General features: G+C 38.6%; 7 protein-coding genes across 8 annotated transcripts in view; 3 read left to right on the forward strand and 4 right to left on the reverse strand.

Moving 5' to 3' along the window:
* Positions 1-1,418: 1,418 nt before the first annotated feature.
* CDAN1 (codanin 1) lies at positions 1,419-34,472 on the reverse strand. Its single transcript, XM_082485638.1, has 28 exons — positions 34,362-34,472; positions 31,037-31,737; positions 29,227-29,451; positions 26,752-26,945; positions 26,198-26,317; positions 24,865-24,943; positions 24,351-24,471; positions 23,203-23,312; positions 22,369-22,458; positions 21,256-21,331; positions 19,812-20,020; positions 18,852-18,966; positions 17,895-18,038; positions 17,081-17,247; positions 16,379-16,460; positions 15,570-15,659; positions 14,480-14,534; positions 13,359-13,492; positions 12,546-12,649; positions 10,922-11,071; positions 10,404-10,467; positions 9,843-9,921; positions 8,704-8,861; positions 7,652-7,759; positions 7,209-7,272; positions 5,803-6,005; positions 2,812-2,919; positions 1,419-2,053 (listed from the first exon to the last, which is right to left on the reverse strand). The coding sequence occupies exons 1-28, from the start codon at positions 34,455-34,457 to the stop codon at positions 1,928-1,930; spliced, it is 3,972 nt and encodes a 1,323-aa protein (XP_082341764.1). The 5' UTR covers positions 34,458-34,472; the 3' UTR covers positions 1,419-1,927.
* Positions 34,473-34,913: 441 nt separating this feature from the next.
* Positions 34,914-37,331, forward strand: LOC309673826 (uncharacterized protein; the record flags this gene model as incomplete). The annotated part of the gene is made up of 2 exons (XM_082485704.1): positions 34,914-35,400; positions 36,380-37,331. 2 exons carry the CDS (start codon positions 34,914-34,916, stop codon positions 37,036-37,038), a joined length of 1,146 nt encoding a protein of 381 aa, XP_082341830.1. The 3' UTR covers positions 37,039-37,331.
* A 10,964-nt stretch (positions 37,332-48,295) lies between these two features.
* On the reverse strand, positions 48,296-125,684 carry TTBK2 (tau tubulin kinase 2; the record flags this gene model as incomplete). Its single annotated transcript, XM_082484917.1, has 14 exons — positions 48,296-48,903; positions 49,886-51,159; positions 74,431-75,034; positions 76,184-76,395; positions 77,786-78,002; positions 79,593-79,750; positions 82,787-82,912; positions 83,902-83,994; positions 84,582-84,647; positions 110,477-110,581; positions 112,943-113,083; positions 114,067-114,140; positions 119,580-119,727; positions 125,616-125,684. 14 exons carry the CDS (start codon positions 125,682-125,684, stop codon positions 48,435-48,437), a joined length of 3,756 nt encoding a protein of 1,251 aa, XP_082341043.1. The 3' UTR covers positions 48,296-48,434.
* Positions 125,685-169,172: 43,488 nt separating this feature from the next.
* LOC309673776 (photoreceptor outer segment membrane glycoprotein 2) lies at positions 169,173-176,055 on the forward strand (the record flags this gene model as incomplete). Its single annotated transcript, XM_082485639.1, has 3 exons — positions 169,173-169,753; positions 174,077-174,323; positions 175,789-176,055. 3 exons carry the CDS (start codon positions 169,173-169,175, stop codon positions 176,053-176,055), a joined length of 1,095 nt encoding a protein of 364 aa, XP_082341765.1.
* Positions 176,056-183,668: 7,613 nt separating this feature from the next.
* On the reverse strand, positions 183,669-256,027 carry UBR1 (ubiquitin protein ligase E3 component n-recognin 1). The gene is given in 48 exon segments (XM_082484978.1): positions 183,669-186,269; positions 186,767-186,868; positions 187,043-187,213; positions 187,874-187,951; positions 188,443-188,499; positions 190,279-190,387; positions 191,632-191,765; positions 193,450-193,537; positions 194,510-194,660; positions 195,614-195,681; positions 196,612-196,708; positions 197,042-197,097; positions 199,349-199,497; positions 200,654-200,741; positions 201,418-201,515; positions 201,951-202,103; positions 204,525-204,618; positions 207,700-207,905; positions 208,381-208,568; positions 210,886-210,975; positions 212,020-212,129; positions 213,825-213,924; positions 214,651-214,805; positions 215,987-216,035; positions 216,559-216,661; positions 217,665-217,717; positions 219,153-219,277; positions 219,746-219,809; positions 220,422-220,523; positions 220,698-220,763; positions 221,706-221,816; positions 222,067-222,128; positions 223,162-223,342; positions 224,188-224,316; positions 224,615-224,714; positions 225,332-225,489; positions 226,176-226,274; positions 227,061-227,149; positions 227,599-227,703; positions 229,718-229,841; positions 230,152-230,214; positions 231,839-231,980; positions 232,501-232,631; positions 238,112-238,222; positions 240,364-240,442; positions 242,320-242,576; positions 255,448-255,654; positions 255,656-256,027. Coding segments are annotated over 48 exon segments (5,430 nt in total). The 5' UTR covers positions 255,692-256,027; the 3' UTR covers positions 183,669-186,127.
* A 6,561-nt stretch (positions 256,028-262,588) lies between these two features.
* Positions 262,589-281,775, forward strand: TMEM62 (transmembrane protein 62). Its single transcript, XM_082485817.1, has 13 exons — positions 262,589-262,694; positions 263,817-263,954; positions 264,992-265,037; positions 267,374-267,515; positions 269,586-269,710; positions 269,859-269,981; positions 270,826-270,981; positions 272,496-272,655; positions 274,355-274,468; positions 275,391-275,475; positions 277,017-277,121; positions 277,991-278,109; positions 279,053-281,775. Exons 2-13 carry the CDS (start codon positions 263,915-263,917, stop codon positions 279,377-279,379), a joined length of 1,542 nt encoding a protein of 513 aa, XP_082341943.1. The 5' UTR covers positions 262,589-262,694; positions 263,817-263,914; the 3' UTR covers positions 279,380-281,775.
* A 6,427-nt stretch (positions 281,776-288,202) lies between these two features.
* Positions 288,203-288,358, reverse strand: part of PTGR2 (prostaglandin reductase 2) — a 15,642-nt gene continuing 15,486 nt past the window's right edge. For both annotated transcript variants that reach the window (XM_082484880.1, XM_082484879.1), the window contains one exon: positions 288,203-288,358. This exon is cut by the window's right edge and continues 72 nt beyond it. The gene's annotated coding sequence lies outside the window, so the exon portion shown is untranslated.

Here is a 288,358-nt window from a genome sequence, read left to right on the forward strand (position 1 = left end):
GTGCTCCTGGGGCTCGGTCAACTTCTTATAAATAAAAATTTCCAAGCATGTTGTATTAGAGAAGGATAAATCAGGTACTTTGCTATGGCCACAGTCTCTATGCAAATGAATACCTAAATAAGGTCAGCTCCAGGGTCCAGAGCACCTTTTTAACCATTATGGATTCCAGCTTCTTCCCCCTTTGTAACAAAATACAGTTATATTTCAGTATAAGCAAAGCAGCAGCAGGCCAGACAGGAGAGGTTATGATACTTTCTCTGCCCCATTAGGCACCTTTTTGTACTTTGCCCCAGTACAAAGAGGCTACACGCATATATATCTCTCTCTCTGAACAGCCTGAACAAAAACCAGGACATTTAATCCATGTTTATTATGCCAAACAACTTCAAATGAGAGCTGCAGCAAAATGTCTACTTCTAGGGACCTCTGCTTCATTCACATCAGGAAAAAACCTAAAGTGAGGCATGCAGATGCAACATGCCAAATCTTTCAATGCAGGGCATAGTAACCAAGTCAAGAAATAGCACAGTACAGGTCAGACACTGGTATTGCTCTATGGTTTGCCTTGCTGTAGCATATACTTAACAAAAGCCACAGTTCTACCTCATTAGCTCTGTCTGTGGTTTTTCTTACACCACTGAGTCCAAGATGTTACCTTTTCTTGCCTTATACAAGGAAGAGGTAAGTTAATTAGCATGCTGAAAAGGCCTGGGCTTCACTTTGTCCAGATGTTGTTCTTACATGACACAGTAGGTGCCTTCTGAAAAAAACCCCACACTAATAAGACACTACCAGAAAAAGGAAATAATACCCTTACTGCTATGGGGGAGGGGAAGCCCATGAGACAGCTAATGAGCACCTGATCACATTCTGCTAGCCTCCCACTGTCCCCAGCACAAAGCCCAGTTTAAGGAAATAGTTGGGGGAGGTGGGGGATGAATGGGAAGTCACATCCTTGGTGATGAGCTATGCACAAGGGCAGAGAACACTCACTGTCCTCCACGGAATGGATTCCTTTCAAAACCAGCTCTCCAGGGGCTGTCACAATGCTGTTTCGCTACCTTTTTGTTTGGTCTTCCAGGCTGTAGTTTTCTTGCTGCAGCACTTGCTGTCTGATAAAACCCAAACTCAAGGCAAGAAGGATTATAAAGCCCAGTGACTATCAGCCAGATGCCATTTATGTTCACGTACTAGAAAAGTATCTTAAAAAATACTGTCATCTGTCTTCAGTAAAAAAATATAAACAGATATTTTTCTCCCTTATTTCTATTAAAAACCCCAGGAAATTACAAGTTCTGTTTCCAACAAGAGATGGAAAAACCCTTAAGCATCTACATCCTTTAAGAATAATACCATCAATGTTCTGGTGTATATATTTAATATGGTTTAACTTTTAAAACGAGTCTTAAAAAATTAAAATCAAACCTTTGCAATTGAGCTTACAATGAAAAATAAATATAGGCTCATCTCCATGTCATACAGGTTCACCTTTTCCCACCCCTGACAGTACAGTCTTTATTAAGACAGCATGAGAAATCACATTAAGTTAAGAGAAGAGACAGCCACCAGGAAACCATCTCTCTGATCCCGAAGCAGCTTGTCCCCTTGAATCGATTCCTGGGTTTGGTCACAGCCTGTTGCTGCGCAAATACAAAAAGGGTCTCCGAGTCTAAAAAACAGCTGCTCTGAGCCATGATCAAGGTGCTTAAAGGACTTTTGACTGGGAGATCCACTGGCTGATATAAAGCCTTCAGCATAGTCACCACAGCAAAATGTCCACGAACAGGAAGACCAGTACAGGTTTTCCACAAAGCAATGTCTTATCTGCAGTACGCTCCCAGTCAAGAGCTCACAATGCGTTCAGAAACACTGAACATTCCATTTGCATCTTCAGTAGTAATTTTTGTCTAGAGAGAGTCCACCGCCACTAACTTTGTGCTGTCACGGTACCTAAAGATTGTCTGGTCAGCTCACAAGGGTTAGTCCTGGGCTCTTCTATACGATGTTCGGATGTAAACGCTCTGGACAGCGTTTCCAGTTCTTTTAAGAAATCCTGTAACAAACCGATGCAAACCAGAGAACCCTCATTAACAAATGTCAACAAAGAGGCTTACTTAATTCTTCTAGTAAAAAGAACTTTACAAGGCTAAACACGTTGATTGATGGTTTTGCAGTGCAGAGACCTAGACAAGCAACAAAACTGACTGCAAAGATGAATGTCTGTAGGTCTACGTGTTCAGTCTCCCCTTTAATCCCCACACCCTTCTCAGAAAAGATCACTGCCACAGTTTGAATGGTTAAACATGTCCAATATGCAAGTGCTCACCAGCTGTGAAATATTGGCCATTTTTAGCAAGGGAGGTGGGCAGTTTCCTATATTTCGACTCGGGCTACAATAGTCTGACTCCTCTCACATTCTGGTGGCAGGAGGCAAAGAGTAAGTTACATGCAAGTCTGGTCAGTTAAGACCCGTCCCAACACGTCATTCTCAGCTGGAGCACGGCAAAAGCATTCAGGCTGGAACTGAGAGCTGGTAACTGAGCCCACTGGTTTCCAAACCGGTTTACAACTTTTTTTGCAAATGTTTCCACTGCATGGGAAATGCTGGGATTCACACGAGAGCAGATTTCAACGAAACCCTAGTAACAGTAACAGGCTTGTTGGAAGCCAGTCCTGCTGCTGCATTAAGCAAGAACTACAGGTAGGGAAGGTGGTGGGCTTCACCTACATGAAGCAGAACTACAAGGATTTACTGTTTACGTAGCTTTACTTTTTATTTCACTTATTGTTCACACACATCTAATTACTTACTGAGGGCCAAGGGAGAACTTTGAGGTTATGCAAGCAACTCTCTATTTCACTAGTTCTCATTAGTTCGCGTTCCACAAGACCATGAAGCATGAAAAGGAACAAATCCCACTGCAGAAGAGGAAAAAAAAAATATCAACAACTGAAAAAGAAATGGATTTTGTGTTCATTTCTTTATCCCTATACAATTCATGTTTTTCTTCTTGGATCAAAATGTGGAGAAAAGGAACAAAAGGAGAAAGCACATTATTTATCTGGGTGTGGCAATGAAGGACACCAAAGAGCAACATCCAAAATGAGGGAACAAAATTCCTTTAGTTCATGCATTGTATCCTACCATAAATTCTCAACATTTCTAATTCTCAGTTTCCAAACATACCACGTATTTAATTCCTGTGTGTTCCAGAACAGCTTGAAAAATTCTTACCTTCCAAAATAAGCTGGTTTTAGCCTGCAACTAAATAGTGCAACTTTCAGCTTCATGGTTGGGGATCTTATAAGATAACACTGAAATGCATGCAAAAATGAAAGCTGATCAAAGACAAACAAATGCAACCAATTACAAAATGATGTGTGTTCAGTCCTCAATCTCCCAGGCCAAATGGGCCATTTTGCCATTTGTCCCCAAATTAAACTGTGCCTTCTCTTTTTAGCCTGTTTAGGAGCATGGTTGAGTGTCTCTTGGGAGGCAGTTTTGAAGAGCAAAGGTACCCAGGAAGGCTGGGCATACTTCAAGCAGGTGCTCTTAAAAGTGCAGGAGAAGGCTATTCCCTTATCTCGAAAATCGAGCAGACGGGGAAGACGACCAGCCTGGCTAAATAGAGAACTTTGGCTGGACCTCAGGAAAAAAAGGAAAGTTTACATTCTCTGGAAAAGGGGGTTGGCAACTTATGAGGACTATCACGATATAACAAAGCTATGTAGGGGGAAAATTAGAAGGGCCAAAGCTCAATCAGAACTCAGCTTGGCCACTGCAGTTAAAGACAATAAGAAGAAATTCTTTGAGTATATCAATAGAAAAAGGAAGACTAGGGAAAATGTAGACCCACTGGTGAATGAGACAGGTGCCCTAGTGGTGGAAGACACAGAGAAGGCAGAGTTACTGAATGCCTTCTTTTCTTCGGTCTTCACTGCTAAAGCTGTCCCTCAGGAATCCCATACTCTGAAGGCAAAGGGGAAGGTCTGGAGAGAGGAAGATTTTCCCTCAGTTGCGGAGGACCGTGTCAGAGACCACTTAGCCAAGTTGGACATTCACAAGTCCATCGGCCCTGATGGCATGCATCCGCAAGTGCTGAGAGAGCTGGCGGATGTTATTGCTAGACCACTCTCCATCGTCTTTGAACGGTCATGGAGAACAGGAGAGGTGCCTGAGGACTGGAGGAAGGCTGACATCACTCTGATCTTCAAAAAAGGCAAGAAGGAGGACCCAGGGAACTACAGACCAGTTAGTCTCACCTCTCTCCCTGGGAAGGTAATGGAGCGACTCATTCTGGATGTCATCTCCAAACACGTTGAGGAACAGGAAGTTATTGGAAGTGGTCAACATGGATTTACCAAGGGTAAATCATGCTTGACCAATCTGATAGCTTTCTGTGATGTTAGAACTGGCTGGCTGGATGAGGGGAGAGTCATAGATGTCATCTACCTTGACTTTAGCAAGGCTTTTGACACTGTCTCCCATGACATCCTCATTAGGAAGCTGAGGAAGTATGGGCTAGATGAGGTCACAGGGAGGTGAATTCAGAGTTGGCTGCGGGACAGAACTCAGAGGGCTGTGATCAGCGGCAGTCTAGTTGGAGGCCTGTAACCAGTGGTGTCCCCAGGGGTCAATACTTGGTCCAATTTTGTTTAATATATTCATTAATGACCTGGATGAGGGGACACAGTGTATCCTCAGCAAGTTTGCTGATGATACCAAACTGGGTGGGGTGGCTGACACCCCAGAGGGCCGTGCTGCCATCCAGCGTGACCTGGACAGGCTGGAGAGCTGGGCAGAAAAGAACCTAATGAGGTTCAACAAAAGCAAGTGCAAGGTCCTGCACCTGGGGAGGAAGAATGCAAAGCACCAGTATAGGTTAGGGGCGGACCTGCTGGGAAGTAGCTCAGAGGAGAAGGATCTGGGGGTCCTAGTAGAGAGTAAATTATCCATGGCCCAGCAATGTGCCCTTGTTGCCAAAAAGGCCAATGCAACCCTCGGCTGCATAGGGAAGAGTGTGGCCAGGAGGTCGAGGGAGGTCATTCTCCCCCTCTACTCTGCACTGGTGAGGCCACAACTGGAATACTGTGTCCAGTTTTGGGCTCCCCAGTTCAAGAGGGACAGGGAACTGCTGGAGCGAGTCCAGCGAAGGGCAACTAAGATGATTAAGGGCTTGGAGCATCTGCCTTATGAGGAAAGGTTGAGAGAGCTGGGACTCTTTAGCCTGGAGAAGAGAAGGCTGAGGGGAGACCTTATTATGGCGTACAAGTATCTAAAGGGCGGGTTGAACGAGGATGGAGCCAGGCTCTTTTCAATGGTTCCAAGTGACAGGACGAGGGGCAATGGGCACAAGTTAGAACACAGGAAGTTCCGTTCAAATACACAGAAAAACTTCTTTACGGTGAGGGTGACAGAGCACTGGCACAGGATGCCCAGGGAGGTTGTGGAGTCCCCTTCTCTGGAGATTTTCAAGACCCACCTGGATGCAGTCCTGAGTAATGTGCTCTAGGCAATCCTGCTTTAGCAGGGGAGTTGGACTAGATGATCTCTAGAGGTCCTTTCCAACTCTGAAAATTCTGTGATTCTCAACAGCCCCCCAGACGGGTATCAAGCATTGACAAGTAGTATGCAGTCCTCTCTTTCTCTACTCCTGCAGGAACAATGCCAGCTAACAGCAGAGCAAACCCTGTGCTGGCCTCATTCACACAAGTTAACCCTGCAGGCAGGCACAACTCCTACATGAATATATCAGACCAGAGCAGATAACTGAGAGCTCCGCAGATCACAATAACCTTTACCTCCCGCTGCTTAACTTCTGCAAGATAACCGATGTTCTTCTTGCTGAAGATCAGCTGCACAGGAACAGGTGTCCCGAAGTCCTCCTTCCAGACAGAAAGCAGCAGTTTTAGAAGGCCACAGGTGGGATTATTCTTTACACGTAGCCTCTCAGAGCTCTTCTCTGGGGACTTGATCCCCAGATTCAGAGGAACACGATCTGAAACTGTAAGAACAGGAAGGAAGATGAACCTCTGTAGCAGCATTATCTTCCTTTCATAGTCATCGTCATGGTTCAACTGCACATTTTGCATAGCTGGTATATAAAGGATCACTGAAGTAAAAACAGTGAGTGTAAACCAGTGAACCTAAGAAGACTGGAGTTGAGAAACGTGCAAAATTATGAGCTTTGAAACTATAAAAACAAGTATTACATAGGAAGAGACTTATACTATTCAGATAAAGAATACCATTTGGTTGGCATATAGTCTTTCAAGACTTGGGGCTGACTAAACAGAAGTCAGTCTAATGTTTAATAAAAGAGGACCTAGGTGTTATACTCCAAAGGAGAGGAGCAAAACACAGTCAAACAACATCTAAATCTATAAAGAGATTCAATAGTTCATAGTTTTGACTATAGGCAAAGTTGCATAACTTCATCCAAGTGAAAGCAAAAGCTGAACAGTGTTTAACTGCTTCTAAACATACAGGGAAGTTACCAGATCTGCCTTGGTACAGACTAACGGAATGGGGCAGGTTTACATTGCGGCCCCCCCAGAATGAAATTTCACAATATGCAGACGTGAAGTGCTTTCTTAAAGAATGAAACATCTACAAAACTTCTTAAGAAGGTTCTAAACTCAGGAAATTAGAAGGTTGCCAAGGAGAAGACACCCGCATCCAGATCACTAGCTCCTGCTGAGAAAAACATTGTATTTCACACATTAGAGCAAGAAGAAAAAAAAAAAAAAAAAAAATCTGAAAACGCTCAGAGACTTCACAATACACAGAAAACAAGTTACTTCCATTCTCTCCAGAAAGAAACATGAAAATATAATTTAAGGGGACAGGCCCTTACTTTTGGGGGGGTGGGGAATGGAAACAACTCAGCCGCAACTTTTCAGAAGGAGAAATACTGGAAAACATATCACTTATTTAAATGAAGATACCAATAAATAAAACACAATGGAGGTGTGAATAGAACACCAGATCTGAAGGATGGTTAGTCAGAGTACAATGCTGTTTTGCAGAAGGTGGAAGAGAACAAGAGCAACCACCCATATTGACAGAAAAAAAATCTGCAGACTCAGTGACACCAAAAAGAATCAAACATCCCCAAGCTCTAAATACTGAAGCCTCTGACCCCAAGGATTTAAGAGCACTGTAATAACAGACTTCAGTCTTAAATTGCTTATCGTGACTGACTTACCCAGCAAAGAAGCCAACTCAACCGTGCACTTTGCCAGCTGCTGTTCTGATGTGGGACACATGAACTGGAAAACACACAAAAAAAGTAGTATCTTTGTCCCCATACTGCAGCCTGGACAAAACAGGCTTTCACAAGGGATAAAAATATCAGAGAAGAGCAGGCAATTTACAGCAAGAAGCACAGAGCTGTAATCAGGAGACCATTAAAGACTGAAAGACAAGAAAAGGTCATATATCAAAAGAGGATCCACGAAGGCTAACTGTAGGTAACAAGCAGATCTACACAGTATAAAAAAATGCAGTGCAACTTTGTCACACCTGAGCTCAGACAAAAAAAACATTCAACTGAATTCAACTGTGAGGCAAGGCAAGCTAACAAATTTATGGGTATGACAACAGGTCAAAGTGGTCCAAGAGGTTTTTTGTTGCTTTTTTTACTTCTACCTTTCTGCATTGAAGTGTCTGACTCAGTCTTCCCAGCAGGCACTCCAGACAGACGTAGTCAATCACTTCACCCTCATCCCGTGGGCCAACAGCAACACAGAGCACATCCTTGAGGAAAAAGGCAGCAGTAATACACCTGTTAGTACCCTGCACTTCCACAAACAGATCTTTCAACTGTTGACAGAGCAGTTCATAGACAGGCCTCAGGTCCTCATTAAAAAAAGAAAAAAAAAAAAAAATCAGTTAATATCCTCCTCATTTAATAAGGCTGAATTTTTCACAACCTTACCTAGGTCTGATTTTCTACCATAGTTCTCACTAATGTTATGAAGTCAAAGCCAATGAGGGCAACCAGTTCACCCTTCTTAAAAGTAACTATCTCTGAAAGCTCTAGATAAATCTGATAGCGCAGCAAGCAAGTTCAGGGTAGAAGTGCTACAGAAATCTAGAGTCCTCATGTATTGTCAGTGTCGATAAAAGCTGAGTATGAAGAGCACTAATAGGGTTATGGCATAAAGACTACTTTAGCAAGTTTTACATGTGGTAGCGCTTTCTATCACCAGTGATTTACCACCCAATATCAGACACCCAGGATGGAAATCAAAACAATTAAAAAGAATTTAAAAGCTGTATCTTAAGACGCCATACAAAAACATCTTCAAAAAGCAACAGTTCACAGAAAAAGCCCCCTGTTTCCTCACACATCTTACTCTCATCTTTTTCTAATTTGGTATGCTGGCTCTTCAGCATACAGTTGTACACAATGCTCACCACACTATGGTTTCTATGCTACAGGTATCAAAAAGGCCACCACCATGCTACCAGAAATCCCGCAATGGAGATAGTACTCCCAACCAGGGAACTCTGATCTACACACAAAGTGAGCAGGGGGTTGAAAAAAACATGAACCCTTTCCATCGTGCTTCCTAAACACTCCTCACAGCCAGCTCCTTACAACAAGAACACCCCGTTTAAAACAAAACAAAAACACCACCACCAAGGTGAAAAATAAAAAGGGAGTTAGGGCAAGCCAGGAAGTGAACACTATGTACCTTAATCTCGTTGATGATTTGGGAGGGAAATGGAGCACAGTGCTGACAGCCTGGAGGGCAGTCCCTTCTCAACTCCAGAGCATCCTCACCAGGCAAGGGAAACCCTGGGACTTTCAGCATTCTGTTGAAGGTTGCCTTCACTTCTCTTTTGATGAGAGCTACAAAGAACAGGGAACAAATCCTGTCTACTATCTGCTTTTCTCTCCAGCGAAGCAGGCAACTGTTCCCAAACAGTACCCTTACTACTAGCCTTTCATTCCGAGGGCCACAGTAAAAGGACAGTTTACACTTTCAAGCCCTTCTCACTCTGTGCTCCCATTATATTTAATGGGCAGAGGCACAAAGAGCTCTAAAAGGCAGCCACCCATTACCAGCAGGTACCACTGGCAACTCATCTCATTTTCCATCAAAATATTTCAGCGGGTTTAATGCACACAGTAGCTAAGCCAGGAAGCAATGCCAAAGCAGAAAGCTGAATCAGCATGATCATACCAGTTCAACCACTGTGCCCACGAAAGCCATGTGTTTTCTACCAAAATAAGTTTTGACCAGCATCCAAGACACTAAATTCCTGCTGCTGCAAATGGTGCTGGATATTCTTCCCCAGATTCTTGGTGCAACCTCCGGAAACAATGGATTTTCAGAGATTCTGAAGAGTTGCCAGGGCACTATTACTGAGTAAAAGGACTAGTTGCCTTCAGCCTGCTGAAAACACACCCAGTTCAAGAGGCATTTGTTCCGCAGAAGATTTCAGAGGCACTCTGTACATGTGGGCCATAAGGTGGCTTGAGAGAGCAGCTGTCTATCATACGTTTGAAGTGCTAAGACAACTTCAGTCTAGATGACATTTTCAGAAGCAGCTTTCCACAGCATTCATTCTCACCATCCTGTGAGCCTCCATAACTAAAAATCACTTACATGGGCCAAGCCTGAAAAATCCATGAAGAAGGTTCTTGGAGCTAGAAATCATTCCTCTTATTCCTAAACAAGGAGGGACAGAGCAACTGTATGCTTCCCACTAAAAGAAAAATGAGTAGGACCAAGTACTTTATAACACTGGAATAAATTCTACCCCTTGAGCTCAGAAAAAGAGTACAATACACAGGTCAGAAGCCCCAGTTCAGGGTAAGGAGACTCACCTGCAATGTTGGCAGAAAGCCAGCCACAGGCTTTCTCCGTAGCCAGTTCCACTGCAATGTCTTCTGCACTACTTAAAACCTTTACAGGGAGGATAACAAGTGACAGGAGATTTACTACCAGCCAAAGCACTATAGTCAGTGAGAAGTCAGAAGGAAGTCTAGAGGGAAAAGGCTTAATTTTGGCATGCAACATTTAAACAGAGCACCACCGCCTCTGTGGGAACTGCTACTCTGAGCAATAGGACTGACCCGTTTTGATTTCTCAAACCCCCTCAACTCTTGAGGAAGTTGATGCTAAAACAAAAGCATTATCCTTGCAAGATGAATGCAATTTATACACACTTCTAGTCTTGTTACTTATTGGCTAGAGTATCACTTTAGCCACAATATCCAAGGCAGCCTGGCAGAGGTGACTCTTCTTAGCTATTAGTCCTCACATGAGGGCATCAATCGATTCCATTATCCTAAGCTATTAAGCGGTAAGTGAAGCAGTAATGGAAAAATGGTAACAGTCCAGACTTAAAGTCAGGGCATTTAGTAAGTTTTAGTGAAAATACATACTGCTGCAGATGTCTCTTCTGGCAATAACACCCTCACTGCCTCGGGACCCTTCTTTTTGCAAAATCTGCAAGAAAAGAAAGGAAATGTTCCACAGCATTAGTCAAAGTTCTTGGACAACGCTTAGAGGTTCATTACTGTAGGAACTTTCACACGCTCTCTTACAGTCAAAACCAGTTGGAAGACTGCAGTGAAATAAGTCGGACCAAAAGAACCAGACAAGGAAAAAGCAGTTACATGCCACCAAGCTGCAACACTCAGTTTTCCAAAGAGGGGAAATACAATAGCTGCAGTGGATGTCTGTTTGGAGCTGGATGCAGAGGCACACGCAGCACCTTTATTCCTTCCTACAAATACGGCATTAAGTGGCTGGAGGCACAGCAGACAGTCACCCTAAGAGCAGAGGTCAGGGTTTATAATTGTCAGAACCTGAACATGACAGGTCAAGTCAAATTAGGCTTATAGATTCCACAATAAGAAGAGACAGGAAGGCACAAGTTTAAATAACTTTTCCTCCTTACTCTCTGCCTTTGATGAGTGCCTGGGCCCCTTCCTCATACAGATGAGCGCACACCTCTTCAAGCAGTTTGTCATGATTAGCATCCTCCTCCTTCACTTTATCCTGCAACATGACTTCAGCTCTTTGAACCAACTCTGCTACCAGTGTTGCTCTGTAAAAAAGCCAAGAACAACCAGTCAGACTGAAATCAATACAACAAGCGGTGCGCACTAACTATAACTAGCTGTTTCCCCCAATTTGGGAGGATACACATCTGAGGCATAAATGCAATAAACCATTCTGCTAAGAAAGAATTAATCACACTGCATTTAGTATTGTACCATCTCCTTGTTATTTTTGAAAGGAAGAAAGCAGCAATTAAGATATCAAAATAGTATTAAGACTCAAGAGTCAAAAGCCTTTAAGTTTAACACATATGGTTACAGGTATCTTTTCTGGCAGCAGTACCTTTATACTCTCAATGGATAGCGGTCAGAAGCTCAGATGTCAACAGCAGCCTACTACAAGCAGCATTCCTCATGGGCTGACACCGTTTAACATATTCAACAAGTTTAACAACCAGACAGTGCAAACTCTCAGCAAGCTCATGAGTGACATGGTGGAAGGCAGGGCTGCCATTCTGAAGGACTGTGACAAGCTGGAGAAATGGGCCGACAACAGGGTGGTGACTGTGCACCTGTACAGGTTGGGGTCTACTGGTTAGGAAAGAGCTCTGCAGAAGAGGACCTGGGGTTCCCAGTAGACAAGCTAAATGAGTTAGCAGTGTCCAAAGGAGGCCAAACTTATACTGGGCTGACATTAGCAACAGTGCAGCCAGAAACTCAAGGGAAGTTCCTCCCTCGTCACTGTGAGGCTGCATCTGGAGTACACTGCCCAGCTTTGCAACCCCAGTACAAGAAAGCCATTGACAATTTGAGTAGCTGCAGGAGGGGGGTGGGGGAACCACTAAGGTAGTTGGGATGCTGGAGCACACAACCTACAAGGAGATTGAGGTAGCTGGTTTCACTTAGCCTGGAGAAGAGAAGGTGAAGGGAGAAGGAAGAATTATAGACAGAACAACGCTTCCTGCACAGCTAAAGGTTGACAGGCAACACACACAGGCTGGAACAAGGGATATTCTGATAAGATGTAAGGAAACATTTTTCACAAAGCCTGAGAAAATTAAGCACTGGAACATGGTACTAAGAGGCTGATGAACACCCGTCCTTAGAGACTTCCACAACTTAACTGGAAAAGGTGCAAAGCAACCTGACCTAACCTGAAAGCTGGCCCTGCTTTGAGCAGGAGTTTGGATCAGATGACCTCCAGAGGTCCCTTCTGACCTGAGATTTTCCTATCATTAGCAAGAATGTTCTGAAAGGGACAAAGTCTCAAAATGCTGTATTATTTTCACATTCTGGGTGTCTCACTGTCATACAACCCTTCTCTTTGCATCCCTTCACAAATTCCCCTTTATGATGGCAATCAGATATTGCTGGTCCCCACTGTTCCCTTAGTGTTCTACTATACAGCATACTCTGAGGGAAGGCGCCCTTCCCCCATACACAAAATTTTAAAGGATCAACTCTTTGCCCCATTAGTGTAAAGTTACATTTTAAGTCACAGAACAGATCATCAGCACTTACTTGATGTGCTTAACACAGTTGGATCCCACTCTCTCTGCCACAAATTCAACTGTTCTCCGTAGGGAAGGAGGCTGGTTATGGAAGAACGCTTGTTCCAACTCCACCTGTTCAAGAGAAAAGTGCTACAATTGATTAGAGCACTCCACCCAGATCCTCCTCTCCCCAACACAGGAACGCACAGAATCTGGAATTGTCCTAAAAGGCACCCAATTTGCCCACACTATAACTTTCTGCTACTGTAGCATTCAGCAATGCTGTAAAATATTTTCTTCCTATTTCCTCCAACCATTCAACCCAAAGCTCATTATCAGGGTTTATGAAGCTACAAAGCAAATGCCCAGCAAAGGGAAGAATGGGAGAGTTCTCACAGCATCTACTAGTAGTGAATCACCACATAGGGTACATTTTTGGAAAGAAAGGATCCTCTCTTTTAATTACAGACTAGTAATCCTGTAGGGTCCTACACAGTTCATTCTTTCAGTGGAAAGCATGGCTACAATCTAACCAAAACAGAGTATGAGAAACATACCAATGCTATGTTAAAGAAAAGACAGGCAGAGAAACAGGCTAGCTGTTCCAATTGCAAAAATGTTTACTGAAGTTATTTGGATTTCAAGACCCAGATGGTATCCCAGCCACATGACTATAATAGAAGAATGAGGAGTAAGGATACCCAACTGTTGAACACAGTGTTCCCTACTGCCTAGGACCATTCTTGTCTTTCCCTGGCATTAGGATACTGCTGTGCACCCTACCCTCACACAAGTAATTTCTCCTGTCATGCTTCCCATTGTGACTCCCTAATTTCATTACCTGCAGTTTCCGCTGTGTTACGGAAGCCTTGGGTGCCAAGGACTCTGCAGCTGTGGGAGTGATTTTCCTTATAAAGCCACCATTTTTTGTTCCACTACCAGCCACAAAAGAGGCAAGTAGTTTCCGCAGCTCACCTGTACAGAAAAACATGCAAAAGCAGTCATCGTCCCCATAAGCAAGGGAACAAATCAAAACTCAAGAGAGACTTTCACATTGTCAGTCATATTTCCAGAGCAGATACTCTCAGCTTCTGTGAAAGCTGAAGTTTCAGAAAAGCAGAAGGGCATCCCACCCGTTTAACTGGCAGGGCGTAGCAATGCAGGCAAGGCTCCAAAGATAAAAGAGGAGGCTTCCAAAAAGCTCCCTGGCACATAGGATTTGTTCAGAAGGATCAGGGAGCAGTCGTTTCCATGCATCCCTTTTTAGCATGGCAAGCGGGAACTGTAAAGTCTACAAGGACAACAAGGCAAGCAGAGTTACAAAAAAATCCAACAGGGTCAGGCGAAAATACCAGGGGAAAAGCTTGAACACATGTTCAACCCCTAGAAGCTTTCATGATGCAGGTGTAACATACAGTATTCCTAGCAGCTAAGTCCCAAGCAGCAGAGCACCATCCCACCATCTGAGACTCTATTGTCTACAGAGTGGGATTTCACCAATAGCAGTCAGATCCCAGGAAAAAGATATCTAAAACAACAATCCAATAAAGCACCAGGGCACAAAAGGATTCTTCCCCTCTGCCTGGCAGCAGAAATATGCTCAAGGATCAAGACATTTCTCACAGTACAAACACCTCTCCCTATACCTAGGATGGAAACATTGTCCTTCACAAACTGTGTAAGTGTACAAGTTCCCCTGTCCCTTTGTATTCAAGCTCTGTAGATCAACTATCCTGACCATGCAGCCCCCCTCCCCACCTTCACCAGATACTATTCACAGCTGCACAAGCTTCTGCAATACAGCTTTTTATCAAGGTTGACTCATACACAACTAAGACCTGAAGTTGCAAGGAGGGGTAAGAAAGATCCAAGGACTCACAGTACCAAAGGACAAATATAAATAAAATACAAATAGATATACTAACATTTTATTTATATAGCAAATATAAATAAAATACTCACCAAGATAGGGACAGCAGGTATAAAGTAACTGCTGATCCACCAAGGGTACACAGTCCTGGTGAGAAAAGGAAAGAAATGCTAAAAGGACACGCTGAAAGGACACAGCAGGAAAGAAACTGTCTTCAGCAAGTCACAAATCCCACACGCATGGTCACAGGCAGGTTTTTGAACTGCATTTCCATGAAAACAAAAATTACTGGATTCCAAATGCACAGTGAAATTAAGAACTTTGCAGCCCAAGTGTTCAGTCCAGCCCTGTAACATACAATGAGCTGCTCTACATTTAGCACAGCTCAACTTTTGCTTCTATCACTGTGAAAGTTCAGCTGAAAACTGATGGTTACAGATGGGAACTAGGAGTGTTGCCACAGCTGCTACTCATAGAAGAGAAACCTATCCACGGAGGAGAATAAATTGGGCACATCTGTTAGGCATTACACCTCCACAGGTGTCTTCACTTCACTCACTGGAACACCACACTGTGGAGTCATGTCACCCCAGTATTATACAGCACAGCCAGAGGCATGGGAGGAAAAGCAACTTCAGATCCCATCCACATGGGCAGCATGCACTCATTTGGGGGGGAGTCTAGGAGTTATCAGAAACATCACACATGCCATAAACTCACCTCCTTTTCTGCTTGCTCATACTTGTTTCACTTTAATTACCATTCATCTTGCAAATGGAAAACAGTTCACTCCAAAGACAGCAACCTTGCTTTTATAGTCCCACCTCACTATCCATTACTATTACTTATTTCTGGGAAGAGCTACAGTTCTAACAGCTCACCTTGTACTGCAATAACCAGTGAGTAGGAAAACAGCACCTGATCCTCCAGCATAACCTTGCACCTATTCTGCAAGCCATTGCAGCAGGGTGCCTGACAAAAGCCCCTGAGCTTTAACAGACACAGTTTACAACCCAAGAAGGAATGCAATTGAGGCATTTGGACAAACACATCCATTGGCCTACATATGCTCAATGCAGCTGCATTGAAGCCAGGTTGCTGATAAAAATCTTAAACTCCTGAGGTCGTGGTAGGTCCGCCCTCATCCACAGATTCAGAGGACATGCTGCTGTGCTAACTTACCAAAGCCTGAGCAGATGTCACAGAATCCAGCATCAAGCCCTCCTGTTTGACATCAGTGGTAAAAAACAACTCTTCAGGGACTGATGGAACCTGAAACAGAAACCTCAGCAGTTACAACCCAAACAGCAGTCAGTAACTTACATCATTTCTGATAAAGAGGACAGTAAAATCTCACCGACCTCCTACCCACAAAAAAAAAAAAAATAGCACTAAGAATCCTGTCTGCCCTAAGGGAGAACACTTCCATAAAATTAAGGATTTAGTTTGATCACACCAACATAAGCCACCTTCCTCACCGTCCCTATACAGCACCTTTCACCTTTCCAACAGGTTCCTGCTAACCAGTTACATTGCTTCCAACTGAAGGCACAAAAGGATTTTAAAAGTTCATCACGCATCATCCCTTTATGAGACAAAAAATTCCCCAGTAATTCAAGGCTGCCAGCTAGCACTCCATCTTTGTGACGAGAGCTTCCAGTTCTAACAGAAATCAGCTGTTGATTTGCTTACAAGGATGCAGATTTATAAGTACAGCAGCAAATAGAATTCCTACTGGAAAAAAAAAATGTTGCTTCACACAATTGCACTAAAGGAAAATAATTCTCCATTAGAATACAGAGGATTCTTTAAACTCTACACTAGTGTAAAAAAAAAAAAAAAACAAAAAAAAAAAAACCACACCAAACACCAAAACAACACAACGAACTACTGTTTTGAAGTGGTTTAACTAATTTCAATACTACTTTCTACTGAGTTCTGTGCCCTGCATTTTCTTCAGGGAAGAGCTGTGTGAACACAGGAGACTCTACCTGAAAAAGCCAACCCAGAACAGCAAGGATGAGCAGCTTGTTCAGGAAACTTATCTCCTTATCTTCAGAAAGGACCATTAACCTGCCATGCAGCAAAAGCCACAAGAGAGAGTGTTAGACTTCAGTAGCTCAATTTTCATTAAGGAAAAAAAAAAAAAATCCCAAACCACTCACTTTCTAATTATACTATTTGTCTACTACTCCCTACTTGTCTGCCTGAAGAGTGGAGAGCAAGCACTATTTTTTTGTACGTACGCATCTGACTAACTTGCTGTTTTGTATACACTGGAAAAGCAAGTATTAAGTAACTCTCTAGGATGTGCTTTGAATTTTCCTCATGTATAAAAGAAATAAAACGGGAGCACTATTTTAGCATGGGGAAACTTTAAGGTTCAAATTCAAGGTTTAAAATTCACAGCTGCAGATGTAGAATGAGTGAGTGGGGACTTAAAGAATTTTGTTTACTTAATGAAAAAACACATATTTAAATCAAATGTTAATCTCCGAGTTTAGGATGTGCTCCCTTTGCAGCCTTATGTAAGACATGCTCATGATCTGCATGCAAAAATAAATTAAAAAAAAGTACTTCCATAAGAATCTCAAACTAGGGGCAGCATGCATTCTCAAACACCAGGCCCCTCAACTAAGCAAGCAAACCTTCACAGAAAAGTTCTTAACAAATATCCTTTCCCAGACTCTTACCTGTATACCTGCAGCAACAGACAAAATACTTTCCTGTAGTAATCAAGGAAAGGAGCAATATGATCCACAAGGGAAAGGTACTCCACAATCCAAGGAATAGTGAGGATAGAACGTTGATCCCGAATAGATTGTCTCAGAAGCTTCAATACATCCAGTACAGGCAGAGTCTTAATGGACAACAGAAGTTAAAGCAGCAGCTTGAAGTTACCTTTTGGTACTTAAAAGAAAAACTTTGTCTATATCTTGACTTTCCTTTCTAGGATTTCATCTTCTATACAAGTAAGAGTTGACTTTCTGGCTAATTTCTTTGTGTATGAGCAGAGGTGAAAACCAGACTATGACAGCAACCAGAGGTCCCACTGGGACTTTCAGAAGTAAGGCTATAAGCCTGACTCTGTACAAGCAGAGCCAAGGTCTAACCCCTGCGCCCTTGGATTCAGTGTGGCGCACTGCTAGGAGATGGGTGTGAAACTAACAAAAGCATTCCTGGTAGCTGGATTTTACACTATAAATGCAAGTCGACTTAGCTAAGTCAGAGTTCTGGTGTGACAGCCCCAGATTAGCAGAAATAACAGAAGACAGTACTTCATCATCAGTGCACTGCTCCCTCTTTTCTAGCTTACACAAACTCTTCCTTCCTTTGTTCCCAACCCCAGAATTTGCAGCAGGTGCACAGAACAGTGTAACATCATCCCAGGAACCACTGGCTCACTTTGAAAGGGCGTAACTATTCATACCCCTCTCCTTGCATTAGAACACCTGCCTGTCAAGCAAAAGGCCACGTTAGATTTCTTAGAAGAGTTTGGTTTCTTACTTGGTTTCTTAATGCTACTGCAGAATCTTGCAAGTCTCTAGTTGGTTGCTCCACAGTGCGATACGGCAAGAAAACAAGAAACCCCAGGAACTTGGCAAGAAGTCGTAGGCTTAACAGGACCACAGTGAAACGCTTCTTTTCATCCTGTAATGAAGAACAGCAAGCTGGGGCAATGCTACCCTAAATTGGCAAGCAACTACCTACACTAAACTTCCACTCCCTTCACGTGGAAGGATGACATAGCTCCATCACTGCTGAAAGGTAAGTTTCCAAAATACATATTTATCAAGCATTTTAAATTGCTTCTGCCTCCACTGCTTCACTTGTGGTGAGAAGAAATTAATTCAAGAGCTTTCCAAAACAAGCAGCTGCTCAATGACACCTTCATATTAACAATGTTGGAGTCAATGAGAGGGCAGAGAGCTGATCTTGTGTTGCCTCCTTTACACCGTTGCTGCTCTGCAAGTCTTCACAAACCTTTGGCTGCTACTTTGCTAATAGACTAAGTTGTGACACCTCTGATAGGTATAGATGAGTGAAGAAACATCTGAATGGGTATGAACAGGCATGACTACAAATTCATTCTAACCAAAATCTTTCTACATGGAAAAGTAACAAGGAGCTAAGCAACTGAGTACAACAACCGGACTCAGTTATTTCACTGATCTAACACAGGGTACTAGCAGCCTAAAAGGAGGCTCTCACTTTTCAAACTATGGTGCATCATCTCTTATGACACAGTTTTATGGAGCACCCTGAAGCATGCAAGTAAATGGCAAGGGGCTCAGACATCCATAACCAAGTTCAGAATTATGACAAAACCAAATCAAGAAGTTCTTGTCCTGCAAATACAGCGGTGGAAGCTCCAGGCAACTCACAATCAAGCCACTAATTCTTTGGGTATTGGAACAGCACAGGGAAATTCCTGCCAGACATGTTTGCAAAAAACAAGCTTACCTGTTCATCCATATCTGCTTCCCCATCACTGTGCTCATGCTCCACCAGAGTAAGGCCATTCAGTTCAAGTATCTTCAGGCACAGACTATCCATCAGGTGCTGATTGAACTGGTAACTTCAGCAAAAGATGATGATGAGTCAGACTGGGCTGAAAACAGCAGTAAAACCTCAACTAACACACTGCAAAATTTCAAGCTTGCCTCATGAGTTGTATCATGCATCAGCAGACATCCAACATAACAGATTAACAGACAAGAAAGCAAGGGACAAGACTAGTACTGGCTGACCTCCTTCTTTTCCACTCTTATTTTGTACTTATTTGAACAGACACTATTTAGCAAGTCCCAGCATAAGGATAATACGGATCTGTTGAAGCAGGAAGACGTAAAATAACTGAACTTAACATTCAAGTCTCCCATAGCTCACAACTCCTCCATACTGTGGATTGTCAAAAACTCACTGAACAAAACCACGAACCTGGCTCCATCCCGTAACTCCTTAGCTTCATGCACTACTACACAAGAAACAATTGGCCAGTCCAGTGCCCTTGCTAGGCAGCACTGCATGCCTTGGCACTGGGAAATGCCGATAGCCTGTGACAAGATATTATGGTTTTATAGAAGGAAAATTATTACCATATAGTCTAGCCTAATTTTGCACACATACACACAAACACATTCTATGCTCCAGATAGAACCTGCTTGTTAACACGTTCACCATTTGTGCTGGCTAAGAACACCAAGTGCGGTATAAGGCAGCTTAAAAACATTTCTGATATGCGGTGCCTAGGTTACACCACAGAATCACAGAATGGTTTAGGTTGGAAGGGACCTTGAAGATCGAGTTCCAACGCCCCTGCCCCAAACCCTCAAGACAACACCCTGCTGCAATAGCAACATTCTGGTGTTCTCCACTCACTCACACATTTCATCAAGGAAACAGCAACCATGGGCAGCTAACCTTCCTGCGCTGAGGATGAAGTCCCTGAAGAACTGCTGGCACCCTGGGAACGAAGGGGCTGGACAAGGTCCTCTGATGCTCTGAGGAACAACAAATCTTTCCTGCAGCCTCTTCAGACGGCTGAGATTATCAGAACCCAGCATATTAAGGACATCCTGGTCTGACCCGTCTCCCCAGCTTGCACCACCACCAACAGGACCTTTACACATCTTCAGGAGACAAAGAGTAGTGAGACGGAAAATTGGTAATAAGACATCATTTCACTTCATCTCTCACCCCACATATTCTCCCTTCCTCACAAGACTGTTTTAGGACTAATCCAAGCATGGCCTTTTCAGGTGGCTCACATACAGAAAATCTCTAAATTGTTCAAGTGAACAATTACTAGGTCCATTTACTCCAAACTGAGCATCCTCCCCTCCCAAAAGAACATCTTGTTACACTTCCTAACCTTCAATTTATCAGGCCTTGACACAAACCCTCAGTCTAGGTTCTTTTCTGCATGAGCATCATAATACACACAAGATTCTGCAAATCACTTTCTAGTCAGACACATCGGATTCACTGAAGACTCCTAGTTATCAGCTTAAATCTTTGGTTACCCTTGTGAAACCCTGCAGCCTTCATGAAGAAGGCACAGATATAAAGGAGAAATACAGTACCTAGAACCAATTAAATCCTGTTGATGCAACAAAGTCCATCTCACCTCTTCCCTACAACCTCCCTGAACACACACATCAGACATGACACTGATGCAAATTCAGACTGGACACTAGAGGAATTTTCAACAACTCACAACCTCCTGGCAAAGTGTGTGGTCTAATACTCAAGGTGGGGTTTTGTGTCTGTTTTGCTACCCAAAAGGAAACCACCAATAAGCCAGCCATTTTTATACAGTGAATATCTATACTCAAATCAGAAGCATCTTTCTTCATTCCTTCAGTTACAGTGAAGTCAGGCGATGTTTAAAACTGGCCAAAACTCCCCTGTAAACTACAACAGCAATACTATATCAAAAAGAGGCTGCTGCAGTGTTACACAGAAGAATGAGAAACTCTTTGCAAGTAGTACACTCATGTTGCTAATGAACACAACTGGGAACGACTGCATTTGATACACGTCAAAATACATCCTTAAAATTCCTAAAAATTGTAACTGTTCTAAAATTAGGTCAAAGTAAATAACCATGAAGAATGAATTCTTATAGCTCATGATGTGCTCAGTGTGCCTTATTCCCGATTTACACAGAGTTCATCAGTAATTTCATCGATTTATATTTCTGGAAAAGGAAGGAAATTCCCATCCTGAAAACTTGGCGATCCCAAAAAGTTTCAATAGGAAAACTGCAAAGAAACTCACAAGACACATTTTGTTTTCTCAGGCTGAGGAAAGATCAAATACACTTTGATATATATCTTCATTAAAAAAAAAATAAATCATTTACCTGGATAAGCTGTTTCTGAAAGAGCCTGGCAAAATGGCTGTGGTTGCATGTTGCAGACAGGTGAGCCATCATGGCCCTGTGAAGGAAAACACCACAAAATGCTGACTAGATCTCTGTGGTACAAAAAAAAAAAAAAAAGTGTTCCAACCTCAAACTACACCAAAAGCATAAAATAACTGCTTTTAAGAAAGAGATCTCCAAAGGCTACTGCAAAAAGCAACATCTTTATAACCAGGCTTCCCAAGCACTAAGCCCCATCTGCTGACCATGGAAACAAAAATTCTCCCTGAGCACCTGCAGAGTAAACACAGCTCTAGAGATAAAAAGACTCTCTTCCTTTCCTGCAACAATGCTGTTACTTAGGAAGAAAATGAACTCATACAGATCCCATTCTCCCCTGTGCAGAACAGTGAGGTGAGAGTTCACACGTATGCAAGTAAGAAAACAGCATCAGCAGTACTTCTGATGCTCAGAGAAGGAAAATTTCTCAGTTTAAATCTCAGCCTTGCTTTACTCCTGTGGTGAAAAGTCACATTCACACATGTAACTTGAGTAGGCTGGTGGTTAAGACTAACACAGAAACCCATAAAGCAACCATAACGGTTTCTTTATATTTACTCTATTTTGATAAAACAATAAATGAATAAAAGTTTGCTTTCCATAGAAAGAGCCAGACTTGTCTTGTTTTCAGAGCCAGTACGCTAGAACCCCCTGAAATAATTTGAAGAGCTAAGAGCTTCTGAACATATAACACACTTCTCCACACTTAAGAGGAGCAGGGTATAGGAAATGTGAAATGCACACACAAGTATATACAATGACAACATACTGGTTGTGCAAGTGGCTCGTTCTGTGATAACGAACAGGGAAAGAGCTACACCAAGACAAATTGGGCCCTTGCCACTTATGGCTGATTTCTTTCAGATAAGAGTTGATATTTTTAAATACGGAAGCAAGTTTACATGCACAGTATCTTTCAAGAAGCACAACTCCCTACAGATTAGTGCAGAAGACCATTAGGGAGAACATGGAACTTAGGATGCAGAGTCTAGTATGCTGCACCAGCAATTCAGCTACATTAGAGCGCTATCAGAAGTTGCATAAGACTCCTACCTGATCTTGCTTCCCAGAACCCTTTCAAAGTCCCAGCCAGTTTTTTCATGGTTATCCTCCCATTCACGCAGCAGTTCATAAAATATATCCCTGTGAATCGAGATATTTAAGAGTATGAATTCCCACTCTTCAAAATTTGAGGTAACAACTGAATATTCAATCGTTCCTAAGTTCCCCAGCAAGAATCTACCTCAGATTAAACAACTCAAGCCTCTAAGCATTCAGATACCTTTGCAAAACTCATTAATGTTAGCGGTACTTCAGCGAGTTTCCATTTTCCACGTCTTTGACAGCAAGTGCTTGAGCTTGTTATGCCCAAGCTCTGACGGAATGACCAAAACACCCATTACCAGACATACTGAAGACAGAGGCAGGAAAGAATAAGCCACATGAAATAATACCTACGAGGAGAGAAAAAAGGACCAAGACAACTTGCCATTCTCCCCTCACCCTGTTGCTGCAAGCATGGAGGGAGGTGGCAGGAAGAATATAAGCATACCAGATTTATATGCAGAAGCAATCCAGCAGGGTGACACACTGTACTGGCATTTACCAGAATTCTCAAGAACTCCTGAAGAATTAGGCTGTTCTCTAAAGACATTAAGCATTTAGCTCCTGCAGTCAATATGGACAAAGACTGTTTTGTTTGGGGGTTGGGTTTTTTTGGTTGGTTGTTTTTTTTTGTTTGTTTGTTTGTTTGTTTTTAATTAGAATGAAAATCTCAAGATTTTTCTACAGCGTGTAGCATACATGAGACACTCTTAATACCCTTTGTTCACAATCATGGAAAGATTATACCCTGTGAGCCATACAGCAACAGCAGAAGAAACTTACCTTTGTTTCTTAAATATATGAAATGCTCTGTCACTGGGAAAGTTAGAGCGATTATCAGTTTCCGGCTGGAAAGAAACAGACTGTACAGAGCATGGCAGCAGGAGAGACACCTGTTAAAAATATGAAGGCAGCCATTAGACTAATATAAGTCTCTAATATTATCCAACAATCTGAGACCTAGAAAAAGCAGGGGAAAGACATGAGGAGGAAACCAAGTATTGCTTGAGTTGTTTGGACACTAGCCATTTCCCAGCTGCTAACTGTTAGCAAACACCAGTTTTACAACGTACAGTATACTACAGAAGCAGAATCACCCAACATTATGAGAGGAAGCACCTCGTCTCTCTAAGAAATCTCTGCAGAACAGACTGCAACCAGTATTGATAGTGTGGAAAGAATGACCTGCAAACAGCCAAAGTGTACCTTCAACATAGGGCTCCAGAGAATGCAGGATAGTGGCTGGCAATTCCTGTATTATTATTCTTTCTCCTATTCGAAAAGCCTATGTCTTCAAGTAACAAGAGACTTTTATTTACAGCTTTAACTAAAAACTTGGCTATTGACATGCCCTAGTCTCAGAAAGTACACTGTATTTCCTTTGCCAACAGTAACTTCCATTTTTAAAAGATGGATGAAACAAGATACAAAATACATTAAGGCAGGCATTCCCACCAGCCAGCTTTAGTTCTCTAACCCAGATGATTAGATCAGGAAACCAGTTTTCACAAGCTGCATTTTCTCCTCTGAAGCTTCATTTGCCTAAAAGAAGTCTGTAGCTATGAAACAAATCCACTTCTTCCAAACTACATTCTGATATTGCATCTAACCAATCATTCTTCTGGGATCCAAGTTTATTAGATGAGAATCTCAAAAGCAAAACTTCACCCTGTCAAATTCGCTGGTTGAGGTCAGGGCCTGGAGCACAATGCAAGGCTAGCTAGCAGCGATTGGCAGCTAACAATCACTGGACCTAGCAATTCAGTCACCCGCTGCCATGAAAAGAAAGTAGCTTTTAGACACTTGCCAAAGACGACATGACAAGATACTTGAAGTAGAATGAATTAGATTCAACATCAAAGCCATCGCAAATAAAAGAGCAACAACACAAAGGTTTGAATCAACATCAGTTGAGGTCTGGCAATTTTTACCTTGGCTGTGCTGCTTTCATAAGCCTGCCTGAGCCTCTCGTGCAAAGTGGGAGAAAAAGAAGCAATCCGTTCATTTTCAGCCAAAAGCTTCAGCATCCCCTTTTCTAAACGGGAAATAATTCTGCCAAGACAACATGGATAAAACCCAGACAGAGACATAAACAACACGTGATCAGACCTAAAGAAATGCTTTTGCTCATTTTTTATGAAGCTACTGAGTAAAGAGTTCTAAGCCCCAGGCACCCAGTGTGAAATCCTACTGACATCTGTAAGGGCATTTTTTATTGCTCCCTTCTCATGACTTTCCCATTCTTGCATAATTACACTGTAATTGAGTAGACAGATCACAGCAAGGAAAACTCACAGACATCCAAATCCAGGTCAAGTTGAATGTTTTGAGGCAAAATTAACAACTCTGTGCCTGTAAGTGGTAAAGCTCTGAAATCCAAGCACACTTGGATAATCTCACACACATCTGCAGATGCAAGCAGAGGAAAAAAAATATTCCACTCACTCATACTGATAATCCAAGACTTGAACAGCAAAATAAACACAATTGTGCACACTTCGGAAATGCTGTCTCCCTGACGCATCTAAGGGGAAAAAAGAAACATGAGACAACAGCACCTATCACCATTTATAAACCAAAAGATCAACAATTAGCTCTCTAGGAAAGTAGGAACTCCGCACCCAAAAATAGTCTTCCAGAGCAGTATCCAATTTCCAGAAATGGCCATTCCCTGCCATCTGACTAGACAAATCCTCCCATCCCTATCCTTCCAATGCAACAGTAAGCAGATCCAGGAATCCAGGACAAAAAGTAGACCAACTGCAACCAGTCATCAGCTGCTGTTTCCATAACTGGAGACTTCGTGTTCCTAATCTCACCCCTAAGAATCAGTAAGTGGCAAAACAAAGGTCAATCAAATTGTGGCATCTTGGGCGGGGGGCGGGAAGAGGTGGGAAGGAAGGGGAGGTGGTGTCGGTCTCGTCTTAAAGCCACTCTTGTTTTTTTATATCCATATCAAAGTACTAACTACATCAAGCTTAAGTCTGAATTTGCCAAAAAACAAATGCAACAATTACACATCTATATGGATGGGTCCTGTGTACTCACAACCCAACCTCAAATTTAAGAAATATGTAGATCAACAGCATTTTTGAGTTGCAAGGACCAATAGAGGAGAGACTTTCTTATATCCTTCCTTCTCTTTGAAAGTCAGCATTAGCAAGTAGCTCCAGCAAATCATAGAATGGTTTAGGGTGGAAGGGACCTTGAAGATCATCAAGTTCCAACTCCCCTGCCACAGGCAGGGACACCTCCCACTAGACCAGGTTGCTCAAAACCCCATCCAGTCTGGCCTTAAACATCTCCAGGGATGGAGCTTCCACAACTTCTCTGGGCAACTTGTTCCAGCGCCTTACTACCTACCCTCAGAGTGAAAAATTTCTTCCTAATATGTAATTTAAATCTACCTTCTTCCACTTTGAAGCCATTCCCCCTCGTCTTATCACTACATGCCCTTGTAAAAAGTCCTTCCCAGCTCTCCTGTAGGCCCCCTTTAGGTACTGGAAGGCCACAATAAGGTCTCCCCGGAGCCTTCTCTCCTCCAAGCTGAATCGCAGAAAACTGGATTCAAACAGTATCTAGCAACCCCGCTCTAACATATTGTGGAAGCACTTCCCATACATGCATGACTTTTGTTAGCATCTCAGATGAGTTCCACAGTGGTAATAAGGTGCCTTTATGGAATTTAAGACTAAGTGTCAAAGCTAAAGACAACCACTCTATACCACATTATCATTCTATGGAAGTAACATTCTTTCCCCTTAATACTATTGCTTACCTTTACTTCTTTCATTGGCTTCAAGGTCACTATCCCCATCTTCTGCAGTAGAAGTCCCTTTAGATGTCAACAGCTGCAGAACAAAAAAGAGCTCCAGAAAAATATTTGGCACCAGGTTTTCTGGAAGAGAGGAAATGAGATACTAAAGGTGGCTATTCAGTATTGACCTGCTTTAATAAACGAAGGTTAAAAGATAGATACCTGTTTTATAGCACAATTAGCAAAGAACTCCCTCCCCATACTCAGCCACACGACAAATCAGTATGGAAATTACAGGAAAGATGTGTTAAGTAAGGGTCTGTTTTCAGACAGGACCATACAACTTCAGCCTACTGCAGCTCAAAGTACTGCATCAGGTTCACCTCCTTCCCTAAGCTTTTACCTAGTATCCATTTATTTTAATAACTGTGTTGGCTTAGTTTATTTTTCCAGGTGTTATTTGTTTGTACGCTGTAACTGTCCCACAACTTTCACTTCTCATCTACCTCCCCCTTGCAACACACATGCAAGTTCAAAGCTCAAAGAAAGGTCAGTCACATCTTCTAGGTCTTCACCTGCTATACATGATGAATAGAGCTGTGCCAGACACTCCAACTGTTTCTTGCAGGAAACCTTAGTAGGATTTGCACAGGTCACCAGATGGCTTTCAGCAGGAAGGCTAGCACTGCGAGTGTAGCTAGGCTTAGTAGGAGTGCCAGGATCAAAAGACATTCCTCCAGGAGAAGACGCCTGGTGCAGCAATTTGCATCTGAAATTCAAAAGCAGCAACACACCATGTGACTGAAACAATACACAGCAGCCATGCAGCTAGAAGAGGTCTTTCTCTTGCAGTCTAGCATAAAGGAATCCCTGCAACAATCAACGATGTCATTTACACTGCCTAAAGCTGCTTGTAGCATTATAGTAATTTAACTCATCTTTCCCTTAGTCAGAAAGGATCTTGGGGCTAACAGTCAAAAGACTCAAAAAGATCACGCTCAAATTCCAACTCTGCTAAAACAGCGTGACACTTTGACCAAATTATCTAACTAACCTATACTATTGCTTCTTATCTAAACTGGTATTTGTTAAGGACACAGAATCTGTTACAGACCAGGTCCTACAAAAAAAACTTTTGCACGTACAATTTCTGACAGCTAGACACTTTACAAAGCCTATAAAAATAAGGTTCACATCCATATCTGCAGATACATTTGTAGGTTAACAAAGCCCTGAGAAGATCCAATACCACTAAGTGGAAAGGCAATGCAACAACTGATGAAACCTCATACTGGCAAGTTAAATGATAGAAGGCACAAGCTATTTTAATTGCTGGATTATAAATCAACAATGATCACTCAGTTAAATACACAGATGTTGTAAAAAAAACATACCTACAGATGTAATCCAAAACGCAGCAGCAGAGTGGCATATGGAAGAGAAGCAGGAAAAAAGCCAGTAACAGCAACATCAAATGATTGTTACAGATCCCAGCGGAACATCCACACTTGGCACATCACACCACCTCTTACCACATTGTCTCAAAAGTAACATCTTTAAAAGTCACTTTAAAGGCTGTGGGGAAGGCAGGAATGTTTTTAACTGCAGCAAAGAACTTTTTCTATGGCTCTATTTCTAGTGGAACTGCCGCGATGAAGAACAAATTAGTCCCAAAGTGGGAGTACAAAGGTTATTAAACAACAGCTCCCTTGCAATGAACATAAGCACCTGACTGATTGAACTGAAGAAAATTATTTATTAAGCACTTTGTAAACCCACCAAGGTATGACTCCAACAACGTAGTGAGACTCTGCTTCACTTCTGCCTCAGCATTGCCATCTACCTCAGCTTGAATTTCACCTTTTACCCTTGCTCAAAGTGACCCAGTTGGCTGGGGGCTACATTAGCTTTGTACCTCACTTCACCACTACTGAGGACACAACAGCAGCTCCAAGCATCAAGCACTGCCTGTTTCAAGCATGGTGGGTCAGATGAGATCACCTCATGGGCAAGAGCCAGCCCACATACTGCTATTTCACTGACTTTAGTTTATATGGATTAGCAGGACATTTCAGGTAGAATTCAGACTGGAATAGGTGCTAGACCAAAGTGCAAAGAGGCAGGTTTGAATCCTGCGGAGTTCTGATACAGGTTCAGTACAAACAGTAACTCACGAGACTCTACAGGGGTCTGTTTCAGCCAGTTCTAGACACAGTGAAGTGAACTGCAGGGCTTAGCAGGAAAATAATTCCACCCACATGTCCTGAGGAGTTTCCCCAAGAACAAAATCTACTAAGAACAGCAACAGTTCTGTCAACAATTATAAAAAATAGCTTCTCTAGTACTGTGCTTCACTTTTTTTTTCTGAAGTATTAATCCTCACAGACTAACAGTGATATCATTTTACAGATGATGAAAGTCCCACAGTAACTGAACAGCAGAGAAAATTAGAAGCTAGAATTCACCTCATCTCCCAGCACACACAATTTTCAATAGATAACTGCAGTAGTAACTTTTAAAACACAATCTCACACTACCCACGCCCTGTTTCCTCTGACTGCAAGCTTGTGTTAGTCTGCCTACCTTGCAAAATCATTAACGTTTTCCCCACATTTGCATCATTAGCTCATTTTCTTCAAACCAGATTATGCCTTCCATCACAGGCACAATCTTCGAACACAGCCTAATTGCACCAACTCAAACCCACACACTTCACCTGAGCAATCTAAGGAAAGCTGCGTGGAGATGGACATGCGTGCAAGCCCATGAAGAGGCAATCTTATGAAAGCAGTGAGGACTGACCAAACTTCTGAAGATAAAGTGAGGGTCACTGTTCCAGAGTCAGACCTCTAAAATGACAAACATGAGCTAGCTGCATTAATATCCTAGTCTGATACCAGTCACAGTTGGGTTTAGGCAAATTACAGTTTAAGGTCACCAATATCTGTTTTGGATATTCTTTTGGTCATTTCCACTCTGATATTGGTACCACCTTAAGACAAGAGCATTAAGAATCAATACAAGCCTATCCCACCCTGCTCAAACTGTACCGTTCTTTCTTCAGCATCTCCCTCTCTTCTTGAAGGCTGTTGCTTATCACAGATGTAAGGTTTCCTTCCTGGATGGCGGTAAAGGCCTCAAGGCTTGACCCAGATGAAAATCGAGCAGCTGGAGGCTGGCTGACAGGTGTAGAGGTGAAGCACATCTTTGGTTTTGAGAGGGGGCGCTCAGCACTTACGGGAGTTGGGTTGATTCGCCTTGATGGTTTGCTTTTGCTGAAAAAGTGAGAAGCAATTCCACTGAAATCAAGCTAAACAACAACAACAAAACAGGTCTCAAGACAGATACGCACGCAAGTCTTCAGAAGAACCTAAAATAAAATGGATATGGAGTCAGGATATTGAATTTCCAAACTGTACATATAGTTGCTGACTTTATTTTGATCACTGAATAAAAAGTCACAGAGCTACAGACTGCTAAAAACAGCCTGCTGACCCTTGCTGCTAAATTATCACTCTTCAAGCCACAGAACAGATAACAGTGCCACACGACTCTTCCAAACATTTCTAATTTGAGAGGACATAATATGCCTCATTTTAGTAAGAAAATAATTCACCAGCAGTTTCTAACACAACCACGAGGAAAAAAAATCCAAAACCAAAAAACAATCAAGCTGCCGTTGTCTATTCGTAAGAATCCAGGATCCTGAGTTACCACCAGCCCTTTAAGTCTAGGGAAACCCATCCTTCCTGCATAAACTACCTAGATTTGTCCTTTAGGAAGAGGCTCTGCAGTGCAGTAAGAGACATACTGGAAATGAGATACAGGAACATAAAGCATTAGACTTCTCACGGAAATGCTGGTGGCCACATATAAATAGCTATGGTGTTCTCATAATCGCTATAGCGTTGGCTTCCCAACACTCTGTGACCTCTTTCCTCACTCTTTCCTAGTTGGGCATAGTGCATTGAAGAAAAGAGACTTACTGTCTATGCTGGAAATACACGTTATCTCCCTTGGCCAGAGCATTCATCTAGAGCATCAGCTAGACCCAGCATCTGGATCTGCTGTACACACCCACAGACCTATTAATTTTCAGCTGGAATTTTGCATGTCCAAATAGCAAGTCCCACTTTCAGACACCAGTGCCTGATACATGGAGCATGCAGGCTGACGTGAAAGCCTGGTACTTGGTAATGAGGATTTTAAAGAGTAAAATCTCAAAGAGAAAAAGAAAAGGACTGAGATGGCCACAACACAAACAGCTGCCCAGAAGCTAAGCCAAAGTCATCAGGGAGACAAGGGCTTGCTCCAGACCAAAGAGAATACAGGCACCAGCTAGCTATTTTGTCTGTGATTAAATGTCACAAACGAAGCTGCACGCTAACATCTGTTACCAGGAGCCACAGAACATCAATCCAAAAGCTTTTTTGCTAGCACCAGTAAAGCTGAAGAGCCTTCCAGGACTGCTCTTCATTAGCAATTGCTATTGTGTTAAGTGAGAAATGTGAAGAGCCAAGATAATGCTGACTTGTTAGAACACACAAGGACAAAGATGTGCTCAGCTTCGTATCAGCTGGTCTGTGCACCAGTATGCTGCAGGAAGCACCACAAGTGAGAGGCTAAAGAGGCATCCTGGGTGAGTTCACAGAGTAGAAACCTGACTACCCCTTGAAGCAATATTCCCCTACATGGCAACTGTAACAAAGCAGTTCTGACCAAGGAGCCCAGAAGTCAGCCCTCAGGTATTGTTTGTTACAGTATCTTCTGTACCTGGACATGCACAACAGGATGAGCTAGTTGAGGAACAGTAACCTGCAGCACAGTCCAAATGAGACAGCGAGACAGACTTGCTCTTACTTTGTCCAGCCAGAAGCAGCACCCATGGGCGGAAACTCCTCCAAGTTGTTAAGATTTAGCTGGCTGGGTGGGGATCTGGCAGAAACAAGAGGCACTTCACTCCGCTTCCTTCTCCCCCCGCTCCACGATACACTCTCATTCTTTCCATCTTCCTCTTCAGCAAGGGAACGCCCCAGATCCCGAGCTACCTGCCGGCCAGAGGCACTGACAGAGCTGTTGCTTTTCCTTCGGCCTCGTCTTGCTGGCAGGGCTTCAGGCGTGGCTGTAAGGAAGCTCCCCAAGCTGGCCTTCTGGGATGACCGCTTCTCACCGTGGTTAAGCACAGGGCTGTACCCAAAGCTTGGGCTGCTGCTGGAGACCATGCTAGGGAATTCACCACAAGGGCTAGAGAGGTTTGACCCAGAAAAGGAAGAGGAGCTGCTGGATGCTGCAGCAGGAGAAAAGCTGGTATCTGTGGTGCAGGTGGTCACTGAAGTCCTTTGGGAAAAGAGCTGCACTCGGCTGCTGCTTGCATGGCCTGCCCTCCTTTCTGATCCTGTCCTTTGGCTCCCGTGGGCCTTGGAATTAGGAGTTTTAGCAGGAGTAGAGGGTCCATTAGTCAGGATTTGGCTGGTCTGCTCCCTTAAAAAATTTAGCAGAAAAGGCACAAAGTCTTTCTGAAGCAAACTAAGAGATACCAGCTTGTCATGGACATGGTTCTCCTGCAAGGAAAGAGGACAAAGCATTAATATAAAAATGCTACCCGATTCTTTCTTTCCACGTGCCCAGACTTATTTAAGTAGTAACTGTGGGATTGCAACACACAATAAAAAAACATGACTTGTCAGAGCAGGTCACTGAAATTCAAGCTACCTCAGCCCCGGTCATAGATCTGAAACTCAGCCTCCACATAAGCCATTCTGGCAGAAGTCTTCAGATGGAGTCATTCACTTTGGTCTCTGACTAGGAAACCATGGAACTGTTCCATGGAAGTATCACTAATACTTACTGAAGTGGCAGCCAGGGAGAACTTGGAGCAACTGGCACCCGCACGTCCAACATTTCAAAGACATCAATACTGAAGCAGCTAATTCTAACAGAAAAATACAAAATCTGCAACTTCTCTGTCCCCTATTTGAATGCCACCCGCTTCCACAGAGGGGTGCTATAACAACAACTGTTTAAGCACTTTGAGTCCTGCAGTGCCAAATACAAGGCCAAAGAAGCTCTTCCATTTCAACTAAATAATTTTGCTCCCTTGAGACCTGACAAAGTTCTAAACAGAGACTGTACAACATTAAAGTACATGAAGTTTATACTTAAGAAACATAAACAAACAAACAAAAAAAACACCACAGACTCAACACATTTAAAATCTAAACAGGTGGCAACAATCTTATAAGGGTAAACGTAGACAAGAAAGACTTCATGTTTCATGCATAGTTCAAAACTTTGTACGCTGGGTGAAGTTTCTTTTGTTCCTATCGCTGCACCAGGTTTCTGTTTCCTCTCAATAGGATTCAGCAACATTTGCAACAACAACAGAAGAAGCTCTCACAGGCAGCAACTTATTCCTTACTAATATTAAAATCATCACATCACGTACGTATTCCTGTTTATTTATATTCACACCTCCACTAAATTAAAAGTCAAGAGAGCAAATGCTATTTCTGAAGGACTTTTTTGGTATGAAAGGAGGCAGTGAAAGCATGGCCACAACTGGACTTCTACAGTCCTTGACACAGATGCTGAAATTTGTATTTGAAAGTGTTGAGACCAATTCAGCTTCCTGGAGAAGCCCGAGACTCCGATGCAGCCTGGATAACAAGCCAAGCAGCCAAGGCTCACTGCTTTAACACTTAGTGAAGAAAGGCCAGAGCACAAACCCTGCGAGTTGTCAGAAGACCCAACTTCTTACAAGCTGCCATGAAAGTGAGAGCAAGACATAACCTACCGTTTCCTCGGGTGCCCCCCCCCGGGTTTAGCGTAGAGGCACAAAGACAAGATTACAGCCTGTGCTGCACAGGAGATCAGGCAGTTCCTCCAACTTTTCAGAGCACAATGCACAATCTGCTTTCACTCTTCTGTCTCCACACAAGTTAACAGAAGTCCAGTTCCTCCACAGCCGGACGATGGCAACCTGTTAGCAGCTGCCAGCTGCAAGCCTCCCACTTGGCTTTCTCATGCTGAAGCCACTGGGCTGCTCCCAGCAGCGAAAGGCAGCCAGCAGTTCCCTTGCGAGGGCAAACTTTTCAGCTAGCAAACGCATCCTCTGCACCCTCCACCCAGGCAGTGTTAGCCAGGCTGCCAGCATCCCCGGCTCCCTACTTCCCCCACCCCACCCCCCCCGCAGTTTAGGAAATACCAGACAACACAAAAATGCTGGTCCCTTCTTCCCACACACCTCCAGGATGACAGCGACGTTCGACTGACTCACATGGCTGACCGCTCCGAGTTTTTATTTTAATTAACACTGGGTAACGCGCTCAGAGGGGCTCGGGCAGAAAACGCTTTAAATACAAATTGCTTCTCTATGTTACCAGTGAGATACAAACCCTCATAATCCCCTGACGGCTACCAACGCTTTTATTACCACAAGAACCCACCCACCCCCCCCCAAGCCTGATCCCATCACAACACTGGTCATACCCAAACCCAGCATAACCCCCTCCCAGCCCTGACAGACCCTCCTCAACGCAACCGCCGAGGCGCCGTTTGCCCAGAGCCCGGCACCGAAGCCCCAGCCGGCACCGGGCCGTGCCCCGGCGGAGCCAGGCCCAGGTCTGCTTTCCCCGACAAAGACGCGGGAAGCGTCCCCCCTCCTGTCAGGAAACCAGCTGCCCCCTCCCGCCAGCCGGGGGGACCGAGGCACCGCCTTCGCTCCCGTCCCAGAGACCGCAGGGCTCCCCCCGGCCGCCGCCGCTCCCGCCCCGCCGCCTCAGCCCCACTGAGGTGCTGGCGGGCTCAGCCCTGCGGATTTCAAGCGGTTTTCGCACCCGCCGGGCAGCTCCCTCCCCGCCGGCAGCCTCGCCTTCCCGCCGCTCTGCTCAGAGCCCGCCCGCGGCGAAGGGGGGGGAATGGAGGGACGGTGCCGCCGGGTGTTCGCCGCAGCTCGGCCCCGGCTCCCGGACCCCTCACTGGGGCTCCGGTTTGACCCACGCGGGCCTCGCCCCTCACAGAGGTGCGGAAGGGCCGTCCTCAGCACCGGCGGAGGGGGCACAAACTTTCCCGCGCGACGGCGGAGGGAGGTGGGGGGAGGCGCGGCGGCGGGCCCGGCCCCGCTGGGGCCAGGGCGCGCTGCGGGAGGGAGGGAGGGCGAGCGGACGGGAGACCCGCCGCACATTACCTCAGCCGGGCGGTGGCCAGGTCCATGCCGGAGCCACCGCACCACAGCGCTGACCGCCACCTCCTCCTGCAGCAGCAGCTCCAAAACAGCCGCCATTCCCAGCCGCTGCCGCCGCCACCGCCGCCGAGCAGGCGCACAACCGGCGGCGGAGGCGGGCCGGGGCGGGCGGGTCCGCCGTGTGTTGTGTGTCCCCCACCTCCCGCGGGGGCGGGGCGGCGGTGGGGATTCCCGCCGGGGAGGCGGGCCGGGCCGGGCCCGGGGCCGAGCCCCCTCCCCATGTCAACACTCGGGGCACGGGGCGCCTGCGCCGGCCCGTGCGCGTCTTTTCCTCTCATGCGCGGTATTTGCTTCCCCAGCAGGGCTCGGGGTCCGGCCTAGCGGCAGCGGCGGCGGCGGCGGCAGCGGCGCCCGCGGGCCGGGGCGGGGGGGAAAGGGGCAGCGGCGCCCCGCGCGGCGCCGCGCCCGCCCGCCCTCCCGCCGGCGCCGGGCGGGGGCCGCCCCGGCATCCTCCCCCCACCCCCCATCACCACCCCTTTCCCCCGCGGCGGAGGGATGGCCGAGGACTCGCCCAAGCGGCGCAAGGCGAATTTCAACGAGGCGGAGACGGAGGTGCTGATCGAGCAGGTGCTGAAGCACGAGCAGCTGCTGTTCGCGGCGGGGCCGGGCCGCGCCTCCCCGGGCCAGAAGCGGAAGGTGTGGGAGCTGATCCGCCACAAGGTGAACCCGGTGGCCGCCTGCCCCCGCGACGTGGAGGACCTGAAGAAGCGCTGGCGGGACCTGAAGCGCCGCGACCGCAGCAAGCTCTGCCGCCTCTCGCAGGGCTGCGGGCCGCCGGGCCCCGCCGCCGCCCTCGGCCTCCTCCTGGCCCCCGACGAGATGCCGCCCGCCGCCGCTCCGCCCGCCCGCCGCCACCTCCACCACCACAACCACAACCACCACCACCACCGCGCCTACGGCTCCCTGCTGCCCGCCGAGGCCGTGCCTATCGTGGGCGGCATCGACACGCTGGAGCTGCCCGGCGCCGTCGTGGGGGAGATGGGTGAGTGCCCCGACCGAACCCCGCGGCGCCGCACCGGAGCCTCCGCCCGGCGTCGTTGTGTGTCCTCGGTCCCGTCCCCTCCGTGTCCCCCCCCCCCCCCACTTGCCCGTCCCGCCGCGGGACACCCCCCCCCCCCCCGCCCCGGCAGCCGCTGCCTCGGCCTCCGGGCGGGGAACGGAGCCCTTCCGCTGCCAGGGCGCAGGGGGCTGCGGGCTCCAGCCCCGCTGGAAAATGCCTGGTTTGGATAAAGTACCTTCTCTCCTTGGAAGTGCAGAAAAGTACCGATGTGCACGCACGGGGAACCGGGAGATTTCGTGCTGTGGGTCATAGAAGTGCATCAAAACAGCACCTACGAGTAAACCCGGCCTCGTAGTAGACGCCTGTCCGTGAGGCGTTGGGCGCAGCCGCCCGCGTTCGCCTTTGCAGGACTTGTTCTTGCCAATGCAGAAAGCCATGCCCGCACGCGGCTCGAGGCGGTACAGAATGCTGCGAATAGTGGCTTCGTTGTGGCTTGGTATAGTTTCATATAGCTTGGTACAAATAGCTTCGTATGTACCAGAGAGAGAGAGAGACATGGCGTTGGTGCGCTGGAACAACCACCTTCAACACTAAGGGATTTCTTGCAATCACAGTGTTTTGGCCACGCTGTTACCGGTTACCGGCGTGCGCAGTGGCGTGTGAAATGAGCTTGCAAGGAACTCTGTCTCTTGGAACCATAAACTTGGCTTCTGCGGTGGGGCTGGTAGGGGGTCTGTAGTACACAACTGTATGGTTAACTGGTGAATGGTTTTCTTCCCGCTTTCTGAGGTAATGTGTATTCTAAAAGCATCAAAGGTAATGCAGTGTAAGTTGTAGAGTCTTGGCGCGAGGACTAATGTTAGTGCTTAGTGGATGAGAACACATTTCACTGAGCACTGAGGTCATGAAGTTTCTCACTGACTTCTCTCCTTTGCTTTTCCTCTCCCCCCATCTCCTCTAGGGTTTAATGACGATCCTGGCCCATCTCATCAATCCAGTCTTGAGAAGATGAACCTCAAGGAAGAAATAGTGGTGAAGGTGGTAGAGCCGGAAGAAAGCTCTGAGGACATGGCGGTGGTTCCACCTAGCCAAGAACAACTACCTTTTCTGGGGACATCAGGCGGTGGTTCGTCTGGGAAAGTAAAAGCCAAAACAAAAGGCAGGTCCCAGGCAGACCAAAATGAAATAACTGAAGCGGACCTAGTGCAGATTCAGCAGACCCAGATGCAGGTGATCCAGTCTGGCTTTGACAGTGTCAACCACAATCTTCGGCTGCTGCAGCAAGGCATGCAAGATCTGAGTAACAGCCTCAGCATCATGGCGCATACGCTTGTTGCTATCAAAAACGTCTATGTGAAAAACAACACTGGCCCAACCACGTATGCCACCGCCTCTACTCAGACCACAGCTGGGTACCTGAGCCCAGGTTCCCCCCAGGTCTCCCCTGCTGAAGACCGAGGTAGAGCACAGGTGGCTGGGAGCAGCAGCAGAAGCAGCAGCTGCAGCTCCAGCTCCATGTCACAAGAACCAGGTCCTTCCGAGTTTCCTAGGCCCCCCCTGAGAACCATTAAGAAAGAACATCCAAATGGCTGCTACTACTTCTGCTTTGCAGATGTGTAAAAACTTGAATATATGTAAAGTGACTGTGGTGTTAGGTGCTGTTGTATGTTCTGCTCCGGCCTGTGACCTCAAAGGAGCAAAGTGGACTTGCCTCCCACGTTTTTCCCAGTGGGAAACATTTCGCTATAGGTGGCATTAAACACTAATTACCAGTCTCCTGTTTGTTAACTCTGTTGCAGTTGGCTAATAATTTTTTTCTGTTTTCTTTATCCTCATACTCTCTCAAAAAAGAAACAAACAAAAAAACAGATTTATTTTGATTAAGACTCTTGTCTGTATCATCCTTTGTTTAATGTGACCTTTTGAAAAATAAAAGGCATGAGAGTGGGGTAAAAAAGTAACGTTATGGTTACTGACCTGCAGGAGCTGTCTTACACAAGTTGCTTAGTTTTTTGATTAAACAAACCTCAGAAGCAGTTGTTTTTTTAAGTACTTACTTTTTCTAATAATTATAACATCAGGGGTGTTTGCTTGTTGTTGTGGGTTTTTTTAAAGTGTGCAAGGCATCACAGGAAGTCTGATATACCCGCTTACTCTAGGAAGGGGTTAGGACTGAGTTCTCGATTCATGAATGTACTCCTCAGAATTCAAACAGCACTGTCCCACTTGGCTGTTGTTCATTCCCGGCTTGTCAAATGCACTGTCTCCTCAGAGGCATTTTGTTTTACTGCACTAGCAGGGGAGGCTCTTTCTTGTCACATGATTAAAATAGAGAAATGCAGCAAAAAACAGTAATTGATGAGTGATACCTGTTTTTGACGTGGAATAATTTTTCCCCATATGGCTTATAAGCAGGCTGTATTTTCATGAGATTTTGCAAGACTTCTGGAATCAATACCGCAACATTTGAAATACAGAGAGCAAAAAAGTTTCTGTATTGTTTTACATGAAACAGAAGTTAGATTTGCTGTTAAACAAATTACAGGAGGCAGGGGCTGACTTTGCTCCAGACGGAACCAATGTTCTTGCTTAGTTTATGAAGCTTTCATCTTCACCAATTGGAGAGAGGAGTAAAATCTTCCATTCTTTTAACTATATATCCAAGGAAGAAGAAAAACAAGAGTTGGAGCAAAAAGTAACCTATTAAGTGTCAACTCTGAAACAGGCACAAAGGAATCATTTTATTCTAATGTGAAAAAGAAAAATCCTTTTCACATTTAGATAGGAGGAAACTTGTCACTGACACTGTTTTTAAGATGTGTTTAAGGCTTATATATTAGAGTCGCTCTGCTTTGCACAGTTCAAAATTAGCAGAGGTCCTGTGTTTGTATGTCCCGTGTCCATACTGGAGAGGAAACAAAAACCCAACCCCCTCACCTGCAATTTTATCCAATGACAGCAAAAATCATGCAGGTCCTCTTCTTAAACACTTATCACCTCCATTAAAGTTCTACAGAAATTTGGCCTATAGCAATGACTAGCTGCCTCTTGTTTTCCAGTCATTGTGCACAAGCGTCCCTGCTGCAAGAATTTAGCAAATACAAATGACGTAGAGAATGGCAACCCAATCTTCCTTCTCCTGGCAGTGTAAGAATATGTAATCCTAGGGTAAGATATGTCCTTTTTGCAGTCAGATTTGACAGAGCACTATACTATAGGAAAATGTACTTTTATATACTTTTAACTTCTGCTGTTATACCACTATGGTGTACTGATCACACGCACGTGAGCCTCAAAAAATGACAGCTGCTGCCTAGTAAAACGTGAAGACAGGGTAGTCACATTGTTAGCAAGTGTTTCCCTTCAGTATCACAAATGGAGTAAAATATGTGAATGTCTCACAAAATTAAAACATATACGTATTGGGCATATTGTTAATTAGGATGTCTTGAAGAAGGGAAGGTTCCCATTTTCAGGTTTTAAAACCAGGAAAGAACTAATCCTTCTAAATCTGAGGTTTTAGTCTATGCTGTTAAAAGCTTTCCAAATTAACTTGTTGGAAGCATTATTTCTCCCGCATTAGTACAGGTGGGCTCTCTCGAGCAGTGTTTTCTGTAACTGAAGAAGGCGCCCTTCGTCTGTGTTTTGTACTCATGGACAAAGCAGCCAATTAATGCTACCGTGACATTCCAGGTAGATTAGCAAAATGTGATCTAAAGTTTACCTAGTCCTTCGGGGCAGCGGTTTGAGCTTGTAGAGGTTGCAAGGGCCAGTTCTTACCTTACCAACTTTCCTTCAGTGTTTCAATTCTTTCTCTGATTATTAATTCTTGAATTTCCCTTACTACAGCATTTCTAGGGAGAGCTGGCGCATGTCGGCTACATTGCTTTCTCACATTTGAGTACAAATTTAAATGAGAGGAAGCTACAGTGCAAGCGCAGAGAAGCACAGCAAGATCCTAAGAGCAGAGTGGGCATCCTGGATCTCCTGTAAGACGGAAGATGACAAGCCAGGTGATGCTAAAAGACACTTCAGTGGTCAGACAACTCCCAGACCTCAACGCTGATCTGCCACAGTGTCTTTGTTCCAATCTTACTTCTTTCCCACAGTCTGTCAGTTGTACTGTTAACGTATACTGGAGCCAGATCAAAACCACTCTTCTATCTCTGCTATGATCTGGCTTTACATAATATTTTAAACAAGGAAAGCTACTGAGCTACCTGTCGCCAGTACAAACTGCGCCAAATTGTTATTTTCATCTGCAAATTAATACAGCTGGCTTGCTATTTCTTTATGCACCTTTTCTGTGATCAAACGATGGTTGTGTTGGGAGCACCGAAACCACACACCATCCAGAGGCATACCATTAAATTTCTGGCTGCTTTTAACAGAAGATGAAACATTTTCTTGGAATGTTACTAAGTAAATGAATTCCCAGCTTGTTTCCCGCAGTGTGAAGCAATTTGGACTGTTTATATAAATGACAAGAGCTAATGACCTGGTCATGAAGCTTAATGAAAATACTGCCAATGATTTGAACAGGGGCAGAGCTGGCTTTTTATTTGCCTTACATACAACGCATAACAGTGATAATGCCAAGAAAGAGATCCAGGGAATTTTCTCCAATTCTTCTGGACTTGCCTAAAAATCTTGTTTTGCCATGCAAAGAGCAGACAGTATTTTCCACAGCATACAAGGACTAAGACGTGCAGGTGCGTAAACAAAAAATGTAAATTGTGACGATACCGTACTCTACTTTTACCTAGTTTTACTAGAAAGAGAAATGAAAGGATCTTGGAGGAAACTAGAGCATCTGGTTGCTGCATTCCCACATCGCACAAACTGCTCAGATTCAGTAACAACTTCCGTTCATTCAGTTCTCTGCTCTCTGCCACTTAAGTGTACTGTACAGAAGATGAGATGGGTCTCCTCAAGAGGCTGTAAAAGCTCAGCGACTACATCCAGGCAGCTGACCATGTCCCCATGCAATGCTATGGGGAAGGGTGGCTGGAAAGCTGTCCGGCAGAAAAGGACATGGGGGTGTCGATTGACAGCCGTCTGAACTTGAGCCAGCAGTGTGCCCAGGTGGCCAAGAAGGCCAACAGCACCCTGGCCTGCATCAGGAACAGTGTAGCCAGCAGGGCTAGAGAAGTGATTGTCCCACTGTACTTGGCACTGGTGAGGCCTCACCTTGAGTACTGTGTTCACTTTTGGGCACCGCAGTATAAGAAGAACATTGAGGTGCTGGAGAGGGTCCAGAGAAGGGCAACGAAGCTGGTGAAGGGTCTTGAGAATAAGTCTTATGAGGAGCGGCTGAGGGACTTGTGGTTGTTTAGTCTGAAGAAAAGGAGGCTGAGGGGAGACCTTATTGCTCTCTACAACTTCCTGAAAGGAGGTTGTAGAGAGGTGGGCTTTGGTGTCTTATCACAAGTTACAACCCACAGGACAAGAGGAAATGGCATCAAGTTGTGCCAGGGGAGGTTTAGGTTAGACATTAGGAAAAAATTTCTACACTGAAAGGGTTATCAAAGACTGGAAGAGGCTGCCCAGGGAAGTGGTTGAAACGCCATCCTTGGATGTATTTAAAAGTCCCTGAGCACAATATCTAGACAACATGTTTTAGAAGTGGGCCCAGTAGAGCTAGGTAACAGTTGGACTTGATGATCTCAAAGATCTTTTCCAGCCATAATGATTCTATGATTCTGTGGTCCAACATTCCGACTTGCAATATGAACATCTGACTCATGTTGCAGTAGTACCAACTGACAATTGCTTTTTGCTTTCTTGTAACAGATAAAAAAAAAAAAAACAAACCTGTGTCAAAGCACTTTCTCCATTTAAAGTACAGGGTTACAATAGTAAAAAATATTGCAAAAATTTAACTGAAGCTTTTTAAATAATTAAATCATTATACAAACACAATCAAGAATTGAAGTTTTGCATGCTGAATGAATATTTTATTTAGAACCAGTTTATAAAAATAAAATACAAAATAATTTGAAAACAAAACTTAAGACATTGTACAAAGCCTTGATATGGTACAAATGAGAAAATAAATAATTACAACTTTATGTACAAATGACCATTACAAGGGCATTGACTCCTTATGTTCTTGGGTGCCTGAGCAAACTTAAAAAGAAAAGAATGGCTTAGAAGATTTCCAAGGAGGGGAAGAGAACCACAATTATTGAGCAAGAGAACTTGAAGGACTCAACGTTTGTCTTCCTCAATGGTAACAAACAATCTTGGAACTATTTTCCACTTAATTTAATCATGCTGCAGATTTTACTATTAGGTACTTAATTTCTTATGGGGTGACAACATTGTATATTTTATTAATACACAGATTTCATTCTTTGTAGTATTGCCCAGAGATTTTAGATTAGCAGCCATTGGTTGGCAGCTTCAGAAAGTCAGTACTTGTCTGAAGGCATTGCTGGTGATTTCCTTAATTTACTAGTTTGGATATTCATAGAAAGCATTTGAAAATTGACATCTGTTAGCACAGGCACTGCAACTCGTCTCTGGGCTGATGCTATAGAAAGAAAGTAAGAAGTTGGGGAAGAATTTCAAATCTTACTTTCTAACCAAGAAAAGTAACAAGGATGCAGAGAGGGCGGCTAGGCAACCAATCCAGATCTCCAGTCAGAGGAAAAAGATGTGAAATAGCAAAAAAAAAAAAAAAATAAAGTCCCACCTCGTCTTGTGCCAAACCTTTACAACCTTGTCTGCCACGCCGCAGATATGGGTTTTAAAGGATTTGAAGCCAGGCAGACCAGACTAACTATACTGTATCTTTTGGAGCAAGCTGGTCTGCTGTTATTATAGGTCCTTTATATGAAAGTTAGGTCAAAAATCAAGTGATCTCAAAAGGAAACAAACATCTGTAGCTCCAATTAATTCCAGTTGCGGATGATCAGGAACTCATATGAGTAGCCCACTCGTAGTATTGTTTTAGAAGAAACCACTTTGTGCTCTTGGCCAAAGCCGACTCTCGGCAGTAATTCTTACAGAAAAGGAGAGATCAAAAGGCATGTCATGTCATAATAGTAATAAAAAAATAAGCATCTTCCAATTTAAAATACAGCAACTGCAAATATGATATTTATAGAGTAAGTTTATTCCTTCACTCCCTAAACAGGGAAAGAACTGAACAAGACCCTATGGTGATTTTAATGAAAGTTTCACCTGCACAAGAACAGCAAGAATTCCCAAGGATCCAAGCTCTTCGTGTAGAGGAGAAACAAAGGCAAAATGCATAACTGACATATGCCAACATTTGGGTTTGTCACTGTTAGTCTTAAGAGAGAATGTTTTACCAACAATGGAGAGTAAAATCAGCCTGCACATTCAAACCTGGATGGCTAAGTTAATACATAAGACTTTAAAACAATACACTCCTATGCATTTCTTCCTTTGAAAAATCCTCAGAGGTTAATATTAAAAAGCCTGATTATTTAAAACCACGGGAAAACGAGTGATTAAATAAACTTTTTGGCATTTGACAGTATCTTAAAGTAATTCCAGACAGTTATTACAGAATCCAGGCTGACCTTTATATCATTTCTTTTTTACGAATGTCATATGTAGGGAAAAGGAGGAAAAGGAAGACTGGCTTCAAGCAGACAGCTGAGGTATTCTTGTGTGAGGTGCGTGTTTATGCGATTTGCATGTATTAGCGAAGAACTGTATGACCTGTGCCTACATATTGCATGTAGTCCAAACACTGAACCTCACTTCCTTTTACCAGCGTTACTGGTTACCGAAAATTGCAGTAATTGCAACCAATGACATTTGAGCCAAAAGCAAACCAGCAAACAAAACCTTTCTGTTCACTGCCTACTTGATTAGCTAAAAGTAGAATAAAAATACTATACACTGTTCCGCAAGTTTCAGAGATAGGAACAAGCATCCAAAGCTTTTACCAGTTGAAGAAAGGAGTCATGGATAATCGACAAGGCTTTTATTTATATAGCTGACAGTGCTCTGACCACTCCTTATAGTAGAAAAGCATACAGAGAATGTGCCGTAGGGAATCATGGTGTTAACCTAAGACACCTAAGCAGCCCGTTGCTCACTGGCATTGACAAGACAGGCACGGCTCTCGTCACCTCACAGGATCAGTCCTGCTTGAAAAAATAATATATACTCTATTATATACCTATAAACCAATGTGACTTTGAGCTCTCTTTTATTCTCCTATTCCTTTTCAGAAGATTCCTCTTTAACATATATAAAAAAATTGGAGGCATGTATACCTAGTTTGCCATTAGACCCTTTTAAAAAATTGGAATAATCACTTTCTTATTACCAGAATTTATGCCTCTTATCATTCCACAAAAATGTCCAATTCATGATGGAAAAATTCTGCTTACGGGAAAGAGTCTGTACTTTAAGTCTGGCTTTGTCTACATTCTCATCGAAGACAAAAAGAAACTATTTCTTAGAAACATTATGGTCAACCATTGCATGAATGATACTGCAGTAAGAAGGACTTATGGGAATTTTGCCCCAGTAGGACTATAGGATCAGGCCTCATAGTGTGGAAGAGGCACAGAATCAGAATTAGGGCATAGCAAAATTACAGTAGGTGAAGAGGAGATCAGAGCAAATCAAAGCAAAACAGGCCTTGGCTCATTCTGGCAAATGCATTCCAGTAAACAGGATGCAATAGCTGAGACTGTTCCTATCTATATGTATATACACACATATGTATGTATGTATATATGTTTCTATATAATATACAGTATCTATATAAGTGTATATATAGATACACTTATGTACAAATGCATATTTATATATATAAAATCAAAATTGTGTGTTTTCGCAGCTATAGTTAACACCATAATACTACAAATTGTAAATGACACAGCTCTTGCAAGCCTTTTTCAGATGGAAACTATTCCAAACTATTTTTAAATATAAAGGACCAGATCTTCCCCTTTACATCAAGACTGTTTAGTGAGGTATGCGAGAAAGCTTGATCTCAAACATGCAGACTTCAAGGCAAGAATATGTCCAGATTTCCCAAGACAGGACATGGCTGGTGGCTGTAAGGAACGCCCCGTGTCACTCCCCAGGGGTTTGCTTCCTGAATAATCGTATATAACTAGCAGTTAAGACCTCATATTGCTCCTGCCTTTGAGCAGTGAAATTTTCTATGCTAACCCATCCTGCTTAAGTAGTAGATAGGTGCCTAGCATCACACAACTTGCCAGTGTTGCTCTACTGTACTGCACCTTCTATTACTTTTAATGGGGTTTTACTTAAGTAGTAATTGGCATTTGTAATTAATAATGAGCTTTATTAATATTACTATAGATTTTTGAGGTTGCAACCTAGATTCATTATTCCATGCAATATTGCAGCACAAAAGTCTGTGTGAAATGTTCAGTCTATTCAAGTTCTATTTTCATTAAAAGGCTTCATGCCTCAATTTCTCTAAAAAAAAAAAAAAAAAAAACGCTCCAAAGTGCTGGCCACAACACGGGAAACACCATAAAGAGGAAATGCGTGTGCAGCATCTGCATCTGCTACATGTCATGGCTCCATTGTACTGCCCTCTAAAGAAATGGAGGCTTGAAGAGGACAAAGCAACAGCTCCTTCAGTGCTATTGTCTCCCAGCTAAAATCCCTGTGTAAGCTGCTGCATGCTATGCAGAATAACTGTAACCGTTTTGTACAATGGAGAAAGATCTTCCCTGTCCCTGACGATTTGTCACAGATAACCCTCCATAAACCATTCACACTCTGCACAAGGGCCACGTGTGTGTACATTGGTGTTTTTATGTAGAGTCATTTGCATATTCAAATATTTAAGCTTACAGTGTTCTTGATGATTATACAGACCCTCTAGAACTATTAAGCTAATATTTATGTATGAGTTGATCAGCTGAACTTTACCTAACTACATTAACCGATTGCTACATTAGACTATAATAAGCAATTCTGTAAACTTTTGGGGGGAGGATATAAAGCAATAAAAAAAAAAAACAGAAGAGCAGGTAGTTCAAGATACGTTATTCACAATCACTCCTCCATTCATATCTTCATGATGTTCTCACTAGATCCAGTTGAATCCACAGCAAAAAGCAACTGGGGATATACAATCAACCTTCTCCTGCACGGAAAGAAGCCTGGGTCATCAATCACGATTGATATCTCTTTTTCCCTTTTGGCATAGTTTACTATTGTTACATTGGCAAGTAGTTCAAGTACAAGTGAATTTCTACAGCATTGATTTATTTTACATAGTAATGTGCAACAATGGACAAGTCTGTACTTTGAAGACAGCATAAAAAATCCTTAGGTGTTATATTCTTTCTCACCTGTAAAGCAATTACCTATTTCTGGATGCTGCTACACTGGAGAGAAAATACAAACACCTCAACTTCAGCATTTCAGGCAAGGATGCATAAAGTTGGTACCTCTTAAAACTGACATTGTTAATGTAGGAATAAGCTTACAAGACCATAATAAGTGCTTTTCAGAAATAAGGGAGAGGAGAGGTAAAATAATCATAGGTTGCCACACCACTTTAACAAATAATTCCAGCAGTGCCCCGGGCAAAAGTATCACAATGGAACCAAATTCTCTTTATGCTATACCGTAAGGAGACATGAGGAAAACAGGAAGGAAAAGACAGAATTTGTTGTTGTCACATTCAGCTGTTAGGTGTTCATTGACTGTCACTGCTCCTCTATGACTAACATTCATAACAATTAAGAACTCACATTATGAAATGAGTAACCACAAGCCCTATTTGTAATAAAAAATAAAAATAGCTTTGAGTCTCTGTTCTTGTTCCATATGCAAATGCACACACAAAATTATAACGAAAGAAAAGCAAGCTGCAAGACAAAACATTGGCTGGTTGAGAAGTCAGCAGTCTTTCAATCTTGTACCAAGGTATAAAGGCTATTAGAATTTGTGCATTCCAGAAACTTTTTGGGGGAAATAGAAGACGTAATGCCAAAAGTATTCAGGAACTAACAGAAAGGGAACTGTATTATTTATGGTCCATAAATTACAAATGAAAAGTGAGAATGAGTTTCTATAAGCATATACATATATGTATATATAAATATTTATATTATATAATTTAACATGAGGACATGCAATTATTGGTATAGCCCCTATTATACAATATAATACAAAGGAATAGGACTTTCCAATGGTACAATTTCTTCAGAAAAAGCAGGTATACCCTACCTATTGCATTCATCTGTAGTGCTTGAAACCTAAATGAAATTAAGGTTCCACACTGTGCTACATTACGTATGGGAAACAATATACATATTCATAGTAAGAAAAGGAAAAAAAAAAATCAACATAGTCTGACAAAGCAAGTGAAATTCAGTGCAGCTCCAGGGCAGCTTTAATGCAGCATTAGAATGTGTTAGCTCAGAGACAAAATATTCCCTTTTTAATCCAAAGGTATTTATTTGGCAGAGGTTAAATAAAAAAGCACAGATGCTGGCTGGAGAGGCATATGACTACAGCAAGCAGATCAGTAACTGACAAGTCTCCTGTGCATCCAGCGTCCCCACAACAGGAATGATTAGGGAGAGCTGGCTGCATCTCTTTCTCAGGCTTGTGTTCTCGTGTGTTACTATTCTGACCCACTATTCTCTTCTGAATATAGCAAAAGGTGCTGTACCATTACGTTCCCTACAGAGATCCCGTAGAGCACAAGAGATTCTTAAGTAACTACCAAAGTTGGAAGAATTAGATACCATGGGCTTTACTGACAGACAATGAAGCTTGGGCATCAAAAAAACGTTTGAGCAAAAGAATGACAAGAATCCAACATAAAAATATCTCACATTGCTTCCTGTGTGTTTTGCTTTGATGACCAATATTCTTATCCAGATTTTGTAAGGGCATTGAGTGTATTTCTGTCACCTATAACCTCCCAAGTTCACAAAGCAAACAATCTCCTCATCTTTGTTTCACCAAGCAAATCTTGGTTGGTAATAGTCTCTGCACAGTGAGATCAGTGGTTTAAGTGATCCATAACTAATGGAAAAACAAAAGCCAGCAATAACAAGGGTTCTTTTTGCAGCTGAGTTAAGGGGAAAAAAGGTACTTCTGTTTTCTAACTTACATTGCAATTTACTGTAAATCTGCAACATTCAGTGAAGTGCAGACATCTCCTCCTTTCTCGCATTTCCTAGACAGGAATGCTTTTCCAAATTCTACCAAACACATTCTGAAGAACCCCACTATGACTCCCAAAGAAGTGCATGATATAGAACCGAGAGTTAGCTTCTTGGATCCTAATTAGTACTAAACAAATTTCTGAAGAATATAGCTAGAAAAACACCTTGGCAAATGTTAATATTAATTTTTTAAATGTCACCATTGTCAAGAAGGGGCAAGGTACATGATACTTCCTTAGGTAAAAAAATCTGTGCCATGGTAGACAGGGGACAAGATGAGCACTGAATGACTCAGAGATGTGTGCAGCTCAAAATGGAAGAGACTTATAAGGTAGAAATACCATCGTCTTCTAAATTGTTTGCTTTTTTTAAAACTGCAAAGACATGCTTGAGCAGTACCTATCTCCCACATGGTGACGTCATTTTGGGAATAACCGTTTCAGGTTTTCTTACATACTCAAGGAGTATGTAAGGCCTTAAATAACTGGGCCAAATCTTCTAGCTAGGTAAAGTAAAAACATAGAAATAAATACCCTTTTAAAACATTCACCTTAAGAGATATTTTTTACTCTAAATACATTGCACCTCTTTGACTACCTAGTCATTCTTATCCTGGCCTCTACTTTCCCTCTCACGGATCTGCTTGCTGCCCGCTCTTAGGCAATGCCTGGCCATGTATTTACACAGTATGCTTTCTCATGAATAGTTTATGACGCTTACTTTCTTTAAAAAGCGCAGATTCAACACTTTTTTTTTTAATATACTTTTTTCTGATTATTTTTTTAAATACACAGTACACAGACACAACATGCATCAGATTTAGGAGGAGGCTTTATACCTGTCAAGGCCCGGTTCCTATCTGCTAAGCTTAGCGGTTGATTTGCTCTTTCCTGTGGGAGTCTTAGTGTTTGGGGAACGGTGGAAGGAACCGCCAGATCCTTTCAGACCATTCTTGCTTGGTTTGTTGCAGCAGTGCTCTTGTTGGCAGGATCTCCTAGAAGATGAGGAGCCTGAATGGCTAGGAGGTGATTTACTCCTCCCAAGATGTGGGGATGAACTCCTCTGATCGTGATGGGGTCTCCCAGCCCGGGACGGAGAAGAACTGGCAGTACGGGGTAAAGAAGAGCTCCTAGGGGAGGCACTGGGACTGCGTCGGGGGATGATAGGGCTTTTGGGTGGTGTTTTTGGACTATGTGGAGATCCTGGACTCTTACACTGGGTAGAACTCCTTGCTCTTTGAGATCCATTCTGTAGGATTTGAGCCAGACGAGAGATAAGATCTGAGTCCGAGCTGCTACTCCCTAGGACTCTGTATCTGCGTAACCTTAAGAAGAAACGAAGAAAGATTATTTCTCTTCCCACCCATTCACTAAAGTTCACATAGAAACACAGAATCACTGGAAACTAGGTATGAGCTTACATTTCAGAACACCTGGAGCTGAACTTTCCTATAAGGTAGAGGTGTTTGGATCTAGGCTTTGGCTTCTGTATTGTTCAAATCAACACAGTATTTATATTTGCATAAACTCACTCACATAAACAGCCTAAGTACTTACAGGATAACTGAAATTTCCTGGTGGTGCTTGAAGAAGTGCACTGAAGAGCAGTGCTTATCACCTCTTTTGGAGGGGTACATCCATTCCTGCACACCATCGATACACTCCTATACACAATTTTAGGGATGACAAGGCACACCCCAAATCCTTCAGAGCATTTCGCATTACTGTATCAAAATTCTCCTTATCTGATAACGTAGGCACTGAAAAAACTAGATCATGGTTGTCTGTATATAGAATTGGCAAAGGGGGGCTTCTAGAATTCACTCTGCCCTCCTTTAATTAGTTGTTTTTACATGATCTAAGCATAGCTAACTAACTCAATACTAATGGCTGGAATCTCCAAACCTGAATACTTAAAATGTCTACAATAAGAACAGTTTAATTTTCAAAGGGGCTGGATACGACAGAGCCTATTGATTTTTCTGGGCTTGTGAATAATCAACAGGGCCAGAAAAGTGACCCCACTTTAAAAAAAAAAGTGTACAGATTTAGTTATAGATTGACAGGTTTCAAAATATTGAATACACATCTCTTGATTTAACGGTGAAGCAGGCTCATTCTTGTGTAACAGCCTCTCCTCATTCATTCTCCAACAATGTAAGATTTCTCAGAGAACTGAAGCCCAGCATTTAAAAAAAAAATAGTTGAAGGATGGAACTTCTACAGGATTACATACTGCATAGTAACTGCAGTCTAGCTCAAATCCATTTTCAACCTGAAAACATATTTCTATTTTCTTTGCATTACCTAGCTTCTACCCCAGGTCTAGTAGGCGGTTTTCCTGGTGGAGGCCGAGGAAAAAACTGAGCTGAACTTGAACTGGTTACTTGATCAGTGGTTGCCCAGGACACTGGCCTTGGAATCTTGCTTTTTCTGGACTGAGGGCTGCTTGGAGATAAAGAGCTATCTTCTGTCTGCTTGCTGAAATGAGAGTCCAGTGTCAACCTAGAAAATGAGGATAAGACATCATCCTCAGAAAATTGTACTGGAGCAGCAGCCATTTTTTCTTCCAGTGACTTATCAGAGGCACTTGAGATGTCACCAAGGAAAGATTTGAGCTGTCTCTTTTCCATAAGTAGTCTGACCAAGTCTGTCTGATGGGCCTTTTTTAGAAGAAGCTTCTCCTTTGCTGAAACAGGAGAAGAGGACTCTGACGTTGAGTCTATCTCTTGTGCTAAAACTGGAATTCGGCTCTGCCTGAATACAAAAGGAGATTTAACTAAGTCCTTCTTAGATCGATGAGAATTCTCTTTTTCTGAAATGCAGTGGAATAACTCGCCATTTCTGGGAGCATTTTTCTCTTTTTTGTCCTCCTGGTGCAAAAAAGTAGTAAGGGCCACTTGGTGGCATTTCAAGTCTTGGATATGGACTTCTTCCTTATTAGAATGAAAACCGTTTTCCTGAACTGGTGCTGCTTTGCTTGCCTGTCTATTAACATGTGGTTTGGTAAGTCTTGAGGGAGAAAATTCTGATGTTTTAGGTGCTATTGACTTCAGAACCTCATCTTGATTTGGCACCAAACAGGTGGGCCTTGGCTTTGATTCTTCAGCAGCTTCAGTATTCGTTAGAGGTTCTTCCTCTGCAGATTTTGAGTTTCCTGGCAAAGAAGAATTCTGTTCTTTGCTTAGCATTTCAATGGCATCCTCAGAAACCACTGGAAGCCTTTCTTCCTCAGCCTCCTCTACAGGAATATTTTCAAGTTCTTTCTCTTCCTGTATCCCACTATTTTCTTCAGGTAGGTCCTTTTGGCCACAGTCTAGGATGTTGACACATTCTTTGACAAGTCCTTCCCTGTCAAGCACCTCTTGGCTGATATTTAGTACCAAATCTGGTCTGCTGGCACTTGCTGTAAGTGCGTCTCCTGTCACAACCAAACCTGGCAAACTTTCCTTTGGAGAGGAAAGTTCCCCGGTGTGTTCCATAGACTGAGCATCCTGCTCTCTTTTCTCTAGCTGGTGGCCATAATGAAAGCTCTCCGAAGCAGACTGTGTGGATGTCACTGAAGGTCTGGGTATTGTTATCTGCATTGGAAAATTAGAGAAGGAAGAGGTGAGAAAATCAGGAATGTTATAGAGATAACATTCTTTAAATAGCATTTTTGATTCCATGTCTTCAAGACACATTATATAATGATTGCTATGAATCACAGTGTTCAAATAACACCTAACTTCATACTTTACATGTAGATAATTAGAAAAAAACCCAACCATTATCATCCCAAGACATAAATGTGTACAGGTAAAAACAAACATAATCTCAGTGGAAAATGTTGCAGTTACCAAGTAACCCTCCTGGAAATGAGATCCAGCCTAACAGGTAGGCTTTTTATTTACTTTAAATGAGTTTTGAATACTCTTAGAGTAAGTTGTATATAAACGTAAAATATTTAACAAGTACACAACAATATTTTTAGACAAGTACAGAAGACAAAGAACACAGTGCGGTCCAGATTCAGGAATGGACTTAAATTTCAATTTAGGCAGAATTTAGATACTTTGTTAATGAGAAAATTAATAAAAACCTTTATTTACCTAATTAAATATATCCATACCCATAATACCAACATTTTTGCCCAGAAAAACCTTCCTGAATAACCAAATTTTAGCTATTACCTTCTCTATAGAAGCTTATGCCTTGTTTTAACTAAGCAACCTGGTTAGCACATTTCCTTACCTAAGGTTGTTAAGAGATTCACAAACTAAATATTTACACATTTAAATCCCCTAATGTGTCTAATCCAATACATACATTTTAAGCACTCCTAAAACCTATATATAGTATTGAATCAGAGTCCCTTTGAAAAACAGTTGGTTATAATGAGTGCTGCCTCTAGTACATAGCTTAATTGTTAGAGCAGATGTCAGGAAATGGGAAACCTCCACTCATGTCTCTCCCCACCTGAGGGGCATAAGCCCACTTCCCCCAGTACCCATTAAGTATGGACAAAACCAGAATGGAGTTGCTTCTCACCTTCCCCATTGAAGTGAGGCCACTGCACCGACAGAAATGCAAGAGTCACGAGGTCAGAGGGTGAGAAAGCACACACAAAAGTGAGAGGAGTTTTGCCTCTATGGCCAAGGGAGGAAGGCACTGTCATGTGGAGTCCCAGATTCTGGTTTACACATATTGGATTGAGTCATTTGGTATAAACAGTAAAAAAATCAAGGGGCTACCCTTGCATCTTTCTCTACGTGGACAGCGAATTCAGCTCCTTTTTTCCTTGTATTCTTTAGCCTCATGAATCTGACACAGTTTAAGTTTGCAACACTGAACAGAAAGTGGAAGACTGGAGTCTGGGTTTGGACATAAAGACTTTCTTGATGCACTGATGGTAGAAGAGACAACTAGTGGTAGCCTATTTCCAGTGTTGCCAGGATTCTGCTATGTTACAAGTCAGGTTTCACTTGGCCTTGTTGCAGAAATTATACATGCTGCTGAGCTTAATGGGCCTTTGCAAGAGCTAGTACATTGGGTAGCTACTGGGTGGTAGAAACGAAGCTGTAAAAATTTATACTGTGTACTCAAACTTTAGAAATACAGAACAACTCCCCAAAATAAGAAACGGGAACTGACAGTGAAGGAGATATACTCAGATTTCCTATGAAAGCATAATAGCTTCATTGAAATTCTTGCGGATTTCTTTTTTTTTTTTTGCATTTTCTTCATAGTCCTTTATAACAAAATTTCCATCATTATGGGTGCACATTTACCCCATGAAACACAAACATTCAACTGATATTATAAACAGTTCACTAGAACAAAAAATATGAAACACCAATCACAGGCGTAAAGCTGAATTAAGAGAGGACATTTATGTTCAAGAAATTATTTCTTTACTATAAAATGTATTCTAAACCGCTTTAGTTTACCTAATGCAGTTTCTGGACCTTAACCTAAAAATCGTGGAATCATATTTTTGAGAAATTTGCAACATTTCCAGAAGGGCCACAATTGCATTTAAATCCTCCTTTGCTCAAAATGTTTACATGGAAACTTCTCCTTGTGACCTGTCTCTCATATGTCAATTCTTTGTTAGGTGAAACCAGCTCTGATCTGAAATCTATTTACATTTTTCAACAGACTTTATATCCTTTGCCACACCTGGAGAGAGAATTTCCTAGTCTTTCAGGCCTATCTTGGCCAATCCAGATTTAACCCTTACACCCAAGAAATAGAAGAGTAAGCTTGTTGAACAACCTCCAATAGAACAGGCAGGAGCTAAATGTGAAAGAAAATAACTGAACAAGTGGAGGAAAGAAAAGGATACTGGATGACTAAGTATCATCAAAGACTCAGTATTACTGAGTAGTTCACAGTTTCAGAAATGGCTTTTTTGAACACATACATCACTTTCCTGATTTGTGTTCACTAACAAACAAAGGTTTGTTTTCTCAGACGGTCAATAAACCTCTTATTAGTATTCTCAAAGCACAAGAATTAAATTATATCCCTGTTGGGCTTGACATTTCACCTATATGTGCAAGAAATTTAAATGAGTAATCATACAGAAGTGCCTTTCATGCAAGGGTTGCTACAACTTCAGGTGCAGCTTTAAGAGAGAAACATAGAGCAAGGGAAATTTTTTAAAAATCTGGGAATGTGTATGAGAAAACAAAACTTGTTAGAACTGAATCCTGTTAAATCATAGAATCATAGAATGGTTTGGGTTTAAAGATCATCTAGTTCCAAGTTCCAACCCCCCTGCCATGGACAGGGATATAAATGCTTTCATTTGGAAGAACTTGGATGTAATAGTAAATTACTGAAGAAATGGAAGAAGCTTGTAGACAATCCTCCTAAGGCTCCTTATAAGATTTCTTTGGGTAAAGCATCAGCTTGTTTACAAGGCTGGCCACTACAGATAAATTCATGATTCACACTATGCAGGATTCTAAGTAAAAAGATAGGAGGAAATATTGAATCCCTTAAAACAATTAAAAAAATAATAATATAATTATATATTATATAGTATATTATATAATACATAATACTGTAGCCTTTATTATCCCATAAATAGTCTCCTCACTCTCTTGTTTGTGAAACCTTGCAAGACAGAAGTCATAATCAAGGACTCTGAGGAGGGCTGATCCTGAGACATGCAAAATACACCAATTCAAATTATCATTTAGTCTAATTCAGGGAGACAGAAACCTCAAGATCATTCAATACATATCTAGTCACAAAACAAATAATACATGGCCTAATATGTAAAATTTAAAAACCCCATCATAGTCATAAATAATCCTCATACCTTCTTTTCTTCTGCCACTAATTAAAATCTTATCTTATGAGGTTTCTGTTGCTAATCAGTAAAACACTGAACCTGAGGAACAAAGATTACAATGTGATGTGGGCAATTCATCTAAGAAGCAAAATGTGGGGAACAGAATTTAAAATGCTGCCTCTCAGCTCACTAAGATAATCAGTTTATAACACTATCTACCCAATTATTGTGATTCCCATACTCCAACAGAAGTTACGTGATATAGCAGATTACTGAAAATGGCTGAGAAAATATATGGAACAATGAATTTGAGGTTGTCCTTTCACTCCAAAATATTTGAATGAAATTATTACCACCACAGTCTTGAATTCTTTGGCCTTCTCTAAATAATTTCTTAATTCCTTTCTGATTTCTCAAATTAGCACTTGACCAAGATGAGAAATTAGTCTGCATGTTCTTCAAGAAACTTTACAAGATAGTGAGTGGGATGATAAGAAGGAAAAAGAGCAAAACAACAACAACATAGATATCTCCTGGACATCCTTTATGACATCTAACAAACTTCCTCCCTTAAAACCTTTGACAGGCTACAATAGCAAGTGATATGCTTGGATGAAATCCTCTGTGAACGTATACAACTAATTGCAGAGAAGTGAAATACTGAGTTTTGGTCTGCAAAATTGCTAAGTCAGAAAGATCTAAAGGTGTGACTATGGGCTATTGTACAATACCAGCAGGTAAATATCTGACCTCTCAGCAATAGCTTCTCCCCTCCACTCGTGCTGTCTGCTACTTCTGCAAGCATGTCAAGTGCTGTCAGGACTTCAGGCCTCTTCAAAACATGGCGTACAGATCTGTTGTTCAGCTAATCCTGTCATTATTTGTAACTTCTCACATTAATAAGCCATTACCATATTACTCGGCATTCTGAAGACACTTTACCTAATCCGTTTACTCTTCAGAAATTCTTTCCTACCTTAGTAAAGATTGTGTATCTATGAGAACAAACCTTGTGTACCTTTTTATCTTTTTCCTGCTTATCTTTTACATCTATTGTTAGCTCTATCGCCTCCCAGGAATATGACCAATGTTAGTATGAGTCTGCAACTTCTGCGATACCAAACAACCTCTCTGAATCTTTCCAGTTCACCAGCTTCCTCTTACTTCTTGAGTTTTTCTTTACTTACGTCACTTAATTTCTATTTCCTTGCTCAACTAAATGCCTCTGCAAAGAAATGTGAACTGCAGTTAGTATGAAAGTGCAAAGGGTATGTTAGTGCACTGTCCTGTAATTTACTGCTAGCATCATTCTCACATAAATAAACCACTACTAAGCTTACATCTCTGTAGACAACTCACCTAGCTTACTGTTCAGAACAGCCCTCCTACTTTTCAAAATCCTCCCTACCTACTACTATAATTCCTGCTGACTTTTTAAGAGTTTAATCCTTTGTATCCCTTGCATTCCCTTCCCAGATTAAATTCACAGCAGGGAAGAAGTTAGATATAATTAATTATAGATTTACTTAACTACATTGGCTATTTCTACAGATAGACTAATATGGGGATAAACAGGAGAAATATATGGCTGTAATTCATGGTGCTAAGACCAGAGATGATTGTAAATGCTGATACTGAATCCCTTTCAACAGCCCCATATATACGGTACTGCAAGCACTGCAGGCTTGTAGGAACTGGCAGTCCCCAGGATACTACTTTCTGTTGTTAAAAATTCACACATGACAGGCCCTAATCCTAAACTAAAGAGAAGTAACATATGAAGGCTTACTTTTATCTATCTGAAAAGAGAAGCACGTTGCTCTCCACAGCTCTCAAGACATATTCTTTCTGCTATTCTGTAACACTAATTTTTGCATCAATTCATATGGAAGCTGCAAGAAATGGGAAGATGATGGAATACAGATGCAGAGCTGTGAATGTACAAGATAACTGTGTTTTCATATTCTCTAATCTGATAGGTATCTTCTGAGGATAAAGAACATACAGATCTGTGTGTACAGTCTTTCTTTAAGGCTTAATTTCAGTATTCTTTAAATGTCTTTCCTTTTCAGTTATTTCTATGCCACTTACCAAGTAAAGGAAGATTTTTTTGTTCTAACATAAACCCATACACTCAAACATCCAATAGGGCAAATACTGATTGCTCTAAAAGCAGTATCTTTAATTGCTTTTAGAGAATGACTGTCATTGTAATAAGTGGCTAATTAGTTTGGTAATGTGACTGAAACAAGTACCCATTTAATTTGAAACTTCTTCTATATAACACATAAACCAATTGAAGAATATTCTTGAAATTTCCTTATATTGTTGGAGAACTGGGAAGCAGTGGTGCTTACAGACTATTACTTCATAAGACTCACACAATACTCCTGTCATATACTCCTATTAAAAATGGGCCAGTATGGTAATATTTTTCTTGAGTTCCACAGAGACAGTCTTTTTCTAACAAAGCAAGCATGAATTTGCCCTAATGCACAGTTCAGAGATGTGAAAAGATGACAACTGAAGTCCATTTCACCTTCCCATCTCATGCTATTATTTCATTCTTTACAGAAACTGAATTCCTACCTTACCATGGTTATTTTCTAAACTCACAAAAGATCTAAAGATGAAGAACTATTTTTAGAAGCTTGGCCACTTGGAGACATTTCCTCTGAAAAGCTAGAAACTACTGATTCCATGAGGATTGTGGTTTAGTAACAAAGCCAGTGAGTTCACATCAGACGTTAAGTAGCACAGCATATTCACAGAATCACAGAATGGTCAGGGTTGGAAGGGACCTCTGGAGATCATCTAGTCCAACACCCTGCCCAAGCAGGGTCATCTACAGCAAGTTGCACAGGACGGCATCCAGGTAGCTTTTGAATGTCTCCAGAGTGGGAGACTCCACCACCTCTCTGGGCAGCCTGATCCAGTGCTCTGCCACCCTCAAAGTAAAGAAGTTCCTCCTCATGTTAAGATGGAACTTTCTATATTCAAGTTTGTGCCTGTTACCTCTTGTCCTATCACTGGGCATCACTGAAAAAAGACTGTTCCCATTCCCCTGGCACCCTCCCTTTAAGGATTTATAAGCATTAATAAGATCCCCCCTCAGTCTTCTTTTCTCTAGACTAAAAAGAACCAAGTCCCTCAGCCTTTCCTCATAAGAGAGATGTTCTAATCCCCTTATCATCTTTGTAGCCCTTTGCTGCACCCTCTCCAGCAGTTCCCTGTCCTTCTTGAGCTGGGGAGCCCAGAACTGGACACAATACTCCAGATGTGGCCTCACCAGGGCAGAGTGGAGGGGAAGGATGACCTCCCTCGACCTGCTGGCCACACTCTTCTTGATGCACCCCAGGATGCCATTGGCCTTCTTGGCCACAAGGGCACATTGCTGGCTCATGGTCATCCTGTTGTCCACCAGGACTCCCAGGTCCCTTTCCACAGAGCTGCTCTCCATCAGGTCAGCCCCCAACCTGTACTGATGCATGGGGTTACTCCTCCCCAGATGCAATACCCTACACTTGCCCTTGTTGAATTTCATAAGGTTTCTCTCTGCCCAACTCTCCAGCCTGTCCAGGTCATGCTGTATGGTGGCACAGCCTTCCAGCATGTCAGCCACTCCTCCCAGTTTTGTGTCATCAGAAAACTTGCTGATGGTACACTCTATCCCTTCATCCAGGTCATTGATGAATATATTGAACAGGACTGGACCCAGTACTGACCCCTGAGGGACACCACTTGTTACTGACCTCCAACTAGACTCTGCACCACTAACCACGACCCTCTGAGCTCTATCTGCTAGCCACTGTTCAATCCACTGCACTGTCCATTCATCTAACCCACACTTCCTAAGCTTGCCTGTGAGGATGATGTGGGAGGCAGTGTCAAAAGCCTTGCCAAAGTCAAGGTAGACAACATCCACTGCCCTCCCCTCATCCACCCATCCAGTCACCCCATCATAGACAGCTATCAGATCAGTCAGACTTGACTTCCCCTTGGTGAATCCATGTTGACTACTTCTGATAACCTTCTTTTCTTGCAGATGCTTTGAGATGACTCCCAGCACAAGCTGTTCCATCATCTTTCCAGGGATGGAGGTGAGGCTGACTGGCCCGTAGTTTCCCGGGTCATCCTTCTTGCCCTTTTTGAAGACTGGAGTGACATTGACTTTCCTCCAGTCCTCAGTCACCTCACCTGTTCTCCAGGACCTTTCAAAGATGATGGAGAGTGGCCCAGCAATGACTTCCGCCAGCTCCCTCAGCACTTGTGGGTGCATCCCATCAGGCCCCATGGACTTGTGGATATCAAGTTTACCTAACTGATCTCTAACTTGTTCCTCATCAACCAAGGGAAAGTCTTGCTTCCTCCAGACTTTCTCTGTTACCCGCAAAGTCTGGGTCTCCCGAGGACTGGCCCAAACAGTGAAGACAGAAGCAAAGAAGGCATTCAGCAACTCTGCCTTCTCTGCATCATCTATCACCACAGCACCTGTCTCGTTCAACAGTGGGCCCACATCTTCCCTAGTTTTCCTTTTGTCTCCACTATACTAAAAGAAACCCTTCCTATTGGCCTTGACATCCCTTGCCAGGTTCAACTCCAAGGCTGCCTTGGCTTTCCTTGTTTCATCCCTGCATACCCTGACAGCATTCTTATACTCGTCCCAAGCGGTCAGCCCCTTCTTCCACCTACTGTAAACTCCCTTCTGCCATCTGAGCTTTTTCAGGTCCCTGCTCAGCCATGCAGCTCTCCTTCTTCCCTTGCCTGATTTCTTGCTCTTCGGGATGCACCGATCCTGAGCTTGGAGGAAGTGATGCTTGAATAGCAGCCAACTCTCTTGAGCCCCCTTACCCTCTAGAGCCCTCTGTCCACGACAATCTCTCCCATGGGATTTGTCCAAGCAATTCCTCAAAGTGATCAAAGTTAGCTCTCCTGAAGTTTAAGGTTTCAACCCTACTTGTCATTTTGTGCATACTGCACTTAATCCTGAACTCTGTCTTCTCATGATCACTGCAGCCCAGTCTGCCCCCAACCTTAACATCCTCCACCAATCCCTCTTTGTTCGTCAGTACTAGGTCCAGTAGTTCACCTCGCCTTGTGGGCTCCTCCACCACCTGAGTCAAAAAGTTATCATCAATGCACTGGAGGAACCTCCTGGACTGTACATGCCCAGCTGTGTGGCCTTCCCAGGAGATATCAGGGTAGTTGAAGTCCCCCATGAGAATCAAGGCCTGCGCTTGTGAGGTGATTCTCACCTGTCTGTAGAAGGCCTCATCAACTTCCCCATCCTTATCAGGTGGCCTGCAGTAAACACCCACAACAGTGTCTCTCCTGTTACCGTGCTCCTTAATCCGTACCCACAAGCTCTCAACTTGCTCTTTGTCTGCCCCCAGGGAGACCTTCATACATTCCAGTTGCTCGCTTCCGTAAAGAGCGACTCCACCACCCCGCCTTGCTGGCCTATCTTTCCTAAAGAGAGCATAGCCCTCCATGACAGTGTTCCAGTCATGTGAGCCAGTAATTGCAATGAGATCGTGGTCCTGTGACCGCACGCAGATCTCTAACTCCTCGTCTATTCCCCATGCTGTGCACATTAGTGCATAGGCATTTCAGAAAGGCAAATAAGTGTATAGTTCCAGCATTTCTAAATCTAGATTTTATAAAACATCTAACAATCTTCAATAGGATGTTAATTAGTTCTCCGTGAGAGGTTATGTTCAAGTATACTTAGGGACTCTGCTGCTCAAGTGTACTTAGGTACTCAGTTAAGAAGCAAAATAAAACAAGACAAATTAGAAGGTTCCTCTTCTAACAGAGGACACATTAAGTACAAAGTTACATTTATTTTTTAATTAATAGTGCAACCATTTTGGTATATAAAATGCAATTAAAATACTTTCACAGCTATTATTATCATAGCTACTAATGATGTAAGCATCTTCAAGCAAGCCTCACTTTGTTTCAGCAGCTAGCTGTGACAAATATATAACTTTTTCTTACTGTAGAAACAATTTTTACTACTGTTGAATTATCTTTTTGAAGCTAAGCTCTATATTAATACCTGTCCCTACCGAGAGAACACCTGCAATTATCAGAAACAATAAAAACACAGGCTAATACTTCCTCAGGAAAACCCTGAACTCTCATTTTCAAAGCCACATCATTTCTTGTTATTAAGGACCGGTACTTTTTTTCGTAAACACAGTACCTTCCTTGAAAACTCATTTGAAATGCTCCATTCTAAACCCAAGTTCAATCCAAGTAAATAGTCTTTCTTTGTCATGAAAAAAAGGACATACACAGACACTCTCAAATCACATAAAAATGCCTGTAAGTGTAATAGCAGTAGGGTCTGGCTACTACTGTTTAGATTAATTCTGAATATTCCTCTCCAATATATCAATTCCAATAAAGGGTCATAATGAAGTATCAGGTAATTCATACATAAGATCTGCCTTAATACTCATGTGCAGATTTCAAATACATTGATTTTTTCTGTTTGTATCCGATTCCTATGAGCCATTGTCTAATTCTAGGTTACTGCTGTGCAATACTTATGCTTCATTTTTGCTATTTACACTATATTTTTGATTTTTTGTAAAGGTAAAAGTATCTTTTGTATTCAAACAGCAACACACAAAAATAAAGCTCCAACAACACATTAAAAAAAAGAAACACAACAAAAATTAAAAGTCTTCCTACTTCTGATCCTCCAGTCAGACAGTGAATCCACTTATTTGTATGTTGTAATAAATTAAATCCAGTTCTATCCAGTTATACAATTGGCACTATATTAGCATGTTACCCACGGCTGTGTTATGATTGCAAGGGAGAGAATGTGTGAACACTAAAATTTCCATGGATGAATCAAACATACCAGAAGAACTGATGAAACCATGCAAGTATAATTTTAATACAAATTGTAATTTCAGCAGGATTAAAATTACTGTACACATAAAATTTCATTTTCAAACTTGAAATCCAGATTAAAATTTCCTTAAAATCTCTCCTCAGAATTGTCAGGATCTGTCTGAAAGCATTATGGATTTTCTCATGCCCACAGTGTACTGCCACCAACAGTAGTCGTAATTCACATAAAGAACCAGCTGCTTTCAGTTTGCTTATAAGCATGCTTAACAGATATCCTTTAGAGAAGACAGACCTAGAGATAGGAGTCTTACTTATACTAGGGGTCTTACAATTTCTTACAACGTTTTTTTTATATATTCTCTCCTCTGCACATAAGGTTTTCTAGTCGCAAAGTTTGCAGACACAAAGATGTGAGTAGAATCCAGCTTATCGTTTCAAAACAAAATACCTAAAACTTTGGCAGCCTTTTATGTTACGTCGCTTTGCCTCTGTGAAAAAGGAGTGATGATAAAGGCAAAGCACAGCCTTTACTGTAACTACAGTAGTAGTTACAAGACAGCTGATTCCATCCAAGCACTCAAGTGATCTACACTATAATACATGCTGCCAGTTAGGTATTTAAGCTCCTTAAAAATACTATCAGCACTATCAGTTTATTCTGATTCTGTTTCAGGTGCTAGCCTGGTACTATTAAGATTAGATATACCAATAAGGTAGCGTCACTTTAGCCAGTTTGTGAGCTCTCTACATATATCATGTTCTGTGTTTAGAAGCTGCCTGAAAGCAGTCAGAGCAGCTATACATTTGCAGCCAGGTAACAAGTAAACACATCTACCCATGGTTCATGGCGAATTGCCAAATACTAGAAATTTTAATAATAATTTGGAACTGAACCAGTTTTCAAAAACTACATAGTGGAAGCTTAGATACAGTAGAGAACTCCACTTAGTGCTTGCCCTACTTTTAGTGGTTTCTCTGTTTTCCCCGATTTTAAAAAGTTCTCTCTTCCTCCCATATGACAGATCTATCTAACCAGGAGAAAATGCTGATAAATTCACAAACTCCAAATAAAGAAATTTTTTTTCCTGTAATTCTAGTTGGACTGGTATTATATGCAATTTTAATGATAGCAGATAAAAGATTTTAAGAGAGAAATATATCTTAATTAAAGATTATCTTATGGATGATATTATAGATAAATATCTGCAATTATATATATACACAATATTTATTATATTAATTACATCAATTATACCTTAATTATATAAGAAATAATCATTAGCCCTTGGGCGTTATACTTTGAATTGTAACCACCTATTTATTTCAAGATTACTACTGTAAGAATTGTCATCATGGAAACAATTGATGACACCAGACTTGATCAGCTCTCCACAGGAAATCCCACAGACCATTTAGCTTTTCTGAAACGTCTTTACTTATTCTATGCTAATGAAATTGTGATGCTAGAAAAATGTACTAAATCACATATATTTGAGCTAAGATTGACATTTAAAGAAAAAAAAAAAAAATTACCGCTTCGAGGACAGACTAGAATAGATGAACCATTTAGTTATGAATTTTGGGAATCTTAAAAGTACTGTGGATTCCAGAAAACATGAACATTTAAAACAATTAATAACTTTTTATAGGGTTTTGTTCCTACACGATCAGTGTATGTGCATGCTATTACTAAGGCAAATTTATTGTCCTGACCTTCACTATGACTCTTCTGCTGCTTCATAGGCTGACATCACTCCAATCTTCAAAAAAGGCAAGAAGGAGGACCCAGGGAACCACAGACCAGTTAGTCTCACCTCTGTCCCTGGGAAGGTAATGGAGCGGCTCATTCTGGATGTCATCTCCAAACACGTTGAGGAACAGGAAGTTATTGGAAGTGGTCAACATGGATTTACCAAGGGTAAATCATGCTTGACCAATCTGATAGCTTTCTATGATGTTATAACTGGTTGGCTGGATGAGGGGAGAGTCGTGGTTGTCATCTACCTTGACTTTAGCAAGGCTTTTGACACTGTCTCCCATGACATCCTGATTAGGAAGCTGAGGAAGTATGGGCTAGATGAGGTGACAGTGAGGTGGATTGAGAGTTGGCTGCGGGACAGAACTCAGAGGGTTGTGATCAGTGGCACAGAGTCTAGTTGGAGGCCTGTAACTAGTGGTGTCCCCCAGGGGTCAATACTCGGTCCAATTTTGTTTAATATATTCATTAATGACCTGGATGAGGGGACAGAGTGTATCCTCAGCAAGTTCGCTGATGATACCAGTGCTGCCATCCAGCATGACCTGGACAGGCTGGAGAGCTGTGCAGAGAAAACCTAATGAGGTTCAACAAAAGCAAGTGCAAGGTCCTGCACCTGAGGAGGAAGAATGCTAGGCATCAGTACAGGTTAGGGGTGGACCTGCCGGGAAGTAGCTCGGAGGTGAAGAATCTGGGGATTGTGGTAGACAGTAAATTATCCATGGCCCAGCAATGTGCCCTTGTTGCCAAAAAGGCCAATGCAACCCTCGGCTGCATAGGGAAGAGTGTGGCCAGGAGGTCGAGGGAGGTCATTCTCCCCCTCTACTCTGCACTGGTGAGGCCACAACTGGAATACTGTGTCCAGTTTTGGGCTCCCCAGTTCAAGAGGGACAGGGAACTGCTGGAGCGAGTCCAGCGAAGGGCAACTAAGATGATTAAGGGCTTGGAGCATCTCCCTTATGAGGAAAAGGTGAGAGAGCTGGGACTCTTTAGCCTGGAGAAGAGAAGGCTGAGGGGAGACCTTATTATGGCATACAAGTATCTAAAGGGTGGGTTGAAGTTCTGTTCAAATACATGGAAAAACTTCTTTACAGTGAGGGTGACAGAGCACTGGCACAGGCTGCCCAGGGAGGTTGTGGAGTCCCCTTCTCTGGAGATTTTCAAGACCCGCCTGGATGCAGTCCCGAGTAATGTGCTCTAGGCAATCCTGCTTTAGCAGGGGAGTTGGACTAGATGATCTCTAGAGGTCCCTTCCAACTCTGAAAATTCTGTGATTCTGTGATTCATATAGAGAAACCTGCAGAAGGAGAATGGCCAAGAGGGTTCCATCGCTAAAAATGGATGTTCTCTCTACAGGCAACACAGTATTTGAAGAAAATTAAGACGTTCATAATGATTGCTTGTCCTCAACTGTTAATTCCTTAATTTACAACTTGGAAAGTTTCCATTGAAAGAACAGCTAACCTAACATACTGTAATTTTTAATTGTTCTTTACATCAAAGGCAGGTGTGAAAAAAACATGCCTGAAGTATTTCTCTCCTTCAGACAAAAGACCCTACTAAACCTTGGAGGCAGCATTTAGATTTCTATGTATCAAGCAATTGCCTCTGCCGCCTGCATAAAAGCAACAAATAAGACTTTACTTGTTTGCATTAGAAAGAGAGTGTGTAGATTAAAACTGTTAAAGAAACATCATTATCAATATAAAATCCAGTTGCTTAAAAGTATGGGAGTAACCCATGAACCTATGTGCATCTTCCAGATATCCTATTTTTTGTTCTAAAATAATGCTTCCTGATATTCCTCATCCTGTGTTTTTGTATGAAAAATTTACATACTCCAGAGAAACTTACTAATGAAGAAAATAATGACACTGTAGCAGTGATCACATGTTGATTGTGTTTCAAGAACCTAACCATAACAACTGAAAACTAAGAATTCTGAATCTGAGCTTGCCTTTCAATCTGGTCATAAGCATTATCACACACTTGCTTTCACTGATGGCTAAAATTTGTTGAAAAATTAAGAGTTATTAACAGTTACCCTGTCATGAATGAGATGGTATAACTTCTGCACATTTTCCTTATTTAACAAAACCGAATCTACTGTGTATGAAACAGTTCCAGTAGTTTGATTAAACCCAACATTGGAAATGGTATTAGTGGCCTCTTGAGAAAAACCTAACTTAAAGCTCATGCTGACTTGATATAGTTTCCATTAGGATAGGGAACAGGGGGGCATAACAATTCTGTAAACTCTGAACCCTTTTTGCTACAACCAACTGTAACCGTGGCAGCAGTAAAAAAACAGCCTTGCTGAAGAGAGAAAAGGTTTTCCCTCTTTTCCTTCCAGGACACATCTATTTGATAACATACCACGTCTTAAAAATGAAATTCTGAAGAGGATTTTGGACAAACACATCCATTCCTGGAATTTTTAATGGTTAGGTACAATGCTAAACCGGAGTTTTAACAGTTTTAACTAGCCGAGTTCTAAAGCAATCCTAATGCACATGACAATTTCAAGTTAATGCCACTGACAAATTAAAAACAATTTTAAAAGATTGCTGTAACAAGAGAGTAGCATCTTTGGGTTGTTTTTTTCTTTGTTTATTTGTGGTTCTAAAAGGGATTGGTAAATGTGAAAACCAATGTAAATGTTCATCTCTTGCTACTGCAGACTAGTGAAACCTGCCAAAATTAGTTGTTAAAAAATGGCAAAATTTACAACATTTACATGCACTCCTGGCTCATAAACCTAAAACATCCAAAAGAAAATGACAATTATAAGGGATATGCATTCTTTCTCTAAATACCCCTTGAACACATCAAGAAGTCTTACCTTATTCTTCCATAGGTCCCTGAATTCCAGTGAGATGCTTAAAAATTAAGGTAAATTTTTCAACTCAGAGCAGTATATTATTTCTCATCTTGGATATGAATGTGAATATGATAGTTTGCATTTCTATAGCACCTTGTGTGGGGAGATTTCAGAGCATTTTGTAACTAATAATGTAACTATATAATTATAAAAGAATTCTTAAAAAGTTCCAATAAGGTAGAAATTTGAGAAAATTAAGGCATAAGAGAAAGTACTTGCATCAGTGCCAACTAATACCAAAAGCTTAACCTGAGAGACACAGATTATCCTTCCCTAACACAATGAATAACCATAAAACCGTGACATTAAAATTATCCCCTTTGTACAGGTCTCATTAAGCACATCGAAAAATGAAAGTATGCCCAAATGACACACAAAACTGGAATCCACCTTTGTTAAGGGCTGAATCTTATTGCACAGCAGGCAACTTAGAAGTATTCTAGATGGCTGCCGTGGCCAGAAGAGGTGTTCACTATCTTATTGAAGAATTAGAGCTGAGAAACCATAGAGATCAAAATCTGAGGTCACTGATATTGGTTGTTCCTCAAGACACGTTACACATTTAGCACAATGTCTACCTAAGCAATCTCTTCACACACAGCCCTGGCCAGCAGTTGCTGCACTCACATCACCTTTTCTATTGACCTCTGCAGTCCTCTAATGAGCAGAGTTCAGAGAACTTATCTGGCTAAAAAATTCACAGAAGGAAAGAACAGGGTTATGTTTCAAGAGGATTCACTGTATAACTTGTCCATGCTATAGAGGAAAAGGATGCTAATAGCACTCTAGCCCCACTCTTCAGATTCAAGCACACTCAAAGAATTCATTCTGATTTTTGTCGGCTCTAATGCTGCTAGACTCTTTTTTTATGCTGCAAGTTGAATAACTAAGGCAAGTTGAAGTAAAATACTCCAATTCTCTTCCATAATATATGTATGGCAAGAGACGTGTTCTCTTTATTCAACAAATAAAGGTAGACCTCCATCTTATACCCTCTCTGCACTACTGAGCAGAGAATATACAGAAATTTCATGACCTCCTCTATCTGATGTCAAACTAGAGGAAGGTGGGTTACAGTTCCTGAACCCTCACTCATCAACAAACAGGAAAGAAAATCCCTTTAAATTGATTTCAGGAACAAATGTATAATTTTTTAATATGTGAAACTAAATTCAACAGCACAGATCCCTGACCTCAGCAATTCATTAGTTATGAATGCTGAACCCAACTGCAAACAGCAGGAAATACACGAAAATATATTCATTACCAAATATTTATACAGAATAATATAGAATGACATTAAAATTCTTTTTAATATTTAGCTAGAGAAAAGCTTTAGGTTATTAACATGCATATTCATCTTTCACGCTGCTGGAACTTCTAGCTTGGTACCTAACACTACTGCACTGTAGAAAAGAGAAGGATTTGGAAAAGTATTTCAGTTCTTCAGTGAGCCATGAAGTATAGGAGGCCTTCATTGTTGGAATGAACTAAAGAATCACATGCTTGTAGTTTCCATAGCAAATGAAAAACTGGAAGGTAAATTCTCAGAGTCAGGACTTGCAAAATCACAGCTTGAAAAGGAACACAGCAGTCATGGACTTACCAGATAAAAAGAAAGAAGAGGCTGAGAATGCCACACTCCACACTCCACTCAGTAGCAGCACATGGCACAATACCAATTCTTTTTCACACAACAAGGAAGTATATCACTTTGCAGCCCCTATTAATATTGCAGCTGTATTCATTTGTTGGGCACTAAGGAAGCCAGAGAAGACTCTCTGTGCCAACCTGCTTTCTTTGAGTATTGTGAGCAGTTTGCTAATTATACCTGCAATACATTCTGATTGGAAAATTTAAATCATAGATATACAGGCAAAAAAAAAAAAAGGTCATTTTGCATCCTGGGATACAAACTAATCCTGAAAAATATTGAAGCTTAACTTTTAATGAGTTGATTTCTCCTAAGTCTTTTTCCCTAATCAATACATCAGTCATCATGAAGAATGTGGTATTTTGGTATCCCATCAAGTTCACGATAATGAACATCTGGGAGCTACTATTTATCTGTTTCCATACACTGAGGACAGAACTCTTTGTTTATATTCATATAAAAAGCAACCAGGAGTTGTAGGAAAAAAACACTGCTTTTTGAGTTATCAGACAAAATGCTGACAAAAGTACACTAGCTACTTTATTTGTGCCTTGTTATCACTCACCACTAATCCTATGGAAGTTTGAAAGAAGCTAATGTTGAAGGATTACTTTTAATATCAATAGTTCTTTGCATGCTTCACTGAAAAGAAGTCTTTCACAAAGAAATATTTATACTGAAAAATACATAGGAAATAAAAGGCAAAACAAAATATAATCCAAACTAAATATTAATGGTAAAATGATGATGATGATATGTTACGGTCTTACGCATTAATGCTATGTCATACTGCTTTACCAGTCAATGCAAGCTCATGCTGCTTAGCAAGTCTCAATATTTTTAATGCTAATACACAAATTATGGTTAACTTCAATTATGATTCTAAGCCTTCATCTTTTTCATACTGAAATGAAACTGGGAATACTAAACTATGAGAAGTCCCCTTTCTCTAGTGACATTTTCAATTAGCTATGACCCCCAATAATTCCCATCTTTGCTTTGTATACTGCAAGCAGTGGAACAATTCATTATTTGTTCAATCCCCAAGTAGAAATTTGACTCTCTCTAGATGGCCTTTTCTCACATTAAAATCATTTAAGGTAGTCTAAATTTTAATAGGTGTTTCCAATTCGAAATCTACCTGGTACTGATTGTAGGAACACATGAAAAAAAAAAAAAGAGATTTTAATTTTAGTTTTGAAAGAAGCAAAAATCTGTTTTCTAGATTTTATAATCCTATCTTTTTCAAGAGGAAATCGCTCTGAAAAAGTAAATCTATCTTGAAGAACATCCAGAGATGCTTGGTGCTCCAGATCATAACCTGAATAACAGCTCTTTAAATATTCCTCTCTCTAATTTTACCTCTTTTAAGTGGGACAATATGTCTTCCTCAATAGAGTATTCCTGACTATTCCTGAACAAGATCTATTCTTATTCCCTGACTTGATCTTTCAAAATATTTTTTAGAATGTTGTGTATAGCAGTATGACCAGCATATGCCTACTACCGGACTGTGCAGAGCAACTGAAAATGTTAAACTTTGCAAATGACTGCTACAATGCAGTCACTTTTATGAAGACAAGGCTTATTCACCTGCTGAAGTTGTGCTTTTGAGATGCGAATGACAGGGGGGAACTTGTTGCCACAGGGAATGACAGGAAGCTGCCTACGACCAGTTGAGCGGGAGGAAGAGGAGTGGCTCTCAGCTGATTGACTCCTTGGTAAACCAGCCTCTTTCAGAGGGTCCGAGTGGATGGATAGATAGGCTACAGGGCTCATGGTGCGGAGGATGGGACTTGAAATTCTTGGAGTGGAGAAATGCAGCATATGAGATGAGTTGAGCTGTGAGAACAACATGGCGGGGAAGAAAATAAGGTTTAAAAATCAACATTTTAATAATTCTTGTTTATGTCTTGCCTATATCCATTTTCTTAGAAGACCATATTCACAACTCCCTCACAGGCTAAAAGCTGATAATTTAACAGGTATCTTTAGTCTTCACATTTTCCATCAATTTTTAAAAATCTAGTATTAAAATCAGAAGTGAGCATCCTTTCTATAGCTGCCTCCCACCTTCATTCATTCAGTCAGTAACAATCTAGGGCAAATTTAATAAACTAACGCAGTCTGTTCCAAAGACATTGTGTACACAAACCAGTTGATTCTTGACTGGTCCTTGCAAAGGCTTAGCACATCCATGCAACAACATTGTTTTCTGAGATTACTACATTTTTAGCATATACACCCATTCAGGCTTTACAAATGTTACTGTACAACTACGGCTATAGTGGTGTATATTAAGAACTGAAGCTGACAGGATTAATCAGTAAGATTAGTGCTAAACAATTTTGATGAAATTTCCCAAATATGAGATTGAACTGGAAGGATACACTGGCCTGGAAAATACATTGCTTCATCTTGAGCCACGTCACTCAAGCATTTAGAAAAAAAAAGAGCAGGAACTGCAAAGTCAAAGTGTTCCAAACCTATAATTCTGGAGAAAGTACTAATAAACCTATAGCTTTGACATACAACTCTGAAATCAAATTATTTCTTTGCAAGACATTTCCCAGTGCTGAATAAATATCTGATGGTGACACATCTAAATACCTGTAAATGAGATTGATATATACAGTTGGAGATTCTTTGTTCCAAGTATATTTAGACAAAATCATGAAGAGTAAAGATATGGAAACTTTTTGCAAGCTTCATGAAGGGGATTTTCTGTTTCCTACCAGGGCATTTGCAATTCTAACCTGTATTCCTTGGAAACAGAGAGCACCTATCAAGCATTTCAGTTTCCAAGCAAAAGGTATTTTCAATTGTGTCAATCCTAAATTCAGCCCCCAAAATGCATAGCTGTCTCTCAACTGGAAAAAAAAAATATTTCCAGAGTCTCATGAAAGCAGCAGCTGAGGATAGAAGGTACATGAAAATCAAATTATGTAGAACCCTGTAATAAATGGAAATTTAAGAGCAGGGTTTTGACAAAACATAATAGTACCTCAATGTACAAAATGCTAATTTCAGCAATATTTCTTAATAATAAAAATAGATTCATATAGTCAAATCTCTTCTATAATCATGCATATGTATATATGCTATTAGGCTGTCAACCAAATGTGACCAGAGCAAACCGATGTTTAACTTAAACTGAAGATGAAAATGAAATTAACTGTTACATATTCAATTACTTCAATATCTCCCTGACAAACATATGTTGCAAAGTTTTGTGCATGCACTGTATGGAATTCACTGCAATTCAATACACACACGGTAAATTAATGAGGTCATGGTTCAACGACACAGCAAGTCCAGCTTTAGGCTCTTAGTAACAGATCAAGGGAAAGAAAACTGGGGCTGTATGATGCAAAGTGCTATTCCAGTATATAAATTCACTGTTAGTCTAGATCAGGTCAAATTCTTTCGACAGATTAACTTCATACCAGCTGATATTACAGCGAGTCAGGTACTGTCTGTCCTCCTGCAGCCAAAGTCAACATCAAGCCATTATGAAAGCAGAAAGTCAGCAGATATACCCTAGCATCCTCTGAACAGCTGAACAGAAATGTGACCCTGAGCCCATGACTGAGCCAGATCAAACTGGTATTTGCTGGTAGCACACAGAATCTGTATTGCAACTGGAAAACCATGACTGATAACATGAAAATTAGTTCTCTTACCTGCAGGTTTTTTTCATAATAGACAGCATATTTTGCTGTAATTTTTTATGCCTGAAACTTGCTCATCCCCAAGTCAGTAACTTAAACATTTTTCCCTCTTATTTTTTGAGTTCAGGTTTCCTTCCTGAACTGCTACAACCTTACGTTCTTATTAGAATGCTGACGCTGTGTGAAACAGGTAAGAAATGGTATTACCATCAATTACAGTAAGTCCATGTACAGACACAATTTCAGGAAGAACATTTATCTACAAATGGAAGGACTGCAGACCAGCAATTTCTTTCTTTCAGGAGAAAATGAAATTATGGGTGAGCATATGAACCTTTAGTTTCTCATACAGAAACATCCTTGCTACTACTTACTACTTAAATAGTGAGTAATAAAGCCCTGAACGAAAGAAAAAATAAAGAAGAATCAAAGTAAAAATGAAAAACAAAAAAAATACATAAAAAAACTATTTTATTCATTCACTGTTGAAGTAATTGCTTGCATATTTAACAAACCGATCAGAATAAGCTCAAAGAACATAATTCCTCCTACTTGCTCCTCCGTGACACTGAAGCAGGTGACTAGAAATCCATATGGGAGGCATATTCATAAGCACGATGACCATGAATGCTGACATGTCCTAGAGTTTCAAGCCGTTTGAAATGAATAAACTGTTTCAGAAATTATGTTAAGCTATTATACTACTATAATTTCAACATCTATTTTTAATCTGTTTTAGTAATTTGATTTATGGTCCTAAACTTACATTCTTGGATGCCAGCCTGCTCTTAGTAACTGGTGCAATATAATTACATCACCAGAAAAGTAAAATATGACCCTTTGCCATTATTTGTATTGTCAGGAAGGTGCTACCTAGACAAAATTACTAAAGAATAAGAACATCTGATCCACAAACAAGGATCACATTCAAAGAACAGTTTCAGGTGGGTAAATGCTTTGAGGAAGAAGGAAAAGGACTCTACCAAACAGCTCTCTAAGGTCACCAGGACTCAGGAATAGAGAGAACTACTGTATGAAGAGGCATACACTCACCTAGAAGAACAGCTAGGTTCCAGTACCCACCTCAAGGAATATTTAAGTATCTTTTATGAAGTGGAATACCATCGATGAAGGACAGAAAGAACAACTCACCTCCAAATATCCTCCTGGGCTTTGTTTGGCTTTCAAGGACTAATAAAGTAGATGGAAGACTAATAAAGTAGATGGAAGACTAATAAAGTAGATGGAAGTAGATGGAAGACAAATTGCCATCACAGTTGGAATAGACACACTGCATAGACACACTCTGTTCCCAGTTTCTAAATCAGCCAAATTATTTTGATTTTCTTTATTACCAGTTCAGTTTATATTTTCAATTCCACATGATTCACCTTCAAAACATTAAGTTCCTCCCTGCCGTTCATCTTGCCCTCACAGCACTACTTGCCCTTCCAGGATAACATAAACCATACTCATTTCCCCCATTTTTGAGGTCATGACAAATATCCCTTAACCTGCTTCTAAAGCCAAACTAAAATATAATCTTACCCCAGTGTCTACTTCAACCAGAATTTCTTCCAATACATCTTATAATTAATTGACCTTGTTTATAACTATTTCTGCTCCAGTGCTCAGAAGCTTCTTCTTTATTTGCACTGTAGTACGTGATATTTATATTGTTGTCCTGAAGTGGGGTCATTTACCTGGTGTGCAAGATGCCAATGTACACAATATCCCCTCTACTTTCACTTTTAAGTAAAACAGCTATTTCCCCAGAAAGAACCAAGTTTGTATAAAGTGGGATAGTGCATCTGCATACAAAATAACAAGCTGTTTTTTAATGGCTTTCAAAATAAAAACACCTGATAATTAGTATTTTGTACAGGACTAAAAGTTACTCTTGTCTGTTTTAGTAAAACTAACATTAAAATACAAAAATGGAACATCTGAAAACAACTGAGCAATTTAATTTTAATTTTTCACCTTTACAAGTTTCTAAACCATCAAAAACTCTTTCATGCAACTAATATTTCAACTTAAATCTCAAAAAAAATCTTCTGTTGTTTAACACAGTTCTGTAATTTCAGTCATGCAAAATTAATCTTCTATAAACTACATAATTCACTAAGTATGATATCTAAATATAACCTTGTATGAAAGGTACAATTTTGCATTTTCCGTAAGAACCTAGGTGTATTTGAAATTTTACTGTACAGCTATTGTTAATTACATTGAGTAGTTAATTTTCACCATAAAGAATATTCCACACCTTATAATAAATGAGTGGTTGGTGACACTTTTCTTTTTCTAATGAGCTGGCTGTAACTTTCACAAAACACACTAATAAACTAGGTTTCTTGGCTCAAAGGAGCTTGAAAGAATTGTGCTTTATACCGTAGATAACACAATATCTACTGAGAAAAGGGGAGAGAAAACCAGGAGCTGCTTCCTAGTCACTTAACCATTAATCGCACTTCCTCCTTAAGTAAAGCCAAAGAGGTTTTTATTTAGAATCAGTGACAGAGGAGAAAATAACTGTGCAAATGAGAATTCTTTAGAAAAGATGGAGAAACACAAAAAGAAGAGGATGCAATTGAAGCAAAGCAATTTGTCTTAGTGAAGAGGAAACCCTAGGAGCAAAGCAGTAGTAGCAAAATTATCTTGGAAGTGAGAAGTGGCAACAATTTATAAAAGCCAACAAGTTGTAAAAGTATCATTAGAAATTTCAGAAGAAACAGGAAGAAACAAAGAGAATTCCAAAAGAAAACACTACATTAATGATGGTGAGAACAACTAACTCTGTTTCTTTAATTTCGGCCATTTACGCTTTTCCTGAAACACATGAAACATCATAGCACAGTATTTTCCATATTCATTGCAATTTTATGTTTATGTACTGCAAATACAATAAATATATATTTGCATGCATATCTCACTGATTAGGAATCACTGCATAAGGAACTTTTTATATATATAAAAACGCACATATTATTTTTTTTATTGAGGCCAGTTTTGTGGATCATATCTGCAGAACTAATAGACACTTCCATGGGAGAATGTAAACACTCATATAACAGAACATGGAAGATCATTCTTCAAGAATCAAGTCCCATATCTGACGAAACTAGGAGTTTCTGCTACACAACTGTGTTTTACTCACTGCCTTTTCCCTTACTATCTCCTCATAGAATTCTGAATAAAGAGAGGTTCAATAAAACGACGACGATTTCTCTTACCGGAGTGAGTGCTCCTTCTGCTTGAGCTTCCATAGGACTTGTAGGGGTGGCTGCAAGAAGCTGTCCAGCAGCTCCAGATAGAAGTTCCAATTTATCTGTAAGCTGTTCGGAAGCAGCAGGATGACACTCCATGGCTAGAACAAACTCCACCCCTGAGGTTTGGTTCTTGGCATGGACACTGTTTCCTGCCCAACCACCTTGTCTGGGCTGCTCTTCTGGAGGGGACTCCTCTAGAACTTGCAGTACCTCCGGCTCTTCATCTGAGGGACTTCCAGTCGTTTTGTGCCCTAAAGCCTCATTTGTCCTGAAGTCCTGCAAGTCCCGTTCCTTATCTATTATCACCCATTCCTTAGAATCAACCTCTTGCCTGCAGGAGCTTAAGTTGACAGCTACAAATCCATTGCTAATAACACCATCAACGTGTTCTGGGGAACTAGCTGACACAGGCTTTGAAGCATCTGGAAGATATTCTTCATCATAGTGCCAAACATGGTCCATGCGGGCAGTCACAGGAGTAGGAATGGGTGTTTTCTGAGAAAGAGGAGGAACAGCAGCAACAGGAGTCTCTGCCGCAGCATTCAAGTCTTTCTGCATCTTCTCCAAACTTAAGAAAAGAAGTTAATATCTCAATTAGTTAAGAATTAATTAAATCATGTAAGCTACATTTGAGCTTTTTCAGTAGATTCACATAAAAATTTGTTGTCATATTTTAGAATAATCTACAATGGTTGAAAGATCCACAATTTGAGACAAATAACTGACATCAACTAAAAACAGGGGGATGGTCTTAGAAGCTTGCAAATATTGTAAGTGTAATCGTAATGTACCTTATTGTATTGTAAACGCAATTACCAGAAGGGAGAACAGTAAGTGGATACCAACTCAGTGGTGAGGCTACCACCAGATGTTACTGTACTTAATTTATGCTACAAAGCAGAGACTTAAAGCAGAACAGAAGAAACAGATGTCTCCATCACCCGTTAGTTGATGCCCTCAAGAAGAATGTTATTGTTTTGATTGATTCCTTATTTATGCTTTGCATAACTTGCTTCATCAAACAAACTCCAATTCCTAACCACTCCCTGATGTATTTAGAAGCCCCACTCAGCCTCTACCTTTCAGTCAGATTTCACTGTGTCCTTCTCCACTTATTCTTTCTACACACAGGCAAATTGATTTGATCTGTTCTCATACATCTGCCTCTTTTCTACCTTCAAATTCCATTTTAAGACCTTTGATTTCTCTCAATATTTTTTTTATGTTGGTGCAACGCCTTTGGGCATAACTAAACCTGCTGCATGCAGGTAGATTTCTAAATTTACTTCCTAACTCCACTTCTTGTAAACTATCCTTCTCACGTCATCTGATCTAATAGCATGTTACCTCTATTGAACACCTGATGTCATCATTCTTAGTTAGGATGAGTTGTACTGACTGTCTAGAGTATCCCACTGAAGAAAAAGGTAATAAACATCAGTGTTACACCACTAGGTCTTGAAATAAAAAAAATTCTCAGTGCTGGAAGTCCGACTTTAACTATATATTAACAATAATCTTTTTTAAAGAAGCTGCCAAGTACTGAAATCCATTAATCGAGCAATTATTATGAACACAGTAAATACTTCGCTGTAGCTTGCATAAGCATAACTCAGCAGCTCCATTCCTGGTTTTCACACAGCAGAGGAAAGATGATGGTATCTCAAACTACATAACGTGAAAAGATCTAAGCATAAGAATAAAATAATTTCTTTACCAGGTCTCAAGAAATTTATCAGTGTCTGGCTTTGACTCCAATGTCAGACGCTTCTCCAGTTCAAAGCTGTGAATTGAACGTAACTTTCGCACGAGTGGGACATCTCTCTCTAGCTGGGTGGTCTCTGAGCGAACACGAATTGGAGAACCCAGACTCGGTGCATTAAGCATTCCATTCACTGGCCCATGGCTGTTTTCTTCCTCTGTGGCAGCCTGCGCAAAAAGTAAAATCAAAACGTAACTCACTAGGAGCAGCAAAACAGAGGAAGGCAAGGTACTACATAGTGAATATTATCCAGGTTATCAGCCTGTGATAAGCAAATTTTTATTTGGAATGCTCCTTAAGTTCATGCCATTGTTAAGGTAGTTCAGACATGCTCTTCAGCATGCACACCTACAACAGACAAAATACTAATAATATACTAGTTCTGGACAGGTCTGAGAACAGGAGTATCAAAAACCCAGTACTACATCTAAATTTACTCTGACATTTCATACCCATCTCTGAGATCTTCTTTAATATTAGTCTGAAACCAGTCACTTGGTAGCATCTTCAGTTTGCTTTACAGTCAAGTTCTCTTATTAAAGAGAAGTTAGCTTCCAAGCTGTCTTTATGATTCTCTGGACCATATAACACTGTTATACACTAAGTCTACTACATATTTCTGTGACTTAGAACTACATTTTAGTCCAACTGCACTCCATCTTGTATACTAACTGGACATGATTTAGAGCCGGGAAATCATGACCATCCTTGGTTTCAACAGGTATAACTAACAGAAATTGCCTTTGTTTAAACCAGAACAATCTCCTTTCTCCCTCTTTGGTACATTTGAAGCAAACACATTTGAAAATAGGGACCATGCCTTATTCTTTCCCACAATAAATTTTTTTCTACTAAACAAGAAGTAGCAGCCTCAAAACTAGACAGCTCTCCTAGCTAAAGAACATTTCAGTACCAGATCCCTCTTCATGTTCAAAACATTTTTATATCAGGAAACAGGGCTACATTTGTCCCCGTATGAAATGATGTGATTGTGAGCAAGGGAGTCAGGAACCACTTCTCAGAGACCACTTTTCAAAATTAAGCAGCGTTCTTTTCTAAAGACTACCCCATGAACCTCTCTGGATCAGTACAAAGGTATCATATCTTACAGAGACAAAAACACCAAGTGAATCAAATGGATACTGCCAATTACACTGCCAGTCTGTCAACTGAAGAATAACATTAAACTAGTTTTTGTATATTCGGTATCTAAGTTCTCGATATGCAAGATGCAGGAAATTTGCTTTGGTTTCATTCAGTGAGCAAGAATCATGTCTGAGGAACAGGAATATGAATAAACTACAAAGAATTTCAAATTATCAGCAATCTACTATTCATCATAAAGACCTGATAAAGGGACACAAGGCCCAAAAGCTTTTCTGCTTGTTCCAGTATATAAATCACTCTAATAAAATGTGTTAACTCTACCATAAATCTTGTTTTCTTAGACCGTTCTGGCTAACCAACATTAGTAAGACTGCATTATTAACCGTTATGCGCACTATGGGAACAGGAAAGTGTTCAAAGATGGTCTTCACAATGCAGATTTGTAAGTACCTTACAGATCCCTAGTTTTATTTTGTTTCTGTTTGCATCCATTTCTTCCCAAACGTCTTTTTCTTGAGGACGCTGATGCCCAGGGGATCCGGGTAGTTTCTCTGGTGAGACACCAACAGGAATACCATTCTCTCCATCACTGAGCTGTTCATCAGGAAACACTTCATCTGTGTTTTCTCTCAGCAAATCTCCTGGGATAGGAGTGGCATTGGCAATCCTACAAAAGTAGTTCAAAAAAAATATCAGAAACGTAAAAATTTTGAGACTTTTGAAGATGTAAAAATTTTGAGACTTTGAAATTTTGTGTTTCCTGAAATTATTTTCTACTCTATTAAAAGGAAGAAACAAAAAATTACAAGCAAAAGCATGCTTCTGCAGAAAACTAAATCTTGTAAATTATTTAATATAAAAAACTTACTTCTTGGCTTTCACAATTTGTGTTTCTTTAATTCAGGCACATAACAAAAGGTGTAAATCAAAACCCAATCACTTAAAAGCTGGTTTTTTTAATATTTTTGAAGCAACTTCTGAGAAAAATTGGTAAGAGATCATATCTAGGCTCAGCTTTGCTCCTGACTCTTCTACACGTATTTTTCTATTCAAAAAAATTAATGGCAACTTTCATAACAGTTTCCTTTTCCCCAAAATTTGGTAGAATAACAAAACATACTATGCGAGGAAGAGCGATCACTCAGCAAACTACATGCAGTTTTAATCACTATTCTTATCAAAGTGCTATTTTGGTCCAATTATTGATAATCAAAACATAACCATAATGCTAACAAGACATGACATTTTAATTAAAGTTCTGTAGTTCCATTGACTTGGGGCTAAATAGGACTAAGGCTTAACTCAATATCTGAAACTGAAGCAGTGCTATTCCTAAAAAGTGAAATGTCAGATGGACAATTAAAAGTCATTCCTTTACAGTCACCAAAATTGTTAACTGCAGCCAAGACTATCAATAACTCCAGTGTGATGCGTAGTGTGACAAAGGGACTGAATCACATGCAAAATCCTTGTCAACTTCAGTGTGTTCAATAGTGCACACTGTACACCTGTGTAATATTAACACCAGTTAATGTCTTGACTGACATTTATTGTAATACTTTTTTTTTTTTAATTACCTTGAAATACTGGAAATTTAATACATTCGACATGAAATTCTGGCATTTTTCAGCCTCACTATGCTGTCAAAACTCCCACGTCACAACCTTCGTTACTCTTCGATAAAAAGTTGACCCACTCAAGGTCCAGAACAGGCACAAAGTCTTCCTCCTCACCCATAAGCACCTCTTATATTCTCCAATCTCCTGAGATGAGTATGGGTACTATTAAACATCACATCTCGTCCAACTTACTTAATTACAGAAAGTCTCAAAGACCACATTAAATATTATTTTAAACAAGACCAAAAATCTACTTCCAAATTTCCTATAAAGATCCATTAATTTTTCAAAGTTACAAGGAAATTGCTGCTTACAGAAAACAATGGGTTTATTTCCAGGCAGTTAAACTCAGGACACATCATTTGTTTTCACAAAATATGATTTAGCAAAGGATGGACTAACATATTTACATGCAATTTCCTGAGCTACTTTTTTTTATTGCTATAAATTTAGGACTGCAGTACTATCTTTCAGGATAGTATAAACAGGAACCCTGAAAAGGGAAATACTTCAAATGCTCCCAGACCTCTATTCCTCTATTTATTCAACATCCTGCAGAAAAAAAACTAAATTATGGAGATAATTTCCCATTGGTACTCTGCGGCTGCTTTTTAAGTGACCACAATGTGCATACATACCCAATCGCAGCCGGAGTAAGACGAGTGTGTAACTGAGGCGTGGTTGAAGTCGTCGTTGTTGTCAGCGAGCCGTCAGTTCCACTCTTCTCCCAGTCAAAAGGGTCACTTTCAATAACCCCAAATGTTTTCATGCTATTGTCAAACACAGACATGAGAAGCTAAAAATAAAGAAAAAAGTTAATAAGCTTCATTTTTTGTCTAAGAAACCAAGCAATTAAAAAATATCCTCCTGCAATACTTGAACATGCCTCCTTTTTAAGATTTTGACTGACAACAATTTTCAAAACAAAGGACACAGTTCTTTATATTAACCATTTCTCATTTTCCGAGGTTACAAATTCAAGATATGCAAAATTCTGTTTTAGTAAAAAAAAAAAAAAATCCCAAACACATCTGTAAAACACATCAGTAAAGAGAGGCAATAGGTTTCCATAAAAAGACAGAAAGACACATACACACACACAGAGGCAAGACTACATTGCTGCAGAATAGCATCCAATGGCTCTCCAGCAGAGGAAGATAAAAGAGTATGTTCGGTTACACCATTAGAAACCAAGGAAATGAATAAGGAGTACTTAGGGAATGATACCGATTTGCTAATTCATACATTTCTGTCATTTAGAACCACGTATCATTTACTTTATCTACTGCTGACATTCATCCCACAGAAATGTCACGCTGGGAGCTTTCCACCTTCATCTTATGCTATGAAAAAACATCTCGAACAATTTGTGTCCATGACAGTGAAAGAAATCGCATCTACCTTCCCCTCCCTGTGAAATAACTTTGTCTCATTCTAATCACTGATGGGAAGGCTGTGCCCATATCACATCATCTCTTACTCTGTAACACTTCTAAAATTATTTTTTTTTCCCTAAAAGCTAAAACTCTAGGTTTCATCAATCTAGCATGCTGACAATTTTTCTTTGGCCTCCTTTAAAAACACATACACTTTGGCAACTTAAAACGGATGGGAAGTTTGAATAATTTTTCTTGTATAAAGAAATTTTATCCTTTTATCTGTTTCATCCTTACTCTCAAGAACCTTCAGTGTGCCATCTATCCTAGTCAGTTCTGAAACCCTACTGAACTGCACAAAGCCATAGTTCACCCTCTGTCCTGTACATAGTCTCCTTTATTCTCTTCTTCCTCTAAACATTAAGCAGTCTCTCTGACATAATTTTTTAAGGTCATTCTCCTTTGAATCTTTTTTACAATTTCTGCTACAATGCAAATACAAACTCAAATGTTTAATGATGTCAGGAGGCTGAGGCAATGTGTGCATCAATACCTGAATAAAATAAACATATCTGACACTGCCAAATGAAAAGTGGATTCCGGGCCTATGTCACGAACTTTTTAGACTGTAAACTCTTCAAAGCAGGGATCTTGACCATGTACATTCTCGTTCAGTGCCTAACCATGCATACAAAGAATGATACATATCGAAGGTATGAATAGCATTGCTACAACAACTACTACTTAAGAGAGACCGGAACTTAAATGACCATGGAAAGTAAAGCGCTTTCTCACCTCTCTAAATAAAACCATCCTGCTCTGCTCTAAAGCACATGAGCAAGACCCTGTCGGAAGGCTCAGGTTGCAGCTACACAACTGCAAACGCTCCATGACCAACCAGAGGACTGTAAATTACTGGGCTCTCTCTATCATGGAGAAACTCTGGCCTGGTGTCACGTTAATCCCTGAGTGCCTGTGCTATGTTAGGTCACAGGAAAAGGCTTTGCAAAAATATGCCTGTGTATATGTTTTATCATTCAGGACATATAAAGTAAATAAAACATATTTACCAGTCTAAAATCAAGGTTTTTCTACGCAACATCAACATTTCTGCAATCAGTAAATTTTACCGTAGAAGAAAAAAATAAATCTGATTCATCTTTATAACTAGGCTCATAAAACACTCAAAACTTTCTTAATCATATTCCTCACTTAATTGTAAACTATAGGATAAATTCCACGGAAATTTGTAATAGAAAAGAAAAAAAAATCAAGGTATTTATTTTTTGGGAACACTGAACATTTTCCGTATTTGTAATAAGATTTTTTTACATTCAAATTTTTTGCACAAAAATTTATTTCTTATTTTTATTTTTTGCAAATGTGCAGAAGAACATACCAGTACATTCGGAAAAATTCACTTACTAACAGGAAATTAGTTACGTCTTGAGATTTTCAGTTCTTATTTCAAATCTTATATATCTTGATTTCTCTGTCAATCTTAGCAAGTAAAGCACAGGAATCTTTATCAAAGTTACAATTCCAGAATTAGTCAGAATGATTTATTTACTCATTTGAACCAATTCAGCTTGCACACCAGCAGAAATCCATTCCTTCTGGTTTTGCTGAGTTAGTGAGTTGAACAAATGCAGAGAAGCAGATGGGTAATGCAAGAGGGAAACTGCCAGGAACGTGTGTTTGTGGGAGCCAGAGGGAAGGCACTCTGGGACAACTTGTCGTGGTGTTCCACTTCTCCCACAGTTCATGAGAGTGAAAGAACTCTCAGTGTCTCCCTCCCTGCTTTCCCTGGGCATTCCTTTGACACTGGTACAGAACAAAGTTCTGTCTTTCAGTTTTACTCATTGTTAAATCATGGGTCAACACTCAGTGAATAAGCCATATATTCTAAAGCGTATCCTCTCAGCACCTATCACCTTATCACTGAGCTGAGGCTGTCCATTTCAGCAGGCAATACTCTCTTAAAGAAAAACGACTCTTTCTCTGGTGATCTCTGCAGGCAAATCCTCAGTCTTAAAAACACACCATGGCTGCACGTTGTGCTCTAGCTGTATATATTGTAGGTGCTGAGCTGCAGAGTTTGGAAAACTGATGGAATGACTCACGGAGAAAACAATCTGATCGCTTTAACTTAAGGAGCACCCAATAGAGGCTACGATAGAAGGACAGCACCTGATCCTAACAGAATACTGACTGCAAAGCAACAGCCAATTGTTTTTAGGAACATAACTGCCTTACTCTTCCCAAATGGAAAACAAAATAACATCGTTGAACCACAAAGTTTCTGTGGCACTAGATGGTCATTAAAATAACTTTGCGGTGGCACAATCCATAATCACTACCAAGACTACACAATGAAATCAAAGGAAATTGAAGATGAAACAGCATAACATTCTGCTATTTAAAAATCAGAAAGACAAAATAGTAAAAATGTTTACCTGGTAATCAGGCTTTGTAAAGTAATCTAAATTAGAAATGTGATCCAGAAAGATGTTGAATTCTTGAGGAAGGTGTTTCAACATAAGTCTGTGCTCGTACCTTTCTTTAATGGAGCCCACTTGCTCCTAGGAGTAAATAACACACTAACATTAACACACCCTCATTCTCTGCTGCAACATATTCACCTTGTGTCTTACAGCCATTCAATACACTACCTGGGCAGAAAGATGGGTAAGTACATTACACTGAATAGTACTACCATTCTACATCAGATAGCAAGTTAAGAGATTCTGTCGTTGCCCTCAGTACACTTGCAAAATAATGTACAAACTTCAAATTCAATATGAAAAGCCATTTAATTTTCTGCTGTGTTTGAATGCTGCCTGATATCAAGGACTCTCATTAGACACTCGACCCTTCTAAAAAGCATGTTTTAGAGATTTAAATATCTTGTTGCATCATCTGAAGTTCAGTCACTTTTTGGTGTATAGTTTGTCATCCCAGTATATTGCGTAAGATTAGTAAATCCTGTTTAGTGTAACATCAGTAAATCAAACCCAAAAAAGACACACAACCTACATACTACATTGTCATCTACCAATGGATAAACAACATCAGAGAGTAATATTGTTTCATTCTAATTTCAAAAGAAATTGAAAGAAGTAATAATAGGCTAATTAGACTTTGTTTCTTTGCATACCTCACCTATGATACATGACTAAAGGCACTACTGCATATTGACTTCTGTTCACCAGCAAATAAGAAATGCCCACTTCACAAATAATCAAAATAGATAAGAAATTCTAAATGTGTGATAGGTGAAATCAAAAAGTATTCAAGTGAAAACAGGAAAATGAAATAAGTGGCATATATACACTTACTTTTGCATTTTAAAACATTTGCAAACTAGAAGCACAATCTACTTCCTTCCCAGAACAGTTTGTAAAACTTGATTGCTTTTTATACCATGACACTAGCAATAAGAACACTAGAAGCCACTGGAAAATGTAATGTTAAAATTAATGAACCAGTGATTCTTAGTGGAATCTTTATCACAGCTTGCAATCCAGAAGCAAATCTCCCTCATGCTCTTTGGTTTCACTTCTAGGTTTACCTTATCTTTTATTTTTCTCCAAGGCAGTTGCCCAACCACAAATTCCACCAACATGTAAAACAGGGACCAGAGGTCATCATGCCGACCCATTTCCTGTGAAAAAAAAAATATTATTCTAATGCATCTTACAAATACCTATAAGACAAAAGGGAAGAGAGAGTCTTTACTGCTCTGGAGAGTTAAATTATTGTACATAAAAGTTAATATAATCAACCCTGCAAAACAAGTTTGTATAATTAAATCCAGCAACTATTTTAAGTAGAAACATACATTTCCATAGAAGACACAGAGAAACAAAACAGAAGTTGAAGTGTGTTAAAATAACATTGCAAATCTCTATACCGGAAGAACTGTTTATTCAGATTTCTTTGGTGTATGATGTTAAGATGACATATTGGACATTTTGTATTTTATAAAACTCAGTAACTTCACCTTTTAAATTTATTAACTTACAATACAATTGAACACCAAAGGTAACTATTAAAACCCTATTATTTCTACAACAAGAATGTTTTTACCATCAACTACTGTAAAGCAGACTCTCCTTTCCCAAAATGTGTAAGTATTAATTTCTACATAATAAATACACATGTAAGAATACAAAAAAGGAAATCAGTAGCAACTGCATTACTGACTGCTTTCAGCCACCAGATGGATATTATATAGATTGAGATACTCACTCTGTTTCTGTGAGCATTGATTGATGCATATCGTACTGTTCCTCGAAAACCAGCAACAGCTCGTGGCTGTCAAAGAATAGAAAAAGAAAAAGATTCTCACTGTCAGAAATAAACCTGCTGACTACTTAATTTCGCATCTACAAAGTGAGTATGGAGTGACAACAAGTATCATTTGAGACTTATTGTTTTATTTTAATTTACCATGTTCTACGAGTTCTCAGTGGAAATCCAAGTAGACACCAGTGGCACATGTCAGAGTTTTTTAAACCACCTATTTATGTCAGTTTTTGTTCTCCAAAGGCATCAAGTCCTGTTTACTCATCCCTCAAAAAAGCTATATGACAGAACTATTCTTCTTTCTTCTCCAATAATGAAATTATTTCTTGGTCTTAAATATTAGAAATTTGAGTTTTTAAATTCTGACAGGATCTAAACCATAAAGATTTCTTCCACTTTGCTAAAATACATCAATATTATGTGGTATGAAAAGACAACCAGCCATTTATTGAAATGTGCTAGCAACATTTTCACAAATTATTTTCTGAACTAGCAAACCAATCAAATTTTTGAGAAATTCCAAAAGCAGGGAAAGTCACAGGAAAGTCTCAAAGCTGTGGCTGAGCAATATATAGCAATGGCTGCACTACAGGCACCATTTAAAAATATTTCTTTCTTTTCTAGTTTCTTAATACCAGCAGTTCCTCCCTGACACTCTCGATATTGTATGATCATAAGTCAATTGCTGTTTTACAATCACAGAATAAATTGTCCCATCCTTCTTTCCTTCAAATAAAATGTTACAAAAAGAACTGTATAATTGATAGTAGTCATAATTATTACATATTTACAAGTAAAAAAAAAAAAAATAATCAAACTGTGGTGTTGTTACTTTGCCCAAGACAAATATCCAACCCATGCTACCCCCTTAATTAATCATTCTATACAAAGAGAATTGCCAGAACTGCTAAATTTGCTTTCTTTTATACAGTCTTATCTTCCAAATCAATAATTCTTTTTGTTTCCTCTAACAGTGAAAGTAAGAAACTTGACTGATCTTCCTCACCACTGACTTGTACTTAAAGGGGCATTGGTGATCTGTCTGCCTGCCCCAGACTCATGACGATTCTTCAGATTTTAAAAAATTTTGCACAATACATTTAAAAGTCTGGTTTGATATACATGCAAAGATAACCACAATACAAAATTATTACCCTATAAAGATAAAACACTTCAGTCTCTCCCCACCTATATATATATATGTATAATTTCTTCTTATCCACCAAGAGATGCTATGCTGAGAACTATCATTTGAGTATGTCAGGAGCTGCCACTAGTGTCAGTAGCCCTATCAATTAAATCCAGCAGGATTATCCAGCAACATCTTTAAAAAGGATTCAACAGTCCATATAATCAATGTCTGCTAGAGCTGTACGATGAGAGATGAACCAGTCTTAGTTAAGGTGGACGATATTTCCTAAGATGTTCTTAACACGAACAGGTTCTGAGATGGTATTCCATAAATCTTAGGTTTTGCACGCTATCACAAAGTTTAAATTGTGCTTGGAACACATTTTGCGTTCAGCCAGGACAGACAATTGAGTTACTGTTTTAAATCATGTAAGTATATCATATACCATACTGAAAATTAGCCTGAAATGAAGCACTGTAGTTGCAGAAATTTCACAGTACCATGCAATAACAAAAAGAATAGCTCAAAATGCTTTGGAACTGATAAATTTTGGGAGAAACTAAATTTTTCAAAAAAAGGACTTAAGTCTCCTTCTTAGTAGTTCTGAAGATTAGCAAACCATCCAAGTAAGAATAATACGTCATCACTGCTAAGACAATCAAAATAAATTTCCAGAAAGATGCAGTCTGATGAACAGCACTATTTCAGAAGGGCACTGAGAGCTTAACTTTAAAACACACAGAAATACAAATTCAGTAAATCCCAAGAGCATAAAGTTTCAGCAGATGAAACCAAAAGCTTATTTGTCTTCAGCCTCTGGTCTGAACGTTAAAAAGGAAGGATTATATTCAGTTTTACTAAGTTAAATATTTCCATTCTTCTGAGAATAATGAAAAATATGAAAACGAGGTTGAAATGAGGCTTTTTTTCCTAGGGTAACAACTTCAATTTCTACTTGATAATTAGCACAAAAACATTCCACTCATTTGACAAGGAAATAAAAAAAGAGTAAGAAATGTCACATGGAATCTAAATTATCCCATCCAGTTTACAAACACTAATAATCTGACCTATTCCAATTCTGTCCTGGGAGAGAAGTCTGTATGAGGAAATTTATTGTGTACCAACCCAATTGCTTTTTAATGTTAAAGTCACTGCCATCCTTAAGACATTCCTATGAAATTATTTGCCCTAAAATGATTTGAATTATCTGAGAATCACCCAGCCAGGGGAATGGCGGGGTGGGGAAGCATGAATATTGTTTCTATGTGTTAGCTTATAATGAAATTCCGAATTCTTTACCCCAGCAAGGATATCTAAATCCTTTTACAATCTCTGGCCTTAAAGTTTAGTTTGTATAAATCTGACTTAACAGCATACGTAACCCTGTTACATTTTAGGACAGAATGAAATACCTTTTAGCAATGCAGCTGGTCGCTATCTAATAGTGGCATTACAATGCCACACAACAATAAATTAATTCTATCGTGTCACTAACAACATGAACGATGGCTCCAGTAGCTCAAATCAAGTTTACCCAATTCAGAATAGAATTTATAGACTTCTGAGCATTTGAAAACCTTCTGAAACTGTTTCGGAACTCTTTATGCATTTCACAACAGCTCATGTAGTGAAAGAAAAACATTACAGGCAATAATAGCAACTTCCTGAATGATTCACCACATTTTTTCTAATAAAATCCCCCTCTGCTGTTACTGATCATGTTAGTTTGTTTTTAGACACCTCCAAATTTTTCCTATCTGAGCTCACGTGTCACCAATTGGGGGGGGTTGGGGGGTGGGGGGGGAAGAGCCTTGCAGAAACATTTATAGTATTGTCTTCCAGATGCCTTATCTAAGCAAGCTGCTTCCACAGCCACTGAACTTCCTTAAGGCAAAGGAGATTTCCTTGTTGACAAAAAGGGTTAACAGGTCCATTCTTTTCAGTCATTTCAGATGATCTGTTAAAACAACCAACAGAATCTATGGCATTTTTGGAGCATATAGCTGTAAAGGGCCTTAGTACTAAAGAGATGGAGGATCCCACATTTGAATACATCTGTAAATTCCACTGACATTCTTGATTAAAATGGATCACAGCTATGTTCCTTTTCATGACAAATGCCAAAATCAAAATTCTCCTGTTTTTTCACTTCAGATTTAGTGTGTGTGTGTTTCTTATCAGTCACAGACTGGGAGCAACCGCCACCTCCAGGTGCTGTCTCAATTGCAGGGATACATTAACAGCCCACTCTGCTGAGGAATCCATTCTTCAGCTCTTCAATATTAACAGCTTTATTTAGCTTGCATTCATTTCTATTTATTTATGGCAACTATTGTTACTATGTTTCAAAGTAAGAAAGCTTTTGAAATAGACAACTCTCAATTGGGCACAGGAACAAATGGAAAATCAGGGAAGAGTTCTTCGATTCTGGAGTCACACTTTCTGCAGAAAAAACAATTCCTGCAAAACTTTGCCTTAAACCTCAGTGTCATGGTTTGGGCTGGACTGGTCCCCACAGGTGCGACACCTTTACGCTTTTCCACTTCCAACCCTCTAACTTGTCACATAGCAAAGTTAGCAGACCTTGGTTGTTTTAGGAATGAGTATAAGCAGGAGCCTCTCTGCACACCATCCCTCAGTATTAACCATAAACATCACCAAGGGGAAATCATGCCTGACTAATCTGATAGCCTTCTATAATGGTGTGACTGGATGGATAGATGAGGGAAGAGCAGTAGATGTGGTCTACCTAGACTTCAGCAAGGCCTTCGACACAGTCTCCCACAGCATCCTCATAGGGAAGCTTAGGAAGAGTGGGTTAGATGAATGGACAGGAAGGCGGATAGAAAACTGGTTGCAAGACAGAGCTCAGAGGGTTGTGGTTAGGGGCGCAGAGTCTAGTTGGAGGTCAGTGATGAGTGGTGTTCCCCAGGGGTCAGTACTGGGTCCAGTCCTGTTCAATATATTCATCAACGACTTGGATGAGGGGATAGAGTGCACCCTCAGCAAGTTTGCTGATGATACAAAGCTGGGAGGGGTGGCTGACACACCAGAAGGCTGTGCTGCCATCCAGCATGACCTGGACATGAGTTGGGCGGAGAGGAATCTTATGAAATTCAATAAAGGCAAGTGTAGGGTGCTGCACCTGGGGAGGAATAACCCCATGCAGCAGTACAAGTTGGGGGCTGACCTGCTGGAGAGCAGCTCTGTGGAAAAGGACCTGGGAGTCCTGGTGGACAACAGGATGACCACGAGCCAGCAATGTGCCCTTGTGGCCAAGAAGGCCAATGGCATCCTGGGGTGCATCAAGAAGAGTGTGGCCAGCAGGTCGAGGGAGGTCATCCTCCCCCTCTACTCTGCCCTGGTGAGGCCGCACCTGGAGTACTGTGTCCAGTTCTGGGCTCCCCAGCTCAAGAAGGACAGGGAACTGCCGGAGAGGGTGCAGCATAGGGCTACGAAAATGATTAGGGGACTGGAACACCTCTCTTATGAAAAAAGACTGAGGGAATTGGGTCTCTTTAGTCTGGAAAAAAGACGGTTGAGGGGGGACCTGATCCATGCTTATAAATCCTTAAATGGTGGGTGCCAGGAAGATGGGGCCAGGCTCTTTTCGGTGGTGCCCAGTGACAGGACAAGAGGTAACAGGCACAAACTTGAGTATAGGAAGTTCCACCTAAACATGAGGAGGAACTTCTTTACCTTCAGGGTGGTAGAGCACTGGAACAGGCTGCCCAGAGAGGTGGTGGAGTCTCCATCTCTGGAGACAATCAAAACCCGCCTGGACACGTTCCTGTGCAACCTGCTCTAAGGTGTCCCTGCTCTGGCAGGGGGGTTGGATTAGATGATCTCCAGAGGTCCCTTCCAACCCTATGATTCTATCAGACCTTATCTGGTAGAAGCGGACACTGTCTGAAGAATATGATGTCAAGTTCAGAGAGTGAGTTAGAAGAGGCTTAGCTGAAAAGTAAAATTACTGAAAAGAAAATTGGTACTGTTTTACCTCAAACCAAGGCACCCAGGTATTAAATTAGTGGTAATGGCCATACAGATCACATGATTTAGTTCCTTTATGAGAATAAGGGATATAATTTCTAGGGCGGCTAGAGTTCTTCCATACTTATATTTCACACAAAACATATTTTGCAAACCTTGTACAAAACTATAACTTGTTTGGATCAGTTTACATAAAAAAGATTTTTCTAATATAATTAGCTCAGTTAGTGATCTGGAAGACAGAGTCGTCTCAGGTTTGATTACTACCACTAAATTCTTCAAATGTAAGTTAAAATAAATTATTTTGAAGATATACACATATGAATCCGATCTAATGACTATGAAGAATTTTTCTACGCATAAAAGTACTTTTTAGTGTAACGTTGGTTTTCTTTGGAGGTGGCCCTACCCTGGAAACACATTACAATGTCTTAGATAAACCACATGCAGGAAATTAGGAGTTCCCAAAAAAGGGAATTATTTCCTCTAAGCACACAAGCTTGCAGATCCCTGGGAGACACTACGCTTACAAACCTGCCTACAACTGTTGCTTCTTTGGAGGGGCTGTGGAGGAGACAAATCACCCTCCTTAGCTCTGTCCAGTACCTCTAGATAAATGCTCTGGGTTCTTTGCTGTGGGCTATGTAGGAAATGTTATGCAGAACAAAAAGGTAACTTTTTACTGCAATCTTGGAAAGCAGATAATAAACATGAAAAAATAAAACAATAATGATTTTTTACATTATATCTGACACACACCATGGTTCTTCCTATCAGTCAGGCAATGACTGAGAATTCTTAAGTGTCTTTAGGTTTTGGATTGAGAAACCAGCTCAGGCAGTGAACCCCACCTTCTTGGTGCTGTCTCTACAGCTGAGTTCTAAAGCGCATAGCTGGGCGGGTAGAAAAGCAGCCACCTACATTACCTCTATTTCCCTTTGTTAAAGGCAGAATCCTTTCTTATCTTTTCCCTTTAAAAAGCCAACTTCCTAGTTCTTTTACCCAACAAGAATATATTTCCAGGATTGGAACTATACACATTTCCAATTCTTTAGAACCTTTTTTCATACCAAATGGCTTCAACAATTCACAATCCCATCCCTGCTTTTTTGTGGATATAGGCTTTGAAATCTAATTTAATGCCTAGCATGTGTTAGCACCAGTTTAACATAAATGAAAAATTCAGTGATTGTCTGGGTAAGGAAAGATCAAGCAGTTGAAATACAATTGCCATTACAATATATTATATATCTCAATTAGTTTTCACTGTATATGCAGCTCTTCAAACCCCCGCTTTTAGCTCTATATAAAGACCACATCAGACACCAATAATCAAGTACTTGCATTTAGAACTCTTTATTGACCCGTATCCTACCAGTTGTCAGTACGACACACAATTTGGACTCAGATCTACCTAAACAGAAGTTGTGATTTCCAAAACATGATTGCAGGTGTCTGATCCTATGCTACCTAGTTCCAGCAGAAGCTGGGTAACAGCTGAGTTAACATCTCGTAGTACAAGTAAATTTTGCTATTGTGCATTCTAACAGATGAGGTGACAAATTAAATTTTAACTCCAACTGCCTGTGCTATAAAGAGCATCACTATCTCTAAGACAGCAATATTTGATGCACGAACCAGCTCTCGAGCTACTCAGTTTCCAAGCTGGAGTATTTACTTAGCCAATGTGACGCACTAGCTGAAAATGGCAATCATTTCAAAGCTGATTCATGGGCAGACAAATAGTCTGGTGGGCTGCAGGTGGTAACAACCTACTAAGTGTCTGTCAGAAACCTGAATTTACTGCAGTGAAAAATTACACAGGATAAATCTGCCATTTGTATGTTTGCTTTGCGAAGTTACTGAACAAAATTGGTTCTGTTTTACCTCAAACCAGGACACCTCTGTAATCTCTCTTCTTCCTCTTATACCAGGAGCTGAAGCAGAGATTACTGTAAGAGGAAGACGACCTGTGTAAGTCAGTTAATGCTCTGGCAGAGAATTGCCCCAGACAGCAGAATATTCTTTTACTTAACTCCACAAGTAAAAATTTTATGGTTGTTCAGCATTATGGGAAGTTCTGTGCTTTTAGTAGATGGAAGAACCGAGACCTTCACTTTTGTTTTATACATACCATATTTAGTATTTATAATGATAAAACCATACATTAAAGAGTTGCATCAACCCAGTGGTAGACTTATTTTCAACTAAGGATGAGAAGCAAAAGGTCTCAAGCAAGCTAACGTACATAAAATAACACCCTTTCCTTCTTTTCTTTTAAACTACTCAATCATGGAATCACAGAGTTTTCAGAGTTGGAAGGGACCTCTAGAGATCATCTGGTCCAACTCCCCTGCTAAAGCAGGATTGCCTAGAGCACATTACTCAGGACTGCATCCAGGCAGGTCTCGAAAATCTCCAGAGAAGGGGACTCCACAACCTCCCTGGGCAGCCTGTTCCAGTGCTCTGTCACCCTCACTGTAAAGAAGTTTTTCCATGTATTTAAACAGAACTTCCTATGTTCCAACTTGTGCCTGTTGGCCCTCATCCTGTCACTGGGAACCACTGAAAAGAGTCTGGCTCCATCCTCCTTCAACCCACACTTTAGATACTTGTAAGCAAGTTGTAAGCACTTGTAATTTTACATAATTCAGCAGAGAGTTTAGTCTGTAGCTCAGAAAGAAATAGAAACTAAAGCTTCTGTTTTGATTTTGGTTTGCTTCTATTTTCACCAGGAAACAAATTTTACTGGACCAAACCACCTGTCTTTCTAGTATAGTAGCTTTTAATTTCAAACAAATAGGACAGGTCTCAAAGACTTTCAGTTCCTGAAAGTTTAATGAAAATTGATGATTAAAGACAGAACCCAAACTAGTACCTTGACACAGAGGCAGACAGTTAAAATTCAATTGAAATGGTTCACATCCATCTTAAGAGACACTCATCAGTTGGTCAATCAGCATGCATTTTTAGATGGCAAGTAAGCACATGCCTAGTCCCAAAACTGCAACTATGTACTGGTCAGAAAAGTAAAGTACTGTAGTAAGGTAAAAATACTAAGAAATTTGGAACACATAAGGGAAAAAACATAGGAAAGCGGTAAGTTTCACGATTCATAGGATAATTTGATTTTTTTCAAACATAATATCAGTGGAAAACTTATTTATCTTTTTTTTTTTTTACAGGACTGTTACAGCCCATTCCCCTGACCATCTATCAGTTCTATAGAAAATAAAGGAACTACTGTATCAGAACACAGAACAGCTATACAGCACACCAGAATTTCTAAATTAAATTGTTCAGTGATTGTTTGGATATGATATCAGTGTTCTGCGTACCACAAGAAAGGAGAAAAACCTCAATATTCCCCAACATTTACAAAGTATTGTATTACGAGAATTAAATCGTTTTCATATCTCAACTATTTATCAACCTGTTCCTTCAGCCAGGATATTAATAGATTGTTTTTTATTTTTCACCCAAAAACCCCAAGCACGAGGTCACAAAGAATCTTCCTCTCAAAAAGATAACCATACATGATTTTCTCAAGTTTTTCATTTCATTTAATTATTGCAAGAATATTCCATAGAGATGTTACAAAATAATATCACACCACATGAAATTCACATATCCATTCTACTTCTGTCCCCTTCTAAGTCAATTCATAATGCTCTTTTTTCATCTTTTATATTAACTCGCTACCTGCCTTTTTCACCTTGTACTATCACGCACGAGACACCAGCTGCCTGTCTCTACAACACTGATTTCCTTCATTCCTTCTTTGTCAGTAATACAATCAAACGTGCAAGGATCATGATCGGTGGATGCTGGAAATGCTACATATATACATTAAAAGATTGTGCTTTAAATAATCTCCTTTTGTGTCCTTGAAGGAGGTTATGGCAGACAAACATAATAAACAGTGTAACATTGGTAGGTATAACACAGCTCTATCATTATAGATGCAGAGATGTATCACTGGTAGGTATATCACAGCTATGCATGACTTCAAAAACTTTTGAAACCTAACAATTTAATAGTTATTTTAACCTCTTTATTCAAAAATAATGTCTGCACAGACCTCTCCAAACTAACTCCCTTGTCTTCCCTATAAAGTTATCCCTAATTCAGAAATGGAGCCTCCAATGACTAATTCTTTCAACTCATGCAGACTCCTGCTTATAAAACCAATAAAACAAAGGGCTCTTGGCTCAGTCTTTCCAGCAAATAACTGTTTCCATGAAGGATATTTTGACATAAAAATCTAAACCTTCTTCAGTTTCTCCTGGGATTTAAGAAAAAAAAAAAATAAATAATTAGGCTCTGTTGTTGTCTTTGTTGACTTAGATGACATGAGGGAAAGAATTAAGGAGTACGTATAGGTTATTTAGGAATGAGGCTATATGTTTACGTCTTGCATTGAATGGCTCTGATATTATATAATAATTCCTTTGCAACAGAACTGAAAGTGAGAAAATATAAAGCTGTAATAATTTATCCTAGACTCTTCAACAGAACTCCATTTACTGAAACAAAGCTTTTTTCTCTAAAGTAGTTCATTTTTTAAAAAGCTATCAACTATCAAATGTTTTGCTCAGAATTGAGAAGGAAATCTTGCAAACCTCATCTATTTCCAAAAATATATGTACTGTAGTCTGAGCGATGCAGATTTAGTGAAGAAAACCTGATAACATAGTTTTAAAATATTTGTTCTTTAGATATTTTTTTGTTTTATAGTAGCAAAATGTACAACATTTAATTTTATAGACACAGAAAGGCAGAAGTGGGCTACAACAGGAAGGATAGTCAGGTTTCCAAAAAAATTATCCCAGTCCTCTCTTCCAACACTACTTTTGAATCATTATTTATTAATAAAAATATTTATTTTAGAAACAAAGAACATACAGTAAATACTTTCCAACTCTATTTTCAGGAGCTTACTACATTCTATTTGGCAGCTGAATTATACCACATATTGGTCCTTCTTTTATTTTTATTTGTGTCATAATAGCTGAACTGATTTTGCTAATTGCTGTAAAACACACAATCAGTGCAACAACATTATTCAAATAAATTAAGGTTTACACACTAAAGATGTAAAATACTCCTCCATTTGTAATTTCTTGTTCATTCTATGCCTTTCTGCTAGTTTATAGAGAGTTCAGTATAAAAGTATTACTTATTTTTCATGTTTTACAGTCCCAGCTCTTGAATCTTCCCAAGAAGTGCTGAAGAGAAGTGAAGAGAGGTGGCTGTTAGGAGGCTGATCTCAAAATACATGATCAAGATATCTGTCCTATGGTTCAAGCTAAAACTGCATCTTGCCAACTTACTCCATCATGGCAAACTCCTCAGTAAGTTGGTAACAATGCAAAATTGGACATAATTTAGCTTTGCTGCATCACACTCCACTTCCCCGTCATGTCTTCTTCCTCTCTTCATATAGATTAGAATAAATATTTCTAGAAACTGTTTCAAGAAGCAGCTGACGCAGTGCAATGCTCGACAGAGACAGACACTACTTTTGGTCCTGGCACAGCATAGTGTTCTTCCCAAGCTGGATAGCCCACACAAAGCTTCATGTTAACACAGCTGAACTACTTCCAAATTTAAAGTTCAGTGAGGCATTTACATGACACCATTGAGGTTATCATGAAATGTTTCTTGTTCTTTGTTTCAGCATCTGCTAGCTTCACTTCTGCAGCAGACAGGGAATGGGGCAGGTAAATAATATTCATTCTCAGTCATTCTTTTCCCTCTCCTCCTTCTCCTGTTTTTCCTTTACACTTTCTGATACTTCATACATTCCATTCCTCTCCCCTATTTCATGAAATCTAATTACAGACCTGGGAAGGAATAAGGGAAAATCTGAAGAGTTAAGCGGAACCCACCGAGATTTGGTAAAGATCAGCTGAAAGAATTTGACAGGGAGAAACTACTGAAAGTTACATAGCTATTTAATGCCTGACATTACTTTACTGCGTTCAGTGCCTTCTTCACATTAATTTCTGTCTTCGTTAGACAAACAATATAGAAATTAATAAAAAGAATTCTGGTTTTAGGATTGCCCAGTTATAGACATTTCATCCTGCAAATTTCTTATGCCAAGTTTGCCCATACACAGGTCTTTGCTTTGCGGCCATTAGCATTGAGGTGTCCAGTACACCATGCATAGCTTTCATGTAAATGCTGAGGAGGAAAAGTAACTTTCTGCCACTTCCCTGCTCCAAAAAATTACGTTGCAAGATAATGGTGTGTTCAATCAAAGAGACAACTTATGAAAGGTCTACGCTAAAGTATACCAATGTATAAAAGCCTCAGAGGACTATTATACAGATAGGAATTTGCTTCCTCCATCATCCTTCCCATGATTTGAATTCTTCTATGACAGTAAGGAGGAGAGGGTAATGGTGTTATTAGTTCGGTACAGCAGTAATGAAGAGAACCCTTTGCTGAGCCTGAACAGATTAGCCCTGTGGGAGCACTGGAAGGCTCTAAGTGCTGCTTGTGCCATGCCTGAAGAGTTACTCCATGCCACAGGGTGACTCCATGCTAAGCTTGAGAATGCATGCTGAACTAGACAAGTTCTTGTTTTTCAGAAACAGGTTAGGAAGAGGAAAAAACAGGATCATTTTAAGGTTCAGATTCCTCTTTGTAACATGTCATCTATAGTACCATAGCACCTACAGCTGTAGAAACACTTTGTCGCATTCATCACTTGCGGCCCAGACAGCAGCAGCCTAACTACTCAGCAGTGCAATTATTAGTGAGACATGACTCCTGTAAACTCTACTCACACAAGAGTGACAGTGAAAAGAGAAGGCTAAAAAGAAGTTGTTGCAATAACTGATAAGGAAATAATGTAAGGATTGATGAAAATTTTATCAGAAGAGAGAAGGCATGTGGATAAATTTTAGAGAGGTTTGCTTAAGTTTCCATGAGAAAACAATATGATATCATGACAACTTGAAGGTAAAAATGAAACGAAGAAAAGGAGCTCAGAAATTGTATTGCAACTTTAAGTGACAATACATGTTAAATATGAGACACACAGTACAGCTGAGTGGTGCAGTCAACACGCTGGAGGGAAGGGATGCCATCCAGAGGGACCTGGACAGGCTCAAGAAGTGGGCCTGTGTGAACCTCATGAGGTTCAACAAGGCCAAGTGCAGGGTCCTGCACCTGGGCTGGGGCAACCCCCAGGATCCATACAGGCTGGGGGATGAAGGGATTGAGAGCATCCCTGTGAAGAAAGACTTGGGGATACTGGTGGATAAAAAGCTGGATATGAGCTGGCAACATGTGCTCGCAGCCCATATCCTGGGCTGCATCAAAAGAAGCACAGCCAGCAGGTCGAGGGAGGTGATTCTGCCCCTATACTCTGCTCTGGGGAGACCCCACCTGGAGTACTCCATCCAGCTCTGGAGTCCCCAACATAAGAGCGACATGGACCTGCTGGAGCAAGTCCAGAGGAGGGCCACAAAAATAATCAGAGGGATGGAACACCTCTCCTATGAGAACAGGCTGAGAGAGTTGGAGTTGTTCAGCCTGGAGAAGAGAAGGCTCTGGGCAGACCTCATTGTGTCTTTTAAGTACTTAAAGGGGGCTTACAAGAAAGATGGGGACAAACTTTTTAGCAGGGCATGTTACTACTAGACAAAGGGTAATAGTTTTAGACTGACAGAGGGAAGATTTAGACCAGATATAAGGAAGAAATTTTTTACAATGAGGGTGGTGAAACACTGGAACTGGTTGCTCAGAGAGGTGGTAGATGCCCCATCCCTGGAAACATTCAAGGTCAGGTTGGACAGGGCTCTGTGCAACCTGATCTAGTTGAAGATGCCCCGGCATATTGCAGGGGAGGTTGGACTAGATGACCTTTAAAGGTCCCTTCTAACGTAAACTATTCTATGATTCCAAGATGAGAAGATTTCAAGAGGAAAAATAAATATGATATTACTTGTTTAGGTGCAAACATGCAATCCTCGAATAATCACATCCCTGTGTAATGTACTGGTTGGGACTGAGAGAGAACATTACTGAGAAAAGTCAGCACAAGGCAAATGCCAGCAACAAAATGCTTCTCAACAGGATGAAACAACCACTGAACAGTACGTTTAACAATGTAACATAGACCATTACCCTTCAGTATCTGGGTTTCAAAAGTTTTAGACAGGTTTGAAAGACAGGTCTTTTCAGACCAGTTAGCCAATTATTTATTATATACTTAATATGTAGCACTATCAATTGAAACAGCTCCCTGGAACTTTTTTGTACTATTTAATTATTTTTCATATAATTCACTGCCATTTAATACTATACTCATAAAACATGTCCTAGTTGTCCTCAGATTTTGCTTTGATCTGTGTCACTCAAAGCAGAGAATATCAAGGAACTGCTGAAGACGCAATGTATCTTCCTGCTCTTTAAATAAAACCAAAACCTGATAAATGTCACAATTTTCTGGAGCTGACCAAAGTGCTGCCAATCACTTAAATTTAACAGACAGCCTCGATGTAACCCAAACTTTAATCCGAGTTCAGCATTCAGTAACTCTTTTTGAACAACGTCCAGTACACAGACCCTTATTTACAACAAATGCATGCAGTCAAGGTATTTTTCAGGAGCAGTTACCAACACAAATTCTAAATCATCAGTGGCACCAGGGTAAATAAAGAAAACTGCACCAGTTTTAGTCAATACTATCTGTGGACCGCTTCTGGGACTTTTTTCTTAAAGTAATATCAATGTTTGCAGACCAGGCTATAACAGCATTTACTTGAAAAGGAGATTGAGAAGCATATATGAGCAATCCATCTTGAAGCAGTCTGTGGATCCAAATTGCCTTCAGAGACAACAAAAGATTTGCAGGGATCTTTTTTCTCACAACAGTGTAGCTTCACCATTGCTCCTTTAGTTCCTAAAATTATCCCGCTTTTTGGCCCATCATAAAAAGCATTTAATGGAAACAGCTTCCACTCTCTCAGCACCATAAAAACTATGTTCTCTTCCAATCACAGAAATAAACGATCTGCAATTCTTCCACCACGATAACAGGAGGCAAGTCAGAATAAGATGGAATTATTCTCTAGTCCTTCACAGCAATCAAGACATTCCAGAACATTAAAAGAAAGAAACACCATTCAATTAAAATGCATAGCCATTCCCAAATTTTTGTGAAGCAAAAAAATTAAATAAAAGGATGAATATACAAGAAATGTAAAACTTCTATCCATGTATTTAAGTGAAATACAACAGATTTCAAAAGCTTTCAAAATGTATTTACTATTCTGCTTTGATATTTACCAACACATTTCTGTGCTGCACTCTGGGCAGGGTTGTTTTTTTTGTTGTTTTTTAAGGCTTGTTTTGTTTTGGGGTTTTTGTTGGGTTTGTTTGTTTGTTTTTAAGAATTCAGCTTCTTAAAGTATATTTCCAGGCCACCATCTGTCATCCTAAAGTGAAACCTGAAGATAAAAACTCATTTGCTAGAAAATCCTCAGAATCTGAGGGCACTGAAGAAAGACAAGCAGCAGATATCTGATTTTGTACATAAACACCTGAATAGAATAACACGTTCGTTGTTTGATGTGAACAGGTTTGTAACTGCTTTCCTAGACAATAAAAAGATCTAAACATTTGTATTCACTATTGCTTGCACTGCATTTTCCTAAGGGTCAGGCTGTACAGCAGCTGGTATATCTTCTGCTTTAGCAGGAATCAGAGACAATTTTGTTACTGACATGTCAGCAGTAAAGAGCATGGGTAACTCCTCAGAAAATGTTGGTGGATACTCTGTCTCCTTTGAATTTGAATATTTTTGGTAATGTTTAGAGTAAGAGTTTTGTGACTCCTTTAATGCAAAGCACATCAGAAAAACAAACAGTGTTACATTTCCTAGTTGTTCTAAAATCAGGACTTCCCAGCTTGGTAAGGTTTAATATTTCAAATTTCCAAGAAAAAAAAAAATCTAGCAAGTCAGATTTAAAATACTGTAAGCGTCCTTAATGTATGTTAAAAGAATGTAACTGATTTTTTACTTATTTCAAATACATACAGGAAAGTTTAGACACTTGAAATTAAGGCCATGCTAAACAAATCTATGAGGGTGAGAACTCTGTGGAAGCTCTTCATTTCATTTAAATAACAACTGAAGAATGACCTGAAATCTAGTCACTGGGAAGGGCAGGAGAAAGGCAGGGAGAGGGGGGAAAGCAGTCATAGGATAACTCTCCCTTTGACCTAAATAGCCTTACTTATCAAAAATACAACAGCTCCACAGGCAAGAGAGTCTCCTCAGAATACCTTTTAACTACCAGTTATGATAATCTCTAAGAGGAAGCCCACGTTCCAAACTAAACACCAAATTGGGCAAAAAGGAGTTGTCTCCTTCATTCATCTTTGCCGAGTCCAAATCACCAGATTCAGCGGACTGCCCGTTAATTTGATTAATTCATTATGCTGCCAGTAAGTGAGACCTGTATACTGAGTAGAAAAACACAGATGTGTTAGATAAAAATGTTTTGTCTAAATACCACCTTCTTATGGATAGTTTTTCAGCTGTGTTTTTCCCTAGCTTTGTCAGCTCAGCTTGCATATATGTTATGCTATCTTCTTTGTAAAACAAATACAATTCAGTTATTTGTAACCAGAAGTCCACATAAATAAAAGACCACAAAAATTCAGGCCTGTGATAATACATGAGGATTGAATTTATGGATTTTTAAAGAATTATGACATCAAATTCATTTTTAAAGGTTAATCTGTCTAAGAGCAAAGACTAGCGGCTTCTTTTTTCTTTTATTTTGCTTTACTTATATTAAATTTAATAATACCTCAAAGAAAAGTTATGGTTAAAATTCACTTTAAAACAGGAGTGATGACAACTACCCAAGAGCTGATGATATTAAGAATGTGAATGTCCGTCAGATCTTGTCCATTAAAGTTTTCTACTTCTGTATCACAGCTGACACCTTCACTTTCTATTATCACCTTGTAAACAGAGACATATAAACTGAAGGCTGTAGGAAGTCAGGTTTACATTCAAAAGAACAATTTATTCTTTGTCTCAAGAAAAAACAGATGCTAGTACTACTTATTTCAGCTGTCACTAGGACAATGGGAAACAAAATGGTAGGTAAAATAACCCGTTGACAACACTCTCAAAAAACAATAAACAGTAGACTATGAATCTCATAAATATACTAAATTTGCATCTTGCTAAATGTATTTGCTGGATAATTAGAGAGAGTCTCCCAACAATTAAATTCTAATTATCCTGCTTTGCAGTAATCAATTTTGATCTACACCATTGATTCAATTATTGGCTTCTTTTCTCCAACAACTTATTCCTCTGCCTCTGTTTCTTCCTTCTTTCTTTTAACAGCCTACATCATCCCCAGCAGATTTTGTTCTCCTTCCAACACACATTTTTCTCTCTTCCAATCTTTTCTGTCATCAGACGAGGCTCCTCCCACCGATGAATGTTTCCTTATCAACTTCCGTTCTAGAATTTAATTCTACATCTACCCCAAATACTTGCATCCTAAGTACTGTCTCCACCATGTAAAATTTAGTTTCAGAAGCCTACACACACACACACTACTGCCCGAGTTTCCATATTCATTCATCCTATTCCCAGCTACACACAAAATGTTGTTCAAGGTTTCCCAAAAGTATACGTGGTCAAAACATGTTCCAAGCAAACAAAAATAAAAGGGACAAAGAGCTAGGGTCCAGTAAGACTAATAAAGCCTGAACACAAACACTTTCATTACACAAAATCATCTCTCAAAATATTCCTTCCCATACTTCCCTGAAATGAACCCTTACTCCTCTTTATAGAGGGGTGATATTTTTCCATAAGGAAAATGATGAATTTAAAGTTAAAGTCCAGATATTAGTCCTTCTCTAACAGTTGTTGTATTACATTTATAATTAATTCTATCCCTTTTTACCAACTTTACAACAGATTACTACCTACACAGTCAACATGTAAAAATAAGACTTAGAAACTGCATTCACTTTGTAGACCACGGAATTAGGACAGCTACAACTAAAATTCTTGGGAAATACAATGGAGATGTGTTATTTCGTTGTTTTCTGAAAAAAGAGTTCTGATATCATTGGAGGAAGAAATTATATAGTTCTGCAGAGAGAATTAGAGGAAAAAGGCTATTTCAGCTGCAATGTGGGAAAAGAAGCTTATGCAAAAAGCACAACAGGCAATTACAGAAGTACAAGGGAAACCACGAAGAATAAGGAAGAAATTTGATACTGGTTTTTCCAAACAAAAACCATACGCTTCTATGTTTATAGCAATTTATTCCCAATTTTAAAAACTAGAGGAACTCCTCTGCTCTTTAACTTCATGCCATCCTTTGTATTGAAAGCTTGGGTCAGATGGAGTGGATGACCCAAACAACACATCATTGGCTAGGGCTCTGAGTTAATAAATGAGGAAAACCTAATTGATAATTAAGAAGATAAACAGATACTTCATGTGAATCATTTGTGTCCTTCAGATATGTAAAACTGAGTGCATCCAGTAGCAGTAGTTCATATGAAAACTGCTGCTTACTGACTTCAAAAGCTTAAGCTTTGTGACTGTTCTGCGCTTTTCTTGAAAAAGGGGGTTTGATGGAAACAAAAGTGTGCAAATAAAGAAGATGTTAATATGTAGTCTAAAAAATTGCTTATATACATCATACTCTCAGTGGATAAAGTACAATATATATCCTTCAAGTTTTATTTTTTTACTTTCAAAATCAGTCATACTGTAATCTGGCTACTGCAAACCAAATGAAGGTCATTTTAGATAATCTAATCCAAGGGTGAAAAATCATGCAATTGCAAGTCCCACTGGGGAAAAACAGTGAAACAGGCTGAAAACTGCTTGCTCCTCAACTCTGTAAACACACAGTCCACGCGTGACACTCCAAAATGCAATGAAAAATACAGTAAGCACTACAAGTGTTGAATAACCAAATTGCTCACTTGGCATTCCTCTTACTGTTCTTTAAATATTACTTTCTGAGAAGCTCTTTATATTAAACCTGCATTTTTCAGAACAGTATTTAGATAGGAGCAGCTACAGCTAAATGGACTCCTTGGTAGCATGGTTTGAATGGTGCTCAATCACCATAGAGTCTGACAGTAAGATGGGTAGTATGAAGATGAACAACATCTCCAAAAATGACACCAAGATGTCTTCAGATCTGACAAGCATGACGGCAAAACTCTGGGGGATCCTTTAATACCGAAGTATGGCTTAAACCCTTCATGCAATTAGTTGGGCTGATCTTCAAGAAAGGCTTTCTCATTCTAAGCTCTCTGCCTTGACCATTCTTTCAGGTAAGAAGTCTGAGACACCATAACTTCTCAGGAAAAAATAAAATGACCACAAAAAATCCTCCCTCCGAACGTCTCTATAAGAAACAACTAATAACAGCTAGTGAAAATGCAATGTTGAAACTACTTTTTTCAGCAATTCAAAGTAAGAAGCCAGCAATATGTACACAGCACATGCATAAATGTGCAGGAGGACCAGCAGGAGGAAGAGACTTCCCCTGAAGCCTGAGGTGCCCTTGCAGAACTGCTTCACTGCTCTGCAGACTGAAGAAGAAAGACCAGTCACATCTGGAAAGATGCTGGAGCTGAGTAAGGCAGCTCGGTCTGCTCCCTGTATAACAGCCAGTTCAACGAAGAAAAGGCAGCGGGTGACAATAGTAGGCAACTCTCTTCTGAAAGGTGAAGGTCAGCAGGAGAGCACCTGGAGCGCAGCACAAAGGAATTCCAGCCACTCCAGCCAGTAAGTCAGCTTTGTCAACGGCCCACCTTAAACGCCTCAATGCAAACACACGTAGCATGGGGAATAAGCAAGAGGAGTTAGAGGTCTGTACAAGCCTACAGGGCTACAATCTTATTCCCATTATGAAGACATGGTGGGAGAGTGACAACACTCCTATGACTGGAGTGTTGGAATGGAAGGCTACAAGGTCTTCAGGCAGGGGAGATGAGGAGGTGGTGTCACCCTCTACATCAATGACCAGCTGGAGCGCATGGAGCTCTGCCTGGGAATAGTTCAGCAGCCAACCGAGAGCTTACAGGTCAGGAGGGCAGGAACAGCTGACATTACAGTGGGGGTCTGCTACAGGCTACCTGACAAGGAAGACTGAGCAGATGAGGCCCTCTATAGACAGATAGCAGCAGCCTCACATTCACAAGGCCCTGGTCCCCATGGGGAACTTCAACCACCCTGATATCTGTTGGAGGGACAACACAGCAAGGCATAAGAAATCCAGGAGGTTCCTGGAATGCATCGATGATAGCTTCCTTCTCCAAGTGATAGAGGAGCCAACAAGGAGAGGTGCCACGCTGGACCTTGTTCTCACCAACAAGGTGGGGAATGTGAAGCTCGAGGGCAGCCTTGGCTGCAGTGATCATGAGATGGTGGAGTTCAAGGTCCTTAGGGCAGCAAGGAGGGTGCACAGTAAGCTTGCCACCCTGGATTTCAGGAGAACAGACTTTGGCCTCTTCAGGGATCTGCTTGGTACAGCACCATGGGATAAAGCCCTGGAGGGAAGAGGGGTCCAAGAAAGCTGGTTAATATTCAAGGATCACTTCCTCCAAGTTCAAGAGCGACGCATCCTAACAAAGAGGAAGTCAGGCAAAAATGCCAGGAGGCCAGCATGGATGAACAATGAGCTCCAGGACAAACTCAAACTCAAAAAGGAAGCCTACAGAGGGTGGAAGCAAGGACAGGTAGCCAGGAATGAATACAGAGAAATTGTCTGAGCAGCCAGGGATCAGGTTGGGAAAAATTCCCTGACAGAATTAAATCTGGCCAGGGACATTAAGGGCAACAAGAAAAGCTTCTACAGTTTCTTCAGTGATAAAAAGACTAGGGAAAACGTGGGCCCTCTCCAGAAGGAAATGGGAGACTTGGTCACCCGGGACTTGGACAAGGCTGAGGTACTCAACGACTTTTTGCCTCAGTCTTCACTGCAAGAGTTCTAGCCACACCGCCCAAGTCCTAGAAGGCAAAGCAGGGACCGGGACAATGAGAAACTGGCCACTGTAGGAGAAGACCAGGTTCAAGACCACCTAAAGAACCTAAAGGTGCACAAGTCCATGCGACCTGGTGAGATTCATCCACAGGTCCTGAGGGAACTGGAGGATGAAATTGCCAAGCCACTATCCACTGCATTTGAGAAGTTGTGGCAGTCCGGTGAAGTTCACACTGACTGGAAAAGGGGAAACATAACCCCATTTTTAAAAAGGAAAAAAAGGAAGACCCGGGGACCTACAAGCCAGTCAGTCTCACCTCTGTGCCTGGCAAGCTCACGGAGCAGATCCTCCTAGAAACCATGCTTAGGCATGTGGAAAATAAGGAGGTGGCTGGCGACAGCCAACATGGCTTCACTAAGGGCAAATCACCCCTGAAAAATTTGGTGGTCTTCTACAACAGCCTTACAGCATTGGTGGATAAGGGAAGAGCAGCTGACATCATCTACCTGGACTTGCGCAAAGCATTTGACACACACAACATCCTATACAACATCCTTGTCTCTAAATTGGAGAGACATGGATTTTATGTATGGACCACTCAGTGGATAAGGAATTGGCTGGATGTTCGCACTCGAACAATTGCAGTCAGCAGCTCCATGTCCAAGTGGCAAGCAGTGACAAGTGGTGTTCCTCAGGGGTCAGGATACTGTAAGAGTCAGGAGCGGATGGATGGTGAGCCTACATAAAAACTTCATGTTTGTGAATAAAGAAGAAAAAAAACAACCCAAAAAAGAATATATACATACACACATATATGAATGTATGCGCATATTATACAGACAACACTGTCGGAATATATACACAGACTGGATGTAAAAACATACCAAGTGAAAACTGCCAGTAAGCCTTGGTGATAGGAAGATGGTATCACATGCAGTGATTAGGACCAGAAGTACTGCTGAGTGGTTGCCATAGGAGAAGAGAGGCTAAGAGCACATTGAGCTTGAGTTCACCATCAGGAGATCAGGAGATAAAGGGGAAAAGGAGTGAATGTAAAACTAGAGAGGGATATGCTGAAGAAAGAAGACTTGAAATTAAATCATGAAATAAGCTGGAGCCAGACAGAAGTAAGATAAAGGAAGACTGCAGCCAAAGATAAAGATGCAGAAACTACGTGCATGCAGATTTAAGACTTGTATTAATGGAAAATGGAGAAAACTGAGAAAAGGGGAGAAAGCTGACAGAGTCAGAGAAGACAAAAGCTAGTAAAGTTGAGAAGAAGAAACAGCACAGTAGAAGATGATGTCAATAGATGGTATGTTGTTATCACATGGGCATGGGAGAAGGTATAAAATAGTTCTGACGGCATAATTATAGAAATTTTAAAATTCTGGATGCTAACATGTCTCAGTAAAGACAAGCTAAACATTTTCTTTCAAGTGTAGACTAATCTACCTATGCAAATGTCTTTGCAAGCTTGATTATATTATGGTCCCTAGATAATTTAATTAATACATATTTTTTAACAAATAAAATAATTTAAACTTACTAACATATGAGCCACTATTAATTTCAAGGCAGACTGAAAAAGAGTAGCTTTCTTTGTTGTGAACTTTGTAATCAACACTACTTATGGTAAACAACAGCAGAAGAAACAAAACAGTGAGAGATAAACCTCATTTTATTTCACAGTAAATGATAAATTAGAATCCATTCTTATTCTAGTTAATGGGTCAAATGTCTCATTTTAAAACTTCTCTCTAGCAATAAACAACAATCAAATGAGTATTCAAGAAATCAGTGCTCCCACAAAGGAGAAAAAGAAAGATTAAACTCAAGTTGAATGGAAATAAGCAGTACTTAAACACAGGCTTTTTTTGCCTACAGTGGAAAAAAGTCCTGGGAGCAATTTTTGCTGTAATAACATCTGTTTACTCTAGAGAATAATTTAATTTATCATGGAAGATAGAGCTGCTTTTAACTTAATTCTGCAGCCATTTTGGGAAGGTAGAAAAGCAGCAAGATGAGGAAACAAACTGCAGTGAACACATATTGATCCAATGCTGCTGTAAAATTTGCCCCAAAAGAGTCTATAACTCATTAAAACCCTGCAATTAAATTAATATGATGTGTGGGAGACTTAGTTCCATAGGCTATGAATTAGAGTATTATAGACAGGTGAGTCTATATGTTAGGAAACTAATAAACTAACTTCCAAACTATGTTTGGAAACTAACTAGAAACTAAAGTTCAGAAGGGGTCTATACACCATAGAAAAGATGAAGGAGAACCAAGTCCATGCTAGGGAAGTGTCCATGTTATCACTGCATTTTCTGTAATGAAAACAGGTATGTTTGGTAACAACTGTAATAACAATGTGAAACAAACAAAAAAAAAATTACTACAGATAGTACCAAAAATATTTAAGTTCTCTAACCTGAATGAATCTTCATTTCCACTTTAAACATTTCCTATTGGAATATTGCTGGAACTTCATCAAAATTTCTCCAGACTCATTAGCACTGCTGCCTGTTTGTGAACTTCACTGCCATATATGGCACCTGTAGCAAAATCCATACTTAAACATTGGCCGCTACTTTCCATGTAAGATCCTGCATTCAGCCACTTGAAACTTTCTACATATTACCAATTTAAGCTGAAATTGTTCATGTTAGATGATTGGTTTTGTAGCTGCCTGCTTTAAATTCAGTAAATAATGTCAGACTGTTCTTGAATGCAGCTGAAACAAATGTTTCACATTAATTTGCAAGATGCCTATAACCCCAGTGTGCCTTGGAATGGAGACAAACAAGGAGGGATTTGAGAGTATAACATGGTGATGACAAGGAATATTCTACTAGCCATCCAAAACTGATTATGCCTGAGCTTTTGAAAAACTAAATTTCACACAAACTCAGTACAGCCTTGTCTGAATCAGGCATCCAAATTCTTCAAATGTTATATCTGTCATGAGGCTTAATTCAATCCAGAGCTGCAATAGCCTGAATTTCTTTTATCTTACTCCTTCAGAATGCTTTCAGGTTTCATTGGTGTGCAAAGAAAAGAAACTGAGAGCAAAGAAAATTTCACTTAGTTGCATTGTACTATTCCAGTGGGCACAAAAATTGCAAGGAGAAGAGAAATTAGTCTAACTAGAAGTGAAGCAATATGAGGAGGTGGATGTAGAAAGGAAACCAGAGAGGAGAGACCAAAGAAAGGATTCAGACTAGAATAAGCACAGGCTTAACAGAAATGCAGAAGGGTCCGAATGGATGGTTGAACATATTAATAGCCACTAGCACATACTTCAGTCAAATACTAGAATAAAATCGTGGATCCCCAAGTTTTATAATTCATCTTTTGGCAACAGATCTGAAACAAGAACACCTTATCACACTGAAGTCGTATGAAACTCCGCTGCGTTCCTCTGTCTTGGTACAGCATACTAGAATTAACAAAGAGTCTAATGCTAGGTAGCTTAATGGTTTGATAAATTCCTCATTCCCCCTTTGCTTCTTGACCTGATTTCACAAAATAAAGCAGTTTTCCTCAACTAAGGACCTCTTTTCAACTTCTTGTTTGAGGTTCAGTCAAATGAATGCTACCTATAAAACTGATGATAATCTATTCTTGTAATGGCCTTTTAGTTTCAACCCCCTTGCCAGTCTAAGGTACATTTTGTCAAAGAACTACACGACACCTTTCTTCTCTATCAGTCTTGAAGCTAACTCGATTTTTTCTCTACCTGTTGGAATGTATATGCTAGCCAGTGGTGCTATTTCCAGAGGGAAATACAGTCCAGTCATAAATTCTTCTGCTTTCAACAGTATCTATATAAGCCTTTTCCATTTTTCTGAGTTGAATAAAGGTATTTATGGCCACCAGGAATTCCTTAATGTTGGAGGAAATACAAGGCTGCCAAAGGACTAAAACCTGTCAGTATAATTTTCAAAACTTCTCTTCTGTTTCTTTTAGAACACACCATGGAAATTCAAGGACTCAGGGACGATACATAAAATCTCAATGGGACAGGATTCTTTCTGCAGAAGTCAGGTATACAGAAAACTAGGCTTATCATAAAAATCTAATAATCAACCTTAACTAAGGAACAGGTTCTTACCAATAGAGTACTATGTTTTTTGGAGAACATGCTTTTAGTTTGTTTCAGGTTATTTGCAGTATCTGCTGAAGAAATCTAATGGAGTTTAGAAGAAGGATAGCCTTAAGGAGAAGCACACAGCACATTTAATGAAAATATTAATAAATTTTATTATTAAGCAAGGCCAACAGTATGGTTGCTATCTATACAAGAGCCATTTCTGACTATTATGTAGAAATGCAAGTACTGGCTTTTTTTTCCCAACACTACCACTCTACTACTATGGATCATACTGTTAGAAAATTCTAAACAGATTAAATTGAAGAATAATTTCAGTTATATTATAGGGCACTGCAATGAAAAACAAAAGGCAAGAGCTGAGTTGTTACAAAAGAAAGAATAGCAGAAATATGAAATTTTCTGTTGTTATCACCTATTGTTTCTGAAAATACTACCATTGGTGCGTATACATAGAGAAATTACAGAATCTTGGGAATTGTTTTCAAAATTACAGATCAGTTAAAAAAACATTATAAGCAGCCAAATATACAAAACACGACAAGAACATTTAGAAATAAAAAAAGAGTTTAAAAACTACTTAAAATGTTTAGCTCACCTTTCCAACAGCAGCAGCCACTCTGTTGGTCTCCCCTGCTCTTTGCTTTCATTGCAGTGTCCAGTATTATGGCTGAAGGAATAGAGTACAGCAGAACCCTGCTAATTTACCTTACTAACTCATATACCTCATAATTTGCACAAAGTGTTGCCATTTTCCCAACTTCTTAGGCAAAATAAAATTTGAAATCCTGTAGATATGGCTTCTACCACTCAAATTGCATCACATTAATAAACATGCTACACAATATTGACCAGTACATTATTCAGCATTACCACTAAAATGTAAACTAAACTGGTTTCATAAAAAAATACATTTCTTTAAAACATCACCATGTACCATGGCACTGACATGCTCATTTTCAAACTTTGAAATTAAGAAAAGGACTGCCCGCCAGTGAATTAGGGAGGCTCTACTGTACTTAAAATTGTAATGTCCTCATTGATACGCTTTTATCTACAATCTTCTTCAGACTGCATCACATGGGAATACAGCAACTACACCTAACTATGTCCCATTATATATTATAATTAGTGTCCTATCACTCTCTTAATTATTCAGACTTTCTCTTTCAGAAGATTGTATATTCAGTTTAGCGTTTGACTTTTTTCTCCTATATTTTTTTTTTAATACAATATAATACCAAGTGAAATTCAGCTCTGGTGTGTTATTCTGATATGTAATGAAAACCTACTTGTCGCTTGACTTTCCAAACCGAAAGATAGACTACCAAAAAAAAAAAAAAAAAAAAAAAAAATCATAGACTAGACCTCCGACTCAAGCTAAAAATCAGAAACCTAATTCATTCCCCTCTGCCAATCCTTTAATATAATCAATAAATCACGTGGCATTTCTGATCTGGAATGATGTTTGTCAAGTTTATACCAGTTACCCATTCAATGCAACTCCCATACTTCTCCAGAAATAAAGACAGCATGTTACCACATTCAATTAATTAAATTGACAGCAGTGAAAAAATATCTTACTGGTCTGACATCCCCGCATGAGTTGGTAAATTGTCGTGCCAAGCCAAAATCCAGCATGTAACACTTTCTACAGGTGCTAGGAAAACGTCCCATTGCAAAGTTAGACTAGGAAGAAAAACAAACACAGATAGATATGTAGATATACACACACACATTTCAGTAGTGCACGTATTAATGAAGTAACACAATTGTAGAAAATCCACATTCTACTTCTCTATCCTTCCTTCCATATTTTCAGTTCTACTAAACTCCCATTAAATTTGAAGAAAAATGTTGTTAAGAAAATCAGACATCCATCTTAACAGCCTACACGGTCCAAAGAGATTGTCATCTTACTTCATCACTTAGAATACATTAATTTTTAGCACGAATTTTCCAATCATGTTACCCACTTACATATTTTGATTTGGACATTTAAAAAAAAAAAAAAAAAAAAAACCACACAACTACCAACATAGACCCTAGGGCTAACAAGTTCATCTAAATAAATGCACTAATATCATATATGCAGAATACAGAATAAGGACTGCAAACTGCCTTTTCCTTTTCATGGAAGGGGTAAGAATGAGAATTAAAAAATAAAAAATAAAAAAAATCCCAAAACAACCAAACAGTAAGAGCTGGAAAATCAGTGAGGACTTATGAAGTTAATTAATTCTGAAAAGCTTCAGAAAATTTTCTTATTTGTCTCTACAGATTAATATTCCATGTCAGCCCTTTAAAAGGGAAAAAAAAAAAAAAAAAAATTCTTCAACACTCCTAGTTTATGATATTTGAAAATGTTGGCTGTATTGGTTCAAGTGTCTCCCTACCAAATCCCCTTAAAGTGGATTATGTGATATAAAAAAAGATAAAGCTAATAACAAGTTCTGTGAAATACAATCGAAACTACACATCTGAGCAAGCTGGAAGCTTAAGGCAATTAACTGTAGAAAAACTACTTTTCTTTTTCCATTAAGTGAAACAGCAGCACTGTTCTAAATAAATCTGAAAATCACAGCTGCTTCAATGTCAAAGGTTGAGGGTAAAAACCAATCAAAAACATAAACTGAAATGTGATCAAAATTATTTTTAAATGGGCACGGAATTTCAGCATTGCCTAATTCATCATGAGGGAAATAACCAACCAAGGACTTCAAGATTTCTGCTCAGCACAAAGTTTGCTTTTAGTACAATCTGTCATCTAGAAGATACACATAATAAAAGATAAAATGGACTTGTATTTTCAAGCCAGGAAAACTGCATGCTAGAAAGCAATCATGGCTTCTTTTGCTTGTGTAAGTCACAACATAAAATCCTAAAGGGGAAGAAAAATTATTTCTTTTATAAATCTAATGTATTGCTTCACACTATCGTTTAGCCTGGTTCACTATTTAATTTTCTATGGGTTTTCCATCCCCTAACAGCGGTCTCCATTTCCATCCTATTTGAGTCCATAGACTCCAAGATACAGCTAAATAACAAGATGTCCCCAATCCATCCTGCCAAACATAAAGGAACACGTTTCCCATTCAAAACTGGAATTGTTTTCATCATTCACATTTTGCACTCCAGCTAACTCTTCCCACCTATTTCATTTGACATTCGCTGCCTCTTGTCCTTTCCCTATCAAATGAAGTCTTGGGGATGGGTCAGGGAGAACCCAAGTTTTATAAAAAGTTGCAAGGAAGAAGTGATGAAAATAAAAATTCCCTAATGCACAGAAACTTATCAGAGGCTTTATGTAAACATCATTCAGCTGACAGGAAATTTAGCTATATAAGCCAGGTATAACCAGCTCCATTTGCAGCTATTAGAAAACACAAGATTTGCTCATGTTTTTCTCATTTACAAAATTTAAAAGTCCAGCATTCTAATGATATTTTAATATAGAGCAATATTGAAAATAACTGATGCAATTTCAGTAATAAACTCAAAGAAAAACAGAAAAAAATAAGAACAAAAGTGTGATGCTATCAGGAAGGCAGCGTCCTCATGACATTTTGACAATTTTAATTTTATTAGAATTGCACAATAAAACAATTGAATTGTTTTCTCTTACCGTCTGTCTTTTCTTTCCTTGTTTGTTATATTAAATACCAAAATTACTATTGAAGAGCTTATAAATACATCCTACAGTTAGTATCTATTCTCTTGAATTTATTACATGAAGCTATTAATTGCCATTAGCCAAATTCATTATATCATATCTCATGGCAAATACTCTTGATTGCATGATGCTACAGATGGAAGTTTTAACTACAGAAGATTGCAAGGAGGCCTAAGTAACTGGAGACAATGATGATGTTGTTGCAATCCAACATTAATTAATAGAAAAAAATCCACCCTATCTGATGAATAAACATTCAATTTTCTGTCCCTTCTCATTTTTTCATTTTAACATCTAGTATAGAACTTATTCTTATATATGCAGCCATCTAACGACCACGTTTTACTTGCCTGTTTTGATTTAATGGGCAGACATACCGGTTTTATGTCCCTGTGCAGGAATCCCACAGAATGAATACTTTCAATAGATTCCAAAATCTGCTTCCCAAGCCGCAGAGTGGTACTAATGGTGAATGTTCCTCGAGACTGGCTCCGACGCAGGTCTGCCAAGTTCCGACCCTGGCCAAATTTAAAGGACGTTTTCATAAAAAAATACTAACAAGACTCCCAGATAGCGTAAAGTCTTCCTCCTTCAGCTGTTCATTGTTAACCACAGAATACTCTTATTACCTGTTTTCATATTCAAGGATAATACTCAGGGATGTATACACATTAGGTGAGATGTATCTCCAACATTAAACTTAGAACCTATTTTTGAAAATATGAACCTTAGTATCTTCCTACTCCTAAATAACATGGACCAAACTAGTCTCTAGTAGAAGTCTAGTACATACACTATTAGTTAATGTTGTATCTGTGTCGCACCTGAAAAAAGGCCACTGAGAAAATGCTCACAAAGGCTTCTTCATACTCACGTCTTTAAGGAAAAGTATGTAATTTCTTTAATTATTCAGTATGTCTTAGACGACTTTACCAAACAGATCAAAAATATACTATGCAGGAAATGCACCCCCATGACATCACAGAACTGTTGGTCTGTACAAAATAACAGATGACCAACAGTATGAACTACAGCACACTTCTTTTTCCAGTATTCATATTCACCAAGTTGATAAAGGAAAATAATCCCATAACTTTCGGTGCTAATCACCCATTTTATCCCTTTTCAAAGGAACAAGTCTTTTAGTAAAGTGTTTTTTCTTACTTGCAAAGGTATTTTTTCACTGTCATCAAAAAAGCCAACAAAATGCACAGACCAAGATATTATATTTTAGTCTATCTTCAAGTGAAGACTTCAAAGGAATGTGAATTATATCAGAAGACATCACAGTTCACTCTTTCAATAGTCAGGTCTTTCTGAGGATGCAAACTTTCTCCTTTCTGAGAGAATTATGGAAAGGATATTGAAAAATAAGGATGTAAGGATATGCTGAATTTAGGTTTGCTCGCTACTATGCATTCATGATCTTTGGGGGTTTTTTTAATACTTGGCTAAAAATCCAAAACACACAAGCAAACTTTGAGCTCTCTGATACACTGACCTGCAACTGCATGACCACATAGTTAAATCTGTCATTCCTTCCACATCCAATGAATCTACAGACATGATCTTTTCCTGAGGAAAAACAAGCAAATTAGTCAATGATAATGAAATTCTGTAGTTTATTCCTCTAAATACCTAGCAAATTACTGGAAGAGATATTTATATTTCTTTAGAGATTTTTAATAAACTTAGCTCCCCACCCACACAGTTCAACAGGTGTAAAACAAATGTCATTTCTACCCCCAATTAAATAAAAGTTTTCTCCCATAAAATAGGCAGCCCTACCACAGCTATCACTCTTCCATAAGAAAACATGCATGGCAACATGCCTAAATGTCCAGAAATCTGAGGCATTTTGGATTGGGAAAAGGTTAATTTCTTGCTGGTGGTTTGTTATAAACTGTATTCCTAGCCACCATTCCTCTTTTTCTATAAGCTGCAGCTGCTGTGATGAAAGAAGACAGTAGTAGTTACCTGCAGGTCATGTTTTGTATTAAAAAATTGTAGAAAATGTAATTCAACTGATGCAATTTATTAATATCTTTTTCTAGAACATGATCTTTGCTGTTTAGCTACAAAAGACAAATTCAGCTCAGATACACTGAAGCAGGGATAAAACAACTGTAGTGGTTAAAAAAACATCACAGTTTGGTTTAAGCCAATTTTCTTTAAAGCCTGTGGAGGAGAAGAGGGCTGGTCAAAAATAATCTCCATGCTATCCAGCATGACTTATGCTATCCAGTCAAAGCATAAGATCCCCTAGGTAGAGCAAAAGGCAAGCCAAAGACTGCAGTAGGGAAACAGAAAGGGAATGCAACCTTGTTGTCATTTTGGCATCCTTGTTCATCAACTTGGAGAGAACCCGGGATCCCTTATAACCCCACTTTACGAAAGAACAGGGTAGTGTGGAGTTTAAGTTCCTCAAGCCATTTACCTTCCTTTCTGACACCATGGAAGCTACAGCCAAGAGAAGCTGATGGTCGCAAGTGGCCGCTAAAGCTGTGTAAAATTTGTGTCACCTAAGGTTTCTATCCAGAATTTCTTTACCCTTAGCATTACCAGAATGTCAAAAATAGCAAAGCAATTAAAAAAATTAAAAAAAAACACATTACTGCTTTCAAAACATCATTACTGCTAGCTACAGATCTGAGGAGACTTTTTGTTACTGCTGGACCCATAGCCCCATCAAAACCCTAAAACTTGTCCGTGCAGCTTCTGAATATTCTCACTTCACTTGACAGAAGAGTAGTTGCCTGTTTATTGCTTCCTCAGGAAGCTCCCTGCCACATACAATTAAAATAGATAGGCCCATTTAAACAAAGAAAATGGTACAGGATTAATCAAAATAATTTATTTTTAAAAAAGTATTTTAAAAGAAATCTCTACAACTTCTGCAAATACTTAAGTGCTAAGCTGTAAGTATCACTGCTTTTCCTCCAATTTTTTCTTCCACCCATTTGTTTAAGTAAGACAGGCAATATTACAGCCAGTATAATTTTATGAAGAAAAAGGATTTGCAGCAAATTTGTCAAGATGAAATTTTTTATATTCATTGCTGTAGTTTCCAGTTAACGAAGTCTCAGCTCAAATATTTATGATTCATTTTACAGCCACGGTGGGTATGCTGAGGGAACACCTTCAGAGAAACACATTAGTCAGATTTCATCTAAAAAATTCAGTAAATGTCCAAACCACAGTTTGGTCAGAGAAACCCCATTATAACTGGAACAGCAACTCCAGGTGTGTGGTAAATTCACTGGAAACTAGTCTTTATGAGAAACTGAGGGAATGGGAAAGGACAGAAGTAGGGCCTGTACACCTTATTCAAATACCATGATCCTCTGCCACTCCAGTGCAGCTATACACAGCTACTACACCTTTGCAGATACCTGCAGTTCCTTTTCTGGAACGAAAGTATTTTCTCACACCTGTGAGCCACATGGCTGAGGAGCAGGGGGAGAAGATGATGGTAACAGGCTGCAATGAACAACTATGCCCTTGAAAAGCTTCCTAGGGAGGGTACGAAGTGTACATGCCATTCCCCAGGCTGCAGTGTATCACTACAGCTAGCTTTTCAGCCTACACCAGGCACAACCCATCACTAAATTACGCTAGAGAGCTGTAAATGAGTGAGGGAGAAGTCTGTAAGGTTGTGTGAGACAGAAACCAACCGAGTCTCACTCTCACGAAGTGAGATGTGATAAATCTGTCTTCTCCCATCTGACTGTGGGAACAGATGGCCTAACAACATGATTAAACAAGACAACCATCTGTTGCACCAGATTTCTTTAAAAAAAAAAAAAAAAAAAAGAAAACAAAACAAAACCACACACACAAAAACCAAACACAAAACCAGAGTTTAAAGAGTTAAACAACATTCTGACAACAATAATTAGGAGACAGCATCATTGGCAGGAAAAAAAAATAAAAATCAAAGACTCAATTGATGACTAAGCTGTAATAAAAAGCTGTACCAGTGAACATACTCCTCATTCATAATTAAGAGAGAAGTCATACAACTACTCACATATTTAAGCATGTTTTGCTAGACCAGGGTCTTAAAAGAGCTTCTTTGAAGTTTTTCATTATTCACTCTACTGCATACCTACAAAGTTACAATTCATATCACCCCCACAATGAAAGACCAAACTGTTTTAATTTTCAAAATTTCTGAAAGCAAAAATAATAAAAAACAGTACACCCCTGCACTTCTGCCAACAGCTATTCTCATTTCAGTTTCACAATTTCTGTGAAATAAGATTCTAATTCAGAAACACTCAAAAGCATATTTATAACCTTGAGAATGTGCCTAGCTCTACTAAAGACTGGAAGAGCTGTTTTGATAGATTGAGACATATTACACTTGTTTGTTTAATTATTTCCTAAAAGACTGTTTCTTCATAATTTTCCCAGAAATTGCATATAATAACCTTTAAAAAAAAAAAAAAAAAAAAACAACAAAACAACAGATCCACACGTCAAGAGAATTCTGAATTACACTGTCAGCTGTCTCTCATTACATTCTATTCATAGATTAATCTTCCTAAATATTTGCAAGAAAAAGCATTTTCATGACAACTAAATTCCTTCCTCTGATTTATGTCCAAGGTAACTAGAACACCTTGAAAATAAAAGAACTTAAGCCCTTTGAGAAAAGGACAGTAATTATATACATACATATATATACACACACATGCCAAAAAGGGATAGAAGAACAAGATAAAAGTTGGTCTCAGAGGATATATGCTATTAGAAGGTTGTTACAAAAATATCCTAAAAGAACTGTTTACAATTTCACCTGCTCTGAATCTCCATGAAAAAAAACTTGTCAAAAATAGGAAAAATTTCTACATGGTAAATGAAGCATTTAACAAAAAATATCCTTCAAGAAGCAATGATCTACTCCCTATTTTTCTTGATTTTTCTCTCCACTTCAAATTTATAGCTCTTGCATACTGAAAACTTGGGAAGGTAGGAAAATTAAAATCTTGGCTCCTAGGAGCCATTTACATTATGTAAAACATAAAAACGTCTCTACGATAATCTTATTTAATAAAAGTCCTTAAAGTACGGACAAAAATCTATGCATATAAAAATAAAGTTATGTATTTGTGCAAACTATAAATCTCAATATATGCAAAAAGTTTAACCTTGACCCATCTCTTACTGTAGTGACTTTCCTGATCATCTACAACATTCCTTATCTAAAACCAGAACAGTTACACTGTAATGTGGAATTGCACAGCAATGACTAAAGGTCACCTCTAGTGCTATTATCATGAAATCACCAACTTTTTTTTTTTTTAACTTTTTTTTTTCTTTTTTAAACTGTACAAGAGAATAATAAGAGATAAAAATTAAGGAATAATATTTACGTTGTTTTCTTATAAGGAAGACTATTAAAAGCGCTCCTTCTAAGGTTCTCATACGAAATCAGGGTCTCAGTTACATAAAACCTTCTATTTATTGTTTTCTCAGAGAAATAATATTGAGAAAATAAATAACTGAAGGATCTTTATTTGGATTATATATTACTTGGATTGTTTGCCTCACTAGATCTGTTGTTCAGGTGTTTCATTATTCTGGTCTTTTCATCTAGACAGCATTTCCCACGATTCAGTAGAACCAGAGACTCTTCTGCAGGAAGACTTGGGTTGTTAAAGGAATTATACTCCCCAAGGAAAGACTGATAAGAAAATTATAACTTCTGTAAGGTCCTATGGCAAATATTCAAAAATCAATTTTTTATTATTTCAGCAAAAATTTTTGGTTTTCAAAAATATTTCAAAAGGTAAACAAGTTTTTACTAAGAAAGAAGCATTTTTGTAACATCTTAACTCAAACTTCACTATACTTAAATTCACAGAAGAAAGTTATAAGGCACTCCAGTTATGCAGTCATATATAAAGCTATGTTTCTACAAATACATTGGCACTGTAGTGCTACCGAATTCCAGTATTTTATTTCAGCTTTTATTATTTTCCTTATTACTTTAGCTGCTTCATGTATACCACGTTACAGGCTCCTGGGTTTTGTTAAAAATAGAATCAAGCTCATGTGTGCAGAAAAAAAAACCTTGAAAAATTAATGCTGAGCATTTAAAAACCCAGGAGTTACAGAGTATTTGTTTCTTCAAAACTCACTATCTTTAAGACAATTTCTTTCAAGAACCCTGAAAAATGGTCTCTAAATTTACAATTGGTAATAATGAAACTCACAGTTCATCTCTGGACTAGAAACTCTAAAATTCGAAGAAAGTTAATATGCAGTCCCTGAATCTCCTTGCTCAGCTATATAATACTGGAGGTTTTTTTTAAATCTTTAAAAATATATAAACATAGGAACAGTTTGTTAATTCTATAACATGTTACATGCTTGCCCTCTTAAATCTATAGAGGCTGTCAATTTCTGCTGCAATGTGACCTTTACAGCAGATTAGGCAGCACAGTATGTCACGCATATTTTGTTCTATTCAAAGTAAGAGTTTTAAAAATTGGGCTGCTGACAAGGACAGATGTAATAGTCAAAATCTTCCAGATTCAAAATATTTATTTTAAAGAAAGAAGTCACCCTTTAAACTTCCTTTTTGTAATCTTATGTTAATGTTGTGAAAAGCAATGAAGAGAAGCCATTGCATATTTATCTGTATTGATAGCTTCAGACGTTAAAGTATTTAAAAGTACACCAAAAGTAACTATTCACAGTAGTGATTCTAAATGGCCAATGACCTGAACCGTAAAAGTATTTCAGGAGAAATACAGAAATTGCAGAAATTTAATTTTTTTTGTTGTTCTTTTTATTTTCATGTCTACGTGTTTCAAAGAAAAGATTCGTTGTAGCAAATCTTTCAGAAGCTGAAAGAGCTTCTATTTCACTTTTAATAACCATTTAGCAATAACATGCAGAATATAAGGAATATTTACACAAACTATGACTAAATAGAGATTAAAATTCTTTTTTAAGAAGATAAACTGACATTCTACTTCTAACATATCCAGGGTACAGCCCTACCTTGCAATTTCTTCAACACAGCTACTTCCATTTTCAGCACTTGCTTTGGTTGCTGAGCTGATTCGACCTTCAGTGCAACATTTTCCCGAGTAAGCAAGTCCAGTGCATCGTAAATTTCTCCAAATCCTCCACCACCTATTTTTCTCAACTATATTGGGGAAAAAAAGAAAGAACAGAAACAGATTTAAAAGAAGGGAGGAAAAAAGTAAACGAAACATCAATACTTTTCTGTACTGTCTGTCACACTGCAAACGCTGTTGTATTACTAATAGATTTTAAAATAGCACAATTATATCCTTCAGTACGTAAAAAGCTACTGAATAATCTACAGTGGCACAGTTAACCACAGCTTGGAAGAGAATCCTAGGCAAACATGTGAATACACCTGATCTATCCTCCCCAGCATGAATCTGACCAAAGTCATCATGCTGTATAAAGTCTTTCCTCAAATAGTCACATGCTACTCAGAGATCTTCAAATACAAATGCATTCACATTTTTAAAATATGCCATTGTTTTCTTTTTTCAGAGACATGCAAGCTGAATACTAAAGATATAAAATTTCTTGGCCTTACTGAAAAGAGGCAGCATTTTCTATTGTATGTAGTGACTTACACATAACAGATAAATCATAAATGATAGTAAACACCTAAGATTACCTTTGAATATATATTTTAAATGTTACTCATATGTACTTATGGTTCACCAATACCATTCTTAATAACAGACATACTAAAGAAACCTGCACCACTGAAAGTTTTATCTGTGTTAGAAAGAGGCGAAAATAATGCACCTGGCATATTAATTAGTTTGCAGTACATTCAGAGCAAATATTAAGAGTTGTGTTTTCATTCTGCTTTAAATGTTCAAAGGGAACAGAGACTTGTCTGGTTTTCAGTAGCAAAAATGTCAGTGTTATTTCACATAATGCTTTCATATGGTGATGTCCCCTGTAGCTATCCATCCTAAAGTTGATGAAAAGAGAAAATGAGACAAAAAGAACTTACCCTAAGAAACATACAATATTGTATTTTTACTATATTTTCACAGATTCACAGAATTGTCAGGGTTGGAAGGGACCTCTGGATATCATCTAGTCCAACCCTCTCTTTACCTTGAAAGAGCTGACATGGTTTTCTAAATGTCATTTGAAAATATACAGTTGCTAAGGTTATATGACTACATTGCATTAAATGTCATCTAGAGATTCCAGGGATCTAGAGATCAGCAATATGCTGACCTATCTTCGGATTCTGAAAATAAATCTAATGTCTCCTAATCTGGACAATCAGTCATCTGACTGAGAAGGAAAAACAATTTCTAAAAAAGGAAGAAGGTAACAGATAAAATACTCATATTGTTTACTTGCATTTTTCAAGTCATATCACATGAAATTTTTATTCTGTACGATTACGATAGTCAGTATTTCATCATGCACTTTCTGTCCTGAAGATCTTTTACCATCACAAGCAACTGCTATTTCAATATTCTTAAGATGAGAAAATACCGTCCAAGATACGTAGTGTTATCTACATTACTCACTTTCGGCCAATTCATTGCGAATTTTTAAAAGGTGCATAGGATAGACAGCGCACCACATTTTCAGACTTACAGAACTAACCCACCTAAATATCTGCTCCTAGTGCAATACCTGTTGACTGCAAATGCACATGTCCATTTCTTCCTAACAAGCATGCTAGCTGTTAGCAAATGCAATCTCCTCTTCTCCACAGGCTGTATACTTTCTCTGAAGCAGCGTAACACGGATACTACCAACATGGGCTTAAGCCTGTTACTCTTCAACCTACACATTTCAAGAACTTAACAAGTTCCAGTACAGAGTATCACAAATCCTGAATAAGAAGCCTGTGCCTTCGGACATGACTTGTTTAAGGTACTACTCAGGTAAGAATCTAGGGCTAACTTTGAAATAATGACAAATCATAAGAAATAGATACCTTTCAAGTCTGACAAAATACTCAGTATAACTCGGTTACATTCAGATGTATTTAATATATACAGTGTTAGTCCTTACAGAAAGGAAAAGGATCTGTCATCTAAATATTGGGAAAAATAGCAACTGTAACAGAATTATATATATATATATATGTATGTGTAGATATATACAGTTATATACATATATAAATATACATGTGTGTGTACATAAATGTATATATATACACACATATGCATGTGTACATATGTATATAAAAAAAAGTATGTGCATATCTATGCATATCTCTCAAAGATGTAGTTTCATGACTAGTTTGGCCATTTTAAGTCTGCACTTTTCCATTCCACCTCCTGGTCTGGTAATGCTATTATCTTGCTTGAGCTCTGAGCTATTAACATGGCTCCAACAGTTAAACATGGACATGGATCTGACTCTAGTTTTCAGCATGTAAATTTTCGGCACAGTACAAGCACAAAGAAGACAGTGAGAATGCACAGTGAAAAGGGTGAGAGGCGAAAAGGAAAGAAGTGACACAGCCTTCCTCACCCGTATATAGACTTATAGCAATTTATCATATAACTTCATTTACCAGCTTTGAGAAACAGCCAGAATGAGAAAGACTGCCTCTAAAAGGTTTTTTTTCCGTTGTGTGCTAAAAAAAAAATTAAAAACAAAAAAACCCCACCCCAAAACACCACCACACTAATAAAATAAACAGATCAATTTCTATCCCCAGATAAAGTACACCAGAATCATTAACATACATCCAATAATGACATCAGTCAATAATTCCAGGCACAAATTAACTTCTCTTTGATTGTAGAAAAAAAAAATATTTTCCACACCCTTTGTCACCAGGTCACGTACCACATTCAGCAATGAGACCATGTTTTCCTTGATCATCTTCTTGCTGTCAATGTCACTGTAGAAGCCTTTAGAATCATAGAATCATCTAGGTTGGAAGGGACCTTTAAGATCATCAACTCCAACCATCAGCGTAACACACTGCCAAAACCACGTCCCTAAGTACCACGTCTACCCATCTTTTAAATACCTCAAGGGATGGTGACTCAACCACTTCCCTGGGCAGCTTGTTCCAATGTTTGATCACCCTTTCAGCGAAAAAAATTTCTCCTAATATCCAATCTAAACCTCCCCTGGCATAACTTGAGGCCATTTCCTCTCGTCCTATCGCTTGTTACTTGGGAGACCAACACCCACCTCTCTACAACCTCCTTTCAGGGAGTTGCAGAGAGCAATAAGGTCTCCCCTCAGCCTCCTTTTCTCTTGACTAAACAACCCCAGTTCCCTTAGCCATTCCTCATGAGACTTGTTCTCTAGACCCCTCAGCAGCTTCATTGCCCTTCTTTCTCGTTTCTTTTCACAGCCCTCACCAGTTTCAACTACCAGCTGAGCTCTAGCTTTCCTATATATTCATCCCAACACACAGAGGCAATGTCTCCATCTTAGGCAGCCCATCCATGTTCCCACCTTCTGTTTGCTTGCCTTTTGCTTTTGAGTTCAGACAGGAGTTGACTGTTCAATCATACCGGCCTCCTGCCACATCTGCTCAACATCTCTCACCTTGACAAGGACCTCGTTTGCCCTCGTTTACACCTGCACCACACATACTTCCATTTTGTCCATTACTTTCAAGCTTTTCTTCTTTGCATTCAGCATCTCGCACCCCAAACTCATTCTCTCTTCCACTCCTATCTCTTTGTATGCTTCAAGTCTAAAGCATACAATTTCCAACATGTTTTATCTTGGTACTTTCGTTTAGACACCATATTGAATGATGTTCTTAAACCTACCTAAAAACAATTATCATTACAATTAAGTCTCTCCAAGTCAGGATTGTAATACATGTTTCAAAGGCAAGAGAGAGGGACAAGAAAAGGCATCGACAGAGGATAAAAGCAAACGCTAATAGACACAGAGACCAGTAGAGAGGGAGGTTGTCACTGGGGAAAAAATATTTTATGTCTTTTCTGTGCTTAGTTTTCAAAACATAATCACCCTAAAGAATGTCTAGGTTAAAATTAAATTTAATTGAACACAGTTTTTAAAAATGTTTGCATCCACAAATTCCAGCTATGCCTTCATGATTACAAAGACCAAGGTCATGAACAGCAAAAATTCTGAAAACTGCATTTCAGTTGCAAATCTTTACATAACTTCCAGAATGTGTACTTTTTTTTTTCTTAAACTGGTTACAACTAAACAATCTCATGCAATCATACTACAGAGCTGCCATTCTTCAATGGGGGAAAAAAAGCAGGATATTGGGAGAGTTCCATGAGGAACAATCAGAAGTACTGCTGACAATTAGGGAAAGCGCTCATTGTCACCAAAACTTGAAAGTCCACTGGTTTATACCACCTCATTTTTCCCCACAATGAATTTTCAAGTACTCTGCTGCTTCCAGAACACTAGCAAAACATTTCAGTACTTCATAACCTAACCAAACAGCATTATAATCTAACAGAACAGTATTATTATGTTAATATGTGTCAAGCACTAAGGAATTTCTAAAATTTGTATGCTATTTTCTTCCACTGGCAGACTGTCCTATAAAATCCCAAATTCTGAAAGAAATATATATTGGCTTAGATGCCATCAAGAGATCCTTAATGTTTGCTACAGAAATTAAGAAATTGAAGAGTTACCTACAGATAATATTTGGCACTCATCTAGCTGTAATACTTGATTTGGAAAACGTACAAGTTAAAATGTATAATCACATGAGATGAACAACAGCCTACTCTCAAAATTTTCAAAAAGACACAGATCTGATCGTCATTATTCATTATGTAGGAAAGAAAATAAACCTGAAGAAAATAGGACTACTGTTGCACATATCAAACAATTGAGTAGTTTTGTAGATAGTGATATATTAGTATACTGTAATCTATTTATAATGCTATTTTAATCTATTTGATCTGATTCAAGACTATGCTTTCAGTTTTTACTTCACTGTAATATTGAGATGCAATACAAGGAACTATTTTACAAATACTTACACTCTAAAGATAGCCATTTAGGTTCTATTTACACAAAAGGAAATATAAGGGTTTCCTACACAAAGCTAGTATCAGTATCCTGCATTTTTAAATAAAAGATAGGACATAAGATAGTTGAAATTTTTTTCTTTATATGAAATTGAAATGAATTACGAATCTATATCTTTATGTTCAGTCTCACAGTTTTAAATAAAATGCTGAAATATGGGAGTAAGATAAAGAAAACATGGTGCAAAAAATAGTGATTCAGTATCCATTCACAGCCTACTAAACACACAGAGATACCCAAAATGTCTTATTATGAAATAGCTTTTTTTTTTGCCTTTTTTTTTTCCCCTTCCTTTCTTTTTTTTTTTTTACATCTCAAAAAAAAAATCCACAAGCAAAAAAAAAAAAAAAACAACCTAAAGCAATCAGGGGAATGGAGAAGGAACTATAAGAACTCAGCCTGGTCTTCCCAGCATAAATAGTTTCAAATGGATACTATTTCCCCTCTAGATGCAAATCAAGGATATGAACACCAAAAGGGAACAGAGCTATTTATGGTAAAGCCATCACTGGCACACAATCAAACGGATATAAATCAGCAAGGAATAAATCTATGCTACAAAACACAGCAAACAAAAGTAATTTCTAATTGGAAGAGCAGCAAGGTCCTGAAAGACCTTCCTATAAGAAGTAACGAATCTCACAATCTGACTAGTTTCAAAAGGGTCCCTGACTGACTTCCAAAATGGACTGACATAATCACTGGCTGATTGGATTCAATATATTAACGGGTCTCTTGCAGTTATTCTCTGAACAGGCACTAAGTCAGGATTTAAAAGCTTTCCTAGGTCCTTACCAGAAAAAAAAAAAAAAAAACCACCTTAAATCCATATAACTTCTTTTTAAAGTAGGATAAGAGAAACAAGTGGTTTTAAAGTCCTTTCACCATTTAATGTAAGTATTGAGCAAAATGCATCTCACAAGAATTTTGAAACAGATTTCAAAGCGCAAGCTACTTCTTTTCAAAAACATGCTTTAAAGAAGAAAAAGAATTGCAAGAAGGCACACTTACCACCTTCCATCTTTCTTTGACCAAGATTCCCACACTGAGGATGTCAGGCTGCTCCCCTCCTCCACTCATTGCAACCTCCTGACGTTATGGAGCTGCTATGCGAAGTCTATGTCAGCAGAAACCATCCAGACCCCAGAAGTGGCTTCCATTTAACCAGTGACTGCAGAAACAGAGCAGAACGTGGGATCTCAATGATTAACAGAATAACATGAAATACAGAAAAAGTTGTGTTTCTCACCTAGCATCTTAGCTGTTTTTGCATCGCATAGTGATTTATGTTGAAATTCCACCCAAACAACTTCCAGTACAGAAAGAAATTCAAATACATTCTTCCTTATTTTTTAACCTGCTCTCTTGAACCTCCAAGCCCAATCTCAAAATAGTACTAATGAATATAAGCATTTTCAAAGTTAAATTCTGCAGTCAGTTTCAAATTGTAGTAAATCATAATTACTTTTAAATTTAATTTTAATAACAACAACTCTTAAAATCTAATTAATAATTTACTAAATAATTGGTTAAGTAATTCATATTAATATATAATAATAAGCTTAATGGAGTATTAACCAAAAAACTTAAAATAGATACTTAAATTGGAGTTGTAATTTAATTTATTGCACTGCATACGGACTATTCCACATTTTACAATGTGTTTCACATAGCTAGGATTACTTATGATTAAATATGTCTACAGTACAATTTTGGTGCTTTATGTCAGGGTACAAATAGAAAAAAAAAAAAACTTGCCTTGGTTAACTCTATCAGTTTAATTTTTTTAATTTTCTGGCTTTAGGCAATCATCCCTAAATCGAATTTTATATAACAGTATAAAAATTTACCTTTTGGAGATTAATGCAACCATAATGGCTCCTATCAGCAACTACTACAACCAATTAAAAGCTTATTTCATTTGTTTGAAGCTTTTCTAGAATTGTGCTTATTTGTTACACTGGTATAATTACACAAGTGTAATTCTTTGTGCAAACTGTCTTATCCAATAAGACTCTTCTAAAGTGTATTTGCTTTGGGTTTATTTCTACCACTTCCAAAACAGCATAAACTAAAAGTGAAAAAAATCTTTTCTCCCTGAATCAACAAACAAATGGTATGCAAAATTGGTACAACCATTCTGATTTAAACTAACAGTATTCCCTTCCATGTGGATAAATGCCAAGTTTACTACTGGGACTAAATTATCCTTTTAAAAAAACAACCTGCTGCTTAAACGACCTGGCTTTTTGAGACAGATGTTTGTTTGACATGACAGTAACTGTGGTTTGTTTTTTTTTTTTTTATATTCTTTCATATTTATTTTTCATATTTCATTTATGCCTTTCTTGCCTCAGTTGTAAATTCTGACATTTAAACCAGCTTCAAACAAAACAGACTCCTCTGGAGAAAAGTTAATCTGGATTAGTTGAAGATCTAAATTTATATGAAATTAGAGTGGATTACATCCCTGTAAAAGAGTGTTCATTCAGAATATGTGGTCTGAATTGGTTTAATTCAAACAAATGAAGGGAAAACAAATTAAGACTGCATATTCTGAGTAACAGAGTTCACCCTGCAATTTAATCAAATTGAAGTAAACAAATTTAAATTCTACCAGTGATGGTAAATTCTCCCCTGCAGATAAGGTCAAAATTCTAAAGAGAACTACCGTCGTTTATGTGAACACCCTTAACATTACTAACCACTGAACATAATTACTGGCCTTTCTAACAGAATTATCACAACACAGATGAAGTAAGTCAAAGAGAAAATGAAATGGCACTAATGAAGGGAAAAAGGTCTATTTCCAAAATTACATGCTTATAACACGTACAGCGATTTCTCATTTGCTCCAATCTTTGCTTCCCCTTCCACCACCAGCCAGTTACATCAAAGTGGTGGCCTTCACTAAGTAATATGTTTACTCTGATATTGGAACTTCAAGGGTTTCTTTTTCCTGACACCTGCTTAAAAAAAAAGTAATGGAAAAGTATACATCTCACCAGAGCAAAATCTAAAATTGGCAAGTACGATTTTTACTAAAGCTTTGAAACATGAGCAAAATTCATCACCTGTAGGAAAAGTAGATGCTTTATTAAAGCAAAGATATGACAACAGTGGTTTTAGAGTATTTTTGTTAATATAGCTGTCTGCCTCGATCCGATATCTGATGTGATACTTTTTTTTTTAATACATTTCAAATTACAACTTATAGTCACAGCTCTGACAAACATTCACGGATTCTTAAGCATACTAAGATAGCATCAGCAACTGGCCCAGAATGCAATAGTACAGCGTATATATACACAGAACCATCCGATACTTGAAGAATTATCATAGAATTATGGTATTACTGTAGATACCATCTGCGTGGCTGCGGTAACAAATCTTCATTTATACCCAATTCCTCAATCTTATTCCAATACACTAATTTCTTGTTAAAACTCTTGTCATCTTATATCATTACAAAGCAATAAAATAAAATAAAATATTTTATATCATCAGTCACTGGTATTCAAAGCACCAAAACCTCAGGACCCATTAAACTGTCGTGCACAGGAGGCAAAAGTTCTCTTCTGAGCCCTTGAAGGCAAGGTGCTAAACACCTCCTGAAGCTTAATAATCAACTGCAAGCACTACTTGACTTGAAAAATGCAAGTTTTACAAACAAGTTGAGGTTAATTTGAAGAATCCTGTTTTCTTCAAGACCCCAAATAAAGTAATGGGAGGATTCAGTCACAAATTTCAAGGCCAGAAAACTTGAAATTAGCTCGAACTTTTACCTGATCACGCCACATAATTTAAACCCCTTCAGTAAATTAGCACATGCTAATACGTAAGAGTCCAAATGATGAAGAGTCCCCTATCTTCGCTGGTAATATGTTCCAGTACTTCCCTTCCCTCACAGTAAACATGACTTGCTTCGTTTCAAGGTTTAATCTGTCTAATCTTAGTTTCTTACAACAAGACTTTGTTACAGTTTTGATAACCAAATTCCATTCCCAGTAATTTCACCTCATTTAAGCATCTAAACATATTTTTAACCTCCTCTAAATTAATAAATTAAGCTTTAAGCCTTTCTTCCTATCCCGTGGGTCTTTTATGTGGTCCTCCTTTGAAAATCCTCCCCTCGCTCCACGTTCTTCTTGTGGTATGGGCAGCAACATTGAGTTAGACACCACCATTGAATTACACTCAATCACACCAATACCCAAAAAGATTAATTTTTTATTTGTCATAGCAGCCTTATTGCCCTAATTTAAGTCTGAAGCTGTTTTATACTTTTGCTAAATCACAGCTCTATCAGATACTTATACACCTCAATGCTCATACTCAGGCACTGCTGCGAGAATATGGTTTCTTTAAAGACTTTATTCACAATCTGATCTAGACTGGGTTTCATTGCTCTGATGCGTTCTCTAACGACCAACGCTGTATAACTGAAAATCTGTTAGCCATTAATGTACTGCAGTGGGTGAATATCGTAATATTCCTTACCTAGTAACAGAAAACACGTATTCTAGTAGGTGCAATTTAGGTTACAATCACCTTCTCCAAACTCATGTGGAAAAAAAAAAGGACATTACAGGAGAAGACTACATTTAAAGGACTTTTGGGCAAACATAGATATGCATTCTTTGGAGGTGGTGCTCAGGACAAAATTGAAACTGAAGCTTCTCTGAATTTTGAACGTCTCGGATTCAGATTTTTTGGCCGATTCTGAATTCCACAGATAAACAAAAGACTCATAAAAGTACATACTACAGTCCCATTTGTATTACTGAAATACAGCCATATGTTGCTTTCAGCAACAGCCTGCAATGCTGTTAAACAACTTAAGAAAGCTCCAGCACGTTCTGTATCCCACTGAAGCAGATGAATTGTTAATGACATACAGTTAAAGTGCAAGCTTTCCCTTACTCATTCAACGGATGAATCCCTTAGCAGTTCAGTTCTATAGGGGGCAGTACTATAGAACAGTTATTATTGTTATTTTCTGCAGTTATTTTCTGCACGACAACCATTTCTTTATAATTCTCCTAAAAAAGTAACAGCCATTTTAATTGCAATATACTTTATAAAATTCTGTTTTCGTTAACTCATCAGTAACCTTATCAGACCAGTTTATCAAATCAGAGGAAACGTGTAAGATAGCAGAATTATCATAATTAAAGGCAAATAGACCTCTGTGACATTTATTTCCAAGTGACAGGTCATGGAATAACTAGGACAACACAGTAAGTACAGATTTTGTTCCATAACATAAGCCTTTGCCTGGGAACTGATCACAGTATAATATAAGAACAGGTAAAGGAAGGTTAGTGCTTATATCCAGAATTTATTACCACACAAACAGCATCCATTATTTAAAAGTCTTCCATCCACTGCTTTTAACTATGTATCGCCCCTACCAGACTTCTTTAATTTACCCCAACCAAGTATACTAAAAGATTACTTGCTATTAGAAAACAATAGTACAAAACTTCCAGGAAAAAAAGTCCATTTTGTAAAAGCCAATTCTAGCTCAGCAAGCAAAGACAATCATTTTTTGTAATTCATGTGCATGTATATAATTTCTTTAGAGATGGCCCCAAACTGAAGACAATCTCTGCATACTGGCCTTTATAGATGTTTAAATCCAGATCTAAGGTTGAAAAAGTAGTACAGACAATTTTGGCTGAATGGAGGTACTGTAAGTTTCAGGACAAAGCAAGTGAGGACAGAAGATTACTTCTGTTCCACAGAAAGGAAAAATACATGTCCTGTTGCTTCCCCTGTGGAATATATCAACTCTCTGCTATTAGGAACTCTCTATGCTTATTAGGAGCTCTGTCTGCTTGCCTTCAGTTCATTTAAGAAACTAGTAAATTAATTGGAATCTACCAAAGTTGCTTTCCACTTCTGTATTTTCTACTTCTGAGCAGAAGAAGAACTTAAAGGAAGAAAGAAAAGTTTAAGAAGTCAGCATAAAGAGTAAATCAGGGCAGGAAGAGTTCAAAGGTCTTAATTCCACCACATTTATGATAAAGTCCACTTTCTTTGACAGGCTAAGAAGCATGTTCAAATTGTAAATTCTAAGGCCAGAAACGTTTCAAGTGTGTTTATTTGAAGATCCAAACTAGAAAGTTATCCTACATTTACAATCTGTCTATTTTCTAAATACATTCATTGGAAGGTAGGGTCCTGAAAAATCATCATTCAGCATGTGAATGAGTAAACTAAATTTATACTGGTTGTGAAGGAAATCTTTTAAAAAATTCAACATATAACCAATGCCATTTTAGGTTTTCCTATCTCAAGCTCTTGGGTGCCAAAATACTCATCATCACTTGCAGATTCCAGGTGTGAAAAGCTCCCAACTGTCTTGTGTGCTATTGCCAAAGAGTCTAGATTTCCTCCTGGCAACTTCTGCACTTACAGCTATGTTGTTATTACAAAAGTGGCAGTATTTTCTCAGTTTGGAGACAGAGGTAAAAATGTAACATTTAGTTTCAGGATAACAGTTTTATTTTAAAAACACATATTTCAAGCTACCACACTATTTCCAGTTTGCAAGAGAACTCAGCACCAAAATGTTACAAAGACCCAAATAAGGCAAAGTTTATGGAAGAAGTATATTATCTTTTACTAAACCAAAAGATACGTGTGGCAAAAATGTACAAGTTGTAGGCACACAAACTGTTTTTCAAGTCCAAAATAGAATTAAAACCTTGAAAATTAAATTGAACTTGAAAGCAATTGCACTGAAGTAAACTTCATTGCATTTCTTGATTAGATCAACCAAGATAAAAGGTACTCAATACCTTGCTGTAAAGAAAGGGAAGGACTTGGGTATATGTGTGCCAGGAAAGACTATAGGGCTGTGGCTCCTACGAGAAACACAGCATGTAATTTGTTACCTACAGAAAAACAGAAATTTTTGGTCAGGGAGAATTAGAATGAGCCATAAAACAAAAACTCTGTTTAATCCATGATATTTTTGCCATGGTACTTTTCAGCTGAGCGAGTTAATTTCCTAATTTGATCTGTCACACAATTGCACAAAGACTTATGTCAGAACAAGAGAAAGAATGGAAGTTAGCTGTAGGGGACAGCGAAAGGCTGGACTACTGTGGTGCTTTCAACTCAAAAAAGATGCTGAACTACAACCTCAGGTGCAGAGCCTTCAGCATTAATTTGGAAACCTAACTTTTTGGAGAGGTTAATTTCATTCCAAATAACACTGCATTATTCTCAATTTTTTTCCACAACTCAGAGGCAGTTCCAATTCAAAAAGAGGTTTGTGAAACCTCATTAATTACTGAATTATTTTTAAAACCCTAAAAGTGTCATTTGTTTAAAAAAAAAAGCAGTGTTTCTATGTCTTAGATTCACTATAACTGTTGTGATATTTACAAAAAATCAAAATGAAACTAGGAGAGGGTTTTTGCTATTACAGGAATTTATCTTACCTGTCATAAAAATCTTCTTCAAAGACACTAGTTCTCTGATCACTTACATGAAGTGAAAAATATTTTTAAACATGGAAATGGGAAGTCAGTTCTGCAATTACCCAAATTATACAGTGTTACAATAATTATTTTTCAAGATCCTTGTAAAATTTTCATTGCAGAAGAGTTAAGTGATAACAGTGTGGTTTCGAACACTGATACAAAGACAGCTTGAAGTCAAACAATTAAGATATTACATTACTATGTCAGTAGTTAAAATATCAAACTATTCATAGCCTGGATTTATCAGCAAAATAAAGGTCTTTGTTTCCAGTTTTTTGAAATGTTGGAATAATCAACTGTCTTCTTAGGATACACTCAGAATACTAATAGATTACCATCAACATCACTAACTTAATACACCAAGGAATAACATAAATTGATCCTTTAAGACACTTCTAAGTATTGCTCTTTCCACTAAGTACTATCTATTTCTATTATTTGATAAATCAATTTTCTCAGTAAGGAAAATGCTCAACCCGGCCATACAACATACAACTACAGAAGGCAAGAAGGCAAACTACACTGCTCCGAAGAATTTCTTCCATAGCCTACGCAACTTTCGGCAGTAGATACACAGCAATTTATAGAAGACAAAAGCTGCTGCTAAGGACTGTGCAAGAATGATGCAAGGACATCTACACTACACAAGGACATATACAAGTACCTGCTGTTAAGTTCTGAATGCTTAATCCAATCAAGTAAAGTTCAAGGTAAACTCTAAATATAACTGGAAGTAACACTTAACTTTTTTGAAAATACAAAAAAAAAAAAAAAGCAGCGCAACTTCGGTGAGATGATCAGATAGATGACATGTGAAAAGCAAAATTCTGTCTGTACTGACAGTGTTCAAATGACCAACAAGGCTGCCAGTGGCAGACACACAGCCTCGCTGACAGACCACAAGACTATATTCGTTGTACTGTGCCCAGGCTGCAGCACCACACATGAAGCGATATGGACTAACAAAAAGCTGAGAATTCCCTCGATATGTCAGTTGATAAATCACATCATGAAAACATAGAAAATTGTCAGGCCTTCTTCGCTAAGCAGCAGAGGAGAAAAAACAGAGGAACAATCTTTTTTTAAACTGTAATGTCTAATCTCTTAGCATCCTTATCTTAAGGGCACATAACTCTAAATGTGCAGGAGTATTGTGGTAAAGAGAGGGCGCTGGCTGTGCACACATAGGTATTCCATCTCCTTAAATACCTGAAGACGGCAGCTCTCCTTTTTGCCAATAAGTGAAATGAGGTCAGTAACTGCTACATCAAGTGAGGTGACTCCAGAATAGCCTAGCTGACAGGAAGATGGAATCTGAGTGAGCCCACGCAGTGCAGGAGATCTACCAAATTCTGACAGGCTTTGGCCTCCTCGGTGAGGGGAATGCACAGCCATCCTCCCACACAATGCAGCAATCCCTGAAAGAGTTAAGGAGGAGAGACGCACCATCACATTATGGTTTATGCAGGAGACACCTCAGTATATTCAAGGAGGATTGTACTTTCCAGCAGTAGGTCAACTGCACTAGAGAAGTCAGGCACAAAGAGAAGACGAAAAACCACAGAGGCCCTGTGCTGACCCTCATGCCAAGACCAACTCAGCACTGATGTCAACAACCCTAGCACAGCAGGTAGGAGACAGCCATGTTAAGTGAGCCCTTATGAACTGCCAAATGACATGAGAGGTGGGAAACAGCTTGGTGCTTGGCTATACTGAAGGAAAACGGCACTAAGGCAGCTAAAATAAATACACAACGAGCTATTGCCAGAAGAACAGCACAAGTTATTACTTTATCCTCAGTTTGAGCACACTTCAGAGGGGATCTCTACAGTGCCATGGAGTCTCTTGTTCTCAGGATATTCCACGATGATCTCATAGGCTCAGGCAATATTGAATCTAGAAGCACAATGCACAAAAACAAAGGAGATAGGTAGCTCATCTAGGACTGCCTGACCAGTCTGCCCCTAAAAAACATCCGTGCTGGGAACTTCCAAGGTACCAGGGTTAGAGTCAACAGCATGACTTGGCCAGACCATACACTTGCTTTGTAGCTGTAGTTGAAGGCAGCTTCCAGCAACAGTGACTGAAACTTAATTGGAGATCCTTCAAGGTTTGAAATGGGAGACGGGTATTAAAAACTGAAACGGAACTTTGGCAAAGGCATTCAAAGTTGGGACAAATCCAAAAATATCAACTTAATTTGCAGCAGAAAAAAATTAGGTTAGACAGTAGAAAAGTAGACAGCATGGACACCTAATCACAAGAGCAGACAGGCTGCGTTAGATCAAAGATCCACCTAGCCTAATCTCCTGTCTCTGACTATTGCCAGCAGCAGACATCTAGGGAAGAATACAAGGACACAGAAAGCATATAATCACACTTTCTCAGAATATTTTTTTTTTTATAATATAGTGAGCTGGGACACAAAACACTTTCTGAGCCAAAGATGGTATTTTAGATTTTTAATTTCTGAATTCATCAGATTTTTTCTGAACGCAGGAAAGCTTTTAGCATCCATAACACCCTATGGCAAGTAAATCATAACTTAATTCCATGCTGCAGGAAGAAGCACATCTTTGGTTCCAATTTACCTTCTGCTAGTTACTCTTGAGGTTCACTAACCCTTGTACTGGAAGGTAGAGTTTACAGTTGCTCGCTGTTCACCTCTTAGTCCTACACAGGAAATACACTGCTAACATATGCCCCCTCATTTATCTCTTCACCGATTTAGTCTTTCACTATTTTGATCATCACCTGTGTGTTTTTTTCCAGTTCTGCTACATCCTCTCTGAGACGTGGAGACCAGCATTGTTATTAGGCACTGACCTGTTATTTTACAGAGAACCTGCAAGACCTCATTCCACAGAAGTAAGCTCATGACTGGATAAATTTTAGAATTATTTTTACCTAAATTAAATTCTTTATCATAATTTTCATTTATCATTACCTCAGACAAAGTTATATAGCCTTCCTCCAGCTCTTCCCTGTCTGTCTTCATCTTTACTAATTTTAATTCCCTTATATCATCAGACTTTGTAACTTCAGTATTTGCATCTTTTCTAGATCATATGTGAATACACTACAGCATAGAGAGTTATACCTTTTAGGCTGATGAGCTATCATTTATCAAGCTCAATTTTTACATTTTTAATTCAAGTTCCATTAAAAAATATATATTTTTGCACCAATTATTCACATATAGAAAATCTGATTCATGATCTTCCATCTGGATCATTTATGGCTCTGCTTTCAAATTTGAAGAAGGATTGTGTTTAGATATCCAAGGAATCCATTCCAAGAGATCATTATTCAGCACATGACATAATGCATGGTCACGTTTTTTAGAGGTGCTTCCTGACCATATCTCTGCTTTAATTTGGTCTTGCAAAGCAAGCAGTGCCTCTAACATAGACCAAGGAAGCAGAGTGCAAAAAATCAGTTAAGACTTGAGAAATCTCAAAAGAAAGCCAACGTGAATGAACAGCAGGTTAAGAGAATTTCTAGGTAGAAAAAAGCAAGTAATAAAAAAAATGGTAAATTACAGCAAGTACAAAAGCACAACAGGGACGAAGCAAAACAGAGTGAGAAAGAAAAATAAAATACATTAAAACTAGTAATAAATCTTTCTTCACACAATAGGAATAAAAAACTTGTCAGAGAATATGTAGGACCAATAAAAGACCAGGATATAACAGGTGTATTTAAAGAAGGTAAGACTGCAAGAGAGAAGCTCAGTGATTTTTTGCATCTGTGTCGACAGTGGAAAACAAAACAAGAAATATCCAGAAAGAAATGCTTCTTTTTGAAACACATCAGAAAATTTGCCTTAAATTGAAGTGACTGAAGAAAGGAATAGGGAATAAGTAAAGTCACCAGCATCAGATGATATTTAGCTAGGATTAAAAGAAATGTAGGAGTTACATATCTGATCTATTTATGATGGTACACATCCTCTCATTTATACCTGCACTGGCACATAAGGATTGGAGTGTGGGAAATATATTGCCAATTTTTAAAAAGGGTTACGCAGGACACCCAGTAAGCTTCAGGCCTGGAAATCCAATATTTGTAGAAATATTGTTAGTAGAAATTGTAATGATTAATAGAATTACTGAACGTTTGAATAGAAGCAATGAAGTTGAAAGGATAACATAGCTTTGACAAAACAGTTATCTTCTGAATCTCAGAGTTCTTAAGAGAGACAATCATGTGGGTAAGAATGATTCAAATAAAGTCTACTTGGATTCCTAAGAGGTATTTGGCAAAATGTTTTTAAAGAAACTAAATACACATGGCATAAGAGGACAAGTCCTTAAAACAAATAAATAACTGACTAAAAGGCAGGAAACAGAGGACTAGACAGCCATTTCACACAGTGGGAAGAGGCTACAAGTAGAGTTCTGCAAGGAGCAGGATATAATCTGTGCAGTTTAAGATTTTCATAGATAACATGGAAAAGAGGGTGAGAACTAAGGTAACAAAAGCTGGCTGACAATAATATGTAACTTGTTTAAAAAAAAAAAAAAAAAAGAAAGAAAGGATAAGGAACAAGCGTGAGGAACTGCTGGGTGACTTTATGGTATTGAATAACCAGGCAATAAAACGGTAGAAGAGCTTCTGCGTAGGTAAACGTAAAACTATGTACGTCAGAAAAACTTCTCATTAAAAATATGAGAAACCATTCACAACCAAGAATAAGATCTTGATATTATGATATACAGCTACAAAAGATGGCAACTCAATGCTAAATAGCAGTTACCCCCCAAAAAAATCAAATGTTAAGAATGCTGACAAACCAGATAACAACATGATCATGTATATGTTCGCTGATACCTCGAGTATTGTATGCAATTCTAGTCCTTCCTATCTCAAAAAAAGAAAAAAAAAAAAGGTTCAGAAAATGGAACAAGATAATCTGAGATCCAGAATATTTCCCCGCATGAAGTAATGAATGACAATTTTTTTTTTGAGAAATGATGGGAAGTAGAGAGGGCTATTTGACAGAGGTCTACAAAAATCATTAGGGGCATGGAGAGGTTGGCTAGGAATCAACTATTCACAATCTCATTCAGTAAAGGAACTAAAAATTATCAAAAGAGGTCAGCAGGAGCCAGGCTCAGAACAAACATGAGAAAGAAGTTCTTCATGAATTAGTAGCTAATCTGTGCAACTTTTTGCCAATGGATACTGTGAAGGATAAAGGTCTACAATAGTTCAAGAGGACATTGGGCAACTACATGGAAAAGAAAGCTATTACACGTTACTGAAAAAACATATTAAGCATATTCAGCTCAGGAAATCCCTTAACAGAAAATGGAAAGGTACTAGAGGAAAGTATCAGGTATATTTTCTCTGTTCTTACACTTTTCCTTCGGCATCCACTTATGACCACTGTTGAATACAGACCTTTAGTCTGCTCCAGAATTTTACATTCACATGTTATGTTTGGAAAGATGGAGAGAGGACAGAGAAATTCTGCTCCCTTTAACACCATAAATTTAAATTATCTGAATTGATGAGCTGCAATTTGAATTAAATTCTTGTGCATAATCTTTTGTCAGCTACTTCGAAGAAGCTCCAACCTTAAAACTGTTGACTAACTTACTGTAACTTACTGTTGTGGGAATGATGACAGAAAGCAAACCATTTCAACTCAAGTAAACTCTTTTTTCTGACACTTCTGTTAGGTTATTTTGGGGGGGGGGGGGAGGGGGGAGCTTTGTATGCAAGAAACACGCAGGATCTCCAAGTACAATTTGTTCCATTATTTGAACTTCTATTTGTTACATGTTGCCTCTTCCGGGTTTAGTCTCTAGTCTCAGTGTCTCTATGTGTAATACTCTTTGCATCGATTGATATATTTTCTACTCCCTCCAGCATCAGGCTTCTCATTCAAATGCAGATTTTCACATGCACCTTAAAAACTAATACTAATCACTAGTATTATAAGCTTGACATCTATATCTAATAAAGGTGCATCAAGCCAGTCTGCGAACAGCAATGAAATCCTAATGATTTAATAACCTGCAGCTATAGTACAGGCCTGCTACTTTCAATGACCTTCCATATTCACTCACCTTTTTTCACTTGCGATTGAAGCAGAATACTCCTTTTTAAATTTGGTTTCATTACACAGAACAAGCTTGTGATCCTGTGTACCAGTAAAATTTGAAACGTACTCCTCAGCTGAAGCACCAAAATCTATTTCAGTATGTATTTTTTAAAATACAGAATAATAACCCTTTTTAAAAAAGAGTTTCCATGTATCTTTTACAAAATGTTAACTTACATAAAGATGAAAGGAAACATGGCTTGGAGCAGTCACAGTGTAGTGTGAGATTTGAAGCAATTTTAACTATAGTGGAAATCAAACCATTCATTAAATACATCTCAGTTTTGGCGACATTAATTCATTAGTGGTCATTATGTTTTAATGGTTATGACCACATTTGTATTCTTATGTAAATATCAAATAGTTTCTTATAATACTGCTTTTCCTAAAATCCTGTGTGGTATTAATGTAAAGTTTTAAATTATACCTACTGCTATAGAAAAAAAGTTAAACTATTCACAGAATACACTATTACAGTAAAAGACTTTCAAACACTAAAATGTACAGGGTTATCAAAACCACTTAACATCATATAATCATACTCAAATGATATCACAGCTAAGTACAGCTACTTGAATTACAACTCTCAATTAATAAAAAAAAAAAAAACAGAATCAGTTTAAAAAGTACTTTTAAAATTTTTTCCTATTTATGTTGCACTTGCAATTTATGCTATGTGACAGAGAGATTCTGATTCAAATTTTGGGAGCAGACTCAGTTTTTTAAAACTTTTCTAAAACTGGAGATTCACTTCACAAAACAGACTGATATTACTGAGTCCATAGAAGAACATCACTTTTTTGCCAATTCTATTCTACCAACAGAATTGTAGAAAAATATCCTCAGTTCTTGTAAACTTCAGAGTGGCCAGCCACAGGATCTCATGCATTCATTCTCTGAATAAGCCAAAGTCTGCTCTTCTCAAGTCCAAGATCCCTATGCTTCTCACTTTTCTCACTTCCCTTTGGTCTTAACCCACTGTCTCACGACCACTGCAGCCAAGGCTGCCATCAGCCTTCACATATGCGACCCGTTCTTCTTTATTCCTGAGTAACAGGCCCAGCAGTGCACTTCCCTTCGTAAATTCATCCAGCACATCAAAAACTTGTCCTTAACAACGAACTGGACTAAGGAATGTATCTCAGATAGCACTAACCCTTTCAGAAAAGTTTAGTTTTAAGCTAGCTCAGTTCCCTGATCTAAATCACTAAGTGGTAATACAAATCCCTCTACCAGGAGAGAAGGTGAATGGGTAGAACTGCTTTCAAGGTGGCAGTGCTAGTTTAAAGTACCTACAGGTATATGTAAAGTAAAGCATAGCTGGTGTTAGCTTAGCTGGACAGTAATAACTGTCAATAATTTATTTTTCTCCCCTCCAGCCTAGCTAAAAGTCTTGCTTTAAGCAATGCACTCTTTTTTTTAAGTGCCTCACCTACTTCTTACCCACCCAATGATTTTTCTCAATAGGACTAAACATTCCTCAATCAATAGGGAGTCTTAAGGATACATAGAACTGAGCTAGCAGAATTTTAAAGTACAGCATGATGCAATAGTGGTGTCATGGGCAGATGAACCTCCACAGCTGTAATGATCACAGCTGACTTCCACACACTGCTCAGGTGGAAACAGCAAGTTTGTTTTATCCATGAGCTCATACATTACTTATAATTTTTCCATTACTTTATCCTACAGATGCTAAAGTTGTCACGCCAAATGCATCCATGCCAACCCTAAAAAGACAACTCCATTATCTCTGCTGTTATCATGTCACCATATGACTTTGTTATACAAGTTTGGTATGATAAAAAACAAATTCTAGCTGATTGATCAAAGATATTGATTAGACAAGGGATGGTTTTTCCTCCCTGTATCCGGCTTCAGAAAAGACGCTAACCATTACACTCAAATAATTCTATTGCTTGGACGCAGAGAACCAACACATTAATACACGTGTCCCAGCCTCAAGGCTATCTTTCTCTTAATAAAGCAGGTGCAGGCATCCAGGGTGAGATTTTTAATACTGAAAATTCACAGAATGCATTTGAACTCGCTGATGGTCAGGTACAGCAATGCTACAGTTTGAACACAATGAAAACTTTAACTTAAAAATTGGTTGTTACCTCTGGTTGCAGCTACACATTTGACAGTGATTTTTATAGGTGACAGGACAAAAAAATTTAGGCTGCTAAAGATCTGAGCATCAAGAGAAGCAAGAGTATAAATAGCCACAACAACTGTGATTTTCATATCTACTTTAGGTTACTTCAGGGAACATTCAACACTCTGTTTAATTTAGCCAAAAAAAAAATAATTTAAAAACATTCTCTCTCTCATGAACAGCCACAAACAACTGCTGTAAAACAACTAGGAAGACATATGACTGTCCCTCCACAAATAAGTTACAATGTAAAACTGACAAAAAAGAATTCCTATAATTCTGTTACTACTTGACAGGATATTCATGCCTCTTAATGTTCTTTTCACTTTTCTAAGTGGTTTTGGTTGGATATTCCCCAACATAAGTTCATAAGGAATCTATGAATTTTCGCTAAATTCTAATCTTTGCTACCTTTCCCACAGGAAACACATTAGAGGGGCAAATCATGATTACATGCAACACCGTGAACGCTTTTTTGTTCAGTTCTTAACAATAGATTAAGACTTTTTGTTGTCCTAATTACATTCAGCACATCTGCACCTTTTTTTGGTCTGGCACTACCTGCATGCAAGAAAGAACAATAAAGAGATTTCTACATTTGCTAGAGAATGATCACACACTTTTGCTGACATAGAACTTCCTCCCCCAAGAGAACTAAGCTTTTACCACATTATTAAATATTTAAAACCCTACGAGACCCTACATCGTACGGAAAAAAACAGGGTAGAAGTACACTTTTTAATCCATTTGTTGGTCACTATCAGTTGTCAAGTCAGACAAAAGGACAATCTGTATGTGGAAAGTCTGTTAAGGCTGAGGTAGCTGGTGATGGGAACAATAGAAAAGATTTGAGACTCGGGCATTTTCAGAAGTTTTCTTAAGTGTTGAGGGCTGCAGTACTGAACTGTAAAAAGTGTTCTGAATTTGCTTCAGTCCAGTAGCTAGTAATAAAGAGTTCAACAATACTACTCACAATTGTCAAGTAACAATTTTAAAACTGACAAATCAAAAAAGGATGTGAGAGGCTTACATCTTACTTTTAAGGGAAAAAAAGCACCCATGGATAGAGCAATAGTCATACTCTCAAAAAAAAGGAAAGTAGTTCTATCTACTAACTAGAGGTTACTTTTGTGTGTGTGTGAAATAAAATTTTCATGCATATGCTGATACATATGAAATGAAGCAAACTTATCAAAACATGCCATGGATTTAAAATAAAACAATTCATAGAAAATTTGTTTAAGGACTAGACAATCCAATTCACACACACAAAGCCTAACTAAATAAAAATAAACTAATCCTCCATTTTTTGCCCCCCTTTTTTTTTTTGGTTATACACCTACAGCTTCCTCCCTTGGTTCCCTTACTTATTAATTTTGATTCTTTGCTCTAGCCTGTGCAGCACTGCTCCACACTGCACAGAATAGCGATCATCTCAAGAAATTCAGGCCCTTGCCTGAGAGCCACGGAGTCCTCACAGCAGAAAGGCATCCAAACCTCTTATCAGGAAAGGCTGGAAGAAAAGGAATTACATGGGAAAAGGGGAGAAGGAGAAAGATGCCAGATGTTCAAAACACCTTCTAGCACATGGGCATTCCTTTGTCTTGCTTCGCTCCCTGTTCTTATTACTACATCCTCATAATTGCTAATGAGGCCATCAAAGCTTAGTAGCTTCTGCTCCGCATCAAGACTCTGAGGCATACCTGCATCAAAGCAAAAATTAATGCAGGGAATCAGAAATGTAGTATTCTTTACAACACTGCTACACTAACATACTTTGTAATAAAGAGTATTACATAACATACTTTTTTATATACATATATACACACACCACAGATATATGTGATTTTACATTATATATACACATATATGATTACATTATTCACATATATATTATCTGTACATTACATACATGCTATTATATATTTTATGGGAGTACAGAGTTTTGTAGTTGTATCAACAAGGATTCACATCTTCAATCATAACTACTTACACAGAATGGCAGCAAATTTGGCAACGTAGCTACATATAGATGTAAATAAATGTGCTAATGCTTACTAAATGGGTAAGGTATTTGTAAAACTGAATTACTAAAATAGGAGGTTTATGTTTAATAGTAATTAAAAATGGAGCTATCACTAATCATCTTAAAGTACATAAGAAAGCAAAGAGTGGTGTGGGGAAGAAGACAGAACACAGGAGTTAATGGGACATGGAGGAAAAAAACTAAAAACCCCTAATAAACTGAAAGTTGTTTATAGATGTTAGTGTTATTTTCCAGGTTCATCTTTGGAGGCTCCTTTATAGAATTCTCTTGAGGTCAGAGCCAAGACTATGGAACAGGTGTTTTGTGAAAATCATTAAGCTACAGGCAGATTAACATTTTTGCCCTGTGACGCAGTGATTGCTTAAGTTCACTTTACAGCGAAACTTTACAGAAGAGCATTGGCAAAGTTTACACCTCTTGCTCGAGGATGGTATAGATACATGTGGTGTAAATTTGGATGACAAGGAATCTGCTTCTGATGACAAACTTAGCATGAGTTGGGGCTGTTAAAAAGCCAGGAGCGGTGGCGCTGGGAAAACTTCTTTCACGTTAAGAGTTTTCTCCCGGTATAGGTAGCGATTGCATAAAGATTTTCTGTGCAACTCCAGGATATAATCACACATGAATATAGCCAGTGGTAGCCTTCTTTGTGTACCGAAGTCACTAACCCCCTGCCCGGCAAGCGCCGGCGGGCAGGGGCCGGGGCGGGTGCGGGGCGGGTCAGCACCCTGGCCAGCTCAGCGCCCCGCGGCTCAGGGAGAGCCGGCGGGGGAGAGCCCGGCGGGCGGCCCGGGAGCGGCAACGGAGGCTCAGAAACGTCGCTCAGAAAGGGCAGAGAGACCTAGCACGATGATGAGGCACCTTCTAGTCCCACAATAAATATTGGTCCGATGCTATTAAGTCAGACTGGTGTAGAAGAACACACTTGAATAACTTTTACTTTAATAGAAATTTTCCAGGAGATTTCGGAGTTATCAATGCAGATTCCAACAGATCCCCGAAACACAGAAAACTCCAGAAGACAGCTAATGTTAATGTTTGGAAAGAGTAAATAAAATTACTTCTGTAACTGTGGGCCATCAGCTCCGTGTCAATTCCAGGCAAAACAGAGTATTAAAGAAGTAAAGAAAAACAATATAATTCCTGCCATTCAACTGAAGTTCCCCTTCTTGTCAAACTAACTTTTTACAACAACATTACTAGTCTGGCCTATAAAGATAATATGGCACTTATACTTCTGGTAAGACATCTAAGTTTCTACCACACAGCACAGTCTGTTTTTAAGAAACTAAAATGTCAGAAAATCAATAGATCACACACTAAATAATGGGTCCCAAAATATCGCTGTAAGCTAACTGAACTAATATGTCTCCAATTAGTCCCTTAAGAATCAGTTCCTGACTTTATAGTGAAACATTTTTTATCAGGAAAAAAAAAAAAAGAAGATAAAGTTTGTAGCTGATACTAAGATCAGGAAGTGGCACAGAACAAACTGCATCAATTGTTAAATGGACTGCAATGAAACTACACATGTTCCAACTCGGATAAAAGAGGACATTATACATCAAGGAGCAGAGAATAAATGGAAACATCACCTAACATGAGACAGATAATCAGTCACTTTTGATAAATGCATCTGCTGCTGTGTTAAGGCTATGACAACTACGGATGAGTAGGCAAATAAATAATAAGGGAGATTGTAATACCTCTCTATCTGCTCGTTTTGTAATTGCTGCTGGAATATTACACCCAGTTCTGGTGTTCACACTTCAAGAAAAGATTTTTTTATAAACAAAAAGATGCAGAACACCAAATCATTAAATTACTTGAGAACATGTATTGAGTGTAAAAATCATGAAGCCCAATTGCTTCAGATTATTTAATAAAAAATGCTTTAGTCAAGAGATCTTACAAGAGACCTTCGTTCTGACATACAAAATCATGTGAGTAAAAGGTTGACCCTTTAGATTACTTAGAAACAAATAAAAATCTCCAAGGTCTTTAATTCTAGTCAATAAAGATATTCCACTATTAGAATACTTCATTAATTATCTCAGTGGATTTTTCATTACTGACAATTCTTAAAAGACAACAGAATGATTTTCCAAATTATATGCTCTTATTCAACTACTGTTAGCACTGTTAGTAATTATTGTTAGTAATCCAGAGAAGTCCTAGGGAAGCTGGTGTTATGCACAAAGTTCACCTCAATAACCACAACAGCTCCCTTGGTCATAAAGCAGTCAGGCTGACACTTGTGATGAGGATTTTTATCTTTGAAAATGAACCATAAAAGTGTGTTTCATTATGAAAATATCATTATCCCAAGCAAATTTAGTATGCTGAGACTGTCCTAAGTCCACAAAAGTACTTTTCAACAGTCCAGGGATCAGTTGAAAAAATAAAGCATGGCAGAATGATGAGGCATAAGAATCAGTAACTTTATGTATTATCAACATGGGGATCAAGAGACTCTCAAAAGTTACATTAATTTCTTACACATCAGAAGAGCTAACAGTGCAAGCTCAGATTTTAACTATCTGCCAAACAAATGCAAAAGTATTCCTAAGAACACAACAGCAAAGTTTCCCAAAAACCATTACAGCCTTTCATTTAATTCTTACTTAAATAATATACAGTATTACATGTTTTAAGAAATATTGGCTGTGCATAAATAAAGACATTTGATACCAAATCTCTCAGAATTAAAGCTTGGACTTTAAAAATAACCCTGGCTGTATTGTTGACCTATAACCTGCCACATTTGTATATTTTGAATGTTGAAACACTTGATCTATACAAATAAAATGTCTAAAACTAGAAGAAGTTTTACTTCAGATTGACTGACTGCAGATCTAATTTTGTAGATATGAAAACAGTAATACATGACACCATAATGGCAAAATGTAAAAAACATAAAATAATAACAGTATTCTATAGGTTCTCGAATTTACTTATAAGAAATACAATTCTGTCAATACAAGTTAGGGGGGCGGGCAGGAGGTATTGGTTTATTGTTTGTTTTGGGTTTTTTTTAATACACCAACAGCCATTAAATTTGCTTTAAGGATATTCAATTATAAACTGTGGTGAGATACTGCTTCATTTTGAAATTATTATTTAAACAAAACTGAATTTCTACTCTGTAAGAGAACATGGTGGATATGCAATCATATGGCAAGCAGGGTTATGAGATTTCTACTGAGTAACAGGAAACAAGCAATGATATGGGTGAAATCTGTGTATGTTTGGGTTTTTTTTTATTAATACTAGGAACTAGAATAGTAATAATACAGGTAATACATAAGAATATAGTTATTACTACTCTTAAGACCAAGATTCCAGATTTTACCTCTTTCAGAGCAAGGAATGTAAGAGTACATTATAATACGTCAACACCAAATATGAGCAATATCTACTGCAGGGCTACTCGTATGGCAGGTTCTGGTCCTGATGCAGACCATAAATCAACTCTGTCCAAACCTTTACTCCAGGAAAAAAAATATTTCAGGGAGCTGTTACATGTCAATGCAGGTCCTCACAATAGAATTGATGTATTATCTGCCAACTCCAACAAGCCATCCTAAGTACAGCTGCTCCCTGATTGCAGAGGGAGGTCAAGGGAAAATGGACTCATCAAGGAAAGGTTAGTCCAGTCTTTGGACATATGTACAGAAGCAAAGCCACATGACTGAGGTATCCAAGGCTCAAAACTAATGAAATACATAAGAACAAGACAGGCAACAGGGAGAAACGTCCAGCCCAAATTTAGCATCTAGCCCAAAATTCCTTCTAATCAACAGGGAAGGGAGGTCAACATCACCTCACAGCAGCCTTTCGGACAAAATGTTCCTCTTTCTCTTGCCTCCTCCCCAATATGACAATAAGTAGAAAGACTTGTCAGCTGAGTACCCAGGCTACAGTAACAGAAAGGATCTGGTTATGACTACTGTCTCAGCTAGACATTCAGGGTGAAGTTGCACATAAGAGCATGACCCAGCAAGGGTTATAAACCTATCTCAGCAAAAAAGCAATATAAACAACCGTCTTGTCAGAAACAATCATACTCTGTCAAGTTAGCAAGTTGAATCAGTGCAGCTCAGAGATCAACAGGCACCAGAAAAGGCACAGGCAGAGGACTTCATCTCCCACTTATAAACAGCAGCCAGCTCTTAGATTGGTTCAACAATAATGTGCAATTTCATCTGCAGGTGCTAACACATGAAAAATACGATTCTATGTATGCAGATCTATATAAATGACAACCAGCACCAGACAGTCAATAATGGAGCTTCTTTCCTGCACACATTTGCTTTACCATGGGAAGCTCACAACCTGCTCCTCAGCTTCAGCATCAATTTCTTAGTTCTTGCCTACTCAAGACAAGAACTAAGTTAGCTAGCACTCTTCTCCCACAAGACCAATAAATACTTTCTTCACACTGATCTACTTTGTGATTCTTTCATGATTTTTCTCCATCCAGATGAATTGTTCAACAGGTTTCCCCACAGAAAACACCATCTTGCTCAAAACTTTAAAACTATAATTTCACCCAAATCATCATGATTATCACAATAAACCCTAGAGCTTGACAAAACAGCAGATAAACTTTATGCATAAAAAGAATTGTGATCCAGTATCAATTCCCCTCCTTCAGCTCTCAGAGTATGACATGCCAATTTGTTATAGGCTGACTCTACTTAGGGAATTATACTTTGATTTTACAGACTACTGGAAACAGAAAAATCAAAGTGTGACATATTGAGGCAGGGCACTCAATGAAACTCGAAGAGTAGCACAGTCATTCCTCATCTAATACAATTTCAGCCATTTGATATTGCCCATTCTGGATCCGTTTAACTCAGGATGCTGACAAATGGAAAGACAGGGAAATAACAAATTATTTCAAGACAGTAAATAATTCAACAAAACATTATTTAAAACAAAATAACAATACAAATACATGGTAAAAAGTCATCAGTTTGGTGCTGAAAAGAAGCATGCTCTATTTATAGGTCACCCCCACCTTTTTTTTTTTTTTAAATACTTCAACACTATGAAGCTAAACAGACATACTTAATTTGCTCAGAAGCTGTACTGCTTGCCAACAGTGGCATTTGAAGCATTACTATAGCAGTAAACTTAGCAGCTGCAACAAGACACATCCTGCTGATACACCACACAACAAAGCAATCTCATTCTTACTGCATTGCTGAAGAACACCGTATCAAGTAAGTGGTGCTAAAACCCTCTCAAAACGTTAATACCCTGAGGGATTGCATGACAGACGCAACAAACATGATCTGAGAATTATCTGGGAAGTGATAGAGAGCAGAACAAATGCCCTTTTTCAGAATCAACAAGCAGTTGCTGACTGAAGACAATGGCCAAGTACTGAAAAGACGCAAACTCTAAAAGGCAAGAGCTTTCCTAACTGCAGATGAGTCCAGTGGAGCCAGTCCATTAACACAGGATACAATTTTTATGTAACTTTTATGTAACGTGATAAAATTATTTCCATTTAAACAGACCAGGAAGACACCAACCTTGATCATTTCAGTTTTCCTCCATGTAAGCTCCAGATAGTAACTTGTTCCTGCAACAAGTAACAAATCCCTTTGCAACGTCCAGATATAAAAAATGATCTCATATTAAAGATGCTTCACATCTTTTACAAGCCCTCAATGCAAGTTCAGCATATTTTACCCTTTCTTTACACATCGACAGCTTTGTACTGGAAAAAATTACTTTCCTCATCAATACCATCAGCCAGCTGGTAAACTTCATCCATCAAAACCCAGCCAGCCTTCAACTCTACCAACCACTCAGAAGCTTCTCCTGCACTCAAACACAATGCTAAGCAACACATACACGTTTCTCCAAAAGGAAGAATTACCGGATGGAGCTTCTCATCAGTGCAAATAACCTAATTCTCAATAATTGATTAATCTCTTCAGAGACAAAGCAACAGCATGAAATAGCATTTGAACAATGCTTTTCATCACAGAACTGTTCTCAGCCATGCTGTACAAGAACCACAGAAAAACATGCCTGAACATAACAATGAGCACATTTTTGAATTCTTAACAAGATACAGTTTTGTTAAAAATGCTAAAGACTTCCTCAGTTTCCTAGTTTGTCCCCCTTCTCCTCCCTCCTCTCAAATTCAATCTTTCCCTTCTCCCTAAAAAATCCCTCATGGTTTTCAAAGATTTGTCTCCATTAACTGAAATCAAAGCTTGAAGAATAAGTAAACGGAAGTTATGACTTGCACAATGTCTCAAAACTGGGAAAAAGATACTCAACCAGATCAAGAGCTGAACCATCAAAAGGTCAGATTTTATTGTTTGAATTTTCCACTACTTAGGTTTCAAGATTAGTGACCTATAAGCTAATGCAGAAAAAAAAATAGACTATAAATTAAAACTGCCTAAGAATCGTAACTCAATTTCATAAGCATCTTAAAACTCCGAGTTACCAGATTCCCTCAAAAGCACACTGCTTGATATCTAGCACTGAAGGGGGGGGGGGGGGGAAGAAAGAATCCAAGTCCAAAATTTTAATAAAGTTGTAAAAGATTGATGATATTTTCAAAGAAGTAATTTTGAAAGAATAGACAAGATATCGTTACTAAAAGCCATATTATATAGTATTCAATGTTTCCAACAAAGAGAGGGAAGTTAACTTTTATTCTACCACTGTGTGACACACAATACAATGATTAAAGCACTCCATTAGGGCATGGAAAGCAGAAAAATGAAACTGCTCCGTTTAGTTGTACTCTCTCATCCAACAGAAATAATTTTTCTTTCCTCTTCTTAAAATTAACATGTTTAATTCCTATTTAAGTTGCCTAAACTGTTAAACAAAATAAAAACAAATAAAAGATTAAGCATTTGAACAAGTGTCTTTCATCCCAATCATGGACAAGATATTGAGTTGATACTAAGTAATTTTTAAACACAACACGATCTGTAGCTCTTGGATTACTTAATGTACCCCTTGCATTTAGTCTATTTTGCATCTTTTAATTCTTGCCCATCTATACTTTAACAATTGTCCCATCAGACTGATCTCGATCCATGGTGCAGTACACTGCTGTGTGACACCAATCAAAGGAAGCTCAGGTTTCTCTGCCCTGAGGAGAGAGTGCTTTAACAGCCAGAATGAGGGAGGAAGGACAGTGGCTGGTCCATGTACAACAGCGCATCCCTCTGAGACCACTACGAATCCTGGTGTGTCTTGTACAGAGAAGGCAGCTGTTTCTCCTCCCCTCTAGCCAAACACAAAGGCTTTGTGTAGTGCTTTCCCAGAGCAGGAGAAAGAGACAACACAACACACAGGAATACAGAGAAACTGTCAATCTCCTGTTGTAGAGTACCAATTCATTCCCACCAGATAAACAAGTCTTAGCTAACACATAAAACACAGCAGTATATTAATATACCATATAGTGCAACTTCACACGCTAAGCAAATGTTTAACCTACTCTACACATATATGTAGAAGCTGATCGATTAGAAATCAGTTTCAAACAGGGAATACTCCACTCATCTCTCTCTTTTGTCATACTCAAAAATCTTTCTTGATTTAATCAGTCACATTGGAAAAACCTCTCTGGAATTTGTGATGTTAGAGGTAACAGAGCCTGCAGCACACAGCAGCAGCAGCACAGTGACTACCCTAAACCTAACCAACATCACGATATTCCAGGCGCTCAATTTGTTCTTCTCATTCTAACCCCATCATTTCCAAAATAGCAAGTTTACAAAGATGCTGAACTTCGAGAGCATAACAGTACATCAGAAATATATCAGAGAACAAAGTATTTGTCAGAGGTAATTAATTCCATCTTCACAATTTTTAAACTATGATACCTTAATGCAATATTTTCAAAATAACTTTTGACCAATGAATACTATTGCAGTCAAACTTTCCAATATAAAATTTTTGACAAGCCAAACAAGTGTTAATAAGCATACTTCTGTTTAACAAGTTAAGAAAGTTTTAATACTTTGTTAAATGTAATCTGCACTGTAAAACAAAGGAATCGTCGCCAATAAAGTATTCTGTGCAACTTAACACAGAATAAAAATGTTGGATATCTTTCTACCATGAGTTTACATCATTAAGACCCAAACAAAAATTTCCAAAATCAAACAAGGGAAGCAAAATAAGCTCTGCTCTTTTGTTTTCTCAGATTAAAAAGCTAAAATGAACTAACATACCTACAAGCATAGCACGTGTTCAACAGAGGCATGGCATTAACTACGCAGAATATATAAAAATTCTACTTTTTTTTTCCAGAATGACAACATGGAAACTAATCTCTCACTTTAAGTCTAACGTGATTTTAAAATAAATAGAGTATGTTTTATTGGAAGGCTCTCAACCTTCCTGTCAATATAGCTTACTAATTCTGAACATTTAAGCTGAAATTCAACTGGTTCTGCACATACAGCCTAACTAAGAAAGCCATTACAACCTATTTTATAACTCATTTTCTATAGTCCTTTCCAACTTAATTATAAATACAGTAGAAGGTTCTCAAAAGGGTGTACTATAGTCAAGGGCCTTTCCTTTGTGTCCATCTCCCGCCCCACCCCCAGGACAATACATTAATATTATCAATATCTGCAAATCCATCCCCTTTCACACTAGCAGGTATGCCCAACTGCTCTGCCTCACACCAGAGGTTAGAAACCTCGTACCGATCTTTGTCCTCCCATTGCTTTTGCTCTAGAGTGACAACAGAAGTACAAGGATGCAGTTGCAGCTCCGGAGATCATCTGTACAACTTAGGAACAAGGTATTCTCCCACTTCCTTTTTTTTTTTTTTTTTTTTTTTTCCCAAAGCTAAAAGTGTGTATAATAACGCTTTCTAAATTTCTTCCACATGCAGTTTATACGCTTACTACCACCACTGTAGCGAGTGCATCTGCGGCCTAGCCAGGCATATCTGTATTCATATATTGATGCAACTGCTGTTAATGGCTCCGGCACTTAAAGCGCCAGACGACAGCCAGACTGATTCCCCCATCCAGACTTGCCCACACAGGCATCCGTCACACGCGTGCCACAATTAAGAACTGGAAATACAGATGCAGCTATTTTAAAACGGGGATGTTTCGCCACCCGAACACGTAAATGTCTGTACCCTGTGCCTTCTTGCAGCAAGTGGGAGGGACAAAAAAAAAAAAAAAACCAACCCACAAACAAATCTGGTGCCTATAAATTTGAATTCTCCGTAGAGGCCGGAGCGGCGATGACTGCTGCCGGAGCCCGCCAGACCTGCTGACCTTAACTCCACAGGGAGGATCGCCCCCTCCTGCCTGCGCACCCCCGGGCTGCAATAAGCCCCCCCTTCGGAGCGGGCCACCGCCACCGCCCCCCCCGGCAGCTCCCGCGCCCGGCCAAACTCCCTCTCCCGCGGGCTGAGAAACCGCGACGCGGCTTCCACGCAGCAGCCGCCGCGGCCGGGCCGCCGCCGGGGGCTCGCCCGCCGGAGCCCGAGGGCCTCACCCCCCCCTCGGAGACACCTCCGCCCGGCTGCCGGGGCCCGCAGGGGTAACGGCGGCGGCCGCCGCGCAGCGCCGCGTCTCCTCACCTGGATCGGGGCCGAGGCGGCGGTGCGCGGCACGGCGAGTCCCTGAGGAGCCCGGTGTCCCGAGCCGCCGCGGAGGGGATGGGGGGGAGGGGGCGGCCTGCGCGGCGCTGGGCTGGGGGGCGGCTAGAGCGGCGTCCCCCGGCCCAGCCTCCGCCCCATGGCGTGCGGCGCGGTCTCTATGGCGACTGCAGTGCCGGGACGGCGCCGGCCCGCCCGCGGGGAGGGATAACGGCTGCGCGCAGCGCGAAGGCGCGCTCAGGGGCTTACGGAAGAGCCCGCAGCCCTCCCCAACGGCGTTGGCCCCCTCGCGGCGGCCGCCGCCGCCATCCCTGCGGCAGTCCCGGCCGGCGCCCGGCCGCCCTCGCCCGCGCCGCCTCCCCCGCTTTCGCCCTTCCTCAGCCGCGGCGCCACCGAGCCGGCTGTCCTCCAGGGCACCGCCCGCATCCCAATCGCAGCGTTGATTGGGCAGCCGCCGAGACTCCTCCCGGGCGATTGGTTGCCAGCGTGATCAATTAAGACACCGGAGGCGGGCGCGCCTGGAAACGGCGCTGTGTGCGGGGTTGGTTGAGAGCCGGCGAGCCCCGTTACCAGCCGCCGTCGCCCCCGCGCAGCCTCGGGGCCGAGGTGCTCGCTGGGCGCTGTAGTCCCCCGCCGTGGCGGCGGCGGTCAGGCCGGCCAGGGCTGTTTCCCGCCGAGCTTCTGAGGGGGCGGCGGGCAGCGCCCGTGACGGCGGTGGAGGGTGGCCCACGGCGCTCGCCGCCGCAGGGCCGCTCCCCGCTGTAGCGCCCGCTCTGGCCCCGGGGGAGAGCTGTGTCCTCGCTGCGGTACCGACCTGCGCCTCCTGAGCAGCCCGGGCTCGGCTATACCGCGGGCCTCATCGGCGAAGCTGCCCGCACCCGGCGGGGTGCCCGGGGCCTGCCTGAGGAAAGAGAGGCCTGCGCCGGGGAGGAGGGTGGCAGTGCCGGGGGAGGCCGGCCCCTCCCGTCGCCTCAGGGGCTGCTGTTCCCCGTGGCGGCAGACGCTGCCCTAAGGACACAGCAGGGCTGTCACCCGTGGGCTCCACGCTGCGGCATTAGGGAACGGTTGATGTACCCCACGCATAGGCCAGTTCACCCTCCGAAGAGAAGGCTCCAGCTCTCCTCGTTGCAGGCAGGGCTCTCCAGCCAGCTGAGGCGATGGAGCTGGGTGCTATTCAGTGGGTGCCGGGGTGCCGTCACGCAACAGCCGACGGGATGCGTTTTGTAGGCCACAGTGTCAACCCAAAGGCTGGATCCATCTGGCAGAGCAGCAGCTAGGAGAGACCTGTTCTGTGGGAAGGGTGAAGGACAGATTTGCTGTGCTGGCAGCAGCTTGGATGAAGCGAGGAAACACGCTGCGGTCTTCCCCTCGTGTGAAGTTTCTTTCAAAAATAAAAAAAAAAAGAAAGCTTATGTTTCCCTACTGTCAGGCAGGTAAGATGACGAAAGTGTGAATAATTTAAGCCGTTTCTTCATTCATCACAAGGAGATCATAGTCAAACAGTACAGTTAGAAAACAGTATCTCCTACTGCTGCTCTATGAGTAGAGACATCTTAGATTTGTAGTTTACAAATGAGTTACAGTGAGAGCTGTGAACCTAACCTAACAGTGAGCCCAAACAGTTGTGACGTGCTCAATGTCAGCTTCAGTCAGATGGTTCTTCATTCACAAAGTGGACTCCCTCAAGCAGTGGTCCACCAGTGGTAGTGGTGTGGATACAGCACTGGTGATAAGCATATATTCCTCTATATAGAGAGAATGTGTGTATGTACAATGTGTCCTAACTAATAATTGAAGTAGTTAATAAGAAAGATGATATTATGAAGAAATGTTTCTTTTGTGAATGAACCTTGATTGAAATAGTTGGGGAGGGTTGCTTCCCCCCTGCCCCAGTACATCCTTTTCCCAATGAAAAAAATGGAGTTAAGAGTTTTGCTTATCTGTGATAGACATTTACAATTTCTCTGATGGAAAATATTCTACTGAAGTTATATATTCTTCCAGACCTGTCTTAAAGGCATTGCAAAGGTGACAGTTATTGTAGCATAGGGCTGCTCCTTATACCTACTCTTCTTATGCACTAAACAATTTTTTCACATTCCCTCTAAACTAGACAGTACTTTTTTTCCCAAATTACAATTGAGGGTAGATTAATGCCCTAACCACCTCTTATTTTACATAATGCCAAAAAACCTTGGTGTGTGCTAGGTGTAATGGGGAGCTCATGAATATGAATCCATCTGTGAAGAACAGTTTATTGTTCCCCAAACAATGACATGTTGCCTGAGGTGTATAATTCTTCAGGAAAATTTTCTGATTCAGTTAAAGAGAATGGAAAGGCCTTAATAAACTTGTTCATCTGGTTTGTCTGTTTACCTGTTTAACATTGCTAATCCAAGGGATGTAGTTTCTCTCATCACTTTGTAACTTCACAAGTTAAATCATTATCTAGTATAACTGCATTGTCATGCACAATATCATGGAAATCACATCATGAATACATGTCTTATTAGCATACCGTAAGTCAGCATGCATGCTGCAAGCTTTAAAAGACCAAATACTCTTTCCCTTCATCATTAGTTAGTTTTAAAGTTCTAGTGATCTGTTAGTTTTCAAATGACCATGGATTCTTCATAAGTAGACAAAACCTGAATGGTTCAAATAGAAGTCAAGCAAGGAAAAAAAATAAACTAAAACGGAGTCTTCTCAAAAGGAAAATCTGTTTCCACTTAAGTGCAGGAGGTTTGTACAGAAAAGATCTCATCTTTTTTAATTCACTGCTCCAGAAATATACCAAGAGGTTCTTCAAGGCTTTCTGTTCTACTATTTTTGGTTCAAAGATGATGGTAAATGTAACAGATGCCAGCGTTTCCTCTATCAGTGCAAACTTGCAGAACATCTTCACCACAAAAAAAAAAAAAAAAAAAAAAAAGCCCAACACATTAAAATCTCTATCTTTATGTAACTATGGAATCAAGTCACTCTAGCCTTTTTGTGGTAGTACAGGTAGTTAAGCTTAGGGTTGATTGGGCCTGGAAAAAGCTACTCTGGGCCAAAAACTGTCCTAAGCCCTTTATTCGGTCTTTAATAGCAGGACTAGTTGTTTACTGGGTACCCAGCCCCTCGAGCTGGAAGACAGGGATGGACACCAGAGCGAGACCTCCATAATCCAAGAGGAGATGGTTAGTGACCTGCTGCACCACCTATACGTACACAAGTCTATGGGGCCAGATGGGTTACATCCAAGAGTGCTGAAAGAGTGAGCGTATGCACTCACCAGACCAATCTTCATAATTTATCAGCAATCCTGGCTAACCAGGGTGGTCCCAATGGACAGGAGATTAGCAGATGTGACGCCCATCTACAAGAAGGGCCAGAAGGAGGACCTGGGGAACTACAGACCTGTCAGTCTGACCTTGGTGCCAGGGAAGCTTATGGAGCAGATCATGAGTGCTATTAGATACTATTTACAGGACAACCAGACAATCAGGCCCAGTCAACATGGGTTCATGAAGGGCAGGTCCTGCTTAACAAACCTGATCTCCTTCTATGACAAGGTGACCTGCTTGGTGGATGAGGGAAAATCTGTGGATGTTATTTACCTAGACTTCAGTAAAGCCTTCGATACTGTTCCCCACAGCATTCTCATGAGAAAACTGGCTACCCATGGCTTGGACAGGTGTACACTCTGCTGGATCAAACACTGGCTGGATGGCCAGGCCCAGACAATGGTGGTGAATGGTGTTAAATCCAGTTGGCAGCCAGTCACAGGTGGTGTTCCAAAGGGCTCAGTGTTGGGGCTGCTCCTGTTTAATATCTTTATTAATGATCTTGATGAGGGGATTGAGAGCACCCTCAGTAAGTTTGCAGATGACACCAAGTTGGGTGGGAGTGTTGATCTGCTTGAGGGTATCTTACCTCTGAAGAGGGCTCTTCAGAAGGATCTGGACAGGCTGGATTGATGGGCTGAGGCCAATAGAATGAGGTTCAATAAGGCCAAGTGCTGGGTCCTGCACTTGGGTCACAACAACCCCATGCAGTGCTACAGGCTTGGGGAAGGGTGGCTGGAAAGCTGCCTGGCAGAAAAGGACCTGGGGGTGTTGATTGACAGCCGGCTGAACATGAGCCAGCAGTGTGCCCAGGTGGCCAAGAAGGCCAACAGCACCCTGTCCTGCACCAGCAATAGTATGGCCAGCAGGGCTAGAGAAGTGATTGTCTCACTGTACTCGGCACTGGTGAGACCCCACCTTGAGACCTGTGTTCAGTTTTGGGCACCACAGTATAAGAAGGACATTGAAGTGCTGGAGAGGGTCCAGAGAAGGGCAACGAAGCTGGTGAAGGGTCTTGAGAATAAGTCTTATGAGGAGCGGCTGAGGGACTTGTGGTTGTTTAGTCTGAAGAAAAGGAGGCTGAGGGGAGACCTTATTGCTCTCTACAACTTCCTGAAAGGAGGTTGTAGAGAGGTGGGGGCTGGTCTCCCAAGTAACAAGCGATAGGACAAGAGGAAATGGCCTCAAGTTATGCCAGGGGAGGTTTAGATTGGATATTAGGAGAAATTTTTTCACTGAAAGGGTGATCAAACATTGGAACAAGCTGCCCAGGGAAGTGGTTGAGTCACCATCCCTTGAGGTATTTAAAAGATGGGTAGATGTGGTGCTTAGGGTCATGTTTTAGGGGTGGGTTTGGCAGTGTTAGGCTGATGGTTGGACTCGATGATCTTAAAGGTCTCTTCCAGTTATGCCAGGGGAGGTTTAGGTTAGACATTAGGAAAAACTTCTGCACTGAAGAGGTTATCAAAGACTGGAAAACAGGCTGCCCAGGGAAGTGGTTGAATCGCCATCCTTGGATGTATTTAAAAGCTGTCTGGATATGGTGCTCAGGGACACAGTTTAGAAGTGGGCCTGGTAGAGTTAAATAATGGTTGGACTTGATGACCTTAAAGGTCTTTTCCAGCCATAAGGATTCTATGATTATACATTGTTACTTCTAGTTGGCTATCTCAATGTAAAAATGGGCCTCTTTCTGCAGTGTAAGTATAACCTTATTCTTATCTTTTAACCAATTGTATTTTGTTGCTGTATCTGGCTTTGTGTGGTAATTATTTTGTATTCCATAACATGCCACTATTTTGGATGCCAGGGGAGTAAAAGGGGGATTAACTGTAAAAAGTGCCTCTAAATAGTATCTGCTCTTGCCACTCTTAGAGACAGACTAGAGAGCCGGGTGGATAACTGGTCTGACCCTGCAGGGTATTTCATATGTCCTGATGGAACTTTTTTTTGGGGGGGGAGTTTATCATGCAGAGGTTGAATCAATATATATGAAACATACTTGAGTGAAGAGACACTTCTGAATCTGCATGGAATGATAAAAACATCCTAGGTCCTCCTATAAAACTAGAAAGCTCTTGCAAGCATATTGAAGTGTGGTAGCCCAGGACAGATAAACATTTAACTCTGATGTGGCTGTGAATTAATCTAGTCATTTTAGTTTACTAGTACTTATGTAGAAAGAAAAAGGGAAAGAAGAGGAACTTCTAACTCCAGTCTGTTGCAGATCTCTGAGTCTCTTCCTACTACGAATATTCTCTGGAAGGTGGATTCTCGTATGTGCATTTTACCTGTCTGTGAATTCATACTTCGCTTTCATTAAGAAACACTTACACTGAAATTAAGTTAACATTTTTATCATAAATTATACCCCAAACATTATATTTATAAATAAATAATTAAAATCACAGGAAGGGGAAAATCATTATTTGCATCCACAAAGGTTTAGATCTTGCCAAGAGGTGAATTTCACCTTGGGATGGAGAAGAACAAGTACTGGAAAAAATTGTCTGCTGGTTTAACTTTTCTGAAGTCAGAATGATTATGTCAGCAGAAACTTTAGGCTGTTACTTCCAAAAGGGAGGGAAAATGAAGTAACTTAGCAAAGTTAGTCAGTAGCTGTAAACCACTGCAAATGGACACCTCTGTGTTTGTTCTGAAGATTTTTAAATATCTTGGTGCAAAGTAAATCAGTAAAGCAGACTGTGTCTTGTCTTAGTTCAATCCTAAATGTCTATCTTGGCTGTAGACTGCAAGGAGACAGAAGAAAAGTACTGCAGACCAGAACTCTGAAGTTGGAGAGCAGGAGGATTACTGTCAGAATTTACTCCAAATTCCAAAGGCTGACCTGACTAAACTTTATTATAACTGAGTAGTTGCTATGGAAAGCTGTGAACAAAAAAAAAAAGAGAGACAAAAATTTAGTTGTGCTGGTATGTGCATGGCGTATGCATGGCAATGCAATTTGCTGATAAGTTTGACTTATTGAAAATTAATTCCTACTCCTGTAAATATGTTCTTACATGTCTAATATAGATTTAATATTTAATAATAAGCATTAAATCACTTAGTAAGGCAGTCAACAGAACTGGTCTGAATTTTAAAAATAGAGAAACAAGCCTGCAAAAACTGAAGTGACAACAAAATTTCTGGACACAACTGGACACAGCTCTAGCTTTTATGATTTTTTATTTAAAAAAAAAACCACAGAGAATAATACAGATATAAACTCCCAATATTTTTCTTTCTTGTTTGAAGAACTAGAGCAGAACTTTCAAGATTGTCTACAGAGGGAACACAACTTTCTAGTGTTTCAACTTCTCCTTTCTTAGGCTTCATGGATAATCATGGGAAAATAAATTTTCTTTCCTGGAAATCTTCCTTGTGGGATAAGGGAGATGTGAGAATTTTCATCAGTGTTTTTTGTCTGAAGGGAACAATCTAATGATTCTTCAATGAATCTTTAAAAATTAAAAACCACACCTATATACAAACATATGCATATATGTGCCGATGGAGAAGGGTGACATGATTAACAATGTGTAAGACCTTCTGAACTCTGCTGTTATTTTGTCGAAATAAATGTGTATGGGAGTAGATGATTCATCCTGCAAAGTACAGACTCCTTGGTTTGAAATACTTTTATTTGAACTTCTTTGCCTAGACATCAGTGTGCTGGGGTTATTTATTTCTGTGTGAGCCAGAAGTTCTGAATAATGTTTCTGCTTAGTTGACCACAGAAGTAGGAGACAAAGCTCCAGAAAATTTTTTGGAGTGTCAGAAATCAAATGATTGTCAGAAAAGAGAAGAGAGAAAAAGAAAGAAAAAATAAAAAGGGGGAATAGATAGTAAGATGCACAGACTTCATAGTCATTCATTCCCAAGAGATGGAAAATTCATGGTGCCTAGAGAGTGAAAAACAGCATCAACATCAGGTTTATAATAAGGTGAGAACAGGGAGACTTCCTGATTTGTGTAGGAGGTCTCTTTGAGGAGAAATGTGAGAGTGTATGTCTGACTTTAATAGGGAAAGAAGTGTTAATTGGCAGTACAGCGCACCAAAGTACTGATGCTATGAGATATAGAATAGAAAAAGGAAATTTTATGTCATTATGTAAGAGGAATTTTGTTGGGAGCCCTCTTAATATGTGTATAATTCCATTCTGCAAAAAGCTTCCTGATGACTGGCTTGTGATGATAGAATCATAGAATGGTTTAGGTTGGAAGTCCAACCGCTAACCTAGCACTGACAAGTCCACCACTAAACCATGTCCCTAACTGCCACATCTACACATCTTTATAATACCTCCAGGGATGGTGACTCCACCACTTCCCTGGGCGGCCTGTTCCAATGCTTGACAACCCTTTCAGTGAAGAAATTTTTCCTAATATCCAATCTAAGCCTCCCCTGGCACAACTTGAGGCTATTTCCTCTTGTCCTATTGCTTGTTACTTGTGAGAAAAGACCAGCACCCACCTCGCTACAGTCCATAGTGAATAAGGCACAAAAGTGAAAAGGAAGATTGCTGCTAATTATGAATAAGGTTGTAAACATGGATTCTAGTTTTTAGAAAAACTTTACAGCTAAGATGGAAGTTTTAGGTTACCAACCAATTCAAAATACAGGTTCACTTTCCAGCTTTACTGTAGACTGCTAGTCTGATTTTATGGTGAATACACTATTTCTGTGCCTTAGTTTTCCATTTGTAATGACTCACCATGAGTCAGGAGTAGATGACTCAGAGGCTATGGACAGTACAGCTCCTATGGATTGAAATCAGAGCCAGCTTGATAGGTATCTGCATGGTGTTTCCCGGAATATACAGGAGTCCTGAAGACTAGCAGTACGTGTGCAGTGCAGTTCATGCAAGTCTTCTTTAATTTCCTTTTTGCCTGAGACTAGCTCCATCATCCATGTTGTTATAACCTTTAAACATATGAAAAATTAAAATTATAATACTTCTGTTTCTGAATTGTTTAATCTGTGATGTTTTTTAGGCAATGAAATAAGCTACAGTTACAGTATTTGTATTTCACATTGAGCATGGTACAGCCAGTCTTCTGGTACAACTGTAGTACAATGTATAGCTCTAATTGTAAAAACAGATAATTGACTTAGTTTGCAATAAGTTTTGTGGCTTTCTAATGTACAAACTGGGTTCTTTTAAATTACTGTCTATCCCCATTACCTCTTACCTTTGAGTTTTGACATTCCCTCTGCCATCTCTACAATTCCATGAGAATTTCAAGTGTTGTGATTTAACTTAGGTATCATCATCTAACTAAAATAACCATAATCATCTAGATACCACTATACTTCCTTCCTAAAAGTTCAAAAATGTAATTGAGAGATGAATATTCTGTAAAGACCCAATTGCTTCTATTTGCCTAATAACTTGCGCCTCTCAGTATCTCCTGTGTGGTTCACAACTTTACCAAAGCCAAAAAAAGCAGATGGCCTGAGTTCCCTTTTTCATGCCCTCTCCCCATTAACACATATCAGAGAGAATCTCTTTCAGAACATGGACTCTCCCTCTGAAGCACTGATGTGTTGAGGGAAGGTTGCATAGTACCTGCTTGTGCCAGACTTACCGGGCACCTCCAGGTTTAGTCCATTATGCCAAAATCTCTTTTCTTTAGTTATCATTTACATTAAATACAAGATGAAATGGAAGGCCATCCAAATATAAAAATAAAACATTAATTTTTTGGAAACTAGATGTAAAATTCAATTTTGCAGCATGCATCATCCCAACTAACTATTTAACCAGGGTAATTCATAACGCATCTGTCCTTGCTTGCAGACTTATACATGAATGGTACTAAACAGGTAAGTAATTGGCCAAACGTTTATTAAGTTTACCTCTTTCGGATCCAAAGCCATAGCACAGCAATCTCCACAGTTAGCAGGAAAGCGTGTGTTTTCTTTCTACACCACTGGGTGATAAATAGCAGACCCACATGTACAACTGGTCCTGCTGGGTTACAGAATGGTCCTTTGTCATTATGGTCTTGGTGTGCAGGCTTCCCAGCAGGTCTGTGAGAAAATGCAGCATGGTTAGTTATAGATGGCCATAAAACAAAACTAATTTCTGAATACCTCAACTCTTAATATAAAGTTTGCAGCTGAAACTCTTTCCCAATACGAAACGGAACAAAAAGCACAGGCAGCATTGACCTCTAATTGCATTAAGACTGGTTTTAAGTTATTTCTTACAACGATGCATTCCTGAGCTGCCACTAGCTGTGTGAGTGACCTCTAATCTCTCCAGCACAAATAAAAGAAAGCTTCTTACTTTGCATTGTAGAAAAAAACGCCTCCATGCAGCAGCACTGCCATCTTCTGCTTGCTTTCTTTCATGCATGCGAGTACTAAGTTTATACTGCAGAGCAACAACAGGGACGGTGCGTTTTTCTGCTCGTGGGTATCTGAGGCAATAACATGTTTTAATACTCAGGGACAACATACGTGTGGGGTTCCACAGATGCAGGGAGGGGTTCAGACGTGAATATGGGCACAGAAATATTTCTGCAGGATTTCTAATATATCACATCCCAGCCAGGGCAGTAGCTCAAAAATCGCAGGCAAATGTGTACGTTTGTGTATTTGTGCTGTCCACAAGGTATATTATACCTGTTGAATACGCTCTGTAGAGTTGATCCGTGCACAAATGTACACATTTGAGGAGACGTAACATATTCCTTGTGGTCTGCACAAGCACACCAAGTTCAAAGCATGAACGATCCATGTGTGTGGGACTAATTCAATGCAGTTGGGGTATATTTGATCATATGCAAGCATTTGTGTGGTCGGTGTGCAGCAGGTCCAATAGGTCCCAGATGTATCACATATGCTCTTGATCTGAAGCTTCCTGAATGTGCTGTACATCTGCACATAGGCAAGATAGAAAGCTGGAAGACCTCCTTCAGATATTTTCTTTAAAAAGGTGACGGTACGGTAAGTATATTTTTTTATATATAATTTTCTGAATTGAAGCTGCCAGCAAAAGGCACACTGAGCCCATATGACTCCAGGGACACCACCCCCACACCAAGGAAGCTGCTCTGTAGGAGTTTGCAGAGTCCTAGGCAATGCATTGTTGGATGGAGCTATCAGCATAAACATTCGTTATGAGTTTGATCATATCAGAAAAACTGAAAAGGGAGAGAATTTCACTGTATAACTTTATCCCTTTGGGACATGTCCTTGGGATTTTTCACCCCGTGGAGGCACAGAGTGACAGTGGCAATTATGAGCCTCCCTCTTCCACACAGTAATGTATGAAATAACTTCTAGCAAATGAACAAGTCTTAGTTGTTTTTTCTTATCAGAATATTGTAGTTATATATTCCAGTCTCTGCTTTACTCAAGACTTTGGCAGACTGAATTGCACTGGTAACTAATCATCTTTCACCTTTCCCTGCTAATAAGTGTCATAATACTGATGCATGCAGAGGGGTGTCTATCTTTATGAAAGCCTGAGACCATAAATGAGGTGAGCAGGTGTATTCTGAGAATACAGAGTTAGACTCACAGTAATATCATGGTATCGGTTCATTGCTCACCATTAGCTGAGAGAGGACAGTGTATGCTTCTGAGAATATTCGTATGCATTTCAATCCCTGGTGCAGGGCCCCTGGCAGTCAGTCATGTGTGCTCACTGAACTCTCTCTGCTGTGCTGATGTATTATGGACCCTATAGACCAAACCTGGTCCTGCTTAGTGATTCGGTTCTGCTGCTAACATCACCACTAACTCAAGCATTGCTGCAGACTCATCTGGTTGCCACTGCTGCTGCCAGTTCAGCCCAGCCATGTCCATCCCACAAATTGCTACACGCGGGGCTCAGAAATGCCAGAGGATGAGATGCTTTTGCTTCTGGCTTGGGATAAAGCTTTTAAGACTCTAGGACAGAGGTTTCCACTAGATTGTTCTTGAACCTGGAAAGCTTCCCAAACCAGAATCTACTGTGAGTCATACAGGATGATCCAATTGCTCTTGGTTACTTGAATTCCTTCCTTGGATACAGTCACAGTCAATACACAGAGGACAGCCAATTCCACCCGAAGAGACAAAATATGGAATGATAGGTAAGGCACATAAGAGCGAATGTAAACGATGACTGCCTAAGATAGACTTTCCCTTCCCACAGATGCACAAAGTTTCATTATTCTCATTCTTCTCTCTCTTAGACCTGTATTTATTCTTAAGAACAAGCTAAGAACTAATAAAGACATCAGCAGGTACTGAAAAACAGTCTCTGTTGCTTACTAGCCCAAACCTCAGGGAGGGAAAAAAGTAAAAGAAGTTAGTATAAATCCATTTTGTCAGCGAGATCTCAGTTCACACTCCGTTAATTGGCCTGTTTTGCAGGATTTAACCTGGTGGCATAAGCACCTTGCAATAAATCTCTTAGCTAAGATTAGAGATGAAAGAGAGATTAGCACGGGTAGGAGACTTGAAATCTTTTTCTCCATCTCCATTGACTAACAGTCAGACAGAAGAGCTACACAGACATCAGGAAATCAGTACTTCACTATTCCTCAGGATGCCTGATCCAGGTATATTCTCCCCTGTATTCAGCAAGTTACTGGTTTCGAGATCCTGTTCAGTCCTCTGAAGCAGGTTAGTGGGTTCTTTTACAATAAGTCACAGGTAGGAATGTGTGTTTAGGTAAGATGAGATGTGGTTAGTTTACAACAAAATTGCCAGCCAAATTTCTTCAGACAATTTGCATCTGATAAGTCAACATTATAAACAAATAAATAGCTGTGCTGTGTCTTGTTCTCTGTTGTTATGGAAGGAACAGGCAGGTGGCATCTTGGAAGCAAAAAGCTGTGCTTGGGGGAAAGCTTGAGAACAGTATCGATAACATGGGAGAGACTTCCACATTTATTTGGCTTCTTCTGTTGAAAGAAATATTTTTCCCTTTATAGAATAAAATCCAGCTTGCTGTCCCATAGCTGGGGAAAAAATGCCTGTGTGTATATGCTTCATAACTCCGGAGCGGCTCACGCAGAATGGTGAGGTGTGTTTCTAAGAGCTTTGATAGAGGTGTTAGTTTCACTGAACTACTAGGAGCATTTGTGGTTTTTCAGTAGCCTACTGTCAAATATAACTTGGAGACGAACAGATACATATTGCAGAGCAAGAAAATTACACTTCTAGCTCATAGCTGCACTTCAGTTCTTTCAGCTGGAAGAACTTTCTTCATGGTGCTCAAAAAATGCTACTACTCGTCAGTATGCAGGTTGCAATACATCATATGCTAATAAGATGCATTCAATACTTTATTGAACAGTTAGGGAAAGAATAATGTTATGGTGTATTTACAAAATTCATTATGATGGGAAGAGATTCTTCTCATTATTTAAAATAAATTCAGTAAACTGTTAGCATAGGAAAAAAAACATCTCAAGAGAAATATCCATGTAGAAGCTGGGAACACAGGAACAGAGTAGGTAAGTTGTTCTGTTCCAGACTCGATGCACTCAGAGTTTCACAAGAAGCACAGTTGTCCCAAAGATCCTTTGTGCAATCCCAGGTATGTTGGTGGCAGCAAGGGTCAGTCAATGAGTGGTCACGGCATTACAACAACCCATCATTCCCCCTCCCTTTCCTCTGGCAGTGTGGCTCATATGACAGCAGATCTTATACTGCTGGAGGACTGTGGCGTGGGTACCTCTGTTGGATGAATGTGAATATTCCACAATATTCACAAAATACTAAAATTGCACCAAGGAAGCTGCAAATACTGTATGAGAATTATTGGATGCAAGGACTTACTAGGAGAATTGCTCTGGCACATAAATTTTTCATTTTTTTTTAGCTTTAGGCATCTGAAAACGGGGGAGGGAGCTATATCAGAATAGCTACATGAGATTGAATGTATCCCTGCTTATGGAATTCAGCTTCACATTTCTTTATGGCTAGAATATGACAGAAAGTCTCAAATTTACATCTTCCAAAATCAGCAGTGCCTCTTGAGTAGATTAATTTTAAGTAAAGGTAGAACTGGTTACAACTTTTGTTAAAATGTTAAAGCAAAACATATTTGGCAAGTAGGGTGTTCTCAGTGACACCATAACTATATGTGTGCCCAACAATTTAGAGGCAGTTGCAAATACATACATGTATGAGCGATACCTGTATGATGTCATACATGAACAGTGAGTGATGCATTTATATATGCTGGTCATTGAATGCGAACTGCGTATCAGCAGCTAAGAAATTTCACAACAGATTCTCTCTTTTGTGAGCTCTGAGACCTGAGTATCAGAGGCAAATAAACCTATTTGCAGCAGCCATCTACAGCTATTTACGTTCAAGTCATGAACTGCTTAACTGGTGAAGCAATCAAAGATACTGTCTCCGGGCTTAGCAGACAGACTGTCAGCTAAATTTATATGGAGGCTTAATTCTGTGCCAGCAGAGCATGATCTTTTCAAATGAGGTCTGAAAGATACCGTAGAAGAATGGTGCGAAGCAAGTGCTGTCATTTTATAAATGAGTGTTTTCTGGCCTTATTTGGACAGCAGTGTCTATCAATAATCAGTATTTCATCATGATAGTCAATGTGATTGTCACAATATGATTACAATCAATACTCAACCATAACTGATAATCAGCCTTAACAACCATTAAAATTAGAACCCTGTTTTCAAAGTCAGAGAGCTGCTGGCCTCAACGCCTTTGGAAATAAGACCAGTTAAAAAAAATACTGTGCATTTTGCACACTATTCTGTGTATTGTACAAAACATATACAGAGATTAATAGTTTTGTGGGGAATTAGTTTCTTCTGTAAAAGCAGGAGAAAATAAATGCAATACGAATGAATTAGATCGCACAGGCATTAAAATGTTTTCATATTCAAATGCACGAAGATGTCTAATCATATCCTAATATGAGTGGAACAACCTACTCCTCGCCTGTACAAATAGAAATTATTCTTTCCAATATATACAGATGAGGATGTTGGAGTACCATTACCTTTTAAAACTGTACTCTACAGTGATCTGCTTACCCGATATTAGGCTTCATTGCAGCTGTGGATCCTTCCACAGGTAGGTGTAGCCTTGCTCCTGTACAGCTTGTCTGCAGGTGGCTTTCATGCTATTTTAGCTGATACCAGTTTTATTCGGATGAAGTTAAGTAGTAGAGTCCACTAGCTTAAAAAATATTAAACAAGAACAATGCTGCTTATACTTCTTTATTCCCCCAAATTGACAGGATTATGTTTTACTGTTTATAAATGCCATTGTATTAGTGGAATTAGATGACTGTATAATCACATAAATACATAGTTGTATAGTATAAAATCACTCTAATGAAAATTACTGAATTAGTACAAGACCATGCTGAGAGCAGGTTTTCTGGGGAGAAAAGAAAGAACTCCGTGTATCTTGCACATGTTGAGGAAAGGCAATCGCAAAGCATCAGAAGTACTGAAGAAGGGTAAAAGTTCATGATTTGATCCTGAGGTACTGCAGCATAGTTCTGCATCCACATCACGTACACCAAAACCACATTGTCTCCAGCTTTAACAGGTTTTAGATCTTGGATGTTGTTAGCTGCTTTCTGCCTGTGATTGTGATATAACTGGAGAGGTGCAAAGGAGAAGTTATTAGTAGTGTTGCAGAGAAGCAAGGTTAAAAGTTCTGGGGAAGATGCTATCTTTTCTTAGATCCACTAATAGCTGAGGAAAAGAAGACAGACCTTGAAACACAGAAGTACTCCTTCACCTGTGAAACTCTGAAATATCAGATTTGAGTCTTGGGGCAGGAGAAGTCTCTCTGCATATATTTTATGCCCATCATTGTGATTTTTTAAGAGAAAAACAAAAGTCTGTAGATCACATGGGAGAGTTATTAAAGGACTGTGAATAACATAAGAGTAGGTGTATCAAAAACAAGCTAATAAAATGTACAAGATACAAATTACAAAGAACACGAGTAGTTTCCTATCATTTTTCAAATGGTTCCCCTTCAAAAAATATTGTGGTGTCCCTTGGGCTGCAGAGTCTGCTTCAGATGGGAGAACAGAAGCAGTTCCCATGGGCAGTGAACAAGTCAACGTTATTGCAGAAACCACAACCAGGAATGAAGTTTAGGATTCAACTGGAATATGGGGGAATGGGAAAGAAAACCAGTCTACAGGTGAGAGGAGGGTTGGAATAAGGCGTGATTATCAGAGTTCTCAGGACAACGGGAAAGAACAAGAAACTTTAGCTGCAGGAGCAGAGGTTAAGACCGTAACAGTGATTCCCTAAGGATTAAGTAGGCCTCATTTAATACATCACGCTATTCCCAAAACTGTTTTTTAATAAGAACTTTCAGGAAGAAAGGAAGGGCAATCAGGTTGAGAAAGAAACAGAGCATCTTAAACTGCTGATTTGCTTCTTGCTTCTTGAGGTGTGAAGATGTTCTGCCTTTTTTTTCTTTTTTTTTTTTTTTTTTTTTGTAGAGTGATATGTTACTTCACAGAAAAATGGTAGTGCTGTTATGCCAGATCAAGTGGAAAAATGCAGTGGAGGATCATTCACCAGTAATATATTCAGATGATAGCACTTAAAAGTTAATAAAATTTTGATAATATTTTCTAGAAAACCAACACGGTCATCGATAGTTTAACTATTGGTTGAACATTTTGTGTCTGCGGATAAGCACAGTTCCCCCTGCAGTTGTTGCCAGACTGATCTTACCTTAGTAGTATAAGTATAGGAATAAAACTGCTTTTTGCTAGCAAAATCATGTTTTACTGCACATAATCGATGAAATGACTAAAAATACCCATAGGATACTGTGTTTCTGGTACTGTTTTCATTTTTTTTCCATATGGAAAAAAGGCTTATGTGATTATGCTGTATGTATCTGCTTGTTTGTCCTCCTTGTTCAACTTTTGAACGGAAATCTGACCATGACACAGTAAGAATTATAAATTCCTAGAATCATCCAGAAAATACACGCACTACAGGCAACTAGTAGAAGGGACAGGGACAGTGAGTCTTCTGGAGGGAAAGACAGCAGATCAGCTTGCTTCTAGACATCAAAAAATCTGCACAGAAAACTGCTCTTGACAAAAATCCATAGGAATCCAGAGCTCATTGGTTCTACTGTTCATATGTTTTTGATTGCTCTAGTCAGTCCTTAGAATTTTGGAGTTTAAGTGATTCATAGAATCATAGAATGGTTTAGGTTGGAAGGGACCTTGAAGGTCATAGAGTTCCAACCCCCCTGCCATGGGCAGGGATGCCTCCCACTAGACCAGGTTGCCCAAGGCCACATCCAGCCTGGCCTTGAACACATCCAGGGATGGGGCCTCCACAACCTCTCTGGACAACCTGTTCCAGTGCCTTACCACCCTAAAATGAAAAACTTCTTCTTAATGTTCAATCTAATCCCGCCCTCTTCCAGTTTAAAGCCATTCCCCCGTCCTATCACTAGATGCCTTAGTAAAAACTCCTTCCTCAGCTCTCCTGTAGGCCCCCTTTAAGTACGGGAAGGCCGCAATAAGATCTCCCCAGAGCCTTCTCTTCTCCAGGCTGAACATCCTGGAGATGACATTCGCATCATATGAAATTTCTGCAATAAATTTTACTGGGGCACACCCTTGGCAGAACTCCGAGTGTGTGAGGCCGTACAGGAAGTTTTCTGTAGTCTCTATAAATACCCAGTCAAACAGACAGTAATCTCTCTCTCTCTGTCTTCTTCAGATTTCTGCTGCATGTCTTGGCTACATGCTCCTAATCAGCTTACGAGCTTTCCTTGACCTACGCTGCTTTTCCTAACGCTGATCTGACTATGGCTGTCCTCAAAGTAAAATTCACCAAAACTAAAAGGGACAAATTGGCTCAGATTTTATGGATCCTCAACTGGGTTTCTGTTGTGAGCGGGATCATTCTCTTCAGCCTTGGCCTCTTTCTGAAAATAGAGATCAAGAAGCGCAACGAAGTGATGGCAAAAGGGGACATCAACTCTGTCCCCAACATGCTGATCTCTGTAGGGGTCATAGCATGTATCATCAACTTTCTGGGTGGCAAAATCTGCTATGACTGCTCAGATGCCAACAAGTTCTCTCGGTGGAAACTAGTTATGCTCCCATACATCGTATGTACCTTCTGTTTTACTTTCTGCATCCTGGTGGGTGCTCTCATGTGCTATACCATGAGGAACGAGCTGGAAGAGTCTCTCTATCTGGGATTGAGGGATGCTATTAAATTCTATAAGGACACGGACATACCGGGACGATGTTTCTTAAAGAAAACAGTGGATATGTTACAAATTGGATTCCAATGCTGTGGAAACAACGGCTTTAGAGACTGGTTTGAAATTCAATGGGTATCTGCTCGTTATCTGAATATGGCTTCCAAGGAAGTTCTGGAGTAAGTATTTACTAGTCATAACAAAAAAATTCTAGGAAAAAGCCTCATTCAAGAAGAGTTTGTGTTGAACAGAGAGTAAGTAATACTCATGTCAAAAGATCTTGAGATGCATTGACATTAAAGAGAATATGGCAAAACTGCTTGTTCTCTGCCATCAGCCAAAAATTCTGGCAGTGTTTTTCCTCCTTATTAAAACAGCACCTTGTGGCTAGAAGGCTCCTATCCAAGATCATTCTAAAGAACTCTAACTCAAGAAGAGATAGCATTTCTTTGGTCATAGGCATGTTCACAAATACTCTCGTAGTTTAAATAGTGCAGTAACCGTTAGTGGATAATAGTGGGAATAACACTTTGTCTAGACCATATTCTCCCTCTGAAAACAAAAATACTGAAGTACTTAAGCCAAAAAGCATCCTTCTGTTTAATCATTCTTGTGTTCTAGCATACTCCTCACAAGGCCAGGTAGATACTAATTTCTGCTGGACCATTTTCTCAATAAAAAAAACTGTAGAATGACCATGTTACTCACAAAATATGCTAACTACATGCACTGTCAAAGCTGCCTTTTGCTAACTTTTTCAAGATGCTAAGCAAAGAGGTATCATTCCTTTCTTAATGTGTGAATTAGCTACCCCAAAATTTCAATTATAGTGAGCCAATGATGAAAAGAAAAAAGGATTGTACTATCAATATATTGCACAGTCAATCCTAAACACTGAAAGATCTTTTTCCTTCAAGATATCAGACTTTGCAAAAACAGGTTAAAATCTTTATGTTCACATGTGAGAAACTGCCAACACCATGTACACTGCATAAAAAAGGAGGAGAAAAACCCTTGAATATTTTGTTGTTGATGGTGGTGCTTCACATGATGCAGCAATTGTGAAGTTATATGCTCAAAAAGAAGAACCTGGTAATTCTTACAGACAACAGAAAAGGTAACAATAAAAAAAATTTAAAAGCAGACAATTCAATATGTAATAATTCTTCTAAAGCTAGAAAAAAGTCTTCAGTAATGAAAGCGAAGTAACTATATATACCTGGGAAATCAAACACAAAAAACTTGACTGGCATTTGTCAAGTGTTCTGTTTTATTGAATTCAAAAAAGTGACAATAAAGCCAGGTGAAGGGAAGCCAAAGATCTTATTTTCACAGGATTTGCAACTTGAAACTGCCATTATAGGAAAGCATACGTACAGAGCTGCAAATATCGCAGAGGACAGGACCTAGGAGAATACGGACAAGAGGGTGCCAACATGCGTAAGGGCAGTTAGCTGCAGTTAGGGAATAAAGCAAGCTTTATAACACGGGTTCTCAAGAGAGAAGTTGGAAAGGAACAGTGACACAAAGCAGACTGACCCAAGAGGTCTTTCAAATCCTGGTTCTACACTGAAAAGTGACACGATGATAAAGATGATCCACAGGAACTGAAGAGTAGACACTTAGTGTGAGGACAAAAGTAAAATATACTGCTTTTTATTTCTGTGAGACATGCAAACACAGTAATGTTTTACCCCGGGTCTTAGCTAAATTCCATTTTCTTCTGCAGGGTCATCTGTGCTCTGCCATTATTTTGAAAATACACTGCCAGTTAACTTTTGCCGCATGTAGGCAGAAGACGCCAGTGAAATATGTGTGAGGAAAGTAATTACACTGCAGAATTTCTTTTACTGTATATAAGTTGAATAATTCCATATTGATTGCTAGAATCCAAGTTGGTGCTGTATAACCAAATTATACTACAATTTCTGAATATCTGGTAGTGAAATATTTGATATGAAATCATTGGAAGCAAACTCCAGCTGGTAATGTTCAAAGGACAGAGAAGGAACCAAATACTTTTCTTGGTTTCATCTTGTACTGTATGTCAATTAGTACTTGGTAGATTAAGAGGCAAAGCAGTTGAGAACTGACATACTGTCAACTCACACGTAACCTTCGCAAAACTGAACTTTTCAACTTCCTTCATAATCCTCTTGCCTCCCCTCTCCTCTGTATCTCCATTGCCAACACCACAACGTGACAAGAAATGGAGAGAATAAATGGGCACAGTAGGAGGATGAGGAAGGTTACAGCGGTACAATCCTATCATTGCTTTGGTTGGGTAAAAATCATCTTTTTATAGACTCAAAAGCAAGTTTTGCTTTACAGTACCACAACAACTTTGCAACAACAAATAGCAGTGAATGTGTCACTCCCTCAGCGCTGTTACCAGGGCCTCCCCTTCTAACAGTACCAAGATACATCATTCTTTAATTTGCCAACACAACGGCAGGGGGACATAACCCAAGTCTGGAAACTGCTGTTGTTGGCAGCAGAAAGAAGATTCCTCTTTAGAACATGTGGCAGGAAGAAAAAAAAAATATTAAATTGATGCTTGGGATCAAAAGAAAACCTTAAGACCTAGTTTAAGAGACTGTATTTTAACCATTTTAGATGCTATATGGGTCGTGTCACTGAAACATACAGGGCATCTTGCTGGCTCAGGTAAAAGCTTCCCCTTGACAATGTGCTGACCTTCCTCTCTTCCCTCTGTGAGGTTTTTTTTCCCTCCTCCTGCATTTGAGCCTTCCATTTCATACCTCTCTGGCTCCCTTCCTTCTTTCCCTCCCAGTGAGTGGTTTTGCCTGTGCCCATGACGCTGCTTGCACACTTAACTCTCTTTTCAGCGGATTGTTTGGGTTCTTTTGCATTGGTTTGGTTCTGTTGCTGTCATCAGGAATACGATGGCCACAAAGTGAAGAGCTAGACTTTAAAATGGAGAGGGATTCGTGCCTAACCCACTCCTAGGTGGGAAATGGCAGATGAGCTTCCCAACTTACTTGGAAGGATCTTTGAGGAAGATGTTTTTGACAGAATGTTAAACAGAACACACCACCACCACCCCAGAGAAAAAAAAAAAAAAAAAAAAAAAAAAAAAAAAAAAAGAGGAGGTGGTATTTAGTAGGCCCACAGCAATAAAATGAAGGCAATTACTCTGTCATCCCAGCACAGCCACAAACACTGAGCTTCCAAGCAGCTTATGTTTATTTTGAAGGATACATGTAGTCCCAGAATGCCAGAACAACACTGGACCGCAGAGTTTCTGCTTCTTCTGTTCACCTGATGAGCTTCTTGTGATGATTTCTTTCCCTTTAATTTAGATCATCTGTAGTGGAACAGGAAAATATGATTTGTAAATGTTAATAAATGAGGGTAAGTTTTGGAACATATTAAAACTTCTACTATTAGATATCCAGCTTTCACCATTTGCTAAGAGAAAGTTGTCTTTCATGTATTCTGGCTCCCTAACAAAGGCTGGAGGGCACTGGCTTCATTAAAACAGGCCATGGTTCTCACCTGCGGGGCCATCTCAGGAAATAAGCCTTTCAGTGTGCATGAAAATAGATACATGCTTAGAGGATACTTCCCCAAAGCGTGAGAGCATCTCTAAACATCTTAGATACTCTCCAATTTCTGGAAAATTTATTTCTCTGAAGAGCCTGCTTGGAAACAGAAGTCCTCACAAGGACACACTAGCTGAAGAGCAGGTAACAGAAGGAAAATGCGTGTCAAGGATTCATTTAACTGTTCCAGAAAATGTTGATTAACCTGAGACTGTATTCTCTTTCCATCCTATGATTTTTTTTTCCTCCCTCCTATTTCTTTATCTTTCTTTTCCCACTTGTTTTTGTCCTGATCTTACAGGGGAGGGAAAGGAACAATTCTTAGCAATAAATATGAACAGCTTCAAAAGTTACAAAAAGTACAGTTACAAGAAGTAGAAGCTCCCTTGTGAATTAGTGTCAAAAAATACGTGCCAAACCAACCATTGCACACGGGTACAATGATGAAATGCCAGCAGACAATTTCCAGTGGTTCCTGTGGCATGCAAAGTCATTCTTATATTAGGTTCCCTCTTAAGGAATGCTTGTGTAGAAAATCCACCCAGAGGTAGTGAAACACAGAATTTCTGGGGCCATAACTTCCACTAGAGTTCCACCAAGATAAACAAGTTCAGAAATTGTCTGTAGTATTTTCAGTGCAGATACCTAAAAAGGCAGTATCTCCATGAACACTGAATCCACGTCTCGCACGCACAGTACTGAGAACCACATGAGATACTGTGCTGATACCACACTTAAGAAATACCACAAATGAAAAATTTAGTTTTCCTGCAGTAAGCAATATTTCCAGTTAGACATATATTCCCATTTTCCTTTTGTCACTTTGGAGAGACCTACATCGCCGCAGACTTGCATTGTGTCCTTTTATAGAAATCACAGACGCCGTCTGCTGCCGATACCCGACTTGTAACGCCCAAACTTTCTGTCCTGTTGCAGCCGTCTAAAGAGCAACGTTGATGGAAAGTTCTTGGTGGACGGAGTACCCTTCAGCTGCTGCAACCCCAGCTCCCCACGGCCCTGTATCCAGTACCAGCTGACAAACAACAGCGCTCACTACAACTACGATTTTCTGACAGAGGAGCTCAATATCTGGGTGAAGGGGTGCAGAGAGGCCCTGCTGGATTACTACACGGCTATTATGAGATCCATCGGTATTGCGGCGTTGCTTATTTGGTTGTTTGAGGTAAGTCTCATAAAAACGGTCTGGGTCAGATTGATCAGGGACTTCCCGCTCTCTAGGATGGGCAACAACTACAGTGTAACATGCAAGAAGTGCCTCAGTATCTAATAAAGTCCACAAGCACTTCAAGAATGTTGCAGGACTTCCTTTAGTACAGACAACATTCTCAAAGCCCCAGAGCAAAAGCAAATCTCATTGACGATGAGAACTATTAGAAATTCTGTATATTTACAGAGCTTTCTCCATAGACTATTGCATATTCCCTGCCCCGAAGTGTTTAGGGGATCAGATACAGGGCGAGACATGCAGTGATACAACCGCAAGGAAATTAGGTAAGGAGGTCTGTGGAATGTTTTAAGTCAGTTTTAACAAAGAATATCCAGAATGTGAGCAGGCCTTTGGCTGAATACATTGATTTTAATTATAGTAAAAATCGAGCGTAAGTATTAATAACTCAAAGCCTCCTTTTTACGTTACAAAGCTTCACAGTGTAGGCAGTACTTGCCAACACGGCATACCTTTATAGATGTAGAGTAGACTGCTTATTATGCCATCAAAATAAGCATATCACAGGCAACCATAAACGCCTGCAACGATGCAGTCTTTCTGCTGGCATCTGTAAAGAAAGTTGCCTGGATGTTGTCAACCACAGGTAAAGGACCCCCCCAATGGCATCAGCTAAACTATGTTTTTCTTCCCTTTTTAATAAGTTTTAGTTTTCTGATTATTGCTGTATTGCATAAATATTAGCACTGTAATTAAAATAGTTCACAACCGTCCTCAAGCAGTGCTAGATGGGGTGGTGGTGCCAGAAACAAGAGGCTTTTGGCAGCACATGAAAAAGCTGTGAGGTCTCTGTGCTCCCTTAAATGTTGGCAAGCTGGGCACGCTGATCTCGATTCCAACACAACTATAACAGTGGGGTGTTTTCCTAAACTTATACTTGAGCCTCTACTATATGCCATCCTTCTTAATTTTAATGCATTGACATGTAGGACACATATATCTTGCATATGAATGATTAAACTCCTTGGAGGAAATGCCAATTTAATCAAGGTCAGTGGAAAAAAAAAATCCACAGAAATTACCAGACTATAATTTAATTTTTTTTTCCCCCAGTGATTGATGGTTCCATTAATTGATCATCCATCCTACATCAATTAGTTGTAGTCTCTGCGGCTGCAGTGTTCCCAAGTAATTCTAGGTATTTACGTGCTAATAACATGCAAGTGGGAATGCTACCTGAATAACAGAGAGAGAATCAATCAAACTCTCCCTGGTATTTTTCTTTCTAAAAAAATATAATTAATTGGGAGAGTGGCTAGCTATATTGCTGAGATAAAGAATTTGTCTGCTTTACTCAATATTAATTAGTAGGCCTGTAAAATACACAAGTCGGAAAGCTGACTTAGGGGTAAGACTGAGGCTGTAATTTAAACTCTGTTTAACCATTACCTGTTTCTTACAGCTCTCTGTGCTTATTGGTGTCCGGTACCTACAAACAGCAATGAAGAATGTCCTTCTGTTAGGAGATTTGGAGGGTGAATCAGATGGTTGGTTACTAGAAAACAGCTTTGTGGAAACTGCCAAATACAACATCAATATCATTAAGAACCTCGGCAAAGCCAATCAGATCTCCACTGTCTCAGGCATGAATGACCCCAACATTGATACTCAAAACACAAACTGTGGCAAAACCAACGTTCCAACAAGATCTATCCCAGCAGCTAGCTAGGCAAGTCTTCAAAGAAACGACATCACAAGAGTAGCTTTGACATATTACAGTCACCAGATTTTTCACTGGTGGGGGAAAAAAAAAAAAAAGGTGGGAAAACTAATAAGACAATTGAACAAACCACAGACTGGTGACAGCTCCAAAAATGCTGATACTTCTTTGGCTCGGTGTATTTTTACTTGTTCTTCTGAAATCCCTGATTTTCAACACTGCACAAAACAATTTTTTGGAATTTTCCCCACTTTCTCTCCCTTTCTTACATACTTCTGTCATGGTCTGAATACATCAGAATAATCATCATGCACAAGCAAATGTTCCAGATAGGGTGGGTCTACATCTACTAATATACAGATTGGTCTACTACGTACCAAAGTTTGTCATTACTGTCATTATATCTACAGAAATCCCAGCAGCAGGAAAATCACAGAAGAAATTATCACACCAGATAAAAAGATTCTTAAAAAAAAAAAAAAAAAAAAAAAAGACAAAAACTGTGAAGTGAAAACTCTGTAAGTCCAAGTTAGGATAGGGGAAATTTTAGCCCAACTATACACATGTTCCAGCCCTTCTAACAGAACCTACTAGCTAGGTGAAATTAAGTTGAAGGCAACGAAAGTTAATATTATGTATTTCACAGTATCTCTTCATTTTTCCACCCTCCATAGTTCAGAGAAAGCCAGCTGCCAAACCTCCCTGAAAGTCAATGGCTACTGCTGAAAGGAGTTCTCTGCTCTAGACAACTAATTGACAGCTCATGCCAGGATATTTAAAATTCCAAGTAGCACGTGAAAGCACAAGTTTAAAAACAAGCAGATACTTTCCGTAAAACAAACACCGATGATTCTAGAAGTTTAAAAGCTCCTAATTTCAAAAGTACTTACATAGATCCAGGGCCTGAAAGATACGGGATTATTTGGAACCACTGAAGGCAAAAGCAGGCTGGCGGATCTCCCATCATGTTCCTGGTACAGCATCCAGGAACTTCGTCAATGCATAGAGTAAAAGCCTTCTACGCCCGAGACATTTGTAGTTACAGGGTGCCCTACAACTGTAATTCAGCATTAATAGTAAGCAGGGAAAACGTACTGATCCAGAATAGAGGGTAAAATACAAAATATTCTACTTGTTACTGTTGTGAATAATAATACATTGTTTGAATATAACTTTGGACAGCTTGTGCATTCTTTGGGTATAGTCAAGTAAAAGAAGTTATACCTGTGGGATATTCAAAGCAGAAGTATTTCTGCTTTTGAAGTTGTGCAAAAGTAACGGTAAGAATGCCTTTATCTGTCTAAACAATGTTGTTTTCCATAACACTAGAATAAGCAAGAATTATACTATAATAATATATTGTAAATAAAGTCCGTGATGTAAAAAAATCTATACTGTAATTCAAGCAAGCTATAAACATGACCATAATTTCAAAAGCAATTGCTTCACTGCTTAAAATTTTAGGCCTCTACTTAAGTATGTTAAATATAAAAATGGACAGATGGGGTGTCCCAGCAATAGCAGCCTGTAGCAGATGTTTTGCAAAAGGCACATGAGAGGCAAGACCATTAAAAACAAGTTCTTTCCCTGACAAAGCCCTCTAACTTCCAGGAAACAGCAGTTTGGGACTTGGTATGACAAAGAGGGTATTTGTATTACTGTGTTTTAATAAATATCAGTGGACATTTTTTTCTATTAATTCGCATAGTATTTTTTTAAACCCATTCACGTTCTTGATGTCCAAAACACTTACAAGAATGAGCTTCAGATTTTAATTTCTCACAGTTCAATTTTGCGTTGTTTGAAAAACTGCTTATCTTTGCTTGCTGACTCCCTGACATCTTAATCAGGTATCCCCTAATTTTTGTTTTAAGATGTAGCTGATGGTCATTTCTTATTTATTACCCTCCATGTCATTCCTGATTTTAATAGTCCTCTATTATAATCTTTCTTGGTCCTGTCTTTCCAAGTTGAAGAGGTTGCTATTTAATCTTTTCTTCTATGGAAGTTGTTTCACACTTTTGGCAATTTTCATCACTCTTACATTTATTATTTTTAAATAGAACTGAAGACATCATGAACTAAATTGGTCTTCTGTCCTTTTCTTTCCCTAAGAATTCCTATCATTGCTTGCCCTTTTGGCTGTTTCTGAGCATTGAGATAACATTTTCATATAATTATCCATAAAAGTACTAAGAAAATCTTTGATATGAATATAGCTGGGAGTGCTGGTCAATGGCAGGTTCAGTGTAAGTCGGCAGTGTGCCCTGACAGCCAAGAGGGCTACCCACATCCTGGGGTGCATCAAGCACAGTATAACCAGTCAAAAGTGGCAACTATCCCACCGTATTCAGCGTTGGTGCGGCCTCACCTTGAACATTGTGTGCAGTTCTGGGCCCCACAATTTAAGAAGGATGTGAAGGTCCTTGAATGCACCCCAGAGGAGGGCAACAAAGCTGGTGAAAGGGCTGGAAGGAATGTCCTATGAGGAGCAGCTAAAGGACTTGGGGCTTGTCTAGTTTGGAGAAAAGGAGGCCGAGGGGCAACCTCATTGCTCTACAGCTTCCTGAGGAGAGGAAGTAGAGGGGGAGGTGCTGATCTCTTCTCCCTGGTATCCAGTGAAAGGACACACAGAAATGGTTCAAAGTTGTGCCACGGGAGGTTTAGACTGGACATCAGGAAGCATTTCTTTACCAAGAGGGTGGTCAAACACAGGAACAGACTTCCTAGAGAGGCCATTGATGCCCCAAGCCTGTCAGTGTTTAAGAGGCATTTCGACAATGCCCTTAAAAAACAGGCTTTAACTTGGTCAGCCCTGAATTGGTCAGACAGTTGGACTAGATGATCATTAATAGGTCCCTTCCAACTGAAATAGTCCAGTCTATTCTACTGCAAGATCTTAGTTTTTGCATAGGTACATTTTCATTTACCAAAACCGAATGTTCTGTATTATCCAGCCACTATCCTGAAAACATTCAAAATAAGCTTTTTTACTGAAAATAATTGTATCATCAGCAGATTTCGCCACTTCATAATTCCATTTTACAGATCACTTCTGAAAATGCTAAAAAATAAAAAAATGAAAAAAAAAAGTAGATTTCTGTGGATCTCAGTTGTTAAGCTTCTTCCACTGTGAAAATAAACCATTTATTCTTTCACTTTGTTGCTGTTCCTTTTTATCTTATGGCGACTTCTTCTAATTCTGTAAGTTAGTTGGAGTACACTATTCAAAGTTTTTTTGAAATCTACTTTATTACTGACTGGCTCAATACCCTCATCATATTCATTAACTCCTTCAAAGAATAAGATCTGTAAACTGAGACTTCCCTTTAGAAGGACAATGTTAACTGCACTTTGCACTGCATGTATGTGTCTATGTGTCTACTTCTATTCTTCATTCCAATCACTTTGTCCAGTGTGGAACTAAACTTAACTGATGCACAATTCCTTCAAACATTTCTGAGAGCCAAAAATATTACTTCTGCAGCGCAGTCTGTTGTCGTGGTGTTGTTGCAGAACATTGAGCACAACAGTGTCCTGAGCCTTACCAGCAGCACTAAAATTAGCTGACGCATATCAGAAAAGAATAAACACAGAATGCTGTCGCACCTTGAGAGATCAAGGAGAAAGACAGTCATGTTAACCAGACTTTGCAACAGCATATGACTTTTAAAAAATGCCTTTTTTTTTTTTTTTCAGGTAAGTATGCAAAGTGCCACATGCGTCAGTCAATAGCAATCACTTCCTCAACACAATTTTAGTCCATATATATTTGGAAAAACAGTGCTAGATTGCTCAATAACCAAAAGGTGTAAGTTAATCAGAAATAACTCAAAGAGAAACAGAAATTATTTCTGTAGATTTCTTTCATTAGGAAAAATTGAATCAAGAGGACTAAGAATATGCAAATTTAAAAAAATAAAATACTTTAAAAAATAAAAAAAGTGAGGAATGGAAACAGGAAAATAGAGCTTTTTTTTTTTTTAAAAAAAAAAAAAAAAGGAAATCTTGCTGTGTAATTGAAGAAATATTTCTTAATGGCCAAACACATTTAACTGTAGGAACTGACAAAACCTGACATTTTGCACCATTTAAAAACCTCTCTAGGTCACTTATTTAGCTCGCAGAATTATAAGAGCTGTGAGCTTACTCTTTTGATAACTCTCTAGTCAAGGTCCCTGTATGATGGATTTATCAAGAATCTGCTCTGAGAAAACAGATTTGGAAGGAATAGTGAGCTCAAATGATCATCCAAGCCTGAGTGTCTCTGTAAAGATACAGAAATTTTGTGCAGTAGTTGCCGTAACACATTAACACGAAGAGCAGAGGTGTAACTGGCTGGCTACACATTTTCCCTGGCCCCCACGCAGCTCGTTTACTTCCAGAAGAAAACATTTTACCATCAAAGACTAGTTCAATATTTGGCAAGTTAACCTTTGTGTGTGAGCCAACTGCCAAAAACCGCAGCAGTGGCTAATGCTGCGATCACTTGTGAAGCTGAGTATCAGCACACATCTCACAGGGGACAGTCATCGTCTTGACTAGCACCAGTAATTACTTAGTCTTTAGATTGTTCGTTTCTATCCTGTCTAGGCATTCAGAGTCCCCATCAATATAGATGTATTACATAAAGATGACGGCTCATTTCACAGTAATCAGGATAAATTTTAATTTACTAAATAAATGTTTTCTTCGCTTTGTCTGTATTAGCTTGCTCAGAGAGCAGAAGTGCACCCTACATACCTAGCTTGCATTAGAGCACCTGCCACAATAGTTTGAGTTTCCTGGAGTATTTAACATTACAGCCACTGGGCCAAGAAAACAAGCTCAGGTAGCAGCACAGACTCCATCTTTCATTCTCTGTAATTTGTAAAGACAGAGATGGCATTAGCAAGCCAAGCCTTTAAGCCAGAGCATCTGCTCAGATACAGAAATAAATACGATTTGGGGGACGCTTCTTATCCTATTTATTATTAATGCTTAATCCATTCAGAATTAATAACAATACATTTGTGCAACAGCAACTTCCAGAGTAAGGAATTCATCTATGCATAAAACTGTCTTCTTTCTGAGGCTCTTCATAAAAAAAACCCTGAAACATTTTAATGCTCAGTTTCCAGTGAAGGCACTATTACAGTGCCTGTCGAAACTGCAATGACGATGCTCTTCCTTTAAAGCTTATGATTACCACTGGAAACACTTACTCTACACTGATCATAAAGAAAAAAATAATTAGTAAGAAATATACAAACAGAGCACATTTTGAGTTTCATTTATATTTAAAAAAATGAGCACAGCACATTTCCTTAGAAGCTAGAAACGTCCTTTCTGCAAACTGATTTTTTTTTTTTTACGTTGCATACAATCACATAGTTCTCTCCAGAACAAGATTCATGGTATTTAAAATCTTACAAATCATTTGGTACACATGTGCTTTGTATCAGTTTCCCGCTATGGGAGCGCTTCAGTCTCTGCATGTACTCTGTCATTTAGCAGAGTACCATATGCTGTGAAGCCCACAGAACACAGGTAGAGTCCTTATTTATGAGGAGACCATCACTTAAACAGATGATCTTGTCCTGCTCCTGTATGTCAATCAACGGAGGCAGACTGCTTGGAGTATGTCCATCAAATTGCTCAATGAAGTTCTGTATAAGTCTGAATTAGGAAATAAATATTCCAAGATCATCTGCAGTATCACATGATCAAGATAAATTTGTTTTGCCACTTTTAGTAAAGGTCAGCATGATTCACAGAAAGAAAAATGGGATGAATGATTGGAGGCTTTTCTGCATTTAGAGTAAATTATTCCTCAGGCTGCCACGGTATGTTCAGGGTAACCTTCAAGCAGAAATTCTGGTGCATTGGGATGACCTCTCTCCCAGCACTAGACTGTATCTCAGTAGTTGTACCCAAAGAGCCTAATACTACATTTCAGGCACTATTAAGAGGGAGGAGACATAAGGTTCTGCAGTCTGCTGAAAAAGACTAACCACAGGTCTTCACAAACAGAGCATGGACTTGAAACAATCATGACATCCACAGTCCCCACTACCTGCGTCACAACATTTCCCTGAGGCTCATTCACTCAAGCATGAAACCTAGAAACCTCCTAAAATTAAGTCTGATTAATTCCAAGTTGTCAAACAACTTGGTATCTAACGGCACAAACTATACTACTATTTTTGACACTGATCTCAAACAGTAGTCCCTCAGAAATAAAAAAGAAAACTCAGGTCCAGTTTTAGTGCTTTATGTTTAACTTCATACCTGGTCTCCTCTTACTCACCATTACATGAAATAACGTATATAATCCCTTTGAATTTCATCTTGCTCTCCTTCAACGCACGTTTCCCTTGACACAGCTTTTCTTTCATGTACTCTTTCAACCATATTGAATGCAAGTTTAGAGAAATGTAGCTAGAATTAGAAATAACTGGGCTTGAGAGGCTTGTATAAGAGTGGATTTTTGTTATTACCCATGTTTTCTTTATCAAAGCCCAAACTTAGCCTACCTGCAAAACATAAAGACAAGTGAAAGAGATTGTGCCACAGAAATTAAACAAGACGATACTTTCATTTTTGAAGAAAGTACCTTTGAAGTTCTTGCCAAGTAATAGGTTAAAATAATTTAAGTAACAAACTTAGATGTTGTACCACGAATCTGACTAGTTTGCTGTGGAGATTATTCAATGCTATTGTCTAGAAAATAAAGTGGATTTCAACCATAAATCAAAGCATATGATGGCAAAAATCCTCCTCTATATAATTTTGTACATTTGTACATTGCACCTTGGGATTCTTACTAAGCAGGAAATGGTGCTGTGGTTTATTTGGTCCCCCCCAATGAATGGGCTGCTTGTTCTCATGATCTTCAGAACATTTTTGCTAGCAGACTTTAATCTGTCTACCCTTACCTCTTACCTTTTCAGAAGTTGGTTCTTAAAAAACATTTGCTTTAATAAGAATAAGCATAGAGAGCAACACCCTTAACACCCGGACTCTGTAAGCTGAACGGTGCCCAAAGCTACAACAAACCAGCAAGAAAGTGGTGACAGCCAGTAGCTTGTAACATAAAAAGGGGCAAGAACTACTGGCCATTTCTATGTAAAAGATTTCTTGGCTGTTTGCTTAGCTCTGTAATAAAACACTTTTTTTTTTTAATATATACCACACAGCACATTAGACCAACACCACTAAAACTTTCCCTTTCTAGACGTTAAGTATCTGACTTACAGTACAGTCAGTTCTTTGAGAAGCCACAAAATCAGAATCACTCAACTAATCAGTTTAAGACCATCTAAATATTAAATTCTTTACTTTAGATTTCTTTTACAAATTGAGGTAGACACTGCAGAAATTTGCATGTGAAATACTAGGACAAGTTTCAAGTAGAATATTTTTTTAAATATGAAAAAGTGCGCCACCATTACTAACTGGTACACTGATGATATGCACTACAGGGATAACTAGTATTGTTTACCAACTATTTACTAACTCTTCCCCTTTTCCACACTGACAGACACTGCTATAATGCTCTTGTAAAATGAACTGTGAAGCGTCAAAGCGCCTCCAAATAAAAATTGAATAATCTATGAGAAGTTACTTTATTTCCTTTTTTTAAATATACATATACAAGATATTTTATTTCAAAAGCACAAGAACATTATACAAGTTTCAAATTTACATTTTTGCAATTAAAGATACCAATATGTGCATTATCAAATAACTTCTTCTGTCAGCTTGGATGGAACAGAAATCAGTGGCATAAGCATCTTGCGATCACTAAGTACAGATTATACTCACAGTGAACAAAACTGCATAGTAATTTATGAAATGAAAGATGACCATGCTAGTCAGTGAATGGTATGGGAGCCCATTTGCTAAATTAGAATGTGCAAACGTACAGAAAGATGCAACCTTTCTCTCCCACCTCTTCAGCTACAAAGAGATTTCTAGAGCTTGAAACATGAGCTCACCTGCTCAGACCAGCTCCTGTCCTTATGTACTACAATTCAGACAGAAAACAAAATAAAGTGATCTCACTGCATATTTGATAACGGAATTTTTGTATCAGTGAAGTGCAAGGTAACTGAAAAGTTATGATAAATGAATAGGTAAATATCAGAGGGAAACAGTAAGTGAATACAGTCTTGGTATCAATAAGCCATACATTTGCTAGTTTTAATCCAATATTTCTGTTGGTAAGTAGTGTTTTGGTTTTCATGACAACTGTTCTTCTAAATTCAGTATGCATTTCAAACACATTTTAGAGAAGACTAACAGAATTAATGTTTGTCTTTAAAGAGTTTCATATTCAGGTTTAAAATCCAAAAGAATCAAAATAAGGAGTATGGTCTTAATTGCAAGAAACAGAATACCTGAAAAATATACCAAAACCAACTATTTATATCGCCAGGGAACAATTACAGCAAAAGTTATAAAAAAGTATTTGAAAACAGAACAATATTCGAGTTCATTGGTGTTCCATTTTTAGATGAGTTATGGTGCCGTTCAGTGCACTCATACATACTCTAAAAATTTTAAAAACTAGGAGAACAATGATATTTAATGCTAAATCATTATTTGTGATTCTACTATCTCTCATACAATCAGTAGCAAAAAAATAAATGAAATAATACAAAGACACACTCTCATACATTAATTTGAAAACCTCCCCTTGCAAGCCCTATTAAAATGACACAGAAGAATCCACATAGCAAAGGGGTAGGGAAATTTAGAGTACTGACAAAGAAATGCAATTTCCTGGGAAAGCATTTTTATCCATCACATTACAAATTCTCTCATGTATATTACGGTTGAAATTCAGAAAACAGAACAACAAACATTTAGAATTGAAGCACAATCACATATCATTGAGAGAGAGTTCAATCACAATGTGCTATTAACTACTGAAGGACAAAGAGACAAACTTAGCCACCTTTTTGTTTTTCCCTTCTTTTCTGCTCTAACTGGCACCAAACCACTGAACATGCCCCCCAAAACACACAGTTTCATTTATGCAGGCAGGGCTCCAAACAATAGCAACAGAGGATGAAGAGTGGAAAATTCCTCAAATACAAGCAAACTAACCTATTTCTGATTCTAAAACTTGCTGCTTTTGGGCCTTGGTCTTAGTCCAGTGATAGCTTTGAAGGTTTTCTACTTTACTGAAGTCTCTGGTTCTTGGATAACTTGCAGAGCTACACTACAACTACCTAACAGTATTTTCACATTTGGTTCTTGGGGAAAATCTCAGAAGAAAAACTGTAAAAGAAGTAAAACTAACCACAACCTAGCCAAACAGTGTAGCCCTAGACCTCTTAGGATATACAAGATTATGAGAGGACAAATTCATTAGATAAAGTGCAGTTCTGGCAATGCAAAAAGCACAGACTTTATTTTTTGATGCAACAAGCAAGATGGTAATTCCCCCATGCACTTTCTACCCCACGCTTCTCCTTTAAAGTCTTCATTAATGAAAATGCTTCATTAAATCCCAGCATATAGCTGAACGCAGGCTTTTTCTGTACAATTTAATGTTTGCTGTACCTGTTGCTACAGATTACTAAAGGCCTGGCACCACTTCCAATCCAATATGATGCCACAGATCTTGACCTATGTAAAAGCTTCAATAAGCTTGGGAAAAGAACCCAGGAAGAAAGTAAAGGAGGCTTTTCCATAGCAACACCATTTAGGTATATTCTCAAGGCATGGAAGAGAGAGAAACGTGGTATGTGCCCTGAAGCACAGCATTTGGAAAGCTGTCCTCATCAAAACATGTGAAACTATTACAACTTCTCAAAAAAGTGGAAATATTTCTGGACCTGAATGTTCAGTTATAATTACATAATGTGATTTTCCTCTTTTTTGGGGAAGAAAAAAAAAAAAAAAAGAGAGAAGAGCAAAACATATGACATGAGATTCTGTTTCAATGTGTCAGTAATACATCCAACCTCGAGAATCCATCAATTGTGTCTGAACTACAGAATCCACTTGACAGTAGATTATTTACTGCCACCATCCTTTCCTTTTCCAAAGCGCTGCCAAAGGTAAAAGTTTTCACTAAAAATCAAGAGACTCAGAGCAGTTGCCAGTTGAATCCAAAGAAGATCTGATTCGTTTCTTGGCTCCTGGCAATCTCCTCTATGATGCAGTGTTGCTGCCATAGCAGATGGAGTTTCCGGTAACGCTCACGACATAAGTGCAGGGGATTGCCTCGTCTTTACAGAATAAAAAAGGAGAATACCAATAAGCATATTAGAATAGCAACTGACAAGCTGTTCCAATAATATGCTAGCATTAACACTCTCAATGACAGCCAGAAGATATTAAATACTTGTATGAAGACCAATACCAACAAGTCCACTGGAAATGAAAAAAATTCTACATGCAACAAGCAATGACTGCAATTTCCAAGATGACATTTCAGCAATGGCAGTTGCACATTTCTGATGAAAAGCATACAAAGTATTCTTGGGAAAAGTAAGAAAATTTAACAATACTAAAAAAGTGTATTTTTCCATTATGAATAACCAATTTAGGACTGGAAACTGCCATCACAAATTTGCAGTTAAACAAGTTCACCAGGCCAAGTTCACAAGGCCATATTACAGTGCTGTACATGCTAGCAGGAAGAACGTGTTGTCTAATGGGTATAAGAAAGAAAAAGATACCAAAATGGAAATGTAGAAAGAAATAAAGTCAAACATTTACTTACTTCAGACCTGGATCTGTTTCTCCATATTCATCCAAGTAGGGAGCAGGATATAAGCAGCCCCTGGTTTTACCTTCAATGAGGACAACTTTGCATTCCCTGATTCTTAAGGAAAAAAACAGCTACATTTAAAATACAAGACAACTCCCAGCAGATTAACTTTTTGGTGAGCTATATTTTAGGTCAAAGGAAGGTTTCTTCATCTCAGACAAAACGAGTCAAGTGCTTTGACAATTCCCTTTACTTGTTTAACACATTAAATTCTGGCTAGGTACTTACTTGAGAAACATACAGACTCCAGCTCCACATTGAAGAGCATGAGAAGTACAGGCTCCCAGCTCCTCCCCATTCACCAGTTCCTGACAGCAAGTATTCTGGGAACACAGCATAGCCCCACAGAATAAACACAATACTGGATGTTTTTGTTCATCATCAGAAGACCGCGGACACCTAGAAGAAGTGTAACCAGAGCATTACTGCAGGAATTAAAACTTTAAAAAGAAACATTAGCTATCAGTAATGTTCCTTAAAAAAAAACACCACCACCACCACCAAGCCCACACCACAAACAAACAAAGACCTAAGACACACTATGTCATAATCATATTTCACATATCTGCTTCCTCTGGCTATGTATTTACATTTCTTGAAATATTTTATCTGCAAGATGTCTGCTTTGAGCAGGAAGTTGAAGTAGATGATCTGCTGAAGTCCCTTCTAGCCTGAATTATCCTATGATTCACTCTTCCTGGCATAAAACAGTGCCAACCTTCTGGGCTTGTTTCGTCCAGTGCAAAAATAATTTTCAGACTTGCGGCCAAACCAAACACTCATTGAACTGGTGAAAAATGACCAGCAGACCAAGCTATAATAATGGTATATGCTATCCTATCAAACACAAGTGACTTCAATTACTAAGCTGTTGTGTTTCAGATTTAAAATGAATGTGTGCTAGTATTGGCCAGTATCACCGTATCAGTGATCACCTTCACTTCTGCAAAATAATTTCTGTACATAGTTTTAAACACCAGTTACAGTAACTGCAAGAATACAAAAGTGGCCAAAAATGACAACACAACTAGGAAGACAACTAAATATGTCACATCTTACCTAAACTGAGATGCTTGGTTCAGAAGGCAGCTATAGTCTTCAGGAAGCTCTATTAAACTATTTCTTTTCCTAGGATACCTGGGTAAATGAAAAAGAACTATTATGAGAAAAATAAAGAACACAGCAAAGAAAAGAATGGATAGGTATAAATTCCTGCTAAGCCTTCAGTCCTTTCTGCAGACTTCTGCAGTTCTAGAGCAGTTCTTCAGTCCTAGAAGCCCAAGTGAGAAGCTCCACATGGGAGCTTCAGCATTTCCATATTCCAAAGTTGATGAAATTAAATTTCATATGTAACCTACATGTATGAATATACATCAAACTTCAGTTAGCTTTTGTTTTTTCCTAGACTAAAGCTAGATAGCTTTCTAACAATGTTGTACGTTCTCAGTGAAAAGTCCCTGGATGAGGAGTAATACACAACCACGTAAAGAGAAATGTACTTTTGGTAGTAGAGCAGGAGGAAGAAAATACAAGCACTCTAACCTGCCCACAACAAACACTTCATTCTTTGCACAGTTTTAAGTCAAAAACAGAAGAAAAAGCAACAATAATAACAAAACCAAACTTACCTTATTGCAACACTTTTCCCCTTTAAACAACTTAACACCACCGGGTCAGCACACCACCTATTTCAAACAAACAATTGCAGATGACAGTGTTTGATAACAATATACATTTAAGATCACTAAACTAAGTTAGTAAGCAATAAGCAAACAGAACAGAGATACAGCATCGATAACTCTAGCTGAAGCTTCACAAGGAGAAACAGCTATTCTTTAGAGTTTCACTTCACGAAAAGAATTTAAGTTTCTATACAAGAGAAAAACCTACATGAAAAACAACAATGCTTAAAATTAGCAACATGCACGTGAAAACACAGAGTTAACACAGAGTTAAAAAATGCAAGCAATCTTCAGACATATTCAAGTTCTCCAAGTGGTCTACAATACACAGCTCCTTTTGGAATATATCTGCTGAAAGTCACAGCATAAGAAATGCTAAGTACATTCTACTAGGAAAATATTTATTGTTTTATTAAATAACTGTCACCCAATGGTTATTTTACAATGCTTTATTGCATGTTGTATGCTTGTTTAGGATGGCCAAGTGTGTCTACCAAAACAATGGTAGATATTGGCAATTTACTAAACCAAGGAATTGGTATGTCTAAGATACCTTTTAAGTTATTTCTACAAAAAGGAGGAGGAGAGAGAAACATAGCAGATGGTCACTCCAGTATGCCTCATTTAACACATTTCTCAACAATCATGAAATTGAGTCTTCTGAAATAAGATTCTTTCAAAAAACATATGGGAACTTGCATGATGATTTGACAACTGTTACTATTGCATTAAATATGTAGCCTCCTACTCGAAACTTCTGTTTCTGACTGGGAGCGCTACGATGGATTTGTTAGCCCTGCCTCTGGGGATCATTTTCTAATGTTCACAACCATCTATCCTCTGTGTTCTCTTATAAGCACTGTTATGTCTTTGAGCAAACATGTAGGAACATGTAAAACAAACTTATTAAATAATTTACCTGTGAAAATGCTATTAATTTATAAGTAATTATATATACTACAAATGCAATTAATTAGAGTAAAATTGTATGTAGGGAATTGTTTAGGTCAGCTATATGGACTGTAAGTTGGACTCAACAGCTCAAAATTTCCCTAAATTGAAGGAATCTAGGCAACAAAACAGAACAGAGGGTAAAAAAAAAAAAAAAAAAGACCAAATCAAAAAACAACCAGGAAAAGCTAGTGGGAGCCAGAGATTTCTGCCAAGAACCAGGAATGATAATTAATGCAACCAAGTGCTCAAAAGGTCACATTAAATACATGGAGACATTCTGCAATGCAATATAACAGGATTATTCCGAGTCAGGGGGGAAGAGGGTGCCTGTTTATTTTAACTTGTGTTTTCAAATGGAGAATTTTATCAACTATTTCTTTACTGCTAGATTGCAATGTACTAATGCTCAAATTGTACCTTTTAAGCATTAAGCTATCTTCGACATTCCTCAGTATTTTGCAAATCCAGAGAATAGCACAAAGCCTACATAAATTTTCCATATTCTCATTTTATAGCTCGTGTAATCAGCACTTTTGCTGATAGACAGATTAAAAATAGGCCAGTGAACAGTAAGGGGTATACCATGCAAGCAAAGGTTTATGATAACTTCTTTCTGCATTGAATGATTGATGCATGGCCCTTAAGCTATAATTGTTTAATGTTTGAATTACCACAAAACACAGAACGTCTTATATTTTTGAAGTGTTTAAAGAGATTCAGTATACCTGTGTACATCACGCAAATGTTTAGAACTTAAGAAATTTGATCCTGAATTCCCATAGGCCCATCACAACAAAAAAACATGGCCTGTCCAGTCCCGATTAGTACCTTTGAAGCAGTGGATTTACTGTGTCCCAATATTCCTGGAAGAGCAAGAATAGATTGGTAGGCAGAGAGAGGTAACTACAAAGTGCCTTGAATTGCCCTTCTTCAGAAACTGCAAAAGAAAAAGAAAAGATGAGCAACTCAAAGTTTTTCAGCACTGCTGAACAATTCACTTAAAACTAGAAATCTCCTGATCCTTTTTTCACTGAATAAGATGTACGTTGCAGCTTCAACATAGCTCCTAGCTAGTACAATGAGGTGCAATTCCACTGACTTAACCAGGGCTACAATAATTTGCATTAACTGAGGATCTGCTTCATTTAACAAATTTGGCATATATTAAGTAATTTTTAAATCATGCATAAGTCACTGTAATAACAGAATTCCTTGCTTAAATTCCGTTTCACTGCAGAATACATAACACCTGCTAGTGCAGCAGATTTCTCTACTTACCACTTTCAAGCTTTTGTCTGTCCTTTTGGACTGCAAGGATATCCAATTTTGCTATGATCAAGTCATTACTAACACATTACATAAAGTTGGGTTAATTTAATAGTTTGCTGGGCGGTCATTTATTGGCTCTGCTACAGAAAATGGCACTGCTGATTCACCAGGAAGACTCCTCCCTATAGAATCAAACTTTCAGTAGCAGATCCCAAAGTGCAGAGATTTTGACTCATATACTCTAATCATATTCAAACTTAGTTCACAGTTTATATAACTCAATTTAAGATGCTATATTTTGTCTCAGTTGTTCATAGCAATTTGGGTCCTCCTTTCAAATAGTTGATGATTCCGTGTTTCACTGCATTTTGACAGACAACAAAATATTTATTTTTGGGTTTAGTATCTGTAGTGCATTAGGATCCTTCAAAAAAGAGATTTAAGTCCTATAACGTGCTTTATTTCTACTTGGCTCTGTTTTGCTGAATCCCTATGTCTTTAGCATTTACCAACATAAGCAACTGCACAACAAGGGGGTTTTGTTGGTTTGTTTCTTGTTTGTTTGTTTTAAATATACTCCAGCCTGTTTCTCAGGTGATATAATCTAAGCCCCGAGAATTATCTTTAAATCACAGAATCTTTGTAGCCAGAAATACTTATTATCAATACATCATTGATAAGTCACATATTTGCACATACACAAAGTAACTCTTTTCCATGCAAAGAAGGGTGAGAGAACTCAGCTTCTCATGCCTGCCCCTTCCTATACAAATTAGTATTTCCTTTTCTTTCCAAGTCTTACTTTAATGTATTGACTATCATTAAGTTATTGTGTACATTTAAAAATTCCATTCTTCCAAGAAAACAGTAAACAAAGTCAATATATAGATGCATTTGCTTTCTCATATTTACCTTGCAGTAGCTCCTCAGGTGGAGAAACTCCCAGCAAATAATGAAAAAATAAAGCAGCACAGCGAAGGTAAGGCATGATGCCTTTTTTAACACAATCCCACACAAGCCAGCCTGGAATATCCTGACTAAAGCAACTGCAATACACAAATGAGAAATAGCTGCAGTAGCTCACAGTGCAAATCCTTCAAGCACTTTCACATTTTGGTTAGCATTGGTAGAATGGCAGATGTGTAGAAGCAACACTGATGTACCCCAACTTCTGTGAAACACAGCCACCAGCACCTAACTTCTGATTTCCCCTTTGCCTAAGGAACGAGTACTGAATTTACATAGAACACTTACATCAAACCTTCAAATTATCACAACTTATATTTTTCAGAATTATAAAAGACAAATAGCCAATAGATAGCTGTCCACTTCTAGGTAACTCAAGATAACCTGATTTAAACTGTGCAATACAGCATCATGCATAGAGCAATTGATTTTTTTGAAACGATGAAAGTTTTTCATTCACTTGGTATTTTGAATGCAATTCAAACATGAGGAAAGAAACAACCAAACAAACATAAATACTCTTCAGGAACAACAAAGCCAACACAATTAAAATTAATACCTCATACTTCATTATGGAAGTCACAACAGTAACCCTCAGATTGTTTAAAATAAAGCTATAATAATCCCACTTTTGACAAAAAATACCAGACTGATACTCATCTCAGTAATTATTCTTGCAGTTCGTGCGATATGAGCATTTGGTCTAAATTACATAGTACATTTAACTTACTTACAGTGTCCCTGTTTTCTAAAAATTTTAAACTTGGTTAAATTCACATTTACATGAACAGGATGTTCACACAAATGTTGACCAGGACCTGCTGAGGAACAACCTGTAAAGCTGTATCATAACATCACAGGCTATTGTAAAATCGTTATGCAGATTGTGCTGTTTAAGCACAGATAGGTCAGAGTTAGAAAACGACAATGCATATGCAGAAATGAAAACACTAAAAAATTCAGAGCTGGGTTGCCTAAACTTTGGCATTTAATTCTGTACCTAAGCATCTCAATACCATGACCTGATTTTCCAAAAGGCACAGAACCTATGATTCGAAGCTCATGCCTCAGAAAAGTTACTCTTATTATTTAAGTAGCAAATTTTAATTATTTAGAAATTTAGACTTAAAACTCTTAGACAAGTGAGTAGCGTTGTCAATCCTTGAGAAACGTATCTTTGCAACTAGCCTCGGTGAAGAGAAATCAAAGCAAACTTGTAGCGGATACATCCATATTTTCTAGCTTATTTCACACACATACTGAAGTACTAAAGCGTCTTTAGCTACATTTATCAAACAAGCCTGGAAAGATGGTCACTAATGCTCAAACAAATAAGTAACTGTGTTTATCTTTACACCTTTCCCCCTCTTAGAGTCGAACCATTTCCTTCATTCTGGCTTCCAACTCTAATTGAGACATTAAAAAAAAAAAAAAAAAAAAAAACCACACAATCAAGGCAAAGAAAAAAGAGCTACTACAGTTAGAGGTTGTGTTTCCGTCCAGAATGGATATAGGTATCTTTTCATCCTTAGGCTAAGAATTTACTGTTGTCCACAAAAAGTAGCTCTTCTAACTAAAAGTGTTCTTTTCACAAGTTTCCTTTTTTTCAGTGTTCAGGAGTATGGGAAGCAAGCATTAGGCATTGTGCTAACTCCCCATACAAAATGGATAATTTTTTTCTTGTTTTCTGTGTTGTTCAGGTTAATTCCTGTGGATTGCCATCTTTCTAGGAAAATGCAATGCTGTAACTGAACTGCTACTTACCCACTGGTGTACTGGCAAACTTCTCTACAGAAAGACTGTGCAGACCGTGCCTCCTCGCTGTTGTCAGATGATCGAGCAGTAGGGGATTCTGCACACAAAAAGATGAATCCCACCATAAATGCACTTCATTTGTAACACACTTCACTTCTTACACATACTGAGCTTTTTTTTTTTTTTTTAAACTGCACTACAGAAATATTTCCACTTTGTTTTGCCTAATTATTTTCCATTTGCTCTTTTTAACCTAACAAATGTTCTAAAACTGCATGTTATAAAGAACAATCAGGATTACTGCCTCATTGCTTGTCCTCACATAAAAACTGCTTCATTCCCTTGAACTTCTGAAGTTGTTGTCCTACATACTACATATATTAAGCTACAAAATTTATTTATATATTTTTTAATTCCCACCATGCTGAAGAAAAAGGAAAGTAGTAGCTAGGAAGCCTGTGGGTTACAGACAGTTTTTAACCGTAGTATGAAATACAGAGAAAAGTTAAATTCTCTCCTATCAGTTTATAGGATTCCATATTTCGGCTCTGGGTATTTACTACGTTGAAGTGTAAAGAAAAGTTTATTTCCCAAATCCATACTAACTGTCACTGCACAGGTCAGAAAGCTGCTGCTGGGCTGAGCTTTGCTTCTCCTACAAGGACTGAAGAGGGGAAGATACCACTCTGGAATAACTGACTTGATCAAGTACCGATATATTGGACGTGGTCTCGGGCAACCTGGTCTAGTGGGAGGTGTCCCCGTCCATGGCAGGGGGGTTGGAACTTGATGATCTTCAAGGTCCTTTCCAACCTAAACCATTCTATGATATCAATAACTATTTTGTTTTCTTAGGCAAAGCACACAGAAGTGATATGTGACAAATGATCTGAAAGTGATGTAGTGCTATTATTACTATCTAGCACTAAGTGTCATTTATTATGAGGAAGTTTATACCTGGAAGACACTAACGGTGTCCATCCATTATTTAGAAATATTGAAATATTTAGAAATACATTAAGAAATTGTGTAAAAACAGCAGAATAATCCAAACCAAATACACCTCTACCTGTTGCTGAAGAGACGACAATCTGCATTATGTGTGCCAGTGTTGTCAGATGGAAGAGGTAGAGGTGGTTATAGGCTGAACTAATTGATGAAGGTTGCAAGTCTACAGCATCCTCCCAGTATAAAGATGGAAATGATAAAACAACTCCCACCTAAAGTGAAAGGAAAGGAGCAAATATTAAAGTAACAGAAATTTGGCAATAGCTACATGGTTAACAGAAATTATATTCTCACTATACATTTATATTTAATTTCTGTAGTCAATTTAAATATGTTCATTTATCTTGCTAGTTTTAATTCAAAAGTGTTGCAAAATCTCACTGGAAAATATTAACCATTTGTGCCCCCCTAGCATGTAGGAAACTCAGTCCCATTGTAATTGCCAGTTTAGAGATATACCAAGAAAGCTTGTCCAATTCCTAGGAAAGCTTAATTTCTGTTTTTTTGACATAAGACAAAGCACACTGAAAAAAGTGAGAAGAGAGACCAAGCATTAGTTAGAAACACAACCAGGGCAAAACAAGTTTTATTTTGGTGGATTTGGATTTTTGGTTGTTTTGGGGGATTATTTTTGGGGGGAGGGGGATTTTTGGGGGGGAAGGGGTGGAGGCGTTGGTTTGTTTTGTTTTCGTTGGGTTTTTTGTTGTGTAGTTTTGTGGTAGAAGGAACTATAATACAGATTTGTATTACGAACAGAAAGAAGAGGCTAAGAAGAGTAAAGAAGGTAATAAGAGTGAATGTGAAGGCTCAGAAGGTATGAGACCTATTGAGAAGGGAAAGTGAGGGAAACAAGCTGAGTGTATAATTTCTCAGGGTTTTTTGGAGGTTTGATAGCAATGGAGGTAGTAAAAAGATGACTGAGACTGAAAGCACAAAATTTAATAGAAGTGAGACAGCAAAGACTTGAAAGCTAGAAGAACAGCAGAAGGAAAAGTAAACACTTATATAGCAGCCATATGTATTTGTATGCAGTGCTCATGTATAATCATTTGACTCACAGAAGTGAACAGATAATGCAGGACTATCTACAGGGTAAAGTACACAGAAATCCATGCTTAACTCCCCCCGACCCCATTAATATGAAGAATAAAATGAACCTGCTTACCAAGACGTGGAACATATCTACTTCTAAGAGAGATGGAGTATCCTCCACTTTAAAGTTTGGTAGAAGAACTACAAAATAAAGGTATCAATTATACATTCAATATTTTTTTTTTGATTGAACTGCAATTTCAGGATCTGATTTTAGAGCCTCTATAATTTCTGTGCTTTCATAAAAAAAAAAAGTCCAAGTCTCTGAACTAAGGAAATATCTATTTAATTAACTGCTTACCACTTATGTAATCGATTGTTCATCTGTTTAGCTATTTCCACATGCCCAATCAGCTCACAATTTTAATAATATCTTCAAAATTCCAAGATAAAAATGTTTGATTTATTTCTCCAGCTCTAATAAAGCAGACAGTGTCAAGGCTGAAATCCACAAGTGTACTTAGGCACTGCAGCACTAGATGCCTCACAACCTAGCCTGATACAAAAGCCTGTACCACACTTAAGAATCCTATTGAATAGAAGGCAAGTCAAAGAGTGAGATTCACAAAGGCCACCATGCTAACCTAATCAGTAAGAAACATGGAGGACAGTTATGTGTCTCAAACTAGCTATTCCTGAGACCAAAATATCTTAAACCAGGCTGCAAGCCGCCTTCTGAAAGTACTAAAAAGATCAAGTCTCACAACTAAGAGAGGAATACCTGTTTTATGACTTTATCCACCTGCTTAGCACAGAATTTGAGTAATTTTGAACACTGCCAGAAACAGATTGTTAACCATCTGTAAATATTCCAGATCTGAGTATCTCCAGGCCTACATAATCTGGGATAGAGGATTTTTTGGGGACTTCAGTGATGTGGGGCTGGGTTAATAAAATTATTGATTACTTAGTTCAATCAATACTCTATGATTTCAAGCAACATTAGAGAAATTGAGGTTAGCGCTGTTTTCAGTAGTCTAACTTTTGCTTCTATGCCCTATTGATGTGTGTGCCATTTTGCAGTAGAAACTTCTGCAACACAAAAGGTAGTACAGAAAAGGAATACAATACCTCCTAGAAGACGAACCAGATGTTTCTGAATCAGGACCTGTGGTGATGTTGTTCTCTGAGCAGCTGCAAACTGCACTAATGCTTTAAGGCCACTGTGCTAGAGCGCAAGAGGAAATGGTTGGACAGGAAAAAGGGAATGATATAATAGTGAAATAAAGCTGTAAAAACATCTCCACTTCTGCAAACAGAAAACACTTCAATAAGTGAATTTAATACAAACTTCCATGTATAAGTAGAAACATGATTCATCCAGAATGCTCTTTATGTTATCAGTCTAACGTTTTGAGAGCTATCTCTCCGCAGAGGGATAACATCTTGCTAACAACTTGATGTTAGCAGTTTCAATAGTAAGTTTTTTATATATGTGTGTATTATGTATGTATATAAACTTTTTTGTTTAAAATGTATTGCATATCTTACTTGCCCGTACCTGTCTATTTTGTAGAGATCCAAATAAAGGCTTGCTCTCCGTTTCCAAGAGGTTTTCTTAAAATCAAACACAGAAAAACTTAAGTTGCTTTGTTCTACAGGAACTAACATAACATTTCTGTTAGAATACACTTAATCCAAGAATAATTTATTCTTAGTATATGTACTTCTTTTTAAAGCTCAACTTTATTCTGATAAGAGAATACTCTTGAAAAAAATCTAGCTTAAATTGTACTGAATGTTTCCCAGATAAACAGCTGTAACAAGCTTTTTAAAGACATTTGGTTCTCAGATCTTGCTAACTAGGGATTTATAGGAACACTGTTTCACATGAATGATAAGACATTCTATGGATTTAGTTGTATTTTCAGTTACCCTTATACAATGCTCAAGAACATCAAGGTATGTTTACAGGGATGCTATACAGACATCTTACCCTCAGATCTGCACTATAGTTTAACAAACATATTTTGAAAACAAAATTCCCAAGCTAGAATAAGGGGATAATAAAGACAAAATAAGCTAGTAAAAATAACAAACAAAATTAACTCAATTGAGTAAAAAGGTATCAATTGAAATGTTTGTGCTTTAGTCACTTTTCCGAGATGAGTAAGTACAATTCAAAATCTTGGATTTTTTTTTTCCCCATTAGGGGTTTTTTGGTTGGGAAGTTTTTGATTGTGTTTTGGGTTTTTTTGGTTTGGTTTGTGGGGTGTTTTTAAACCAACTCTAAGAAAAATGAAAGTGTTTTAACAATTAGCACTTCCACACCTCTGTTTAAAACACAACATGTGGAGTTGCAGTTGCTGAGGAAACATCGGAAAAATCAGATTTGTATTTTTAAGTGTCTGGCTTTAGGCAATAAAAGCCATTCACATCCTTCAGGTCAATGATGCTTTGAACCTCTTCTAGAGACTCCACTAATACAAGTGGCTATGGTTTCTTGTCTAGGCCGCTTGGCTACATGCCTGTTAAATGGTTTTAATAATGCACCCTATGGCTAGATTCAAAACCAGCATACTAGAAGCTATGTAGCAGTTTTGCTTTACAACACAAAAATGAATAATCCAAGGAAGTGGTGTGGCCTAGGATAGGTCAGACTGTCATAGCGGTTCCTCTGGTTTTAAAATCTTGGCCTGGTAAAGCATCTGAATTTTCTAATTCTTACACATGCCTTCAATATCATAACTGTGTTATTGCATTTATACACTTGTTAGCAATCTCATCCCTGACAGCACCAAGGTAGGTTTTACATATTGAATGAAAACAATTTGCACAGCATTAAATGCATTAATGTTAATAGAGCTGGGTGGCTTCCAGTCCTCTCCTGACCCATTTGAAAACTCTGATAAAATCCAACACTAAAAAGATGCAATGAGTTCTTGTGACTATTCCTGCCTTATCAGAATGTTTCCAATTCTCCTACAAACCTTTTGAACACTTGACACTCCAGTTGGGTCAAATCCACTATAGATTTAAGGTAGACTACGCTTATAACTCAACAGCTTCATCAATAAAAAATGGCATACTTGGCAAATCATATTTATGGAGATGTACAATTACATTCTCAATTCCATCAGCATGCATTTCAGACTTATCTCTTGCCTCTCTCCCTGCCTGGAAGCCTTTACAAATTTATCTACAGCTTCATGTTTACTACACAAACTTCTTTGTATATATAGTACAGAAATGGTATGAGACTGAGAGCTAAACAGGTACACTAGCCCAAAAAATGCAATCATTTTTACGGTAATTACTTTGCCTTCAAAAAGACATTCATGCTAGACAATATTTGGGTTTTGTTTTTTTCTACCAGGTATCTGCTTAGCAATTTCATTATACAGAAGACCATACCACTTCTACAAATTCCATGAGAATTTTTCAAGAATAAGAATTAATGAGAGTACTATTTCACAGCTGTTAGACATTCAGATGTGTAGAAGTTTGCCTGCAGGTCAGTGATCTCTGGCAGCCTGAAGATATTCATTGAACATGCTTAACGTTACAATTAGTAACATGCAACACGATCACTCCCTGTTCTCCCAGACTAAACTCAGTGTTGCCATTCCATACTATATTTTATAAACTATCATCTAAGAAAAACATCTTATTGATTATATTAGATTATAGATTATCATTCTATTATTATATATATGGTTACATATAATACACATTGTTATACTATTACATATTGCTTATTTATGTATAAGTATTATTATTTATACAATCAGAATTTATAAAATTATACAATCAAACAACTGTAAGATTTTCAAGTCATAAGAAGGAATAAACCCAAACTATGCTTTACCTATACACTGGATGGTAAAAGCACATGTGCTCCAGGTCATCATAGGAATCCTGTAATCAGCTTCATTTGGAGCAACTTTTAGCCCAACTCTATAAATGGTGGTGGCAAAGAGAATAAGCATCTCCTTGATACTGCTGGAGTACTTGGCTCTGCAAAAGCAAGCCAAGATAATTTCAGTCTGAACTATTAATAGTGCTTATTACTTACTGGTCAATCACTAACAAAGTCTAAGTTACTTATGAAAGAATTCTTGAATACAAAGGCCCTTTGTCTGCATGGAAGAGAAAAAAAAATTCTAGTTTCCAGTAGTAAACAAGTGCCTTGACATAACAGGCTCCACAAATTGAGATATTAAGAGCTGCCAGGCTGGAAGGAGTCTATTTCTGTATACTGTATTATAATTTGCATTCAAAAAATGCAAATATTTAAATCAAAGTAAAATACAATGAAAAAAAAACGTGAGTAATCAAGTGTAATTATAAGTGCCGAAGTGAAAATATATCTCATCTCATAAGGCACTAAAAAAGGAAAGGCAGACATTTCAAATGCCTTTTTAGCATTTAAGGTCCTCTCAACTGACATTGGGTTTGTTTACATTTATACAGTTATATGCAGAAAAGTGCCTATGCAAAAACTGGTACAGTTTTAATGGTTTGTGTTTTTTCAAAGTCTTACACAGAACTTCATAACAGAAATTTATGACATTCATATTACTTCTCCCAATCTCTACAGCCAAAACAATTGTATCACAAAGTCTGGGGATTAGCCAGGCTCTTACTTAAATATAACACTGTTTAAGTGCAAATTATAGAATCTTTCCCACAGAGCTGAGTTATCAAGAAAGAATTTTGATTCAGCTATGATGTCAGTCACAAGTAGCAGAAGTAGAGTACTTATACAGCATGATCTAAAAAGAAGACAGACAGCTAAGTACCCCTTAAGAGTATCTATCCATTCATTCCGTTTTAGTGGGAGAGTGCTTTTGCCCACTGGAATAGAAACAAACCTATTCCTTTGAGTAATCTATTATCATTATTGCACCCAAACCCAAGTGAAATCTATCCCTGAAACAGACATATAGCTTTGTACCAAGAACATAAGTAGTACCAGACTGGATTTGACCAAGACGTCCATCTAGCTCTGTATAGGTCTGATATTCAGTGAATGCTTAAGGAAAAGTATAAGTACGCTGATATTCAGACCAAACCAATCGCATGCCTTTCCTTCAATATAGATCCTGAAGTATGCCTAGATTATTTTAGGGAGAATTAACATAATGCAGAGAGCACTTCCAGTAACACTTACGAGGACTGAACGCCAAAACTAAGGATAGAGTGGAATTCCAAAGCAGAGGTCCCCTTGTTGGCGAAAGCTGGAAGATTTTGTTTCTCTCCTTCCACAAAGAAAAGAAAACCAAAAAAAATAGATCCACATTAAAAAACAAAGAAGTTAGACTGCTGTAAAAACTGTAACAACAGAAGTGAGACTTCTTTTTATTTTAAACTGGTTTGAAAAATAATTGTAAACAGACCTCACCAGCCAGACTTTCTTCTAAGTAACAGACTTTCCTCCTTAAGTAACATTTTCTTGTATTTCCAGAAATATTAGAAATAAAAGTAGTGCTTTGCGGGTGAAGAAAAAGAGCTTTCCTGTATTGTAAGAGTGCAAGGAGTATGTTGATTCTCTGTACCTTCTGTTTTCTAAACACTCATACATATTTTTATTTTGGCCCTTTTAATTTAATTTTTCTCTTTTTTACTACATCACAGTCAATACAAATGTTTAATTAACTCCTGAGTGTTAGTTGGTGGCTATTCTCTCCAAGTGCACGTAATTTTCTTCTACAGGGAAGTGGAAAGAACTTAACAGAAACCTGAAAATTGGTGAGGGCACTGTGAAATCAAGACATAGCTCAGAAAGGGCCATGACTTTATCCCCAGCTTTATTTGATACTCTCTTGATTGATAGCAAAATGTATTCTTTATTTGAAGTTTTCTGTCAGTATTTGTTAAAACATGTACCGGCATATTAGATATTAGCACATTAGCTTCATAATTGTGATAACTAACCTTTAGCATTTTTCAGACTGTAGCCCGATATCCTGACTATGATAATCTCCAGCCACCTAGCCAGGGAAAGAATTTGAGCTACTGCTTCTGCATCCTCACTGAAAACAGAAATACAAAGCAGGTTTTACTTTAACACTCCAGGAATCACCGCAGCTTTAAAAGCAGAGGACACATTTAGATCAAAATACATTAACTCAGTATTTGCACAGTTTTGCTGGCTTTGTAAATTTTGAGCAAACAGTACAAACTGAAGTGTGAGACTAAATACTAGATCTAGGTACTTTCTCATCTGATATCAGCTCAAAAAAAATAGGCAATCCAAAAATGCTTTTAAAAAAAATTGACTGCCAAAAGCAGTATATTTGGCTGAATAGTCAATAAGGAGTTACACAGTCTTTTATACAGATTAGGAAGGTCAGCCTAAATGTTCCTTCCAAAAATTTGAAAAGTCAACCCACCCCAAAGTAATTTTTACTTTTTTTTTTTTTTTTTTTTTTTTTTAAAATCAAAGGCTATGCAATCTGGTAACTCACCTGTTTATTTTTTGAGCCTGCAATGGAACTATAGGAATCACGGTATTGCACAGAGATTTGCAAAGTGGACAAAGATACTCTCCATTCTCCAAGTCAAATATCTGTTCAACATGCAGACGTTGTCGAAAGTTCAGCTGCATAGCTTCAAAGTACCTACGACATTGAAAAGGAAATTACTAGAAAGTGGAAAGGCGCAAATGTGACATGAAAACAAGTGTTCAAGTAATTAAAAGTGTTATTATCTAGCAAGTACCTATCCAAGCCAACAAACAACACTTTTCCTTAGATTTATAACTCTTTCGTGTGCTTGGACGTGAAAATAAAATAAAACCTTTGTGCACATGCATGAACTCACGCAAAAACGCATGGTATACCACTCATGCAAAAATGACAGCAACTTTTCCTTGCTTTGAAGATCCTTTTAAATTTCATTAACATTTTTACAGACAGGCAGCCCTTAAATTTTCTCCTCTTCTCTCATGTTGTCTTCAAAACCACGAAACACTATATCTAATATCTCTCATATGCAACTCATTACAGTAAGTTTGAAACAGGGATTGTACATATTTTTATTTCAGTTTAGGAAAAACTACCAGTAACATAACATGAATGAATAATCAGCTATTCATGGTAATGACTGAGCCTTGTGACTAGACAATGAAACCATAGCCTTTTAACAGGAAGAAAGGATAATTTATATTACAGTATTGGACTTGAGCTATTTTAAACTCAAAAAGAAACCAAGAAGTAACTATCATCTTTCACAGGTTTCATTATAATTTTGCCCCCTCGGAGGATGCAGCAAGCCTTCAGATTTCATTGATGTCTCAGTGGTATTATTAGGAACAAAAAGAACCAACATTCAAGTCTTCTTCCCTTGGCACAAGCAACTAAATTCAGTACTAATGTTCAGACTGGGTACGTAGGATCTTCAAGACAGATATGAAATTATCCAACTTCCCCACTACAGTAATAACTAGATTTTTTTATTTTTTTTCTTTTAAGCTTTAAAGGTTTAAATCATACATCTTAAGGGAAAAAAGAAAATCCCATTTACGTAATAAGAGAAAGTCTGTGTGCGGGGGCATCTGCAGAAGTTCTAATGATCACAGAATATTTAGGAAAGTATTCTGTTAGAATCAACAAAAAAAAATTAAATGTATTTTCCTGCATTCAAACAACTATGTGCAAGCAACTTCTCTTCCTCATACATGGCAACTACGAAGATATTCCGTTCATTTGAACTCATACCATTTTAGAGAGTATTCTGCAGTATTTTTAGGCTGCACAGATACTCTAGAAAGGTGTGGCAGGCAGAGTTTGGAGGAATATTAGTAAGTTAGAATATCTGTTATGTAATAAATAAAAGACTATACTCAAACCTTCTGTGCCATCCCGTATGAGAAGAGCCTGTTGTCCATTTTACTCCCATTTACCCATACAGCAAGTCATCTTTTCTTAAAAAGAGCAAGGGAACTGAGCTCCAATGTTGCACTACTTAGATCTACGCAGATGTAGATGGATCTGCCAAGAGCAGATGTATTACACTCAAGGAACATACTTCTGTATCATTTTAAGTGTGTGCGCCTATTTATTCTGTACTGATGTTTTATTGTAAAAAGCAATTAATATATATACACACATATAGAAAAGTAAATGATAAGACTAGAAGTTTAGTCAGGTTTTTTAAAGTAAAACGGCACAAGTACAAACAACAAACCTCAAGAGATTGTTTATATCATACAACAATATAAAATAGTTTGCAATTACATGACCCAATTCTCTTTACCTGTTGATAATACTTCAGTATGATTATTTCTATTATTATTTCACACTATTTATCTTGCTCTCTGTAATCCTAAAAATGTAGCTGCAACCAGGGTGACTATATTCTGCAAGCTAAGTAACTTGGTCTTCTAATATTTCAGGTTGCATTCTAATCCAACACACTCGGTAGACAATTGTGGGCTCCCCAAACAGTAGAAATTTAGTAAAGTTTTTAAGCACTGTAGCAATTCTTTCCTCTTACTTTTTATTATAGGTTTGTTCACCAATAGGGTAGGGTTGGGGAAGAAACATCGGTAGATTTAATCATTCATATTCTATTCTAAATGGCAGCTTCCCATCTAAAGACTCACTGGAATAAGTCAGCTCCATCCTTTAAGTACTGACCTGGTGACAGACTTTCAGAGTCAAAGTACGGTTGCTATAGAATACTCACCTGTAAGTTTCCTACTGGTTCTCATTGGCTCACTAAAAATAAACCTAGTAGATATGGTTTCATATTCTTGATCAACTTTACCCCATTGGTTTTATGTGCATAAGTTATCAACTCCTTAGAGATTCTTCTTTGGGTCACAGAAGGCACTAAAAACTTTTGATGACTTTCTTCATCGGGTCAGAACTTCTCTTGTGTCATATTTCATTTTTATATGGGTACAAATAGTTTTGACTCCTTAGTTAAATATCCACTTACTGTACTGTGTTTTCAGGGCGCACTCACTTAGATGTTTTGGAAAATAGATTAATTAAAAAAAAAAACCACATTAAAAGGCTGCAAAGACACATCCTTACTTCTGCCAGCAGGCTGCATGCATCACATGACCACAGCTTCCCGTGTGGGTCCCACAAGGTAAGTCAGGGTGCATGAAGAGAGGGTCTAACGTCTCTAGAAAGACACAGCAGAAAGAAATTACTGCAAGATAAAAAACATAGCTTCCCACCAGTGTAACAGAAATTAACAACAGTACACACAGAACACAAGCCTTTGGATTTTCAGTTCACAGACTCACATTAAAATCCCATTTGGCCTGTTTTCCAGACCAATACTCCAGCAAAGCAATCACAAGACAGAGACCACTTAAACTACTGAAGGCTTTTGACTAATTATGAAGAAAAAGATGACAAAATCTAAAAGCAATAGTAAATTGGTTAAAAAAGAAAATAACAGAAAAGGGTTCTTCAGTACTGGAATAGCTAAATAGTACTCAGCTAAGCATCAGCAGTCCTCCAAACCTCATCTGGTAGACTATTTATGATTTTGAACAGATACCCCTGAATTGGACAAAATGAAAAAGAAAAGAAAAAGGAAAAAACAAAACAAATAATACCACAGAAAACCCTCAACCAAAAAAAAAAAAAAAAAAACAAACAAACCACCCCACAAAACACCCTCAGACCCTAGCACCCAAGTTGCACTGAAAGTATAATTCTATTTGACAACAGCTGAAGGTGCTCTAAATGAAATGGAGCTTGAAATAGGAAAGTCATCTTTGGTATAACACTAATTTGCCACTGTCTGCACTTCTGCTGTGGGAACAACCGTTTTTGCACTTATTTAGATCTTCAAAGAAAAAAAAGCTCTGGCCTACCTACAATCCTTCTTCTAATGGATGAGCTGCAGAGGACCATGCAGCAGAGAGTAAGTGCTATAAACAATATTCAGAAGTGGCTTTAGGAAAAGGAACATCATTCCCTTCTTTTTTCAATTATTTCAATAGCCCAACATTTCACTGAAGAAAGCTTACCAGTATGTTGGGCCACAAGAGCATAGGATTTCATTTCTATTTCAGAGTACCACAGAAGAGAGCAAAACAAATGGATGCAATTAGTACATGGCCTAGATAAAAATTTTATACAGCTGGCTCAAAATTCTCATTATCAGTAGTTCGCTGTTAAAAAGAAAAACGGATCAAACAGGATTCTGTAGGAGTCTGTCCTGTGTCTAGGACTATTCAGTATTTGTTAGTAACGTAGAGGAGGAAACGCAAAACATCTTAGTAAGTGGAATAACTCAGTAAAGGTTTGCAAGTACAATAGAGAATAGCATAATACCCTGGAGAAATAAGAAACAGTGCTGAACTTCCCTTTGCTTTAGAATTCTATCTGATAACATTCAAGAGCGTACTTCTAAATTAAGCAAGAATAATGAACTGCCCAAACACAGAATTTAAAGCTATTTGCTAGACAGTAGTGTCATTAAAAAAAAATAGGGTTCATTTTGCTTTATGAGCTGACCACAAATCAACAATAACCTGCTATAAAATAGAAAAAAAAATATTTAAAAATAAGTAGGAATTTAAACTACAAGTTGTAACATCCTTGCTATGCAAAGGCAACAAACTAGAAAACAACTTGAGAGCACTTACAGACCTCCAATTTTATGGTCTTTCAATGTTGCATACTTATTCCTTATATATTAGTTAGCTTGAATAAGCAGGATTTGAAAAAATGATTGACTCAGCTTCACAATAAGATGTGGGCAAATACATAGAGAATGTACATTGATTAATAAATAGTTAATAGATAACAGCTATTTAAATTTTATCTGTTAAAACATATATAATTCAATTTACAGGGAACTTCAACTTTTAATTATTATTTAATATTGTAGTGTGCTTGAATCAAACTAGTAGTTTTATGATGATATCTATATCTACCTCGGGGTGATTTCACCTAAACATTTGCCTAGGCGGTATATCAAGTAGGACAGGGCCAAAAAATCTAGTAAACGTGAGAATTAGCTTACCTTCTCCTTACCCACAAAATCAGTTATCCTGGTCAAAGAATTAGGGTGGCTTACTAAGTTTCTCTCTTGACAAATCAATTTTTGACACTTCTTACTGCTCTACTATCTGTCTATTTTTTATATTGTCTTATAAAATAATAATTACTATCATCCAATATACTTCTGGGCATCCAGGCTGGATGGAATACTCAGATTTTTAGTAGTTTCTCATTTCACTTCTGTTTTTTGGTGGGTTTCTTCAGACAAATACTCGTTTGCCCTTCTTAGCCTTCTGAGATCACAACTATCTTCTATGCATTTTAAAAAATAATTAAAGATTATACTGAAGACAACAGTTCTGATAGTACTTTCAATATTAGTAATTGCCAAGGTGAATACACCGAAGCTACCTAGATATTGTTTCAACTTTTCTTATCTTATTCTGGACTGCATTTCTCTCTTGTTAAAATTAACAGCCATCAGTCATCTGATCTTGAATTACTAATTTTCTCTTTCAAAAAGAGAGCAAAAAAAGTCAGTGAGTACTTAAGTTTTCCCTTTTCCTTCTATTTATTTTCTTTCTTTCCCTTAAGTAACTTACCAAAATATTTCTTATGTTTAATCAACTGTTACTCACAAAAAAAATTCTGGTTAGTCTTTGTGTTTCCTGCTACCAACATGCTCTTATGCAACTCTAATGCTTTTGTTTGTATTATTCTCTTTTATTCTTTTTTTTTTTTCATTCATCAGATGATATCATATGATCCTTGCTTACACTTTTCTATTTTTTTTTTTATGTTGCTGATTTTATTACTTCCTGGACATGAGAAAAACAAAACCAAACACAACCAAAAAGACAAATCCTCCTGAGGCTGACATACTGGCCTTTGATAATGTTCATGCATTTCCTCCAAATTGGGAAAGTTTGCTGCTGTACTTGAATAAATAGAAACTGTTAACATTCCTGGATTTTTTCCAGAGTGACCACTCCTACCAAATCTTTAAGTTTTACAAAATCTTCTTTAGATTAAAGCATTTTCTGATTTCCCAGCGACAAATCAAAATCTTCACAGACTTCTCATTTTTAAGTTTTAAAGCATGGATTTTAGAACAATTTTTAAGTTTCCACTTTTTGTTAAGTAGGGTAAGCCATTTGGCAATCTGACTGAATACAGAGTTTAACTAGGTTCAAAGTTCTAGGTACAGAACTGCTTGTAGTCTAAAAGAAGAAAAATTGCATACCCCCTGAGAGTTCAAGAATTCTGCTCCTATTCTGAGTTAAAGCAGTTGATTTCTGGACACAGGCAGACAATACCATGGCAGCACTCTCCAACTTTACTTCCTGCTCCTCCTGACAAAGAATACAGGTCAGAACTTCTTTCTCGGCAACAGACGGACCTCGTTTGGGACCCAAAGCAATTTTGGAGTAATCAATTGCCGAAGACATGCTGTAGGACCATAAGTGACACAGATATAAAATAATCAGACAGCTTCTTCTAAACAAACTTACTCTTTCAAGTATCTAAAAATGTCATATACTGCTAACATTTCTGGTTATATACCAAAGTGCTGTACAAAACCAAATGATGACCAAACAATGAAGAAACACTCAATCCTCACTAAAATGCAGTATTCTTTAAAAACAGAAAGTGGAAGCCAGCTAACATAGAATAGCACAATGAAATAGATTCAGACAGCAGGAAATTCAGGAAGGTGTATTCTATATAGATTGGATTAAATACATTTTAATCATACAGACACATTAAAATTGTGACTTAAAAGTAAATAGAGATGAGTTTGCTGACTGGGATGACACAATCTGTCCACTGAACGGACTCTTGAATTTTTTATGTAGCACACTGAACTTACATAGCAGGTAATGAACTCTTCCCACTAGAAGTCTGGATGTCTGTTTTTTCTTACCTTTCTTCCTCCATAATAGCATCTTCTTTCCCCTGTGCCTCCAGTGTGTTTTCATACAGGAGCTTATGGGTTTCAATGAAATTCCTCTGCAGTGCAGACATCTGGGCCATTATCTTCTGACGGTGCAACCTAGCTGCTTCTGCTTTTCTCTTCCGCTCAGCTTTCTCTTTATCCTGAGTGCTCTGTGTCTTTCAATTAAAGAGAATAAAGAAATCACAGACAACAGAGAACATCAAAAAATTAGAAGAATCTTTCCCCCAACTATATGCATTCTAACCACTGACATCAAAATTCCTTAACTGACAACACTTTAATGATTAAAAAATCCTTAACTGATATCTGAAAAATGTAAAACTAAAACATTAAATTAACCTAGTCAGAAGTAATGAATCTAGTTCATTAACCTAGTCAGAACAAAGATTTTGAGGGGTCCACAAAAGGTCATTAGTACAATCCCTTGCCCAAAGACAGGATCAATAGCACCTGATCCATTTTAATTAGGTGCTTGTCTGTTCTTAAGAAACGTTAGTGAGCTGAACATCACAAACCTCCTCCAGAGTTTTGTTATTCCTCCCTAAGCAAAACCCCTACTGAGTATCTCCCTTACAGGAATTTAAGAACATTTTGTCTTGAACTATCTATGGACAACACAGTAAACAGATCGTTCCTACACTGGCAGCATTTTATGCATCTGAGTTGTTTGAGGGTTGTATTTTCCCCTATTCTTCTTTACTGTAGGCTGGAAAACTATTTTTCTTCCAGCATTTCCTCATCTATCATGTTTTCAAAAGCTATAAACAAAGTATTTATATGCTTTGGAAATATAGAATCCAAAAAACACAGATAAGGGAAAGGGACCTGGGAGTCCTGGTGGACAACAGGATGACCATGAGCCTGCAATGTGCCCTGGTGGCCAAGAAGGCAAATGACATCCTGGGGTGCATCAAGAAGAGTGTGGCCAGCAGGTCGAGGGAGGTCATCCTTCCCCTCTACTCTGCCCTGGTGAGGCCACATCTGGAGTACTGTGTCCAGTTCTGGGCTCCCCAGTTCAAAAAGGACAGGGAATTGCTGGAGAGGGTCCAACAAAGGGCTACGAAGATGATTAGCGGATTGCAACATCTCTCTTATGAGGAAAGGCTGAGAGACTTGGGTCTTTTTAGTCTAGAGAAAAGAAGATTGAGGGGGATCTTATTAATACTTATAAATACTTAAAGGGAGGGTGCCAGGGGAATGGGAACAGTCTTTTTTCAGTGGTGCCCAGTGATAGGACAAGAGGTAACGGGCAAAAACTTGAATATAGGAAGTTCCATCTTAACATGAGGAGGAACTTCTTTACTTTGAGGGTGGCAGAGCACTGGATCAGGCTGCCCAGTGAGGTGGTAGAGTCTCCCACTCTGGAGGCATTCAAAACCCGCCTGGACGCCATCCTCTGCAACTTGCTGTAGGTGACCCTGCTCGGGCAGGGGGGTTGGACTAGGTGATCTCCAGAGGTCGCTTCCAACCCTGACCATTATGTGATTCTGTGACTTAATTAAAACACATAGAACCTAATTCCTCTTATTCAATTACTTAAGGCACAAATTCAACATTATACACATTACTTCCATTCACAATACAACTACTGTTGTTGTTTCATTTTCTCAAAAAAATTGCTCCACAAGTAGTGGAACTGTAAGAGTCTCATTTCTTACTGACTGTTGTATTTTGTTCCCTTACCTTACCACATATCGTATGACGACTCTCAAAAAAGAAACACAGCATATGCTGTGATAAGTTTAGAGCTATGTATGCAATGACTAGCCAAGAGAGTCTGGCAGCAAGCTGTTGCCAAACAGAATGTGTAAGAGCAAACTGGCCTGTCTTTGCACACTATCTGAGGGTAATTGGATTCTTCTTTTCTATTCAACTGCCAATTTAAAAAACAAAGCAAAAACAAACAAAAAAACACCCCAACAAAACAAATAGTCATGGGACTCCAGTAATCTTTGAAATCTCCATTTCACAGTGTCATTTGACCACTGGATTCAAAAGTTATTTTGAGGGAAGCGTAGAGACTGAAACACAGACAGAGTAATCACCTAAACCTGATACCTTTACACAATCAAGCAAAGCAGATTAACCTCTTGGTAGGTCATATAAATTATATGACATCATTTAAAGTGGAGTTGTATTTCTAATTATTGCACAATGGCAACATAACAGAAAAGGTGAACAAATCAAAGATAAGAAATGGAGAAATGAACAGAAATGACTTCTTCAGTTGTTTCACTTGACTTGGAAGTACAACCAAAACCAAATTAGCTGCTGATAATTCCATGAAACATTCTTAGCATAAGTTTCACATATTAAAAATATTCACATATTAAAAATATTCAACTTGGAACGTAAATCCTGTAGGCAACATAACAGAAATTAATATTTAAGAAATTATCATTTTAGGTAACCTTTTTGAAAACAGCCCTTCAAAACATTAAATATAAGGCTTCCACTGAACATTAGTATTACCTCATCACCTTTTGTAACTTCTGAGCCTGATGTAGCTGGTACTGTTGTCAAACTAGATTTTTCTCTCAATCTTTTCACTGTGTCAAACATCTAGGAATAGAGACTTAGATGTTAAAAAACAAATGCAACTTGGTTCTTATTACAATATAGACAGAATTAAAGCTCTTGATATTCAGTTTCATGTTATTTTCAGATTTCCAAATGGATGAAACCAATTGCCGCGCTCCTAAATAACAGAAACATTTAACTGAGACCATGTGTGCACTCCTGTAACACTGCTGTGTCTGTACCCTAAACCTGACGAGTACTGCTCAGTCTTCCAGCACTAATACTGCTAAGCAGTTAAAGCGTCTGTACATCAGAAGAACGAACAGAGACTGCTAGCTTATTTCAAGTAGGTGAGATGTGGATCATCCCATGGCAATAGTCACTAAAATAATGTAAAAACCTATACACCTGGAACAGAAAGCTTTCCAGCATATGCCCAGCTCGTTAAAACTGAGCCCTCAATTCTTATTTACTACTTTCTCCAGCTATCTTTAATAAGCATCTTGAAGTTTTGATAATATTAGATATTCTGCGTTTACTGTACATATCATTAAAAAGTTAAATATACATTTTAAAGTACATTTTTTACTTTTGTCCTTAGAATTTTAGAAGTATAACTTCTCAATAAAATCTTTGAAACCTGCCTCCCTAATGTACCAGCATAGTCCAATTTTAGTAGCTGAGGATAGTTTTGGAACCCTACTATGGATTCTTACCCTCTTTTCCAAGAGCAATGTTTTCTGTGTTTGCCACCTAAAACAAGAAGCCCAAAATGGAACAGGACAGTAGCACTCCTGCTAAGCAAAAGCAGAAGCCTCCTACATTAGAGGAGGTGTCACAGGTCTAGAAGTTTTTCCCATCTCTTACTGGGTAAGGGCAGGGAGTTGAATTCAAGAAACCTCATCTTGTCTGGGAGGAAAAAATGTCCCAACAGATTACAGCTCCAATGATTTCTTGAGAAGATTAAAAACTGTGTACACACAATTTACACTGTGTGTAAGCACATATAAATGTAGGAATCATAACATCATTCATAAACACTTTCTAAATTACTGAAGTCAGATCAAACTTCTCTCCCTTGTTTACCTGCAGTATCCAATTGACTGTGTCCTTCTGTGCCTCTAACTGAGGAACTCTCTTTAATTTTTCCAGAAGCATTAACACGTTCACAGCATTCAAGGCCGAGCTCCCCATTCCTTTACAAAGGACAAAAATAGAAAAGCATGGGCCTTCACGTTAAAAAAACCCACTCAACATTTTAATTTATTTACAACCACAGACATGCCTTAAAATATTGCTAGTTATATCAACTACACAAACACAACCTGTGTAGTTACATTTCTGTTTTAATTTCATCTGTTTATTCCAGTTAAATGTAGCATAATCTTTTCCCCTTGTAGATCGACAAGTTGCTACTGCCAAAAGCAGAACAGACAAAACCAGAATTGCCTTTCACTTTAAGGAGAAGCAGTAAAGTTCTTACAGATTATGTAAGTTCGCCAGCAGCTCAGTGTGCACAAATTTATTTCTATCACAAAAACTATTATAATTACAGTAATTATTTGCTTTCTTACACCTGGGTAACAGTTCATAATACTTTAGGCCATTGTCTAACACAAGCATGCTTTACAATTGAGACCATTCTCTTCAATTATATTTCCTTTGCAGCATTTTCCATTTGAAATTAATTTGCAATTAATTTTTAGAAGTGAGAGAGATCCATTATTAAAATTTTTTGTTTGTTTTTAAATCACTTCTCAGGAAGAGTTTTCTTACAAAAATACCTATTATTTCTGCATACCTTATGTATAAATAGGGCTTTGGTTTTTCTGGTTATGCAAAACTAAAGCAAGCAAAAAAATTCTTTAACGTCTCAATTGTAATTACTTGTAGTGTATTCCTGTAGTTGACGTAAAGCTTCTTAAACAGAAATATATTCAGTGTGATGATAATACTTCTTGGTCGATAATAAGAAAAAATAAAAATAAAAAAATGTGAAACGGAAGTGGTTTTCAAACTCAGTGACACCTCTTTACACAAAATTTTTGAAAAACTAAATAAAGGCAGCTTAGCATCTTTATGTATTTATTTATTTATGTAGGAGTTATTTAAAAGATGTGTAGATGTGGTGCTTAGGGACATGGTTTAGTGCTGGACTTGACAGTGATAGGTTAGTGGTTGGACTCCATCTTAAAGCTCTTTTCCAACCTAAACGATTCTACGATTTTACTTCACAATTCTTATCTCAGTTTTATCTCTCAAGTGACAATTATGTTTAGCTTGATAATTGATTTTTTTTTTTTATTCTTACACAGTGAAACAGAAACTCCACATAAAATGGAAGATTATTTAAAAAATTAGATTCCTACTCCCACTCAATAGTCTAGGAAGTGCTCTATAGGGATTTGGAAAAATAAAGTAAAAAAAAAAAAAAGGACACGTCACAGCCACTAAGTTTTGCTTCTATTATCACTACCATAGTAAAAGACTTTAACTTGTAGGTAAACCAATAGTTGTATAGCTCAGTAGTACAAAAATTGGAGACTGTTCACTTAAATCCACTGTCATTTTTCAAGAAGTTTCCATGTCGATAATGTTCTTACGAAGGAAGAACCATTTTCAGTTATGTAACACTACTATTACTTTTCCATTTCTTTCCCAGGAAGAGAAGCACAACTCCTCTTCAACATATCTGGCAACTGGGAACCCCAAAAAAAAAACCCAAAAAAAAACCCAAAACCACAAACCAACTTCAGCAGGTTTTAGTTCTATAGAAAAAGTAAATCCCTTTGCACTAAAATAACTGAATATTTTCTTCTAGTTTATTTTTCTCCTTAACAAAATCAAGTTAGCCTAATTTACTCTGCCCTTTTAAAAAAAATAAAACATACGTGTTGCTTTGTGATAAAAATCAAAGGTTACTTCTTCTTCAGGAGACTTCAGTAACTGCTGCTTCTCTTCTAGTAACCCTAAAGAAAGGAGATGAAGCACCTGCAAAAAGAGAAAAATAGTAAATCTCATTCACTGTTAGAGGTCTGGAAAACTGGCGTATAAAATAAGGATGTTTAAGATAGTTCTGTACTATATGCTGATTATATCCATGATAAAACACAGAAATGAGAAAAACTACAAAGATCATACACTGTAAGTGGAACAACAATGCACAAAATAGTTTTCCTGCATATTACTTGAACTAAAATTAATAAACTTGCACACACTTTACATTAGTAACGTAATGAATCTTGTCATTTTGGTGATATACATCTATGAATATTTAGTTCATTACATAATCCAAAGATTAGCAGGTAAGGCAAGGCAATTAAGTAATTTATGCACTCTAATTAGCAAAACTGATTAATTCAACCAGTCTGTAAATTCAGGTCCTAATCCTATAAATATTTTAAAAAAAAATACTTCAGCAATGTCAGTAATTCCCTTTTTTTAAGGCATAAAGTCACTGTGGTAAAATGAGATGTTTAAATACTTACAAAATTATATTATTTCATGAATGAGGTTTCATATCTATTTTACAGTGGAGATAAATAATTAGAAATATTTTCTTTGTCAATAAGATTTATAAAAACAGGTTTGGGGACAAAAAGTAAGATCTTATCATTCAAAATTAAAGTTTATCTTTACACATTTTGATCTTACCATCAGTAGATAACATGGTCAACACAAGAATGACCATAAGAAGAAAACCAAAGCTAACCATACCATTTGGATCATAGCTTCAGTCCACAAATGGGTTTCCAGTTCTACTGCTCTCTGAAGAATAGTCCGCAGTATGTGCATCATAACATCACAGTTCAGAATCCTCACCACGTTGCTGAATGCAGGACTGAAATCTGGAGGAGGTGGTGGTGGCATTGCTAAAAAACATTGATGTGCAAATATATTAACAAACTGGCATCTCAAAGACTGCAGGCAAAAAGTAGAGAGCACAAATGTACTAATTCCAGTGGAAGAACAACTGGACCTTTAAATTAATAAAGACACACTCAAACACAATCGTTCACCTAAGTCAGCTTTTACCTCTAGCAAAACTAAGTACTTTTATTAAGTTCTTATATACAATACATACAAACTAAGCTAAACAATCAATCACAAGTACTTAGTTGTATCTGTAAATGCAAATCTTTAATACTTTGCACTGTCTGATCATTTATGTATCACTAACAAACATATAGTGTTTGCATTTTGCATCAGATAAAGTTTTCATGTAGTTAAACAAGAGCAAGCAGTGGATCTTCCAGAGTGCAGTGTCTCACATTACAGTGTCCCATGCCTAATATGGCCAGAGCTCTAAATTTTTCCTGATGCTGGGGCATTCAGGTAATTTCTAGCTATGTATGCTTTATGAGCCAATATTGAAACTGTGTGATGTGCTGTCTCACCCAGAAGCCATCTAGAATCTTGGCATCTACTAACAGCAGCTCAATTAATGCCGCAGCCTTTCCCTTCCTGGAAGCATTGACTTAAGTCTTCTTTTGGTAACTGGATGCCTGTTTTCAGAAAACTTCTCTGAAACTCAATCTTTTCTTATAATTCGTTCAGTCTAAATTGCCAAAAGTTACTGACAAAGACAATGTAGCCACATAAAAGCATATGTATGGAGTATTTGCAACAAAATGGGTAGCCTCAGGGAAACACACATCAACGGAAACAGTTATCTTTGTATTTTGGAACTGTATTGTCTGGTTACATGAATGCGAGTTTCTGACAATTAAATCTAAATATTTGTATTTTTAACAAGTTCTACAAAATAAACATCCCTACTAACATTTTAAGTTGCTAAAGTGAACAGGGGAAATAAAAAAAAAAAATTAAGACCGTACTATTGAAGATGTCTCAACTGTATAAAACATGGGAAAATAGAAGAGAAATGTCAGGTTCTAATTAATTACAATTACTACAAATCACAACAGATTTAATATGAACTCAACTATCCACGATTAATTCACAAGACACCTCCCAAAGCTCATTTTATATGCATAACTACATACACTGCTGAGTTATCACATTTGTTGAGTCATCAGTTTCAAATTTTTACCTTCATCTCTGTTTTCTTGTTTTCTTCTTTTCTTTTGTGTATGTTCAGCCTACAGAAAAAGTAGTGTTGTTATATCAGCATCTCTACAGAAGTACGCAATGAAAAAATGAGAAACCCTAAACTAGAAATGTGGCGAGATACATAATCAATACTTGGTCATGTTACTAAAATCTTGTCCAAAATCTGTTTAACAATATGCATTTTGCACTTCAATTTGTAGTAGAGATAAATAACTGGACATACTTGTTTCCTCAATAAGAGTTATACAAGTGAAGTTTGGAGTTTTCCAGTTCAAAGATAATTCTTATCATATTTCATTCTTAGTATAAACAGTTAACGGGAGTTAATACAGATGTCATCACGGGGAAATTACTAATGCAAACCATACCACATCAATTTGTATTAACAATCTTAACTTCATTAGAAATTTAGTTTTGAAGTTAGCTGCATATACGTTTTACTGAATTAGTTTCTTTAGATTCCATTAATTTCTTTGATCCAGCAAAATTCTTTAGACAGTGATAAGTATGTACTATTTTTTAACCTTTGAGTGTGAGTCTTACATGGCTTACCTTGCTGTGCTGGGTCTTGGTATAGTGATAAAAGAACATATTGAACTCCTTCAAGCATTCATCTTTCAGTTCATAAACTCCATGGCCAGACACACCCGGTTTCCTTACAGAGAAATATTTTGTGACATTAAGATTAATAATGTATGTTCAGCACATCTTTGAATGTAAACAAACCAGTAACACAATTTATTTTCTACGGAATTGCTAATAAAAAGTGGAATAGTGACGGTTGCTACATTAACTTACAAAGAGCGTAGAATGACTACAGTTATCAGTCTTTAATTTTCAAGATGGTTTACTACTGTAAATTGTACACAGCAGCAAAAGATTTCTAGTCTATACCATCTACAGTACACCATATAGCCTCTGACAGGTAAATTCTTTTTATGGCTTAGAATCAGACATTGGATGTTATTGTATAAAACATTACTTTCTCTAACCAAGGTACAAAACAAGTAATACAAATGGCTACTTTCCACTCAGTGAGATTTTTTGAACCTTCCACATAATTCCCAAGGCAAAAATTCCTAGATACACCTATAGTTGCCCTTGATTACACATAAACAAGCCAGCCACATGAAATTTAAAATAAGGTAAACTAAAATAATTAGTTACAAGACATTTTTGTGACAAAAAGCAGACATTTGAACTAGTTTTTCCTCAATCGCTATGATTGACTGTTCTATATTTGCATTATTATTAAAAAAAAAAAAATAATTCCCATATGAAAGTTTCAGCAAGTTTCAGCAACTAAATAACACCTAATGATTAGGTGGTGATTGTCCAAGACACAATAAGTTGTTAAGATTCCTAACCATCTTTGAAATAAAACGAACTTTTGAAGATTTTCCCACTAGGACTTGAAATTACTAAACACCTGAGACTCCTAAAACTGAATTTGAAGAAATAGGGGGAATAAGGAGAGAAGCAGCAGCTTCAGATATGCCATAGACTTTTCTTTCCTACGCATATTTGAAAGTCTATATATTTCAAGGCAGCAAAACATTAGCTGAACAGAGACTGTGTAGTGCAGCTTGTTTAACCACATAATCCAAGAGATCTTATTTCACATTCAAACTACTTACAAAACAATATTAAGAACTTACTTAAACGTAGCCACTTTATCAATTACATTCTCCAAGCCAGTTTCATTGTTCTCCTGGTAAAAAAAAAAGTTTGGGATAAATATATAATGATTCCAATACCTTCAATATTATACCAGGGATAAAACAAAAATAGACATACAGATTTAGATCAATTCCCTAATTCATGAATTAATATATTTTAGCCACTGTTATTCAGAAAGCAGATATTCATAACTGACAAGTTACGAGGAAGTACCAAAGACGTAATACTTTAATTTAATCAGTTCAAGAGGGACAGGGAACTGCTGGAGCGAGTCCAGCGAAGGGCAACTAAGATGATCAAGGGCTTGGAGCATCTCCCTTATGAGGAAAGGCTGAGAGAGCTGGGACTCTTTAGCCTGGAGAAAAGAAGGCTGAGGGGAGACCTTATTAATGCTTACAAGGATCTAAAGGGTGGGTTGAAGGAGGATGGAGCCGGGCTCTTTTCAATGGTTCCCAGTGACAGGACGAGGGGCAATGGGCACAAGTTAGAACACAGGAAGTTCCGTTCAAATACACGGAAAAACTTCTTTACGGTGAGGGTGACAGAGCACTGGCACAGGCTGCCCAGGGAGGTTGTGGAGTCCCCTTCTCTGGAGATTTTCAAGACCCGCCTGGATGCAGTCCTGAGTAATGTGCTCTAGGCAGTCCTGCTTTAGCAGGGGAGTTGGACTAGATGATCTCTAGACGTCCCTTCCAACTCCGAAAACTCCCGTGATTTCCATGAATCGTGTAACATTTTATTTGTAACAGAGCTGACCTTCAGGAACAGAGGAGTGCCTCACCCAAACTCAATGAAGGGAAAAACAAGAGTTTCAGTCTCTTAAAACAATGAATGTGGATCATACATTAATGGTTTCTGATGATATTTCAGGCTATTTAATTTACAATAAAACTGAAGTTTTTTTGCATCAGTTACCAGCCCTGAAAACTTGCACAGGCTATAAAATCTAATCCACACCCCTCTCCTTTGCCTGAATTTTCAACAGTTGGAATAGAACGGCAGGGAAACCTGTGCTTTTGAATAGACCTGTATAATACTTGACTTCCAAAGGACCTGCACAAATTTAAGTCATCAAAATCATAGGGTCAAATTTATTGATGGTACATAGGGCAGAATGGAATCCAGCTGCATGGTCCTACAGTGCCAAAAGAGAAAATAATCTTAGAGTTTTTCTTTTTGAATCTAGGAGAACTACAGCTGAACATTCTAAAACATTCCACCTCTTCATCAAAAAGAAGAAGCCCCATACCAGCCTTTTCAGATTAGGCCATGCTTGAATCCATGACATATACCTTTACATCAGTAGGGTGCGTAAGCCCCTTTATCATGCTATTTTGTAATTCTGAAACCAACATTTGAGCTTCATATCAGAAATAAAATTCTTCCATATAAAGATATGGAAGCTAAAAGAGACATAAACCATGAAAAAATAAACTAAGGAAAAAAGTAAAAACACCAGGACTCACATTTTCAGGCAAGGACTTGGTAATTGCACTGTGAGCCATTGGTTCAATACATAACAGGTGGATGATTTCTCTCATGATAACATCTTCTTTTGTCACATTACTCACTCCAGGCACGTATCTTTCCCCTGCCAGAGCGAATCAAAAGGAGAAGAATAGCAAACATGACAGTTAGAAAGCAATTCTGAGTTTTTCACAGAATATTCTGAGAATAGCAAATATGACAGTTAGAAAGCAATTCTGAGTTTTTCACTGGCATATTTCATAGTGTAAGTTTGCATTCGCCAGAAACCTATCCCAAGTGTCTGGCAGGAAAAATTTTTTTTTAGCCTGGCATACTAACAAAATGGCCTGAGATAGAGTTTCTCTTCATATTCTACTTTAATAGTCAATTATGAAGTTAATTAATAGCTTTTTTCACTATGCAACCCCTATTGCTTCCAGTCGACAAATATTTGTGTTACTGAACAATCTATTTAAAAATAGGCATTCTCCAGTATCCTTTCCATACCATTTATATTAAAGAAAGTCATCAAACCTGTTTTGTCAAACTGTAATAATCCATTACTACAACAGTAGAGAGAACTGAAACTCACCCACAACATAGATGAGAATCTGTAGCATCTCTTCTATTAACACGTTACATTGTTTGATCAAATCCTACAAGAATTAGAGAAACCAGTTTAAAAAAAAATACTAAAAACAAACATGCAGGAAAATCTGCCAAATGACAGAGAGCTCAGCCTTCAGATGCACTACTTTGCTGAAGCACTGTACTGGAAGAAGAAACCTCCATTCTAACAAGCTGGAAAAAATACCTGCGCTTGTAGAGGAAATACCATTCTGCAATTGAAGTGCAAGATTCACATGCAGGAAAAGAAACAACAGCTAAAAATGTATCCCAAATGGAGGCTTATATGAAAGTTAATGCCTCAAGAAGTAGCACAACGATCCAAGAAACTTCCAGCCAAAAGAAGAATACATAAAATGGCTTAAGAGACACAGAAATTTTATAGAGATGTCATTTATGTGGATTTTTGTAGATGCCCTATGAAATAAAGGTCAAGGAGGGCAAAACCTGTTTGCTAATTTTGAGTAAGCCTCTACAAATTCCAAATACAAAATCATTTATCTAACCACTAGGTCCTGTGTTGACTGACTTTTAATGTGGTCATAACTGTATTTTTAAATACAGTTATCAACAGTAGCTACTTTTTCTTTTTAATGTTCCATAAACTCAAAGCAAACAAATTAACCAGCAGAAACACCTACCTGATCTTTGGTGGGCTTAATCTTTTTGAAAGCATCAGAAAGCTCATATCTTTGCAGTATTAGCAGGAGGAACTGGTTTGGATCCATAAGAGATGCACCTATCTATCAAAAAACCCAAACTAATATGAACATCAGTTACTATTACAGTTCTTCATTAATTGTGAAAAATACTGTTTTATCAAGAAAAAAAATTTAAAATCATACAAATAATTAAAATTAAAAGAAATTCCATCAAAATTTTATGAGTCAAGTAAGCAATGATTCAGAACATTATACCTGGAGCATGATGATGTCTTTATCATACATCTCTTCTCTGCATTTAACATCTTGATAATAGAATACCTGAGACATAAAAAAAAAAAAAAAACCACAATTTAAGTAGAGAAGTAACGTAAAGTAATGCACTATCAAATCTGCACCAGTTAATGTCTGAGGCTTTTTTAAACTGTATGGCACCTTTATTGAGTAAGGGAAAAGTCCTGTGTTTCTTTCAAAACAAATGTGGAAATGAAAAATTATTTTTCACCTATCCAGAGAAAGCCTATGCCATATTTCTTCATACCCCCTTCCAAGACAACATATTTCTAATGGCTGCTACTGATAAAAGTCAAAACATCCTCCTTCTCCTACCCCAGCTCTCAAAGAGACAATTCCACAGGGCGCTACCAATATTTACTTTCACCAAAGGGTCCTGTGAAAGGTAAACACAGAAAGTTTCTGCCAAAGAAAAAAAAAAGCGAAGCCAAAAGCAGACAAAACACAATTACTTAAGGGTAGGCTTTTACTTTTATCTTTACTCTTGCAACAAAAAAAGCCCACAAGTATTACAAAGTTTTGCTACATCCAGTTATATGGCACTCAAAACTTTAGTATGAGATTATTAAAATAGTTTAATCTTTGCATATAATGATACCATACATCAAGAGATTCTTCTAACATTTTACATTAGAAGCAACAGTACTAATAGTACTTATGTAGTGATTTCTTTATCAGATCTGAAAGCAGTTTACCATAGACATCTGTAACATCAATACCATTTCACAGAGTCAGAAACAGTTTTAAGAGAGATGAAAATACCTGCCTAATGTGGGGAGTCAAACCATTGATGAAGCTGGAAATAGAATCAAGTGATCTAAATTCACACCCAGAAGCCTTTCTATTTAGTGTAGGCCTAACCCCCATGACCTCTTTCTGCACTGGATGAAAGCACCACTGGGAGTATTACTGAGACACACTTGCATACATCATTAGGACCAACTCACTACTGAATATTGTGGTGAGTACCTGACTTATCAGGGACAGCCCGTTCCTTCTCCACATCTCTGCAGCAACCTGAGCAACCAAGACGAGACATCGCAAAGGATATTCTACTAGCAGCTCCACTTGAAATTCTTCCTAGAATTCAAAAAAGAAGAAAAAAAAAAAAAAAGAAAATAAATCAAGCAAGAATAAGCCTGTCAGTGATTTTAAAAGTGTAAGTCCTAATAAACAAAGACATGTTGACAGCGGCAAAATAACTTGTGTGTCTCATGAAAGTTAGTGGATATAATTTTAGGCTTTTTTCTTCCCAGAGTAAAAATCACAATAAATGTTTGAGAGGAAGGGGGAAAAAAAGAAAAAAAAAAAAGAAAAAGAAAAATCTTACAGGAGAAACAAACTCATGCAATCTTGAGATGGTTCCAGTCTTGCTTAATCGTACATGAAGACCTACAAAACCAATAAGAAAACATTAGACAATAAATAAAAATCAGTAAAGTTTCTCCTCCAACCCATTCCAAATGTTAGCTAAATCATCTACAACTCAGAGAATTACAGAAAAAAAAAGTCAAAGTTTATTTAGGAAAGACTTGGTACTTTTGTTTGGAGGTTTTTTTTTGCTGTTTTTTTTTTTTTGTTGGTTGGTTGTTTTGGTTTTTTTGTTTGTTTGTTTGGCTTTTTTTTTAGATAGAAGATCAATTACATTATCACAACAGTTCTTACCAGTCTTATGATCCATTATTTTATGAATAAATCTATTAATTTAATGATTTCATTAAAACCATTTAAATTGAGATGCTAAATAGTATTAACACAATTTTAATTTCACATTTAAATCATATGTAGTCTTGAAATTCAGTTATTCCTGACAAGGCTTAACAGATGGTATCTTGTGATAAAGAATCTACAGCTTAATAATAGCATATGATTTCATTTCTATTCTAGAGAAAGTGGTGATCACCCACTGCTGTGGTCCTTTGTATTCTGACTGGAAATCTGTCCTGGCATGCTGCAAACATATGTCTTTTAGGAGGAGCATTTTAACAGTCCTAAGATATATGTGGCTGGAAAATAAATTCAAGATACAGTAATAATGAACATTCATTTAGGCAAAACAGGTAGAAATAGAAACAGAACCACATAAATTCAAATAGTCCAGAGAAAACTGAAGTTCTCATTAAAACATGAAACTTTTCCTTCTCGCCTGACTTTCTCTCTCCTGTTTAAAAAAAAAAAATCCCCCAACCTGCATGGCAAATGTTTTTGGGTTGTTTTTTTTTTGTGGGTTTTTTTTTTTTTTTTTTTTGAGAAAAACCTTTCCCTTAGTGGGACCCCTGAGGAACATGGTTGCCTGATCATGAGAATGTCAGAAAGTCAGAGTGCGGCTGATCTGTGAAGCGCTTCATCTAAATGCTTTCTAGAATAAAGAAATAGAGACAGATGATAGATACAATTCAAAGAGCGATCAAAACACACCACCTACCAGCAAGAGTCCTAGACAGCGGTAAGTGTATGCTGACGGGATCTGCAGACACTCTGTAAGGTCTGTTCTCCAGAGTATGGCCACACAAGTGAAACACTGTCTTTTCCCGTGAGCGGCCATTTGTGCTGCACCTCATCACAGCTTTATGACATTCTCTGTAGGCCTTGAGCAACAGCTCTTCCTGGAATTTAAAATAAATGCATAGCATTATATTTAAAAGTCATATATATACTGAAATTCCTCACTTGTTTTCTCTGACGGCATAAACAGTTACTAAAAATCCACATTATAATTACTATGCCATTTCTTAATACTAAGAAGTACTGAACTGGAGCAGTGGAGCATCCAACTAAAGCTAACGGAGACTATGCTTCCATTCAAAAAAAACGCTCTGTCAAATGCTCCAAAATCTCTGTGCTTACTTAAGCTGCAATATTTCAATAGTTTGCATAAAGGTATACAGAAGTCTGCATAGTTTGGATCAAGAAGCTCCTGAACTGCTGTAGTTCTTCCTGTCTCTCCCTACTGAAAAAAAAAAAAGAAAGAAAGAAAAGAAAAGAAACCCACTACAAAATATCTTTAAGTTAACAATTTTTACAATTTCTACCCTTGCCCGAGCACAGGGATGAGCTCCAGCATTGACTAAGGCACTTACAGTGCAATTACCTATTTAGCACAAAGTTTCTGCAGTCCGCTTTTGCAATTAACAATGACCACCATGTGCTTCAAAACCTTAAAACTTGACAGCGATTCCGTGAACCTAATTCTCAAAATCCTGAATTATGAGAAGTATTTTCTCTTTAGGATTAGCCTGACACCCTGTGCAGCTTTGTCAGCTAGAAGATTATATTCTTCTGAGTTCCCTTCTCTCTTTGTCACACCACAGATTAATTCTTTCTGACTTATTTTTGTGGAGATCAGTATTGAACAATACTGAGCTTTTTAAAAAAGCTGCTATTTAAAAAGCTCTCAGGAATATTCACAAAAGGCACACATGTAAGAATCCCAGACAACTGATATACTTACGTCACAGGCACACCACTCCTGGAACATCAAAAGAATGTTCTTGAGCTGCATCTGTATAGCAATAGCTGCTTCCCAGTCAGGGTCCACCTCTATGTGCTGACCAATCTGTCTTTTTATCTCCTCCATCCCCTGAAATGGAGATGCCACAAAATACTCAACCTAACTCAGTGATCACTGGCTTAAAACAACATAAAATCCCATGTAGTAAAATATAGGTTGTTCAGATACACGTAGCTAAAATTGATGAATATTAATTCTGTAAAGTAAACATTACTTTTTCACCCACCCAAAACAGGGATCGAAGAATTTACCATCTTAATTGCATGTTTATATCCACAATATTGCTATGAACAAAAAGATGAGCAAACGAAAGTGCTGTAAGATCTTTATAACAGCCTATTAGAAAAATTATTTAAATGTGTTGTACCTGCATGCAAGTTAGAATCCTTAGGAAAGAAACAAATCCTTCTAAAAACCGCTCTCTCAGACGGTCTGTCCACAATGTAGGCTTGCTGACTAAGACATACCTGTCCCCAAAGAAAACATAATCACCTTTTGTTCAAACTTCCCTTCTGCTTATGCTTGTATTTAAAGTGTTCTTTGCATTAAAATAACCAACTGCATCATCACATTACATCACCCTCCCCATCTCAAATTCCTCTTAAAATTTACCAAACACTAGAGTTGCTTGGTGTACCTCCGTTGTTTGAAATTAACAGATTTTTTTTAATTCAAAGGTATTTGGGGTGGTTTGCTTTTTATATTATTTAGTTTATTAGAGTAATTTGGGACCTGAGTGGAAAATGCTAGGCAGATGAGGATTATACAGCTTTCCCAGAATGAGAATGAATAGAAGCCAAATTTCCCATTCTGTCTTACAGTAGATATATTTTGTTTATTAATGTAATTGCTATATGGAATGGTATCAGTGGAAATCATCAAAAATTGTCTTTATAGAATATAATTTTGGTATTTGAAAATTTTACGTTTCTTCCACTGAAAAACAAAACATTAAAGCTTCACGTGTGGTTTTGAGGGGTTTGGGTTTGTTTTTAAAGCAGCTTTATCATCAAATTCCTGAATTGAAACACATCCTACTGCCAATTTTCTAAGAATTGCTCAAGCATCTCAGCTTTACACTTACCTGAGGTCATACATTACTGCATATACCCGGTTTAGTTTGTCCTGACTGTAACCTTGGAAGTTGAACTTGTCATTTTTGTCTAGGTACTCTGGAAGCACTTCTAGGAGTGTCTCTGTAATAGTGGTGATTACATTTTGCTCTTCAATGAGATGTCGGGCCTGCAAGAAGAAAATTAAAAATTTTTCTTCTGATTTTTGTTGAAGAGTATGTCAAAATAAATTTTCCTTTGAATCCAGTCTTTTTTATTAGAAGTTATTTTAAGCATTTGTAAAGAGTCCAAGGTACAAAAAAAACTCCTATAGAAATTATGTTCATACATAATAAATACTATCAACTTCGTGTGTTTGTTCAGTCTGACAGCTTCAATGTAACAGACATGCTATTTTTTCCAGAAAGATCACATAGAAAAGGACTTTTACATTAGCATTTCAGGCAAGAAACTTATAACCTCTAAAACCTACAGGCATACTTTCCCCCCAGCCCCGCCACCCAGGATTTAACATATTTCACCCCCACAAAAAGATATTTACACATTTTTTTGCCCCCTCCTCCCAAGTTTTTAAAGTTACATAAGAAGGTAAGCGTGAACAGTAAATGAACACAGAAAGTTAATGCAGAGAACGATGCAGCCTAAAACTTATTTGCATTCCCTCTGCCTTCTGTAATGAATTTTCACATGAACTCAAGCTTCTGCTTCATATTGGCCTTAACAAATCCCAAAATCATACACTTTCAACTCAGCAATGCATAAAAGACTCCACCAAGTATAGCAGTCTGCAAAGGTGGTACTGCTAGCAATTCTCAAATTTGTTTTACATTTCTAGTGGAGATAGGCTGTACATACCAGAGTGGGTACGGTGAACATCTGAACTGAAAGTGCTGTCACAGAGAGAACTCTGTCATGATCGTCGCTGATGTATTCTTTTTGCAACGCCTTGTAATACTAGGAAAAGAGAATATTGGGGAAATTAAATAAACATTTTTAGTTATCACTTGTTTTATTTACTTTTTTATTTGCAAGAATTACATCTCAATGTCCTTCTTCCTTTCTAATAGGAGTTCAAACAACAAAGACAGAACAATGTCCTCAATGTGCCAAAGCAATTATACGCCCCACTGCCTTAATACTGAAGATAAGCACAAGTATAACTGTTCTGCCAGATCAAAGCCAAAATTTTTTTTCTCCTACAACCAATCTCCCCCCCAAAAAAATCAAATATCTGAGAAAAGGATCAATAAAGACATTAACTTATTATAAAACAAGTCTTCCTCCTGAAGTGAACTGCATGGATAGTTATTCAACAGCTGTCTAGAAGATGTGTACAGTGAGTAATGTAAGTTTTTGTTTGCTTTGTCCAGAGAAAACCACGCATGTCAGTCACCTTTATCAGGATTTAAAAGTCTCACCTTAAAGTAAAAAACTCTTAGTCTTATGTTTTGTATATTTCTTAACTATTGTTTCTAATCTTTAAAAAGAAAGACCAATTTCAGTTGCAGTTTATCTGCTATTTCAAAAGATACACAGAACACTAACAATACTGCATTCAAAACGAGCATGGTTATAAGGAAAAAAAACAGTGACGTTGGAATTAATACATTCTGTACAGGCTAAGCTAGCTGTTGAAGCTCTGCTTCTTGAAAATTCATTATATTGAACAAGTTTCAGGTTTGGGGTAAATTTTACAAAGCTAGTAAAAATTCATAGAATAAAAACCAAATAATCATTTACCTTCACAAATTCCACAGCAAAAAGTTTTTTGTATTCCATTTCCATGAAAAAACTACTGAAGATAAGTTCATGAAGAACCTTCCTTGCCCCTGTGAAGAGCCAATACAATGCACGTCACTTTATTGTACTAAGATGCAGCTTTTTGTGGAAAAGAGGAACAGATTATTAAGTTATAATTAAAATGTCATTAAAAGCCCTGAAATGGTTACGAAGTATACGAACAAAGTTTGTTTGTTTTTCTATTTTTAACATTTATTGGTATATATTTAAAACACAGGATAAGCATCGAGTCACTCATAGTCAGGCTACATTTTGTGAAAAGATTCTTTGGAACACAAAGAAGGAAACATTTAAGAGGCAAATGCATACCCAAAATACCAATTATCTCAGATGTAAAAGAAAAAGGCTGTTTAAAAAGATAATGTAAAACCTACAAAGAAATATAACTACACCTGCATAGCACTTATTTACTTTTACACGTTACACACATGAAAGATTAATTTGCCTTTTCAGTTTATAGCAACATGGATACACAAACCTTTATGAAGTTTTGCATCCCATAGCATCAACTTGCTTATGAAGCATGGGTTTTCAGGTCCAGCTTCTTCGAGACATATTTGACAGAAGATCTGGCGGAAGTCACCTATACGGATAAAACTATTCATTTGTACAAGAATGCTTCAATAATTAAGTTATATGAGCCAATAAAATGAGAATTACAGAATTCTGTTCTTTAAGAAAAAAAAAGGCACTTAAGTATGAATTATTTTTAACAATGTTTTTTGTCAGTGAACATACTCCCACACACCCTCCCCTCACTAATTTCTTCCAATTATTATTATCTACTTTATGTAATAAATCCAGTGATGCAGAAGAGTATTTTAAAATGAAAAGCATTTAGACAGCTTTGCAAAGCTGATCCATAAGAAGAGTTCACCATGTCAGCACAGAAATGCATAGGCTAGGCAAGCCTACACTGGTCCTTGCCTTGGGCCATGAAAGTCAGTCTTTTGTAGAATTTCAGAACATTCTTTTGTATTTTATTGCACCTGTCAGTAAATAGATTACTTGCTGAAGCACTTTTGGGGATCACCATATCACAGTCACCCACAGGTTACTAACATTCAGAAATGAGTTCTTACATTATTAATTTCAAAAGGAAAAGTAGAGTGTCATGAATCAAGTTCCTGACAATCTGGAAATAAATAGTATTGAATACTTCTTGATCAGTGCTCTACCACTTGAAGCAAAACCAGGAAAAGAACAGGAACCACCAGGCCACCAGTAAGTTCCAACTGAGTACAGAACATCAGGCCCTCAAAGCATCTACGTATATAATCCAGAAGAACAAAGACAAGAATGTTAAACTTCAATCTTTGTGCTTGAAGATTCTCATAAAACATATTAAAGTATCAGTTAACCTATAACGATTTCCTAACCCAAAATGCTACACCCAGCATGGGAGATTCCTGTTTAATTTTAGCTTAGGTAGCGCTTAAAAAGCTATAATTCTGGGGATTTGCTGGGGCAGTGGCACCAACTCCTCTATACTCACAGTCAACAGATGAATAATTAGCTGTCAGTTGGCATTTTAAATAGAGTAATCTCATAAAATTGAAAATAAGAAAAAATTATCTAGAAAGAAAAACATGGATAAAACCCAAACTTTCACAAGAAACCTTGAAATAAACCACAGACAAAAATTCGTACAAATTAAAAGAACTGTCTGAGGAACTCAGACCAGCAAGAAGATGCCATCAGTGAAATAAAGTTGAAAAGAACAGAGAGCTAAAATTTATAAAATATGTAAAGAATTAAAAAAAGGCACAATTCTGATATATGTATTTCAAGGGAAAGATTGGAAAGTAAGTCTTCAGGGAAAAAAAAAAAAAAAAAAAAAGAGAGAAATTAACTTTATTATCCAAGCTTACAAAAGAGACTAAAGCAGACCAACAGATTTACCCTATCAAGAAGCAGAAAAAGCAAAGGCTAGAGCTCTATGTGTATTTGTATGGTGACAACAAATTTTATAATGGCTTTAGTTTGGGAAAATACAGGTACAAAACCCAGTAACAGAACTCAAAATTCGATTGATCCCGAAGTCATTTTTAAAACCATGAGCATCATCAATCACCAGAACAACATTTGAAAGCTTAAAATAGACCTTCCACTACTGGACAAATTTTTAAATTAAGGCTTTTGTTTGTTCATTTTACTGACACTACCTAATTAATCACAGCTAGCAAATCTGAAGCAGGAATTAATTCAAGCAGAGGATGTATGCTTTAGAGTGATGAAGATGTTCTGCAGCTTTCCACCAGCACTGGGGAAAGCAGCTTTTAAGCAAAGAAGTCACTGAAATAGGGCATAAGATGCTGAAACTGAGGATAATAAAACTGCTAGGAAACAGACAGAACTCAAGCAGGGAAAGGCATTTCTTTTGGCAAGAAGGAACAGAAAAAGTACTGCTATTCATAACCATACTGATGGATATCGGCACCTATACTACTGTATTATTTATTTACTAAGTAGGAGGAATGTGAAAGTATTTTAATAAGGGAATATCATATATAATATAGCTAAAGACATTCTTTTGACGGAATTAGTCATTCAAATACTGACATGACATTATTGTAACAAAAATCAGTTATGCTTACTTGAATAGCTCATGAGTTTGTTCAGCCAAGAACCAAGGCGCAAGGCAAACTTCTGGTGAGCCATAACATCAGCATGCAGAACCTCCACGTGAAGCGGTCGTTGAGAAACATTTTCAGAATGCCTCTAGTAGTCAGGTAAATATTAGTAGATATAAAATAAAGATAAGATGAATTTTCATATTTGTCTTTACCACCCATTACCTCTCCCAAGCACATGTTAATGGCAAATCCTAACATTTTATTTCTGAGGATATCTATCTATCTATACCAATTGTGGTGGGATAAATTCAATTTCAAAGAGTTCACAGGCAGGTTACAAAAGCATTGAAGTACTATTTTAAAAACCGTACAGCAGACAAATAAGTCTTCAGTATTAATAATGATGAGGTTGACTTGCTTGTTTTTTAAGTAAGAAAAATATTTGAGGAAGTTACCTTGATTTCTTCTTTTGCTTCCTGACATGAGGTATAGTGTCCTGCCTTAACAGCTCTACGACCCTTTTTAAAGAAAATATTAAGCATGAGACCAATATAAAGCAAAACCAAAATGTCACAAGTGTGATCCTTGCTATGTTTTTTTATATGGAAAAGAAAAACAGTGACCAACATCACTCATGGTGCTTTTAGACATCTAGAGGCAAATCAAATTACCTGTAGTGAAAAAAAAAAAAATCCTATTTTAATCAAATTAACAACAGAACAAAGTAAATTCTGGGTATCTTAATATTATTAGATAAGGAAAATTCAGGTACATGCTAAGATAGATGAGAGGGACTTCTGCAGAGTATTTTAAATGCAAACTACATCAACTCTCTTCCTAGCCCAATGTACACTGATCCTGAATTGCTTTTCCATAATCTTTCCTACTATTTCTTACTTCTATATATGAAATAGCAGGGTATAATATAAGCGTGGGTTTGATTGTTCTTTCAATAAAGCCAAGAACAGGTACAGCTTAGACCTCAAATTCCACTTAAAGGAAATCAGAGGTAGGGGCTTCCAAAACAAGTTCTCCACACAGCAGAATTTCACACAGGAAGAGAGTAAGTAACTGTATGTTGTGGAACTGTTATAATTAAAACAATATAACCTAGTCCTGTGCTGTAGCAATGCTTTGTAAAACCAAACGTCGGATCAACTCTGGATCTACAATTCAGGTTTCAATCAAAAGGAACCTTCATAATGGTAACCTTTAGAAGTTACTCTATAAGCATGCATGTATATATATATTTTAAAAAACCTACAACTGCTGGACAAGCCTTGTAATTACATAAGACTGACACAACTAACTAAATACAAATAAACTTCCATTACCTGAACAACGAGAAACACAAAACACAGTTTTTACAGATTAAAAAAGGATAGTAATATTAGTAAGATGTTTTATATGTAAATATACAATAAATACATATACAGCTATAGACAAAGTTTCTCTGTGTGCAACCATGTAAGTTTTGTACTTTCGTGAGGTAAAAAAAAATATGGTTCCAATTAAAATAAACATGACCAGTGTTTGAATTTTGGGGGTTATTTTACCCAATGGAAAAAAAAAAGATTACATTACTAGTGTAAGGTCTTTACATGGGACATTAGTTTGAAAAATGCAAAAAAGTAGCAAAATTGTCAGGTTCACCCACATTCTTTCATGGATTCTTGCTGGTTTCAGGTTTTTAATTTGAAGTTTTAAGATTTTCAAATGAACCCTGAGCAAGAACGAGCACCAACTCTTGCAAAATGTAAGGTACATTTCTGATTAAATATAACTAAATATGCATATTGCTGACGTATATTTTTCAGACAAATACCATTAAAATAAAACATTAACCTCAACTGAGAAGGCAAAAAAAAAAGTAAGGAAAATATGCAAAACAGAAAAGGAACAACTTCAGATAAATCAGCTCTTCCCTTTCTCAAGAAACTGGGTTTTGCCACAAAGAAAAAAATTAATACAGTTTAAAAAACTTTACTGAAGCAAGCACTGATTAACAGTTTCTCTGCAACATGTCCTTCTCTCTCATGAAGCTCCAGCACCCTAGAAACAATGATTCTACGATCAACAGACTAAAGTAGCACTACTTAATGATCAAGAAGTTACTTTCTCCCATATACAGAATGCACTAACCTCTTTATCTATGGCAGTAGTATGCAACTGGGCTTCGCCGAGCTCGCAGCCAAGTGCCCTTTGCAGGCTATAGATGACATGATCGTAAGAATGATGTTCATCATTGAAAAGGACACAGTAGTAGCTGTCTACCTTGTCTCTACTAGAAAAAAACAAACAGAACATCACAGAAATAAAACTAAAATTATAAATCAAGTTCTATCCAATACAAGCCAGGATTCACTCACCAGCTTGAGAGAAATGTCAAACAAAAAAATTACACAAGAAAACCAATCATGTTCTTCATGTCAGAGACACACCCCAAAATTCCCTCGCCATCTATACCGGAATAAGCCACAGAAACCATGTACCAAGTACAAAAGAGATTTTAAGTTATTTGATTATTCCATTATTATTTCCTCTCTCTGCTGTTTAAAGATCCCATTTGTCTTTTTAACATGATGCACAACAGTCTTTTTCCATTTGGATGGAGCACAGTTATACACTACTTTTTCCATGAAGCATCAAAAGCTTTTCTCTATATAACCGTAGGTCAAAAATGCTACAGTGCTGTTTACAGGGATTTTGGCACTAATATATTTGCATGAGTGTAAGTATACCACAGGCAAAATTATTATCAGAGTTTCTAATGCCTTGAAGAGAAAGTTGGAAACAGTCCCTACCTAATTGTGAGCTCCGGAGGCAGTTCCTTCTCTTCTTCCCATATAAGCATATCTACAATATATTTTATCACTGAGGGAAACACTCTCCTGGAATGCTCCATAATTTCTTCGTTCAACTGACATTCAGAATTCTGTAAAACATGAGATAATATTAATATGGAAAAGAAACTTAAAAAATGAAGGGTTAGTAAAATACCTTATTGCTATACTTGTTTCAGGAAATGAGCCTCTCGTTATTTTCAAGCAAATTAATCTCACCTAAGTTATTCTGTTCAAAATTATTTTATCCCAAGGGCTCTCAGTAGTATTCCAACAGTTTCATCTACCTTTTTACATACATCACATTTTTACCTAGGAATAGACTATGAAAGGCCTCACCAAATGTGTTAGGAAACTTCAATTTATATATTTTTTTTTAACTTAACTTAAACTGGTTAGCAGCTTGCTGTACACCTGACAATATTAAAAGTTTGCAGTCCAGACCAAAATTATTCCCCTGTATTGCTTGCTTTCTGTGCAGGTATTCTGTCAAACATTTGCGACACTCCTGAAACAGAATCATCCAAGAAAACCTAACTGTTCTTTTCAGAGATCCCATCCCATATTTAGGAACCATTCAAAAATATCCCTGTGAACTAATGTATTTCACATCCACTCAGATGAAGCTCATTAAATGAATTGTCTACATCATAGAACATTATTAATCCTTTCCATAAGCATTTAAACAGGAGAGAAATTAAGGTTATAAACAAAGAAAATCATTACCAAATCTGCACTTAAGAATGAAGCAATCAGTATTCAGGCACAAGACATCGATACATTGCAATGACATTGTGTGAAAAGAGGCCTTTCATCCAAAGACTCTGATGACCTTTTCCACATTCCACATAAAACAAACAAATCCAGACATTTAATATACAAGTATGACACAGAAACAGAGGCTCATATTTTCTATAGTATTTACACAGTTTCCTATAATTTAGGATCACCCAAACTGCCTACAAAATCTGAATGTGTTTGCCTTAGTGAGAAGAGATGAGAAATACAGAATTCTTTCCAAGAATAAAGCTTTTCAGAGGGAACTTAATCCCAAAGCACTAGGGGCACTCAGCTCTGCAATACACAATGTGACAGATGTTAAATATAAAAGAAGAGAAAGAGCAATGTGTTTAATATAGCTTAGAATCATGTTTTTTAAAAATTCTTAAATCAACTATACAGTCACATTTATCCATTTATGAAGCATTTTAAATTAAAAAAAAAAAAAAAAAATCAAGTTAAATCATGCTGTGTCCATGTGATGGAAATGCTAAAATTGTAGTGGAAGAGAAGTAAAAATGTCTTAACATGGCCAATTGCTTCCAAAGCTCTGAACAACCGTTTTCTGACCTGATAAGCATTAAAAGAATGATTTGGATCCAAACATACAATCTAAAATGTCAGCCAATGAAATCACGGTCTATAAATATCACTGTGTGTACACACTTAACTTTGGACAAGCCTGTGGTAGATCTTGGTAATTAAGAATGTAAATGTCTGGGCTAATTATTTTTCTTCCCCAGATTGATAAAGCTATCATTATCTTAAAGTTTGGAGCAGAATGAAAAAAAAAAAACCTTAAGTGCTAAGAATAATTTAATTGAACCCAGTTGTAAATACACTAATTTTTTCCCCAGTGTTTCTTCAGAGTTTGGCTTTTTAAGCATTAACATATGTTAAGCAAAAATGATAGAGCTGGACGAAATGTAAAGCTGTGCATAGAGATACTCCAAACAAGAACCTTGTAATAAGACATGCTGCTGTCCTTCAGTCTGTAGACAAAATCACAGGAAATCACACCAAACTATTTATAAACTATTGGAAGTGGGGATTGCACTCATACGAATACTGGAAAGTTAAATGATGCAATGCCACCTCCAATGCAATCCACAGTAATAGAAGTGACAGTAAAGTGAAATTAAGATACATCTGACATAAACTGAAAGGGTAAAAATAAAATTTTCTCAGAGCTATGCCCAAAAACATGTAATTATTTAAGCTTCAGGTAAAGCTTCAAACGTCTTTATTGTGGAAGAATGAATAAAGCATGATATCAAAGTTTAAAAATGACTAACAACAATTTTTTTTTTTTTTTTTTTTAAACAAATGTGCCTGGGAAGTATTTTTACCTTAAAATTATCTGGTATTAAGGATACATTCAGGCAAAACGATTTTTATATTTCTGGCATAGTGAAGACATTAATTTAGAATCAATAGGGAATGGATGACTCCTAGAAGCCTGGACTGGAGATTCTAAAACAAAGGATTGCTTTTTTGAGCACCATATTACTTACCAACAAGTTTCATAAAAATCTCCTTACTGTAAAACTTTTTTTTTTTTTTTAAACTAGGGTTTAATTAGGATTTTTGTAAGGGTACTGTATTTTACTAATGCTCACTTCATTAGCCCCAAAATGCTAAAAACTCCAGTGCTTATCTTTCATCTTGTAGATTGAAACCTGTCCTCTATTAAGGACTCATTAAGAGGAGGTAGTTCTGTAGATCAAACTTTAAACTTAATCTACCTTTTAAAAACAGCTGCCAGTTCCTAAGCACATTTTTACCGTGTTCTGCACAGCAGACAAACATACTGCAAACATATCCCTCTTATTTTCTCCTACCTGATCAGAGTAAGTTTATAAACACCTTAGCATGATGTATCCTCTGAACTAATTAAAGGTAATTAGTAATTAAAGGAATACTGGTCAGGATCATTCCGAAAAGAGTGCTTTTTGTTTGACAAGCATGTGATAAACTTCTACACTATCAGAAAACATGCTGGAAAAGAAACATGCAAGATTCCTTTCCAAATGCACTTTGCAACTCGTTTCTTTTAATAAGCACTATATGCTGAGAAAATTCCTACATTATGAGTGTCCTTGATTCTCAAAACAGAGAACAAACTATGAGGTAATGCAAACATCCATGAGCCTCTTCATCATAAACAATCCCTGACAGACAAGTTTTTTATTAAAACAGAAACATGGCCATGCAACGCAATCTATCAAATAGTTACATATAGTATACATTAATATACTGATCCATTTCATTATTGTAGTCATTGTAGTTCTGCCCTTTTACTAGAGTCTACGTATACTGACTGCATGATAACTACATATACTGACAACAAAGAACTATTATAAGTAACGTTCTACTTCTTCAAACTCAAATAATTGTCTAATTATTAATTATATGTTTTCTATCATTTAGGACTCTCAGGTAGCACCCATTGTAGGAATATGTTTCAGTTAATTTGACAGCAGTTGTAACATAGCTTTGGAATTGCACAACTCCATGACAGACATGACAAGCAAACAAATTCACTGCAAACCAACCAAAGACCTTATCAGAGATTGGAATAGAAATATTACTCAAAGAAGCATGGGAGGTTCCCCATTTTCTTATCATCACAGGTATGATTACAGTTCTCAATAAAGTTTAAAACCAAGAAATACTGTGGTACGTGCTGTCATTATTGATATGATCTATCCTTTAACCTTATCTACATTGGATACAAATGGCCTGAAGAATGTTCTGAGCAGCTTATTTTCATCCAAACAGAAATAAAATGCTGTGGACTAAATGCATGCAGTTTCCTCTCAAGCTTTGTTTGAATACGGTTTTGAAAAAAGCCCACAAAATTCGGATAGTGTGATTTTAACAAGAGTAAAACAGCTTTTTGGTAAAATATTGATAAACGTTTGGGTGTTTTTCCTAACATTTTGGTTTTAATTATTTTATTGTTATGAAAAAGCTGTTCTAAAGGAAAGGGAGGTAAAAAGGTAAAAAAAAATCTCATACAGACACCTAAATTTTAAAGATGGGAGATACAATCTATTTCATTTAGAATCTCTTTGTTAAAGTTCTTAATGTGTGTCATAGGTCTGTATTCATCCAGGTATTGGTGTGATTTTTTTTTTGTGAGCCATCACAGGTGAAATCCATAATGCATGCTAGCATATGCTGTCTTTAAGATAAACTGGACAAACTGGTCACCTGAGGCATAAGTAACATCACTTATCTAGTAGCAACAGAGATGGTTTGGCTGGAAACACCTAATTTCCAAGTGGAAGAACACTTAATGCTCAACTGAGACCTGAACATTTTGTCTTAAGACCATTGCTAAATTCTCTTCATGATACGATACAGACCTCTCAGCAATCAGCTAGAAATCTGATACTGAGCATCTTGTAACATAAGTTTTCTATAATATCCAAAGGTGGCTTTGAAGCTGGTAGACACATGAGTTCTCTACCTTCACCTATGTCTTTATCAACAGTACCAGAAATTAAAAAAAAATATATCCTGTTTTCCTCCCGAATGCAAGGACGAAAATGAATATTTCCCAAAGACGAACTGTGGTAGTTTCTTAGTCTGGAAGCACCTCTACAACATGCTGGAAAACATACTGAACACATACGTGGCAATGGCGACAGACAACAGTAAAATTAACCACACCGTAGCTATTTTGGGGTATTCTAATATTGTGGAAACTATTTGGTTCTTTTGATTACAGGTTTTCATAAGTAATATGTAGGGTATCAGCTGCACATATATATGACATGGCTCAATACTCAGGGATAAGCACTGCACAGCAGAATAGTCTTTACTGAAGTAGAAGCAGGTGAACACTACTGTGACAAGCTCCAACTGGTAATCAGATGACCCCTTCTTGGAGCTTCAACTATTTCTATTTTTGAAATCCATTAAGATTCATGTTTTTTTTAAGGATGAATAAGCAAAGGAAAACTTCGTCTCATTTTTCCCTAAGACCAGTGCTCTTTATTTCTTTTCCATTTGATTTTTTTGCCAGATCCAAAGAACAGTACTTTTGGGGAAAAACAAACAAACAAAAAAACGCACCCAAGCCAGGAGGAATTAAGAGTCTACTTGCAATGGCAAATGGCAAGGGTTTTTTTGTCCTGATTATCGTAGAATGTAGGACTCGGAAGAAACAATTTTACCTGAAGCAACTGATGTGCCTACATTCTCTTTGAAAACTACTTATAAAATGGCATATTTCTCATTAATATACTGCTTTATGAAGTACAATAAGCCTAAGACACCCTGAGGTTAAAGCACAGGAACTGTAGTCATAGTGACAGATGACACACCTGAAGTAACTGACAAAAAAAAAAAATTGTTCAGTAATGAGGAAAAGAGAAAATATTATTAAATTCAAGTACTATATCTAAACATCTAAACACTGGGAAACCAACTGTTTGTAAATAAGAACTGAGTAATACACATAGCACAGAGAAGAGTGAGAGACTGCAATTTTAATTCCTAATCAAAGACAAAAATGCACAAGACAGGTAGATGGAACTGTTCTAGGTTTTTCGTTGGGTTTTTTTTGTTTGTTTTGTGTTTTTTTTTGTTTGTTTTTTTTTTTTTTTTTGAGACAAAGGGTGTCCAATATATATGTTTGACCCCAACAAACACCCTTGACCAAGGAAATCCTGGTTCAACTCAATTGGACCTGCTACATGAATATACATACTTCCATATAAAGGAATAAGCACTTCCTAGAAAAAGACAATATTTATTCTTTCACTTTAAGCAATATTCTTACTTCTTTTGCAGAACCTGATGCTCCAGGCTCATGTTTAGTACACAGTGGTCCAGCCTTCCATGCCTCTGTATCCCCACAGTCACAAAATCCGCCTCCAGTGGAGCTATGCATCTGTAAAAAACATGTATTTCAGTCACGAAATAGGCACATAAAAAGCAAGAGAAAAATAGAAGTGTGCATTATTTAAGTCAAATACAAGTATAAATATCTACTTACAATATACAAGAGTCACTGCATAACCAAAGGACTTATCAAAACATTTTTTTCTTTTTTTAGATAAAAGGAGACTCATCAGAGGAGCAGGGGGAAAAATGTAAACTTTTTGAGCAGAAAATAGAGGAGGAAATACAGTTGCCGCTGCAAAAAAGTATGCAAGTCTTAAGCAAATTTACCTAGAAACTAGGTGAAAAAGCCTATGACTGATCAATAAGCACTTCATAAAAGGCAAAATAATAATTTCTGGGTTTATGAGCAAAATTATGGCAAATGTGCTTAATGCCTTCTTTACAAATTATTTGGTGAAGTTTGAAAATAATCTAAACAAGAATATGTGTATATTAAACAGACATATAGTAGTACCTCCACTTCTAATCAAAGAAAATAAGATATAATCAGCATCTAAATACATTCTTGCAACCTTAACTTTGTATTACAAATTCTGACCATTTTGGAAAAAAATTCAGATGAAACTCAGGCAAAAATAATTATCCTTAGTTTACTCTAAATCTCCAATCGTAAAGTAATTTTAAAAACACTAACTGACCCAATAAAAAGACATTCAAAAATTTGTTATTTACTTGAAACACTTTTAAATTACCTGAACTAATTAGATGTGCTTGGAGCAGGAGGTTGGACTAGATGACCTCCTTAGGTCCCTTCCAACCTAAATTATTCTATAGATCTATGAAGAGCATAATCTGTATGCTGTAGATCGCATCTTTAAAATGGAAATGCGGCAAACCTGCTCCCATCTGACTACCTATTTCCATGGCTGATTTTTGCCTGAAGTTACTGAAAAACAGGCAAAGGACAACAGCTTCTCAGCCCAGCTGTAATTCCAAACTTCTCTATAATCATTATTATCTTCTTTCCCTGGTTTTCTTTTTTTTAATCTTACCTCTGTGTAAACTGTGTGTGTGCATGCACATGCATATAGAAGGCATATTTGCATTATCTAAGTAGTTTTGTATATCTTTGAATCAATATTTACAATACATTTTCAGATCAGTATACAAAGACTTATACAGAGGGGCAGAATTTTGTATTTTAGTGCCAGTTAATTTTGAGATTCTTCCAAACTATCTCTCATTGAAACATACCCACTTAAAGGGGATTTATGACTAATTTATAATACAAGTAAGACAAATCTCTTCAATGGCTGTCACGTCAATGAATAGGAGGAATATCTGCAATAAAAATCTAGCCCACTTTTTGGTTGTGAAAGTTAATTAAATTGAATACATAATGTTTCTGTACATTTTCTTGCTTTCTGCAGCGTTTAGATCAGCTTTAAAAATCACACTTAATATGTTGTTTTCCATTTCTGTTTCCAAGGCTGCTGAAATTTCAGTGTTCTCAGTGAAGAGGGCAAGCAAAGAAGGGGGCCTGGGAAGGAAACAGTAGATGACAGTTTAAGCAGTGAATTAGCTAAGAATTATTTGAAATATCCTTCTTTAATTAAAGCATGAGAATCTCTCAAAGATAATGTAGATTTGGCTCCAAGAGAATCAAAAGGATATCAGAAAGACAGAACAATCTCCACAATAAAAAATTGATGCCTAACATTTATTTTAACTTCTTCATAGTCCACACTAAGCACAGAGTAGTTTATGCAAATCTAAACAGAGGAACAGAGCGGAAATGTAGAGACTGCATCAGTAACTGCTGAAGTAATAGTCTTTGTATACTCACACTCATTCTCAATTTCCAAACAGTACTGACTGGGACTCAGGACAGGACTGTCATTTTCAGTCACAGCTTTTTGATCTGACATACACTTCTGTAATATTGCCAAAGAGAGTAACAATGTCTGCATTCATAAACACTCTCTTACCTTTGGCTCTTGAGTGAGATAGAAAGTTACTATTCTTAAAAGAGGTTTTCCATAGTTAGAAACATGAGAGAGAATTAAAATAATTAGTAAAACCCAGATTATTTTTTTTAATGAAAAATTACTAATGGTCTATATGCAGTTTATTATATCCTAAAAAAAAAAAAATCTTCCTCTAAAGCTACAAGTACAATTTCTCTACCTTGTACCGGTGGTTCTTGTGAATGCTATTCTGGAAGCAGTCCATACAGAGTACACAAGTTGGATCAACTGCACAGTCTCTGCAACAAAAATGGTAAGTGGAAAACTTTCCAAAACAAATACATGGAATTTTCATGCACAAAAGAAAATGCTGTTCTGAAAAAAGTTCGAGATTAACAACAGATCCGAATTATAAAAACATCGGTTACTTCATGTCACAGAACGAAGATGAAAGCCAATCTTGTTAGGCTTGAACCATGTACTTGAACCTATTATATCAGATTCTATCAGAAACATGTTTGATTTCCACTTTCAAAACTTGTCACTAACATATTTCTGTTTTTGCTAAGGATAAGCAGCTATTAAAAACCACAATGACTCTGAAGTAACCTTTATTATTGTTTCCAACAACTGCGGCCAGTTTGCTAATGAAACTTTTCCTACACTTCTGCTAGATTATGTTTCTAACTTTTAAAACAGTTAGAAGATCTAAGGAGAATTTCTTTACAAAATGAGCCAAAGAATATATACTTTGAAATTTAATTCCAACAGTTTCAGTCATGCACTCAAATACCTGAAAATCCAGAATTACACTCAGGGGCAATCTAATTGCATTTTTCTCTATGCTCCACATAAATATGCTTTTTTGCATTGCTTTTTTTCCCCCTAAAATACAGGCACTTTTTTTTTAATCTTTAAATGCTGTTTCATTCTATGCAAAATGGTATTAAACACCTGTCATTCACAAGTTTTTTGGTTTATACCATTGTTCAACATCTACTTCAAGTCTCCTTTACTACTGTGGAAGGTCTAGAATACTGTGGTAATTCTGATTACAGAATGAATTTCCTTTCCAATCTTTAGATTATAATTATCATTACAGAAATTCACTCATTTATTACCAAAAATCGTCTTTTTGCCTGCTATCATATGAGAACTCTGCAGAAGTAGGAACAGAATTATTCCTGTTACAGCAGCACTAAACTGCCTTGACCATCCTTTTTCTTCATACAATCCAATGTCACGTTCATGATACACTTTCTAGTAAACACTTAAGGACTTCTTCAAAGACCATTTTCCTTTCATACACAACCCTAACTTATTCCTAGAAAAAGCTGAAGAGTATGTGATTGAATTACACTGTAAGGTTTTAATCATAAACATAAAGTTTACAGAGAGGTTTCATTAACATTTCCTAAATTGTAAAGGCTGGATTTTTTAGCTATAATAATATTCTTCATCCTCAATAATAGTCTTTTGATGTTTCTGATGACATTTTCTAGGCTTTTAAAATAAACTGAAAACTACAATAAACTATGATAATAGCACCATATTAATACTAATGAATTGCCACCACAGTTACAATCTTTACATCCACCACAAAGACCTCTAGCTTTTTGATATTAATATATAATTATTCATACTATTCATATTAATACATTCATATTGATACGAATTAATAAAATAAATTCTATCAAACTAATGGGCTGCCATCTTTAATATACTCCAGGATGAGAAAGAAGGTGAGAAAATGACCATTGGTCACGCAGCTATTGCTTAAGCAAAGGACTGATGATGGTCAGAAATGCTGGATCCTGTTTCAGATTTTGAAAGGGTAAGTACTATAGAGCACACACCTTTTTATACCTGTTCTCCCTCAGTTCAGGTACAGACCCCATACTCATACCCTATCATCCCATCTTTTTAACCAATGGCTTTCAGTACCTTTATTATCCTTTCCATTTCCTTCCCCATTTCCCTGCCAGAGCCCGCTTTTTGTATGCAATTTTCCTCACTCTAAAGTGGTTTGAAATGTGAAACAAATGCCACTGTCAGTTAAGCAAAAACCTCCGGTGACACAAGCAATGCCTAGTTAGCAGCGCAACTAATTTTATCAAACCACTTTGCTGCATTATCTCACATGGGAACATTCATGATAACATACCTACATCCTTACCTGCAAGAGTATGTTGTCTCCCCTCCTTTGAACACCTTCCCACAGAGCTGGGAGGATCCACTCTGTTGTAGTTTCTCCAGGAACATATCTGGGTCTTCCCCAAACAAATAACATTCCAGGGGGTATAATATTGCTGCCTGGACCATTTCTTCTTGTTTCTCCAGCAAGGGGTCCATTTCAGCTGAGTAAATATTTGGCACGTGTTTTGCCAAGCACTGTAAAAACGTAGCTTGGAAGTTGAATCTTTCATCGCACCACTGCAAGAGAAGCACACCCATGTATAAACATAAATGAATAAATAAATTTGAAGAAAATAGGATTAAGCACTTCTACTGGGAATCCAAAATTCTTTTCCACATCAGAAGTCAGTTCTGCGAGCAATAAAACCCAAGAAACCATGGTTTCCCAAGAATTTCTCTGCTATTTTCCTTTCAGTACCCACCACCATAACCTCTGTTCCTTTGAAGTACTACAACACATCGAGGCAAGAGTTGGCAAGTTCTATGCTACTGTAGAGTAACCCGCACACTAATTAATTTTCAACTACACGCTTACCAACAGGCCAGCCAATACACAAATCTCGCTCTCTGTTCAGCTGCCGACAAATGGGAAGAGCAGCAGCGGGTTTCCCTGTCTGAGCTGGGAAATAAGTTTGGGATTCATTCCTTAGACTCCCGAGAGTCACAAAATGTGCACCAGATTAATGGTCTTTGAAATTGTTATGCTTCAGTAAAGTCTTGATGAAACTGGTCATCAGGGTTCAACAGTTACTGAGGGAGAAAGAAGCTCAACTGATTATATCAGCTTAATGTCCTTGGGAAACCAGACTAAAAAGCTATTTTATATTTATAGGGTACTTATATTTTATATTTATAAAAGTACTCATTTCCCTAATTTCACTTGCAACTATTCTAGTTCTCTGAACAGTTCTCTCCAATCGCTCTATTTCTGTTCTTCAAGTATGAATGTTCTTTCTTTCACATTATTCCCATTATTTAGAAACTGAAACATGAGCAATTTTGTTCAGTAACTACTTTTTAGCAAGGCCTCTTCTAACTACTGAAATTAACAGCATATTGTGCAGACACCGTTCACTCTCAGAGTGATAAGACCTAAGTTTATAGCTGATGCCCAGGCATGGTATGCAGGGAGGCTCTGCTTATACTTATTGCTACAACACCCACGGGCAGCGAACTTTGTTACTTGCCCTGTTGGAGGGTCGGAAGCGGAAAAGCGTAGAGGGGTCCCACCTGTGGGGAGGAGCAGACAGGACAGGTGACCCAAAACTGACCAACAGGGTATTCCATCCCATCTGCCTCATGGTCAGTATAAAAGATGATGGACCAAAGGGTCAGCCCTCTTTCTTCACTGGTCAAGTCCGAGGAGGACTCTGCCTGTTTGTCTGCCTTTAATCCTGATCCTGAATCCAAATCTGGAATCCAGTTCCCATCTGTCACTGAATCCAGTCTGGGACTTCCCCAGTGCCAGCCAGTGACATGACTGTCATCCTGAGAGCTTGATACAGTTTTGTATCATTATGGTTTGAGAAAGCCATAACAATTTATTGTTGTTTGGACAATCATTCTATCACCTGATGACCCCTCCCAACCCAGGAAAGGGAATAGGGAAAAAACAAGGAATCCCAGAAGTTGAAGTATAAATAGATTTAATAGAGTAAGAACAGCTAATTAACATTAATAGCACTAAAGAACCAATATAGATCCTGATACCAATACAGAATATGCAAAGATTATACTCAGCCAATTCCATCAGTAGGAAGCTGTGCACTCCCAGCAGTGGACAGCAAATGTCAGACACTGTGAGCGTTGTGGCTTCAGGAGGAGAGGAAGGCCTTGGGGGTCCAGCACCAGGGCACAAAGTTCTCAGGATGGCAGCCATCAAGGAAGAGAGAGAACTTCGCAGCAAACTTTCTGATTTATAGTGAATGTGATGTTCATGGTATGAAATAACCCTGTTGGCCAGCTTCGGTCAAGTGCTCAGGTCTTTCTCCTCCTCATCCCTGCACCTGGGAAGCTCGAAAACACTGAGACCTTGAAACCCACACACCATAGCTGGCTATGAAGTAAATATTTTCACAAATTCAGACACTAGGTTCTTCTAAAAGTGCAACCTTTCCAAGTATTAGAAGAGAAATTAGTCCTGTGTCGCTCAAAACAGGACATGTATATATTTCATTATTTCCCTTTTATTATTCATGTTTCATTAAAGTAGTTTAGTTCCTTCTAATCTCATAAGTCTTTTTTTCCCTCCTCTGCTTCTCTCTTTGAACAGGGGTAGGAGGGAGCATCTGTTGCTCGCCTGGTGGCTGGTTGAGCCTAAACCTCAACACTGACTTAAAACGAAACCTACATCAACTGAATCAATGTATTGCCCCCATAAAATTGACAGAAATAAGGGATTAAATAATAGATCTATAAGGCTACAGCTCCCTAGTTTACTACCTAGAACTACAGTTCTCCGAACAAAGAAATTTATCTAGAACAAATGCAGCCTGAAGTGCTGCAGTCCCAGTACTCTGAAAGCCACATCTGCAAACATCATGTATTTGTTTTCTGAAAAACTGTATGTCTACCTAATAAAGACAAGTACAGAAAACTGTCTGCATACAAAATCTAAACAGAAAAAATAGAAATGAGATATCAGGTTGAAACAGCCTAGATTAACAATAATATCCATTACCCAAAACTAATCTGTTAAAGGAGATTTGTTCCACGTTGTAGCCAATCTAAACACTTGCTTTATGGTTTTAATAAGATATATTACACTTCTAATATGTTTAGTCTTAGCCTGAGGCTTCTACTGATATTTTAGCCATCAATCTTCCTTAGCATTACCCTTAGCTAGTCCATTACCTCATTTACCACGGTGATCCGTGAACTCAACTTTATGGAAGAAAATGCATGGCAGACTGATGAAAAGGAGAAGCCATGCATAATGTGCCCAAGCAGGAGACCAAATTTGTCCTCAAATCATCCTAGAATATCCTCATTTTACAAGTGCAAGTTGACCAGCCTAACCAGACTTCTTGAATCAGAAAGCATTCAACTGATCCTCAAATATCTGAAAATGAAGATTCATCCATGAAGTGATGGAAACCACTTATTTAAAATCCAACACTAACAAAAATTCTAGATCAAGAACAGATTTATTACTCAAGCAGTAAGCACCACTGTGATTACCATATCAGTCATAAAAGCTTTAGCATACAGATGCGTGTAATATATATGCATTCTGTATACATACATGCATTCAAATATACAGATATGTATTTATTTTCACGTATTCACAGTGCTAAGGAACAAAAGGAAAAGGAAAGAAATTAGCTGATTGCGGTTTTATTTTACTTAATTTGTTCAAAGTTTTCAACTACCTAGCAACAATTTTTTTAATACAAATTATGCTTACTTAGGGCATAAAGACACCAAATTGTAAAAAGCAAGTGAAATTAAATCCAAATTTCTCAAATACTTGCATAATAACACTTTAAAAAGAAAAACATCACATTTAGCTAGGGTTCTCAGAAAAACTGTAAAAGGTAACTGAAAGCTGAACTCCTTGATCATATATGTTTATTTTTTATGTCTGATTTAAGACGAGCAGAAGTAAATTATTCCTGTCATAACTAACCTCCATAATTCAACATTCCTCCTTAAACATATTTCTTCCTATAACTTGCTTTCGGTTTTTTGTTTTAACTTACCTATACTTCCTTATAGCTTTGGCAAGTTCCCCTCCCAATTTGATTACTGTATTTGTTCAAATGGGGGTGGGGGGGACTGTGACGCCTTGTCAAGCTCTCTTTCCAAAGCACGAGAAAATCCCAGTCTGTAGCTCTTCCATCTCAATAAACTGTGTTCCCAAGAGGCAATGTAAGTTTAGCTTCTGTGTTGTTGGAACAGAGCACATCGTAGCTTCAAGAAACACAGGGCTAAGCTTTCCTGAAAATCTGCCAGAAGCACAGAATGGGTTCTCACACAGTCTAACTCATAAGCATTTCAAGCATTCCTGTGCAAAGTTTTTAATTCTATTTAAATGTTGCATAGAGAAGGAAGTAGGGAAAGAGAGAAGGGAAGAGAGAGAACTCTCTCAAGCAGGCTGGCTGCCTTCTGGTAAACACACCGAATTATATTCTCAACCTATACATCACCCAGGAAATATCCATTATATTCACAAGAGAAACAAGAATATTCATTTTCGTATTTCTAAAAGCCGCACCAGGCTAAACTTTAGACCTATCCCATACCCTCTGTGTCTCCTAGGAGAAGCAATTTATTCCTTGCGTCAAAATCTGTTTAGGATACTATATTCAACTGTATAAAATTACACACAAAATTATCAGAAACGCAGAAGCTACCAAATAAAGCACACCCATAAGATAAGACTGACTGTCCAATGCTAGCTTGGTCCCCTTACAGACACATATTGAAATTCAGGTTTGAATACTTTGATTAACACTTTGAGCAGTCCTACCTCCCCTCTGCTCGCTCACTTCTTTACCTGAGCACATCATACCTGTCAAGTGTTCAGTTGCTACAGATATGAAAGCCATATGAATTAATAAATTGTTTTTCTTTATTGACCATATATTGACTGGTGAAGAATACTGTATGATCATCAAGTTCTAACCATCCTACGCACAGGATGAGCTGGGAGTCTAGAAAAGCTTAAGAGCTGTGCAAGACAGCTGTAAGCAGAGATGGGGTTTGCACAGCAGCTTTCTGCCCAGCGCTGGCACAGGCTGCCCTGAGAGGCTGCAGAGCCACTATCCTTGGACATACTCAAAAGCCAACAACAGCACATGGTCCTGGGCAACCTGTTCTAGGTTGTGCAGGGAGTTTGGATAGAATGACCTCCAGAGGGCCTTTCCAGCCTCAACCATTCTGTGATTCAAATTCCTTCACCAGGAGAAATCTTACTCCTTTCTCAATTTCTATTAGTCTTTCGATTTCTCCTACGAGTAAATTCTACTTAAGAGAGCTTAAGTACTTAGCTCTACTAAGTCATTTTCCAAATTTGATGCCACTGAAAAATGAATTTGAAACAGTGTACGGAAAGAGGCAGAGATCATAAGATAGCACAATTAAGATAAAAGCATAATCACATAACTAAAATACTACTATTGGTCAGCTCTCCACAGCCCACTGGGCGCTCCCACCCTACTCACCAGGGCTCAAAGTCTGTAACTAACAGAGGAAAGCCCAGAGGAAGCAGGCCTGAATACACTCCACTCCCGCCAACACTACTCCACTGGAAAATATTTTTGGGCTGCAAGCTGAAAATTAGTGAATTTCAAAAAGAAAAAACAAAACAAACAAACCCACTTCCACATACATTTGGAGTAAATGACGTCTTACCCTCAAATTTTAATTGTGAATTTTCTATGCTTTTAAATATCTGGATTAGCAACCTTACTAAAGTTTGTCCGGTAGGGTTTTTTTCCTCATTTTCTCATTTTTTTTAAAGTTACCTGAAGAAACAGCCACACCATCATATGGGCCAGACAGACATATGTATGGCCCAGAAATAAAACCACCACAAACAATGACCAGAATGAGCTCAAGGAGTAATCATGGCAGTAGCACACCACCACACCACCTTTCCCGTGGAGGGAGCACCATCCACACCATGCCAGTGGGCATTCCCAGGCACTGAAAATGGCAGACAAAAGTGACACTCAGAAATAGACACTAATGAAAAGCGTGTGTAAGAGACACACATTGTCTCCTATCTCTTCTTTTATACTTTATACCTCTATCCTTCTACAGCCTCATCATTTTTCTTCCTTTAATCAGCCATTCCTGTCACATTCTCCTTTTTTAAGATGACAATCATTCTCAAACTGCATGAAAAGGGGCAATGAAGGCAATCAGAAGTTGTAAAGCTATGTTTCTCAAGCGTAAGTGGTTTTGCCAAAAAAAGCAGAGACAGCATCCATTTTGTCCAAGACTTTTGATTTGTTCTGTATAACAAAAGCAGTAATCTATAATCTTTAAAGACCCTTCAGAAGAATATGACTACAGAAGTGGTACCTCGCAATACCACTTGAGAAAGAATCATTAGGAGATAACCTCTTGCATGGAAACACATCCTCCTCTGTGGGAACAGACGACTAATATTTCTTCCCATGCGTAAGCAAACACAGAGTTTTCTCCTACATCTAAAAGGACAGTTTGCAGGCTTTTTCCAAACCCTTTAAATAAGCATCACGTCAGAAAAGGTCAGAGGATGAAGAATTATATTTGCCTACAAATGCTGCTATAAAAACAGCAACATATCTGTTACTGATATATACAACATATCCAAAGTTGTCATTCACAAACACATTCATTTGTGAATGCTGAAAATAATAATAGCAATGAGAGCTAAGTAATTATACATGGAAAAAAAAGGGGGGGGGGAGGGGGGGGGGAATCACTTTTCACCTGTAGGTTAAGCATCAAATGAGACTTCTGACCACCATGACAGATTTTCTTTATTATTGCAACAGGTTTATTACATACATTAATTCAGTAGCCATTGCTTCCATGACAGATTTTGATTTACATTCAAAGTACAGTCCTGTTTGAATGCTAAAGTGTTTTCAAACAGTTCGCATTAGGCAATACTATAAAAAGCAGCTCTACTTTAACTGCACTGATTGACACACTGATCTTTTAGCGCAAAAGTGACTGCATAAATTTCAAGACTATATTTTTAGAAATATACATAAATGTAATCAGTGAAAAGAAGGAATGTTAATATTTATAAACATTAAATAACAAATTATGAAGGAATAGACAATCCCAGTAGCACAAACTAAAACCTGTATCTGGTTCAATATTCCAGTTTAATGAAGTAGTAAAAAAGCTCAGTTTGTACATGACATAAATCAGTCAAGCATGAGGTGGCAACACAAGCTCAGCTGCCTGTCAAAACACCTGGTAGAAGCAGAATTTTAAAAAGTAAATATATAAAATGCTGGGGACATACTGATTTCAAGCAGATGCCATTCAACATAACTACCAAGTGCAAAAGGCTGCTTTACTTTAATGCACAGAATAGTTGTTACTGGTTAAACAGAAATTAGCAGGACAACAGATCCCAGAGAACTTTTATTCTGATATTCTCTGTCCAATTGAGCAACCTTAAAAGATTTTTTTCAAAGGATAAACATGCAGAAGTTTTGATAAGTATGCAGAATAGTTAAAATTTCTTTAGAAAGCAAATTTCAAAAGATTACAGAACTAATGTAAGGCTCTGCCTTTAAATTTTTAGTTCAGTTTTTCCTTCTGTTTATTTTGGTTTAAAATTATTGTTTTTCTAATGCACTGAAAATAAGATCTAACTGCAGTGCAAAACACCTAGGCGTTATTTTTACTAAAAATAACAAGGAGACAAGGCAATCTATTTCAACCTCAAAGATATATATTCCCCAAAGAAAAAGCTTCAAAAATAAGCACTAGGAATTAATTAGCACATTCATTCTTCCCTGCCTTAAATCAAGCTGAATTTTTTTTTTTAGGAGCACAAATTCTACTATCTCAGGAGGGACACAGTTCAGAGAGTTAAAATAGAAGCTTACTCTAGCTTTTTGTCACATAAGCATTATGTAGTTGTTCATGATCTGTTTCACATTCTCTGACAAAGTATAGCTAATGCTTTATTAGAGAATCTAAGCTTAAGAGATGACTGTTTAGAACTCAATTACAAAATATCTGTTTTCTGACATGTCAGCTCCTTTACATAACATAGCTGGTAACCAGCCATGTACCAAACTTTGGTCTGCTCCTTTTGAAAGAAGCAAATTTGATTTCAAAAGTTATTTTCTATTGGCACAACACGAGTAACATTCAAGGCTGTCTAACATTGTCCTACCAAAACATCAACTCTGACCTAAAGACATAAAAGAACTGTTTGATCTCTACATTCATTTAAACTCTGGCCCCTAAGCCAAAGCAGGGTGCCAATTAATGTTAAAAGATGCTTTAATGATGCAGGTGTTTGCCCACTGGGAATGAGACTTGTAACAGCACAGACTACTACAGCTTTGTCTACAGTAGAATCTACCGTGATTCCAGTAGTCTCCAACAGCTACCAGTTTAGCTGAACCAGAGCAAATCACTGACAACCAAAGAAGCCAACGTAACTACCAGCACCATCAGTTACTGGTTTGGATGCTGGGCAGCTAAAACTAATGTCATCTTCAGGGTAAACAATGCCCAGACCCAGACTGTGCAACCTCTTTGAAACTGCAGGTCAGGTGTCAGTTTTAAAATCACACTCATCTCCAAAAATCACAAGAGTGCAGCTTCAGTCCACAGGCTTAAGTGCTTGGATGCAAACAGGTACTCAAGGAGACGTTTCAAGTGAAATCATTACCTGTAGTTCTCTCTCTGCCATGCTATAGATACTATACTGCCTACCAACTGGACACTCTAACCTGAATATGCTACAAAATTAGCAGAATACTACTAAATAGGTTCAACAGGCAAAACAAAGTAGCCAGAAAGTCTATAATTCTCAAGTCTTTGAGGCATGCAAGCTAAACACCTTTCATGTTCCAATTTTTTTGGTCAAAACTGCATTAGGTAGATAGCAATATACAATTAACACGTCAACACTACAGGACACAGGAATTCAGCATCAGGTATTAAAGCAAAACAATATACAAAATAGATATTTTGCAAAAATAGTCATTCTCTCTAGAAAAATAGCAAAAACATCACCTTTGCAAAGTTATTTGTAGTATTCTTGCGAGACTTTAAGTACTGACTATTTATTTGACAGATCCTTTTTATTTTGTTTCTAAAGAAACAAAGGAAACGCTTTGATTCTTTCCTTGTCTGATCCTTTACATCCATGCTGTGGTCACCTACCCTTGAGGAAACAGAATTTTTATCAGATCTCTTAGCACCAGACTGCACTTCAACAATCACAGATACAGTGAGTATTCATAAAGTAGTAATTCATTAATTTGGCATAGTTATGTTTAAAACAAACAAACAAACAACCCCGTGACATTTGTTTATACTCGGTTTTTGTATTAATGCCTGCATATTCAAACTTGTCTTGCACCCACCCAATTTTCCAATTATCATTAATTTTAAGATCCATTGTATAGGTAGTCTAATTTTGCAGTGAATTAATGTGTAATAAAATTCAGTTGAATCTATCTGTATCTAGTACTAACTCTGCATCTCCCAAATGCTTTCCCTTACACAACAAAGCCAACTCTACTGCTCTGAGATCTTGAAGACACTTAAACAGTTGCATGCTATCAGGAACATCCACTTGCAGCTACATTCTCCTGGAGCCACATGCCTCTTGCAGCACTGTAACAATATTATAGCAGAATTACAGCAACCATAATTTGTGCGTTTTATGTGGGCTTGAGCAAAGCTGACAGATACCTTCACAATTGCAGTTTACTTCTGCACTAACAAAAGCCACAAAAATTACTCCAGTTCCCTGTTGCAACTTCATGGACTCCACTTCTTGGACACTGATACAAGTGTACAGTATACAGTGTTCTGCTAATACACCGCACTGTTCTAAAAACAGTAGCTTTGACTATAAGCAATTCAGGGCTTGCTTACACAAAAGGATATGCTGGTTTACGTAAAGATAAAATTTAAACTAATTTAGCTTAATATAAACTGGTGTAAAATTATATAGACATGTCATCTGGTCTAAGCATGTTAATTCAGTTCAGAAGAGGCTACATTTAAAACTAGAAGAAGTCACTACAATGCCAAAATAAGATGCCCGACTGAGATTTCATTAATCTCATTAAATAACCCACATATGAATATGAACATCCTCTCCACATGACTACTTGATTACAACACAGCTACAGAAGTAAGGCTTCTCATATGCATTTTCTCAACAGTATAATAGCATTGAATGACACAAAACAAAATCTGAAATAACTTGGAATGCACAAGCACCTACATCATGTTTTGCTTTCCGAGATTAAAATTCAAAACCAAGTTATTTTCCTGCCTTTAAAAGAAATACCCTAATAACAAAGTGTTTCTCTTCTTGCACACCACTACCCCACTTACATCCATACTTTCGTATATGAGTATTGCCTAATGACAAAAGATGAGACTTCTGAAAAAATGCCTTTTCTTCACAAATATTACTGAGAAGATACACATACATCAAAATTTGAAGATTTAGTATAAATTAAAATCTTTGAAATATTTTAATATCTAAAACCTGCTTGTGTATTCCAAATAGCAGCCACCAAAGCAGGCAGGAGTCAAACTGGAATTTGTTTAGAATACAGATGGACAAACAACCAAAAGGCTGGATCCAGCTTGCAAAGCAGGCTTTTATTAGGCCACCGGCAATGCCTGCTAGCCAACTACTAGACAAGCCAAGTCCAGCCCATCAGTCAGCCAAGAAAACTGCAGACGCTGTTGGGAAAGAAAAGAAACTAAACTTAAGTTTGGTAGACAGGGTTTACTGCCAGGTCAGTGCCAGTGCAGCCCAAATTCAGCCCTCTCACCTTCAGAGCAGCTCAGCTCAGGAAGTAATACAGCCACTATAGAGAGAAAAAGAGGGTAGAGACGGGACCTGACTTCAGCTAACACAGTGAATCACCAACTCAGGTATTTCCAACCACACTCATCCAACCTGAAGAGTTGGAGTTAAGTGCACAGAAGAAACAAACTAGTTGGGCTGGGTGCAGAAGAGTTTATTACCCGAGTCATTACCTGAGTCATCACCATCCATTCCAGGCTGACACCTGCAGAATCAGATAATCACTGCATCATGCACCCTGTGCTCTGGGAAGGTTTACTAGTCATGCAGCCAGACATGATGCTGCACTGCAACCAACAGGACCCAAAGCCATGAAAAAGGTGATGATGAAAAAGGAGAGCAAGAGGCAGTCTGACTGGGCTGACTTTTGACAACCTCGGTAAGCCCAAAGCTCACTCCATTCAGCCAGTTGTGTCTGCTCCACACCCCCTCAACTTCTCAATTGTAGCACCACAGTAAAAGGACATTCAGACCAGCTGCGCACAGTGAAAACACAAGTCAGACAGGATACATTAGTTCCACCTAACTAGTACCATCTTTAGTATAGCACTAAATTTGGTGTACTGCTTCCAGATCACAGCTTTCTCTGGTCTCAGTATAGCCAGGTTTGCCATCTAACTTCATGAATGCTGTCAGACCCAGCTTAAGTCCATATCCCTAACTCCCCCCTCACTGTCAAAATTCCTGTAGTTTGCTTGGATATATGGTAGACAACACAGCCTGGGTGGCCAGGACCCACTTCTCTCAGAATAACAGTAATTCTGGCACAGAGACTCTTAATTGGCTGAAACCACATAAAAATTAAGACAACTTAGTGGACCAGCATCGACTTTGGGCAGCTGAGGATCTATTTAACACCTTTCCCCGCGTTTTTCCACAATGCCACTATTATCAGTTTTATGCATTGCCTGGGCTAACTTAGCCTCTTATATCCCCAAATAACGAAAGGCTGATTGCATTGCTTTGCTGCTGATTGCAGCTATTGCACTCAGTACCCCTCCGACTCTATACATGGCTCTCAAGCTTAAAAAGTTGCCTGACTCGTTGCATTTTTTGACGCTATAATGCAATCAAATTACATTTTTACTAGCTTAAAATCATTTTTTTTCTAATATAGAAAAAAATCCACACATAGACCTGTTATGGCCACAGACATATACTTCACTTTAGAAATGTCTCTGTAGTCACAGACTGCATCCTTGTGATTTGCAGATACCTTTCTGAGAGAAAAGGTACAACAAATAATGGTTGTTGGCTTAGCACTGCCACCTGCAAGATAAGTTCCATGCGCAGACATCTTCCTTTTTATATCTTCCTAATGTTATTAATGGTGTGTAGCATCATGTAAAAAGTAGCTATTCCACAGGCTTGCCAGTGCCCAACTTTTAAACATCCCCAGTCAAGAGTTTCAAAACCATAGTATGTATTCAGGTTGTTACAGGAAAATGTAACATAAAATGTAAGGTTTCTGATACACCTTATGAGTCCCTTTCTCAAATTGAGAGCCTCTGGGTTTTGAGCTCCTCTAGCAAAAGTCTTTGCAACATAGTAATCACTTTGCAAGGTTGTGAGGGAAAGCACAGAAGGCCCTTCCCTACTACCACTACACAGATTCAACACCAAATTGTGTTCACTAAGGGAATATTAAATCCATAGGTGACTGAAGTAATTCACAGAAAAAGAGGTTAATTCTGTTCAGCAAATAAACAGCTGTCTCCACCTACATCCGTTCTAAACTTCACTATTTGTTGCTTCATTCACACTGCAGAACACTAATCTGTTACTCGGCCTTTTTTGTTCCACAGCAAAGCCACCTTTAACTAGGAAAGGTAAAGTCAGAACCAGGATAAGAGACACATACATACGCTACAGCGTTTTAAGGATGCAGGATAGTCACAGAATCACAGAATCTCCTAGATTGGAAAAGACCTGTAAGATCATCTAGCCCAATCATTAACCTAACACTGACAAGCCCACCACTAAACCATGTCCCTGAGCACTGTATCTACACAAAGTCTTCGCGGCTTTCTACAGTTTGACCCCGTTTAATTACACAGAGGTCAAAGGAAGACACGGGAACGAAGACACGGAGTGGGAGGTGCTGCGGGGAGCCGGCGACAAACCGCTTCCCTCTGGGCCGCCTTACAGACCCCCGCCGGGCCCAGAGCAGGCCTGGCTCCCCGGGCCAGAGGCGGGGCCGTGCCGGGCAGCGACCGAGTGCGCCCGCCCGCCCCGCCGGCGGCGGCGAGAGCGCAGCGGGCGGGCCGCCCGCCCTCCTCCTCCCCGCTGCCCGCGGTCGCGCCTCGGCAGGTGCCGCCGCCGCCGCCCGCCGGCAACAGCGGGCGCACAATGGCGCGCCCCGCCCCTCCGCGGCGCCGCACGGCAGCCCCGTCAGGGAGGATGCGGCCCCCGCGGCACCGCCCCATTCGGGCGGGGGCCGCCGGCTGCCTTCCGCGGCGGGCAGCGGGGCGCCCCGCGGCCGGAAAAGCTGGACCGAGCGGCAGGGTAGCAGCGCGGGCAGGGCACAGGCTGCCCCCGAGTGGGGGCAGGGGGAACCGCGCCGCCGGGCTGAAGCCTCACCATGGCTCGCTCCTGGGGCTGGACGGAGACCCGCCCGCCCGCCGCTCCCGCCGCTGGCGCTCCGGTTCCTCTGTCGCCTCCGTCCGCCATTTTGAGAGCGAGGGACGCGGTCGGCGACGCCGCCACTGCCCGGAAGGAGCCGCCGCCGTCACCCTGCCGTCGCGCCGCGCCGCGTCGCGTCTGCAGCCCGCCCCCCGCGGCGGCCCGGGCTGCACCGCGCAGGCGTCGCCTGCTCCGCGCGCATGCTCCGTGCCGCTGAGGGGCAGGAGGTCGGCGGTGGAGGGTCGTGGCTGACCTGTCCCAGGGGCGGCAGGGCGGAGGCGGCTGAGGGCGGGAGACGTCTGGCAGTTGGAGACCGGGAGGCGCGGTGAGGTGAAGCGAGCGCGGCCGCCTTGGCCCGGCCCGGCCCGGCCCGCTCAGGAGCGCTGTGAGGGGCTAGGGAAGGCCCGGACCCGTCTGCAGCGGCTCCCGTCTCCCGGGGGAGGCCGAGGCAAAGCACCTCCCCAGGATGTGTCAGGATGGTCGGCAAGCGAAACTCGTGTGTGGATGAAGTTCCTCTGGGGGCACTTCAGCTGCACAGTGCGGCTGTTCGCGTGGGGCCCTGCATTAATAGCAAGATAATAAATAGCCTAAGTAATTTTCGTATACACTGATATAAATCCATACTACTTCAGCAGGCATGGCAGATGTCTCTTCCATTTTATGAATCTTATGAAGTTTGTACAAGTGTGGGAGGCAGCAGTAGCCTTAGGCACATGCCTGTCTCCAAGGTGAAAGTTCTTCCTCCGCACCTCCTTGCTAAGCATATCATAACTATTCTGGGTACTGTGCGTTTGCTACTCTATCAGGAGGTGAGGGCATTGAGGAACTTGGCTGATAGGTGACAGACCCAGCCTAAGTGCTGCTGGAAGTTTTCCAGGTTGTTGCAAATCAGTCCAGTTGCGCAATTCCCTGTGTTTATACCTGTCTAGGGCTGGGGAAATAGGCAAATAGCTTTGGACCTTGCAGGCATACATAGTAACCACCTGTTGAATGCCTAATAACTCTGTTTTGAAGGAGACTGCCTCCTTCTATTGTAGTCTTGCTGCTTCAAGCCTCAAAGCAACTCTTTTCATGTTCCTCATTTATTGGTCTGGATGGGATAAAGTTTGCAGGTGACCTCTTCAGGTATATTCAGTAGATTTTTCTCACTGTACCTGCCCACAGGTACTCCCAAAGTTCTTTTACGTCTTTGGATCATCTGGCTGTAGCTCTTCTGTAGCAGCTACCATTCATCTTCATTTTAAGAAGTCACTGCAGACTTACTTACCTTATTGAAATCTGTCACTTACAATTACTCTGTAGATATTGTCACTGAAATATTTAGACATGACATGTAAAAAAAGACAAAGTGGTTTTTGCCATTGAGGCCCTTAGCAATCATTTCAAAGCTTCATCTAGTTTTGTCCATACGTGTTGCAGACCTGTACTCAACCCTGTTCAATAGCATGGCTGACCTCTAACCAGCAGTGTTGTTTGGACAACAGCCACATTTAGACTGGAGTTCTCACATTTTAGCATCAACAGTAGTGATTGTGTCTTCTAGCTTCCCATGTAGTGGAGCAAGAGAAGGAAGGCTGCGATTCCAAAACAGCAACAAACATGCTCAGGAAGCAGGAGGGCTGCCTGCAGTCCCCTCTGCTGCAAGACAGGCGTCTTGCATGGTCATGTCTTTTAGCTGAACTATCATTACGGTTTCGCTTTGCTGTGAGACTTATAGAAGAGGTTATGCTAATATAAACCAGCAGCTTTAGTTGAACAGGAGTACAGAGTTATTATAATATACATATTACAGACTTACTATAATATATATATTATAATATGAAAAAGAAAGATTTGGAACCCACATATGCTGGGAGACAGCAAAATGAGTGGCAGCAAACCTCTGAAAAAACAAGCTGGCACCACTACCCAGGCAGAAATAGCACAAAACACCAAGATCTCCATGGATACTTAAAAAGTAGAGGAAATAAGAAGAAACAGGGATTCAGATAAATTTTAATAGAGACAAAATGCTGAAGCTTGGCAGTCCTTCCAGAACTAAAATAAAATGATAGAGCTCCAGGAAGAAATAGAGCAAACCTTAGTTTTCAAGATTACTTCCCAAGATTACTGGGATTATTGATTGCTAATTGTTGGTTTAAAAGCAGTTGTTTGGGGTGTTCTTTGTGGGGAAGTAGGAAGCAGACATGAGATAGAAAGGAGCTGAAAAAAAACAAGCATACATTAAGTCCCACAAAAGAGCAGCTAAATTATCAAGAACATCTGAAAAGGGGTGTATGTATTAATGAAGCTTAACTGATCTGAAAAGTGTTTTTCTTGATCAATGCTAAAAAATAAATCTTTGTCCTATGACAAATTATATGAGAAGTGTCAAGATAATGAAACTTAAGCAATATTGAATTAGAAACTTCTAACATTCTGGAAAGTTTTTTGAGAATACTACATTAAATATAAAAGAAAAGAGTGATGTAAAGTGACAATTTTTTTTTCAGTTAAACTCATGCTTAAGACGGCAAGAAAAAAAACTCAACAGCAAGCATGGCAGCAGTTAGGAAAGCAGGGAGTTGATAGCAAAGAATAACTTACCAATTATGAAACTGTACAGCTGTTATAATAAGGTTTAAAATGGTGTATGTGGAAAAAAAAAATACATTCAAAACACCATAAAAAGACTTTTTATGTATGTCAGGACCAAAAAAAAAAGTCAATTGCCTAGACTTACGAGCAGGTAGAATTATAAATAGTGAGAGGAAAAGGAAAAAAAAAAAAAAAAAGGCGACTATTTACATGCGGTTTGTGGAAGGCAGCGGGATGTGACACCGATCTTTTCGCTTTATATGTCTATTTTTGTCCCGACCCTTCTCGACCGTAGAAATGGCCCGAGGCCTCCTTACGGTGCATACTGCCCCTCGAATCATGCAAATGGCTTAAAGGACTGATGCGGCCCGCGCGTTTCAGAGAAGGCGTCGGCCTTTTGGGCATTTCCAGGCGCCCCTGCGGCCGGGGGGCAGGCTCAGAACCTGGGGCATGGGGTCGGCCTGCAGCCGCTGGCCGCTGCCCAGCCCGGGACGAGGACTCCCGGGGAGCGGCCGGCGGATCCCGCCGCCTGGCCCGAGCAAACCGCCAAGAGCAGGGGAGCGCCCACCCCCTCCCGGCGCTGGTACCGTCCTCCGAGCCAACCACAGACGAGCGGCAGGGGCGGCCCGACGAGCCGAGGAGGTGGGCCGCGACGCGGAAGCGCTGAAGCCGGCGGCGCTGCCCGGCGGTGGGCAGGAGGGGCCGGCCCGGTGCGGGCGCATGGTGGCCGGGCGGCGGAGGATGCTGAAGCTGGCTGTGGGGCTGCTGACGGCGGCCGCTGTGGCGCTGCTGCTGGATTGGTACGCGCCTTCGGAGACGCTGCTGGCGGCGGGTCAGCTCCGCCACCGGCGGGCCCCTCAGCCTGCCCCCGGGGCGGAGGCCGCCAACCTGCTGTGGGTAGTGCAGGTGAGTGGGGCCGGGGGAAGGGGGGGGCGTGGCCGAGCAACGGCCCTGCGCGAGAGGCGGCGGTTGGCGCCGCGCTGAGGTACGGCCGCCCCCCCACCCCCTCCTCAACCGGTTCTCGGGGCTCAGTGGTGGCGACGGCGGTGCGAGCCCAGCGAGCTGGGCGGGGGGGCCGGGCACGGCGCTGTCGGCGGGGAGCGGGGGGGGGGGGGGGGGGGCGGTCGAACGAGGGGCGGCGTGCTGCTGCGCTCCCTCAGCCGGTGAGAAGCTGCGGCACCTCCTGGTGAACGTCCCCCTTAGCCACCCCGGAGGCTGGCAGTCGAGCCTAAGTGACAGGTGCTTGGCCAGTTTGCTGGACTACCCAAAAGATAAGATGTGCGTGGTGGAAGCGGGTAATTAAAACTCACCTAGTTATTACACTAGCCTATATATTGCATCAGTACCCCGTACGGTATTTGCTAACATCCCAGTGAGAAATGCAGGCTCTGCCTGCCCCTTTCCCTTTCCAAATCTCAGAAAAGTTGTGCGGCTGAGAAAAGTTACACGGATTTTTAGGAACAGACAGTTTTAGGCCAGTACAAGAGTGGTGTATGTTAGGTTAAACGTACTCAGATTTGTTTCCAGGCTGAACACAAAATCCAAATTAACCTGGAATAGTTTTGGAAGTGAACTGTCACGTCTGGGTGCTTCTGTGGCCTCTTTTCTGACTCTTCCCCCTCCCAGCGCATTCCTGAAGCACTTTGTGTATAACTAACCGCAACCTGTTTACGTATTTGCAGGTAATCGTCAGCTGAGATGTCACAGGGGTTGCTGTGCAGTTCCTCCTCACAAATCAGCCGCTTTTGCTATTTTGCTTTTATTCTCAAACTCAGTGACACTTTGCCCTAAGTGTATTAGCTGCAGGCAGTGCTTGTAGCGCATAAGCCAGTGTATTATTATTAGTCCTTTTGTTCTCTCCAATTGCTATGTATTTTCAAAGTCAGTTTTTTTAGTAATTTTTCCTTAAGTGACTTGAGGCTTATCTTCACTGCAGAACAGGTTTCAAGATGACAGATATGCTTGAATTAATGTAGATAAAGCCCCTATCTTGAGCCGCTATCTTGAAGAGAGTCAACTACAGCAGCATATAGCAGCTGCAGAGCTATGCTGACAAGCAGCATGCGTAGCTCCATACTTCTCTTGCCACGTTCTCTCTGGTTGTGTTACTCCAAGTGGAGTTCTCCCAAGGATAGGTCACGGCACAGCTAATTTGAGACTTGGCTTTACGTTCAAGTGGTTATGTTCTCTTTCAGACATGCCCTTTAACAGCTGCTTTATCATTGACCTAACTTGGAAATTAATCAAGCACTAAATCCAGCGTTGTGCCTGATGATGTTGTGGGAAACAGGCTTCAGGCTCCCTGGTGACTCCATAGGTCTAGCCTAGGTTACGGGATAGAGCTTAAGATGATAAGTTCCACCCCAAGCAGTTCCTGCCTTGTTTTTCCACCTATCCACAGGACTGTCTCTTCTTAAACTGAACTAAATTGCAATCTTTGTACTATGATCTTGAATTAATGGCTCTTTCACTTTCTTATAGAAGAACTTCCTTTCTTACCCAGTGCCTAATAGGCCCTCTAGTTCAATATTTGATGAGCCTACAGTTGATTTTTCTCCTGTTTCTGTCAGCTGGATGCATTCTACTGTTGCCGTAGGCCTTGTAATTCTCCCTTGTTAATGCCTGCCTTTCCTGAGTCACATCTTCTTGATATAAGGAATGTGAATGGTGATTTCTCATCACCCCTAAGTCTCTTCCAACCTATTTTGGTGACAGTTACTGCCTATGATGCCATGAGAGAGGCCAAGTTTCCACATCAGTCAGAGGGAGGGGAAAGAGAGAAGAAATGCAGCAAGTGGGCTTTTACCTATATTTTTGGAAATTAAATAAGAGCATTGCAAGCTTTTCCCCTTACCCACTGACTTCTCTTTTATTGGGACATCTTTTGAAGTTAATTAAAAAAAAAAAGGAGAAGCTCCACTCCCAAGATCTTCATATTTCATGACTTTTAGTAATTACAGAAAATTATTCCTGGAACACTGCAACTATTAGAATTTACAAGAAAAGCCTTTTGTAAATCTTAAATTCATATGATAGTAGGGGAAAAAAGTGGGAGCATCTTTGTAGAAAATCAGGCTTCCCAACCACTGTCTGCTAAAAGGCTGGAAATTTACATTCCCCATAGTTATCAGTGAACAGGAATGAGGTTTCTTGTAAGACTTTTTGCTCAAGAATCTGGAGACAGCAACAATAGAAGTTTTTATTTTCTCTGTTTGCTTGCTGAGATAGATGAATTGCAAATCCACAGGAGAAGCAAAGTAAGATGTTGTATCCTTGTCAATGATTGAATTAGGTTTGATGTATTGAGGTATTTTACTGTGCTCTTTGATTCACACTAGCTTGAATGTATCAATAAAAATGAAGTTAAGTTTATGTCTCAAAGTGTTTACCTTTTTTAGCATCCAATTCTGATCTAGGGGAAAGTTCCATGTAAGCAAATAGGGAATTTTCCTAAGCAGAATTAAAAAACTTTATTGAGGCAATGTTTTCTACATATTCAAATGACTGAATAAGTAGAAGATAAGGCATTTTGTCTATGAGGTATTTTATATGGATTTTCCAAAAAGGAAAAAGCTGTACAAGAACCAAGTTTATTAAATTGAATATAAAAGTTAATGTTTTTCTTTCTCAGTTAGTGATATTATCAGATGGCCATGAGCATGCACTCACTGTTTTTTGAGCATCAAATACCATTTGTCTAAACTGAGGATGGTAATTTATTAATTGATTGACTGAAGTGGAATGGAAAGTGGAATTGAAAGCATTCACCCAAGATTTATTTTCGACACACCTGAAAAGCCACAATATTTTTTAAAAAATCTTTTTTTTTTTATTGTCCCCATCCTGTCCCTTATGGGTCTTCTGATGTGGGGGCTTCGGCTGTTTGGTTCAGAAACAAACAGCTTCTTTTACAGTTATGTGCAAGTGATATCATAATTTCTTGGGCAATCTTTGACTTCATCACGGCGGATGGAATGGGATATAAACACACTCATTAGCTCCATTTAAATGCATGGGTAGATTTTAGCAATCCTATCACCCAGCTACTGGAAATGTCACACCAGGTACGAAATTAGTTGCCAGTATGCTTCAAGTCCTAGGTAACTTTAACCTATTCTTGTTTTGCAGAACTACTTGCTGCAAGATCTCTCTTGCAGCCAGATCACAGTGTTGCACCAGAAGCTCACAGAATTTGAAAGTCAACAGGCCAATTAGAGCCATCAAAACTTACTGTTTTACTTAAATAAGTATTTCCCCATATTATTGTATGCCCTTAGATTTAAGGAAATTTTCTTGATATAAATGTGATTTTAGGGGTTAGAGATGCAATACCCTGTGCTTGCTCTGCTTTTATTCTCCCCTAGTCATCCACTGCTGTTTCTCCCTGCATTCGTTATAGTGATATGAATCACTACGACTGCTGTTACATGGCATTCTTATGTACTTGGCTTTGCAGATAAACCTGGGCAGCAATAACCCTCTGCTTGGGACAGTGTTTCATTTTTCTCTTTTGCAGGTGTCAGATATTCATATCAGTAGATTTAGGGATCCCAAACGAGCTCCTGACTTTGAAAAATTCTGCTCTGAAACAATTGATATAATTCAGCCAGCACTTGTTCTAGCAACAGGTAAGCAATTCTAAAGTGTGAAAGACCATTTGAATGTGCTGTCAAAGCTGAATTAAATAAGCAAAATTCTATGATCTCAAGAGAGAACTTTAAAGCCTTAAGGTGTCTTAAGCAATGAAAATGGAATTGCAGCTGATGATAGACTGCTAGAAGCAGAAGAGAATAACTTCTCAACTCAAGAGAATTAGTTTTTGTTCAATGTCTTGAGTCTCACAGTGAGTTTAGTGTGCATTATACGTAACAGACATAATTATGAAATATAGCTATTGTTTTCCCAATATTTGTCACTACACCTTGGTCCTTGCTAGCAGCTACCTTCCTTCTTGTCTTCCTCCTCCTAGTGATTTTACATGATTCTTCATATTTGAAAGCACAGAAGCAAGCAATGTCTCTGATTAGTTATTAAGAGCCACTTCCTCTCTCAGAATAATCCCTGCTCATAAGTATGAATGTCACCTCTGAACTAATGTAAGATTTCATTGCTGGTTTCCATTTGAACATATCATACCAAGACAGGTGAAATAAGCCTTGCCATTTCATTTGATAGCTTACTGTTGCTATTGAAATGGACAACATTTTGGCAAGCAAAAAGACTGAGCTGTTACTATATACAAGGCTTTAGAATCTTAATGCTAGACTTGTACTTTTGTTTCTACAGGGAGTTACTTATCAGCTGCTTGCTTTTTATGTTAAGAGTTCAGAAATAGCTAGCATTCATCTTTGAACTAGCAACGTAGGGAGGCTTTGCTTTTTATGAACAGAAATGGGAATGGTTCGAACTTTGATTGGAGCTTGAGGGGGTACAGAAGGTATGAAGTTAAGCAAAGCTTTTATGACTAGAATTTTTAGATATAATGAATGCATAACAATTTTCTTTGGCATGGTGTTAGTAAATGTGCTGCAGTGACATGGTTGATAGATGTTTGAACAGGATGCCACATCTGCATCCTTACCTTATACCCTTATAGTAACCTCTTGGACTAGATGCAGGAACATCTAGATGGCATGCAGATGGCCTGCAGCCTCTTACACTAGGAGGCTTGGATTGCATGCTTGCCTAGTTAGAGTATTTGTGTAAGCTGTGTAGGCCTCTAGTTATATATCATCTTTGTACACTTTCAGGTGACCTGACAGATGCTAAGACAAAAGATAAACTGGGATCTGAGCAGGTAGAAGTAGAATGGAAGACTTACCAGTCAATCCTGAAGAGATCAAGGGTCATGGAAAAAACCAAGTGGATAGACATCAAAGGGAATCATGGTGAGACGAAAATGAAACATCTCTTTCTATCCTGTGATTACAGAGCTGATTTAGGCAAGTTAGAATATAGAGGTAAAATGTTAGTTCTTACTAGCATGTTAGCGGTGGTTATGAGTCAGCAGAAGGGCTTGCCATCCATGTATCTGCTCTAGTGAGGGCATGCTTTGTTTACAGAATCTTCATTTATTGATTTTGCCTGGCAAGTGGTAGAACATAGCTTCAGGTGGTAGTTTCCAGGTCATTAGTTTATATAACCCATCTTTTAATGGACATGCAAACTGTAACCTTACCCTACCGAAGAAACAGTTTCAATTTACTTCTCATAGACCTCCCCCCACAAGTTTAAGTTAAAAAGTATCACATGTTCAGCAATTAAAGTAAATTTGGTGTTTTTTGAATAGGAAGAACTCAATGGAATTTTGTACACGTCATAGTTGTCACTACATTCTAAGCATTCAAACACAAACTAACAACCTTGTAAGCTACATAAGCCAGCTGTTACAGGAAGGGCAAAACTAGAAAGCCTAGCACTGGAGAAAAAAATGCATGCTTTGTCATATACAGCCTGCATATGACATTTTACTCCCATTTCCCTATCAGGCTCCTGTTACCAACCTTTATGGAGAGGTGGACCCAGTTGCAGCATGAACCTCCTCAAGCTGCTGTCTGTTTTACTCACGCTGTTCTCTGGTGCAATTGCTACTTTATTTTCCTTGTATGAGTTAGGTCTTACAGAGAATACACCGAATCCGAAAAGCTTCTGAAAAACTTTATGGCCAAAGTGGAGACACAACAACTTTATCTTCGAATTGAAACTTAAATGAGAAAACTATTCCCACTTTTAGGTCAACTGCATCAAGTATGTAATATATTCCCTGCACAGTTAGGCAGACTGCTTGTCAATTATGCATTTAAAAAAAAAACCCAGCTCTTTAGTGCTTGCTGATATGACTTCATCTCAACATTAGGAAATAAAATACAGACATCAATAATCAGTTTGATCTGAAAGTTTCATTTCCTTTTTCTCTCCCTTACAGACTCATTCAACATTCCACACCTGGATAGTGTTCGGAATTATTACAGGTACTTTTATTTACCATACAGATGCTGTTATAGTCAAGGTCAAACTCACTAAACAATATTCTGTTTTCAGTTATCACATATGTGCTTTTTCACTGACTTTTCTGCAGTCCAGGATCATATTTGCTATTTCCTCTGTCTTTTCCATTGCCACATAGTAAAGCAGAATAGATTGAGAAAATAGAGGATTATTTGCATAGACTTATTATTTCTTATCCCTCTGTGTTTTTTAACTGAATATACTGTAAATCTACCTGTGTCTAGGAAATGTTTTGTGCATTGTGTGTTCGGTTTCCTCAGAACAGTTGTGTGATAGATTTATGTAAAACCAGTGTTCCCAAATAAACTTTCTGCATGTCCAAAAAGGCTTTTCATGTTGTATGGGTCTAAATTTTATCTGAGCCTTTTCTTCACATCTGAGACATTTTAGAAAACTGAAAGTAGAGAAGCAAGAAGCAGATGATGATGATGGGTGGACAAATGTTATTGAGGAACACACTTGAGATTTAAGTGTGAAGACAGGTGAGGAAACTTCCCCCTCTTCAGCTGGTTCTTTTGCTTGTACATTGTAAAGGTAGCCTCAGTTGTAACTCATGTTTAACTTCTTAGTTTCTCTTGCCATTCACATCTGAACACAAAATCTTATAATTTCAGTGGTGCTTTCAGCTTTGACTCTTTGGAACCGGAGGAGCGCTTAGAAATCTAAATTCTACTTTAATTCAGACTCTTAAGCCATCTACTTTCCAGTAAGAACACAGATTAAACATCTGATAGCTCAGTTTGCTTCAGTTCCCTGTCACCCAGCAGGAGCAGATGCGTTTTCCCATAAATTCTGTGAGATAGGGTCATACAGCAGATGCATTTGCAGAACATGGAATTCACATGTGGATTACCATGATGGGATGAATGTATGGTGCTAACAAGGCTTTTGAATGCACTACTGCAGTGCACATCCCTGTATCTTTTCCCACAGTTGTAACTACATGACAGTCTAGTATCAGTCTTCCACTCTAGTTTAAGGCTGTTATAAGAAGTGCTAGTGACACACATGGGAAAATGTAGCACTGGTGAATTTGCTGGATCACCCCTGAATTGTTGTTTGGCCTGGACAAGCTTTCTGTTTGGAAAGATGTATGGATCACCTGTCCCTAGTCCACACTGAGGATACACAGGTAGCAAAAAGGATTGAAAAGGATTAGGGTGAAATTTCAAAGCAATTTAACTAACCTAAGAATTTCTGAGTGAAATTCTGAGTCAGGTGAAAAAGTCTTAGCTTATTAATTAACAGTCTCCTGCTAAATAAATGTGTTCTTATAATGGTTTTTACTTCATTATAGTCTGTCATCATCGCAAAATAAAGAAACTTTAATGGGAATTATCATACTTTCTATCTAAGACTGAAGAAAGGCACTAAGAGTCCTCAAAAGCTATTAAGCATCAGTAAAGGCAGAACTTTACAGGGACAATTTTATTCCTCTAATGCATTTATAAAATATAAAGATTAAGATTTTTTTTTAGTAAATGTGCCACACTCTAAGAAGGCACTGTCTGCTTGGCTTTTTGTGTGATTCCTGCACAAATAATTCTTTGCTGTACACATTAGAGCTCTGTAGTTTGCAGATATAAAAATAGGGGCTAGGGAAAACAGTTATTCAACACCACATTCTGGTGTTCATGATATATTAAAATTAAAGAAGGAAGCAGTTTTACTGAACTACAATAATATTTTTACACAAAAACATGGGTTCCTATTTTACATCCAGCGCATGAGCAGAGGATGATTCAACTGTTACTCATATTCTAGTGGAACTAAAGGCACCAGTTTTCTTATTGAAGTACATGATGTTCATAAAAGTAACATTAACTTTAAAAAAAATACATTTTGAAAGGGTCATTATGACATTGGAAGTATTGATTTATATCTGAAACTTGTTTTTGATATATTGGCTTTTATTCTGTTCAGGTCAACCTTTTTGGCAATTTTGTTGTTTATTCTGATTGGTGGAGGAATAGTGATTTGAACACAGCCATCCAGAAAGTAGTTCATACTAAACTTATCCATTATCCATAAAAAAATGCCATGTTGCTCAGGGAAAGTGTATTTATACTAACATTTTTTAAAATGTTTGTGTGCTAACCTGCTGCTTGTCTTAACACGACCCATGTAATGCATCTTCTTTGAAGTGCAGACTTTTCAATGCCATTGATCTTTTAAAAGAGACTTTACTACAGTAACAAGATGGAGCTAGATCTAACGCAAGAAATCTTTATACTATGCAGGTCATTTTTTTCATTGTTGCAAGCTCTCTAACAGCAATATTTCTGTTTTATTTTGTCAGGAAGTACTCTGCCTGGCGCAAAGATGGCTCTTTCCATTACATCCACACCACGTCTTTTGGGAACTACTCATTCATCTGCGTGGATGCCACACTCAGCCCAGGCCCTAAAAGACCCTATAATTTCTTTGGGATTTTAAACATGGTATTTTATAAGTCTTGGCATTCCATTTTGCTGGCTGTTTTACTTCTATAGTAGTTTGTTTGGGGCTTTTGTTTGTTTCTATAAAGAAGAATTGTCAGAAAGATTTGTGTTCATATAAAAGAGTCTTTACCTTTTTAACTTTTTATGCATGTGGGACATTCATTTAGAAAAATGAATGTGTCGCTTAACATGTCACTTAACATACAGAGTATCTGTGTTTTCTCTCTTAAGAAATAATCCAGTACAAAAATGTCAAATCAGACATTTGGGGCGCTGTCGGTAGTTTCTCAGCATTTAGCGAGACTTGAGTGATAATTTCCTTATATGCTGTAAAGTTTAAAAAACAAAAACAAACCCCAAACTTTCTAATCTCACTCTGTTTTGCTTTGTTACATGCTTTTTTTCATTAATATTACAGGTGAGAGGGTTGCACTTATCAATGGAATAATGTGATTAATAGTGCTATAAAGATATGCGTCATTTATGAAAGTGAGGTCTGATTTTCTGAGACTATAAAAATTACATGGTATTGTTTTAAAAGAATAACATTAATCCCAATGTTTAAATCACATATAATCTTAGATATCATTTTGCTTCCCTTTGATTTTTCTCTGTAGTTTGTTGATAAGGTATTGCGCTTGAAATACTCTTCTGAAGTGTTGGCAGAGAGTTACTGTGTTCTGGTAAACAGATGTCATATTTTGCCTGTGATAATGGCCTCAATGAAAAGTATAATGTTGTCCCTCTAATCTTGTCTAAAGGAGGTTCTACATTTAATTAAGTGTTTGTAAAGCGCTTGGTGATACTTAGATGAAAGGTGTTGTAGGAGTGCCAAGTACTGTTCTCATTGTTTACTGTAATCCATAGTAGGTGCAGTAGATTGGCAGACAAACTCTCAAGGAGCTAAGAAATGCAGTTGAGACTAGAGCTTGTGTCCTTGACTGCAGTAAGTCAAGCATTTGTTTGCTAATTACCCAGCAGCAGGAGTCCAGAGAGCATCATTCGCAGATCTTTGCACAAAAAAGAAAGTAAAGGTAGATACCTGTAACCTTTAAGAATCAAACCTCTGCCAGGAATTTGAAAAATAAATTAGGTCTGTATCAGTGATTTGATTACATAGCTTAGGTAAAAGTATTCTTAAAGCTCAAATTCATACAGGCAAAGGAAATATAATTTCACTTAATAAGCCCATTACATCAACCCAGAATGGTATACTGAATCCATTCCTTTTTAGTATACCTTTATTTCTGTTTCCTTTACTCATGTCCTTCAGCGTTTCTTTTCAAGTAGGGGGAAAAGAGTATGTTGGTAGTTCTCTGGGTACTCACCATCTGCAAAATGGTGAAAGAGTAGATTTGTGTTCTTTTCTGGTTTTAGTTTTCCTGCCTCCTCCGTTAGACTTTGAGATCTTATCAGTATTGGGAATCTCTCTGGACAGTAAGTGGTTGATTTAATATTGGAAGTCAAACAAGTAAAGGAGAGAAATTTTACCTGCTGTGTAAACTGTTACTTTTGCTTAACTTTAACACCAATGGCTGAGTAATATTTTCAAGATTCAGCGTCATAATTCATCCAGTTAAATGACTGAAGTATGTGGTACACAGTTTCTGTGGTCTGTCATGCTTATAAAAGGCCATCTAGCAATTCAAGAGATAGTAGGGATGATAATTGTAAGGTAAAGATGTTTAGAAAATCACCTTTAGTGAAAATCACCTTTAGTTAAAAAAGTGTGTTGTCTGACTATATAAATAAGGAGTAGAAAGGATAGAAATATAGTTTGCCAAAAATCTTTCTTTATATTGCACTTTTCCTGTGTTCAGTTGCAAGGAAGGTGTTGAGTGTCTTGTTTTCACTTTCTTTTTCCAACATCAGATTTTAGGGATATGTCTAGTAGTACAGTTCGTTTATGCACAGACCCCTGAAGCAACTGAGATTTTCTGTTAAACAAACAAAAAATCTTTAAAAATTCATTGTTTTCTTTCTGCTTTCATTTTGCTGTTCTTTCCAAATAGCCTGAATGTTAAACAGGTTTGTTTAGTTGTTTGTCTTTCAAACACCTGCCCCTTTCAGAATCAAATGAAAGAGCTATCTTTGATGGCATCAGAAGGTCTGCACAGCAATCATACTATCTGGTTTGGCCATTTTCCCACCTCAACGATAATCTCCCCAGCCCCAGGAATACGAACATTAATGAGGTAAGATCTTTCTTTTTTTTCCTGTATGTTTTCAGTCTGAAGTACATTTCTTGCCTCTCTTCACATACTCGTCTGTCACTTCTCAGGTTTTCTACAGTGGTATTTCCTTCCCACCCAAATAATCACAATTCTTATGTTCTTTTATTAGTTCTGCCACAGCCTATTTATGTGGACATCTTCACACAATGGGTGGGCTGATGCCAGCCTTGCACAGTCAACACCGTGGTGGCACCCTGGAACTTGAACTGGGAGACTGGATGGATAATAGGAGGTAAGTAAACCCTATGTGAGCAAGTTATTATATGGAGCCTAGCTGGTTATACTGTGATTCCCTTTTATGCTGTTTGGAGAATTGGAAAGAAGCATTAGATCTGCCTGACTGGTTATTACTGTTAATGCTTTTGAAACATGTCTCTGTTTGTAAGTTTGGGATATTTTTTTCCCTATACTAACAGTGTACTAATAAATTAAGTAAAGTGATTTTTTGATTCATTCTTGATATTTAGAAATTAAAAAGAGGACATCTAAATGCCCAGTTAGTATGTGTTTAGTATTCAAAGTAGATAAATAAATTGTAATAAAATGCAGCATCACTACTTCAAAATACCCATGCTCTGCACCAGCTGTTAGAATTTTAGAGACAAAAATAGTCTACCTGAGAAATGTTACCTTAGCAGTGTCCCATGCTACATGGAATATATAGTAGTATACTACCTTTTACTCTGCAGTGATCCTAAGAAAGATACTTGTATACATACAGGAAAAGAGCACACTGGGTCTTTGTCCAGAAGTAAAGTACCTACCCAGACACTGTAGTAATGTACATTATATTTGCATTATTTCACATAATGTTAATCTATCTGATTCACGTGCAAAATTCAATAGATCTTGACATTTGGAATTTTGAGTGGTGTTTCAGTGATTTATAGTAAAATGAACTTCATCAGAGGTAACCAGCTGTACAGTTAATACAGCAGAGTAGCTTGATAGAGAATCAACTACAGAAGAGAATAATGGAAAATAAACCAAACAAGTTCGGTTTAGGAACTTGGGAAGCAAGGGAATTAACTGTGCATGCAGTAGTTTGTATCAGCATTTTTTTCCTTTCATTATAGGTACCGGATCCTTGCATTTGATCATGACCTCCTTAGCTTTGCAGATCTTAACTTTGAAGAATGGCCTGTAGTTCTCATCACCAATCCCAAATCCTTCCTTTACAGCAGTTCTGCTCATGAACCACTTGTCAGAATTCTTTATTCCACTCATATCAGGTACCCTGTAATCTCTCGATTTCACAATCTTTAACTATATTTTAATAATTGGGCTCTTTCTTGGTTATTATCTACATCTATATTTATATGTATATACACAAAACGGTTTTTTTGAATGCGTGTGTCCACTGTTCTCAGAATTCACTTTTCTCTGGGAGATTGGTCCTGAGAGCTCACTTTTTATCATATCTGTGAAAAAAGGAGATTATGTAGTAGTAATTCATGTTTGTTTTATTTGTGCAGTTATTTCCCCTATAGTCAACTGAACTTTTTTATGTAACAAAAGCTGGTAGGGTTAGATTAACATGTAGTCTGTGTTATTAATCTCACACGTTCACATCACCTCTGCTGATTTCAGGCTTTTAGTCTATGTGTTTTTCTACTTGTTTTCTCTATTCGCTTTAGACTTCTTAGCCTCTTGTGTTTTCAGTTTTGCATCCCTTATATATTAAAACAACTTAAGCTTCTGCCAGTTTTCATATTTATTTTAAATCTCTCCATCTTTCAATTTCTACCTTTTCTATTTACTTTTTTTCATTTGTATTTCAAATTTCTATGCCCTTTCTAACATCTTATATTTGTTAGACCAATATGTGCTAAATATATGGGGTATATTGCATACACAGAATTGCAATCAAAAGAAGTTTGTCATACTTTTCAGTTAGGAAGCAGTGTCCTACTAAGTCTAGCTACTTTCCAGTTTTCTATTTAGAACCTTATTTGAACATTCTTATGATTATATTAAATATACGAACTGGTAGAATCATTCAACATAACTATATGAGACTCCTTCATTTGACTGAAATGTGCTCCAGAATGCCTTTTGTATTACCAGAAATGAAAGAAATTGTATGTGCAATATATTGAGTCTCTATTAGTATCACTGTTTCTCTGAGTATAAGCACTGTCAAGTGATACTACATTTGTTGGTATCTCAGATTTGTAATACCAGTCTTGTGTTCCACTCCATTTCTCATAAATTCAGTTACAAAGACTGAGAGGTTATATTCTTGACTAGCAAAAAGTAAAAAAAAACAAAACCAAACAAACAACAAACAAAAAAAGACCAGCAAAACCACACCCGACAACAAAGGACTTTAGAGAGAGAAACAGACTGGCCATTTTTAAGGTAGACATCTACATGTATTTGGTTATGTGTCTGTATGTGTTTATTAGGATGCATCCTACTTGTGTTAGCAAATGTTTTGACAGCAAGAGTTCTAAGATTATTTCTGCTGGGACCTGAGGACCTCTGCCACTTTTTTGTCTGTCCACAGCCCAGTTTTCTACCCTATTCTTTTGCACAATACCCTGCAGAACTTTTCTTTTCAACTGTAGGAAAGAGCTACCATGTTACCATTAGCCTACAGATATTTCACCGTTTTAATTTGTAACTCTTTTGAACTCTGAAGTACAAGGTAGCATAATCTTTCGGGACTTCTCTTCATGAAGTAATGACAAATCTGCAAGTCCTGTGACAAATCTGTTTATTTTGCTGTTTATTCACTCCTTAGAATTCTGGCCTTCTCTCCTTCTGTCATTATCTCTGTCGAAGTCTATATAGACGGAGTTCACTTGGGAAATGCACATCAGGTGTCTGGCCCTCTCTATGTGCTGAAGTGGAGCCCACAAAACTACAGTGAAGGGTTCCATCACATAGATGTGACTGTCCAGGTAAGGTACCTGTTGGCATTCTTTGTATTGAACTTTTATGTTGTCATGTCTGCTCTATCACCCTTCTGCATCACATAACTAGGACAAAATACATGATAACAGATTTCCTTTTATATTTATCTGTTTACAAAATGCAAAGATTTATTAAATGAAAAAAAATACTGACTGCTGAGCACTAAAACATTCATAAAGCATCTGGACAAAATAAGGGATTCTAATTTTTCATAAGAAATACAATAGGACATGGCAGAAGAGCAAGTAATTGGTCAAAAATTAGTTATTTTGAGTAACAGGCAACAATTAACTTTTAAGGTTGTCTTGGAAAAAAAAAATCAAGCTTGATCATGGAAGACAGGAAGTAGCATCATGTTAGTTCGGAAGGCAAAGGAACTGGATCTGGAAGATTGGAATGCTGTCTTTGATTATATGCTTGAAGTTCTTTTCATAATTTCTTATAGGCTGATAGCAAATATGGTTTCTGTTTCTCAGAACATCAGACTTAACTGATATTAGATTATTGGGTGCAAAAAATGTTTTCCCATGAATGCTTCCATTCTTGGTACTACATTTTATTTTTGTACCTTCAACTGGTCTTCGAAGAACTTGATCAGACTGTTGTAACATTCTGCGCATTTGCACAATAGTAATGGGAAAGTCAGCTTTGTCCTGCTTGGTAGAACCAAGCTAGGCGTAAGGCAGAGGTTAGCAGAGCCTCTAAGGCACAGCTTAGGCATAGACACCAGAGTGACACTGCTCTTTTGTCTTAACGTCCTTTCTGTACTGCCAGTGTTCTGCCTCCTACCTTGTTACCAATTTCTGTGAAGCTTGACTTGGGAAAGCTGCATTTTATAAAAGTGGTTTATTTTTGGTTATTTTTTAATGATGATAAAAACATATGCAGAAAACTGAGTAATATTTGAAGAGGGTTATAAAGGCCTGCATAGCAACAGTTTTCTTGCAAATACATGCTTGTTATCAGATAACTGAATGAGATTTTTTAAATAATAATTTCCTTTCCCCTCCAGTTATAAATCGCTATTACATCTGATAACTGAATAATTTTGGGAAAGCGAGGAGAATGAAGCATTAACTCGAGTTAGGCACCTGGAGAAAATATGAATACTCAATTGCTGTACATTGTTTCTGAGATTGTCCAAATATTGTCTTAGCTGTAATCACACTAAACATACTGAATCCTTTACTCTAAATAAATCATTTATTACATACTGGAAGATAACGTGTCAGTCAGTGTTACACATGCAGAAATAGCAGACTGTTCAATAAGTGTAGCACTGTTATTGTTTATCAATATCAGTTTCTAGCAAATACGCTGGAAAAGAAGCACAACAAAACTTCAAAATATTTTAAGAGGGGCTATTATCTAGAATTGAACTTTTAGAAAACAAGTGGTGGTGGTGGCCAATAGTCACTGTCTTCCACAAGTTGCTGAATCTCTGACAGGATCTTCTTCATATGGAGCACTTTCAGATTATGATCTTACAATCACCAATGTACTTAAAACTAAAAAATTGACAGTACGTAATCCTTTGTAGGTAAAAGTATTTAATAAAGCAGTATGCCAGACATGCATGCGTCAATTGGACCTTCCCAGAAAAGCTGCAATGATAATTAGCAACTTTAACTTGATATTTTGTGCACTGCTGGTATCTAATTGGTCTCTTATTTTATATCAATCTAGGATGCTTCAGGAAGAATTAGCACACAGGGTCATATATTTGCTATGGAAGAAAACCTCTCTCTTAGATTTGGCTTTTGGCCATCTCTTATTCTTCTCACTGACCACTATGTTCTAGTAAGTACTTTCAGCAAACCAGCTGTAATTTTGTATTGGTTTCCCCAGAGACTGCACGAGGCATTTTCCTAATTCCTGGTAGACTTGAATGCACTTTGCTTTTTCCAGATATGACTCCATTGGAATTTCACAAATATTTCAAGTTTGCTTTCTCAGGTTGCACGTTTCAAACGTGAATATGCAGCAATGGTTCATGCAAACAGTTGACTTCCTGGGTTTAGTCACAATTGTCCATTTTTGGGCATAGGTATACACAGATTTTGTGCAAGCAAGAAATGGAAAATAAACTAGTGGAGATAGTGGAAAAAGGAAACATTAAATCAAAGAAAACTACACTGTGATCTGTTGCAATGTGTGTACTAACATTATAGCTAGCTCTAGCAAAGAGGAAGGCAAACCTCCCATTGACTTCAGTAAGTTTCAGGTCATATCCAGAAGTATTGCAGCTCGGTACATGCAAAGAAGGCATGTCATAATAATATACATGCACTTACAAAACAACATAGGAAAGTCCACAATTGTAGATAGTATCATAATTGGCTCGAAATTATTATATTAGTTTTCTTAATCAGTAACCAGTGTTCTCCACAATGTCTTGATCTGCAGTTCTGTTCAGTACAGCACTCAGAAAATGTTTTACATAGGAAGTGTATTTACACTTTTTCAATGGATGTGTTTTACAAACCCTATTTTTGAAAGATTCACATTTATCACTTTCAGCCATCCAACTGAATTCAAATCAGTAAGATGCAAGTCCAATAACTTAGAAAATCAAGTTTCTTTTTACTCTTCCATTCAATGACACTGTCAAGCTTTGAATATATGTTAGAAATTTTTGTATCATTCTATGAATGTCCATAAGGCATGCTCAAAGGCAGCTACTACTGCAGGGCTGGCTTAAGAGTTAAAACTGTCTTTTCAGGCTCGTGTGCTATTTGCACTGATTGTGCTGATGCAGATCGCCTTGCTCGTTATTTTCAGATACCTCCAAAAGCCAGCACTCAAAGGTATGAACCAACATTTGTCTGTGTTTTTTAGAGGATCAAATTTTTTTTACCATTCATCTGTATGCTAACAATATATAAGTAATTATGCTGTTGATCACCATATGCATTTTGCATCTAGTACTGTAGGGTTTGATTGGGTTCTCAGAAGCTGCTGTTTTGCTTTTAAGGGGATCCAGAAAACCTCCAATATATCAAATAAAGTAAATAAAAAACTAAAAACTTGATCAGGTATCTTTGTTTAAACAAAAATTCAATTAATTGAAGTCTAAAGGTTTAATTTTAATTTTCTCACTGACGAATCCAATGCAAAGGGAAAGGAATGTTTTATTTTGTATTAGTTCTGTATGTGTGCTTGTTTCATTATAGCTGGTACAGGATTCTTCGTCACCCGAGTGGAGAAACAGATTGCCTTCTACAAAAATAATTTGTGTTAATCTTTGCAAAGAACATGAACAGACTTGGGTCTTTCTCAAAATAACATTAAGACCATGTCTGTCATTACTTGATACTTTGTTTGTGATAAATCTAGTAAATGAAAATTAATACTGTTAAGTTCATGGTGTTTATCCTTCAAGCAATTGTTTGCACCACACCTTAGTAATGAGATTTTTCTGGAAGCCACCTCCCTTCCTATTCATGTCAGTGTATGTCCCTTCCTTTATACTTATAATCACGTAGCATCCTGAAGTAACTACAGTAACTACATAGAAAAAGAATAGATTTTCAGTTGCCTTTATGGAACTTAGCAGCTAAAAATGAAAAGAGCTAGCACACTGTGATCAGCTAGGTCCCAGTAGACCATGACAAATGTTTTACAAATTAGTGAACAAATTTGTTAGAGCTGTTGATTTCCAAAGGTCAAGCTTGCCCTCTGGGACTTAATGCTCTGTGAGAAGGGCAGCTACGTAATAGGTGAAACTCTAAAAGCTGACTTTTGTAGGAAGGCTTTCTCAGTCTCAATCTATGAATTGTCTGCTTCAGTTAGAAAATGAATATTGCTTGGTTTTGCTAACATCACACACTTGTCAGAATGCTGCCATTTTAAGGCCTGGCCTTTGTTTTATCTGAGTTGCTATCAGATCTCACTAAATAGATTTAATCAAAGAAAATCCAGTTAATCTAGTCTATACTGACCTGCCTTTTGGGGTTTGCACAGTTACTATTTTGAATATCTTACTTTTCATTTAATATGAACTTTCTCCATCTTTTTTGTTCTAGCTAACTTAATTTTCTGGGTATAGAATGGTCGTTCAATTTTATTTACATACAGTAAGTGTACTCATTTAGAATGACAGCTTATTCTGCTGTTTTTAACATAGATTGTTATATTTATTGGTTCTTTACTTTCAGTTATCACAGTAACAGTAGAAATGCATTCCCTTGCAATTGTTCTGTGGATATACCAAATATTTCTTATTTAATAGAATGAGTAAATAATGTGCAGATTTGCTTCAGAAAGACTAATATATTTTATATACGTGTGTGTGTGTGTGTTGCAACCTGCATCAAGTGTATTTTTCTTAAATGTTGTCTCTGTTTAGGAAAGCCAGGATTACTTACTCTGACCTCATATTCCCTTCATGTCTTCAGTAAAACAAACGCCTTCTATTACTCAATTCTGGTTCTGAATTTATACACCATTCTGGGTAAGTAACCTAGAGTACAGGAGGACATAAATTTGTATTTTTAAATTGCACATCGGATCCCAATGAAAAATGAGACTTCTAACGTCTTGGAGAATTGTAAAATCTACTTAAGTTACAAAATCTATGTGGAACTTTTAGAAGATAGTGTCCAAAGAGACTAAAGGTTTGTTTGTAAGAGCCTAACTTAGCAGCCCTAAAATTAAACACTTAAATTATTATATTACTCTGAAAGCAAAGTGAGTATTTTTAATTATTTTTTTTTTTCCAAAAAAAGATCTTGTTGTACCTTGGTGTGAAATGAGTATATGGAATGTACATTTCACATGACATGTCGCTAAGACATCTGGGCTCTGATATTAACAATTTTAGCTTATTTCTCCTCTGATAATATGTTACTAAAATAGCTGCTTTCTTGGCAGTCGGTGTAGTATGATAAGACAGTGCAGCCTGCCCATTTTGACTTCCAAGCTGAGCCAAACTGGAATTGTTTATGACCATGTCTTTCATATGTCTTACTGTAATTCTGGGAAAAGGCTACCATTTGAAAGGATCTATCTTTTCACTTGTCTCATAAGGAAAGTGTTATCTGTGATGTTGAAGATTGTCACAGAGATGAAACCAACTTAAAAGTATGTTCATTGCATGCCACAACTCATTGGTATACCATGATATTTTCACATCAGGAATGTTCATCAGGTTGCTGTTTGTTGAAGATTAAAACATTAGGCTTATTGTTATAGAAAAGCAATAGAAGTCGTTTTCTGCAGTTAACCACTTTGTGCTCCACAGTACAAAGGGCCATATGAAAAAGGGCTATGTCTATACTGTATTTTCTGATGGTGCTCTATGTTTGATTTCCTCTCTTTCAGGACCGTGGTTTGTAGGTGAACTGATAGATGGCCACGTGGGGGCCTGTTTTTCCTTTGGGGTGTTCATTGGTGGTTCCTTCTTACAGGGCAGTCTGACATATGTTGTTGGGATTTTACAGGTACATATTGATAAAAATTAAGGCTGACAAACTGCTTTCCTCTGGGAATTTTTTCTGATTTTTTTAACAGTTTTATAAAGCAAGTCTTTTATAAAGAAAGAGTCTTAGAAGGATAGAGAAGATTAGTGGCCATGCCTGACTACAACAGCTCTTTCTTACCCTTCTGCAAATTTAAAGGGCAGAAAGGAAGGAGGTTGCACATTATGGTCTCAAACTTCTCTTTTCTGCTGTTTGATGTTGCTTTGGACTCCCTGGATGTCTGGATTAGAGGCCATCTCTACAGGTTTACCACTCTAAATTTATTTTTTGTCCTCAGCTGACGCACAGGTTGCAGTGATTAAGCAAAAGGAACTGAATGGCCAGAGCAGCCCTTGCACACTAAATAACCCTTCAGATCAGTAGGTGTCACTGTCCAAGTACCAGAGTCCAGTTTTCCCAGCAGTTTGACCTGGCTGCCCTCTGGTTTTCCCAGCTGCCATTGGTCTGAAAGAGAGGGTGTAGTTCCTTGACATTTAACCCAGACCAAGCTAGTATTGCCTCCTTCATGGTCCCTCCCCTATGCCAGTGCTAACACTTGTCTGACACCACAGTGGGCTGGGTCAGAGAGCTAAACTGACAATAAGGACCTTCCTTTCTGACTGTGCTAGGGCGTTGCCAAGTCTAGCTCCCTGAACCATCTCCAAGAAAGGTCAGATGCATGTCACAGCTGCCCACTGCAAGGGAGTGGGCAGGAATGGTTGGCCTGGGACTGAGACACAGGCAGCCACGGCTCTATCAGCTGCAGCGTCTTGGAAGTGCATCCTGAGATTCCAGCTCTGGGAATTGTACTCAGCCCTTAGAATGGGACAGTGTTATGTGCTCTTATCTTTCTCTGCCCTCATGTATGTTACCCAGAACATTTGGCTTGCTCATCGTCTTTATTTTCCTCTGCTCTTCTTTTCAGATGTTGTTTTTCAACCTGCCATTAATGGCCTATCTGTGCTGGTGCCTGTTGCTGCGATGCCAGGGTCACAGCTTCCGTTCTCACATCCATCACGTCCGACGCCTCATGGCTGTGCTTGTTCACCTGGCAATGGCACTCCTCCTGTCGTGGCAGGTCTATTCCTGCTATTTCCTGCAGCGAACCTATGGGACCTTGGCTTTCTTCCTCTCCCCAATGAGAACATGGCTGGTAGTGCTGACCTCAGCTCTGATTTATAAAACCTGGACACTGAAATCATCTGAGCTCAGAACTTACATAGTAGAAATGAAAAACTGTCAAAGCTCCTGAAGTACAATATGACTATTCAAAGTTCTTTGACTTAAAAACTGTCGAGGCACAACCTATAGTTTTGTGATGCTGGAATTCCATACAGACCAACCATTAGGTGGTAAGATCATGACCTGCATTGCTATAGAGCTGTATTAAATAGTGAATGTATAACAATATGTATTATTGACTTTTATGGTATTATACATATACAATATACTGTATAATACATGCTATATAATACAGTTATACATTATACATTAATACAGCATGGGAAAGTAATGGAAGATCAGCAAGAAGGATTGTAAACACACTCAAGTGACTCACACCTGGGGTCTTGGAAAACACATATATCACACTAATCGTTGTTTAGTATTATGTGCCCGACAAGTAGAACATCCACACTTAGAGAATACAGGCAGGCCTGTGATGGACTCAGAGGCACCTTATTGAACATGCCCGAGATTCCTGCCCTGCTGTCAAAGAAGATCAATGCACTGTGGAAAACTACGCCTGCTTGAATCCCTGATATACAGCCGAGAACAGCAGGTTTGAACTGTCTCTCTCTCTCTTGCTCACAAGGACTCTGTCGCTAACAAGGAAAAACTCTCTAGCAGGGACCGAGCTCCATGGTGCCTGTGTTCCCTCTTGTGTGTCTCTACCCAGGTGCTGCTTTGGACATCCCCCCCAGTTCATGAGGTATCGAGATTAAATTTACTGTTCGCATGTCAGCCATGGGTTTGTGGTTGTTCCTGAATCCTGCCTGTGTCGGGTCACACATACAGTATACAGTAAACTGTACAATAATCTCTATAATAGCGGGGTTTGTGATACAGAAGATAGATACATCCATCTGGATCACAAATGGAAATGTTTGCTTATTACTACTGTGAACGGAAAAATATTTTTAATTAAATTATTGATTTTTACAATGCTGGGAAAAACGAGCTCCAGCAAAAATCTTGATAACGAGCCCCAGGATTTGTGCTTAACTTTGCTTTTTATTTCAAGATTTGTATATATTTTTACAAGACTAACTACAAGACTAGACCAGATGTCTTTATGAAGTAATGGTTATTGCAAAGGTGCTGTGGTGGCCTTCACAATAAAAGTCCTATGCTTGTACACTTTTTCAGTTCATAATGCTATGTATGAGCAGTTTATAGGCTGTTAGGTGTGTGTATATGTATTTGTGTTTATGTTTACCTGAGCCATGGCCTATTGGTCTTGTCTGGAGAGTGCTGGCTAATTAACATGCTGTCTCTCTGGAAGGAAGAACTTAAGTTTTCCACTGCTGAGGAATTTCCCACGCTTGACAGTGAAAGGAGGGTGAATGATCAGTGTTGCTGGGATTCCCAGCTGTAGTCAGAGTACAGCTTTAAATCAAAGAATGGAGACAATGTCCTCAGGATGGGACAGTGTGAAGGAATCATGTGGTCTGATGCCCATAATATCTGTAAGTGAGGGGGTCAGGACTGCATTTCTGGGTCTCAGTCAAATGTGCCAAAGAGTGACATAGGAAAACTCATTTCTTTGTTTTCAGTGTTTCTAAGTCTAAAAATGATAGAACAGTTACATTGATGACAAATGCAATGATCCAGAGCCAAGATAGCTGAGGTGCCTTTACCTGGAAAGTAAGGAGAACACTGGCCTGCTCCACAAGACTGCTGTGAGTGGAACATTTAAAATACATTAGGTAATTTTACAGTAACTTATTTATGGCTCCCCAAGAAAAAGGAGAGGTAACTTACTTATGGCACCTTAGAAGAAAACAGCAATGACTGTAGTAGAACATACAGGAAAATAAATTGAATTGGAAGAAAATATTAACTACATCTAAGACTTTTGTTATTTCTAAAAGGTGACAGTTTTCCTATTCCTTAATTCCTGTTCCTCAGTGATTGACAATATAATAGAAAAAAGAGTAACAGCTCTCATTTGCATAAGTTAAAGTTAATAAGTTAAAAGAGAATACTGAATGTCATTTGTTGCTAGCTGTTAGAAAATCAAAGAGGCAGGGCACAAAATTTACTTGTGAGAAACACCACTGAAAAATTAATAGAACTGACATTTCACAATTAGATTACTTTTATGTGACATAGGAGCATAAGAAGTGGCAATAAAATACTTCATATCTATTCCATGTGACAAGACCCTGTTCTGAAATGAGACTTTTTTTGTTCTGGTGGTAGTAGTTGATTGCAGTGTGATTAAATCTCAATGTAATCAAACATCTGTGGACTTAAAAATCTTACAGTCTGTCAAATATTTTTTTTTGGCTCCATGGGATGTGTTTGGTAGATGGATGGAATTCTGTTAAGAATCTCTCAATGCTATCCCTAGTGTAACGAGCAAAGATGTTTTATTTGTAGATGTGCTATTCCTGGCTCCAGGGACCCAAGTAAGAATCACATGCTCTGAAACGTGGTTGATGTGTGAGTTATATACATTTGTGGGGATAATGTAGTAAATTTTGAGAAAAAGGGACTATGCTACTGCCCTGGAATCACAGTGAAGAGCACATTGTAGAAACTTAGAACTCTACCCTGCATGGGAAGCACCTCTTACCTCACGCTCTACAGACACAACTATTGCAGCTTTTTGTTGCCTAACAGACAAGTAAAACTTACCGTGCCTCATGTTAATTCAGATTTTCTCCTTCTTAAACAGTTTTCCAATATTATAAAACCTTAGCAGGAAAATATTAACTTTCCTGCTTGAGCTGTACTCTTTAACACAGGAAGACTTTATTTACCAATACCTTCTTAAAAGTTTTATAATTCTTATAATTTCTTTCAGCAAGCTGAAAGTTCTTAGAAAAACAGACAAGGAGCTAGCCTCTAATTTAGCTGTCCTTATCATGTGGGCAAGTGGCTGCCCTAGTTAACTACGAGTAACAAAAATCACAGTATAGTATGTTTTCCATTAAAAGTCAAACAAAACAAATTGGTTTCATAAAATGCAACCCATCTCCCAGAACATATAACCAGTCACCTAAAAGAAACCAGTGATAACAGGAAAAAACCTCTAACAACTATGCAGATATTATGACAAATCTGCAAACTGCCCTGTAAAGAAAACTGCATTTGCTCCTCTGTCGGCCTGTGGTGCCCAGAAGGCACAAATCAACACAGTGGACTGAAGTGAGACATTCCAGTGATAACAGGCCTGTGTTGTCCTGATGAATTGCCTGGGTTTGGTCCTCTTTCAAAATTAAGCTCTTCTGCTCACTAAAAGGCAGCATTTTCATTGAGGACATAAGACAATATTGTGTTGTAATGTATCTTGGCATTTACATCAGCATCACTGTAAGATCTCTCATAGTCTTACATGGTTTATGACATGGTTTTCCAGTTTATGGATGAATGATGGATGAAAAGATTTTATTTATTAACTTTGTTTACTTGAACAGAAGCAAATGGCTTTGGCATTCATTACTTCTGGCATATAGTTCTCTTTCTTGTAAAATAGTACTGCATGGCTGTTTCGGGGTAAGCGTGAGAATACAGCCATCTTCTGAAGTCAAGAGTATCCTTTCCAAGCTGTTCATTAGGAGGACAAATCAGAGCTACATGAAGTGAGCAAAGCAAGTGGCAAATCATGGAACCAGACTGGTGAAGTACTTTACGTACTGCTGGCAGAGATTAGTATGATCTGTGACAAATCAATCTTTCATAGTATTAATACTTCTATTACAGTACTCTGCAGGGTTTGTTGGTTTGGGTTGGGTTTTTTTAATCTGCATGGAGGAGCTCCTTTAAAATACTTAATTCCCATTTGAAACTAATCTAAAAGGACACTTGAAATTATTATTTGGAAAGAAAAAAAATGTGACAATGCTTTCAAATATATATTTTTTTTTAAAGTCTTAGAAAAAGCATATGTAATTTTTCATGCTGCTATTTACTTATGAAGGAATTGTGTTCATTGGTGATTTACATCCAAGATGCTGTGAAATGCATAACTAGGAAAAAAACAGAAGACTCTTTTTATGCTCATTACCCTCAGTGCTCTGAGGGCTGAGCAAAACTTGCAGAGAGAAGTTCCCAGGGGAATGCCATGGCCGTGCATAATTTCCTATAACTGTCATCAGTGAAGGCCCGTCCAACCCAGTGATCCCGATAAAGAGATCTTGGCATTCAGTGTAGTGGAGAATGCAAGGATAGGGGGGGGAAAGAGGCTTTTTCCGTGTGCTTTTCCCACTATCTATAGCATACAAACCAAACAAAATAACCCCAGAACAAACAAACAAACAAACAAAAAACGGTTCCAAAAGTTCAAAGAGAAAGATCCCCTTCCTGGAGCTGTCCTCAGCAGAGGTGAGCGACAGCTGCCTGCAGGGCACTGAAGGCTCACTCAGGCTGCCTGGCCCCAGGACACAGAACAGGCTTGAAATGCCCATTGCTGCCCAAGCAGCTTTCTAATGGGATTGTTATTGCCAAAGCAAGATGTAGCTATTAACTCTGGGGGAATGGGACATAAAGGCAGCTCCATCCCAGCAGGAAAAGCACTAGTAGATGGCGTCCTGCCCTCCCCAAGTTGTCCCCAGAATCGGGAGAAACTCCAGTCATGATGGATCCTGTCTGAACTTCACCCCTTTGTAGCCTGGTCCTTAGCCCTTTACTTTCCCTCCCCACATTCCCCAGCCTGGAAGGCAAAGGAAAGCAAGTAGGGGCTAATGGGGCGAGGAAAGCTCCTTCTTGCAGAGGAGCAGGGACTGCGGGAAGGTCTCAGAGATATGGAGAAGCCAGTCCAAGAAGAGGGTGGCGCAGAAGAGGGTAGACGCATAGCCCCATAAAACCTTACTGCCTTTTCTCCCTGTTGCCCTCTGACAGTCTCCTATAAAAATAAATTGCACCTTCCTATTCTTGCATAAACACTGCTTTTGCTACTTCGTACTTTCAGTTTTCTTTCAGCTGACCTGTTCAGCCACCCTCTTACCACTGCTCCACCCAGAGTAGAGTGCTGTAGCAAAAGTGAATTTTGCTGTCTTTCTGGTTGCAAAATTCTGTGTTCCTCTGGCTAAAAAGTCTTGATCTTTTCTGCTTCTTTCTGTGCTTTTTCTAAACAGTTCCCAGTTGGCTCACAAAATATTTTCTAGGTTTGGAGCTTATTCCAGCTGCTGTTACCCCTTCTTATTGCAGGATAATGCCATCTGCCTGTGATCTTCTTTTATCCCCTGGCAGTCTATTTATGGATTGTATAAACATTTCCCACTGTGAAGAGAACCCAATAAAGAGAAAGGCAGTGCAGCAACAGAGGAGAGCAATGTTACAAACAACAGGACTAAGTAATCCTGTGTCTGCTTCTTCCACGATCAATGCATTAAAATATAGAATAACGAGGTGAAGCTATTTGCAAGGCATCTGCCTTCACTCTCTCCACTTTTGTAACAACAGCTACTATAAATTACACTAAAACACATTTATGTCAGAGCTGGCAAGCTCTTTTCATGGTATCACTGACATTTTCAATGAAATCCTGACACTAAACTACATGGCCTAGCACTAAACCACTAATAGGTACTCCTATGAAAAGGAGCATGTTTTTCTGATTATCAAGAAAGAAGCCAACAAGGAGGACAAGAAACATGATGAACCTAAAAAAAAAAAAATAGAGAAAAGAGCGGTGGAAAAAAATGGAGGGTAAGAAAGCAGAAGGGAAGAATATTAAATATACGACAGCCAACAGCAACTGTTCATAGTGCAAAGGGTGAAGGGATGGAAAAGGGACTGCACAGAACTTTACCAAATACAAACAAGCACAAGACTGGCCCAAAGAAAAATAAGAAAAAAATAGTCACTCTGCCCAATACTGTTTAAGTTTCATTACCCTTTGCAACAAGAAATGCTGAAGTTCTAGTAGCTTACAAATCCTACTCTGAATTCACGCTTACCCTTGTGTAAGGTGTTATAAACTATCACTCACCATCTTTGTAAGGTGAAGCTTCATGGGATAAACACTGGTGCTTCTGCAGCCAGTCACTATCCACTACATCCAAAGTGTCTTGGATTTTGGTTACAAGTTATTCGTCACCCTTTGTTAAATGAGACCTCTCCCATAGTGCAAAATACATGTTTGCTGAAGAGTCACACTATTAGAATAATTAAGAAATTAAGACAAGGTGAAAAAAAGATGTATTAATATTTATTACAACTGTGGGCACTTGTTTTAAAGCATTTTCTCCCTTTGATTTTTATTATTCTTAAGAGGTATCATGAGCAAGGATTTACAAGTAAAGAAATGCTTCTGTGATAGTCCTAAACGTTTGGGGTACCAGGATGAGATTTACTTTGATGCTCCCCATCTTTTTTTTTTTTTTTTTTCCTTTTTTCCCTAAAGCCATTTGACTAATGTTGATAGAATGTATATTGCCTTCAATAGCTTACCTAACTACGGGAATGCTGCTGCAATCAAGCTGCCTTTATTATGGTAAAGAATCAGTACCTCAGCATGATCTCACTCTGGATCACCCCTCACATCATCAGCTCTTAATAGGATTACAACTTGTGTGGATTACTAAGCAATTGCTGTAAAAATAATAATACTGGGAATTTTATAATTTTATCATATTTAATTTTGGCTGTGAAAAATAACTTCCTAAGGACTGTCATTCCTGGAAGGTGTGTCAACTCCCAGTGCCAGAGATGAGCTCACTCTGGAGCAGCTCTTCAGCCAACATTGCTCAAAAGTACAAAATTTGTACTTTGGACAAACAAATGTAACTCTGGAAACAAATACGTCAGTATTTAGTAGGCCCAGAGGCCTTCACCTACAACATATGAAGGGAAAATGACTTTATAACACCTTTTCAGTAATGGTTATTGTTATGATTGCTTTCTTACATTCATACAACACAAACTCACCACAGTTCATAGTTGAAGTCTCTTTAGAAATATACAGGTATTTAATTAGCTTGCTTTGGATACTACCCTGTGATATACTTCCTTTCAAACAGGCTGGAATTAAAACAGCAGAAGGGTCCTCAGTTTTAAGAATAAAAGGCATTTGTTGAAGGCTGTTGAAACTGAAACAAAATTGATAGATTGGAAGAAGATAAATATAGGGAAGTGCAAGCTATAGGATGTTGAAACTTGTGTGTAGGGAGGAGCTTAGCCTTCAAGAGTGGGAGAAAATATGGAAACACCATGGTGACACCGTGCCCCAAAAAGTGTCATATATATTTATGTACAATTAGACAGACAGACAGACACACAAAACCCCTCAATTCAATGGAGGACTTCTGTTCCTAATTAAAAAAAAAAAATTTGGCTTCTATCCCAGTGTGACACTGTTATTAATGCTGCCTGAGGTAGTTACGCTGATGTTGGATTCACAATCTAGTTGAAAGTGAGTCAGTCACCAGTTTTGTAGTTGAAAACTGCATACTGGGAGATTTTAGACCATCTAATGTTATACTGCAGGTGTCTTTCTTTTCCTCAAAGTTTATGGCATCCATCACTGCATGCCTCCTCCTTTCAGGGCCAGCTTCAGCACTAGGAAATGAAAGGAGTGTTTTTAATACTGCTCACAACCATTTTAGGCAATTTTGATACCCGTTGTCTTACTTCCCACAGCATGCAAATTTATTTATAATGCCAAATTTCTTGCATAGTGTTTCTTTCCTAGTCTTTGGATTCCAGTTAGTTTAAGGCTAGGTACTGACTCACACAGATCTAGATAATCCACTCTCTGGACAGCTCAGCTGACTGTGCCGTTTGGAAGCACTTGTCTTAAAGGCAAACAAATGAAAATCAAAACCAATACCCTGTAAATCAGAATGTGTCATGAGCAATCCTATTCTCTAAATAAATATGCGTTAATGTCTCTAGATGTACATAGTTGAGAAATTCTAATATCTTTAAGATAATTATCCGTTCCCTTTTCTGTTCCTTGCTTTTGAAGACATACTTAATCTCATCAGTCTCATTTGGCTTGGAGTTATGCTAGTCAAACTTAGAAATGGTGACTCGCTTTTTCAAGTTTCCCCATTGAGATGGTAAAAGAGTATTGTTAGACCAAAAACTCTGAGCCAAGATAAGTTACTGAGGGAACAGAAGGTCAATTGTCTGCAAAGTTACTTCTGTCATCAGGCAGCATGTTTTGAGAGCCTCTGTCTGTCACCCTGCAGAGGTGTAAAAAAACAGAAAAGCTAGTGAAATCCCAGAGATTATCATAAAATACAGTAGATTTTAGAAAAGGAATTCTAAAAAGAAAACTTCGCTTAAGCCTGGAATGTAAAGATCAAGAAGAGTAAATAAATGAACACTTAAGCAGGAGGCTCACCCTACACCTGCACCTATCTGTGATGAAAGTCTCAGGTTGTATGCAATGGAATTGTAAGTGAATTATGTTTCAAGTGCTCTGAAAATAGGGGATATAATGACACAATACAGAGAAATGGCTGAGACAGATCAGTGGAAATATGTTCCAGATGGCAAAATGGAAATACCTTTGTTATTAGAGACCTTGAATTCCAGAAATGGAACTTTTCATTGCAATTATCTGTAAAAACGTGAACAGTTGCATTCTAAATAATTAGCCCAGTTGATTGGACTGTTAGGGTAAGCTGACACTAGTAAAATAAAAATTCCTAGAGAAGTTCCTGGGCACTGAGACAAACTAGCACGGGGAGGGTGCACATCTACACTAGTAAATTCTAACAGCCAAAGCTCAGTGGCTGCATACAAACTGCTTATTGGAAATGGTTCCTGGGACATTCTAACTTCCAAATCATACCCATAAAATATTTGCAAGTGTGCTAGCTGGCAAGTGTCAAAATCGTGCCAAAGAACATATTACTAATTTCTAGTACAAATGATTGCATTCCTGTTTCCAGTTCTATTTAGTTTATTAGCATAGGTTCTGCCTTAGCATCCCAGAATCTCTGCTTTCAGTACATACAGAAAAACATAATGGTTTATTTATGAAAATGGAAATTAGTATAAGTAAAAACTTGCTCACTGTCAGAGATAGAATCCAATTATTTTTCCTGAAGAA

This window comes from Vanellus vanellus (genome assembly GCF_965231255.1).
Source record: "Vanellus vanellus genome assembly, chromosome: 6".
Lineage (NCBI taxonomy): Eukaryota > Metazoa > Chordata > Aves > Charadriiformes > Charadriidae > Vanellus > Vanellus vanellus.

What these genes read in the sequence shown, in the direction of transcription:
- CDAN1 (XM_082485638.1), bottom strand. Translation starts at nt 34,457, where the DNA reads ATGGCGGCTGTTTTGGAGCTGCTGCTGCAGGAGGAGGTGGCGGTCAGC. An exon ending in GTCTTGGATTATCAGTATGA is followed by an intron (nt 24,472 to 24,864) that starts GTGAGTGGAATA and finishes TTGTCTTGGCAG; the next exon opens with AATTATTTCCCGTTTAGAAA. An exon ending in AAGTTCTCCCTTGGCCCTCA is followed by an intron (nt 2,054 to 2,811) that starts GTAAGTAATTAG and finishes GGTTTGTTACAG; the next exon opens with GATTTCTTAAAAGAACTGGA.
- TMEM62 (XM_082485817.1), top strand. Translation starts at nt 263,915, where the DNA reads ATGGAAAAAACCAAGTGGATAGACATCAAAGGGAATCATG. An exon ending in AGTGTTCGGAATTATTACAG is followed by an intron (nt 265,038 to 267,373) that starts GTACTTTTATTT and finishes TTATTTTGTCAG; the next exon opens with GAAGTACTCTGCCTGGCGCA. An exon ending in ACATAGATGTGACTGTCCAG is followed by an intron (nt 272,656 to 274,354) that starts GTAAGGTACCTG and finishes ATATCAATCTAG; the next exon opens with GATGCTTCAGGAAGAATTAG.